The sequence below is a fragment of the Prionailurus bengalensis genome, chromosome C1 (genome assembly GCF_016509475.1).
Source record: "Prionailurus bengalensis isolate Pbe53 chromosome C1, Fcat_Pben_1.1_paternal_pri, whole genome shotgun sequence".
NCBI lineage: Eukaryota > Metazoa > Chordata > Mammalia > Carnivora > Felidae > Prionailurus > Prionailurus bengalensis.
In genome coordinates, this window is record NC_057345.1 from 11,431,038 (window position 1) to 11,712,792 (window position 281,755).

General features: G+C 49.7%; 7 protein-coding genes and 1 non-coding gene across 16 annotated transcripts; 4 read left to right on the top strand and 4 right to left on the bottom strand.

Moving 5' to 3' along the window:
* The first annotated feature begins 806 nt into the window (after positions 1 to 806).
* Positions 807 to 26,183, top strand: FBLIM1 (filamin binding LIM protein 1). 4 transcript variants are annotated; one of them, XM_043573841.1, is made up of 9 exons: positions 807 to 914; positions 2,439 to 2,596; positions 7,636 to 7,905; positions 14,003 to 14,172; positions 14,677 to 14,791; positions 17,073 to 17,242; positions 20,195 to 20,373; positions 21,156 to 21,273; positions 24,357 to 26,183. In XM_043573841.1, the coding sequence occupies exons 3-9, from the start codon at positions 7,656 to 7,658 to the stop codon at positions 24,468 to 24,470; spliced, it is 1,116 nt and encodes a 371-aa protein (XP_043429776.1). In that variant the 5' UTR covers positions 807 to 914; positions 2,439 to 2,596; positions 7,636 to 7,655; the 3' UTR covers positions 24,471 to 26,183. The 4 variants fall into 4 exon arrangements, with proteins under 4 accessions (XP_043429776.1, XP_043429775.1, XP_043429774.1 ...); XM_043573840.1 differs by lacking the exon at positions 807 to 914 and having other exon boundaries at positions 2,157 to 2,596; XM_043573839.1 differs by lacking the exons at positions 807 to 914; positions 2,439 to 2,596 and adding an exon at positions 2,921 to 3,030.
* A 25,279-nt stretch (positions 26,184 to 51,462) lies between these two features.
* Positions 51,463 to 51,594, bottom strand: LOC122482335. The gene has a single exon (XR_006297123.1). It is a non-coding gene; the product is annotated as a small nucleolar RNA SNORA70 (small nucleolar RNA).
* Positions 51,595 to 59,788: 8,194 nt separating this feature from the next.
* SPEN (spen family transcriptional repressor) lies at positions 59,789 to 159,734 on the top strand. Of its 2 annotated transcripts, XM_043573843.1 has the most exons (17): positions 59,789 to 60,464; positions 67,119 to 67,166; positions 68,990 to 69,710; positions 97,387 to 97,707; positions 100,782 to 101,258; positions 131,427 to 131,587; positions 132,237 to 132,437; positions 135,863 to 136,014; positions 139,186 to 139,311; positions 139,635 to 139,748; positions 140,815 to 140,928; positions 142,219 to 142,319; positions 148,169 to 156,359; positions 156,754 to 157,263; positions 157,428 to 157,622; positions 157,954 to 158,112; positions 158,561 to 159,734. In XM_043573843.1, the coding sequence occupies exons 3-17, from the start codon at positions 69,628 to 69,630 to the stop codon at positions 158,690 to 158,692; spliced, it is 11,037 nt and encodes a 3,678-aa protein (XP_043429778.1). In that variant the 5' UTR covers positions 59,789 to 60,464; positions 67,119 to 67,166; positions 68,990 to 69,627; the 3' UTR covers positions 158,693 to 159,734. The 2 variants fall into 2 exon arrangements, with proteins under 2 accessions (XP_043429778.1, XP_043429779.1); XM_043573844.1 differs by lacking the exon at positions 100,782 to 101,258.
* Positions 159,735 to 160,900: 1,166 nt separating this feature from the next.
* On the bottom strand, positions 160,901 to 193,726 carry ZBTB17 (zinc finger and BTB domain containing 17). 4 transcript variants are annotated; one of them, XM_043573847.1, is made up of 16 exons: positions 193,602 to 193,726; positions 191,192 to 191,274; positions 167,089 to 167,295; positions 165,883 to 166,071; positions 165,130 to 165,270; positions 164,727 to 164,852; positions 163,984 to 164,222; positions 163,744 to 163,886; positions 163,337 to 163,637; positions 162,931 to 163,018; positions 162,713 to 162,829; positions 162,448 to 162,610; positions 162,105 to 162,235; positions 161,563 to 161,772; positions 161,369 to 161,458; positions 160,901 to 161,285 (listed from the first exon to the last, which is right to left on the bottom strand). In XM_043573847.1, exons 3-16 carry the CDS (start codon positions 167,291 to 167,293, stop codon positions 161,002 to 161,004), a joined length of 2,427 nt encoding a protein of 808 aa, XP_043429782.1. In that variant the 5' UTR covers positions 167,294 to 167,295; positions 191,192 to 191,274; positions 193,602 to 193,726; the 3' UTR covers positions 160,901 to 161,001. The 4 variants fall into 4 exon arrangements, with proteins under 4 accessions (XP_043429782.1, XP_043429780.1, XP_043429781.1 ...); XM_043573845.1 differs by lacking the exons at positions 191,192 to 191,274; positions 193,602 to 193,726 and adding an exon at positions 167,739 to 168,509; XM_043573846.1 differs by lacking the exons at positions 191,192 to 191,274; positions 193,602 to 193,726 and adding an exon at positions 167,739 to 168,493 and having other exon boundaries at positions 162,490 to 162,610.
* Positions 193,727 to 202,808: 9,082 nt separating this feature from the next.
* Positions 202,809 to 205,718, top strand: LOC122479977 (steroid receptor associated and regulated protein). The gene is made up of 2 exons (XM_043573849.1): positions 202,809 to 203,223; positions 204,874 to 205,718. The coding sequence occupies exons 1-2, from the start codon at positions 203,142 to 203,144 to the stop codon at positions 205,299 to 205,301; spliced, it is 510 nt and encodes a 169-aa protein (XP_043429784.1). The 5' UTR covers positions 202,809 to 203,141; the 3' UTR covers positions 205,302 to 205,718.
* Positions 205,719 to 213,300: 7,582 nt separating this feature from the next.
* Positions 213,301 to 217,746, bottom strand: HSPB7 (heat shock protein family B (small) member 7). The gene is made up of 3 exons (XM_043573850.1): positions 216,530 to 217,746; positions 215,823 to 215,956; positions 213,301 to 214,570 (listed from the first exon to the last, which is right to left on the bottom strand). The coding sequence occupies exons 1-3, from the start codon at positions 216,723 to 216,725 to the stop codon at positions 214,391 to 214,393; spliced, it is 510 nt and encodes a 169-aa protein (XP_043429785.1). The 5' UTR covers positions 216,726 to 217,746; the 3' UTR covers positions 213,301 to 214,390.
* Positions 217,747 to 221,330: 3,584 nt separating this feature from the next.
* CLCNKA (chloride voltage-gated channel Ka) lies at positions 221,331 to 233,721 on the top strand. 2 transcript variants are annotated; one of them, XM_043573851.1, is made up of 20 exons: positions 221,331 to 221,402; positions 222,020 to 222,126; positions 222,832 to 222,960; positions 223,753 to 223,881; positions 224,482 to 224,621; positions 224,961 to 225,038; positions 225,144 to 225,222; positions 225,754 to 225,879; positions 226,206 to 226,290; positions 226,390 to 226,491; positions 227,077 to 227,161; positions 227,421 to 227,594; positions 228,078 to 228,147; positions 228,317 to 228,427; positions 228,788 to 229,001; positions 229,901 to 230,034; positions 231,764 to 231,852; positions 231,986 to 232,069; positions 232,837 to 232,923; positions 233,274 to 233,721. In XM_043573851.1, exons 2-20 carry the CDS (start codon positions 222,027 to 222,029, stop codon positions 233,319 to 233,321), a joined length of 2,064 nt encoding a protein of 687 aa, XP_043429786.1. In that variant the 5' UTR covers positions 221,331 to 221,402; positions 222,020 to 222,026; the 3' UTR covers positions 233,322 to 233,721. The 2 variants fall into 2 exon arrangements, with proteins under 2 accessions (XP_043429786.1, XP_043429787.1); XM_043573852.1 differs by having other exon boundaries at positions 231,989 to 232,069.
* Positions 233,722 to 234,190: 469 nt separating this feature from the next.
* On the bottom strand, positions 234,191 to 253,131 carry FAM131C (family with sequence similarity 131 member C). Its single transcript, XM_043573853.1, has 7 exons — positions 253,002 to 253,131; positions 240,021 to 240,136; positions 238,968 to 239,003; positions 238,613 to 238,706; positions 236,274 to 236,456; positions 235,892 to 236,002; positions 234,191 to 235,112 (listed from the first exon to the last, which is right to left on the bottom strand). Exons 1-7 carry the CDS (start codon positions 253,021 to 253,023, stop codon positions 234,829 to 234,831), a joined length of 846 nt encoding a protein of 281 aa, XP_043429788.1. The 5' UTR covers positions 253,024 to 253,131; the 3' UTR covers positions 234,191 to 234,828.
* Positions 253,132 to 281,755: the final 28,624 nt, after the last annotated feature.

Genomic DNA, 281,755 nt, shown 5'->3' on the forward strand with positions numbered 1-281,755 from the left:
CTCCATGGACTGAGTCAGCCAGGTGCCCCTCCCCTATGTTATAGGTGAGGAAACAGAGCCTCAGAGAGGGAAGGAGTTTGTCCAAGGTCATAGCCAGCACCAGAATGCTGGGAGTTAAGCTGAAGTCTGACCTCAAAGCCCATGTATTTCCTACTGCCTCCCCGTCCTTGGAGTGTCCTCCTCTGTTCTCACGGCTGGCCCCTCCTCATCTCAGCCCATATGTCACCCACCCCCCAGAGAGGCCTCCCCTACCGCCACCCGTACCCCTTACTCTGTCGCAGCCCCTTGCCCATTCCATCATGGCACATGTCACCATTCTATTATGCTCACCGTGATACAATGGTAGTTATTACATTAATTTGTGTTACATGTTGATCTCCCCCAACTCTCCGTAAGTTCCGTGGGGACAAGGATTAATTATGTCTGACGTGATTCCCTTGGGCTCCTCCACTCGTTGTTAGTACACAGTAGGTGCCCCACCATGTCTGTTGCATCAAAGCCCTCTTCTGTGGGCAGTGGGTGCCACGTTGCCCTCTGACTGGACAGCAAATGTCCGCACTGCCCTGGGTCTTTCCCCCCACCCTCTCTCCCACCCCCTCCCTACCACCTGGGGTCTCAGATGCCACAGCCCTAATAAAAGATGGAGGCCCTTTGCTCAATGGCTTGGGAGAGAGCTGGTCCAAGGCTAGCAGGATGGAGACGGGGAGGGAGAAGGGCCTCTCTGAGCCTGCGGACAAAGGGCGTGTGTTCCCATCCAATGCACTTCCTGGGTTTCCGTTGCAGGAAGCTTGGCACCTGCCAAGGTGACACTGACACCATCCGGGCTGGTGTGGGACAGCCTTAACCAGGACACTCCTCTCCACGCGGGAGCAGAGACGGAGGTGGCACGGGTGGCCGGGGGTGCTGGACAGCAGGTAGGTGGTGGCAGCTGGACCTCCACATGTCCCTTCGACCTTCCCCCTTCCCCAGCCAGTCTTAACCCAGAGCAGATGTGCAGAGGTCTGGGCCCCAGATGGAGTTGGTGTGACTTTGAACGAGGCCCCAGCTCAACCCTTCGGTGCCTCATTGTCCCGTGCAGGGGGCGCAGTGAGGTGGCTCAGGGGATATGAAAATGAGGGACGGTGGCCCCATTTTTATCTGTTTTAAATAAGCTTCTGGGTCACAAAACGCTGGAAAAGGGGGTTCTAGGGCCCAAACTATCTGCAAACCCCTGGATCGCACCTTCCTCTGTAAGGTCCTTCCCATCTCTGGCAGTCAGCAGCCCCCTTCTTCCTCCTGGGGAAGACTGCTCCAAGAAGTGCTGCAGGGAGGGGGCGGGGGGGGGGGAATGAGCCCGACCCAGGCCCCAGGCAGCCTGGAGTCTAAGTCCCCTCCGCCCTCAAGCCTCCACTTCTGCATCTGTGAGGGCCGCAGGTGCACAGGGGCCACAGGCCCAGCACAGCCGTGTGTGCACCCAGGGGCACTGGCTGGTTCGGATTTGAACCCAGCTCTGCCACTCGCCCCTCGTGTGGCCTCGCACGTCTCGGAGCCTCAGTTTCCTCAACTGTGAAGCGGAAAGAACCAGCCCTGCCGCACGGGGCCGTCCTGGAGATTCAGTGGAAAGGTCTGTAGGTGGGGCGCCTGCAGATGTCGACGTCAGTAGCTCCTACGATGTTGTTATTGCAACGTGGCTGAGACGGTCCATAAAAGAGGATGACAAAAGTGGGTGAGGGACTTAGAGAGGCTGGGAGGAGGAAGAGGAGGAGAGGTGAGGGATCCAAGTACCCCCTCACGACCCCCCTGCGCTTGAGCCCCTCCCTCGGGAGCAACACCAGAGCCATCCTGGCCAGCGCGACTGTAACTTGGGCCACAGGGGAAAGCCAGACGCTGCCTGGCCTCTTCCCCCAGATGCCGCTGGGTCCAGCACTCCTCTGGCCTCAGCTGCTGTGGCTTTAATCAAAAGAACAATCTGCCTCTGAATCAGACCCAGATTCCTTTGCCCAGCAATGTTCCCCGAGGCCTCCAGGGACCCAGGCGGCCCATCCAGGCTCTATCTCCTGTCCCAGGGCCCAGGCTCTGTTTACACCTCCCCTCTCCAAATTCTATCTACTTTGGCTTGGAGGAGGGGGTGGGGGGAGTGCAGGAGGTGGGAGAGAGTCAGAGACTGGAACCGGAGTGGCAAACCGGGTGACCTGATTGCTGGCTGGGCCCTGCCTAGCCGGCTTCCTGAAGGGGCCTCTGCCCCAGGGGGGGGGGGGGGGGGGGGGGCTGGGGACACTGGGACCCAAGGGCTTACAGATCCCCACAAGCAGTGATGACAGCAAACTGAGATGACCTGTTGCCCTGGACATCTGAGACACCCACCCAGGCTCACCCCCTAAAAAAGCCCCAAGCCCAGTATATACTGACCACTGGCTACCCCGGTGCTTCTCACCGTCATTATCCTCTTTTATCCTCAGGCTGACCCCAGGCAGCCATCACTCCCATTTTACAGACAAGAGACAAGAGGCTCCAGGAGGCGGAGTGACTGCCCAGGGTCACTCGGTTAGTGAATGGCCTTGGAACCCAGGTCCACCTGACTCTTAGGACCCTAGGAGATCTGAGGCCAAACTCCGACGTAAGTCCCCCCCCACCCCCCTTCCACCCGACCGGGCAGGTGGGGCCGCCAACCCAGGTGACCTAGGGAAGGGGGAGGGGGCAAGGACCCCGGAGGGCGCGCAAAGGGAGGGGAGTGGGCAGCGGGGGGAGGCCTCCCACCCCGGGACTGGGCCCTGGAGCCGGGAGGAGGGGTCGAGGGAACAAAGGGCGGGCGGCGGGGGCGGCGCGGGGCGAGGCCGGGCAGGTGGGGGGGCAGGTAGGGGCCGCTTCCGCCGGCGGGAACCCCGGGCCCCCTCCCCCTGAGCTTCACCTTTTATGGTAAGGCGGCCGGGGCGGCGGGGCGGAGGGAGCCGAGGGGGCGGGGAGGGCGGAGGGGGCGGGAGGCGCCGCGCCGCTCCCGGCTCTGCTCGCTCGGGCGTCGGACCGGAGCCGCTGGGGGCGCGGGCGACGCAGGTAAGCGGGGCGAGGGGGGATCCTGTCCTTGCGTCCCTGCCCCGGCCGCACACAGGTGACAGCGCGGGCCGCCCGTGGCCGGAGCCCTCCCCCCCGCCCCCCGTTCCCCCCCCCCCGGGGTCGGGACCCCAGCCCCGGCGCTCCGGAGGGGGGGTGCCGGGGGGCCGCCTCCCGTCTCAGCCCCCAGTCGCTGTCCCCGGAGCCGGGGGAGGACCGGTGTCCCTGCCCGGGAGCAGGGGCGCCAGGGGAAGAGGTGGGCAGGGCGGAAGCTCCCGCACAAAGAGGACAGCGTCCCGCACATGGATCGAATTAAAGTCCCCGGCGGCGCCCCACCGTGACCCGGCCGGTCGCCCAGCTTGGCCGCCTGCGGGAGGGCGCCGGGTTTCCGGAGCTCGGGGGAGCTCCGGGCCCCTTTACCCAGCCCGGGTCAGGCGAGGGGAGAGGAGGGGCCCCAGGGCCGCCCCTCTCTGGGCCTCAAATCCCTGGGGGGGTGGGGGTGGGCTGGGAAGGGGTGTGCCGTGGGGGCGTCTTGGCGTGGATCCCCCTCCGGCCCATCCCCGAGGACCCCGGGAAGAGCCTGGGCAGCGCCCAGATTCCTGCTCTTAACGACGGAGGCCAAGTCGGGTCCTCCCAGGCCCCCCAAGCCAGCCCAGCGGCTGGGGGCTTCTCCTCATCAGGAGCTTGGATAACCAGCTGGCTCTTGGCACCTACCTAGTACCGAGATCTCCCGCACCTTCTCTCCTTGTGCCCTGTCTGCCAACCACCTTTCAGGACAGACCTTTTTAATTCTCACTTGGTGAAAAAACTGAGGCCCAGAGAGGGTCAGTGACCTGCTCAGGGTCACCCAGCAGGAAAGAGGTGGGGCCCGGTGTGAATCCAGCTCCGTGTGCTTCCTTGGCTTCCCTGAGGTAGGAGAGGGGGAAGGGGAGCCTCTACCCAAGGCTGCGGGGTCCTCAGCGGTGGGGGTGGGCACCGTCTCATTGCCACCCCCCCCCCCCCCCCCGGAAATCTAATTCTGAACCAAGCATAGATTGCTTGGTCAAAGTATTAAAGAACAAAGCTTACAGGTGGTTCCAGAGTTTTTCGGAGGGGGTTTGAAGGAGTAGGAAGGAAGGGAAGGAGGAGGGCACTACCGGGAGGCTCTCCAGCTCAGGCAGCCTGTCCCCTGCCCTGGGCTGCAGCCTAAAGCCGGGCTGGGTGGCTGGCTGGCTGGATCTCAGCCTCCTTCCTTCCTCTTGACAGGAAATGACTTTCTTTCCCTTTGTTCCCACTTTCTCCGCTTACCCAACTGGATCTCAGATTCGCCCTCTGCGGGAGGAAGGATGGGGGAGGAGGGTCCCCTGGGTGCTGCTGGCCAGTAGCCCCACAGGGAGCTTTCTCACACATGCCCCCCCCCACCCCCCGCTCTGCGGTGACCTGGGGGCAGTGGGACCAGAGGGAGGCCTAGGCTCCCTCTCCTAGCAGCCCTGGGCCTGACTGACAGGCTTTTGAAAATCCCAGCTCGACCCCTTCCCCCGGGGCCCCAAAGAAGTCCCTGCCCGGAACCGCAGGGAGGGGTGGGGGTGGGGGGGTAGAGCTGCCCAGCTGTGAACATCTGGCCTCACAACTAGGACGTTTGCCTTGAATGTTTTCCGAGAAACCCACAGATCTGACTTCCCAGAGGAGGGGGCTGGGGCGGAGTGGGGGTCAGAGCAGGGTGGGAGGGAGGCGGAGGGGGCATCCACAGCATTCTGTCTGGGGATGAGCCCAGAATGACTGACCACAGGATAATAGATCTGGACTGGGCCACGCTGGGGTGAGAACAGGCTGAGGATTTGGAGGCCCCCGTACCATCCAGGGAAGGAAAAGTGTGGCATCTCAGGTCCAAGGACACCCTGGGACTCGGGTCAAGTGGTGCTCATTTAGAATTCTGCATCTGCCGAGACGGCCTAGAAAAATCACTTAACCTCTCGGGGCCTCACATGGCACTACCTGTAAAGTGGGGGCGTAACGGGCTGTTTTGCGACTCAGGTGCGTTTTGAGACTCAGAAAGCTTGTACCGCGGTGCCTGGCACACAACAAGTGCCATTGTTGTTGTTTCTTGGATGTAAATCTCTGAAAACCGCTTACAAAAATGGACTCTTAAACTCGTAACAAAGTGTAAAGGCAAAGGATAAAACCATATGGTTTTTTTTTTTTAATTTTTTTAACGTTTATTTATTTTTGAGACTGAGAGAGACAGAGCATGAACGGGGGAGGGTCAGAGAGAGAGGGAGACACAGAATCCGAAGCAGACTCCAGGCTCTGAGCTGTCAGCACAGAGCCCGATGCGGGGCTCGAACTCACGGACCGCGAGATCATGACCTGAGCCGAAGTCGGACGCTCAACCGACTGAGCCACCCAGGCGCCCCAAAACCATATGGTTTTATATCAGCTCACATAAGTCTATACACTTCCAGACATCACTTCCAGAACAAGAAACAAAAGGACAGTACTTTTCTTCATTTGTTTTTTAAATTTATGTATTTATTTTGAGAAAATGAGGGGGAGAGAGAATGCCAAGCAGGCTCCACACTGTCAGTGCAGAGCCTGACGTGGGGCTCAGACTCACGGGACCGTGAGATCATGACCTGAGCCAAAACCAAGAGTCATATGCTTAATCGACTGAGCCACCCAGGGGCCCCCAAAGGAAGGTACTTTTGAAGAACTTTTAAAGCTCTCTTCCTATGTTGGGTTCCTTATTCAGAACGGATATTTTTATTAATCAGACTGAGCTATATGTTTTAACCAAACGTGTAAACCAATTTAAGAGGAACTGAGGGGCGTGTATTGTGTTTGCTGCTGTCATTCCGTCAGTCACCAAGAGAGACCCAGGTGGCCAGTGGCTTTGAGATACAGAGGGGGCCCTGTGAGTGGCCACTCGGGCTCCAAGTCTGTCATTAGGGTCCCTCGGGGCCCTCAGCCCCACTTCTTGAGATTCACTCTCTGGGTCTCTGTTAACTCTCCTCTCCATGGCTCTCTCCATGGCTTTGAGGCCATGTCAGAGTGGCTCAGCCACAGAGTGAGTTAGAAAGAAGGGGCGCTTTTCATCCCTGGGAGCCCAGTGAGGAGTCCTCCTGGCGGAATGTGGTCACTTGCCTTCCCCCCACCCGCATGGCCCCCCTCAGCCTTGGCCCTGGAGGTTACTGTTTGCAGGCACAACCTGGGAGACGGAAAATGGGGCCCTTGACATCAGGAATGCCGCTCTGCTCCCAGATTCATGCTCTGATGCCCACTCTGGACTTGGGTCACAAAGATTGCGGGCATAGCTGAAGTCACATGCAGTCACTTGGGGAGTAGGAGCAGACATGGTGCCCGTGAGCCAGTATGTCCTGTGATGGGCTGTCATCACCCTGCAGAAGCAGACAGCTGCCCCAGGGAGAGGGTCAGGAATCAGGGGAGGTTTCGTGGAGAGGTGATGTCTGAGCTGAAAAAACTGACGTTCACCCTGGGGTAGGGGCAGGGGAGGAAAACCAGGGGGTGGAAACACGCCAAGGCAGGTAAGAGAGAAAGTCGAGAAAAGGCGAATGGTCCAGGGTGGTCAAAAAAGAAGTTGAAGCCAGAGGAATTTGCTAGTAGGAGCCATGGCAGGCTTTTGAGTAACAGGGAGACAGACTTATGCTCTAGGAAGATCAGGGCAGGAGGCAGGAATGGAGACCACTGGGGCTCCCACCCCTGCCTGAACCAGGGCCTGGTTTTGGAGATGGGACAGAGTGAGAGAGTCTGACGATACAATCAAGACTTGATTGGATACAGAGGTTGACAGAGAAGGATGCGGGCTTGTGGGCTGGGCTGGGAGAGGGTGGCAGGGCCGAGTGGCCAAGAGCCTGGGCCCTGCGTCCAAATCCCAGCTCCGCTGCTGTGTGACCCCGAACAAGTGACTTTACCTCTCTGAACCTTTGTCTCCTCATCTGTCAGGATAGTCATAGTGCCTCTCCCCCAACAGCTGGGAGGATTTAGAAGTGAGGGGGCAGAAAGTGCTTAGGGCAGTGCGGCCAGGGTAGGTCTTGATCAACGGCAGCTCTGATTCTTTTCCTGTCCCCTTCTGCCTCCTGGAACCCGCCCCTGTGCTCTGACAGTTGACGCTGTCTCCCTCCCCCAGCAGAGCTGGCCTGGACCCCCGGAACTTCCTCCCTCCCAGGAGAATTGGGTCCCAGGGGAGGGAGGTAACTGGGGTGTGGCCCAGTGGCAGGCCGGGCCCTGGGCTGGGACCAGCACCAGGGGTGGGGAGCCAGAGGGCCGGCAGGAGCCTCGCACTTGAGGAGAATTAATCATTTGTGAGGTGAGCAGGGCAGGGCTGCCCTTTGCTCCCCCAGGTGTGTAGGTTGGCGGGGGAGGGGCGGTCAGGACCGTTGGGTCCCATCCCTGCGGCCAAGTCACCTGGTGGACGCCCACCCTCCCCCAAAGGACGTCCCCAGGCCCTTTGTCTCCGGTGGGGCTGGCCTGGGCCGCTGGCACAGTAGAGCAGCTGCTCCTGTCTTGTCAGGAGAAGGGAGGCTCGATGCCCTGGGGATGTCTGTCTGTCTAGGTGGAGCACATCCCTGTGCCCTAAGCCCTGCCCAAGCCTGTGCCCCGCTCTGTCCCCAGCACCACCAGGAGCGGAGACGATGGCCTCGAAGCCTGAGAAGAGGGTCGCCTCGTCTGTCTTCATCACGCTGGCACCCCCGCGTCGGGATGAGGCTGTGGCCGAGGAAGTGAGGCGGGCAGCTTGCGAGGCCCGGCCTGGCCGCTCCCGGGAGCCCCCTGCTCCCACCAAGGCACCCGGGGCTGGCTCGGCAGGGAGGCCCAGCCTTTGGACTCCACCTGCCAAGGCCGCAGCCCCAGGGCCAGCTGTACCATCTCAGCTCTCCAATGGAGGTAAGAGGGTGAGGGGGCTGGGCAGAAGGTTGGCTCAGAGGCAGCACTGAGGTGGGGAGGAAGGGGCCGACTCTGACGTTATTCATTCATTCGTTCATTCATTCATTCATCAAGCACCTACTATGTGCCAGGCAGACGCAAACCCACCTGCCTAGGTTTGGATCCTGGCTCTTCTCTGTTCCTCAGTTTCCTAATCTATAAAGTGGGCGTAATGATAGTACCTTCCTCAGAGGGTTGTTGTGAGGAATGGAAGAAGTAAAACATACGTTGAGGCCACCGCCTGCCACGTAGAAAGTGTTAAATGTGTTACCTGCTGTTACTTTTCTGGGCCAGGCACTGGGGACAAGTAAAGGAAGACAAGGCTTTCAGCCTACAGGAAACTTAAATCTTAGCGGGGGAAACGGATGACAAAATTATATGATGTTGGGGAGACACAAGCGCTGTACAGAAATAAAACATGGTGAAGAGGTGCGGAGTACAACTTTTTATGGGGTAGTCAGGATGGCTTCTCCAAGGAGGTGACATTTCAGCTCTGATGAGACCTGAATGACAGGATAGAGCTGGCCCGCGGAACAGCAAGTGCAAAGGCCCTGCGGCAGGAATGCATCAGGCGTGTCGGAGGACCTCAGAGGGGGTTTTATTCTCTGGCGGGCTCTGCCACTCACGTGCTGTGTGGTCTTACACAAGCTGTTTCTTCGCTTGGTTCCCTGCTCTGGAAAGTGGAAATTTGGTCGTGTATCTGACACACCCATCACAGAACGGATCTGCGTCATAAATGGCTTTTCTTTACCTTGTGCCTGGCTCTGCCGCCGTGGTGACAGAGAGCCTTCCGGTCCTCTCTCCCTGCCGCTCCGTGGAGTCTCAGCTGTTGGTTGGGTAGAAACAAGGAAGAAGGACAATCCAGGGGCCTGGGGCAGGGGGATGTCTTGACTAATGGGACACCAGGTGGAATCGGGACGCAAAGAGACATCAAGGACAACCCTCCGGAGGCCCCCCTGGGACCTGCTGTCCCCGAGCAAGGCTAGGGCAGCCCTGTGCGTCCATCACCACACAAACCACCTAAAGACCAGTACAACTGCCAATTCCAGGTGGCCAGAAAGGGGCAGGAGAAAGGGCCACGCGTATACACGTGTGGGAATGCACGGACGTTCGTGCAACACGCCTCTTCATACGACCCAACCTTGTGAACCGATCTTTCCTTCCTAACCACACATCACAAGAACACAGCCTCTTCCAGGTGCTTCCATGTAGAACCAGGAGCACGATGACCGGAATTCACACATCAGGACAGGTGATCCAGTTGAAGAAACTTACGTCCCTTCTGCATAGGAGAGGGAGCCCAGGAAACGTAGTTTAGATGCCCAGACGCCAACGTTTCCGGGACGTTTTCATGGGCCATCGGATCCTGGGATGGGTGGATTTTGTGGCAACAAAACCAGAGCCTGGGAGGGGTGCCTAGCAGCGGCCGTTTTGGCCGTTTTGCTTGCCAAACTGGCAAACGGGCAGAGCGCGGGGAATCTTGGGGTTCGGCCTCACTTGAGTGAGACAGGTTCTAGGTGAGCAGCTTGGTCATGAGTCTGGTCTGAGCACACAACACAAAGCGGGAGCCACCTCTGCTGCAGGCTGTCCCCTGACGCCCCATCCGGTACTTGTCCCCTGGGCAACCCACACACGTCTCTTTGGCCCTTTCATCCTGGCAGTGGTCCCCACTCCCCTCTAGATGTTCGCGTGCACTTACACGGATGCACCAGCTCACAGTCAGAAGTCAGTTTTTCTCGGCTTCTCTTTATTTTATTTATTTATTTATTTATTTATTTATTTTTTCCCAACGTTTCTTTATTTTTGGGACAGAGAGAGACAGAGCATGAACGGGGGAGGGGCAGAGAGAGAGGGAGACACAGAATCGGAAACAGGCTCCAGGCTCCGAGCCATCAGCCCAGAGCCCGACGCGGGGCTCGAACTCACGGACCGTGAGATTGTGACCTGGCTGAAGTCGGATGCTTAACCGACTGCGCCACCCAGGCGCCCCTCGGCTTCTCTTTAAAAAGCTGCTTCTCCTCTTCCTGCTCGTGGCCACTCGAACAGAATCGCCCGGGGTCCTCCGCACACCCGCCTGGTGGCCTCAAGCCCCTCTCTGTCTTGAATTCCTATCCTGGCTGGGGACAGAAGGCAGGTCCCGGGAGAGGCCTGAGCGTGCCTCTGCCTCTCCGTGATCCGGTTCCTGACTCACTTGAGCTCATCTGGAGCAAGGCTCTCACACTGGAGCAGCCTCAGCTCCATGAGGGGCTTGTTCAAACAGAGCCGGCTAGGCCCCACCCCCGGTGTTTCTGATTCAGCAGGTCTGCGGTGGGGCCAGAGAATTTGCATTTCTTACACATATCCAGGTAATGCTGATGCTTCCGTGGGGGGACCACACTTGAGAACTGTTGTTCTAGCCCAAAGGCAGTAAGCAGGAGAAGCTTGGGGAGTAGAAGACTGGTTTTCTTTCTTTCTTTCTCTCTTTCTTTCTTTCTTTCTTAATTTATTTATTTTGAGAGATAGAGAGAGCTAGGGAGGAACAGAGAGAGAGAGAGAGAATCCCAAGCAGACTCTGCACTGTAAGCACAGAGCCAGATGAGGGGCTCGAACTCACGAACCATGAGATCACGACCTGAGCCGAAATCAAGAGTCAGACACTTAACCGACGGAGCCCCCCAGGTGCCTTTGAAAGACTAGTTTTCAAAGTGTGGCCTTTGTGGGGCGCCTGGGAGGCTCAGTCAGTTAAACATCTGACTCTTGGTTTCGGCTCAGGTCAGGATCCCACGGTTTGTGAGTTTGAACCCCGTGTCTGGCTCTGTGCTGAGAGCACGGAGCCTGCTTGGGGTTCTGTCTCTCCCTCTCTCTCTACCCCTCTGCCACTTGTGCTGTCTCTGTTTCTCCCAAAATAAATAAACTTAGACAAAAAATGAAGTGTGGCCTTTGAACCAGCAGCTTCACCTGGGAACTTTTTAAAAATGTAAATTATCAGGCACTTCCCCCCAAGCCTGCTGAGTCAGAAGCTCTGGGGGTGGGGCTCACCATCTGCCTTTGAGCAAGCCCCCAGATGATTCTGTGGCTTACTCACAGGTCTAGAATAATCTTCCCATCTGTACAGTCCCTCAGTCCTTGGGAGAAAGCAGAAGGGGCTCATTATCTTTCTCGAATGGACAAGAAACCTGAAGCCCAGAGAGGTGCCCCCGTGAATCAGCAGGGAATGGGACAGAGCCCAGGTCTTTAGGGAGCAGGGCCTCAGGCACTTTCCGTCTGCTTTCCATGGGTGTGAAGGGAGTCTGACCTTGTGAGGCCTGGCCTGCCTTGTGCCCCAGACATAGGGGCTCTCTCCCTGGGGCACTAAGAATAGTGCTGTCCCTGCACATGGCAGCCAACAGAGGATTTTCAGGGCCTGACCCCCAGTCGCCTCCTCCAGGGAAGCTGGGCAGTGCCTCGACAGGACAGCCTGGAGGGGTGGCGGTCACCCCCACAGTATAGTGAGCATTCCTGGACAGAGCAGAGCCAGCCCTCCTCCTCCTCCCTGTGCAGAGCCCTGGGATCCAGGCCCCCCCCCGCCCCCCACCGCGCGGACCTCAGCCTTCCCTGCAGGCGTTAAGCTGTGCTAACCTTGAACATGACTTCATGCCGGGTGCTTTTCTTGGGTATGTACTAGCGTTTGCTATTGGGTTCTTTTTTTTTTTTTTTTTTTAATGAAATTTTCGAACATACACAGAATAGAGCAGCTAGAGGAATCCTGCTTATCCTGGATCCAGTATCACCAGTTGATAAGATTTTGCCACGTTTGTTTTTTAAAAAAAATTTTTTTTCTACGTTTTTTTATTTATTTTTGGGACAGAGAGAGACAGAGCATGAACGGCGGAGGGGCAGAGAGAGAGGGAGACACAGAATCGGAAACAGGCTCCAGGCTCTGAGCCATCAGCCCAGAGCCCGACGCGGGGCTCGAACTCCCGGACCGCAAGATCGTGACCTGGCTGAAGTCGGACGCTTAACCGACTGCGCCACCCAGGCGCCCCTAGATTTTGCCACATTTGTATCGTCTATTCCATTTCTGTGTTCTTTTTTACTTTTCTTTTGTGATTTATTTTTTTTATTATTTTTCTAAATGTTATTTCAATCCAAGTTAGTTAACATATAGCGTAACAATGGTTTCAGGAGTAGAATTTAGTGATTCATCACTTACAGCACCCAGTGCTCATCCCAGTAAGTCCCCCCCTTAATGCCCATCCCCCATTTAGCCCATTCCCCCCCACCACCCACCTCCCCTCCAGCAACCCTCAGTTTGTTCTCTGTATTTGTCTCCCATGGTTTGGAGCACCTGGGTGACTCAGTCGGTTGAGCATCTGACTTAAGCTCAGGTCACGATCTTGTAGTTTGTGAGTTCAAGCCCCACATCGGCCTCGCTGATGTCAGCACAGAGCTCGCTTCGGATCCTCTGTCCCCCCCTCTCTCTGCACCTCCCCCACTTGTGCTCTCTCTCAAAAGTAAATACACATTAAAAAACTTTAGGAAAAAGGAAGGGTCTCTTATGATTTGCCTCCCTCTATGTTTTTATCTTATTTTTCCTTCCCTTCCCCTATGTTCATCTATTGAGTTTCTTAAATGCCGCATGAGTGAAATCATATGGTATTTGTCTTTCTCTGACTCACTTTTATCGTTTAGCATGACACATTCTAGTTCCATCCACGTTGTTGCAAATGGCAAGATTTCATTCTTTTTCATCCCCAAGTAATATTCCATTGTGTGCGTGCGTGCGTGCGTGCGTGCGTGTGTGTGTGTGTATACATACCACATCTTCTTTCTCCGTTCATCCGTCGATGGATATTTGGACTCCTTCCATAATTTGGCTAGTGTTGATAACTTTTGTGAAGTAATTTAAAGGAAACCCCAGTTACTGGGTCATTTCAGCACCGCATTCTTCAGGGTGCATGTCCAAAGATGGCCATTATCTAATACTCTCTCCATTCTTAATTTTCCCTGACATGCCATAAAAATACCTTTCAAGTGTTGGGCTATAACAGAATGAAAGGTTTGCTGTCTTTTCTTGTATACCGTATACCGTGTATTTGTGTTGTATCTTGCATATATTTCTTGCATGTTCAGTAGAATAGTTCACTCTTCCTTATCCACAAAATGAGAATTCATGAGATGATTTATCTTTTGAATCAAGATCCAAAAAAGGTCTGTGTCAGCACTGGCCAATGAAAATACAAAGCAGGTTACCAATGCAGGCCTCCTATTTTGAAATGTTCTACGGAGCACCTGGGTGGCTCAGTCGGTTGAGCATCTGCCTTAGGCTCAGATCGTGATCTCGTGGCTCGTGAGTTCGAGCCTCGTGTCGCGCTCTGTGCTGACAGCTCGGAGCCTGGAGCCTGCTTCGGATTCTGTGTCTCCCTCTCTGTCTCTGACCCTCCCCGTCTTGCACTCTCTCTCTTTCTCTCTCTAAAAATTAGTAGACATTAACAATATTAAAAAATAAATTAAAATAATATTCTGTATCCACATGGAAAAAAAGCAAAAAGGAATAAGGGATGCCAATTTTTTACACATTTTTAAAATGTTTTTATTTACTTTTGAGAGAGAGAGAGCGAGTGGGAAAGGGGCAGAGAGAGAGGGAGACACAGAATCCAAAGCAGGCTCCAGGCTCCGAGCTGTCAACACAGAGCCCGACACGGGGCCTGAACCCACAAACTGTGAGCTCACGAGCTGAGCTGAAGTCGGACGCTTAACCGACGGAGCCACCCTGGCACCCTTGTTCTGGAGGGTTCTGACAGGTGCTGTTTTGGGGGCCTGCACCATTTTACCTGCCCCCTCACTTAACCCTCACAACAGCCCGCAAAGATTGATAGCCATTTTTCAACTAAGCAAACAGATCCAGAGAGATTGAGTCTCTTGCCTAAGGACCCACAGCAAGTCAGTGGCAGAGCCAGAGGCAGAACCCAGGTCTCGGTGACCCTGGACCTGAGCTCTTAGCCCCTCACGCTGCATGGCCTTCTGGGAAAGCGGACACCTCTTCTGCCCACCTGCAGAGAGAGACTCCCTCCAAGCCTCTCTCCCCTTTTGGTTGCAGGGTGTTCTCCCCCTCCTCCTACCCTGGATGGCGAGGACGCGCTCCCGGACCTGGACCTCCTCCCACCTCCGCCGCCGTCCCCTGATGAGGAGCCCCCTGCCCCGACGGGGACCTCCCTCGTTTCGGACTTAGAGCAGCTGCACCTGCCCCCACCCCCACCCCCACCACAGGTACTGCCGGCCCCCCAGACAGAGCCCCGGGGGCCGAGGGAGGGCGAGGGCTAGTCTGCGCCTTTCAGGGACTTAAGCCTGGAGGTTGCTCCTGCTTGAGGGCCGTCCCTCTTCGAAGCTTTCAAGCTGCTAAAATTGGTCATGTTTTTCAAGGTCCCTGGAGAAGGGGTTCCCCACCCTCTTTCCGCTCGAGTACCCCTTTCAGCTCTGAGAAGATATTTTTAATCCTCTGCCCTTAACAGAGGCCGTTGTAGAAATGGGAGGGATTCCAGGCCAAGGATAAACGATTCCAGGCGATTCCTCAGAAGGAAGTAGTTTTGGGCCCCGGTGGTACCTTCCTCCTGAGTGACGTTAGGTCGCTTGCTTCTCTGTGCCTTGGTTCCCTCCTCTGAGCGGTGGGGCTAATTGTGCCCAGTGCCACCAGAGGAGGAGCAGAGCTGAGAGGCCCGTGTGCGGTCCCCACTGGATGTCACCTCTCCTGCCCTCCCTTCCATGTCCCCACAGTCCCTGGAAGAGAGGCCTCCACTCCAGCCTCGGCCCAGTCCCCCCAGGCCCTCGGAAGAGCTGCCGCCTCCCCCAGAAGAGCCTGTTGGCTTCCACGAGAGAGAGGCATCCACAGGTACAGGCTCAGGCGTGGAAGGCTTCTGGGTGGTCCCCGGGGGCCCTCACTGCACAAGCATGAGCTTCCAGGTGGGAAAGGAAGAAAGCAGCGGCCACAGCATCTGTCTCCACTCACGGTTCAGTGGTGGGCCTTAGAACTGTACATCGATTTTATTTTTACTGCCTTAACCTTTTTCCTTTATAACTGAAATCCATTTAAATATTGATCAGCAAGGGGCACCTGAGTGGTTCAGTCGGTTAAGCGTCTGACTCTTGGTTTTGGCTCGGGTCACGATCTCACGGTTCCTGAGTTCAAGGCCTGCCGTCGGGCTCCGCGCTGACAGTGCGGAGCCTGCTTGGGACTCTCTCTCCCTCTCTCTCTGCTGCTCCTCTGCTCACTCACTCTTCCTCTCTCTCTCTCTCTCACAATAAAAAAATAAACTTTAAAATAGATAAATAAATAAATAGGGGCAGCTGGGTGGTGCAGTCGACTGAGTGTCTGACTTCGGCTCAGGTCACGGTCTCACGGTTTGTGGGTTTGAGCCCCACGTCGGGCTCTCTGCCGGCCGCGTGGAGCCCGCTTCAGATCCCCTGTCCCCTTGTCTCTCTGCCCCTCCCCCGCACCTGCTCGCTCGCTCTCTCTCAAAAATAAACATTTAAAAATAAATAAGCAAATAAATAAATATTGCTCTGCAAAATGTGCTGTGATAGCAGAATGGCTTGAATTTTTCCACCGTTTGGTGTTTTGAACACACGATGTTCCCACGCAGACAAAACAAGAAGCGGGAAAAGGCGCGCCGTGAAAAGCCTCCCCTTTGCCCCCATCCCTGTGTCACCCAGTTTCCTGCCAGATCGACAGCCTCTGTCGTCAATGTGTCGCATATCCTCCCCGAGATAGGTTATGCATACGCAAGCAAAGACAAGTACGTGGCCCCCCCTCCAACCCTGCCCATTTTTCCACAAATAGCAGCAAACTCTGGGCTGCTCTGCTCTTGGCTTCCTTTCCTTCCAGCATCTTAGAGCTCGTTCCACATCAGAACAGAAAGTGGGTCCTTTTTCACAGGTGCATAGTATTCTTCCCCAGGGCCCTGCCGTATGCATTCGACCAGTCGCCTGCGGATGGGCACTTAGGTGGTTTCTTGCTGTGACAAATAAGGCTGAGACGAATTGCCCTGCACGTAGGTCATTTTGCCTGTGTGTAGGTTTGTGAGAGAATTTCTGGGAGAGGAGATGCTGTGGGCAAAGGGTAGGTGCATTCGTAACTTTGATCTTTTTGCGAGATTGTCCTCCGCGGTCCTCCCCATCTGCTACCCGGTGAGGGCGTGACTGCCCGCAGCCTCCTTGGCCCCGTGTGTTACCCATTTAATTAGCAGCTATTAAGTGCTTACCATGCACCAAAAGCCTTCTTTACCCCGAGGTTATGAAATAAATTCTCTGGTTTCTTCTAGTCCTGTGGTTTCATTTTTCACACTTAGATCTCTGATACGTTTGGAATTGTCTGGGTATAAATGTATCACGGTGGACCCTCCTTTAAATTTTTGCAGATGGCAACCCATTTGTCCTGACAGTGTTCCTCTTTTTTTAATGTTTACTTATTTTTAGAGAGAGAGAGAGAGGAGGAGGATGGGCAGGGGGAGAGAGGGAGAGAATCCCAAGCAGGCTTCATGCTGTCAGTGCAGAGCCTTTTGCAGGGCTCGAACTCACAAACCGCGAGATCATGGCCTGAGCGGAAATCAAGAGCCAGACACTTAACTGACTGAGCCATCCATGCGCCCCTTGATGCTGTGTTCTTTGATTTAGGCTTGCTTGCTTGCTTTCTTTCTTTCTTTTTTTTTTTTTTGATGTTTATTTATTTTTGAGAGAGAGAGAGACAGAGCGCAAGCAGGGGAGGGGCAGTGCGAGAGGGAGACCCAGAATCCGAAGCAGGCTCCAGGCTCTGAGCTGTCAGCACAGAGTCTGATGCGGGGCTCAAACTCATGAACCCTGAGATCATGACCTGAGCCGAAGTCAGACGCTTCACCGACTGAGCCACCCAGGTGCCCCTTTAAGATTTTATTTTTAAGTCATCTCTACACCCAGTGTGGGGCTCAGACCCACGACCCCAAGATCAAGAGTTGCGAGCTCCACCGATGGAGCCAGCCAGGCGGCCCTGATTTAGGCGTTCAGAGGCTGGTCACATTCCTTCTTACTGCTCCTCCTGAAATGAGGCCACACTCACGACCCCCAGGGCCTTGTTCCGGGGGGCACCTGGGTGCAGTACTCCGGGACCGGGGGGCTTACAAGCTGTGTCTCTACCGCAGACGTCTGTGCCTTCTGCCACAAGACCGTGTCCCCCCGAGAGCTGGCCGTGGAAGCCATGAAGAGGCAATACCACGCCCGGTGCTTTACGTGCCGCACCTGTCGCCGCCAGTTGGCCGGGCAGAGCTTCTACCAGAAGGACGGGCGGCCCCTCTGTGAATCCTGCTACCAGGTAACCCCCCCTGCGGCTAGGCCTCCAGGTACCAGGCGCTGTGCTGGGCACTTGGAAGGCGTCCCATTATTTCATTCCCCGCAATCATCCTGGGAGGCAGGCACCACTGACCCACTTCCCAGACGAGGAAGCTGAGGCTCAGAGAGAGGAAGGAGCTCAGCCAAGGTGTATTAGTTTCCTGTGGCCGCTCTAACAAATTACCGCAACCATTGTTTGATGGCTTCAAACGACACTTGTTTGTTCTCTTACGGTTCTGGAGGTCGGAAGTCCAAAGGCAAGTCCAGAGGCTCTAGGGGAGAATCTGTTTCCTTACCTCTTCCCGCTCTTCAGCATCCCTTGCAGACTCTGATTTCTTTGCCCGCCTTCAGAGCCAGCAGGGTGGCATCTTGCTTCAGCGTCCTGGTTCCTTCTTCGACATCACATCTCCCTCTGCGCCCCCCTTACAGGGACCCTTGGGATGGCATTTAGGGCCCACCCGGGGTAATCCCCCCATGTCAGGACCATGAACTCAATCACATCTGCCATCTCCTTTGCCCCTGAAAGTAGACACAGGTGCCAGGGATTAGGACCTGTATGTCTTGGGGGCATTGACCCAGCCTGCCACACAAGGTCACCGTCCAGAAGGCGGTGGAGCCGGGATGCTCCCCCAGACCCATCTGGTTCTGGAGCCTGTCCGTGGTCTTCTATCTCACCTGAAGCCACAGGCTCCAGTGCACAGCCTGATGGGAATCTGTGTCACCTCTGGGTACCAAATGCGGTCTGGGAGAGCCGGTTTGGATGCCACGAGGTTAGAGTTGCTAACTCGCTGGTGTGTGGCATAAAGACCACTCACAGACACGTCCCCTGGGTGTGTGCGGGCCTCACCTTGTTCTTGCCGGTGGGTAGCACCTGGCGATCTGCACTTTTAACAGTCTCTCCGGTGATTCTGGTACACGTCGCAGTTTGAAAACTACTGGTTCAAGGAGGTAGACTATTTGGAGCTGGAATAATCTAGGAAAACCCGAATGATCTGATGATAGTCTCGGCCAGTCTCCGTCTTACCACAGCCAGCAAGGCGCACGGTGGGAGCAGCAAGGAGTCAGGCCATCCCCACCCCATCCCTCTGACCCCCATCACCGTGACAGTGGAGGACAGCTGGAAGCGGCAGGAGGAAGACTCGGGCAGTGTTCTAGGGAGGGGAGGGAGGCCCCCAGGACACGGAGAGGGGACAGTGCTGTCCCCACCAAATACGAGCAGATTATAGGCAGCTCAGGCAAACATACCTATCTGTCCAGATGAGCTCAGGTTAAATAAACACAGGAGCACAGCCAGGAACAGAAGAGACCTGCCTAGAAGAGAGGTGAGAAGGTGGACAGGCTGGAGGATCTTTGCTCAGTAACCTCTCTCTCTCTCTCTCTCTCTGTCTCTCTCTCTCTCCCTCCTTCCCTCCTTCCCTCCCTCCCTTCCCCACCCCCTTAATCCTCATTCCAGAAGGGATTTGAGGCAGCTTGTAAGAATGCACAAATACCCATACCTATAGTGATGTTGTACACAAACATTTGTTAAGAGGGTAGACCTCACATTAAGTGTTCTTACCACAATAAAATGTAAAAGATAGATAAAGAAATCAGAGGGGCACCTGGGTGGCTCAGTCCTTTAAGCATCTGACTCTTGATTTAGGCTCAAGTCATGATCTCACCGTTCGTGGGATTCAGCCCAGGGCCAGGCTCCGCAGCCTACTTGGGATTCTCTCTCTCCCTTTCTCTCTCTGCCCTCCCCTACTCATGCTCTCTCTCTCTTTCTCTCAAAATAAATAAGTAAACTTTAAAAATAAATCGTGGGCACCTGGGTGGCTCAGTCGGTTAAGTGTCCGACTTCAGCTCTCAGGTCACGATCTCACAGTTCATGAGTTCAAGCCCGAGCCTTCTTTGATCCTCTGTCTCCCTCTCTCTACCCCTCCCCACTCACACTCATGAGCTGTCTCTCTCTCTCTCTCAAAAATAAACATTAAATCAAAATGTATGTATATATTATACATTTTATATATTATTTATATATTTATATGTTATATGTTTATGTATTATAAATATGAATATATTTGTATTTTAATTTATATTAATATTTAATTTGATAAATATATATTATAAATATAAGTATGTTATATTTATATATTATCTATTTATATTTTTATATATTTATTTATATTAGATTTATTTAAATTTATTTAATTTAAAATTTAAATCATAGTTAATTTAATAAATATATATTATAAATATAAATATCTTCTATATATAATATATAAATATATAACATAGATACAATATATAAATATATAATATATAAATATATATGATATTACATATGATATATATAATATTATATATATTATACATATATATGTGTGTGTGTATATATATATACACACATATATATATATTGAAGAGAGGAAAATCAAAGTAGAAAGTGAGATGAGACCAGAGGGAAAGTTAGTACCCCAAATACATGAATAAAAGACCCCTATAGTCATTCCTAAAGGTGGAATTCCTCCAGGTGAGCATGGAATCTGACTCTGAGCTTTCAAGTGGCCTGATGGAGAAGGTTAAGAGTTTCAAGGTTTATTGTCTACAAGGTCAATAGCATATCAGCTCTTCCAGGAGTTCCTCTTCCTGACTCTGAGGTTTAAGAGAGATTTCTCCCATGGGCCCTAGTGGACACGGGCCCTAAGCATGTCTTAGTAACAAAAAATGCGGTAATAGCTTCTTGGCAGGATTCCTCACTGTGGGCCAAGGATACCTTGCCAAGCTCGACTCATTTTAAGCAGCGGTAGAGGTTTGGGGGTGATGGTTTCAGGCTGAGCCCATCTCCTGTACCCCTGCCCTTCTGGGCCCCTGTGGGTAGCCAGCCAGAAACCCCTTCTGGCTCAGAGTGGGCACACCCATGGGATGGCTCTGAGGCGGTGTCCCTCTGTCCCAGGACACTCTGGAGAAGTGTGGCAAGTGTGGCGAGGTGGTCCGGGAACACATCATCAGGGCCCTGGGCCAGGCCTTCCACCCCACCTGCTTCACCTGTGTAACCTGTGCCCGGTGCATTGGCGACGAGAGCTTTGCCCTGGACAACCAGAATGAAGTGTACTGCCTGGACGACTTCTATAGGTACGGGAGGGGACTCCGAGCACCGGGTGGGGCCCCGCCAGAGCAGAGCCGCCGAGCCTGAGCTCTCGGGGCCGGAGCAGAGCTTTCCTGCGGTCTCTGGGCTCCCAGAAACCAGGTGGCCTGTCCCACACACCTGCTTGCAGCTGATGCTCTGGGTACCTGCGCCGGGCCAGCCGCTCTGCGTGGATTAGGCCCTTTTATCCCCAAGCCTGGGGATTAATAGGCAGGCAGGTACTCTGAAGGGTTCCGTTTTACAATGTGGAAACTGAGGCAGGCAGCCGACAATTCTCCCAGCTGATAAGTGTGAAGCTACGATTCAAACCCCCCAGACCCCAGTAGCTCGCCTTAGAACACGCTCTGCCTGAGGCTCAGCCCCTGTCCTGGAGTTGCTCACTGCACAAGGGCAGCTGTGCCTGTTAAAAAGAAAGGGAAAAGGAAGGGGGAAAAAAAAAAACAGTGACCCACAACACAAGATAAATGAAACGGGGTTAAGCCCCAGTGAACACACAGCAGATTTCTCTGCTTTCTCAAATTCAAACATTCCCCCAGTCACTTCCTTGGCTCGAGCTGATTATACCCTGGGAAGCCGGGTCTAATTACACAGGACTCTCCATCCGCTCCTGCCAGGAAGAAAGAGGCGTTTGTGGTTGTGGCTCCAGGTGCAGTCACATGGCAACACATCTGAAATAGCTCCGGAGGCCAACTAGAGCCGCCCCGGCTCCCACAGCTAATTTCTGCGGTCCTGGGCTGAGCGCCTCGAGCGTGGGTTCCCTTCCCTCTAGGAAATTCGCCCCTGTGTGCAGCATCTGTGAGAACCCCATCATCCCTCGAGACGGGAAGGATGCCTTCAAAATCGAGTGCATGGGGAGGAACTTCCATGAAAATTGCTACAGGTGCGAGGTGAGTCGGGCAATGAGGAGTTGGGGACGCGCTCTCCGCACGGCCCCGGAGCCCTGCCGAGAGCCCGCGGGGTGCCGGGCCTGCGCTGGGCACTGGGACACGGTGACCAGTCAGGGTGGGGGCTCTGCTCTCAAATGCTCACAGCTCAGTAGCGAAGGCAAATAAGAATGGAGATAATTGCAAATAGTGTCTAATAATGAAAGCTCCGAGAGACGATAAAAACCAAGGTCATCCTGCTTTTCCTCAAGGAGAATCTCCTGGGAAGGCTGATGGTGAGGTTATTGATCGGATAATCAAGGCTCACTCTCCATCTCGGTCCTGCCTATTTTGTGTGTTTGCTTTGTTTCCTCTTCCTGTGGGCTAACATCCTCTGTGAGGAGGCGGATACATGCCTGGCCACCGATGATCCAGCTTTAACATCTTCCAACTTAGAAACCTCATCAAGGGAACCGGTGTAGTCCCTAGAAGGGCTCTGATTGGCCCAGCCTGGGTCACATGTCCATTCTGGACCAATCACTGGCCGGGGCTACGATTGCCTACCCCTGGGGCCAGCAAAGCAGAACCATAGGAGACAGGAGTTGCTACAACCCTAGCGAAGGGAGGGATGCTGGGCAGACGCACGGCACAGACATCGTCTCCAGGCGAAAGAGCATGTACAAATCAGCTTTGGGACAAAGAAGGCGGTGGTCAAGTCCAACCAGGGTGGTGGAATCAAAGGCGATCTTGTGGAGGAGGCGATGCTTCACCAGAGTCCTACAGGATGAGCAGGAGTTGGCCAGGCATTCAGAGAGCGGGGGGAGAGAGTCCAGAAAAGAGGCGCAGGCCTGTAAAACCCCACAGTGGCACAAGCAAGCCTGAAGAATCCGAGCAGGGGAAGGTTTTAGGTTTGTCTGTAGTGGAATGTGCCGAAGGGTGTGGTAGCAATGAGGCCAGAGGAAAGAAAAGGGCCTCCTGTGCCAAAGCTAAGGAGTCTGGACCTCAGGCTACAGGGTGGAGTGAGGCTGAGATGGGGAGGCTGCTTCAAGGCGGTGCTGTAGCCCCAGCAAGAAATGCCCCCCGAGTTGCACAGGGTCTCCCGCTCAGTGGGGTCCCCTGCTTGCTTCCGAGCTCTGCTGTCACCGACTTGAAGTGCTTCCTCTTTGAACAAGAATCTCAGCTTTGCACTTTGCCCCTGGACTCTGCAATTACGGAGTCAGTCCTGCTGGGGCGGCTCTCAGAGGCCTCCCCTGGCGCTTCCTCTGTCACCCCCATGTTGCTGATGGATCTGGCGTCTCTGGGGATGGGGACAAAGGTAGCTACTTTCATGGGTGCCATCCGTGGGGTGTCCCAGAGGAAATCTCTGAGCGTCTCAGAGGAGATCTCTTAATCAGCCCGTGAGCAATTCCAAACATTTATTTTATTTTGCACTTACTTATACACATGCTTGGAGCCAAGAGGCTGTCTGCACTGCTGGTGACAAGGGGGCTTGGAGAGGAGTTGACATATTGCCCATGTTATGTTGCGCATTGGTTATGGTTCAAGGTCCAGCTGATAACACATCTTGAAAGAACAATGATGTCATTCAAGAGCTGTTATCACCACCCTAGCCCTCATTAAGGCCCAGTGGTGATTCACTTTTCCCTGAGCCTGGCCGGTGAGCAAATAGGCCCTCCCTGCGTGCCCTTGGTCAGCTTGGCGAAGGTGGCCATGAGTGTCATCCCCCTGCTGCTAGCAGTCAGCTCAGACTCTGGCACTTACATTTCAGGGGAAGGGGAGGGAAATGGGCTTCAAGGTGCCATCTCAGGTGAGGGATGATAAACTGAGGCAGAGAAAAGTGGTTCCAACCCTTGTCCGTCTGACTCGGGTCTAGCCAGCTTTCCACCACCCCTCAGCTCCCTCGCAGACTGTGACTCAGTCAGTAGGGGTGTTTCCTCACTTGATTCTAAATTAGGAGAGGTCAGGGGCACCTGGCTGGCTCAGTCAGGGGAGTATGTGACTATTGATCTCGGGGTCTTGAGTTCGAGCCCCACGGTGGGTATAGAGATTACATACATACATACATGAGAGGTCACATATGGCCCTTGGGGACCTTAGGTTGGACACTTGGTACTCTCGGAATACCAAACAAGTGGCCATTAGAAATAGCACAGATCCTTGGCATTAAATGGCCTGCAGTCCCCTGTGGGACTTGAGGTGCAGTTTCAGGGAAGAGACACATGAGGGCGCCCTTCTCCCTTGGCTGTGCTGGGCCCAGATGGCAGCCAGGACCCAACAGGACCCAAGCTGTCTCTCTGGGGACCAGCCCCTCTGGTCTGATCGATCCATGCGGATTCCAGAGGATGCCAGCCGTGCCCTGAGCCAGGCCCCTGGACATCAACTGTTCCCATTGTCCCTCTCCAGTGTGTGTACAGGTGAGGCCCCGATGAGGTATGGGCTGTGGCAGAATGGTAAGGTGGGCAAGGTTTGGGCTCGAATCCCCATCCTCCTTGATCCAAAATCCTTTGGTGATTTGAAAAATAAGAAATATTAAAGTTTGTACCAGTGTTGAAGCCGTGCAGACAGGGGAGCAAAAAGAGACCACTGAACTCAGCCTGGAAACCTGTCCTGTCCCAGCTCTGGAACCAGCTCTCTGGTCTGGGGCAAGCCCGTCCTTCCCCAGACCCTCAGTTTCCCCATCTATAAAATGAAGCGACTGGACTAGATTCAGTTACTCCTTCAGCAGATGTTTATCGTATGCGTGTGGTATACTAGTCTCTGGTCTAGATGGAACCTAGCGGTAAACGGGGTTACGGCCTCACAGAGCTTATGTTCTCAAAGGGCTGCTGGGCTCATTAAGGCCCTTCTAGATCTTTCCATCATCCCTCAGTGTCCGTGATTCTCCGAGTGTCCTCAGGTCTCCCCTCAGCTGACTCTGCCCTCATCACTCACACCTCTGTGTGGCTGAAAGCCCGCATCGAATGTGCCCCTAGGCTTCCCTGGCCCTTAGGGAGTACATTCGTTCAGTGAAATTCATCCACAGATGCTGGGGGAGTCCCCGCCCCGTGCGGGCTCCGGGCTGCAGGGCTCAGGCTGGGGTCCATCCACTTGTGCCTCGTTTCCCACAGGACTGCAGGACCCTCCTGTCTGTGGAGCCCACAGACCAAGGCTGCTACCCGCTGAACAACCGTCTCTTCTGCAAGCCATGCCACGTGGAGCGGAGTGCTGCAGGGTGCTGCTGAGGGCCCCCGCTGGGCCCTGGGGCCGTGAGCTGCCCACTAGCCCTGGACTGGGGGCGGGGGGGAGGACCTTTCCCGACTCGGTTTGCCTTTCTGACCCACTTTTGCACACTCTCCTTCTGAGCCATGACAGGGGCCAGCCTGCAGCTCTGCCCACCATGTCCGGGACGTGAGGGGCTGAGCCACCCCAGCCCCACCCCCCTCCCAGCTCCAAGGCTGCTGGACAGTGCCCCTCAGACTTCCCATTCCTCCTTCTGCCCTCTGGGCTCTGGAAGGCTTCCATACCTTGAACATCATGTCCAGGTTTCCCATCTCCTAGGGTCGTGCCCCTCTCGAGCACTGGCCTTGACCCCCATTTCCATGGGTGAGTTGGGGTGAGTCTTTAGATGACACCCTGTAGCTGTCCAGTAGGGGGCGTAAGACCAGCTCTGGCTTGCAGGACTGAGCTGTTTGAGTAGAACTCCAGGGTCCTCCTTTAACAGCCCTTTTTTAAAAATTTTGAGATTTATATCATGAGAAACATTCTTTGGATTTGGGGCGAGGTGGGGATCTTAATAGGAAATGTTTCATAAATGTACAAGAATGTGACCTAGTGGTGGCAACCGTGGACTTCTCACCGGGGGGGGACGTGTCACGCTGATGCGGGCAGCAGACTCAGGCATGAACCTGAACAGCAGAGGCAGGAGGAGAGGGTGCTGTATGCTGACGTCCAAGGACGTCAGCAACCCCTCTGCCCTGCCTTCTGGCGCTCCTCCCATGTGCGACAGTGATTCAACAGACATTGATGAAGTGCCAATAGTCTGCTGGGGAACAGGGTACCAGGAACTCTGAGTTTTCCTCCCACAGCCTTGACGGGGGCCGTGCGCACAAACCCCCCCACATGCACACACTCCTCCAAGGACAGTGCCAAGGTTGTCTGTCCAGCCCCCCTGTTTATGCCCCGCCCCCAAGTCCCACTTGGACCCTCCAACGCAGGCTGCCTTATGACCACTGCTTCCTCAAGGCTGTACCTAGAAGATTCTCCTTCCCTTTTAAGGAAAATCAAATCACTTTGTTGCTTTGTAACTTTTTTTTTTTTTTGAGTGTTTTCATTTTATTTTTGAGAGAGAGAGAGAGAGACAGAGTGCTAGTGGGGGGAGGGGCAGAGAGAGAAGGAGACACAGAATCCGAAGCAGGCTCCAGCCTCTGAGCTGTCAGCAGAGAGCCTGTGCGGGGCTCGAACTCACGGACGGTGAGATCATGACCTGGGCCGAAGTCGGACACCCAACTGACTGAGACACCCAGGCACTCCTGTTGCTTTGTAACTTCTAAGACGTTCTGTAGGGCGTGAACAAATGAAACAAAGTACTTGCCTCCCTGGGTCATCTGGATGCAGCACACGCTCCTCTGCGGATGCCCTGGGCTCCAAGAACGAGAGCGGGGAGCGGGGTTTCTCTGTAGAGCCCCTTAGGGGCCTCAGAGCAGAGCCCAGCTTCTTACTCAAAGCTTGGGGAGTGAGCCCCACACTCGGGGCCCTCCCATACCACCTCCACAATTTTTGTCCTAACCGAGGCTCTCCTCTTTTCCTTAAGATTTCCTTTGACTCACACCTACTTTTTAATTTTACTTACTTCAAACTTTAGTCCTGTGCTATGCAATATATCCCGCAGTCACATGGTGATGTGCTAGTTATGTTTTTTCCTGTTACACGTGAAAATAAACGCATACCTAGTAGAAGTCTGTCTGTGTTCCTACCAAGATCTCACCCAGGTAAACGCTGGCCTTTGGTCGTACCTGGAAAAATGTCTGTTGGGCATCTGCTCAGTGGGGCATGATCGTTCAGGTGCCCCCAAACTGGGGCTCGGCTCAGCAGATGGAGAAAATCCTGCCCCTCCTCGCGCCCAGCAAGGCTGGCTGCAGGGTGCCCAGAGCGGAGCCTCTGCTGCGGGAGGTCCTCCGGAGCCACCAGATCATTCCGCAGAGTCAGCGCTCGCCCGGGGAATGTGCTGTCTCCGCGAGAGCAGGACCCCCGTCCCTGTGAGCTGGCTCATCCTCTGTCCTCACTCTAACAACTGGGCTTGTGTCGGGAGCACAGCTCCAGAGAGAAGAGTGCGTGGTGGGAAGGAGCTCTGGCCTTGGGGGGTGCTCAGACCTGGCCTCTGCTACTGAGGGGTGTGGGCAAGCCAGCCGCCCCGAGCCTTGATTTCCCCATTTGTAAAATGAGAACAATGCTGGCCTCTATCAAAGAGGATCCCTGTGCCAGAAAGAGAGAAGTGTTGGGCTGGTGAGGGTTCTCCCCCGGGGCTGGCCAGCAGCACTTAGCGTTCCTGGAGGGTCCTGTGGATGCCTGTCAATCAGAGGCCTGGGGGGCGGGGGGGCGGGGAGACAGGAGACAGGCCTGCAGTCCACAAAGCTGGGTTTCTCATCCTTGGCTGCAGCCCTGGAGGCCACACGGCGTGGGAGAAATGTAGGGCGTCTCAGTTCGCAGGTGTTGGGTCAGGGGGACTCCAGGACGCGGGCTGGCAATGAGGGATTTGGGGGAGGATTCGGAGCAGTGAGAGTTTGCCCCCACGTGTGCCGTCAGGAAGCAGGGGTGACAGACTGAGAGGCTTGATTCATTTACATCCAGGAGGTGGCGCGACAGCCAGGGCTGGTAGGCAGGCGGCAGCGGCTCACAGGGGAGGGTGCTGGCCAGTTTTGCAGCGGGAGCCGCTGTGCTCAGGACACGACTACAGCGAGCAGGGGGACCAGAGGAGCGCAGCTCAGCCCAGCTGTGAGGGCCAGGCCAGCTCTCGTGTGCCAGGGGCCCCCTTGCTTTTTCAGTCACCAGGTTTGGTTCCATTCAGGTTTTCCTATCATTAATATGTCACCTTGTGCTGTGGTTCCTCGTGCTCCAGCTTATTTCTGGTTGGGTGTGTTTCCAGCAATGATATGTGGATGGAATTCTGGGGATGCCTCAGGCTTCCGGGCTGTACATCACTCCAGGAGGGGACACTTCTAGGGAGCTCTCTGCGGTGTGAAATTAGCCGGTCACAAAAAGGCAAATACTGTCTGTTTCCACTTCTGTGAGGTACTTAGTGTAGCCCAATTCACAGAGACAGAAAGAAGGGTGGTCAGTTAGGGGCTGGAGGGAGGGGGAAGAGGGAGTTATTTAACGAATACAGACTTTCAGTTTGCAAGACAAAAAGTTCTGGAAATGATTGGAGGCCGTGCTTGGACAACAGTGTGAAGGTGCTTTAAAAAAGCCACTGAACTGTCTGTACATGCTTACAAATGGTTATGATGATTCACGTAATGTTATATATATTTTGCAATTAAATATATGCGTGAATATATTTAATGCTCGGAGACAGGGAGGGGGCTGATAAAGTGATGTAGGAGTCTTGAGGGGCACCTGGGTGGCTCAGTTAAGCTTTGGACTCCTGGTTTCAGCTCAGGTCGTGATCTCCCGGTTCGTGAGTTTGAACCCCGCATCAGGCTCTGCTCTGACGACGTGGAGACTGCTTGGGATTATCTCTCTCCCTCTCTCTCTCTCTCTGCCCTTCCCCGTTTTCGCTCTCAAAATAAACTTTTTAAAAATTTAAAAGAATAAAATAAAGTGACGTAGGGGTCCTGAGAGGTCATCCTCCCCATCAGGCTGCTCATGAAGGCTGGCCATTGCTCTTTGCAAACCCAGGGAAATGCTAGGTGACCAAGACTTCTTGAAGGCAGGTGCTGGGCCCGGCCACCAGGGGGCAGCATGGGCTAGCAAACTGGGCGTGGAGCACAGGGGCGCCGAGGTTCTCACGCCCCCGATGGGGTCCTCAGTTTCTCCAGAAGCAATAATCCCTGTCTGCCTCCTGCACGTGGCTGTAGTGAGGAGGAGAGAAGAAAATGACTTGGACAAGTAGAGAGTGAACCATGTGGCTGTGAAATTACTGCAACTGAAACACACCCTCTAGGAGGGAGACCCATGTCGGGAGACAATTCCTCATCTGCCCAAACTCCCACCTGCTAGGAGGGTCCCATCTGGGAACTCCCACGCTGCCCTCCACGTTGATGCCTGGGAGCCTGGACTCAGGAAGCACATAGGCGGGACAAAGGACAGCATGAGGTTGCTGGTAACACTGAGCCTTTCTGCTCGTCACCTCCTCTACAGGGTTCTCCTTACTCAAAAGCCATACCTATGTGTCAAGAGGCACCAGCATGTGCCAGCCCCTCCACAGCAACCAAATGCTGCCCCCTACTCTGCTAGGGACCCGAATGGTGGAAATAAGAGATTCATGGAGAGAAGGGGATCAGGATGAAGGGGGAGAGAAGGCTGGGCTGATAGGGAAGAACCCCAGTGTAACCACAGGATAGTTTCAAAGTAATGGTTTTATCCATTTAAAATATAGTTCCGGGGGTGCCTGGGTGGCTCAGTCAGTTAAGTGTCTGACTTCGGCTCAGGTCATGATCTCACGATTTGTGAGTTCGAGCCCCGCGTCGGGCTCTGTGCTGACAGCTCAGAGCCTGGAGCCTGCTTCGGGTTCTGTGTCTCCCCCCCACCCCCACTCTGCCCCTCCTCTGCTCACACTCTCTCTCTCATAAAAAAATAAACATTAAAAAAATTTTTTAATACAGTTCTTCAGGCACCTGGGTGGCACAGTCGGTTAAGCATCCGACTCTTGATCTCAGCTCACGTCACGATCTCACAGTTTGTGAGTTCGAGCCCTGCATCGGACTCTGTGCTGATGACACAGAGCCTGCTTGGGATTCTGTCTCTCCTCTCTGCCCCTCTGCTTGTTCACACTCTCTCTCTTTCTCAAAATAAATAAATAAACAACAAAAAAAAGTAAATAAATAAAATACAGTTCTCATAAGGTGAATGGCTACTCATTAAAAAAAATAATCTATGAAGTAGGCACTATTAATATCCCAGTTCAAAGACAAGGAAGCTGAACATCAGAGAGTTGGTGTAATTACCCAGGGCTGCACAGGCAGAATCAGTACCAGACCAGGTCGAGTGAAAACTACACATCACAAACACATTCTAGAATGTTCCAGAACCCATTGTGTAACACAGATGCTTAAATCCAGCTGAAAAAAATGTGTGTCAACTATACTTAAAAAAAAAAAAAAAAAATCCAGGGGCACCTGGCTGGCTCAGTCAGTAGAGCACATGACTCTTGATCTCAGGGTCATGAGTTTGAGCCTCATGTTGGGCATGGAGCCTATTTAAAAAAAAAAAAACAAAAAACTCCTGCGGAGAAAAACCCCTAAATGTCTTGGGCCCCTCATCTTTCAGGCTGTAGGCCTCTCACTTGCAAGTGAGAAGTAATTTCCCCAACTCGTTCAGAAAGGACCTTGCATCATTCATAGTGTGTGAATCATACTCATCTCGTGAACGATCACCAGATTACAGACCACGGAGTGTACCTATTCATGGCCCTCCTTCTGCAGAAAATGTGTACTTCAGTGGAAAACTATGTCTGCACCCAGCACACCCTTCCGGGGTAAGATTCTAGCCTTTCATTACTATTTTTTTTTTTTTTTTTATTTTAAATAGGCTCCACGCCTGGTGTGGGGCTTGAACTCACGACCCTGACATTAAGGGTGGCATATGCTCTACCTACTGAGCCAGCCAGGCACCCCTAGCCTTTCATTATTATTTTACAACTGTAAATTGTGGGCAATGGATCAATTCATTCTGTCTTGTCTGGTATAGACCCCTTTGCCCCCTTGTGAATAACTAGTTTTGCCTCCATTTGCACATTTATTTCAATATTCCCGGCCTATACATGTGAATGCTCTGTTGCCTCTTTGAGCCAGTTACATTATCTGATACATGTTCATTTTATATCTGCGTAGGAGTCATGATTTTGCCTTTTTTTGAAAATTGTCTGTAGCACTTCCTTCATCGGGTGTTTACAGATGGCACATTTAGGTGGGAGAGGGGGTGAGGTCGCTGGCAGGGCATCTCTGTTCCTCTGAGTTTAGATGCAGCAGGCATGGGGCCCCTGGGTGGCTCAGTCGGTTAAGCGGCCGACTTCAGCTCAGGTCATGCTCTCTCGGTCTGTGAGTTCGAGCCCCGCGTCGGCCTCTGTGCTGACAGCTCAGAGTCTGGAGCCTGCTTCGGATCCTATGTCTCCCTCTCCTTCTGCCCCACCCCTGCTCATGCTCTATCTCTCTTCGTCTTTCAAAATTGAATAAATGTTTTTAAAAAAAAACAACAACCAGATGCAGTAGGCATCTGCCCCCAGAGGAGTCTCCGAGTGAGTCGGGGAGCGGGAGGGTCATGCTCAGGTGGATGGGATAGGGTCTTAGCAAGGTCAACCAGTTACTTGACCTTGAGACACAACCTCTTTAGGCCTGAGGGTAAGGAGGGGCAGTGGAAGCTGGCTTATATCCTGAATGCTTGTTTGGGGTGAGGCTGGGGAGGTTAGGATGATTGATTATCCCTGATGGGAAGCTAGGTCTCAGCAGGGTGATGTAGCCTGCCTGGGAGGGCCGCACCTAGACAGAAGCCGACCTGAATGAGGACCAGGCCTGACTGGCTGGGAGACCCAGCCTGTGACGTCCCTGCCCCTCACCCTTAGGGGCCAGAGGTCTGCTCGAACTACCAGCTGCTGGGCACTGTCCCACGGAGTCCCCCCAACATCTCTGCAATCCCCATCTCACAGATGAGGAAACTGAGGCTGAGGGGGGATGCCGTGAATTGCCCCAGGACCCGCAGCCAGTGGCCACAGTGGGACTACACCCTAGGATTTCTGTTCATCTTTAGCGCTGAGTCAAAGCAAAGTCTGTGAGGCCCGACTTATTCCCCAGTAAAGGTGCCCATAGGGTGAGTGGCAGGGGCCGGTCTAAACCTTATCCTTAACAAGGGGCGCCTGACTGGCTCAGTCAGGAAGAGCATGTGACTTGCTCTTGGGGTTGTAAATTTGAGCCCCTTGTTGGGGGTAGAGATTACTTTAAAAAAGAAGTCTTAAACATAATCCTTAGCAAAGAACCTGGAGTCTTGAGGAGATCTGGGCCCCTTCATAATGATGGTGCTGAGGGTCATAATAACAGCAGCTCCCAACTTGTGGGCAGGAAGATGCCTGCAGACATGATCTCATTCTGTCCTCACTCCTGCCTTGAAGTTAACTACCTGTGATCCCATCCTCCAGATAAGTGGCCTACGGGGCCAGAGGCCGCACTACTGGTGACTTCTAGCTCTAAATGTCACATCCCAGGGCACCTGGATGGCTCAGTCACTTAAGCCTCTGACTCTTGATTTCAGTTCGGGTCATGATCTTGTGGTCTGTGAGTTCAAGCCCTGAGTCGGGCTCTGCACTGACGGCACGGAGCCTGCCTGGGATTCTCTCTCCCTCTCTCTCTGCCCCTCCCCTGCTAGCGCTCTCTGTCTCTCACAATAAATAAATAAACATTTAAGTGCCGAGTCCTAATCCCTCTCTGCACTGCACTGGCCTCTGAGCGATGTCTATACCTTTGTCATCACCTTTAAGGGGGATTAAATAGCAGGTAACTAAAGGCAGGGTGTTTCCCTGGATGGGATCCCGGGATGGAAAAAGGACCTTTGTGGAAAAACTGGTGAGATGGAATGAGGTCTGGAGTTTGGTGAATAGCAGCAGGCCGGCATTGGTTTCCTCCTTGTAACAAATGCGCTGTGGTTTTTGTAAGATGTTAACAAAAGGGTGAAGAGTGTAAGGAAACTCTGTGATCTTTGCAACATTTCTGCAAATCTGAACCTATTCCCAAATGAAAAGTTTCTTCCTAAAAAGGTAAGCGGACAAAGAGGGAAAGCCTGTGAGTTCTGGTGGGGGTGGGGGGGGGGCACTGCCTGTCATGGACAAGAGGACACACAAAGGCCATCAGATACTTTTGCAAATGGGCATGTGCTGAGCTGGGGGAGGGAGGAGTTTCACTGATGGAGGCCCAGAAGGGGAAGTGGATTCACAATTGTTCTCAGGACTGGAGCAAGCCCCTCCCCCTCCCCCACCCCACCTCGCAGCCCCAGATGGCTATGGCCAGGCAGGCTATGTAAACAAGTGCTTTGGAGATGGCATTCCCTAACCCGGGTGGCCTGTCGAGCCTGGGGGTGCTAGGGTGGGGTGGGGAAAGTGCTGGGGCTCCCCTCCACCCCAGAAACCAGGAGACAGATGTCCAATGAGGGGTGGGGGTGATGAGGGGGGTCACAGAAATTCACGGTGCCCTTTAGCCAGCGTGTGTGACAGATATTGTCCTTTCTGTAAACAAAGCAAGGATTCCTCAGAAAACAATACAGCCAAGGACTCTCCAGCTGGTTCTTTAAAGCCAGTGGGGATCAGAAGTTCATGGGGAGACACTGGGGAGAGCAGGAGAGAAGCCGAGAGATATTAGCCCTGTAGGCCTGATCAAAGGCCGGATCAGAAGGCAGATTCGAGAAGGGAAGGGTTGATGAGGGAAGGCTGAGAAAGCTCTGGGGGCCGTGAGTCATGGGCCAGGCAGCTGGGGCTGTGGCGTGGCCAGAACCCAGCTGGAGCCTCCCTTGAAAATCTGCCCCCCTCCGACCAGCACCCCATCCTGGGCCAGGCAGAGCTCTGGGGTGGCCGCACGGAGGCCCCATGTGGAGGGAGGAAACCACTTGCCCGGAGCTCACGTTTCATTCATTTGTTCCTTCCTTCCTTCATAAAACTTTCTTTGACCCTTCCGTATGCAGGTGCCTGCCCTCAGTTGAGAGCTCAGTTTAATGGGGAAGAGAGATAAGAGAACAGCCCCGCAGGAGGACACGCACGGCTGGCGGGCCTGGAGAGGAAGGCCGAAGAGTGTTCACCAAGCTGGGGCCCAATGGAGGAGTGGGCGTCAGCCAGTGAAGGTGCTGTACCGAGAGCATTCCAGGAGCTTGCTCTCTTAGCTAGGCCCAGCTGAATGTTGCTGGGGTTGTGTGTGGGAAGAGGGAGGTTGAGATTCCCAGAGGCAGGACCAAATCAGCAAGGGCCTCTTGGGCTGGGCGGAGAGGGTGGGACTTTTTCCCTAAGGGCAGTGGCCAGCCGGAGAATTCCCAAGCCCTGGTAGAATTCCAGAGCCAAGGGACGGGTAGGGCATGGAATCCAGCTTCCCGTTCTTGAAGAAGTGGAGACTAGAGCCCAGAGAGGCTGTGAGACCTGGCAGGCCCACCCAGCTGGTTGGTGGCACAGCCCCAGGTGTCCTGACTTGTAGAACAGGGTTTTCCCACCCCTCCGGCTGCCACTATTATCTGCTAAGACCTACTTTTAGACCCAGGCAGGCACCTGCAAACATCTCAACACCTCCACAGAGAGGTGGAGGACAAAGAAGACCGTGGGCGGATCGGGGTCAGTGTTATGAGTAGGCTGACCCAGCGGGATGATTCCCGGGGTGGGAGGCAAGCGGGCTTCCGGCAGGGGTGAGAGTTGACTTGCCCCAGATGGGTGAAGTGAGTCACTGGGGAGCCATGTTCACACTTCCTCCTTCCTCTGGGCCTTGATCCAGCTCCCTGGAGGGAGGCACAGCCCAGATTCCTGGGGCAGCCATCCTCCCCCTCTCTCCAGACTGGGGTGCCGGCTGTCTGCACCCCCAACTCCTCCGCACACCATTTCTGAGGCCCTGGTAAGTTTCCATTTTGGCCCTGGCCATCTGACTCAGGCTTGGCCCACCCTGTGGGAGGTCGGCGGCAGGAAGTTGTAACCTTCCCTCTCCTACTGCTGAACTCGGTCATGCATTTCACGGCCCTGAGCCACGTCCCCCCCCTCTCACCGGGAGGATGAGCAGACATGGCAAAGAACCCATGGCTTCCCAGCCAGTGGAACAAAACAAATGACCGCAGCGGGGGTCTCCCCAGAGACCAGGTTCCCAGGGAGCCCTGGACTGCAGGCCACAGATCATAAGCCCAGTGGCTGTCCCCGGTTGAGGGCCTACTATGTGCCAGGATCTAAGGCAGCCAATAGCCCCGAGCAGAACTATTACTGTCCCCATTTTAGGGGGAGAAAATGACCGTGGCGTCTGGCAACGCCAAGGGCCCAGTGGGGACGCATAGCATGAGTTCAGAGTGGGTTTTTTTCTCCTGCCCAGTACTGGACTTTTGTCAGGTGAGGCTGGCGTAAGGATGGAGAGGTGGAAGAGGTGGCTGGTGACCTGGTTGGGGGCGGGGGTGGCCAGTGCGCAGGGCTGGACTTCCTGGATGGGTAGAGCTTGGGTTACCAGAGGGAGAGGAAGGAGGTGAGGGTTCAGTGTCAGTGGTGGAAAGTCTGCAGCCGTGTAGGCGCTGGTCATGGGGCTCCGGATATTGGGGTGACCATTGCTTATCGGAGGTGAGATTTGCTTCACATGGAGTCCGCAACCCCCAGACTGCTCGGAAACGGCCGTCGGTGAGTATTTCTGGTGTGAATGAGTAGCTACTTGGGGCAGGGTGACTTAAAGAGTATTTTATTTTCTTCTACCGTTTTTTGTTTGTTTGTTTGTTTGTTTGTTTTAGAACAGCTTGATTGAGGTGTCAGTCACATACCATAAAATTCACCCTTTTAAGGGTTTTTTTCACATGTAGTTTTTGGTATATTCACAGAGTTGTACAGCCATGACCACCGCCTAATTTCAGAACATCTTGATCACCCCAAGAGGAAACCCTACACCCCCCGAAAAGGAAACCTCTACCCATGAGGAGTCACTTAACCATTTCCCCACCCACCAGCCCCTGGCAACCACTAATCTACTTTCTGTTTCGTTGGGTTTGCCTAATCTGGATGTTTCTATAAACGGAATCCTATGTGGTCTTTCAGGGCCGGCTTCTTTCTTAGCATGTTTGCAAGGTACGCACCCATGTTGTAGCACGCATCGGTACTTTGTCCTTTTGAATTATCAGATGTTTCATTGCATGAATACACCGTGTTGTTTGTCCACTTGCCAGCTGATGGCCACTCGGGTTATTTCCATTTTCGGCTATTACAAATAGTGCTGCTGTCGACATTCGTGTACAGGTGTTGCATGTGACTTACGTTTTCCTTTCTCTTGAGTAGATAGATACCGAAGCGTGGAGGTGTCGGGGCAGTTTTTTTTTTTTTTTTTTTTTTTTTTTTTTTTTTTTTTTTTTATTTTTTTTTTTTTTTTTTTTTTTTTTTCGGGGCAGTTTTTATGTTGTTTGAATTCTTTCCAATAGGCACTTCATTCTTTTGTAACAAACCAGTATTTTAAAAAATCACGTTTTCGAAAAAGAGGGGCCGAATCCATAGAAAAAAAATGGTGGGCCAAACTTTGAGACCAGAAGGAAGGACTGGCTGGGAGCCGGGACTGAGGCCACCACTAGGTGGGTGTGTAACTGAGCAAATTACAGCCCTTCTCAGGGCCTCACCTGTGACGTGGGGGTGGGGCAGGGGTGGGCAGGGCAGCCGCTGAGCTGGAATGAAGACCTCTCAGGCCCTTCCCAGGCCTGACAGCTCAAGATCTTAAGGCAGCCTAGACTCCCACACCTGGTTCGAGAAACAGATCAGGGAAATGATCGGGTTTTGTCAAGTTCTCTCCCTGGGAGGATGAGTCCCCTGGTAGTCCAGACTCAACCCGGAAGAATGTTTTAGGTCACAGCCTCTTCAACCTCTAATCGAGATGTGAAGAGATAGTTAACTCTATCTGCCATTTAATCTTCTACTTTAAACCAGTGCTTCTCAGACTAACGTGTGCGTGTGAAATCCTGGGCATCTTGTTAATATGCAAGTATTGAACCAATCGGTCTGAAGTGGGACGGCGATTCTGTCCTTCTGACAAGCTCCCAGGTGAAGTCAGGGCTGCCGGTCCCCAGATCACAATTTAAATAGCAAGGCTCTACCCCTCCTACGCACGGAAAGGAAATGGCACTTTACAAAATCTGCTCATTTGCTCACGAGGGAACTCCGTCCCTATTGAATGTATTTTGACGGCTGTCTCAAAGCTGTTTGAGGAGTGGATGGATGTAAGAACAAAATGCTATGTCTGTTCCAGGAAGCACATGGGGAAAATTGATGTGTGATCCTCGCGATAACCCCGCGAGATTAGAGGGTTCCCCGTGTTGCAAATGGGGAGGTTCAGGGAGGGGAGGCAAATGGCAGAGCGGTGGTTTGTTCTCCAGTGTGACTCTGAACCCAGTGCTCGCTCCCTGCACTGCAGCTCCCCCTTCCCTCTGCCCCCCACGTCCTGATGTTCCCCAGAGCCCCCTTTCAGCTGTGGCTATGGCAACAGATGCCAGCCCTAGAAAGAAAAAGATCTGCTCCTCTAGACATGCAAATTTATGTCGCAAAGATGTTCCTTGCAGCATCACTGGTGACAGAAAGGCTGGAAACTCCACTGCGCGCTGCAGAATCGCCAAAAGATGACATAAAACCATACAAACTGCCTTCCTGTTGGCTTTTCTCACTCGTCATTTCTTTCTTGGGTTTCACCCCTGCTTGTTGTGTTTTTGTTTCACCTCCACTAGAATGCAAATTCTTTGAAGGCAAGGACATTGCTGGATCTCTAACTTCTGAGCACACAGTAGGGGCTCAATAAACATTTGTTGTCTGAATGAACCAAAACATTTTGAGAGCAGGTAAAACAAATCGCAGAACGGCGTGCATGGAACAACTCCATTTTTGTTTACACTTTTTTTTGTTTTATTTTTTATTTTTGAGACAGAGACAGAGCATGAGTGGGGGAGGGGAAGAGAGAGAAAGAGACACAGAATCCGAAGCAGGCTCCAGGCTCTGAGCTGTCAGCACAGAGCCCGACGCGGGGCTCGAACCCACGAACCATGAGATCATGACCTGAGCCGAAGTTGGACACTTAACCGACCGAGCCACCCAGGCACTCCTGAACAACTCCATTTTTGTTTAAAAAATGTTTGAACGCAGGAACAGAAAAATCTGTAAGACCACATATTAATTATCTTGAGGATGGGGACTGGGACTTGAATGTCGGTCATTTTCACTTTCCATTGTTTCCTTTTTGTTTTTGATAGGAGTATGGATTTCTTTAGTAATAATAAAAAAGTAAATATTTTTAAAAAGAATAACCATCCAAGGGGTACCTGGCTGGATCAGTCTGTGGAATTTGTGACTCTTGATCTTGGGGTTGTGGGTTCAAGCCCCACATTGGAGGTAGAGATCGCTTAAAAATAAAATCTTTAAGGGGCGCCTGGGTGACTTAGTCAGCTCAGCGTCCAACTCTTGATTTCAGCTCAGGTCATGATCTCATGGTTTGTGAGATTGAGTTCTGTGTCAGGCTCTTTGCTGACAATGTGGAGACAGCTTGGGATTCTCCCTCTCTCTCTCCCCCGCCCACACTTTGCTCTCCCTCTTTCTCTCTCAGTCTCTCTCTTAAAATAAATAAATAAAGGGGCACCTGGGTGGCTCAGTCGGTTAAGCATCTGACTTTGGCTCAGGTCATGATCTCACAGTTCGTGAGTTCAAGCCCTGTGTCAGGCTCTGTACTGACAGATCATAGTCTGGAGCCTGCTTCGGATTCTATGTCTCCCTCTCTCTCTGCCCTTCCCCTGGCCTTGCTCTGTCTCTCTTTCTCTCAAAAATAAATAAACATTAAAAATTTAAATACATAAATAAAAAGGAAGAGGAAGAGTCCCCATAGAGATCCCTCACCCCTTCCTCGATGTGAAGATATAACAAAAAAATACGTGTCTGTGAACTAGGAAGTGAGTCCTCACCAGATTCTGAATCTGCTGGTCCCTTGGTCTTAGACTTCCCAGTGTCCAGAGCTGTGAGAAAATAAATTTCTTTTTTTGAATGTTTATTTATCTTGAGAGAGAGTGAGCGATTGAGCATGAGCAGGGCAAGGGCAGAGACGGGGGAAGACAGAGGATCTGAAGCAGGCTCTGTGCCGACAGCAGAAAGCCTGATGAAGGGCTCGAACTCAAGAACGGTGAGATCGTGACCTGAACCTAAGCTCCCCAGGCAGCCCAGAAAATAAATTTCTGTTGCTTATAAGCTATCCAGTCTATGGTATTTTGTTACAGCAACCCAGATGGACTAAGATAAACATGTATTTGTATAACTGAAAACAAAAACAAGGGCGATGTGTAGGCTAGCTGGCTTACAACACCGAGCAGCCCGCCGCAGGCTTCCCTCTGGCCCACAAGGCAGGTGCCACTGCACCTGGCCAAGCCTATTTTTGTATTTTCCTCTCCCACACGCCACATGAACAGTGGAAACAGCGTCTGACCACTGGGACCAGCAGTGGAAAAGAGACAATCTGCTTCAGAGACCAAATGCCTCCAACTCTATGCTGTCTCCTTAGGGAAAGTGAGAAGCCCCTGCTGATCCCAGGGACTTGTCCCTGAGATCAGCCCGTCACCTCCCAACTTATGGACTTGTCCCTGGAGGCTGGGGTCTCTTCCCCTGGCTCAAACTTCCCGGGCTCCCAGTTCATACTGACTGCACACTCAGGACAGAGTAAACAAAGTCCCTGGAGGAGGACAGCTAGGTACGTTCTCTGAGCATTCTGGGGAGATAAGTCCCAAGTCGGGCTGTCTGTTGGGCGATTTATCTGCCTTATTTTCCCATGCAGGCTAGAGGGCACAGCGGTGAACTTCTCTTTGATAATGATCTCCCCAACAAATATAAAGACAGCTGTGGGCAGAACATTAGGACTTCTTCCTGCCTTCGAGGAGTTGACACGTACCTCGAAATTAGGGTCCCGTAGAGACTCAGAGGACTCTGGAATGCTTCCATGGTTGGGGGTCGGGGGGACCGTGCTCCCAGTGCCTTACCAAATGAAGAAATGCTAAAATAGCTTTACAAGAATTATAGTACATTTTATAATTTTTTAATGTTTTATTTATATTTGAGGAAGAGAGTGCAAGCAGGAGAGGGGCAAAGAGAGGGGGGCAGAGGATCCAAAGCAGGCTCTGTACTGACAGCAATGAGCCTAATGGGGGGCTCAAACTCATGAACCTTGAGATCATGACCTAAGCCGAAGTCAGACGTTCAACCAGCTGAGCCACCCGGTGCCCCCCAAATTATAGTACATTTTAAATGTTTACATTAAACAAATTAACCCTTTTAAAGACACACAAATCACAATGTGGTTCTGCTAATCAGAAGATGATGGGAATTCTATAGGGTGCCTGGGTGGCTCAGTCGGTTGGGCGACAGACTTCAGCTCAGGTCATGATCTCACAGTTTGTGAGTTCGAGCCCCGCATCGGGCTCTGTGCTGACAGCTCAGAGCCTGGAGCCTACTTCAGATTCTGGGTCTCCCCCTCTCTCTACCCCTCCCCTGCTCACGCTCTGTGTCTCTCTGTCTCTCAATAATAAATAAACGTTAGGGGCGCCTGGGTGGCGCAGTCGGTTAAGCGTCCGACTTCAGCCAGGTCACGATCTCGCGGTCCGTGAGTTCGAGCCCCGCGTCGGGCTCTGGGCTGATGGCTCAGAGCCTGGAGCCTGTTTCCGATTCTGTGTCTCCCTCTCTCTCTGCCCCTCCGCCGTTCATGCTCTGTCTCTCTCTGTCCCAAAAATAAATAAATGTTGAAAAAAAAAATTAAAAAATAAAAAATAAATAAACGTTAAAAAAAATTAAAAAGAAAAAAAAGAAGATGATGGGGATTCTAAAGATACTCACGCACAACAGATCACAGACTGCGTGGCCTGGTAAGGGGACACAAGTTTAAAGTTGTCTGCTGGGTGTCTTGTCTCACTCCTGTCTGGGGCGACAGGCCACAGCACATGATGGTTGGGTGCCTACCATTCTCTGTCACATCACACGCCTACTTTGTTTTCATCTCCACACTTCTGTAAGACTGGAACCTTCTCTGTCCAGTTCACTGCTGTCTGACACGTGGTAGGCCCTCCATAAATTTTGGTTCAGTGAGTGGACATATGATATCCTCGTTTAGGTGAGATCAGGTACATGCACATACACAATGGGATTTCGTGATAAGAAACAGCTCGTGATGGGTCCCAGGGAAGCAACTTCTACGATGGATGCCCAGAGCTCGGCACCAGGGCTCTACTCCCGGCTCAGCGGCTCTCTGTTGGGTAAACTTGGGCCAAATGCCAGTCTTTCCCAAGGCTCAGTTCCCCTGTTGGTAACATGGGGGAGGGGCAGACTGGCAGATCTCTGGGGTCTCCCTGACCCTGGCATCCCATGGATTCATGGAGGTGATACTTGGGCTGGATTTTCAGAGATGAGTGTGTCAGGCAGAAAGGGGAAGGTGTTTTCCATTTCCACCTGCTCTTGTCTCTGAAAGATGACCTCGTGGAGGGAAAATCTGTTCAAGAGACCGTTGCAAGATGGAAAAGCAAGGTTCGGAAGGGTTTATCTAGAATAATCTCCTTTCTGCGAAAATCAATTAGTCCTGTTACTACATTTAGAAAAAGTTGAGGAATACATACCTCACTGTTGACAATGTTGACTTCAGGACAGAGCGTTTGGGGGAAGTTTTATTTCTTGTGCTGTGGATTTATATAGTGCTCACATTTTATGTGTTATGCATTTTATTTGTAATCCGTTTTTTAAAAAAGATTAAAACATAACCTCGTTGCATTGGATTGTTTTAAAATTTATGACACGTGCTTCCTTTTCCCTTTCTTCATAGAAAGTTCTGTTTTGTTTTTTGGAGGAGCCAAGATCATCAATTGCAGTAATTCTGCTGGGAGTATTTGAAATATCCAAGATTAAGTTGTCTTTAAGCTGAATGCCCCTAGATGACAGGACCCTGAGTGGATTTGAGGATGTCCAAAAGAATGTATGTGACATATGTAAGTTAGAAGGCATAATAAACTGTGTGCTTTTGATGCCCAATTTAGGAATTATTGATTATGTGTCTTTCTCTGTCCCATCCCCTGGTCCACACCAGAGGAAACCACTACCCCAAATTTTGTGTTTAACAGTCCTTTATTTTTGTTGCTATTTCTCTTTAAAAAAATTTTTTTTACGAGGGACACCTGGCTGAGAGCATGCAACTCTTTTTTTTTTTTAAGTTGATTTGTTTGAGAGACACAGAGAGAGAGAGAGAGCGCGCGCGCGCGCGCGCGCGCACAAGAGGGGGAGGGGCAGAGAGTGAGGGGAAAGGAGAGAATCCCAAGCAGGCTCCACACTGCCAGCACAGAGCCCGATGTGGGGCTGGAACTCACAAACCAGGAGATCGTGACCTGAGCCGAAACCAACAGTCAGTTGCTTCACTGACTGAGCCACTGAGGTACCCTGCATGTGACTCTTGATCTCAGGGTTGTGAGTTCGAGCCTCACATTGAATATAGAGAGTACTTAAAAAAAATTATCCGGTATATTTATATATCCTTAATGGATATATTTATGAACATTCATCACGCCGTACGCCTATATAATTTGCGTACTTTTCTATGCATGTATCTATACGTATGAACATCGATGAAAGGTTGGCAACAAAAAAGTACAGGTGCTCAGGCAGTTCTATCCTAAGACCAGGGTAGGAGGGACCCCTGCCCTGGGCTCTGCTTTAGAAGGCCCTGCTCAGTATGGAGTCCACACAGCCCGAGGGATGTGCCCGCCCCCCTCAACACCCTGCAAAACCCATGACCCCCTTCTACCTTGGTCCGGGCACCCAAATTGTTATGAAGGTTTATTTGTCAAGATGGGAAGATAGAAAAATATTTTATTTAGCAATTTGTTAGCTTGATTTGTAGCTGTTACATATTTAGACCTCGTTAGGTGAATCTCCACCGGTACTCTTTCTTTTTTTGTTTTTTCAAGTAAATGCTACCCCCAACGTGGGGATCGAACTCACAACCCCAAGATCAAGAGTCACATGCTCCACCGACTGAGCCAGCCAGGCGCCCCTCCACTGCTACTCTTGTTCTAGGCCGTGCAAGTGTTAGGGGTGAGGCTGTACCTAAGGCCTACCCCCGGAGGAGACGGGGTACTAGGGTTTTTCAAAAGCTCCTCAGGTGATTCTCATGTGCAGCCAGAGTTGACAATCTCGGTCTTAAGATATCTTTTGATTTGTTTTGGTGGAGTTATTGCATCGATTCTTTCCTTTGTGGTCTGTGTTGCTTTTGTTTGTTGTTTTTTTGTTTTGATTTTGTTTTAATTTTTTAATACTTATTTATTTTTAAGAGAGTGAGAGAGAGAGAGAGAGAGAGCGCGCATGAGCTAGGAAGGGGCAGCAAGAGAGGAGGGACAGAGGATCTGAAGCAGTCTCTGCCCTGACAGCACAGAGCCCGACGCAGGGCTCGAACTCATGAATGGTGAGATCATGACCTGAGCTGAAGTCAGATGCTTAATGAACTGAGCCACCCAGGCGCCCGTTGTTGTTTCTGCTTTTGCGTTTAATTTTAAGAAAGTCTTCTTTACCTTGAGCTCATAACAATCATCCTATCTTTTTCTGTAAGTTGTAGGGTTTGTTTTTCACACTTAACATCTGGATTGATTTGTGTAGCACGTAGTGAGATTAGTTCCATTGCACGTCTCTCCAAATGGGCTACAGATGATCCCAGGACCACTCACTCCCCAGCTCACCCTTTGCGCAGGTTGGCAGTGCTGTTCACATCGTGCTGCGGGTCTGCTCTGGGAGTCTTTCCTGCTGTGTCCAGTAGGCTTCCTTTTCCGTAATTAATATTCATGACTCGTGTGGTTTGTTTCATTTTCTCCGTGAAAGAAACCCCACTACTCTTAAGAAAGACTCTGAAACCCGTTCACCCAGATCTGTGATTGCTAATGGTGTTAAAATGACACCGCTCCCAAGGTGTCTCTGAATTTAACAGGGATCACACTTCAAGCAAAGGAGAGAAGTTCTAGCAATGACATTTCAGCTGAGCTAGCCACTGAGTGGGGTGGGATGGGGGAGGAGGCCAGCAGCAGCGCCCAGGAGCCCCTGAAATCATGCCGCCTGGGAAGCAACCCCTGTTGGACATATAGGTCGATCCTGGCACACAGGTAAACATTTCACAGAACTGGGCAGGGGGAATCTGAGGAATTTGCTTACATCTCTAGTGGACAGAAGGGGAGACTGGAGGGGGGTAAAGGCTAGAGAGGTATTTGGCTGGCCCCTGCCACTTATCCGGGATTCCTGGCATCGGAGGAATCTGTATCCATATGTAGTCATTGACCCTGAACTTTTTTCCAGAGCCAAATGCAGCCTTTGCAAGACAGAGTTAACTCTACTTAGAATGTCAGGGTTTTTTTTTTTTTTTTTTTAGATGAATGACTGTCTCCCTTAGGGAAACAGAGCACTAGACTTTTTGGACACTGAACACCAAGGTTTAAGGAGCCTCTGTTACCCTCGGAACCACATTCAAGTTTTAAAACATTTTTTTTAATGTTTATTTATGTTTGGGAGACCGAGACAGAGCGTGAGCAGGCAAGGGACAGAGAGAGAGGGAGATACAGAACCCGAAGCAGGTTCCAGGCTCTGAGCTGTCAGCACAGAGCCCGACGCCAGGCTCGAACTCACAGACTGCCAGATCATGACCTGAGCTGCAGTCGGCCACTTAACCGACTGAGCCACCCAGGTGCCCCCAAATTCAAGTTTTAGTTTCTTCCTTTATAGATTTATGGTAATTCTGCTTCCATCAAAAAGTTCTAATGAGCTGAAGTCTTGGAAAGGGCTTTGAAAGCGGCACAGCTCCTACCAAGTGTTAGCTGCATGGATGAAATGCCTGTCCAGCCCCTAGTTGAATGTCATCCCGAATGATTATGCTCCAAGCCTCTCCTGAGGGAGAAAAAAAGAGGTAATTGAGTTGATATTTTGTAATTCACTTACCCTAAATAACACTGGGCAAGAGCTGAATCACAACACGTGAATTATATAGCCTGGACATAAGATTGTTGGAAACATTCCCCAACATGTTTAGCCAAAATGTTGTTCATTCCTCAATGTTCTCCTTCTTGTGTATCCCACTCCCAGCCAAGGACAGACTCGGCCTTAAGGGAGAAGTAGCTTGAATTCAACAACAATGTATTTAGCATCTTTATTTTTAAGCGGATTTATTTAAGTAGGCCCCACACCCAATGTGGGGCTTGAATTCATGACCCCGAGATCAAGAGTCCCACGCTCTTCCGACTGAAACAGCCAGTCGCCCCCTGTTTAGCAACTTCTTATATTCCTACATTGAGCCAGACCTCTTCAGGTAAGGAGGGCCCCAGAACCAGAGGCCCGCAAGAGACCAAAGCAACAGTTGTCAGAGACATCATGAAGTGGTTCGGGCATTAGACGAGAGGATGTAGTAAGGGAATAAACATCAAGATTCCTTCCAGCTGTAAAGTTGGCGTGGATGAGTTCCTGCCCTCTAGAAGCAGACAATCTGGTTAGGGCGATCAGGCATGAAACCACATGAGTATGGGTAGAAAAAAAGGCCAAAATGAATGACAATAAAGAAACTGCTCTAAGACCTCGGAGTCCAGAGGGGACTGGAGAGGGATACATTCTTGGAGGTGACTCTTGAAGTGCGTGGGGTGGGGGTGGGCCTGAGAAGCGGAAAGGGAGGGGAGAAGACAGCTGTGGGAAGAGGCTGGAATCCAATCCATCACTGAGCACATCTCTGAGGCAGATGCAAACGTAAATCAGAATTTCAGTCCTGAAGAAATTCTGAAATACCATCTTGGTGTCGGTCATGTGACATCTTCTTCAAGCTGAAACTGGTTGGTTCTGTGGGCAACGGGGCAGGCTGTTCTTTGTTTCAGGGCAGCGATCCACCGGAGTCAGGCGAAAACACCACCCAAGGATGGCCCATTAGCGTTGTGACAAGAGTGGGTTTCTGGGGGGCACCTGGCTGGCTCAGCAGATGGAATGTGCAACTCTTGGTCTTGAGGTTATGAGTTCGAGCCCCATGTTGGTGTGGAGCTTACTTAAAAAAAAAAAAAAGTGGGCTTCTCGGGGGCACCTGGCTGGCTCAGTGAATGGAGTGTGCAAGTCTTGGTCTTGAGGTTATGAGTTCGAGCCCTATGTTGGTGTGGAGCTTACTTAAAAAAAAAAAAAAAAAGAGCGGGCAGCAACATTACAGTTGTAGGGAAGGACTATAGCTTGCTAGTCAGTGGGAGGTGGCTAATGCAACCGGGCAAATGCTCCTTACATTCTGGACGTTGTTAGGGCATTGTAGAGCTCACAGGCACTCATACATATGCTCAGCTTTGCACGGTGCACAGCAGGGTCGTCATCCTCATATTGTAGATGAGGAAGCTGAAGGCAAATGATTTCCCTCTCACCTAGCAAGCCACAAGCTAGGCTGAGACCCAGTTTTCCTGACCCCTGATCAAGCGCTGATTCCTTAAAGAAGACTGGCACATGGACCCCGAGTGGGGGGTCAGAACTCTGCAAAGCTGAGGAGTGGGGAAAAGCCTGCTTCTTCCTTCTCTCAGTCCACCTTTGCATATATAGTTATAAATACACCATTTTATGTTTCCAGACACAGTGTCTGGGCCTCCGCTCCTCTCCAAATCCACATTCAACTTTCTGTCACATCCTCGTTAAGATGTACTGACGATAAAGTTAAATGTATTTTTTTCGGATGTAAGAATATCGCATTTGCATGAGGGATGAATCTTAAATCAATGCGGGGTGCCTGGCTCAAACTCAGTCGGTTGGGCCTCTGACATCTGATTTTAGTTCAGGTCATGATCTTGAAATTCGTGGGACCAAGCCCCGCACTGGGCTCTGTGCTGACAGCGTGGAACCTGCTTGAGATTCTCTGTCTCCCTCTCTCTCTCTCTCTGCCCCTCCACTGCTCAAGCGTACTCTCTTTCTCAAGATAAATAAGTATCTTTAAAAAAAGAAACAAGAAACAAGAACTGCTAGTGTTTAAAGCCGACTAGTGTGAAGTTGGCAGACATCTTTTTTGGGGGGGTCAATGTGTCTTCTAATGTCCCTTCTGTCACGCTGGAAGGGCATGTGTCTTCCAAGAAAAAGAAACAAACAGGAACTATAGTTAAGTCGACTTTTAAACATGTAGAAGATTCAACCGGAAGGGCTCTCTGAGATTATCTAGTCCAGAAGTTGGCAAACTTTAGCCCTGGGCCAGATTTGGCTCACTGCCTATTTTTTCCTACAGCCTGAGCACTAAACATGTTTTTTTTTTTTTTTTTACATTTTTAAATGGTTCAAAAAATAATTGAAAGAAGAATAATGCTTTGTGACATGGGAATATTACAGGAAATTCAAAATTTCGTTTCCATAATAAAGTTTTTTTTAATTTTTTTTTCAACGTTTATTTATTTTTGGGACAGAGAGAGACAGAGCATGAACGGGGGAGGGGCAGAGAGAGAGGGAGACACAGAATCGGAAACAGGCTCCAGGCTCTGAGCCATCAGCCCAGAGCCTGACACGGGGCTCGAACCCACGGACCGCGAGATTGTGACCTGGCTGAAGTCGGATGCTTAACCGACTGCGCCACCCAGGCGCCCCTACCATAATAAAGTTTTATTGGAACATCTCCACACTCATTTGCTTACAGTTTGTGGATGCTTTTGAGCGACGGTGCCAGAGCTGAGTAGTTGCCACAGAGACAATATGGCTCATCAAGCCCCACATGGTATGATCTGGCCTTTTGCAGAACTTGGCTGACCCCTGGACTAGACCAGCAGCTCCCGTTCTGTTGGGGAATTGAGACACAGAGAGAAAAAAATGACCGGCCTGAGATCACACAGTCTGCCAATGGTCAATTGAGAACTCTTGGCTCCCTGTCAGGGCTCTTTTCACTACACTACCACATCAAAGCAGATAAGAAGCTTCTGGGTTTATTATGACAATGACCGCTTGGTCCTTAGCCCTTTTGTATGGCTTCTCTCTGCTCCTCACACACAGGCCTGATCTAAGCTTTAGAATGAGTGAGAAGGTGCAGGGAGGGACACTTCGGTGGCTCAATCGGTTAAGCAACTGACTTCGCTCAGGTCATGATCTCGCGGTGTGTGGGTTCGAGCCCTGGGTCGGGCTCAGTGCTGACAGGTCAGAGCCTGGAGTCTGCTTCCAATCCTGTGTCCCCCTCCCCTGCTCACACTCTCTCTCTAAAAAAAAAAAAATAATAATAATAAAAATAAATTAATTAACATTAAAATATATGTATATATATATTATTTTAAAAAATACATTAAAAGAATGAGCGGCTGCATATGTAAACCTCAAGAGGGCAGCCCTGGCTAAGGTGACTCCAGAGTGCAACCTCTTATCCAAGAGAACCAAAATTGAATCACCATATGGTCCTGTCCCTAAAAAAAAAAAAAAAAAAGAAAGAAAAGGAAGGAAGGAAGGAAGGAAGAAAGGAAGGGAAAAAAGAAAATGGGCCAGAAGGGCCTGAATTGGTTTTGGTGATGATATACATACATATGAGCGCAAATGTAAGACACCTTCATTTCATTGTAAACAAATTGCCAAAGGTGAATTCGGCACACACAAAAAATCCCCACATCTAGCTTAGAAAAGCAGTCACAGGCTCCAAACCAGCTGCAAAAGAAAGATAGGCATTTCAGAGAGAAACACTCATACATTAAAACAAACCGAAACAGGGGCGCCTGGGTGGCTCAGTTGGTTAAGTGTCTGACTTCGGCTCAGGTCATGATCTCACGGTTCATGGCTTCAAGCCCTGAGTTGGGCTCTGTGCTGACAGCTCAGAGCCTGGAGCCCGTTTCAGATTCTGTGTCTCCCTCTCTCTCTGCCCTTCCCTCATGCTCTCTCTCTGTCTCTCAAAATGAATAAATGAATAAAAAAATTAAAACATAAAACAAAATAAAAACACTACTTTCTGGGTATTGGGGGAGCATGGGGAGAAAATTAGTTCTCCTACAGCCCTAGGGGCAGTTTTAAGTAGGCGAGGGGAGCTGTGCTCATGACCCAGATTTGTCCCTGTTCTGAGCGGGCTGAAGCAAAGGTTCCATCTCATTTGGGGAAGCCTAATCATAAAATGGGGCTACTGGGGCTCGCAGCCTAGTATCAGTGAGGTATTTATGAAGCGTAATTAACGTTTGCAGCGGGTCTGGGGATCCTCCCGATTAAAAGGTGGCCGGTGCAAGGTGCAAGGTGGACGGGTGTTACTGTGAGGGCAGATCCATTCTGTGGAGGTCAACACTGTTGTTCTTTACGGAGGCAGCGGGAGACAGAAGTAGGTTAAGACCAGGTGGCACAATCCTTCAACGTGACCCAGAACAGGAAACCCGTAGAGGGAGACTATCACATCAGACGGTGTAGAGAAATTTCACCGAGAATGCGTAAATCCCCAGAGGCAGAACGGTTGGCTCGAGGACACCCAATCATGCCTAGAAGAAATCTGGTGGGGCTAATTGGAAAAAACACATATGGCAGTTCCGGCTTTACAAGGAAGGGGACTGAGCTGCATTACTCAGCAAATATCTTTCCTCAGCCTGAGCGTGACTTCTGAGATTTTCTGAGAACTGAGTATTTTTTTTCCTAGGTAATCCTAAAAGACCCGGTGCTGGGTAACAGCAGGAACTAGGCTGGAGGTCTAATTAAGCATCCCGTATTACAACACTTAAAAACACTTATGGGATCCTGGTGAGTTCCTAATGTCTAATTCCTAAATTTAATCCTAAACTGCTCTGCTGAATCCTCTTGTATGACCGTAGCTAATTATGTAATATCTAATCGCCAGTGATAATGACGAAAAATTGAAAATGATGGCATTGAGTTGATTTACTTCTCCTCGTAGATAGTCTGTCAGAATCACAGATAAGAGCTTCTCCTAGGGAATAAAACCTTACTTAGCGTGGGGTGCCTGGCTGGCTCAAGTCGATAGGGAATGAGCCTCTTCCTCTTGGGGTCATGAGTTCAAGCCCCATGTTGGGGGCAGAGTTTACCTAAAAATGTATATATTAAAAACAAACAAACAAATCATAGCATATAGGAAATTGCTTTCAAACTCCAGGGCTCAAGTATATTACCTCCTGTAATCCTGGTAAGAAAATACACATGCACTGAATGGGATTTTTTTTTTTCTTAGTTATTCTTATCAGCTTGAGCTTTGGTCCACATCAGTCCTACAATATGTGTGAAGATCATATAGATTTATCATGAAAATAGACTGGTGTACTTGGGTACCTTAAGAAATTCTCAGTAGTGGGGCGCCTGGGTGGCTCAGTCGGTTGAGCGTCTGACTTCAGCTCAGGTCATGATCTCACAGCTCGTGAGTTCGAGCCCCGCGTCGGGCTCTGTGCTGACAGCTCGGAGCCTGGAGCCTGCTTTGAATTCTGCGTCTTCCTCTCTCTGCCCCTAACCCACTCATGTTCTGTCTCTGTCTCTCTCAAAAATAAACATTAAAAAAAACTTTTTAATAAAAAAAAAAGAAATTCTCAGCAGAAACATCAACAAATTTGAAACTTTATTGTTACCTGGAAAAGTAAATCCACATCCCCAATTTGTATTTATTTTGGACGTTATAATCTACCAAAAAACAAGGCAAAACAAAGGAAGGAAGAAAAGGAAAGGTAATACAATATTTATGTGCTCAGTATTATAAATGTAATTTGGAACTTTATGACACTCGTATACAGCTGGCTGACTTAGATGGTTTTAGGTTTTTTGGCCTTTTTATACTTTGTCAATTCTGTGACATTACACGGGTTAAAAGGCCAAAGTTGACAAGCTAGTTGACAGACACTTTAGGTTTTGCTCTATTCCTCTAAGGGAAAAAAAAAGTCTATGGGGTGCCTGCATGGCTCAGTTGGTTAAGCGTCTGGCTCTTTTTTTTTTTAATTTTTTAATGTTTATTTATTTTCAAGAGAGAGAGACAGAGAGCAACCAGGGGAGGGGCAGAGAGAGAGGGAGACACAAAACCCAAAGCAGGCTCCAGGCTCTGAACTGTCAGCACAGGGCCTGACACAAGGCTTGAACTCAAGAACCATGAGATCATGACCTGAGCCAAAGTTAGATGCTTAACCGACTGAACCACCTAGGCTCCCTGAGCATCCAGCTCTTGATCTTGGCTCAGATCATGATGTCACAGGTTTGTGAGTTTGAGTCCCGCATCGGGCTACGCACTGTCAGTGCAGAGCCTGCTTGGGATTCTCTCTCGCTGTCTCCTGGCCCTCCCCTGCTCACGCGCCCTCTCTCTGAGATAAATAAATAAACTTAAAAAATTGTTTTAAAACGAAAAAAAAAAGTCTCCGTAACAATGACCATGTTTCCACATTTACATAATGTTTCTCATTTAAGGAGTCAAAAACAACCCAGTGAACTTTATCCTGACTCTCCTGAACATAAACACCTTGGATTTGAATCGCATTTCTCAGACTACAAAGCACTTTTTTTTACATCCATTCTTTGTTTTACTGGATCTTCAAAACAACTCTGTTTTTGAAGCTAACTCGGCGAATGTTTATTGAACAACTACTGTTTGCCAGACATTAGGTTAGTTTAGTGGCAAAGCCACACAAAGATCTTGCCAAAAACGTTTAAGAGACATGACCAAGAACATAGGAAGTAAATCGAAACCTTTTGACTGGTGTGCTGTATCATTATTCTCATATTCAGTCGGGGAAAATGAAGCGTAGATAACTTCCTGGTCCTGACACTGTCTCTTAGTGTATCGTGGCATTTCTTGTATAGACTTGTTCAACCACATCTGTTTACCAGCATCTTCATCCATGTATTACAGCTTCTGGTCTCTCACTAGATGAACTATTTCTTTATTAGATGAACTATTTTTTTTTAGATGAACTATTTCTATCTATCAATTTATTATTTTTTTTAGATGAACTATTTCTATCTATCTATCAATTTATTATTTTTGGACAGGAAGGGACTAAGATTTATTGATGGGGCTGCCTCAAGAGGGGGCATTGCCAAGGTTCTCCAGAGGGCAGGGCACGCCATTTGTTCAGAGGGCCGCCATTGCGGCTGTATTTGACCCCACAGCCGCCTGGGGAGCTTTTCAGCCACGGTGTCTTTAAATCTGTCCACATTAAACTCAGTAAAACCCCACTCCTTGAAGATGTGGATCTGCCAGCCGCCAGGGAACTTGAACTTGGCCCTGCTTAGAGCTTGAATCATATGCTCCTTGTTCTGCAGCTTGGACATGATGACTGGGCCAGCGTGGACCCTGGTCACTGTGCCCTGAGGCTTTCCAAAGGTACCTGTGTACGTCTGGAGTCTAGATTGGAGATAGCCTGAGATCAGACATGAATGTCCACTGTCTCCAAGGTCCCTTAAGGCAAATCATACAAGCAACACTCTGCCCACACTACCAAAGAGGCGACTGTTTACAGCCTTGCACACTGGCCCCCATGGGGAAAGTGCATGTTCCGTTTAATTGGCTGAGACAGATGAACCATTTTATATTCCTATCCAAAGCCAGTTCCTCCCCGTATGCAGTGCTTCTCCCCTGCTTAAGAATCTGCATCCAGTCAAACCCTCCTGCCCACATCAGTTATCTCCCGTATAAGCAGTGGTATGAAAGAGTCTTGTAATTTCTTCCATCTTAAAAACAAGCAAACTTCCCTAGATGCCATTTTCCCCAGCCACTCATCCCTCCCCAGCTACCTCTCCATTTTTCCGCTCTCCTTTTGCAGCCAACTCCTCCCATTCTCTAATTTAAATGTCAATCAAGTATTTACTGAACAAGTATAAGGATGGTTCACACAAAGATAAGGAAATTCAAATATTCAGAAGACTTGTCACAAAAAACCCCAAAACTGGTTCTGTTTTTCTTCAAAAGGCAGAACTATAATCAAGGGTTAGAAACATCCAGCATGGGGCACCTGAGTGGCTTACTCCGAGTAGCGTCTTTTTTTTTTTTTTTAATTTTTTTTTTTCAACGTTTATTTATTTTTGGGACAGAGAGAGACAGAGCATGAACGGGGGAGGGGCAGAGAGAGAGGGAGACACAGAATCGGAAACAGGCTCGAGGCTCTGAGCCATCAGCCCAGAGCCCGACGACGCGGGGCTCGAACTCACGGACCTCGAGATCGTGACCTGGCTGAAGTCGGAGGCTTAAACGACTGCGCCACCCAGGCGCCCCTAGCGTCTGACTCTTGATTTCGGCTCAAGTCCTGATCTCATGGTTCCTGAGTTTGAGCCCCGCATCGAGCTCTGTGCTGACAGTGCGGATCCCGTCTGGGATTCTCTCCCTCTCTATTCCTCTCCAGCTTGTGCTCTCTTTCTCTCTCTCTCTCTCAAAATAAATAAATAAAGTTAAAAAAAAAATCCAGCATGATATTTGTACAGATAATTTCATTTTCTCCAATATAATAGATGCTATACTTTTAAAATTTATTTTTAATTTATTTTTTAATATGAAATTTATTGTCAGATTGGTTTCCATACAACACCCAGTGCTCATCCCAAAAGGTGCCCTCCTCAATACCCATCACCCACCCTCCCCTCCCTCCCACTCGCCATCAACCCTCAGTTTGTTCTCAGTTTTTAAGAGTCTCTTGTGCTTTGGCTCTCTCCCTCTCTAACCTCTTTTTTTGTTTTTCTTCCCCTCCCCCCATGGACTTCTGTTAAGTTTCTCAGGATCCACATAAGAGTGAAAACATATGGTCTCTGTCTTTCTCTGTAGGACTTATTTCACTTAGGATAACACTCCCCAGTTCCATCCACGTTGCTACAAAAGGCCATATTTCATTCTTTCTCATTGCCACATAGTATTCCACTGTGCATATGAACCACAATTTCTTTATCCATTCGTCAGTTGATGGACATTTAGGCTCTTTCCATAATCTGGCTATTGGTGTACTTTTTTTAAAGTAAGAAAGTATATATGGGGCGCCTGGCTGCCTCAGTTAGTAGAGCATGCAACTCTTGATCTTGGGGTTGTGAGTTCAAGTCCCACATTGGGGCATGGAGCTTACTAAAAAATAAATAAGTGAATAAATGAATAAATAAATAAATAAATAAGAAGAAAGGAGATATGTCTTTTAAAAAATGTAGTAGTCTTGGACCTCTCAAGGAAGTCAATTATTTATGACATATCCTCTGTGCCAGCAACTGATGCACTCATACCATTAGAAATAAATCTCAAGTCAACTAACTGGTTTGTAAAGGAAAAGACCATTTGTGCCTCAGCTATATTTAAGTTCTACATCAGTGATTTTCAGGAGGTGTGAAAAAGTCCCACAAGGCAGATGTATCAGACTGGCCTAGGATTCTGATATTCTGATATTCTGATATTCTATTGTAGGGAGACGGTCCTCCTTGGCCCCCAAATGGATCACTACAGGGCAAATCAGGGTAACTGATGCAAGCGTTGTGTGGGCCAGGACAAGGGAAAAATGGTTTAAGACTGCATAAGCTAGCCAGTGCAATGTTTCATGAGTATTAGAAAATATAAATTCAGGGGCGCCTGGGTGGCTCAGTCGGTTAAGCGGCCGACTTCGGCTCAGGTCATGATCTCACGGTCCGTGAGTTCGAGCCTCGTGTCGGGTTCTGTGCTGACAGCTCAGAGCCTGGAGCCTGTTTCAGATTCTGTCTCCCTCTCTCTGAACCTCCCCCATTCATGCTCTGTCTCTATCTCAAAAATAAATAAACGTTAAAAAAAATTTAAAAAAAAAAGAAAATATAAATTCAATCATATAATATTCTAGGCTTCATCCAAATTGATAAATGCTTCCAAATAAAGATGGTTTCAAAGGTGACTATTCAGCATAAATGTTTTAGGCTAATATATACATAATATTTTATATCTGTATTTTATCACATGCTCCTATAAGAAATGACCAGGTAATATAATTGAAAATAAAAATTTTAACTTAACTATATTCATCAGTATGCAGGATTCTAACGGTGGAGCTCAGGCCCAGGATGATAAATACGTTTTCAAATAAAGCACACGGCCAATCTAGTTAACTGTCATTCACTGGCAATTGCTGTTACTCAAGCAGTCTCCAATATGACAGGTACAGGAAACCTGTTGAGAGGGGCACTTAACTCTTAGGGCATTCCCATTCTTGTGATAGAGTCAGTTTGCCATCATTGGTCTAAGGCTTTTTACAGGAAGTCCAACAAAAGCTGCAGAGTCATCAGGGATTATTGAGGTACACGCTTGAGAAACCAGGGCAAAGTCTGCTTGGCTGTATCTCTAAGCACTCCAGACTGCTGGTGAGCATTGATGGTTATATAAACTCCAGGAAAAGCTCTCTGCTAGGTTCCTTGTCCTACTGACCAAATTCTTCCAAGTGTTGACCAAACTCCAAGTTGAGAATGTGCAGATTTTATACGAAGTAGTTGTCTTTTCCAAAGAAAGTGTATACTGATCATGTCATTATGGGACAGAGGCAAAGCTAAAACATCCAGGAACTTTCTGAAACTGAAGGTACTTTCAACCATCACCACCCCTGGCATCTTCCCCTCCAAATCCACCGTAGGACTTTTCCCAAAGTGATTCCAGACTCGCTAATTTTTTTCTTCAATCTAGTCCAGGCAGGCTCTTGCCCCACTACTCCACCAAAACTTCTCTTGTCAAGGTCGCCAAAGACTTCCACGGTGCTCCAACAGTCAATCCTGCCTCACCTTAACCTCACCACAGCATCCCACAACAGATCACTCTCTCCTCCTTCAGTTTCTTCCTCTGACTTCCTGGACACTACCCTCTCTTGGTTTTTCTCCTCCCTAACTGGTTTGCTCCTTCTCAGTTGCTTTGCAAGTTACTGACTTCTGAGATCTCTTTCTTAAGCGTCAAAATGCCCCAGGGCTTTCCTGGTTCTCTTCTATAACTACACTTACTCCCTTGGTGATCTCATCCAGTTTCAGACTTTAAATTCCATTCATATGTTGACAACTCCCAACTCTCTCTCTCCCTCTCCCCTCCCCTCTCCTCTTTCCCACTCTCTCTCTCACACCGTCGTCGCACAGACACAATATAGGTATGTATAATAGATCTCCTGAATAATATATAAATATATAGATCTTCAGAACTTCTTCCTGAACTCGAGACTCATATCCAGCCACCTACCTAATGTCTCCATCTAATAAATATCGCAAACTGAACAGATCTAAAACGGAGCTCTTCATATTCCTCTATAAAACGGTTCTAGCCAGTGTTCCCTATTTCAGGTGATTGCAACTCAATCTTCCTAGTTGCTCAGGTCAAAAACCTCAGGCTCCTCTTTTTATCAACTCTATGTTCAATCCATCAGCAAGGCCTTCTGGGTTTACTTTCAAAATATATCCAGGATCCCTTAGCCACCGAAGCCACCCCCGTCTCTTAGATTACTGAAATAGCCCCTGCATGGGGTCCTGTTTCTATCCTTAGCCTCTTATTCTCAATAGCTCTCAAAACCCCAGTCACCTATGCAACACCTCCATGCGGATTCAAAGCTAAAGTCCTCCCCCGTGGCCTTCCAGGTTCTATAGACCTGCCCCTACTCCCCTAACCTCTGACCTCATCATCTCTTACACTCTCTCCATTGTTCATTCTGTTCCAGCCACAGTGATTTCCTTGCTAGATTTAGACGTGCCAGTCATGCTCCTACCTGAGGACCTTTGCACTTCCTGTTCCATCTCTGTGGAATCACCTCCCTAAACAGCCAGTTTGGTCCCTTAGTTTCTTCCAGTCTTTACTCCAGTATCTTCTTTTGTTTTTTAAAATTTTATTTGAGAGAAAGAGAGAGCACGTGCGAGATGGGGAGGGGCCAGAAGGGGAGAGGGAGAGAGAGAGAGAGAGAGAATGAGAGAGAGAGATCTTAAGCAGGCTTCATACTCAGTGTGGAGCCGGACATGGAGCTCGATCCCACGACCCTGGTGTCACGACCTGAGCTGAAGTCAAGAGTCAGACACTCAACCGAGCCACCCAGGCACCCTTCAAGTCCCTTCTTAATGAGGCCCACTCTGACCACCCCATCTCAATTGCAACACCCACTTCATTTATTATGTGTCTCTATAGTTTCACCCTAGCACTTACTGTTCCTATTATTTTCCTGTAGATTAAATTTTTTTTTAAGGCTTATTTATTTTTGAGGAAGAGAGAGAGAGAGTGTGAGCAGGGAAGGGGCAGAGAGAGAGGGAGACACAGAATCTGAAGCAGGCTCCAGGCTCCAAACTGTCAGCACACAGCCCGATGCGAGGCTTGAACTCACGCACCGTGAGATCAGGACCTGAGCCAAGGTCGGAGGCCTAACCAACTGAGCAACCCAGGTGCCCCATTTTCCTGTGGATTATATTCATTGCCTCTTCTCCCCCTCCCACCATCCCCCCTGCACCCCCCTTCCCAAACCAGCTAAGCTTCATGAGAATAGCAATCTGATTGCTGTCTTCAGCAATATATCCTAAGTACTTGGAATAGGATGTGGCACGAAGTTGATGCTCAAAACTTGTTACATAAACAAAGTAATAAAGAGCTTGACTTTCAGAAGACTTTTTTTTTTTTTTTTTTTTTTAGTGTTTATTTTTGAAAGAGACAGAGCATGAGCGGGGGAAGGGCAGAGAGAGAGGCAGACACAGAATCCCAAAGGGGCTTCTGTGCTGACAGCCCGGAGGCTGACGAGGGGCTCAAACCCACAAACTGTGAGATCATGACCTGAGCTAAAGTCAGACGTTTAACTGACTGAGCCACCCAGGAGCCCCCAGAAGTCTTTTTTTTTTTTTTAATTTTTTTTTTTTTTAACGTTTATTTATTTTTGAGACAGAGAGAGACAGAGCATGAACAGGGGAGGGTCAGAGAGAGGGAGACACAGAATCTGAGACAGGCTCCAGGCTCTGAGCTGTCAGCACAGAGCCCGACGCGGGGCTTGAACTCACTGACCGTGAGATCATGACCTGAGCCGAAGTTGGCCACTCAACCTACTGAGCCACCCAGGCGCCCCCCCAGAAGTCTTTTTGATGCATTGTCTGTACAGGCCATCTAAACCATGATGCCAAAATGTTAAATCTACAGGTTTCATATAAACTGCACAATTACCAGGAATCTTGTACTCTGGCAAGACAAATGTTGGGTTGTTCCAGGGTCTTTTTTATTTTCATAGACGTGTTTCTATTTTCCTAAGAAACATACTGTTGGCCGCAAAGATTTGTTCTTTGAACTCCAGTACTTCTGAAGTGCTGAATTTCTGAGTTTTGCCTCAAAGGGGAAGACTATTCCAGCACGTGGGAGTGCTTCACTGCTGCCAAAATATTTTGAAGAACTTCCCATATTACTAAAGTCTCTAGAAGAGCTTATTTATCCTTACCAGGAAAAGGTTATTACTGTTATTGTTTTAAATTCCCTCTTATGCTAGAATTTGGCATGAAAACTGCCCTTTCCCGTAACAATGGCTAGAGATCTTCAGTGTTTCTATGTTGTTTAGAAAAGCTGCATACAATCTTCACCAAACGTCAAAAAAATAAGCCCAAGGGCCTAGCACATACCACTTTGATTCTGCCCTGGCTGTCTATAAGAATCTTGGTTTAATTAAAGGTTCTGGTGAACATCCAATCTTTCTTCAGGGAACACAAAACAGCACAAATTAAGAAGCTCAGTTTAAAAAGAAAGAACGCTATAGGAACAATGGGTTGGTGATCGTGGAATTCTCTAGTCCTGCGTGGTTTGACTAAATGAAACCAGTCCTAGGACGACATACAAAGCACTTTAACTCCAAGGGCAGGCAGATCATGAGATTGTTGTAATTCAGAATCTGCTTATTTGAACTTGGCTCTGCACATTTAAAGCCCACCTGTTTAATACTGGTTAGCCTTTTGGCATAGGAAGTTGGAACATGTTTTTGAGACCGACATTAGGATGGGAGAGAAGCTTCCTGAATTTCTGCTCAACTGTCTTGCAAATGTATGGCACTGGTCATAAGGGACAGGTGAACAGTGCTAAATAGCACCCACTCTAAAGAAAATACAAACTGCAAATATTTTGTACAGAAAGGGGGTGTGCTTTTCGTGTTAAGTGTAAGAGTTAAAGGTGGGAAATAACATGTTTTATAAATAAAAACAAATTGTAGGAATCAGAATTGTTAAAACAGATCTTTCTACAGCTCTACAAAGTGAAAGGACTGTGTAATCCCTCTATAAATTTCAACTGCCTAGCTCTTAACGGCATGTTTTGTCTGCCTTATTCTGTCCTAATTCCCAATAAAGCTAATAGTTTCATACTACTTAATTTTGGTTGTACAAACAAAAAGTGACAGTGTTTTAAAAACAATATATTTCATAAGTTCTCAATACACAAAAAGCGTATTGTGCTTTGCAGAATATTGAGACAGAGTGTAAGAAATGAAAATTCCAGGCAGTGCTTTTAGTCATACTGAAATGCAGACAAAATTTGGGATCTAACAGCTACTCCTAAAATGTTTTTCATCTGGAAGCCATCAAATGCTGATCTGTTCCCTCAACGATAATGTATTTTTTTAACTTTCCATCCTATCATTATGCGTTTAACTCCCCTATTACTAAAACAGATAACCAGCGCCCCCCCCCCCCAATTATACATAGTAAGGGGAGGGGGAATCAATCCTACTGTAGCTGTTAACACCAAAAGACATGGGGACCTGAGCCAGAAAAGGCTGGCTCGCTTATGAATTCATGTTGCTGTGAAGAAAAACAAAACTGAAAAAAAACAAAACAAAACGCCACAACCCATTAAACAAAAATACCTTGCACAAAAAGCAAAGACTGGAAGACAAATATAGAAGCATTACTCTTGAATTTCCTGGCTTTGTTGATTCCAGCCGCAAAGTGAACATTAAAATGCCAAGATTCACATTTTAATATTCCCTTGAAATCAGAAAAACAATAGCTCTTTCAGGATTCGAAATGACACTGGAAGGCTCGTAATATTTTATTGAGTCAATTCGCTATTTACATACTCGTAAGGGGCTTAAAAAAGAAGCGAAATGGAAGATGTTCTCAACAGACAGAAATAAAATATTCCAATCTATTGTTCCAGTTTATGGCTCAGATCGAAATAATGGGCCATAAAACCTATCAGAAACTAGTTGCGCAGTGCGTGCCTCGCGGCCGGCCAATGAACGGCAACGTCTCGGCTCTCCTCCCGCCGACAGCACTTCAAAGACACTCTTCTTTCTTTAAAGAGCCCGACCTCTCGGTTACGCTAGCGCTCGGCACCTTTGTCAGGTCTCCCAGCTCGCGTGGCCCGGCACTCTTCTATTTGCGGGGCGCCACTACGGTTCAAGGCAGTGGCGTCCAAACCGATCTGCTACCCCCACCGCACGAGGCTCCCAAAGCGCCTTCATTCTCAGGGTGAACCACGGCTTCCCACGGTGGTGTTCGGGGCACGGCCCAACAAAACGCACTCCCTTCACCGAGCGAGGGTAGGGGTGACGGGCCTCCCTTTGGAAGGGCTCAGAGGGCAGGGGGGGACTTGGGACGGTGCGCACGCCCCTCCGCGGCTAGGCGGGGGGCGCACACGCCCTGCGCCCGCAGCGCTGCGGCACGGCGGCGGAGCCCCAGCCCAGAGGCGAAGAACAAAGGGGACGCGCTCGCCTTCGCTGCTGGGGGCTGCCCGGGCGCCGTCGCCAGCCCCGCCCCCCGCCGGCCGCGGCGGCGCGCGCCCCTCCCCCGTCCCGCTGCCCCCTCGGCCCCGCGAAATGGCGGCCGCGCCACAAAATGGCAGCCGCGCCAAGTCCCGAGCCGGCGCCGACGGAGAAATAAAAGGCGCCGCGGGCCTCTCCCCGCTCCCCCCGCCCCCTCCGCCCCCCGAGCGCGACAATGCCCGCCCGGGCTTCCTTGTGGTGGCGGTCGGGGGCGATCCTCCCTGGGCACTGGTACGCCTTCGCGCCCCACACTCCGGCGGCCGCTTCTCGACTCCGCAAACCAGGCGGCGCCTTTGTGCGTGTGCCGCCTTTGCGCTTCCAAACTTGCCCCACTGCCGGAGGCTCTCACTTAAGGGGCCAAAACCTGGAGAGAACTGAACGTCGCACAACAGCCAGGCGACCCCTGCCCGCCCAAGACGCTCCTCGGGCTGGCGCGGGCAGGGAGCACCCCTTTCTAGTGTCTGCACGCCCGCAGCTTTAGCTTTTGGCCATCAAAGTGAAGACAGGAAGAGGGACCAAATGACACCCCCCCCCCCAAATGAGGGGGAGATTGAGGAAACAGGGGTTAAGGAGTTCCCGAACCAGCACTTCGGCAGCCGCGTAGAATCTCAATGCGGAGCCCACGCTCGAGACCCAGAGGAGAGCCACGGGCGGCCCACGAGTGCACGGGCAGCTCCAGAGGGCGGATGTCGGCTTGCACCCCACGCAAACCTCCAGTGAGCGTTTTAGATTTTTCATCGCTCCCCCCTTGCCCTCTCCCTTCTCCCCGTGGTCGGGGGTCTCGGGGCTGGGCACAGGCAGAGGAAGGAGCGGCTGCTGCAGTCCCCGAGCTTTTCCCCCGCCCCGTGGCGTGAGGGTCTTGGTGGCCTTGGGCTTTGCCTCGGCCATGACGTGATGGATGGAGGCTGGGCGGTGTCGGTGTGTTTTGGATGTTTCGCTTTCTTTCTCTCAAACGGTCGCTTCCCTGTGCTCCCCATCCCCCAGCTTCCCTTGGGCTCCGTCTTTCCAGAAACTTCTCAGGGAAACACCAAAAAGCCGCAGGCTCAGCCGCCGCCTCCCTCCCGGAGCATGCGCGCCGGATTGGGCGGCAAGTTCGGCGCGCGCGTGTGCAAGTGTGAGAGTGGGGCGTGCGCGCGCGCGTGCGGGGCGGGGCCGTTCGCTCTCACAATGAAGGGAACAGGTTTTCCGCCGCCCCCCCCCCCCCCGGGTTCCGTCGTTGCGCCAGCGCGTTGGGGCAACTCCCCTGGCCTTTGAGAGAAGAGGGGGGGGAGGGGCAGGGCCGAAGCGCTCGCGTCGTTGCTCCGCGCGCCTGCGCAGCAGGTCGTCTCCGCCGAGCTGTGTTCTCCGCGCCGGTTGCGGTAGCGTCTTCGCTATGAAGTGCGTCTGAGCGACTCGGTTGCGTCCTACTCACTGTTTCCTCAGCTCCCACTCGGGGAAACTGTAGCGTCTTGAGGGGTTAACAATTCTGTTCGCGGGGTTCCCGGAGCTGAGCCTTCCCTTTGTGCCGAAGGGATGAGCTCGGACTGTGTCTGGTTGGTTCCCTTCCACGCCTGCCTGCGCCATGTTTGGTCCGGCTCCTGACCGGATTCGGTGCCTGCAAGTGTGGTGGAGCCTTTTCCAAACGGGGAGGGGGCGGGAACAGCCCTGGCCCAGGGACGAGGCGGTGGCCGCGCCGGCTTCCCTCAGACGCTGCCTGCAGTTCTTGCTCACTAAGCCAAAATAAAGGTGTCCATTATTTGGAACGCCTCCCTCGGTCGCAGACGTAAGCCTTTGGTGGGGCTGGTCGCTAGGTTTGTGCTTGGTGTGTGGATGCGGACAAAGGGCCCGGGCGTACTGCTCGGTCTCGGCAGAATGGAGCTCGCCGAGTGGTAACCATAGTAACAGCTTTTAGTGTTTCTCAAGGTGCCTTTGGTTTTAGTTTTCTTTTCCTGTCCCCTTAGAAGTGTGGTGTAAGTTACTGCCAGGGTTGTGGGTTCTTAAAGTCCCCCCCCCCCCCCAAGCTCTTTTATCTTGCCTTGTAATCCGCTCCCCATGCCAGCCCGTTTCTGAAATCCAGCAGGCTAAGTGAGGTTCCCTTGGCAGGGCATGGAGGTCTGCTGTGTCCAGTCCTGAGCTTTGTTTCCTTGCCCCCCTTTGAAGGACATTCGTTGCACTGGTGGAGTAATTGCCTTCCGATATTCGTTTAGCGTGTAACGTACCTTCAGATCCTGATAGATGTAAGGTTTAAAAGAGGGAGCTTGTTCGCGAGGAAGGCACCTTGGGGGCTCCTAGAGACAGACATTTTATGGTCGAGAGCCGCATTTTGGCTCTGAAGTTGTCGGGCAGTGCTAACTTGCCCGCAGGTGCGCGTGCACCATTGACCACGCAAAGTCCGAGGTCAGGTCAGGTCAAGGCTCTGGGCGGAGCCACGCAGTGGGTCCTAAGGAAGGAAGATCTTTCTTCCTGGTGGGAATTTTGAGTTGGTGCCAGATTCCTAACAGAACTCTTAGTATATGAAAAGCTATCCAGAGGCTGCGTTGAGGCACTGGCAAGCAATAGAATTCTCCCCCTGCTAACAAGGCTGTAATTTGAAGCTTGGAAATGACCAGATTAACTGTCCTTTGAATTCGCAGAATTTCGGTTAGAGATTCTATCCTGACAAATTATGGTTAATGAGAGTCTTTGAAGTCAAAGTCCCTAAAGTAAGGGCAACACCACTAAATAAGGGGAAGATTTTGTTTGTACGTTTTGTAATTAAACAATGTTTTTATTTATGTATTTATTTTTAAGTAAACTCTATACCAACTTGGGCCTTGAACTCAAGACTCCAAGATCAAGGGTCGCATGCTCATGCTCTATCCACCGAACCAGCCAGGCACCCCGATTTTTTTTTAAAGCTTTTTTACATTTATTTACTTGTACCTTTTATAATTTTAAATAGGCATAAAAACAAAGTTCTTATTGGGGTCTAATAATTAGGATCTCTGGAAACTGATCCTGAGGGGAACGATATATACACTTAAGTTGAAAATTGTGAAAGACAAGAGTACCCCGTCTTGGAGCCACTTTCGAGTGAATTTAAGGGAAAGGTTTATGCTTGGGTGTGTGTTTATATCATCTTGTGTGGTGGGGAAAACATAGACCCCTTTTAGTAGTTCATCCCACCCTGGCCCTTCTGCCAGCTAACTACAGTATACAGTGAAGTCTTTAGTTCTGACTCTTAATGATTCTGTTTTCTTAGAGAAACCATTTTAATGACCATTTTAATCAAGCATCCTTTAAGAGTTATCCTGAGGCATTCTCTTTTCAGCCAAAGTATTTACCAAAAAGAAGTGTAAGAAGTGGCTTCCATGACTCTTGTAGTATATGGCGTGAAAAAAATTCAATGAGTGCCTCCATCAAAATACTGAAATTTAATTTTTTAAAGCCTGAAAAATAATTCCAGTATTTAATTCAGAAAGGCATCATGTCCTACCTTGTCTTTAAATAGTGTGGTTTTATCTTAAGCCAAAAGGTTTCTAATGTCGAATTGTATAAAATTAGCAATCATTACCCTCCTGATGAGTAATGCAAAATACTCGAGGCAGTGATGTGATTTAAAGAGGCATTATTATCAAACAATAATTGAATTGAAATGGAAACAGTTTTCAAAACATTTTGAATGAGTACATAAATAATTTTTTGTCTAAATTTTCTACTTCAAACTAGAGCAGGGAAGCTTAAATCCCCTGAGTCTGCTGAAAATTTCAAAACCTACATAACAAGTTACTAAACACATTTTATTTGGTATTACTGTTTTTGAGATTCCATCAACTATACTTTGATAGTAGTCTTTGAATTAATCAGTAGCCTTGATTTGCATGATTTGTATTCTGCTGACTTCCTGATGTTTAAAAGTTACAATCTGCAATACATGAGGTGTGTTGATTAAAGTATAGCACTTCTAGTGAAGAGGGTTAGTCTTTTCTCCCATGAGGATTAGCAGCAGGGGTTTAAAAGGTTGAATGAAATCTCCGAATTAACATAGTGAATAACATTTTGTTCACATGGGATCTGTTAAATATGTTAATTTAGTAGAGTCCAGCATCAACATTTCAGAGAAACCCTTAACTGAAGTAACCCAGATGCTGACTTCGAAAAGTCATTTTATTACAGCTTTTTCTAATTATAAAAGCAATATATGTTAACTGAAGAAGGTGTAGAAGAAAATTTTAAGAAAATATAGATGAAAAAAAACTTCTTAAAAATTTAAATTTCAGGTGAGGTGGGTGAAGGGATGGGTGAAATAGGTGAAGGGGATTAAGGGTACGCTTGTCATCATGAGCACTCAGTATAGAATTGCTGAATCACTGTATTATACACCTGAAACTAACACTGGCTGTTAACTTTAGTAGAATTAAAATTAAAAAAAAAAAAATCTACCACATAGGCACAGCTGTGATTAACATATTTGAAAATATCCTCCCAGTCCATTTTTTCCAATGCCATAAATGTTAATAAATCGTGTTCGTAATTGTAAATATTAGGTACATTAGCAGTATTTCCTCATAGAGGGAAAAAAGTTACTTTTAGCAACTTTCCTGGGAAATGGTAGAAACATACGAATTGATTTTTTATAAGAAAATATCAGCCATTACATTCGTTTCTGGAAAACTAAAAACGTGGGATAAATTATTTAGCTTTCTTGGAGGGTTGAACAGGAAAATAGATGATGAAATGTTAGCCTGCTGAAAGAATGATTTAGAGAGCTAGCTGGCTAATGTTCAATTGATGGAAGTTCTGATAATTTATGTATATATAATTCCACCAGAGTGAGCCTGCTATATCAAAATAAGTCTGTTAATGGACAAGTCTGCCTTTCACCAGTTGACTCTCCGAACTAGCAATATGTCAAACACTCTTTGCGAATAATATAGCAGTGTTGTCTGTTTCATTTCTACTGTTTGGAAAACTGTTTCTAATAATAGAAGGAATTTGTATTGTCAAATAGGCTTTGATCATTTTAGAGCCCGTTAATGTATTTTTACATGATGCCTTTAGAAACAAGCGCTTGTATCTTAAGTATATGTGTTGTCACGAAATAGTTTAGTTTTAATTGCTTGGGACTAGATTTGTAACCAAAATCTTGTTAAATATCTGGTAACGATTCTGTCCTCCTGCTCAAATGTTGATATTAATTTATCTGCTCTATTGGCTGGGGTAGCATTCAAAGCCCGAGTTTGAGGCTCAGATGCTTTCTCCAACTGGGCTTCCATTATGCATGACTGAACTCTTTGAGCACATCTAGCATGTTAAATACGGGAGCTCCTCACAGTGTGAAAGTAAGACCTGATTAAAAACATCTATTTTAATTTCCCTTTGCAAATGGCTCTGCTTTAATGTTACCTTTCTGAATTATCTGTAATACTTAAATGAGGATATTCACTTCACTATCCACTTATCATAGATGAAAGGAGAGATCGCAACCTACTTTTGATCTTTTTCAGTGAGCATCAGTTATTGTTAAAATAATTTAAAAACTAGAATAACAGAGTGGGTTGCCTTGCTATTGAAAACATACAAAGATAAGTGCTTATGAAGAAATTCTGCTTTTGTAAATATTTTGTAACAAGGACAGAAACAGAGAAAAGCTTTCCCAGTGTTTCCTGATACATTGCCAATAAAAATGAAAGGCACTGAAAAAAAATCAAATACTTGATTTGGGGCTGTGCAAAGGGCATGCACTTACCAGTTTTGTTGTTATTAGGAGATTTGCAATAGAAAAAGTCAGCGAAAACCCACAAAAACCAGAAACTGCGCACTTAATATGCAATTAGTGCATTTTGATTTGACTATAGGACTTGGCTATAACTGTGATATGTTCTTTCAACTGATGCTTATTTTTTTTTTATTAAAAAGTTTTTTTCTTAATGTTTATTTATTTTTGAGAGAGACAGAGACAGAATGTGAGTGGGTTAGGAGCAGAGAGAGAGGGAGACACAGAAGCAGAAGCAGGCTCCAGGCTCTTGAGCTGTCAGTACAGAGCCTGACGCGGGGCTCGAACTCACGAGCCGTAAGATCATGACCTGAGCCAAAGTCGGACGCTCAACCGACTGAGCCACCCAGGTGCCCCAACTGATGTTTATTTTTGATGTAAATATGAAATTAGTGGTCAACTTATTAGTATTTGTGATATTTTTATGGTGTGTTTCTTCCAAATTCTTTTACATATGTTATCTTCTTTGATACTTCTAGCAACCATTTTTGGTAGAGAAAGCATATTTTTTATCTTCATTTTGCAGATAAGGATATTGAGACTTTTGAGGATTTAATTGATTTGCCTAGGTCATATAGCCAGTGACAAAATTGGAACTGGAATTTTTAACTCTTAATCCAAGGGTTATTCCATTATACATTAAGGTCTCTCATTCATACCATCAATGTTTTTTTCTTCAGTGTTTTTCAATTCATGGTCAAGCAGTGTTTGTTATGCTGAAAGAATCAGTAAGGAATATGGGCAATATTTTTAACCTGCAACTATTAACTTTAACATAGATGGACAGACTTCCTACCTAAATTGCTATATGTATGTATATACACTATATATATAGTATATATATATATATACACACACACATACACTATATATATACTATGTATATATACACTATATATAAATACTACATATATATATATACACACATATAGTGTGTGTATATATATATATATATATATATATATTGGCATCAAAGGAGCACATTAAGAATTTGAACAGATAAGAATTGAAATTTGTTTTATTCATTAAATAATCTATATATCTATTTAGTTGATGTGTGTTGACATTTTATAAACTGAATTCTCTTTTTAGAAATACACATCAGATTTTTAAAAGCCCAGGAAACTAACATGAATACTTCGGTTGCTATTTTTGGTGCCCAACAGGTATTCTGACTAACACTTCACGAGATCCTGAGTATAAGGTGGTATCAAATGACATTTGATGGGATTTTGCTATAGCCTTAATCTTGTTAGAGAGAGACTCTTTCTCAGTTTGGTAAATCTCTGGCAAAACGAGAACTGATACTCTCTTAATTTGACATTTGTACCTAATCTTTTTGACAGTCTGTGATCTGTAAAGGTCTTTGGGAGAATTTAATTCAATTTTGCTTAACAATTTGTGTTATGTTAAAAAAAATTTTAGTTGGTAAACATGTTGCTTTAATTTTCACTTAATGTCCCCTAATTCTTGTGCCATGCAGAAAGTAGTATAAAACATCTTAACTGGTTCTTATTTTGTTCTAGTTTATCCTTTTATTGTTCTGTGGGAGTCCTAGATGGATACCATATTTAATAATTACTCTAATTAGTCTCTCCTGATTTTGCATCTAAAAGCCCCCCCCTTTTTTTTTCAGCCCTTGAATTTTTCTTCAGCATGATTTTAACTGAAGTCTGCATTCAAGGTGAGATATCCCCTTCTCTAAGTGCAAGACCCTATTTTCTGAATCCTCGTCTTTGTTAGTTGCCCCTCTTAATGCAGTTGAGCTGAATCTCTTCTGTTCTTCATGGTGACACTTTGGTCTTTCCCAAGAGGTTTCAGCTAATTCATAGCCTATCAGGTTTTAAATAAATCATTTACATCATATTTTAAAATGTGTTTCAAATTGTGGTTGCTTATATTGAAATTCATGCTTCATGGAAACATGCATTTTAGTTCAACGCTAACTGCATCTGTATATACAGGGCTATATAGTTCAGGGGTTTAGGTTAATAGGGTGCTGGCCTGACACTCCTTATGTGATAGTTGATGTGACAGAGAAATGGCCAAATGTAAATGACTTATCCTACATCTGAATGTGGTTTGATGTGCTTTTACTGAGAAATCAATTCCAGAATATTTTCAAGAACACACATTTCCATTTCATTTAATGACTGATTTGCATGAAGACAAGACGAACCTCTGGGGTGGCACTAATACCTTAACTAAATTATGAATGAGTGCCACTATTAGGGTAGGGCTTTTCTGTTTCTAACTCTTTGCCACCACCTCTTTCTGTTTCTGACTTACTGAAGTTCCCAAACAGTAAAAAAAAAAAAAAAAAAAAAAAAAAAAGTTGAAATAGAAAACGTGTAAACATAAGCTAGGAAAATAGCATAAAAACTAGTTAAATTACCTTAGAATCTAGAAGTTTGAGAAGTAACTTGTCAAAATTCCAAAAATCATTTCAAATGGATGGTAAAGTTAGCTCCTGAGCTAGCACATCTTGTACTGTAATTGTTGCAACTGTTTAAAGTGGGGGCTTGCTTAGACTTTTGAACGTCCTAAAAAGAGGAGAGATTATCTCAATTCATCAGACCTGCTGAGATCAAGGTTATTTATTTAGTATAGACCATTATTAAACCAAATACAAGACAGTTGATGTGACTCTAAGTCTGACAATCATTAAGAAACTTACGTTAGACTATGTGGCAAACAACAACAAAACTACTTGGGAGCATTACTGTCTGTGGGAACGAAAGAAACTAATTATGCACAGGTGATCCGGGTATTAGTGCCATTGATTATGGTGACCATATTTTTCAATTCAAAACAGCATAGTTTGGTGGTAAGTTGGCTCCTATTTAAGGAGACAGTGAATGAGACCAAATATTTACAATCTGGTATGTACTTGAAGCTCCACGCCTTTGATACGTTATTTTTGTAGATAAAAAATGGAAAAGAAAATTTAAACAATTCCATTTTTCTGGACTCAGTACAATTGCCTTAATTTTGTGGGTTTTCTCCAGGGTTGCAAACTGGTCTTGATATAAAAGTTCTACTGTGGTCTTCAAAGGCCTTTAGGCCTGGAAAGGCCAGAGGTCTGATCCATTTCTATGCTTAAATGTTAAATTACAGTAAATCTCTATATGAATCCTTTATACAATATTAGATACGTAGCCTTCTCATTTCAGTTCTATTCCTGGTATCCTGTAACGATCAGCTAGGATAGCTTACAAAAGGTTTCGCAATCTTATATAAAATAAAGTTGCTTAACGTTACAAGCTAATGATTCTCGAGAGGAATGGGTTTTTGAAGCTGTCACTGCTTCGCTGGGCAGAGAGAAGGGCGGCCCTGTTCTGACACTTTCCCAAGCAGGCGGGGATCCAACTGCCCGGAAACCGCCAGCTCCTGGCCGAAGGGTGAGCAGGGGAAGAAGTCTTGGCTTCTCCTAGGAGGGGCACTGGCAGCCGCTTCGACACGCAGCCCTATCAAAACCAACCCCCTTTCTCTCTCTTCTTCCTCCAGACCGGCGCCTGGAACCCCTGCTCGAGGGGCTGGAGGCCGTCTCTGCCCCCGCACGCGCAGAGCCCCAAGCCTGACTGAGCGCCCGCCCCGCGGCCGGCTCCTCGCGCGACTGCGCGCCTGCGCACCGGGACCCGGCGCGCGAGCGTTCCTTCCCGACCCCGTGTCCCTCCCTCCCCCGCGCGCCTGCGCGCCGGCTGGGAGGAACTCGGCGCCTCGGCCTCGGCGGGAGGGCGGACGCGCGCGCGCCCGCGGCGAAGGAGGCGGGCCGCGCGCGCCGGTGGGAAGCGTCCGGCTGCCACAGCGCCAGCTTCGTCGTAGTCGCTGCCGCCCGGGTCCCGCTCGCCCCTCCTCCCCGCTCCCCCGCCCGCCGCCGCCGGGGCGCATGCGCCGCCGGAGCGCGAGGGTCGGCTTCGGGTGTGTGGTGGCGGCAGAGCGGAGCTGCGAGGCCCGAGAGTCAGAACCTGGGGGAGAGGGATGGTCTCTGCACGGGGGGGAGCCGGAGGAGCCGCCGCCGCTGCCGACGCCACCGCCGCAGCCGCCGCCGCCGCCGCCCCGGCGCCCGCCTCCCGGCGCTGACGGGCTCGTACGAAGCCGGCGAGGGAGAACCCGCACCAGCGGTCGCCGGCACACCGCCCAGCATGGTCCGGGAAACCAGGCACCTCTGGGTGGGCAACTTACCGGAGAATGTGCGGGAAGAGAAGATCATCGAGCATTTCAAACGGTGAGTGACACGCGGCCCGGGGCCGCGCTTTCTCCTCAGGCGCTGCTTGCCCGTCCGGCCCGTTGCCGGCCCCTCCCCGTGGTGCGCGGAACTGCTGAGGGGACCCGGGCCAGACCCACGGCCGGGTGCGAGGAGCGCGCGGCTGTCTGGTCGCCGCTCGGCCCGCGTCGCGGCGTTGGGCCTCGGCCTCGGCGGCGCGGCCCCATTGCCGCCCTCTCCTCACCTAGCCGGGAGGAGGCTGTCGCCCGGCCTCCCCGGCGCCGGCGCCGGGCGGCGGTGGGGTCGCATCCTTGCGCGCCGCCGCCCCGGACCCCTGCCCACTAGGGACCCCCACCCCGGCGCGGCCAACGCCGGAGTCCCGCAGCAGCTCCCGCTCCTCGCCTTGCGGACTGACGGAAATGTCTGACCTACAGAGGGGTTTGTGTGAGAGGAGAGGTTTGACCCAGGCAGAAGTCTTGGTAGGTGGTGTAGGTGCATCTCAGAATTGGGGAGACACTACGAGGTTCCCGGCACCTCTCACCAAGGACTTACAGATCTAGAAACTAAAGGGAAATAGCAGGCGCACATTTTTTTCTTTTCTGTGTTTTGGGTTTTTTTTCCCCCCCTTCTTTTTCTTTTTGCGGGGTTGGCTAGAGAGGCTGGTGTCTGAAAATAAGTTGGTGCGCCTGTTTTGGCTCCTTCGCCTTCCTGGCCGCTTTCAGCCGTCTGGGGTCCCTGGGCGAGGAGGACGGTGGGGACCGAGGGCTTGCCGGGGAAGGCCCACCTCAGGTAGGACGGTACCCAGTTCGCGTCGGAGCCCGAAAGCCTCAGGCTCTCTGCCTCCGGGGCCGCGCCGGGTTAGCGCGTAGGGGCCGCCTGTAAGAAGAGATTCCCTCCCACCCAGAGTTCTTTACTCGGTGGTTAGGAAAAAGCAAGTCTTTTAAGATTAGAACACGTAGCTGCTTTTCTAAACTTCCCAGAGTGTGTTTTGTGTGTGAAATATAGGAATCTGTGTTGTTTTTGAGCCGTCTTTCCTCTACAGTAGTATTTAGGCGCTTGCTTTCTTTGTGAAACATACGTGTACCGTAACGGATCGAGTCCTCGGCATCAAATGCTGGAAGTGACGGTTTACTTAGGCTTGGTGCAAAATGAGAAGGACTGTAGCAAATCTGTGATTGCCTTTGAAAATTACTGTATTTTCCGATATTCAGAATCCTCAAAGATTTTAAGTTTGGTTTCCTCTTAATTCCCCTTACTATCTAGTGAGTGAAGGAAATTATGGAGCGCCCTTATCAGTGAGTCACCATGGGAAAAATAGATTGCGTCGCTTGCTCTGGAGCTGCTTGGATAAGGAAATGGAAGCAGAGGCAGCAGCGCTCCACTCTGTCTTTTAAATGGAGGATCATTGATTCTGTTGGTGGTTGCTGTTACTGGGGTATTAAATCTTCACCGCTGGAGCGCGCGTCTGCGCGTGTCCGCGTGTGAAAAGGAGCCGGCAATAGTGAGGCCATTCATAACCTGCTAGCGCTGTCCTAGGCAGGGCTGGGGGAGGCGCGCTTCCAGGGACTCTCCCGGTGTTTACTACGTTGTGCTGAGAAACCAGGCAGGGCGAGGCCGGGAGCAAAAACTCACCTCTGTCCATTGTGATAAAGGGGATCGAGACCTTGGGCTCAGTTGGGAGGCAGATGGGAACTTTCTCTCCCTGGCGCTGCTCCACCCATTACCCCCACCCACAGCCCCAGTATCTTCACTGCTTTAGTGGGAAAATCTTGGAGGTGCAGACTATTGGAGTGGGAGAACCACTTAGATGTGGTCACTTTTAACCCCTGGTGGACTTTGTCTGTGGGTCTCTGCCTGGGAAATTCGTCTGTACCGACGTGCAAACACGTGCATTGCAGCATTCGCTTTGCTCCTCAGTGTTCTGTGGCCAGACGTGTCATTTCGCGTTATGCACATTTCCAGAGACATTGCATGCCTCTTGCAGGGAGTTTGACTCCTCTCAAGATGAGGGGTTAGGGAAAGGAAAGAGGAAATCGTGCAGGGGAGTTTGGGGAGGTTTTTAAGTGGTTGGTGCTGCGGTCCGGCTTGTGTGAATGACTTTCTAAAATGGCGGCCAGGACCCACTTTATGTGGGAATCAGCCGAGCAGATCTCAGAATGCACCGAGGGAGGAGGGGGCGGAGGATGCGAGCTGCCTTCGAAAGCCGAGGTCTGGAGGAACGTTACTGTATTAAAGAGGGCTTAGCCGGCACAGTGCTCGCGACTGCGTTTAAAGGAGTATCTCACCTATTGCAGAGCAAAAGCAGATGCTGCTGATAAAAGCAGATTATTTTAAAACTAAGCAGACCGTGTGTCCACCAAACTCCATTATTTTAAAAGCGATATTTAAAAACTTTAAACAAACGTTCTTCTTTAAATAGGCATTGCATTCTTACGGGTTTAAAGACTAAAAGATTTATAGAGAAAAATTTCCCCTTCACCCCTGACCTCGGGATTCCCAGTTCCCATTCTCCCACTTCCTACTGACAGGTAATCTCCATTTTTGGTTTCTTGTTTATTCTTAAACATGTACAAGAAATGTTTTTGCTTCTCCAGCTGTGGAGCTAAATGGACCCTGTTTGGAGGAATTCAAAGCGTTTTATCCCTGTTGTAAAAAATGTTTTGTAAAATGTGTGATTGCTACCGGGAGGAAAATGAAATTTGAGTAATTTAAGTAAAAGGGATAAAAAGGTAGTTGTACCAGAATGACAGCTCTGCAAGGAAATTTAAGGATACTCACTTCTGGTGTTTTCTAGAAATCAAAATGCGAGAAACCCTACAATGCCTTTTACCAGCTTTTTCCCTTTTCCTAGCTAATTACATTAACTGATAAGTGTTTTACAGGATTAAGAGGTGTATACTGGGAATACATTATATAAAACGTTTTCAAAATGATTATTCTTGTAACACTGATTAGGCTTTTGTAGTAATTTTTTTTTTTTTTTTTTTTTTTTTTAAGATTAAGCCAGTTAGTTTACGGAGCTGGCAGTTTAGAGGTACTTGTGGGGTGGGTGGGGGAAGGGTCAGAACCAAAAAATTTTTTTTTATTATTTACATTTTGATCAGTGTTTTTGGTGAAAAATAGATTGAGAAGAAGGATGCTGATCTGGCTTTTTTTCTTCCATACTAAAGAATGACCAAATCTTTAAAGTGTAATCAGGGCATTTTCAAAATTTGGCTTTACCCTCTTGCAATAAGAACACATTTGTTGTGTTCATTATCTTTACAGCTTTTAATATGCTGGTTGAAAAAAATTAAATGAGGACTATTTCTGAATCAGATTTTAGTTAACAAAGATCTATTGCAGGGACTGAATTTGCACAATAGAGAAAGTCCTTTCCTTTGTATGTTAGCTGGGTGGAAGGGGGGAAGGGAGGAGTTACACAACAATTGGTTGCTGTCTTTTAGTTGTAAGAGAGGTGTATGCAAAGATGATTCCCTGAATTAGAATGAACAAACGAATAGAGCCCTTTAAAGAATCTAAAATTCTTTATATCTTATTTGTAGATAATAAGTAAATTGCATATTCAGGTTCTTCCCATGTCCAGTTACTGAGAATACGTTAAAGATTGTGCAGATATAGAGCAGGGTAGCAGCTTATGTAAAAAATTTGTCAAAGAATGAGACCTATTTAAAAATGTATTTTGGTTTTGCTAATTTCAAAGGTCTTCTTTCAGTGGTTTTCTGAGCTTAAATCTCTGGAATGTATGTTATGTGTTACATGTATCTGGATATCTTTACTTTTGGGACACAATAAAAATATAGTGGAAGAGTTTCCATTTCTTTAGTATTCTATAACTAGATATATTTTTAGACTTAAAACAGATTTGACTCACCCTAGCCTTACATCATTGCTACGTCGTTTCTTTTTTAGAGCCTAGCCAGTTTCTATGTAGAAACATCTCTGATTTTGAATGTTATAATTTTGATAATCTGTTTTCATGATGGGCTTTTGTACGTTTTAAAAATAAAAAAAAATCAGTTATCTTGAGAAATAGCATTAAAAAATCACATAGAATGCTTGAAATGTTGTTTTTTTTACTTCCTGAGTAGAATGTCTCTGGCAGATTAGAGGAAAACAGGGCTCAGTGCCCGGAAGAATGGTGGTGTTTGACTTGTGTAGAGGGCACCTTTTTCCAACTACCTTTCTTGTAGACTGGTGATTGCTCAGGCATTGTATTGTTTGGTATGCTCATGAAGCGAATTCAGGCTTGATTTATGAGACACTTTTAATCCTGTGAGCACTCATGCTTTGGGAAAATTTATATACAAGTTATAAGGATAGTGGTAATGTGAAAGTTTTTCCAAATGGTCTTCTAAGTCTCACCTTCTCCTTTGAAATTTTGCTAAAATTTAAAAAAATGTTTGCAGTAGTTCTTGAAAACTAGTATATCCAATTGGAGACGGTGTATTTCTCTGTTACTTTAAAAAATCTAGTGTTTGAGCTGTAGTTAATTAGTCCACAGCATTTAGAGTAAGCATTGTAGTCTGCAAATTCCTTCAGTGTATATGTTTATTAAAATTGGGCTCCTGAATTTCCTTATTGGATGATTTGAAATAAATGTGCAAGCCCTTGAAACCAACATATATATTAGTCTGCTGAACAAGGAGACAAAACAAAGTAGTATTTTTCTGTAGTTAAATTTCTAACCTTCCCTACTTACTTTATTTTTACTTACTATTATTTGCCTTAGAGCTACTCATATTGTGAGTGAAAATAGCATACTCTGTTGTGGAAACCAGTGAGAATGTTTAAGTATTTTATTAGAAACCATATAATTTTTGTGTACTATCTAATTGGTTTTCAGTGTGTGGAAATATGCTTTGCCATAAAAAAATGACCTCGGTATAATTCTAGAGTATTATAATATTCAGGTTTTCCCCCCTACATTATGTCTGTGTCTGCTAAATTGAAAATGGTAAACATCTAAAAAACTCACAAAGGAATATCTCTATCCTGACTTAAATTTAGTGAATTTTTGTGTTTAAGGAGTTCATCTTGAGTATAGAGATGAATTGAAATTTAGCACAGTTAAAGATTTTTATTATAGGGGCACCTGGGTGGCTCAATCAGTTAAGCATCTGACTTCAGTTCAGGTCATGATCTTCTGCTCCATCAGTTCGAGCCCCACTTCAGGTTCTGTGTTGACAACTCAGAGCCTGGAGTCTGTTTCAGATTCTGTGTCTCCCTCTGTGTTTCTGCCCCACCCCGGCTTGTGCTTGCTCGCTCGCTCTCTCTCAAAAATAAACATTAAAAAAAAAAAAAGATTTTTTATTATATAAAGAATTGCTCCGGTTCTTAGAGTTAAGGAATATTTGTGGGAACATTCAAATGGGAAATACTTACATTGCTTATCACTTTCTTCAAGAAAATAGTATCATGGTATTATCAACATGGTAGTATGAATAGTACCTTTGGTTTCACCAACACAAATCAAGTGTTTCCATATTTCACCTTACATTTGTTGCACAGGTTCCTTTTCACTTCCCCATTTCTGTGTGAATCATTTATGCTTATCACGATTTGGAAACTAAAGTAGCAATTAGACCTGCTGCTAGGTACTTTAATGCATTAATAAAGATGCATATACATTACTAATTTATGTGTAAAAGTTATACTTTGGAGAAATTTGAACATATACAAAAATAGAAAAATAGTAAATGAATCCCACGTACTCCTCATTCAGCCCCAACAACCGTCAGTCGTGGCTTGTCCTGCCTTATGAAGAAAAATAAAGCAAAGGAGGGGATGGAGAGCCATGTTGGTGGGGGGAGTAAGTAAGGCCTCTTTGAAAAGATGGCATTTGATACATCAGAATGAAGGCCTGTCCACACTTAGATCCAATTCTTTCCTACCAGTGTTATTTTTTTCCATTTATAATTTATTTTGAAATAGTTCATGAATGGTGCAAGGAATTCCCACACCCCTTTCACCCCAATTCCCCAATTGTTAGCATTTTGATACATTTACTCCATTAACTTCTCTCTTTTTTTTTTTTTTTTTGTTTATTTTTGAGACCAAGCATGAGCAGGGGAGGGGCAGAGAGGGGGACAGAGGATCAGAGCCCCATGACCTGAGCAGAAGTCAGATGCTTATCTAAGCCACCTATAGACCCCAGTCTTACCCTAGTTTTCATGTGCCTGGTAGTCTTACATAGCATGGATCTTTCATTCTGCAGAATGACCCTCCGCCTGAGTCTAGCCAGTATATCCTCCTGACCAGATCATGTCATGCGTTTTTGGCAAGAACACCACAAATGATTCTGTGCCCTTCTCACAGTAACCTATAAGGAGACAGACGATATGGATCCATTCCACCACTGGTGATAGTTTAACTTTGCTCACCTAGTCAAGTTAATGTTTTTACTATTTCCCCCTTTGTATTTGATTAGCATTTTATGGGGAGATCTTGCACTATTATGCAGATAGTCTTTCTTTCATTATCAAGCCTATAGCCACTAGCCTTAGTATCTAATGATAAGTCTTGCCTGTATTATATACTGCTGTGATTGCTTCTATATTTAGTCTTCTGTAGACACAAACTTTACATGTGTATATAATACTCATGATTTCTTTCTTTCTTTTTTTTTTTTTTTCCAGTTGAATTTTAGTCCAGGGTTTATTTGATACCCAAATTGTTCTAGATTTGGCCAGTGCAAGCTCCTTCAAACAGGCTACTGTGTCCTTTTGATATCTCCCCATTACTCTTTCGAGCATTTATTGTAGGTACAACAAAGACTTACCATGTACTTTCCTTGCCCCAGTCCTGTAATCAACCATTTCCTCAAGAAGTCCTGGGTTTTTTTTAATGTAGGATGGTATTTAGAAACCAAGATCTGGATGCTCAGTTTACCCTTGGCTACAAAGCTAAGATGTGTGTTGTGTGTATATACCTCTGTGTGTGTGTGTGTACACACATTTTCATGTATATACCATATCTGTATCTCAAGGTCACATTGTTAAAAATATTCACGTGCTCCAGTATACAAGGATTCTTTCTAACCTCCCATTTCCAAGTTTGTAAATTTTTAAACAAAAATATTTATTTTTGAGAGAGACAGAGCATGAGCGGGGGAAGGGCAGAGAGAGAGGGAGACACAGAATCCAAAGCAGGCTCCGAGCTGTCAGCACAGAGCCCAACACGGGGGTCGAATTCACAAACCGCAAGATCATGACCTGAGCCGAAGTCGGATGGTTAACCCACTGAGCCACCCAGGCACTCCGTAAATTTTTTCTTAGAAACCTATCTCCAATTCCTCTCAGTATATTTAGTTATTTGCCCAGTTATATTCTCAGTGTAGCACATATCCAGATGCCACCTCTAGGCACATTTCTTTGGAAAACCAACATTTGGGGATGAGGGACAAGGAAACAAAAGGAAGGTAGGACTGGAAATGACTTGAATGTTTTTGCCCTCAATTTTTTCTCTCATAGGAGACAACTTGTGGATGAGTAAATTTACCTGCCTCTGGTTAAAACCCATTTAGAACTATCCCACTCTTAAAATTTTAGTTTTGGTTCTAGTTCTACCACTGACTTTGTGAGATGAAGTTAATCACTGGATCAGTCTGGGCTTTATTATATGCTAGGTCACATAGAAGAGGGATAGTGAGAAAGGAGCTTGTTGGGAATAATATTAGGAATTATCAGTGCTTCATTTATTTATTTTGTTGTTAGTTACTCACTTTGTGTGGTATCTCAGCAAAATTTGCCTTGGCCCTACCTTCCTCCAAACCTTATGGACTTTAGCATTTTTTTAAAAATGGAATTATAATTGATGTATATTTGAAACTAATTATGTAACATAATGACTTGGTACTTGTATATACTTCAGTATGGCCACCATATAAGTCTAGTTAACCCCTGTCACTATACATAATTACAAAATTTTTTTCTTCTGATGAGGACTCTTTATTTTGAAGATTTTATTTTACTTCTTAAAGTGTTTAATTATTTCAGGGGGGAGAGAAAGAGTGAGACAGAGAATCCTAAGTATGCTCTGCATGGCGCGGGGTTCGAATTCAATAACTGTGAGATGATGACCTGAACCGAAATCAAGAGTTTCGTGCTTAACAGAGTCTTAATACAGCCCCACGACTATTTTCTAACTACAAGTTTGTACCTTTTGACCCCCTTTCAATTCACCCTTCTGCTCATTCCCCCCACCACTAATCTGTTCTCTGTATCTATGAGTTTGTGGTTTTTATTGTTGTTTTTAAGATTCTACATATAAATGAGATCACGTTATTTCTCTTTCTCTGACTTAGTTCATTTAGTATAATGCCCTCAAGATCTATCCACATTGTTTCAAATAGCAAGATTTCCCTCTTTTTATGGCTGTATAGTACTCTATCGTGTATGTATGCACTACCTCTTCCGTATCTGTTCTTTAGCCCATGGATACTTAGGTTGTTTCCATGTGTTGTTGGCTGTTGTAAATTATGCTGCAGTGAACATGGGGATGCACATATCTTTTCAAATTAGTGTTTCATTTTCTCTGGATAAATACTCAGAAGTGGAATTGCTGGATCATATGGTAATTCTGTTTTTAATGTTTTGAGGAACCTTCATACTGTTGTCCGTGGTGGCTGCACTCAGCTTTATTTTTCTCCTCCCTCTTGATACTCTTGGTCCCCATCCAAGGGGTTCCTTAATGAGTTAAGACCCTTATTCTTTGGCACAAGGGAATGGTGGAGTTTGTATTATTTTGAAGTAGATTCCAGACATCTTACTTTATCCATAAATATTTTAGTATTTATGTCTAGAAGATAAGGAATGTTTGAAGATCTGTATTCCTTTTTTTTTTTTTTAATTTTTTTAACGTTTATTTATTTTTGAGACGCAGAGAGACAGAACATGAACAGGGGAGGGTCAGAGAGAGAGGGAGACACAGAATCTGAAACAGCTCCAGGCTCTGAGCTGTCAGCACAGAGCCTGACGTGGGGCTCGAACTCACAGACTGCGAGATCATGACCTGAGCTGAAGTCAGACGTTTAACCGACCGAGCCACCCAGGCGCCCCTCCTATTTCAAATACCCAGTCAGTATTCACGTTTGTAATTGTTTTAAGAATCTTTTTTTAAAAACTCAGTTGCTGGGGCACTTGGGTGGCTCAGGCGGTTGAGCGTCCAACTTCAGCTCAGGTCATGATCTTGTGGTCTGTGAGTTCAAGCCCCGCATCGGGCTCTGTGCTGTCAGCTCAGAGCCTGGAGCCTGCTTTCGATTCTGTGTCTCCCTCTTTCTCTGCCCCTCCCCTGCTTATGCTCTGTCTCTCTCTTTGTCAAAAATAAATAAACATTAAAAAAAAAAAAAAAACAAAACTCAGTTTCTATATAAGGTACACAAATTATAATTGGCAATATGTAATTTTTAAAATTTTTATTTAAAAAATTTAAAAGGGGGGAAGGAGCACCTGGCTGGTTCAGTTGGTGGAGCACGTGACTCCTGATCTCAGGGTTTATAAGTTCAAGCCCCACATTGGACATAGAGAGTACTTTAATAAATAAACTTTAAAAAGTTGTATTGAGGGGGTGCCTAGGTGGCTCAATTGGTTGAGCATCTGACTCTTGATTTTGACTCAGGTTCATGATCCCAGGGTCATGGGATCAAGCCTTGTGTCCTGCTCCACACTGAGCATGGAGCCTGCTAGGAATTCTCCCTCTTCCTCTGCTGCTCTCCTCTGCTCGTGCTCTCTTTCTCTCCCTCTCTTTCAAATTAAACAAAAAATTTTTTATTAAAAATTTTTTTTTCATAAAAATTTCTATGAAATTTTTTTATGAAAAATTTTTATTTATTTTTGAGAGAGAGAGAGAGCATGAGCAGGGGAAGAGCAGAGAGAGAGGGAGACACAGAATCCGAAGCAGGATCCAGGCTCCGAGCTGTCAGCACAGAGCCTGACACGGGGCGCAAACCCATGAACTGTGAGATCATGACCTTAGCTGAAGTCGGACGCTCAACTGACTGAGCTACCCAGGCACCCGCACCCCCCTACAATTTTTTTTATTGAGGCTTAATTTACAGTACCTATTTTAAATGTAGAGCTTGTTGAATTTTGAGAAATGTAGGCATTGTTGTAACAACCACTACCATCGTAGTCATGATACCACAGTTTGTTTACTTATTTTTTTAAAGTTTATTTATTTTGAGAGAGAGTTGGGAGGGCTGCAGAGAGAGAGAGAGGGAGATAGAATCACAAGTAGTCTCCATACTGTCAGTGCAGACCCTGACGTGGGGCTCGAACCTACAAACCGTGGGAATATGACCTGAGCCAAAATCAAGAGTCTCATGCTTAACCGACTGAGCCACCTAGGTACCCCTGTTTATTTACTTATTAATGAACATTTTGATAATTGAAGTCTTTTAACCCATAGGTTTTTTTTTTTTTTAATTTTTTTTTTCAACGTTTATTTATTTTTGGGACAGAGAGAGACAGAGCATGAACGGGGGAGGGGCAGAGAGAGAGGGAGACACAGAATCGGAAACAGGCTCCAGGCTCTGAGCCATCAGCCCAGAGCCTGACGCGGGGCTCGAACTCACGGACCGCGAGATCGTGACCTGGCTGAAGTCGGACGCTTAACCGACTGCGCCACCCAGGCGCCCCAATCCATAGGTTTTTTAATGTTTAATTTTTAAATTTTATTTTAGAGAGAGAGAACATGAGTGGGGAGAGGGCCAGAGTAGGAGGGGGAGGGAGAGACAGAATGAATCCCAAGCAGACTCTGTGCTCAGAGCAGAGCCCGACTTGAGGCTCAGTCCCATGGCCCTGGGATCATGAGCCAAAATCAAGGGGCACCTGGGTGGCTCAGTTGGTTAGGCAGCTGACTCTTGATTTCGGCTCAGGTCATGATCTTGCAGTTTGTGGGTTTGAGCCCCACATCTGGCTCTGTGCTGACAGTGCAGAGCCTGCTTGGGATTCTGTCTCCCTTCCTCACTGCCCCCCCCCCCCCCAAATAAATAAATAAACATTGAAAAAAGATTTAGAGAAATTAAAAAAAAAGTCAAATCAAGAGTCAGATGATCAACCGAGTGAATCACCCAGGTGTCGCTGATCTGTAGGTTTATTATTTTTAATGTTATTTATTTTTTGAGATAGCATGCGCACAAGCAGGGGAGGAGGCAGAGAGAGAGGGAGAGAGAATCCAAAGCAGTCTTCAAGCTGTCAGCACAGAGCTCAACTCAGGGCTCGAACTCACCAACTGTGAGATCGTGACCTGAGCAAAACCAAGAGCAGTTCAATTAACTGACTGAGCTACCCAGGTGCCCTGCTAATCTATAGGTTTTGTTTTTATTTTTATTTTTTGAGAGAGAGAGTGTGTGAGCAGAGGAGTGGCAGACAGGGAGACACAGAATCTGAAGCAGGCTCCAGTTTCTGGGCTGTCAGCACAGAGCCTGATGCAGAGCTCCAACTCATAGACCGTGAGATTGTGACTTGAGCTGAAGTCAGATGCTTAACCTACTGAGCCATTCAGGCACCCCTAATAGGTTTTAATTTGGTTCTTTACTTACAACTTTATTTGTTGCTAACCAGGTTGATTGTTCTGTACAATTTCTTGCTGTGTGAATTTTGCTGATAACATTGTCTTTTGGTATATGTTAATATCACCTTTGTCCTCTGATTTTTTTTATGAATAGAATTATATATATAAATATTTTAATAGGGGCACCTGGGTGGCTCATTTGGTTAAGTGTCTGAGTCTTTCAGCTCAGGTCATGATCTCAAGGTTTGTGAGATGGAGCCCCACGTCCTCTGCTAACAGTGCAGAGCCTGTTTGGGATTCTCTCTCTTTTCCTTGGGATTCTGTCCCTCCCCCGCTTGCTCTCAAAATAAACACTTAAGAAATAAAAATATTTTGATACTGTATTTCAATATAATTGGTTTTCTTTATTGTTCCGTGTATTTTAATTTCAATAATACTATTCTGAGAAAGGATTTATAGGTATCACCAGACCATCAAAGCATTCCAGGGCACAAAAAGGTTAACCATTGGTTTAATTTTTTTTTCTTTGTACGTTTTATTTTATTTTTTGAGAGAGACAGATTGTGAGCAGGGGAGGGGCAGAGAGAGAGGGAGACACAGAATCCAAAGCAGGCTCCAGACTCTAAGCTGTCAGCACAGAGTTTGATGGGGGGCTTGAACCCACAAAGTGTGAGATCATGACCTGAGCAGAAGTCGGATGCTCAACCTACTGAGCCACCCAGGTGCCCCAAGAATGATTTAACTGCCCCCCCCCTTTTTTTTTTTAAAGTTTCTTCATTTTGTGAGAGAGAAAGGGTGGGGAGGGTCAGAGAAAGAATCCTAAGCAGGGTCCACACTGTCGGTGTGGAGCCTGACGCAGGGCTCAAACCCACAAACTGAGATCGAGAATCAAAATCAAGAATCTGACATTTAATCCACTGAGCCACCCAGTCTCCCCTTAAGTATTGATTTTAACTTTGACATAGAAAGGTTGAGCTGAGAAAGTTAAAATCTTCAAAAAACTTTGACTAGAAAGCAAAGATTGTGTCCTGTGAATAGCTTGATTCCCACCCCTCCCTTTTTTTTTTTTTTGTGGTTGCATTCTTAGTGATTAGAACTGCTGTTTTTATCATGGGTTGTTTGTTTTGTTTTTCAGTTCTTACATTCCCTTCTTACCCCTAGTTTTAGCCTACGAATAATGGAATCTTTAGATTTCTAAGGTTGTTCTTTTAGTCAGGTTGAATTCTTTCAGTGATCTGAATTTCAGGCACATCATAGTTAGAATTACATGCTGTGATAGGTACTGACTTCTTCTGGTGGGCCAGACTTTAGTCAGAGAAAACTAGGTTTGCAAAAATCTTAAGTTTATAGAGAGCACTTAAAATTCAGTTAGTATGTCATGCTGTATATAAAATAAGATGCTTTAAGTCTTCATTAACACATATATTAATCTAAACTGGGTACATTTAGGGGCGCCTGGGTGGCGCAGTCGGTTAAGCGTCCGACTTCAGCCAGGTCACGATCTCGCGGTCCCTGAGTTCGAGCCCCACGTCGGGCTCTGGGCTGATGGCTCAGAGCCTGGAGCCTGTTTCCGATTCTGTCTCCCTCTCTCTCTGCCCCTCCCCCATTCATGCTCTGTCTCTCTCTGTCCCAAAAATAAATAAACGTTGAAAAAAAAAATTAAAAAAAAAAAATAAAGTCTTCATATGAGTGAAGTCATATGATTTTTGTCTTTCTCTGACTAATTTCACTTAGCGTAATACCCTCCAGTTCCATCCACGTAGTTGCAAATGGCAAGATGTTGTTCTTTTTGACTGCCGAGTAATACTCCATTGTATATGTACACACACACACACACACACACACACACACACACACACACACATATACATAACACATCTTTATCCGTCCATCCATCGATGGACATTTGGGCTCCTTCCATACTTTGGCTATTGTTGATAGTGCTGCTATAAACATGGGGGTGTATGTGTCCCTTCGAAACAGCACACCTGTATCCTGTGGATAAATGCCTAGTAGTGCCATTGCTGGGTCATAGGGCAGTTCTATTTTTAGTTTTTTGAGGAACCTCCATACTGTTTTCCAGAGTGGCTGCACCAGCTTGCATTCCCAAAGAATGCTATAAAGTTTTAAAAAGTATATATTAAACTTCATTTGGATTATAAAAGAGTTTAATATCTACAAGTAGTGTTGTATCCATCATACAAAACATTGGTGTTATCAGTTACTTTGAAATGAATCCTTCTACTAACGAGCTATGCTCCTCAATCAAAAGTAGCCTTTCTGAGGCTCAATCAATTGGGGTCCAACTTCGGCTCAGGTCATGATCTCGCGGCGAACGAGTTCAAGCCCCACGTCGGGCTCTGTGCTAACAACTGGGAGCCTGGGAGCTTGCTTTGGTTCTGTGTCTCCCTCTCTCTCTGCCCTTCCCTGTTCGAGCTCTGTCTCTCTCTCTCAAAAATAAAAACATTAAAAAAAACAAACAAATAACTTTTTGGGTCAAGACTTAAGTGGTATTTGTAAAGTTTTAAATAGTTTTAAATTATATTGCAGTGAATTTTTTTAAATGGTGTATATGTTTTGTTACACCAATCTGAAGTATAGGGATATACTCTAGTTTTTCTTATCACCCACACCTCTCTATAAGTAGCGCTTTCCACAGTGGTTTTTGACACAGATCATCTTTTTCAGCATAGGTTTGCTTTGTCATTCTAAAAGTAGATGTATAAAAGGAACTTTCATCACAGCTTTGGGTCTCACAGGGTTATGACACTTGATTTCCCTTGTGTTGATCTTACTGGAAATTTTGTTTTAAAAACGTTTTTCTGGGGCGCCTGGGTGGCTCAGCCGGCTAAGTGTCCGTCTTCAGGTCAGGTCATGATCTCACGGTCCATGCGTTTGAGCCCCGCTTTAGGCTCTGTGCTGTTAGCTCAGAGCCTGGAGCCTGGTTCAGGTTCTGTCTCTCCTTCTCTCTCTGCCCCTCCCCCCATCATGCTTTGTCCTTCTCTCTCTAAAAAATAAATAAACATGAAAAAAAAATTAAAAACAAATGTTTTTTCTGAGTTTTTTTCCAAATGTTTTTATTCTTCCTAAAAGACTTTTTGTTTGTAGAAAAAGCTTTTTAGTTTTAGAGATTAACCAGATTAAAATGTTGACTGGGGAAGTTGGCACATTTAACAAAACGATTGGAATGGAGACTAATGACTTATTTTTTTTTTTTAATTTGATGGGATTAATTTCATGCCAAGGTTCCGTATTGGGAAGCATATTTACTTAAAAGTTTATAAAACAATGGAACTGAGCAAAAAAAAAAAAAAAAACACCCAAAAACTATAGGCCTTTTAAGATTCAGGAGTGATACTGTGAGCTCATTTCCTAAATCTGAGAGTAGAGGTAGTCTTCAAAGAGTTTACAGAAGTACTCATAATGGTCTATAAAAAAGAATATGGAATTTATGTATATTAACAAAAGGTGGGATACGTTTTGTCTTGATTCTATTTTATCTTAGCAACCATGTAGTATGAAATAAGGATAAAAGTCACTAGTCAAGTGAAATATTGGAAGTATTCATAAATTTCCCAAAGTCATTTTTTAAATTATCATTTTACTAGGAAGTTAGTCATAAGGTTAAAAATGAATTTCTTCTCAGCAGTTGTAAGTAATAGTCCTATTAAGTCAGGTAGGAAGCACGTTTTCAAAGAGCCCTTTGCATTCTGACTAGGAATTCTTGATGTAGATTTTTGCTATTTTTTATTCTCTTGGCTTCTGCCACTTCAACTTTGTTCTCTCCAGCCTTCCCTTTTTTTCTTTTTCTTAAGTTTATTAAGGGAGGGAGGGAGAGGGAGAACCCAAGCAGGCTCTTTGCTGTCGGTGCAGAGCCCCACGCACGGCTTGATCCCAGGAACTGTGAGATCACAAACCAAGTTGAAATCAAGAGTCGGATGTTCAATCCACTGAGCTGCCCAGGCGCCTCAACCTTCCCCCTCCCCTTTTTTTAAGCTTTTCAATGTTTTATTTATATGTGTATGTGTGTTAGAGCGAGCGCGAGTGAGAGCGTGCATGAGCAGGAAAGGAGCAGAGAGAGATGGAGACCGAATCTGAAGCAGGCTCCAGGCTCTGAGCTGTCAGCACAGAGGACCCATGCGGGGCTCGAACCATGAACCGCGAAATCATGACCTGAGCCAAAGTCGGACAGTTAACCAAATGAGCCACCCAGGTGCCCCGGCCTTCCCTTTATTTTGATCAGCTTGCCTTGCTCCTTTTTCTTCACCTAACTGCTTTATTCATTGTCATTACTTTAAGAAATGGTTGATCATAAATAATCCTTTGCTTCTATTTACAATTATACTTGAGCTTTTCCCAGAAAAGTACTGTGTAAATCAGACACATTAATGAAGTTATTCATGAATTATTGTGAGAACAAATGTCCAGAAGTTAACTTGGTGGTCATCATATTCTTGCACTATATAATTTGATTCTTGCAGTACAGACTCCTTTCTCCTTTTCTCTAGAGAAAAACTTTATGAATTAGTTCTAAAATTGTCTAATAGATTCAGACTTCCTATTGATCTCACCAGTAGGATCTAAAGATTATAGAATCGGGGAGTCTGGCTGGCTCAGTTGGAGGAGTGTGTGACTCTTGATCTCGGCATCTTGAGTGTGAGCCCCATGTTGTATGTAGAGATTACTCAAATAAAAATGTAAAAAATAAAAATTTATAGAATCTTTGGAATTTTTTCTCATAATTGAATAATCTTTCAGAGGTGTACATATCAGTTGAGCATTATCCTTTTGTTAAAAATTAAAAATTGTTAAAAGTTAAAATTTTGAATAAACTCTATGCCCACCATGGGGCTTGAACTCAAGACCCTGAGATCGAGGTGCATGCTCTACTGACTGAGCCAGCCAGGCACTCCCTAAAATTAATTTTACTTAGTAAATAGTTTCTCATTAGATTGGTGTGAAATAATGCATTTTTTTCACTGACGTAATGATGCCTGTAATAGTTTTGAAGAATTTTGTCATTCAAGGCTTTACCTTGAAAACATTTTTCTCAAGAGTGAGTCATCAAATTTTCTTCTCTTTTTTTTTTTAATTTTTTTTTAACATTTATTTATTTTTGAGACAGCATGAACAGGGTGAGGGTCAGAGAAAGAGAGAGACACAGAATCTGAAACAGGCTCCAGGCTCTGAGCTGTCAGCATAGAGCCTGACGCGGGGCTCGAACCCACGGACCGCGAGATCATGACCTGAGCCGAAGTTGGACGCTTAACCGACTGAGCCAGCCAGGCGCCCCAATCAAATTTTCATGTACAGCATTCTAGGCACTCACCATGGATTAGGTTAACAAATGAGTATAGTTTTGTTGCTCGAATTAAGTTCTTCGGTTTTCAGGTTTTCTTAGACCCTCCTAAGTAGAACCAATAAATAGTTTTTCATATGTAAAAAGTAATCTGTGATCATAGCAGCATTATTCACAATAGCCAAAAGATGGAAGCAGCCATAGTGTTCATGACCCATGAATGGATAAACAGAAAACATAAAATGCAATATCACTCAGCCTTAGAAAGGAAGGAAATTCTGACCCATGTACCTTGAAGAAGTTACGCTCAGTGAGGGAATCCCATGTCTGTGTGGATTTCCTGTATGTACATCTATTAAATTTGATTTTCACCTGTTAAAAAAAAATTACGCTAAGTGAAATAAGGCAAATCTCAAAAGGGTAAATATTGTATTATTCTACTTATAGTAGGTACGTAAAGCAGTTAAATTCATACAAAGTGAAATGGTGGTTGCTTTGTTTTTTTTACAGTTATAAGCAGTATTGCAGTAAGCAATCTTGTATACTGTTTGCAGACACATGCAATTACATATACATGATCAATCCCTGTGAATGGGATTTCTGGGGATGTGTACTTAGTTCCAATCGATACTATAAAATTATCTTCCTAAGAGGTTTTTCTAATTTATACTCCTGCAGAGAGTGTTATGAAATGGCTATTCTACTCAGACTAGTACTTCGGTATTATTAATTTAGGTCTTTGTGTTATGTGGTACCTTTTTAAAAATTCAGATTTTTAAAATTCAGATTTTCAAAAGTTTGAAATTTGGCAACTTTTTTGAGTGTATTTCTTTTGTTTACTATTTATGTGTATGTGCATATCTTATTTGTTTATTTTTATGTAATCTCCACACCCAGTGTGGGGCTTGAACCCCAAACCCCAAGATCGAGTCTCCTGCTCCACTGGCTGAACCAGCCAGGTGCTCCCTATGTGTATGTGCGTATTTGAAAAGAACTTTATGTTAAAATATTTTACCTGTTTTTTTTGTTGTTGGGGCCTCTGTCTCCCTTGATTTGTAAGAGCTGTTTGTATATTTAGGAAAACATTTTATTTCTCATGTGTTACAAGTATTTTCCCCCATTTTTTGACAGTATTTTGCTATTAGGAACTGTAATTTTTATGTGGTTTATGTGGTCTTTTTCTTTATGATTTAGAGGTTTTACCCCGGGGCACCTGGGTGGCTCATTCGGTTAAGCATCCCACTCTTTTGGCTCAGGTCATGATCTCATGGTTTTTTTGTTTTTTTTGGTTTTTTTTCCCAACGTTTATTTTTGGGACAGAGAGAGACAGAGCATGAACGGGGGAGGGGCAGAGAGAGAGGGAGACACAGAATCAGAAGCAGGCTCCAGGCTCTGAGCTATCAGCCCAGAGCCCGACGCGGGGCTCGAACTCACAGACCGCGAGATCGTGACCTGGCTGAAGTCGGACGCTTAACCGACTGCGCCAACCAGGCGCCCCATGATCTCATGGTTTGTGAGTTCTAGCCTCCCTGCCTCTGTCAGGCTCTGTGCTCACAGCATAGAGCCTGCTTGGGATTCTCTTTCTCCCTCTTCTCTCTGCCCCTCCCCAGCTCTCTTTCTCTCTCTCGAAATAAATAAAGTTTAAAGAAAACAGAGAGGGGATCCTGGATGTCTCATTTTGTTGAGTGTCGGACTTCGGCTCAGGTCATGATCTCCTGGTTCAGGTTTGAGCCCCACACTGGGCTCTGTGCTGTTGGTACGGAACCTTCTTTTGATCCTGTTTCCCTCTCTCTGCCCCAACCCTGCTCGAGTGCACGCACCCTCTTTCTCTCTCTAAAAAAAAAAAAGAGCTTTTACTGTTGAAAGTCTTTCCCAGACCCAAGATTATACAACAAATTAATAGGGTTTTTTGTTTTTTGTTTGTTTGTTTTTTGCTTTGCAGAGAGATAACACATATTGGCAAATTGTTACAAATCATTCTTCTCCTCCTCTTGTTTTTCTCCAGTCCTCCCTTCATCCCTCCAAGTAGAGAAACATCTCTCACGGTATTAGCTTTTTTTCTCTAGTGAGACTAGGGCTGTCTTTTGCTGGCTTTAGGGATTCTCAGTCTGTCTTTTGCCATCTTTAGTAATTATTTGTACTTAGGCAAAAGAAAGCATGATTAAAACAAGAATATGTTGTTTAAAAATAGCTTTAAATCTACTTTCTATATAAATTTATTTCACAGTAGATTTACTGAAAGAAATTCTGTGTCATTGTGACATGAAGGTGGCAGATAGTGGTTGTCATCAGTAGTGGGTTACTTATCTTCCCAGCCAGGCATACTTGAAATAGAAAATGTCTTCCAAGTGTGCCCAGTTGTAGACAACACAGCATGCAGTTGATTTGTGTTTACATAACAGATGCTCATGACTAAAGGAGATACAAAATCTTTTGTATTAAAGGACAGCGACAGGCACTATTTTCTTTTTTAATTTTTTTTTTTAACGTTTATTTATTTTTGAGACAGAGAGAGACAGAGCATGAACGGGGGAGGGTCAGAGAGAGGGAGACACAGAATCTGAAACAGGCCCCAGGCTCCGAGCTGTCAGCACAGAGCCCGATGCGGGGCTCGAACTCACGGACTGCGAGATCGTGACCTGAGCTGAAGTCGGCCGCTCAACCGACTGAGCCACCCAGGCGCCCCGACAGGCACTATTTTATCATACATATATTTCTTATGACTGAGACAGCCAGGAGCCCCTATATTTTTTCTTTTATGTTTATTTATTTTTTATTTTTATTTTAGAGAGAGTGGGAGTAGGGGAGAAGGGCACAGGGAGAGAGAAAATCTTAAGCAGGCTCCATGCTCAGTGCAGAGCCCAATGCGGGACTTAATCCCACAAGCCTGGGATCATGACTCAAGCCGAAACCGACACTCAGATGCTCGGGGCGCCTGGGTGGCTCAGTTTGGTAGAGTATCCAGCTTCAGCTCAGGTCATGAGCCCCACATCGAGTTTACTGCTGTCAAACTGTCAGCGTAGAGCCTGCTTCAGATCCTCTCTCCCTCTGTCTCTGCCGTTCCCCTGCTTATGCTCTCCCAAAAAATGTATATTAAAAAGAAAAAAGAGAGAAGATGCTCAACAGACTGGGCCATCCAGATGCCCCATCTTTTTCTTTTAGTAAGTTTTATTGAGATATAATCCACATTCCATAACACTCATCCTTTTAAAGTGTACGGTTCAGGAGTGCCTGGCTGGCTCATTCGGTAGAGCATGTGACTCTTGATCTCAGGGGTAGTGAGTTTGAGCCCCTTGGTGGCTGTACAATTTATGTACTATATATATACACACGTATATATGTGTACATATATGTATATATATGTATATATATAGGTATGTGTATATATGTGTATATGTATCTTTAAAAAAAGGCATACAATCCAGTTGTTTTGAGTATAATCAGAGTTGGGCAACCATCACTACTAATTTCAAGAACATTTTCATTACAGCATAGTGAAACTCTACGTGCGTTAGCAGGCACTCCCCATTCTCCCTTCTCCTCAGGCCCTGGCAACCACTAATCTGCTTTATATTTCTATGAATTTGTCTTTTGGATGTTTCATATAATATATGGAATTATACAATATGTGACTGGTTTTTTTTCACTTAGCATAATGTCTTCGAGGCTCATCCCTTTCTATGGACAAACTGCATTCCATTGTATGGACATACGTATACATGCACATATACATACATCTATGTAAAAAAATATTTTTTAAAAAATTTTTAACATTTATTCATTTTTCAGAGACAGAGTGTGAGCGGGGGAGGGGGAGAGAGACAGGGAGACATAGAATCCGAAGCAGGCTCCAGGCTCTGAGCTGTCAGCACAGAGCCCGATGCGGGGCTTGAAACCACGAACTGCGAGATCATGACCTGAGCCGAAGTCGGACGCTCAATGGACTGAGCCACCCAGGTGCCCCTGTGTAAAAAATTTTTTTGTTCAAACCATTTATTTTGAGGGGTGTCAGGAGAAGGTGGAAAGGCTGGGAGGACAGTGAAATCCACGCCATCATCCAGATGAGATCTGCCCAGCTTCATAGTCGCTGAGTGCCATATCATATATTTTTTTAGGTAATACATTTATTTATTTTTTAAAGTAAGCTCCATACCCAGCATGGGGCTTGAACTCACAGCCTCGAGATCAAGAGTTTCATGCTCCACTAGCTAAGCTAGCTAGGTGCCCCAACCTTTGCCTGTTCTTAGAAAAGATTTTTTTTAGGCTTCTATTTATTTACTTTGAGAAAGTGAGCACACAGGCGGCGGGGAGGGCAGAGAGAGAAGGAGAGAGAATCCAAGCAGGCTCTGCACTGTCAGCACGGAGCCCCTCTTGTGGGGCTAGAACTCCTGAACCGTGAGATCATGACCTGAGCTGAAATTAAGAGTCAGACGCTTAACCCACTGAGCCGCCCAGCCACCCCTGTGTATTTTTAAACTGCATTCATTTTTAGGTTTAATTGTAAGAGCTCTTTACCAGATACATAGTTTGCAAGTATTATTTCCCTGTTTTTGTGGGTTTATATCAATTTTTGATATTTGTTTTTGGATAAAATAAGACCATTACCTTTTATCATTGTCATGCTAATAATGTAAATTTATTTTGTCATTCTAGGTCACTGTTAAAATTTAAGTTTTACTTTGGGTTTTAATTTAACTGTTATAATGAGACATGTTACAAATACCTTATTTGGCTATGTCCAAATTGTAAGCATTTTGGAATCTAAGTATGTGATTCTGAGTTGTACACCACATTTAATGTGTTGAAATCTGGGGACATCAGTAATTGTGAATGAGGTAGCTTTAATATCTACCTCTGTTAAATTGATGACAAGCAATAACTTTAATTTTAAAAGATTGGAATTGTACACTTAAAAATGGTTAAAATACCGACTGGCAGGCTCAGTGGGTAGAGCACATGACTCTTGATCTCAGGGTCGTGAATTCAAGCCCCATGTTGGGCATAGAGCTTACTTTTTAAAAAAAATGGCTAGCTTATATTGCATTTTATCACAATAAAAATGTTTTTTCACCCACAATTCTATAAGAAAAATGTGGCCAGCTCTAATTAGGTGCTCTTACAACATAACAAGTTGCTGAGGATTCTGTCTTTGGGATTGCCTGAAGTATTTCCAGTCACTGGTATAGGAAGTAAAAGTCTGACATAAGAGGGGAAACTAGCCTTTTGGTATAAATATAAGATCAAATGGGTTGATTTATAAATTAGCAATTCCTTTGTAAAAGTTATTGCTATGAAAAGGTAATTAATGTAAGTGTTGATGTTACTGTGTTATTCCAGATAGTTTGGTAGTTGTAATGAATGTATTTATTACCCAACTGTCTGAGTTTGAAAGACGAATGATTTTGGATCTTTTTATAGTATAAAAAACAAACACACGTTTTCTTGTCTCTACTATTGATTGATTGATTGAGAGACAGCATGAGCAGGGTAGAGGGGGCAGAGGGAGAGGGAAAAATATGAAGCAGGCTCCATGCTCAGCGCCCAGCCTGATGTGGGGCCTGATCCCAAGACCCTGGGGTCATGACCTTAGCTGAAATCAAGTCAGATGCCCAACCAACTAAGCCACCTGGTGTCCCTCTTTTCTCTGCTATTCTAGGTAGCCTAACCAAGCTTTAATATTTATCTTTTAGGCCTTTTTATACCTTATGACATGTTCATTTGATCTTTGCTTTGTTTCTGTCTGTGCCTATTGGCCATTTGCTTTTGAATAAGCAGCATGTTGGCCATAATGGGATGGAAGGGTGGGAAAGTGGGAAATACACAAAGCTATTGGTGGTTTGATAAAACATATAATGTTTGGAAAATGATATTTTGCATTTTACATGAGTAGATGTGTAGGTTAATTGCATGCCTCATCAGAGAAGCTGATATTCTTTATATAATTCTATAACTCTTCCTTACAAAATTTTTTAGTGTTTTTTATTTATGAGAGAGAGAGGCAGAGTACAAGCAGGGGAGGGGCAGAGAGAGGGAGACACAGAATCAGAAGCAGGCTCCAGGCTCCCAGCTGTCAGCACAGAACCCAACGCGAACTGTGAGATCATGACTGAGCTGAAGTCAGAAGCTCAACAGACTGAGCTACCCAGGCACCCCATAATTCTATTAACTCTTACCTGGGATAGCAGGACAGCATTGAAGCTTTAGAAAGGATCTCTTTACCTGAAAATGCAGAAGTAATGTTAGTAATCATAAAAGACTCAGAGGGGCTCTTTTAACTCTAGGAGTTAACTGGGCAAAGTAGATGTAGAATTTGATTGTATTTTCTAAGCGGAGTGGACCTGTTGTCTTGTTTCAAAAATGACTTGGGGAGGATTGTTTTCTGTAGCAGGAGGCTTTGTGTGAAAAGGCAGTACTGTATGTGGCTGTTCTTTACTATTGCTTATTGGTAGGGTCTGTTGCAAAAACTAGGATTAAAATTAATCATTGAATTTTAATGGTAACCCAGCCATTAATGGTTGAGTACAGTGCCTTCTTGGAAAGAAGAGGTATTGGGAGAATTCATTGGGTTTTAGCATACTAATGTCTTTAGCTTTATGTAATGGTGTTGCTTTGGAAATTATAGAGTAAGCTTCTTGTAGAGTTGATAAAAACAGTTTAGAATAGGAGGACTCTTCACCTATCAGGACTAAATTATAATTAAATTCCCTGAGACTGGGGATCTTTGTTTTGCTCCCTGATATGCATCAAGTGCCTAGAACAGTACTTATTAAAAAGCATATAATTAATTGAATTGGGTTCCTAGTCTCTTACACTCCCATGCTTTTCCTCAGCTATGTCAATATTGCTTTCTAATGTGAGCTCTGAGGCCGTTAATTCAGTGAAATTATATTCTTCAAGGAACTGCTAACGATGGTCAGTGCTTGTTACATAAATTGTCCATTGCTGAAAGGAGACCAAACATTTCACCAGACCTGGTATTATTTTGGATAACTTTTTTTTTTTTTTTTTTTTTTTTTTTTAATTCTAAGTAGGCTTCACACTCAACATGAGGCTTGAACTCATGACCCAGAGATCTTAGTAAGAGTCTTATGCTCTACTGATGGAGCCAGCCAGGTGTTCCTCTTTTGGGTAATTTTTACATTGACTCTTAAAAATTCAGAAGAATACAGTGTGTGTTGGTAAATTTAATATTTTTTAATTTTGAAGGTTTTTGACCAACCAGAAACCAATTTAGTATTGTTTTTTGACTGGTTTTGAAGACAAACCTGTAAGATTGTTATATACTGCAGCTTATAACCATCAAACACAATTTATTAGCTTTATGTTCTCATTTATTTTAAACTTAGTTTCTCTTAATTCTTTAAAAATTATAAATGAGATAGTAACACAACCAGTGACCCTGTAATTTTAGAAAAAGTTATTTTGTATGTATTACTGGAAAATACTCCATAGGTTCTCTGAAAACCTGTCTGTACTGCTTGATATATAGTTCAGAAAGGAAACAGTGTCTAATTATGGTTTCTTTTTTTTTAAATTAGTAAACGTCAGATAAATGTCGCATCTTGATACTTGAGGAATACTTGAAAACTGTAGAAAATGTGTTGTTTCAGAAAGCGTAGGCAAAAGTCAGGATGTTGTATTTACCAGTTGAGTGTTCATGGTATGAAGAGTTGGCTTTTTTTTTTTTTTTAATTTGGAAATTTCCAGTCTTCACATTGTAGAAGAGTAATATAGAATTGTAATATCTGATTAAGTTCTCCTTTGTTAAATTGGAAGATAGATTTGTATGTATTTTCTTTCCAAAGTGTGCTTTCCTTAATATAAAAATGATAGAGGGGCACCTGGGTGGTTCAGTCAGTTGAGCTTTCCGCTCAGGTCATAATCTCCTGGTTGGGTTCAAGGGATCAAGCTCTGCATTGGGCTCTATGCTGACAGCACAGATTCTCTGTCTCTGTCTCTCCCTTCCTCCCTCTCTCCCTTCCTCCCTCTCTCCCTTCCTCCCTCTCTCCCTTCCTCTCCCTCTCCTTCCCTCCCTCTCTCCCTCCCCTTCTTGCACAATGCGCACACACTCTAAATAAATAGATACATATTTAGAAAAAGAATAGAGATGGTGAGCCCACCTTATCTGCATTATCTGTGGATTATCTGGTCCCTCTTTCAGTATTGCATTTAGCTCTTTATTATTCAAGACATAACCTTAAACATTTGTTTTCCTGGTATTCTTCGGCTAACTAACTTTTTTTAATGGGGAGTTGCTTCCCTCTGCTGCTTCCCTCTTTTTTCTTTTTTAGTAGAAAAACTTATGTATGCATCCTTCTGTTTAGTGATAAACTTTGTGGGTGTGGTAAAATATACATACTATAAAATTATTTTAACCATTTTTAGGTATACAGTTCAGTGGCATTAAGTACATTCACAGTGTTATATATAACCATCACCACCATCTATTTCTAGAATTTTTTCATCCCATATGGAAATTCCATACCCATTAAGCAATAACTCCCATTTCCCCCTTCTCCCAGCTCCTGGTAACCTCTATTCTACTTTCTGTTTTGATGAATTTGCCTATTCTAGATACCTCATACAAGTGGAATCATAAGGTAATATTTTCCCATTTTGTCCAGCTTATTTCATTTAGTATGATGTTTCAAATTTTTATCCATGTTGTAGCATGTATCAGAACTTTGTTTCTTTCTACATCTCTCTCTTTTTTTTTTTTTTTTAAGTTCTATTTTTAAGAGAGAGCGAGCAGGGGAGGGGCGGGGAGAGAATTCTAAGCAGGCTCCATGCTGTCAGCACATAGCCCAACACGGGGCTCGAACTCTCACAAACCATGAGATCATGACCTGAGCCGAAATCAAGAGTTGGATGCTTAACTTTTTGGGCTACCCAGGTGCCCCATCTTTTTATGTCTTAATGTACTATTCCATTTATGTGTATTTCACATCTTATTAATTCATTGGTAGACACTTGGATTGTTTCCATCTTTTGACTGTTGTGAATAATGCTTCAGTGAACACTGCTGTCTGCATGATTATTTGAGCACCAGTTTCCATTTCTTAAAGGAGTGGAATTGCTGGGTCATATGGTAATTCTATGCTTAACTTTTTGGGAAAATGCCAAACTTTTCCACAGTTGCTGCACCATTTTACAGTTCTACCAGCTCTGTACTAGATTTCAAATTTCTCCTCATTCTTGTCAACACTCGTTCTCCCCCCCCCCCCTTAAATAGTCATCCTAGTGGGTGTGAAGTGGTATCTTGTGGTGGTTTTGATTTGCATTTCCCTAATGACTAATAATTTTGAGCATATTTTACTGTTTATCTGCCATCTGTGTGTCTTCTTTGTTGAAGTGTTTTGCCTATTTAAAAAAAATGGGTTGAGTTATAAGGTTTTTTGTATTCTGGATACAAGTCCTTTGTCAGATATAATGGAAGGTATTATTTAATGTTTGTATGGAAAGAAAAGAACTATTTCAATTTCGAACAATTTTTTCCCAGATTAAAAAGATCCTTTCATTACTTCATTAACAAATAATTTTGTTACTTTTAGTTCAGTTGCCGGATGAAATTGAGTTTTAGGGTTATGTTTCCCTTGTGAGAGATAGTAACTTAAATCATACTACAGGATGTAAAGAGGAAAGTTCTGCTTTCTGATAATGTCAGCTTCTTCAGGGGAAGTGTAAAATTATGATTTTGGGTTGTCAGCAAATACGAACGCTATATTTAAAAGTGCTGTGCCTGCCTTTCTAAAATGCCAAATTACAAGTACATAAAACATAATTAACTCCTGATGAAATGTGTAGAAATTTCATGACTTTTAAAATTCCAAGTCCTGGTATTTCTTATATATATGCTTCAAAATATAAAAGGTGTCCTAAAATTTTTCTTTGCAAACATAATGATTTTTTAATAAAAATGGGAACATATGGTCTATCAAAAGATTTTCTCAAATTTATTAATTTGTATGAAAAACAATTCTAACTATGCCTAAATTATGTTTTAATAGTTTTAACCTCCTGAAGAAATTAAATAGCAGAAAACTGCATTAAAAAAATTAGACTGACACTGGAAAATAAGTAGACACACAATACTGGATCTATTTTACCTTTAAGATATGAAATCATCTCATTTTTTCATTAAGACCATTTTCACTTACTGAGTTAAAATGAAATCTAAAGTAGCTGTTATCAGTTACAATTTTTACTTTAATAAACATCTTTAAAGATTTCTAAGTAACATTGAACAATCTTAAGTTTAATATCTTTTTTTAGGATGTGAAAATTCCTAAAACTTCTGAGAGATTCATTTCAGCTGTTTCTTGAAGGGGAAAGTAATTTAGTAAATACTGTGTTTAAGAAGTGAGAACAATAAAATGGTTAAAACATTTGTGAACTTTTGGGGTTCCTGGCTGGCTCAGTCAGTAGAGCTTATGACTCTAGTTCTCAGGGGTCATGAGTTCAAAGCTCCGTGTTGGTATAGAGCTTACTTTAAAAAAAAATTTGTAGGGACGCTTTACTGGTTCAGTTGGTTAAGTCTCCCAACTCTTAAATTAGGCTCAGGTCATGATCTCACCACACCAGGCTCTGTGCTGAGCTCTGTGCTAGACACGGAGCCTGCTTAAGATTCACTCTCCCTCTGCCCCTTCCCTGCTTGTGTGCATGCTCTTTTTCTCTTGTTCAAAGAAGGAAAGATTTTTAAAAATGTGTACATTTTTGCCCCAGGAAAGAAAAGTGTGAGTGTGAAAGCCGTTCCAAGTGTCACTTTGCAATTCCTCCCGTGTTCATAGACCATGTAAATTGTCTAAAAATATGAAACAAATTCTCAAAAACTGTTTTTGGAAAATTATTCCTATGCAACAATAATGTTGGTTTTATTTTTTCCAGATATGGCCGCGTGGAAAGTGTCAAAATTCTCCCCAAGAGGGGATCTGAAGGAGGAGTGGCTGCCTTTGTGGATTTTGTGGACATCAAAAGTGCACAGAAAGCTCACAACTCAGTCAACAAAATGGGAGATAGAGACCTACGCACGGATTATAATGAACCAGGCACCATTCCGAGTGCTGCTCGGGGATTGGATGATACAGTTTCCATAGCATCTCGTAGTAGAGAGGTTTCTGGGTTCAGAGGAGGTGGTGGAGGGCCTGCTTATGGCCCCCCACCATCACTTCATGCACGAGAAGGACGTTATGAGCGGAGACTTGATGGGTAAGTTCCAAGGTTTCTGTAGGCAGGTATTTTGTATTTGATATGGTGAGAAACAGAAACTCATATTTAGGGGCCCCAGATGGATTTAAAGTTTTGGGCATTCTCAATGTTTCCTATTTTGGGTTGGAAACGGAAGTGATTTCTTCCCAGTGGCTGGTATCTTGTGGAATCGTAGAGGATATTTCCTGCAGCTGGTTGGATATCTACTCCTGAGATGTAAAGTGGTGGAAGATTTTGTATGGCAGTATCATTTTTGGAGTTACCTGTCTTCTAGAGTTAACTATTCCTTCTCTTGGATAATGTGAAGGCCTTCCTTGGATATATCTCTGCTATCTGATGGAGCTATTTGGCTACAGATTTGTGGTTGTACTATATGGAATATATCTGGAATATTAGAGCCTACAGATTCTTTTAGAAGTTGATATCTGCTACATAAAGTGTACAAACGAATTGGATTGTCACAAAAAACCTAGCAGACCATAATGATTCAACCGCTTGGATTCTACAAACAATACTTTAATCTGGAAATCTGTACTTGGATGAAGAAGAGTGAAGGCACTGTTTGATTTTTTTCCATTTTGGATCTACACAGTTTCCATGTTGGAATTATACTCCTTGATGGAATGGGGGAAAATTGAGATAATGAATGTTTCTAAATCTTGGAATATAGCCATGCTTTTCTGATTGCTGGAATGTATGGGATGTCATGCAGTCAAGATTCCATTAGCCCAGGGGAAGAGGATTACTGTTTTGTTTCTTAAACAAGTTGCTGTCCAATTAAAGGTACTTTAGCCTTGAACACATGGTGACGATCAGTTGCGGATACAGCAATCAAAATTGACTGTGCTGGATGGCTACAAAGGTGAACTATTGGCGAACAACTGTTACTTCCTCATTTGGTGGAATCCTAGAGATATTTCCTCTTCTGTCAGCTGCCTGATTCATACTTAGGGCTGGAAATTTTTATAAATGTGGATGAATTTATAATTGTCTGCTATCTCAAGAAAGAAGTCTGGGGGTTTGAGAGTTACAGTTTGTCTGGGACTACTTGCTTCCAGTGGAATTATTTTATCTGGTCACTAAGATTTTTTTCCTTGTGGTTCATCTAAATATCATTTGACACCCTTGCCCATTAAGAAGGTGGATTACCCCTGTAAGAGGGGCCAAAATTGGGGAAGTTATGTTCACAATTCTCTCCCTAGATTTAATTGGGATTATAGGTCGTGTTTCCACACTTGGAAAAGGTTGGTATGTCCTGACCTGTGTATATTAGCCCCTCTCCTAACCCAAGTCAAACTCTTCTCTTCCCCCCACCCCCACTAACTCTAGAAGTATTTAGTACTAATAGATGAATCAAAGAATAGCTATTAGATTTCAGCTCTGCTAGCTCTTGTGCCTGCCTTCTGTATCTTCCTAATGGATAAGAACTTTGCATATTTATAAAATATCAGCTGTAGAAGTAATTCTCCTAGAACTATTGCTTATTGCTTCTGGTATATCATTAATAACAGCTTTTACCAATTAACATTTGATAGGGTGCTAATTGAATTATTTGTGAAATTTTCTCTTTAAATCTCAAAGGAAACCCTATTGTTTGTTAGGCATTGAAATATCTATCCAAATGCCAGCAATGTAGCAAATTTAGAAAGGAGAAAGTTATTTAATACATTTAAAAAGGAAAGATATTACTGCATTTTTTGCCCTGCCAGTTGCTTTACATCGTAGCAGCAAATAGCAAAAACAGCCTGGGAAGGTATGGTTGCTACTAAGTGAAATGGTGGCTGTAAATGAAGATTAGTGGAGAGATAAGGATCTATGTATATATTGGGGGCATAGTATTAGTTTTAAGATTTTTTTTCAGATCCTAATTCTTCTGTTTCTTTCATTATTCCTTAATGCTTTGATAGATTAATCCAAAGATAAGGTTGAGAAGAAACTCTCAAATTCAGATTCAAGTAATGAAATGGTCTTTTAGGAACTCAGGAAATAAGTTCTGGTTTCCTACAAAAGTAGAAAATGTTAAGATTTCTTCATAGGATTAGAATTTGTTTTTAATACTAGCACAGAATTGCATGTGTGTAATGGAACATATGCAACAACAGTTTTTGTGACCGTAGGTTGGCAAATATTCTTGTCCGACAAAAAAATACCTTTAAGTTAAACCATTGCTAATAGCAACCTTCGAATATCTTACAGTTCCCAAAATTGGCTGATTTCATCAGAGGCAATTTGAGTTTAGCTAAAGCCTAAGAGAACATATTTCCTGTAACCATTAAGTACAAATATTAACACGTCGAATCATGGAATAGGCGTTTTAAAAATTCTGTAGAATTTGATAGCACCATGAGATAAAATAATGTTTATCCTTTAATTAAATTTGCCATAGAACAGCATGTGTCAACCCATCATTTTGATATCCTAAGTGGTTTTCTTTTTCTTTTAAGATTCCATTCCTGTTATTAAATGTGATTGCTTGGGCACAGCAATTTACATAATCTAATAGTTTTTATAATTACCCAAGAAGTCAAAAGTGAGAAAAAGTCACACTTAAAATTTTTTCTGGACTTTTTTGAAAATGCCCTCTTACTGCTGGGACATACATTGCAATAGGGCTTTCATGTCTGTGTTAAAATGTATCACGGAAATTTTGCCTAAAATAAATTTGCTAAGTAAGTAAAAGTTTGGTGTATATTGTAATCAGATGGAAGTATAGAAAACGTTGATATTAAAATGGTAGTCCCTTCTTGTTCCATTTAACTACAAGTGAAAAGGAGATGGTATATGTATATTTCTGTATGTAAGCCAGAAAATCCCTAATAAAAAGAGCAGCTGACTTGCAGAACACTAGTCATGAAAGCCCGATATACACAATGATTGCTCAGCTGTGAAGGTAATATTTGGAGTCAAGTAAAATGTTAAGCTTGGTAGTATTTGCTTACTAAGTAGGTTAATGCTGTTTAGAAAATGACCAGTTGCAGACAGACAATGCTGAAGTGAATGTTTGCATGACTTGCTTTTAGTTTTGCTTGCCCTTTTCTGATTGATTAAATATTTTTCCCCCCTCCTAAATGCAGGGCTTCAGATAACAGGGAGCGTGCTTATGAACATAGTGCCTATGGACACCATGAACGGGGGACGGGAGGATTTGATCGGACAAGACATTACGATCAGGATTACTATAGAGATCCTCGCGAGCGGACTTTACAACATGGGCTCTATTATACTTCTCGGAGTCGAAGTCCAAACCGTTTTGATGCTCATGACCCCCGATACGAACCTAGGGCTCGGGAGCAGTTTACACTGCCCAGTGTGGTACACAGGGATATCTACAGGGATGATATTACCCGGGAGGTACGAGGCAGAAGGCCAGAGCGGAATTACCAGCACAGCAGGAGTCGGTCACCACATTCATCCCAGTCTAGAAATCAGTCTCCTCAGAGGCTGGCTAGCCAAGCGTCTAGACCCACAAGGTCCCCTAGCGGCAGCGGCTCTAGGAGTAGATCCTCCAGTAGTGATTCAATCAGCAGCAGCAGTAGTACCAGCAGTGACAGGTAGGTTAACAGCCTTTTGTTATAACAGACAAGCTGTTGAATAAATTGTCACAAATTCTCAACAATCAGGGGTAATGATTTGTAGCATAGTAATATTTTTAAAAGTAAGTAATCTTGGATCATGTACGAATGAAGAAGCTTTGATTAGCGGGTGGCCATTGAATTCATTCTGTCTGATAACTGAAATTAAGCAATTTGCAAATACTGTTTCATGTTTCAGATGCTCAATATTAAAATGGCCAAAAGAGGCAGAAAAACGGTAACTTTAGCTGAATGAAGTAAATCCTGTGCCATTGAAAATGTGGTATCTACAGTTTTTAATTGCTTGGGTGTATAATGCTAACTTATTTCTATTATTTTGGTTGGAAATTCATAAAAGCTGTTTGGTTAAAGATGTATTGGTGAAATATATTGTTGACACATTTAATATCAATGACTAAATGAACTTATGAATACCTTTTAACTAATTTTAACAACAAAGTGGTAGCCAATTTATAAACTCAAGTAGAAAAGCTTTCTTTAAATGCAGGTTGTAACTTAGCTGTTCACTAAGGCTTGAGTGAGCTAATTTCATTAGTTGGGAATTTTTTTACAAAGGAGTTTTACCCTAAAGATGAAAATAATAACTCGAAGGTAAACTTAACAGGAAAGAGCTTAGAAGTTTATCATAGATCTAGGTAGACAGTAGAGCTTATTACTCATTTTAATAATCTTGGACACGTTACTTGGACAAGTTGCTCTCTATGCCTCAGCTTCTCATCTCTTAGAAGAATCGTGCTTTAAAATTATGTGAAGATTGAAATGAAAGAATGTATTTCACATGCTGAGCTTGATGCCTCTATATATTTAATAAATGCTGCCTTTAATAATTGCTAGCTATTATTATTCAGTTGATAATCTTTAATCATTTCCCATTTCCAGTTACTGTTTTTCAATCTATTTGTCACAGATATCATAGTTTTATATTTAGGGGGTATATATTTTAAATTTACAGGATACGAATTTTTTGACCTGATTAAAATGCCCAGATTAATTATTTCTCTTTTAGTATTGCCTGCTTAGAATTAATTTAAGAAAAGTAAATGATCATGTAATTGGGGAAAATGAGGTTCTGGCTCCACATTTGCAGCCTCTGTCAAGGATGAAAACTCTTATCTTTCAGCTCTCACATGGATGAAAACCCTTAACTGGGGTGCCTGGATGGCTCAGTCAGTTAAGCGTCTGACTATGGTGTCAGCTCAGGTCATGATCTCATGGTTTGTGAGTTTGAGCTCATTGTCTCTCTTTCTCTCACCATGCCCCTCCCCTGCTCTTGGTTGCGTTCTTGTTCTCTTGTTCTCTCTCAAATAAACATCAAAAAGAAAAAGAAAACCCTTAACTTCTCTTGATTTTATTTTTGGTATATTGTTGAGATAAATGATTGACTAGATTCATTTGAATTCTTTTTTTTTTTTTTAACTGTTTATTTTTGAGAGAGTGCAAGCAGGAGAAGGGCAGAGAGGACAGAAGATCTGAAATGGGCTCTGCTGACAGCAGCGAGCCCAGTGTGGGGCTCAAACTCATTAACTGTGAGTGAGGTCATGACCTGAGCTCAAGTCAGACACTCAGCCGACTGAGCCACCCAGGTGCCGTGAGATTCATTCCAAGTTCTATAAGCTGATTATAAAGTCTTGTCATGTCCCACTTTCTCCTACATGGAATTAAAGTGTTTAGGTTTTAGTCATTTTCCATAAACCTATCTCATTAAAGGGATGCCATGGCATTTTATTGGGTCAAAATGAAACATCATTTAGTGCCTTCAGGATTGTACTTAGTGGGAGTGATAGTGGTTTGGTATCTAACCCTTAGCATTGTAGGCTCAAAAGCTTGAACCCAAAAGTCATCTGATCAATTTGGTGAAGTTAATTCCTGTTTATATAAGCAAAAGGAGCAGTTATATGCTTCTGAATATTTACAGTCAGAAAGATAACTGCCACAAAGGCAGGATGAGCTTAGAAAATCTACAGGGGTACTAAATTACAATCAGTAGAAGATATTTCCTCCTCTGTCACCTGCCTGATTCATAGTTGGGGATGGAAGTTTTTATGATTTAGGGATATGAGGGATGTGTAGGATTTTAACAAGAAGAGGTGAGTTTTAGGCTAGACAGGGAACATTGTGGGCTGAAGGAACAACCTGAAGAGGTACAAGTGGTGGAAGAATGTTTTAACAAACAGCAAATAATTTAGAGTGACTTAGCCATGATAATGAATTTGGGTTTGATTCTTCATGCAGAGATGAGTGGTTGAAAGATTTTGAGAAGGGAGATAGTTTGTTGAGGTCTGTGCTTTAGAAGGGCATTTGGTGACTTAGAATAGGAAAGGCAGAGATTGCAGTTAGGAGCCTATTTCAGTAGTTTGGAAAAGGAAAACTTGGACTCTGAGAATGCCTAAGTTGGGACAAGCAGGAGAGACATAGTAAGAATCAGATTATGTTGATTTGTGGAAAAACAGAATGAATTTTTTGGAGATGGGACTCAGTGATGGACCTTTTGATGCTATCCTGTGAGAACAGGACCAGGTCTTCCTTTGTGCACACCACAGAGCCTAGTCTGTTGTCTGTCTCAAAGTACATGTTCAATAAATAGTTGAAATACTTGGTTACAGTTCTTAGTTAACACAGGATAAAGCAAAATTGTTGTAAATAGCTAAAAGATTTGATACTGTGATTGAAACAAGTGTGGGAAATAGTCTTTTGGTGTGCAGAGCATATCTCTTATCCCTGGGTTCAGCCTCCTTTTTATCAAATGCCCTCTTCTCCTTTACTATTATGTTGACTTCAGAGTGCAGTATTTTGAGATGTTATATAGATTCACAATGTTCAATTTCCTTTTGGAAGAAATAAGTTCTTTTTTCTAATCTTTAAAACTTTATGACTGTGAAACTATGACCTTCCAAGGTCTTTAAAAATGTTTAAGATTAACATTTTGTAGTAGATAAAATATAGTGCAGTTCTAGCTATAGAAACAAGCTTGTATTCTGTCTGCATGACATGGAAAGTTAATCACTCTCCATCCCCCTTAATTATTAGAACTTTGGTGAACAGAATCCTAGCAGTGCATTTCAAATGCGTAAACATGGGATTAATAGCAGTTTGGTTGTGAAGTCTTTATGAATGACACACCTACAGTTTCTGCATAACTGTTATCAGTATTTAACTGGTGAGAACTGGGACTTAGCGGTATAAAAACTTCCATGTGGGAACACCTGGATGGCTCAGTCAGTGTGTCCAACTTTGGCTCAGGTCATGATCTCAGTTTGTGAGTTCAAGCCCCGCATTGGGCTCTGTGCTGACAGCTCAGAGCCTGGAGCCTGCTTTGGTTTTTGTGCCTCCCTCTCTCTGCCCCTACCCTGCTCGCTCTCTCTCTCTCTCTCTGTCTCTCTCTCTCTCTCAAAAAAAAAAAAAATTAAAAATGGAAAAAAATTTTTTTTAATTAAAAAAGAACTTCCCTATGTGCAGCCCTATGATGCTCTGTTTCTTTCTCTGTCGTGGTTTAGGAAGCCACTGTTCCTTCCAGCAGAAAATGTTAAATATGTAAATTCCACAAAAGCATTTATTTTCAAAGTCCTGATTGAACTTGAACATACTTTATTTCTATAGTTTCTTTTTCCTATCATGTTAATGAATTTTCTTTAATATAGGTTAAGGGAATTGAAGAAGAATTTATGGAACTTAAATTAGTTCATAAACTTTCCCAATAATCTTAAAGTTTTTTTTTTTTTTATGTTTGTTTATTTTTGAAAGAGAGAGCAAGCATGAGTTGGGGAGGGGCAGAGAGAGGGAGAGAGAGAATCCCAAGCAGGTTCAGCACTGTCAGCACAGAACCAGATGTGAGGCTTGATCTCATGAATTGTGAGATCATGACCGGAGCTGAAACCAAGAGACAGATGCTTAATTGACTGAACCACCCAGGTGCCCCTTAAAGTAGGTTTTGATTATGCTTTGTTTCCCAGTTGTTTACTTCAATCACAACCAAAGATGATTGGCCTAGCTTAGGGTCCCTGAACTTGGATCAGGAAAATGACATCTTTTCACTTACTAGTAACATATAACTGAAATTAAGTATTGCCTCCCATTATGAAAATAGGCATCAAAAACCAGTGGTACTAACAGTATGAGTTACTTTGTTACCAGTATAAATCCACAGGTAATTCTGCAGGTATCTCAGAATTGGGCTTCTAGTCATCATTACTGGGAAGCAGTTATTAAACTCAATGTTAAGTATTGTAATTTAATGTCAATGAAGACATTACTATACCACAAAATTTAAATCTTTTAATAACCATGTCAATATAATTGTTTTCCCTTTTATTCCATTTACTTTACTTCATGTATTTAGAAACACTATTTGAAAAGTGGTATATAGACTTCACCAGATTGCTGAAAGGGTATCCTGGCAGTTAGTTGTTGATTTTACACCTTACAGAAGTTTACTGAATGAATGAGGGGGAAATGGATGAAAAGGGTAAAAGGAGAGAGTTGAGATTTGGATAATCTGAAACATTTTCTTATTCCATTCCCTCCTATTCAATAGATTACTTCTCTAAATCTCTTTTTAGTATAAAGTTAACTTTTGAATTTACATTCAGCCATCTATTTAACAAATATTGTGTTGTGCACCAGATCTATAGAATAAGATGGTTTGTATGGAGCCCCAAGAATAAAACTAGTTTATTTTATTTATATATTATCAAAGCTTGCGTGCTAGCTTTTCTTTCTTTCTTTCTTTCTATCTATCTATCTATCTATCTATCTATCTATCTATCTATCTATCTATCTATAGAAATCTCTGTACCGGCATGGGGCTCAACTCTCGACCCTGAGATCAGGAGTTGCATGCTCTTCTGATTGAGCCAGTTAGGTGCCCCAAGAATAGAACTAGTTTAGATTAAGCATTTGCAATGGCTAATCCAAAACAAAAACTATGTATGTGTCTGATTAAGAGCTAACATGTAAAATTTTATTAACCTGGGTGTATGGCTAGGTGCATCTTTTCAACTTTCCAAAGGCAGCCCCATCCTCTCCCTTAAAAGCTTTTTGGGCTCTGGTCAACCTTTGCCTTTTTGTTCTTCTGAACTCTGTTGGTTTGTCTTTCTAAATATGTCCAGTAACTACAGATTTTAATTCTTTTTAGTCACAAAAATAGGTATTTAGGTGGAAAGAAAATGAATATAGTAGTAAGCAAAGAAAACTGCATGAAAATAACTAGCAGATAACATCTCATTGTCTCTTTTCTCTTTGTGGCTTTTGGTAAGCCATGTGGTGTTAAATTGTGCTTAGTTACCTGTTTGAGTAAATCTGAATATACGGCAAGCTTTTTTACCTATATAGAGTTTTAAAATTAGAATAAGTTGATTTAGAAAATACCTGTGAAATTTCATGGGGTTTTTTTTTTTTTTGGGTATAGTTATTACATTACTAGAATTTTTTTATGTTGTCATAGTTGGAAGATTTTTTTTTTTTTTAAGTAGGCTCCATGTCCACTGTGGGATTTGAACTCACAACCCTGAGATCAACGACTCTGAGATCATGAGTCACATGCTCTACTAACTGAGCCAGCCAGGTGCCCCCATAGTTGGAAGATTTAAGGAAGAAGCTTGGGGACAGCAAAGGGGAAGACAGAGAGAGATACTCTTTTTTTCTTACATTCTAGAGCAGGAAAACTGACATTTGTGGTGTTTATTTAAAGTAACGAGAAAAGCCTATAGAACTTAGAACAGCCATGGGGGGCTCAGTGGGTTAAGTGTCCAACTCTTGGTTTTGCCTCAGGTCATGATGTCACAGTCTTGAGACCTTGTCAGGCTCTGTGCTGACAGTGCGGAGCCTGCTTGGGATTCTTCCTCTCCCTCTCTGTCTATCCCTCCCCTACTCGTTCTCTCGTGTTCGCGCGTGCTCTCTCTCTCTCAAAATAAGTAAATAAACTTAAAAATAAAAGAACTTAGGGGAGCCTGGGTGGCTCAGTCAGTTAAGTATCTGGCTGTTGATTTTGGCTCAGGTCATGATCTCACAGTTCATGAATTGGAGCCCCATGTCAGGCTCTATGCTGACAGTGCAGAGCCTGCTTGGGATTCTCTTTCCCTCTCTCTCTCTGCTTCTCTCTCTCTCTCTCTCTCTCTCTCAAAAATAAGGAAATATTTTTAAAAATTTTGGAGCAATCAGACTCTTCAGCTGTGATGCTGTATTAAGATATGGTGTGATTTATGCTAAAGCCCCTATCTTGTCTAATGTCTTACCTTTGCAATTGAAATTATTTACTTCTTATTGAAAGGGAAATGAAACTTCTTCTTTGGCTAGTATTATTTGTAGACCTCACTTTTATATTTCTTTTACATATATATGTTTTAAAATTTTATTTATTTTAGAGAGAGTGTGCACGTGAGCTGGGGAGAGGGGCATGGGGGGGAGGGGAGGGAGAGAGAGAGGGAGGGAGGGAGGGAATCAAGCAGGCTCCACTCTCAGCACAGAGCCTGATGTGGGGCTCAATCCCACGACCCTGGGATCATGACCTGAGCCGAAATCAAGAGTTATACAGTCAACCAACTGAGCCACTCAGACGCTCCTCTTTTATATTTTTGAGTAAATTATATCAAAGTTGTCATAACCCTACTCATTTCTTTCTAATGGTAGACAATTTAAGATTATTTTTCCTGAAGTATATTTTAACAGTAATTAGAATATTGAACACATTCTGGATTTTTACAACAGATACAGTTAAAAGTGCTAAAGAGCTTTTTATTCTATAAAGACCAATTCTGCTAGTCATTTTGTGAACAGTCAAGACGTTATAGATTACAGTTTACTAGAGGGGGAGTTAAAATTTTTTTTTAATGTTTATTTATTTTTGAGAGAGATACAGAGAGACCGAGTGCAAGCGAGGGAGGGGCAGAGAAAGAGGGAGACACAGAATCTGAAGCGGGCTCCAGGCCCTGAGCTGTCAGCACAGAGCCCGAAGCAGGGCTTGAACTCCCGAACGGTGAGATCATGACCTGAGCCGAAGTCGGATGGATGCTCAATCGACTGAGCCATCCAGGTACCCCAAGGGGGAGTTTTTTTCAAATACCCTTTTGTCTGTGATTTAATGAGGAGGCTAGTGGTTGTTAAGTAGGGAGAGAGAATTTTCTTTCAAGTTTGTAGAAAAATTTCCAAAATTACTGTCATCTTGCAGGCTTGTGAAAGAATATGGACGAAGCTGATTATGTGAGAGGGAAGCCATTGGGATTAATAGTGACCGTGTATTTTTCATTTCTCTTATTTTACAAGTATGTTTATTTGGAATGTTGATTTGGGGAAGGAACACTCTTTTTATTACCTGCCTATACAATTTGCTATGATATATAATGTGCTGGAAATTGTCAGTTATGGCAGTGGTTTTAATATATATACACAAAGTAAAAGTCACTTTCGTTTTTTTTAAGGTTTTATTTTTTTATGCTTTTTAAAAATTTTAATTTATTTTATTTAATTTATTTTTAATGCTTATTCTGGGAGGGGGAGAGATGAGAAAGAGAGTGGGGGAGGGGCAGAGAGAGAGGGGGACAGAGGACCCAAAGTGGGTTCTGTGGGGCTGGAACTCATGAACTGTGAGATCATGAGCCACCCAGGCCAAGAGGGAGAGAGAATTCCCAAGCAGGCTCTGTGCTTTCCGTGCAAAGCCTGACAGAGGGCTGGAACTCATGAACTGTGAGTTCATGACCTGAGCTGAAACCAAGAGTCTGACACTTAACCCACTAAGTCACCCAGGTGCCTCTAAAAAATTTATCTTTAAGTAATCTCTGCACCCAATTATGGGACTTGAGCTCACCACCACAAGATCAACTGGGCTAGCCATGCACCCTAAAAACCAGTTTTTTTAAGTGCTAAAGGAATTAATAGTTTGTTGGTGATTGTTGTAATGTTTAATCTTAGAGACACACATTTGTTGAATTTTTACCATCAAAAGTGATCTCTTATCTATAATAATGAATAGGCAGGTAACTTCTGGATTTATTTGGAGATAAAATTTGGTTTTGTTGCGCTGATTCCTCATTCTCAGATGTATTTAGGAGGGCCAAAATAGTTTGTGTTAATCTCAGGAAAAAGTGACACAACAAATCAAACTGTATTTGGGAAACTGGTGTTTAGAAACCATGATATTTCCCTCCAACTCTTCCGTTTGTAGCTGCGTAGGATTGAAGTGAGAGCAGAAATGAAGTTGATTTTATTGCATAATACCAACCTTTCTCCTCTTTGCTGTTTGTACCTGTCAGTTTGAGATGAGTTGCTTAAATTGAAATGAGATTTTTGTTGTTGTTGTTCTTTGTGTAAAGAGAACATACCCGTGCACAGAAACCATTGAAACATAAATTATGCTAGCTAAAATGTGAAAATAGACAATTCAGATATATATTGATTTGAGGATAACAAGTGAAGTGTATGTTTTGGGAGAATTCATAGGACTTTCAAGGAGGGACAGTAAAGATTTAGGCCTTTATGAAGCCAAAGTCAAGGATAATAAATATTCTCAGGAGAGATCTTTATTTTTTGTCCCTTTCATATAAAATGAAAATATTTGCATGCTTATTTTAAACCTAACACCATTGTAACGCATTTCTTTTAAAGTGTATTTGAGAGAGAGAGAGAGAGAGAGAGAGAGAGAGAGAGAGAGAGAGAGAGAGAATGTGGAGCAGGAAACAGCAGAGGGAGAGGGAACTCCAAGCAGGCTCCATGCTGTCCACACAGGACCTGACGTGGGACTCAATCTCATGAACCATGAGATCATGATGACCTAAGCTGAAACCAAGAATCAGATGTTTAATAGACTGAGCCACCCAGGCACCCTCCATTTTAAGGCATTTTAAATAGCTGATTTATTTATGGATTTCACAACCATTCTTGGCCCGTTTATTTTGTACTTATGCCTCATTTTTACTGTTTTTTTTTTTAATTAAAAAAAATTTCTTCGTTAATGTTTCTCTTTTTGAGAGAGAGATCGGGGGAGGGGCAGAGACACACACACTTTCTCTCTCTCTCCCTCTCCCCCCGCCCTCTCTCCAGACTCTGAGCTGTTAGCATGAGCCCGACATGGGGCTCAACTCAAGAACTGCGAGATCATGACCTGAGCTGAAGTCGGACACTTAACTGACTCAGCCACCCAGGTGCCCCCTTTACTTTTTTAGACAGCTGAAATTACTTTAGATTTCAAAAGGGAGAATGTTTTGCTGAAAGTCAGTATTGTAAATGAAACGTATTCGTTGCCTATTTCCAATAATATAGTTTTTATCTTGAAATCTTCAACTCTAAAAAAAATTTTTTTTAACGCTTTTATTCATTTTTGAGAGACAGAGCGTGAGCAGGGGAGGGGCAGAGAGAGAGGGAGACACAAAATCTGAAGTAGGCTCCAGGCTCTGAGCTGTCAGCCCAGAGCCTGATGCAGGGCTCGAACCCATGAACCCTGAGATCATGACCCGAGCTGACATCAGACGCTTAACTGACTGAGCCACCCAGGTGCCCCAAAATTTTGAATTCTTACTTGTGATGAAATTAAATAAAAGCCATCTAGTGGTTTCATTGACTTTATGATTAACTATTCTCCTTGAGATAACGGTATCTACGTTCTTTTTTTTTTTCCATAGAAAAAATTGTTTATTACTAAAATAAAGAAGTATAGATGACAGGTTTTTAAGTTCTTTAAAAAGTTACCAATTTTGGAGGGAGAAGGGTTGGGGGTGGGAAAGGACAGCAAGCATATTAGTGTGTCTGCAATCCTGGAGAAAATTACTAGATTTCAAATACACATAGGGGCCCCTGGGTGACTCAGTCGGTTAAGTGTCCAACTCTTGGTCATCTCATGATTTGTGAGATCGAGCCCCGAGTTGGGCTTTGTGCTGACAGTGCTGAATCTGCTTGGGATTCTCTTTTTCCCTCTCTCTCTCTGTCTGCCCCTCCCTAACTCGAGCACACTCACTTGCGCGCGCTCTCTCTCTCTCTCTCTCTCTCTCTCAAAATAAGTAAATATTAAAAAAAATACACATAAAGTCTCCCCATATTTTGAGTGGCTCCATTAAATACCATTACTGTCCAGAAGAACCAACATTTGGTCATTCCCTCTTTAATGCCATTTTGGGGCTATTGAGCAGCATGGAATAAATGTTGACCAGTGTGTGCATTGGAGAGTAAACCCCAGTGAATGAGTGTGTGTGTGTGTGTGTGTGTGTGTGTGTGTGTGTGTATTATTGTATCTTTTTCCATTCCCAGCATCAGTTGAAGAGCCCACATTTTTGAAGCACATTCCTTTCTAAGCTGCGGTATAGTTTGTTTTTTGGGGAAATAAGCTACACACAATCTTCTGTCTTTTGGGGTCATATTAGCTAGCCAGGCCTTTTTTTTTAATGTTATTGATTGATTGACTGATTGATTGGAGAGAAAGAGAGCGTGAGTGGGGGAGTGGCAGAGAGGGAAACCCAGAATCTGAAGCAGGCTCCAGGCTCTGAGCTGTCAGCACGGAGCCCGATGTTGGGCTCGAACTGGTGAACTGTGAGATCATGACCTGAGCCAAAGTTGGCTGCTTAACAGACTGAGCCACCCAGGCGCCTACTAGCCAAGCCTTTTTAATGCATAATATGGAAAATGGAGGTGTTTGCTTCCTGATTGCTTTGATGGGCTTAACTTCCATTGTGGAGATCTATAAATAGATTGATTTCCTTTATGGCTTTTCCTCTTTTTGTCAAGTATAAAAATTTTAGAGGAGCTTTCCATAGGTAATAGATGTTGTCAGTGTTAGGGTTCTGTATGGAATAGGCAGTTTTGGAAACAAGTGCTAGGCTGATCCATATTTGCTCTGCACTGAGAATCTTGCTTTCACTTAAGATTCCCTGCTACTAGGGAGATGAGAACCGGGTAGATTTAACCCTGAGAGCAAATGAGGAGAGCTCATTGTGTGCTGCCTGGGCAGTCAGTGTGCCTGAATGTTGTGAGGAAGGCTAAGAACTGCTTGTTTTTGAGTCAGACCAGCCTAAACTGGAATCATCCAGTTTGAGTTGGCTGCTTGCCACCTCCCAGGGGCTTCCTTATTTTGCCAGAGTTTCTGCCCAGCCCTCAGCCCAGGGGGTGGGGCGGGGACTTCGGAAGTTTCTGGGCTGTGACTGGGCAGGCAGTAGGGAGGAGCAAGCTGTGAAGTGGCTGCCAGTTAAGCCGGTTCATTCCTAGGGGGAGGCCTTTCAGATCCATTAAGGAGCTTGAGACTAGAAGCTGGTGTGAATGCTGCTGTTTTCAGTGCTTTACCTTTTTTCTCCCTTGCTTTCACTGTAATTTTTTGTCTTCTGCCCTTTAAAAGCCAGGGCTTGACAAACAGCATCTGCCATACCACTGCTTGGGTAATAATGACGTGGTTTGCATTTGGTGATAAAGCATAATATATTACCCAAAATTTATTTAATTTCCAGAGTTCCCCAGGAATTTGCTTTTAGTTAAGTTAGTCTGTTTTAAGTGATGAACTGTCTCTCCCTTACACCTTTTCATTCTTTTCATTTGGGTTGTGCTTGGGGTTTATTTTGATTAATTTGATTGTTAGGTGGAAGAAATGAAAATAGGTTTGGGGGTAAACTTGTGACTCCATATCTTGTGAATTTTAATCTTGAAGTAAACTTTTTAAATGTTGCTTTAAAATTAACAAAGAGTAATTCAGATTAAAATCCTAAACAAATTTTAAAATTAAAAATACTGTGCAGAATTTTGTTTGACTTGGAAGCAAACTCTTTAAAAAGATGTTACGTTTAAATTGCAAATTTTTAGTGTCATAGCTACTTTGCACATATAAAGAACTTAGCTTTCCTCTTTGAGAAATAAGGGAATTAAGCGATTAAACATGGCCTAATTCCTCATCAGAGGACACCCAGAAGTCACTAAGCCACAAATTAAAGCCTCAAATAAAAGAGTAAGTTTATTTTTGTCTTTGTGGATGCCAAGGCTATATAGAAAATGGAAATTTCCATAACTTTGCTTATGTTTCAGACTTTTGGAATGATATTGAAACCTCTGTTAATCTTTTTTACTTATGGTAAAAGTTTACTTATGGTTAAGGAGTAGTTTTGGTGTTCTTCTCTTTTATCTTTTTTTTGGGGTTGTTTACATTTAGAGGTCATTCTCAGAAACCCTGGTATAATTTCACCCTGCCCTGAATAAGGGATCATCCATCACAGATGTAAAGGAAAATGTGCTAATCTCATTTTAAAGTAAATTAAACATTACCATTTTCTGAAGCTCAGAATTTGCCAAGATTTTATTACAAGCACCTTCCCCTATTATATTTTTAAATCTGTGTCTTAGAGTATAAAGTGAAAGATTGCCTTTATAGAGGGTAGTGTTGTGATTACTTCTCTTGTGAGAAAGAGTACCCTCTGGTAATTTATTTACTTAAATTGTGTGATCATTTATTAAATTATATGCTACTAGAGTTTATGCTGCTAGAAATTGTATAAATTGACCTCTGTAGAACATCTTCCTAAATCCACTTTGTACAGTAAATGATTTTTCTTCCAGATAAACAAAATTATGAGTGAAATATATTTTAAGATTAACTTTGCACAATAGAGTTAGTTTCTCTTAAAAATCTTAGTCATATTCTGAAAATTTTCCTTGGTGCAGAAGAGATTAGAAATATATGCTACCATGAGGGTAGTAAAATATATTCATAGAATCAGGTGGGAAAACATATAGAGCTCAGTAAAATAGGGTTAGAAATTTTTATTTTTTATTATTTTAAATGTTTGTTTATTTTTGAGAGAGACAGGGCACAAGTGGGGGAGGGGCAGAGAGAGAGAGAGAGAGACAGAATGCGAAGCAGGCTCCAGGGTCTGAGTTGTCAGCACAGAGCCCAGTGTGGGACTTGAACTCACGAGCTGTGAGATCAGGACCTGAGCTGAAGTCGGATGCTTAACTGACTGAGCCACCCAGGTGCCCTGGGTTACACATTTTTGTTTAAATTTGGTTTATTACTTAATAACCATTTGAGGTTTTCTTAATGTCATTAAATTAAAAACTTTTCAACTTGTGTAGAATTGTTGGTATAATTCTGAACAAGGGATGGTGGGTATTTTTGTTTGTTTTAAATCATCAATGAAGGTAGTTTTTTAAAGTGTAAGCGGTAGGTACCCTGGAACTAAGTTCCACTTTTTCTGCTAATTATGTACTTTCACAAGTAGTTAATTTATGCCTTTAAGAATCACTTTGCCCATTTGTTGGAGCTATCTGGAATTATAATGAGAAATACTTGTGGCTTTATCAAATACCTTGGCATTAGTTTTTCATAATGGTTTTCATATATACTATAACAATTATTTTAAAATACTAATCTCTGACTTGTTGCCTATCATAAATGGCATTTCTCTTTAAGGATTCTCATGGCTTTAACGTGGTCTCTTATTTAACAGGTGATATGCTTGTTTATTGAGGAGCTTTTTGGTTCTAGAACTAGTTTGCCCAGTGTTGTGCACTGGCCACATGTGGCCTTTGAGCACTTGAAATTTGGTTAGTCTTTGCACCAGTACTGATCTGTACTGTAACATGGACAAACTGCAAAAAACATGCTAAGTGAAAGAAGCCAATATAAAAGGCTGCATACTATATGATTCTGTTGATATGAAACATCCAGAACAGGTGAACTTATACAGACACAAAGTAGATGAGTGATTACCTACGGCTGGGGGTGGAAGAGAATGGGGAGTAACTGCTAATAGTAATGAGGTGTCTTTTTGGGGTGATGCAAATGTACTAAAGTTACATCATCATGATGATTGCCTAACTCCATAAATATACTAAAAATCATTAGTAGTGTACTTTTAAATGGCTCACTTTTCTGGTGTGAAATTATATCTCAGTAGAACTATTAAAAAATATACACTGAATTTTGAAGATGTAGCCAAAAAAGTATTAGTCATTTTTACATTGACTGCATGTTGAAATAATATTTTGAGTATATTAGTACATTAAATAAAAAATACATTATTAAAATTCCCCTGTTTCTTTTTACTTTTTAAATTGTGACTACTTAAAAGTTAAAATTTTTGGTTTGTAGTAAATTTTATTGGACAGCACTGTTGTAGAAGCAGGCTCTATCCAGATTACAGTGTCACGAAGTAATCTGTGCATCCGTTTAGTGCTTTTTGTCATGTTTAAAGAAAAATAGAATACATTCTTTTTATTTTAATTCTAAGAGCCTCTGTGCTCTTTGAAATTATGGACTGATGGAAAAGGTTCTTGGGACTCGTAAGCCTAAAATACAGACTGAACTACTTCCAGATTCCATCCTTAACAAATTTCATTTTGGTCGGGCAAAAATGCATGTTGATTTCCAGGGTGGCTAGGGGAATATTTTAGCTTTTGAAAAAGTTTAATATCTAGACCTCCAAATAGTTTAGTCCCCCAAGAAGAAAATGAAATCATTTTAACCAGAGTAATTTTTTTTAATAATTAAAAAAAACACCGTAAGCTTTTGAAAGTAATTTTTAAGTGATGTTTATATTTTTTGATACAGGTTTAAAATGTGTCTATTAACATACAGTGGAATTTGGGTGTTGGAATTAGAATAAGACTCTTTAATAGACACCCGTGTGCTTCTAGACATGATTTATATAACCAAAACTGGGGGAGTTGGTACTTCTTTGAACATGATTTTCCATGGTGGAGGGGAGGGCAGACTGGCCTCCTGATAGTGCTGTGTCATGGTTGTTGGAGCCATTTGGACTGTAGCTTTTGAATTTGTTTCCACTGGAAGAAACTGCAGGAGTTGTTTAAGCAGAAAGACTTTAGGCTGGAGTTTCTTCGTAATTTGAAGTCGTTAATAAGTAAGTAAGTAAGTAAGTAAACCAAATAGTAGATGGCTTTAGGCTTCCTGCTGGGGAATTAGGTGCCCTTCTAACCTCTTGGGTCTGGAACTGCCTTAACAGAGAGTTCAGAAGTGAGAAATAGCACTTCTTTTTTATTCTGGATAGGATAGAGATGTAATTAGCACCAAAGTTCAGTTGGAGAGAGGCAAAACTCAAAGTTCAAATTTACTTATGGGTTTGGTAAAGACTACAGCAGTTGCATGTAACCATTTGGAATAAAAAATACTGCAGTTTCACTTAATCTGTGTGCTTTCTCGGTTTATGTGTTTTGAACCATTTTGGTTTTTCAAACAAGAAATATATCTGCTTTTATATACTGCCTATGAGAAAAATCCCCTTTGTTATAATTGACAGTTTAGATTTCTTCCAGTTTGTCCCTTGAATAAGTCATCCCATGGATGTACAAAGACTTTGCTGCCATATAGGATTTCTTATTCCTTCGGCAGACATGTTATATCTCCTTATAACTTTCAGGGATAAGGCATGTTTTGTTGCTTTTTGCTTTAAGTTACTTGAGTAGCAGATTTTCTGACTCCTAAGGGTTTGCCAAGAACGTAATGACTCTGTGAGCCCAGGCTCTTAGGAATTTAAGCCAAAAGTAATTCTGAGGCAAGGTGTTTTGGACACAGTGACAGTACGTATAAAGATAAGGTTTTTACTTTACCCACTAGTAGCAGTATCTGTCTGTAGCAACAGAATCTAATCATATATTCGCCCCATACCTCCATCCCCTAAATCTGAACATTAAAATTGTAGTCAGCACTTGTGACTAGGTATCTATCTGCTAGTCCATCATCTTAAAAAATTTTTTTTAAATGTTTATTTTTGAGAGAGAGTGGCGGGGGAGGCGGAGGGACAGAGAGCAAGGAAGACAGAGGATCCCAAGCAGGCTCCGTGCCGTCAGTGCAGAGCTCAATATGGGGCTCAAACTCACAAATGGTAAGACCATGACCTGAGCTGAAATCAAGTCAGACACTTAACTGACTGAGCCGCCCAGGCACCCCCATTTTTTTCCCCAAGACAAGCTAGTCTTTTGTTTTTTAATGTTTGTTTATTTTTGAGAGAGAGACAAAGTGCAAGCAAGGGAGGGGCAGAGAGAGGGAAACATAGAATCCAAAACGGGCTCCAGGCTCCGAGCTGTCAGCACAGAGCCCGATGCAGGGCTCGAATTCACTAACCATGAGATCATGACCTGAGCTGAAGTCAGATGCTTAACCGACTGAGCCACGCAGGTGCCCCTGCACCCCCATCATCTAAAATTTTTTAATTAACTAGGGAATTTTAGGGCCTTGTAAAGTCACCTGATTTTTAGTAATAGTTTATTTTACTTACTTTTTTTTTTTAAGAATTTTATTTTTTTATTTTATTTTAGAGAGCGAGAGGGGGACAGAGGCAGAGAGAGAGAGAGAGAGAATCCCAAGCAAGCTTTGTAGTCAGCATGGAGCCCGACATGGGGCTCCATCCCACAATCCTGGGATCATGACTTGAGCTGAAATAAAGAGTTGGACGCTTAACTGACTGACCCACTCAGGCACCCCTACAATTCCAGTTTTTAATGTATCAATAGTTTTTCTCAGTAAGTATCCTATATTTAAAGAATTTAGACAACTTTTCATTACCTTTGGTTCTAAAGAGCTTAATTTATCATTGATACAGTTGAGCGCATAGTGCTTTCCCCATGTCTTTTGCAGTAGTTGCAGAATCACCAGTTAGAGCTAACTTATCCCTCTGAAATGATTTCTGAGGAACTTTACGTGGATCAACCAGGTTGTGAGACCCTTTGATTTAGCAGAGCTTTATTGACAGCAAGCAGCAGGTATCCTGTTTCATTGACTGGTTTGGAATCTCTCATCTTTTTCTAAGGCATAAAGAGAACTGTTCACTTTGTATTTTACTTTTTAGGTCGTGTGTGTGTGGCAAAATAACATAATATTTACCATCTAACTTTTTTTTTTTTTTTTTAAGTAATTTCTATCTCTACACCCAGCCTGGGGCTTGGACTTGTGACCCCGAGATCAAGGGTGTCATGCTCTACTGACTGAGACAGGCATGTCCCTCCCACCCATTTTAACCATTTTTTTTTTTTTAATTTTTTTTTTTCAACGTTTATTTATTTTTGGGACAGAGAGAGACAGAGCATGAACGGGGGAGGGGCAGAGAGAGAGGGAGACACAGAATCGGAAGCAGGCTCCAGGCTCTGAGCCATCAGCCCAGAGCCCGACGCGGGGCTCGAACTCACGGATGGCAAGATCGTGACCTGGCTGAAGTCGGACGTTTAACCGACTGCGCCACCCAGGCGCCCCTCCATTTTAACCATTTTTAAGTGTGTAGTTTCAACGCACATTTACATTGTTGTGCAACCATCACCACCATCCATCTCCATAACCTTTTTATCTTTCCAAACTGAAACTCCATATCCCTTCAGCAGTTTCTAATTCTCCCTCCCCCAGCCCCTGGTAGCCACCATTCTACTTCCTGTCTCTATGAACGTGACTATGTTTGATATCTTCTGGGAGTGGAATCATAAAAGATTTGTCCTTTTGTGACAGGCTAATTTCATTTAGCGTAATGTCCTCAAGGTTCATTCAGGTTAACTTTTTTTGAGTTCTAGTTTCCGTCTAGTCTTTATGAGCATTCAAGTTCCTCCCTTTCAAAGGCTGAATAGTGTTCAGTTTTATATTGATATTATCCTTTGTTTAACCAGTCCTCTTTTGATGGACACTTTGGTTGCTTCCTTCTACTTTTTGGCTGTTAAACATGCTATGGGGTGTGTGGGTGTCTGTCAGTTAAGCATTCAACTTGGGCTCAGGTCATGATGTCACGGTTCGTGGGTTCCAGCTCTTTGTCAGGCTCTGTGCTGGCAGCTTGGAGCCTGGAGCCTGCTCCAATTCTCTGTCTCCCTCTCTCTCTGCCCCTCTTCTGCTTGTGTGCATGCAGTCTCTCTCTGAAAAATAAACGTTAAAAAACAAACAAACATGCTCTGAATGTGTGTGTACAAGTATCTTTTGGAGTCCCTGTTTTCAATCCTTTTTTTTAACGTTTATTTATTTTTGGGACAGAGACAGAGCATGAACGGGGGAGGGGCAGAGAGAGAGGGAGACACAGAATCGGAAACAGGCTCCAGGCTCTGAGCCATCAGCCCAGAGCCCGACGCGGGGCTCGAACTCACGGATTGCGAGATCGTGACCTGGCTGAAGTCGGACGCTTAACCGACTGGGCCACCCAGGCGCCCCCTCAATCCTTTTTTTTTTTAAGTCCGTTCTTATTTAAGGAATTTTACATGTAATTCCTTCCACTGCCAATCACCTTAGTTCCTCCAAAGTCAAAATCCTAGTCTTCAAAACAGCTGTATTGCTTATTTATTTATTTATAAGATTTTATTTTTGAGTAATTTCTACACTCACCGTGGGGCTCGAACCCATGACCCCAAGATCAAGAGTTACATGCTCTCTCAACAGAACCAGCCAGGTGCCCTTGAAAGATTTTAAGTTTTAAAAAACTTTTTATATATATGTATATGTTTTATTTCAGAGAGAGAGCGCATGAGCAGGGGAGAGGGGGAGAGGGAGAGAGTCTTAAGCAGACTCGATGCTCAGTGCAAAGCCTGACACAGGGCTCAATCCCACCCTGGGATCATGACCTGAGCCAAAATCAAGAGTCATTCGCTAAACTGACTAAGCCACCCAGGCACCCCTGGTTTCATTTTATTTTATTTTATTTTATTTTGTTTTGTTTTGTTTTGTTTTATTTTTTAACCCCTGATTTTTAAGTAATCTGTGCACCCATCGTGGGGCTCGAACTGACTGAGCCAGCCAAGCACCTCCAAAACAGCCCCTTTTTAAAAAGAACTTTGGTTCAGTCCCCAGTTGTCACTGTTACTCCACAGTTCTTTCAGTTGGGCTTCTTTGATCTCCACTTGAATATGGTCATACTTCAGAAATACCCCACTTGTAACCTTTGGGATCTAATTTTTTTTTTTTTTTTTACTTTAGACCCTAGAAGTCAAAGTGTAGGAAGTAGTATATTAATTGATATTTTGGCAAATGACCTAAAATTACTATTCTTGGTTTCTAATAGTGAAAAGTCTTGTTACTTCCACTCTCCTTCATGAGCCTCGCAGAAAATGTTACAGGTCCCATTTCACCACTGCAGTAAACCTGCTTGTTTCCAGTTCTTTTGGCTATATACCCGGAAGTAGAATTGCTGAATCATATGCTAATTGCACTTTTGAGGAACTGCCATACTGTTTTTTTTATGGTGTCTGTAACCATTTTGCCTTCCCATCAGCAGTGCATAAGGGTTCTGATTTCTTTTCATCCTTGTCAACACTAGTTATATTGTTTTTTTTATAATAGTCATCCTAATGAGTGTGAAGTAGTATCTCATTGTGGTTTGATTTGAATGTCTCTAATGATTAGTCGTGTTGAGTATCTTTTCATGTGCTTTTTGGCCATTTGTGTATCTTCTTTGGAGAAATGTCTATTCAAGTTCAAAGGTGCCCATTTTTGCATCTGATTTTTTTTTTTTTTTTGCTGTTCTATTGTTTTTAAAGGCAAGTTTAAACTTTTAATTTTTTTAATGTTTATTTTTTCATATGTGTGCTTATTCAGCTTTATTGAGCTGTGACAAATAAAATTGTAGTATATTTGAAGTATATAAAGTGATTTGATATATGTGTACATTGTGAAAGGATTCCCACATTTGACTTGACTTAATTAACACATCCATCACCTCACATATTTACCTTCTCTCTCTCTTTTTTTTTTTTCCTTTGGTGAGAACACTTACATTCTACTCAGCAAGTTTCAGTTACACAATACTATAGTGACCAGGTTATACTTCAGATCCTCAGAACTTATTCATCTTACAACTGAACGCTTGTGTTCTTTGCCAACCTCTCTCCACTTCCATCACCCTCCTGGCAACCACCATCTCTGTTTATATGGGTTTTTTCCTTTAGTTCCACACATAAGTGATACCATGCAGTATTTGTCTTTATCTGACCTATTTCACCCAGCACAATGACCTCTAGGCCCACCAATGTTATTACAAATGGCAGGATTTGCTTCTTTTTAAAGACTGAATAGTATTCCATTGTAGATTTAGAGATATACATATAGATATCTCCATAATGGTTTTGTTGTTGTTGTTGTTGTTGTTTTGACAGACAGTGTGAGTGGGGAAGGGCCAGAGAGAGAGGGAGACACAGAATCTGAAGCAGGCTCCAGGCTCTGAGCTCAGCACAGAGCTTGATGTGGGGCTCAAGCTCACAAACTGTGAGATCATGACCTTAGTTGAAGTTAGATGTTTTAACTGACTGAGCCACCCAGGAGCCCCATAAAGGCAAATTTAAAATGTCTTGGGCGCCTGGGTCGCTTAGTAGTGTCCAACTCTTGGTTTCGGCTCAGGTTATGATCTCACGGTTCTTGAGCTTGAGCCCTGCTTGGGATTCTCTGTTTCCCTCTCTCTGCTCCTCCCCCACTTGCTCTCTCTCTCTAGCTCTCAAATAAGTAAACTTGAAAAAAATAAAATGTCTTCAAGTTTATAAAACAAAATACCCCATTAAGCTCTTTATTCAAATAGAAGTTTTACCAATTCTTCTGAACATGGTACTTTGGTGGGGAAAAATCTGATTGTGATACTAAACCACCACCCTAATCCCTAGGTTGAGAGTGAAGAAAGCTATTGAACTAAGAAACCATTTTAATATGAATAGAATATTTTCCATTGATGTAAACCTTACTAGAATATGGGATGCAGTATTGTATATTTCACCCATTATTTACGTGAAAACAGTTTTTCTACAAGAATTGTGACTGTTATTGACATGATGAAGCACATATTGTAAAAAGCTGTTAGCAGTTTCTCTTTTTATCATGTTTTCTAAAATTGAGTGACAGCTTCTTGAGTAGTCTAATTTTCAGAAATTGACCTTTTTTTTCTTCATTTTTTTCTGTAAGTTTTGGAATTCAAATATTTTTATGAAGTAATAGTAATAAGAACAGTTCCTTTAAAGTATCCCATGTTTGAATTGGAGCTTAAAATTAGCATGTTGGGTTTTCAAAAAAAGTAGTTAAAGAATGTAGGCAGGGGTTTTCAATGTTGGACTATTCACTGCTCATGGATAATCCTTTTTCGTGGAGCTCCCCTATGCACTGTAGAATGTTTAACAGCATCTTTGGCCTGTGTGCACGAGATGGAAGTAATAACCTTACCCCCACCCACAGTTATGACCACCAAAAATGTCCCACAGTCGAGGTAACAGGATGCATGAAATGCATGCAGTGTTTTTGTTTTTATAGATCTCTGTGATTTTTCAGTCAGGTTATTAGTGTTTAAAGTTCTGGAACCTGGGGCACCTGGGTGGCTCAGTCGGTTAAGCATCTGACTTCAGCTCAGGTCATGATCTCACGGTTTGTGAGCTCAAGCCCCACGTTGGGCTCTGTGCTGATCAGCTCAGAGCCTAGAGCCCGCTTCAGATTCTGTGTCTTCCTCTCTGTCTGTCCCTCCCCCGCTTGTACTGTCTGTCTCTCTCAAAAATAAACAGTCCAGACAGTGCACTCTGCTGAACAGTGCAGAGCCTGCTTGGGATTCTCTCTCTGCCCCTGCCCCACTCTTGCTCTCTCAAAATAAATACATAAATTTAAAAAAAAATTATTAAAGTTCTAGAAACTTAGAACAGCCATTCTTTTTTTTTTAATTTTTTTTTTTTTTACATTTATTTTTGAGAGACCGAGCACAAGTTGGGGGGCGGGGGGCAGAGAGAGAAGGAGACAGAGAATCCGAAGCAGGCTCCAGGCTCTGAGCTGACACTGAAACATTAAAGAAGAAAGAAATAACCTTGTAGAATTTGCTCCAAAGGAATATTTTATCAGAAATTTCATTTTGGGGCACCTGGGTAGCTCAGTTAGGTTAGGCATCTGACTCATGGTCTCAGCTTAGGTCATGATCTCATGGTTTGTGAGTTTGAGCCTCATGTTGGGCTCTGCACTGATAGTGTGCAGCCTGATTGGGATTCATTCTCATTCATTTTCATTCATGTTCATATTCCCCCCTCCCCCCCTCACACTTGTGCTCAGTCACTCAAAATAAACTGTAAAAAAATTTTACAAATTAAAAAAATAGAAATTTCATTTTACTCTTTGATACTGAGTTTAGTTAATACCTTCATTTTATGGAGCTTGGTGTGCTTTCCTAGGTATTAATTTCATTCATTTTCACAATTCCAATCTGTAATTTCTTACAGGCACATCCATTACGTATCGGGCACCATACTAGGTTCTGTGTTTGCAAAGATGAATTCATTATTGGTCTTTCAAAAATGAGTAGCTACAATATAGAGTGAAGTTTGAGGTAGACGTTATAGTAAAAGTAAGAAACCAGTGAATGTAGTGGGGTGGAGCGGGATGTCAGGAACAGCTACAGAGAAGACGGTTAACATTGGAGCTGATTCTTGAAGGCAGGGCAGGCAAGGAGGGACAGGAAGGTGTCTTCAAGGGGCGCCTGAGTGACTCAGTTGATTGAACATCCCACTGTTGATTTTGGGTCAGGTCACAATCGCAGGGTCGTGGGATCAAGCCCTGCCTTGGGCTTCAGGCTGCGCGTGGAGCCTTCTTAAGATTCTCTCAGAGCCTTCTTAAGATTCTCTCTCTCCCTTTGCCCCTCTCCCCTGCTCACACTCTCTGTCTCTCAAAAAAACAAAAAAAAAAGAAAAAAAAAATTAAAAAATAAAAGTGCCTTCAATAGGAATGGTATGGGCAATAGCTCTTATGTGCTTGCTGTATGCTAGGCATAGTGCTTATGCCTTTTATAATCATTAACTTGTTAAACCCTTACCACAACCTTCACAAGTATCACCGTTTACATTACAAGAAAAGGAGTAGAGAGGAAGTAATCTAACCAATGAGTTAATGTCTAATAAGAAAAAAAAAAGATACCCATGACTAGAAACTGATATATTGCTCTTTTTTAAGATTTTGTTTTTGAGTAATCTCTACACCCAGCTTGAGGCTCAAACTCACAACCCCAGAGAGTTGCATGCTCTACCGACTGAGCCATCCAGGTGTCCCCTGATACATTGCTCTTATATGGATAGATGATTAGTGGGTGGGGTAAGAGGGTCAAGACAAGGGAGTGAGAAGGATCAGTCAGAAAATTAGTTTGGGTCCAAGTTGTAAAGGATCCTCTCTCCCTTGTTGAAGAGTGTGGACTTTATGCTATAGGTATTTGGGAGCTATCAGAGATGAGTGGCTGGAGGTAGGTGGTGTAGCATAGACCCCTAGAGTTAGCAGGACCTTTGAAGGCCATGAGATCTGGTAACTCACTAGCTAAATTAAAGCTGAGAGAGACAAAAAGAGGTATCTTACTCTAGACCACACAGTTGAGTATTTCTTTCCCCTTTCTTATAAAAAGCAGAGTTATAATACTGAGGTTAACTCAGGTACATTAGAAGTGGTAGAGTTGAAAATGGAATTGGGATCACATCAGACTGCCTATTAAACTAGTGGCTTTTTTGTTTTTTGTTTTTGTTTTGTTTTACTTCCTGGGCTCAGGATCCTTCTGTATTCTGAAAGTATTATCTTTTGTTTATTGTAGTATTTATTGACATTTGCCATATTCGAAATTAAGACTTTTAATTTGAAACTTCTGTTTTTTATTTCATTTGATATGACTTTCTCACTCTCTCTTTCTCTTAGTAATTTGAGCAAAAATCAGTTTAAATTGGTCAGTGCCAAACCAGAAGTGGTTAGGATTGCTCCACCAACAGGAGGTAGGGTAAAGCAAGGAAATCATTTGATCAGTTGTATCTTTGCATTTGCCTTATTTGGAAAAGCTTCCTTGTCTGTTTGTGATGGGCTGTCTTTGTATTTGATTTCTTAACCTTGAGACATGTACAGGCTTAGGTTTTGGTTTGCTTACATAGCCTGTTTAAGGTATTAGAACCACCTCAGTCTAATGGCCTCCTTCTTTAATTAATTTAACAACTCCCCTCCCCACCCCCCACTTTTGGTCATCCTCTAATAAGTGAGAGTGGAACTAAAAATTTAGTATTAATGCCACTCTCACTAAAACCCATAGGTTGTGAAGTCAAGTCCATGAAAGAATTGTTTTTGCTGTTCATTTTGGTGTTGCATCTCATTTCTGTTTCTCCAAGCCTGGTGAGACCATCTGATGTGCTGCTGGTGGCTATAAACATGAATTTAAGACCCTTGAGAGAATATATATAGCCCACTAGGGAGACAGCAATAATGACTGTCAGTTGTATAATGCCAAAGATTGAAATATGCTCCTTAGGACCCTATGAGCCAAACCAGTTGAAGTCAAATAAATTAAAGAATGTACCTGGAGGGGCATCAGCCTGTTTTAGCTAGGTGGCCTGTTTGTTAATTTCTGATATGTGCTGTGATATCAGAGGTGTTGATCCAGGTACAAGCAAAAAGTACCTGTGTGGTACTTTGCTGTGGTACACTGTTCAGCCCATAAGTAATCTAAAGCACTTCTGTTATCTCAAACCGCCTTAGGAAGAAACTCTAAGGACTTTTATTGTGCAGTTTTGTGGCCTTAGTGATAGATTTAGTGACAGTCGCCAGAGTTAAGGAACATTGTCTTCCTGTGCATTAACAGAGAAAAGGCAAGTAGGGTCAAAAGCAAAAGAAAAGCAAAAAGCAAGAAAAGGCAAAAGGAATAAAGGTTTCATGTTGGAGATGAAGATCTTCATCCCTGATCCTAGGGGAGCTGTTCACCTCAAGATGATGTCTGCTTCTGGGGAGGAACTTCCCTAGCCAATTTTAGAGCTTCAGCTGGTGTGATACAACTATTTTTTAAAACCAAAAATAGTGAGATGACTGGTGTTTTTTTATTTATCTTTGCTAATCTCTTTAAAGTCTGGTTTAAGTAGATAGATTCTCATAACTACTCTGTATTCAGACTGTTATTATAATTTGTGTGTGTGTGAAGTATATGAAGATCTGGCCTCACACAGATGTGTAATTGAAGTAAGGAGGACCTCACAGACCCCCTGAAAGGATACTGGGACCCCCATTGAAAGAACTGCTGCACTAAAAAACCATGATTATCTTGAACATTTGGACCTATGAGACATCGGATACAGAGGGGTTATTACCTGGTGTGGTAACACATCCCATTTAAGTAAGAAATTATATGATTTTCCCCTTCATTTCATGGAAGCATGAGGACAGTGGGCACGTTTTGAATTGCCAAAGCCTGATGGAAAAGCTGCATTTTGCATCTTTTTCCTTATTGATTCAAGCTTGTATATTATGTAGAGAGAAAATTATTAGCTTTCTGATAGAAGAGAGGTGGTTGGAAAATTGGCACTTGAGATTATATCTGCATTTAACAAACAGATCCTCCTAGACTGTTTTAATTGCAGAGTTTTCTAGTTGCTTTAATTGCTCCTTTTTCCATTTATGCCAGATTTTTGTTTCTTAACTTAATTTGGTTAAATGTTTTTTAATCTTTGAGCTTTCAAAAAGCCAACATAGGGGTGCCTGGGTGGCTTAGTAGGTTGAGTGTCCAACCCTTGATTTCGGCTTAGCTCGTGAGGTTGAGCCCCACCTCGAGCGTGGAGCCTGCATGAGATTCTGTCCCTCTGCCCTTCTTCCCTGTTTGCATTCTCTCCCTCCCTCCCTCCCTCCCTCCCTCCCTCCCTCCCTCCCTCCTTCCCTCTCCCTCCCTCTCCCTCTCTCTCTCTCTCTCTCTCTCCCCAATTAAAAAAAAACAAAACCAACATAAGTAAATATTTATAATAATCAAGTGTTTACAAATACAGGGATACAGATGTTGATGTCTGTCATTAGATGCTGCTCTTGTGTATGAGCAAATTTAGCCCTGAGTCATTTTATAAATAGTATACCCAGTGCCTTGACATTTTCAGTGTTAAGAGTCAAGTGTTCACTGTATTTCTGTGTATAAAATGGCTGTAGGAATAGGGATGGTTGATTATTGGACACTGTAATTTGGGGTTAATGAATCCTGGCATCCCAGATTCTGTTCTCTTAATGTTATATCGAGGTTCCTGAGCTACTGCCCTCAGCCAGAGGGCCTTGCCCCTTCCCTGGAAGCCTAGGCCCTGTAGACACAGCAAGGAGAGACCTGTGAGATGGGGATTCTAGAGCTGTAGGTGCCACTCCCCACACAGGGGAATGGTTCGCTGATGTGGATACCTGCACTGGAGCAGAGCTGGTCCATCTGGGTGAGGCAGTTGGAGGGAGGCAGCAGGGTTACAGCAGGGCTCAGGGAGGTGGGCTTCTCCTCAAGCGGTGGCCTCCATGCAAAGGATAGGGCGCCCTGTCACAGGTTCTTACCTGGGCACTAACCAGTATCTTCCATATAGTTGTGTTGGTAGGCCACCTGCTTTCATGTATTCCTAATCATTGCTCGTACAACTGCATTGCCAGCTCAGGTGCCCTTTAGTACACCTTTATGTTCATTTCTTTTTATCTGTTTCCTGATAAATTGCCTTTTGTAATTTTTGGATTTTATTTTCCCTTTTATTGGTAAAACATGGTTCCTATAAAGATACTTACCATTAAAAAAAAGAATTGTCAAGTAACTAGTTGTTTGTTGTATTTCTTCATTGTGGAAATTTTTAGATCTACTTCTTAGTTTTCTTAGTAATCTTAGTGAAAAATTCTGCGCACATGTAAGAAGTAATTTAGCCTACTTGTCTTAGGTGTTTAAGAACAGTGTAACTAGATTTCTTTTAAACTGTGGGTTATTTTTTTTCCCCAGTTCTACCATTTAGATGTTGAATTGTAATATTAATGTTGAGGGCACCTCGGTGGCTCAGCTGTTGAGCATCCGACTTCATGATCCACAATTTGTGACTTTGAGCTCCACATCGGGCTCACTACTGTCAGCATGGAGCCTGCTTTGGACCCTCTGTCCCCCACTCCTCTCTCTGCCCCTTCCTTGCTCACAGTCTGTCAAAAATAAATAAACATTAAAAAATTTAATATTGATGTTGAAAATGTAATATTGATGTTGAAAATGTAATATTGATGTGGCTTTATGAATTTAAAATTCACTTTCTTAAAACTTAGCTGATAATATCACTACTACTTTAAGACAATTTAGATTGGAATAGATTCTGACTAACTACTTTTGGCTTTCAAGAAAGCTTTGGTGAACGTTGTGATTCTTCAGTTTTGTTTTTTGTTTTTTTAATGTTTATTTATTTATTTATTTTTGAGAGAGTGTGAGTGGGGGAGAGGCCGACAGAGAGGAAGACAGGCAGGCACCTTGCTGTCAGTGCAGAGCCCAACATGGGCCTCAAACCCACAAACTCTGAGATCATGACCTGAGCTGAAGTCAGATGCTTAACCGACTGAGCCCCCCAGGGCCCTGGTGATTCTTTAGTTTTAGCAAAATTATGAAAATAAGAATTTTCTAAAAATTAAAAACAACACAGCTTTGGGGCATCTGGGTGGCTCAGTTGGTTGAGCATCCGACTTTGGCTCAGGTCATGATCTCACCATTCTCGAGTTCAGGCCCCATGTTGGGCCCCACATCAGGCTCTGTGCTGACAGCTCGGAGCCTGGAGCCTGCTTCAGATTCTGTGTCTCCCTCTCTGTCTCGCCCCCTCTCGTGCTCTGTCTCTCTCTCTCTCTCTCTCAAAAATAAAATAAAACATTAAAAAAAATTTTTTAAAAATGACACAGGCTTCTGGGCATTTGGGCCTTCTGTCAATTTAGTAGAACTGAAAAATATTTGGGGGTCTAAATTTGTGCCCCCATTTTGATTCATGATCTTAAAATCCATCATACATTTAACAGACCACACTGGAAATGCACATTGCAGATTAGGTTAGCGTATTGAAATGTGAACTCAAAAGTTGAATCATTTTATCATTTTGTAACGTTTTGTAAAGCTTTAAAACCTTTCCCTTTTGTAGTTACCACTTCAAATTGGTCAGCAGATAATCTGCCAGTTAAATTCTACATCTTGTTTCAAAATTAGTGTGGTAGCAGGGAATTCACCAAAATTGCGATGGCATTTATGACAAATCTAATTTCTATCATCATTTTGTACTTTAAAGTCATTGTTCCCATTGGTCACCTTGTTTTCCATTTTTATAACACAGACTTATCTAGAACTTGGTTTTTGTTGCCTCATGATTGTTTCAATGGCAGAAATTCTACTCTTACCCATATTTGTTTACCCACTGTTTCTAAGGAATTTTTGGTGTTTATAATATCAGTAGAATTGTAATTATTTTCCTTAATGGTTTTTTTGTGATTCATTGGAATTAAGTTGATATGTCATAACATATTCTATACTGTAATCAAATGGTGGCCTAGTCAGTAATCTTGTATTACTTGGAGTACTTAATACATAAAACAAGCATTTTTTCCCTTCTGTGCTAAAAATAGAAGATTACTTTTATTAACCCTTAATTTGAATGAACATCACTTGGTGCTAGTAGCCCTGCTTTTACTGAATGATCTAGGAAAAAAATTATTTTTATAGGGAAAACTGAAGCCTAGTCATGTATAGGAGGCCTGGCTGTGACAATCTGTGGTTCTGTCTTGAGACTTCTATCCCTAGTAGTTTGTATTTTGTAACTCAGATATGTCCTTTTGGATCTTACTGACTTTGGTTTATTTCTGTTTCAAACTTACGGGTGCTCTGATAACCTTATCAGGCTTTCATTTTTGCCTTAACACGTGAGAGCTAAGTAAAAATGTTGTGTATGTTCTTAGTTATAGTACTCTGTTTTCTTACAGCATTTCTTAATTTTTAAAAAAGCAAAGGCAAATTTGCCTTAGTTCCTTGGTTGGATTTACTTATCTGGCTGGTTTAGAGATTGTATTGGCTGTGAGAGCTGCAGTTTTAGCCCAAATGACAGAAACTATCAGGTCTTCCCTGTAGTGTGTTCGAGGAGGATTAACCACCCCCCTCCCACCAGAGTTATTTGCTTAAAAGATAAGGCTTCCACAGTAGGGAGGGGAAGAGTGTGAAGCAAAATTTCAGAAACCTTTAAATAGCAGACCCTGTAAATAGCTTTTTTATTAATATATTTGAGATGTTAGAACAAAACCATGGCAGTCTTTGCTCGTCTGGTGCTAAAAAGAGACTTTCCTATTATTCATACAGATCTCAGACATCATAAATTTGTTTCGGTATCTCTCTCTCTTAATCTGAATGTGGTAATGTTTTCTCCTTGTCTTTCAACTGTCTCCCCCTTTGAGGATTGTATCAAACTGAAGAGTAATAAATTCAGTTTCATTGACTCATTTCTCACATTTCTTACAGAGAAAAGAGCTTAAACCAACAAGACTCAAGTAATTTACATAATATTTCATTAGTCCCTCAAATATTTAAAAATTAAAATACCTAGGAAATTATTTTGGATGTTTTTGTTTTCTTCAAAACTAAGATGTCCCTGAGATGGCGGTGGTGGCAGTAGCAGCAGCGGTAGTAGTGATGACGGTGGTAACAGCAGTGCCACTTTGCTTGTTGATTGCTGTCAGAGTAGAAACTCAGTAAACCTGTGGGTTATTCATAACCCTGCAAGATAGGTACTTTTATTATTTCCATTTTGCAGATGTGGAAACTAAGGCTTAGCAAGAGGTGAAGTTACTTGTCCAAGGATATGTGCTCTACATCTAAGTCAGGATTTGAATTGCAGTCTCTGAATCCAAAACCCATATATTCACCATGGTTTTAAAAAAGAAAAAAAAAATTTTTTTTCTTTCTTCCTCCTTCCTTCCTCCCTTCCTCCCTTTTGGAGAGAGTACTATCGGGGGGAGAGGGGTAAAGGGAAAGAGAGCGAGAGAGAGAATCTCAAGCAGGCTCCACATGGAGCCCAACGCAGGGCTTCATCCCACAACCCTAGGATCATGACCTGAGCCCCTGTCCAAGAGTCAGACCCTCAACCACTAGGTGGACTGAGTCACCCAGGCATCCCAATTCACTGTTCTTTTATTACCACCTTTAAGTGAACTGCATTTACAGGCTTAACTTCATTTGGAAAACGTTGTTCACATTTTGCACAGAATACAACATTTGTCTTTTGGGGGACTGTGGTGGTAGAAGATTGTTACTTTTGCTTCCACAGTCTCAGGCCAGTGTTTGTTCTGCCTTCCAAGGGGGGTGTGAAATAGAGTGTGGAGAGAGGGGAGGGTGTCCAGAAATCCCAGACCTAAAATGTAGATTGTTGCTTGTAATTATTGCCACTTGTTGATTTTTCAGAAATTTTATATGTATTCATTTTCTGTTTGTCTTTTTTTTTGCCCTTCTGCAGCACTGACTCCAGCAGTAGTTCAAGTGATGACTCTCCAGCCCGATCAGTTCAATCTGCAGCAGTCCCAGCACCCACTTCCCAGTTGCTTTCATCCCTGGAGAAAGATGAGCCACGTAAAAGTTTTGGAATCAAGGTTCAGAATCTCCCAGTACGCTCTACAGGTAAAGTTTTGGGTTACTGTACTTTCCTCTCTGCTACTGTTGGGGAATATGAGGCTGGGCAACTTAAATTCTGTCTTGTAGTGGCAGCAGGCTTTCTTTTTTGTGGTTCATTACTATTTAAATGCCACGTAAGGAAAAGCAAGGGATTATCATAACTGTATGTAGTTTCTAGGTTGTTACGTGTATGAAGCTTGCATGTTATTTGTATTTACTATATCACATATATATGTACATATATACGTTATTGTGCCCATTGTATATACATATACAAAGATTGTGTGGTGAGTGTTATATGAAGAAAACACGTTTAGTTTTTAGTAAATATACTTGATTAAGTATTTTGATATTAGGGGAAATTTGATGTGAATTATAGAAATGCTATTTTCAGTTAATTTTATTATATTGGCCTGGAGTCCTGTGTTATCTGAAATAATTTTGGATATAAAACTATGATAGGAAACCCATTTCAAAATATTAACATTTTAAATGAGGAAAATTATGAATACCATTCTAGTTATTTTATTTAAAAGGTTCATATGCTAACAAAACTTAGGTCAAAAATCAAGCCAGAGATTTTGTAGCTTATTTTAATTGAATTGTAACTGAACTAGAAAAATAAGCACCTTGTTTTTTTTGGGTGGGGATTTAGATACAAGCCTTAAAGATGGCCTTTTCCATGAATTTAAGAAATTTGGAAAGGTGACGTCAGTGCAGATCCATGGAACTTCAGAAGAGAGGTATGGTTTGGTATTCTTTCGGCAGCAAGAGGACCAAGAAAAAGCATTGACTGCATCAAAAGGAAAACTTTTCTTTGGCATGCAGATTGAAGTAACAGCATGGATAGGGCCAGGTAAGAGACAAGGAGGCTAATTTTTAGTAAGATTTATATTTCACCTTATGAAAAGGTCACATCTTACCCTGAATTGGGACACTATTCCAACTTTATTTGTTGACATACTTCCAATGTCTTCTGTTTTAAAGACTGGTTATATTTGTTTTTCAAGTTAATAAAATTATGTTGTTTTGGTTAGGGAGGGTAAAAATTGTTCTGTTTCTTTAAGGGAGAAATGCTGACTTCTAAGAGGCTGAAAGGCACAATTTGGCCCTTTGTTGAGTCCTGTCTTCCCAAAAGGATTGAGTTGAATGAGATAAGGAGATAGTTCTTTGGAGAATGACATCAGAGTTACCCTGAATTAAGAAACAGACGGACTTGCTACATTGATCGGAGGGACTAGTTAGACTGCTTTTATTTCTGTTATGCCCAGCACAAATTAGATCTGTTGTCCTAGTTTCCATGACCTTGAAAGCTTAGTGACAAAGAAAAGCAGGACTAAATCTTAAGAGTGTGACCCATTGAGAGTTTCAAGGGGACATTTTATTAGTTTGAATCTATCTGTAAGACCCGTTGTAAGGCAGGAAGTCTTCTCAGGCATGGCTCGGGTCAGTGTTTATCCTGTTTCAGAACCACCTATAGTGCAGACCTTTCACCTTGTCCCAGCCTAATGGTTCAGAATTCACATATTCAAGTTTGGGAACCTTCCAGTTTAAGGCAGCTTGTAAGTAAATTTGTGGAGAAATGTTTAAATTAGGCAGTCACATTATGTAGCTGAGACCAACTTTAAGACTTTGAGGGGTGCTGGCTCAGTTGGTAGAATATGTGACTCTTGATCTCAGGGTTGTGCGTTCAAGTCCCATATTGGCTGTAGAGCTTTATTTTAAAACAAAACAAAAACACACACCTAAAACTTTGAATGGAATTTTAGGGCAAACATAGCCTATTTTCTTATAATATTCATTGTTTTGACAGTTAAGAGGGAAAAAATAGAATTTCCCTGGTAAGATTGTGTAAATGTTATTTGTATGTATTAAAACAGGCACGGGGGCACCTGGGTGGCTCAGTTGGTTAGGCTCAGGGCATGATCTCACAGTTCGTGAGTTCGAGCCCTGTGTCGGGCTCTGTGCTGACAGCTCGGAGCCCAGAGCCTACTTCAGATTCTGTGTCTTCCCCTCTCTCTACCCCTCCCGCGCTCACACTCTGTGTCTGTCTCTCAATAATAAATAAATGTTTAAAAAATTAAAAAAAAAATAGGCACAGAGTTGCTAGAGGGAAGATTGTAAAACGTGCATAATTTTATGATAAACACAAGAATTCAAAGGGATTATAGGTAATGCCCTCATGTTCCCTCCTCTTCCAAGTTTGAGATGTACTCTCTTAAGTTATACTGAGCTAAGTACAACTCAGGAGTTCTTCTTTAACACATTCAGAACAGGTCACAATTGACCTAAGGAATAATATTTAGAATGTCATATAACGTATTGTAGGAAGTTGTTAGAGCCACATATAATTATTAAGTAGCGGGGATCTAATTCAGGGCCTTTAACAATAGATGGCCCTCAGATCTCCCAAGTCGTGGGGCTGGCTTGTCATTTTCACTGTAAAAAATGCATTTTACCTAATCAGTTAGCACCTGGGCTTTAACCACACCTGCTAGTGAAGATTTTGAGAAGTTTGGTTGGTTGAGGCGTAGGAAAGCTTGAACTTTTTCCAGGTTGGACAGCATGAAACACTTGTCGAATGGGATATTTGAAAGCAGTTGAATGCGAGTATGGAGACTTGGTTGGAATTGTTGTTGGATGGTTAAGTCATAAAATGTTTTGTACTGAAATGTATGGAGCTGATTGCTTCCTTAGGTCAGGGACCTCTTGTTAGATCCAAATCCAAGAAGCCCAACTTTGCATATAGACCCCAGGTGGCTTCTAAGATTGTGGTTTCTTAGAATTTCTGATTTTGAAATTTTTATTGAGCTATTTATTTGGTGGAAATGAAGCCAGTACATACGATTTTAATGGTTGCAAATTATGTTCTATCTTTCTGATTCTGCCTTTTGGAGTATAAACCTTAAGATGTGTCTGAATTATTTTTTCTTTTCTTTTTCATTTTTTCTCCCTTTTTAAATGCAATATTCCTAAATATGTGCCCTCTATTAGTTTCAAGAAGACCTAGTTGATCTTGAAATGAGATCTCCCCTGGGAGATATGATCAAAATACAGTATGGAGACAGGTACAGGAACCCTGGCAGTTTCTGGGTCCACTTGAGTCTCTGAAAGTACATATTCTTTGATGACACCAGTAAGATTAAGCTGAGCTGCCATTAGAGCAGTCAGACTGGAATCGGGAGTGAGGTGTGTTCTGTCTGAATTCACTCAGCAGCTCAGAAGTTGAATCTTTTCAGTATCAGTGTTGTTGGTGACATCAGTAATATTTAGTGCCTGTCTCTAAACAGTTTGTTTCAGTCAGTTAATTGTTAACTTTTTTGTGTGGCTTTGTTTTACATTAAAAAAGAGAACATAATAGGCTGTGTATAGTTATTATCAACAAAACATTGAATATTCTGCGCTGGACCGTGTTTAAAATGGAGCTTTAGAGAAAGGTTGTGCTTGAATTAGACACTAAACCAGGGCTTTAATCATAAGAAATAGAAACCTTAGGAGTGGCGTGTGGTCTCCCTGTGTGTGTCATTGGGGCCCATGTGGCAGCAGTTTCAGAAGTACTGCTCCAGTCAGTTTGCATACAATTACTCTTCTTGTATCTAAAAATCGCTACATTTAGATGGTTGGGCTCTGTTAATTAACAGAGATGCAAAATGCTAAGTATTTTATAAAATGCTGAAAAGCAAATTAAGTAATGAAGCTGGCCTGTTTTCAGTTGAGTTTTACGTGTGTTTCAGATTGTAGTTTTATACTTCCCATTGAGAGCCTGCTGCAGAATTTTTGGAACCTAAGATTAGGCTTAAGTAATTGCTGTTTTTGCTGGGGTTTAAAATCTATTTCTGTGTTAGTGATTATTTTTAAAACAAATGAACTTAGCGGACTGAAATTCAGTCCACTTTTCTGTTTTGAAGATCAAAGAAAGAAAGTGTTACTTACCCCTAAGTTTTTTTGACAAGTTTCTTTAGCCTTTGGAGTTAAGCAAAAGGCAGCTATTTCTGAAGCTGTATAATACCTTTTCCAGATTGTATGGGTATTCACACCCAATATTTCAGAGATTTAGCTTCTTAAGTGTAGATTTTCCTGTGATATCTAAATATACATTAAAACATTCTTCTGTTTTGGGGTGCCTGGCTGGCTCAGTCTGTAGGGCATGTGACTTTTGATCTTGGTGTTGTGAGTTTGAACCCTACATTGGGTATAGAGATTACCTAAAAAAGAAAAAGAAAAAAGAAAAAAAAAAACAACCCTCTTCTCTTTTTACTCTGCCCCCATCCCACTTAACAGAAACGGAAAGTGAAAATGAATTTCGTCCTTTGGATGAAAGGATAGATGAATTTCACCCCAAAGCAACAAGAACCCTCTTTATTGGCAACCTTGAAAAAACCACTACTTATCATGACCTTCGCAACATCTTCCAGCGCTTCGGAGAAATTGTGGTATGTTGTTTTTTTACAGTAAAAAGTTTTAGATCTTTGTCGTAAAACATAAAGCATAGTACAAGATTACATTTGGAAAGATGATATTTAGATGGTGTAACAAATACTTTTCTCATTTGCCCTGTGTTTTTAACTCCTGCTAAAAGATGGTCTGGCAAAACTCCTTGGGGGACTGTTTTATGTGTGTATATAAAACTATATAATAGTTATTTGTCTTTGTTTTATTTATATATATGTATTTTTCTATCCATTTTTCTTATTTTCTTTGTCCATCGAGTACTGTTTAAAGCCATATCTAGTCCTGTGGGTGGGAAGGAAAATAAAAGAAGAGAAGTCTGTAAGAAAGAAGCAGCAACTTAGTATAGGAGTATTGTGTTACCACAATTCACGTCAGAAGTACCTTGGGGGTTTACTGGAATGTGGATGTCATGCTGGAAGCTCAGTTCTGTTTTGAAATTTTAATTAGAATCACTTTTTATATTTTGCAAGTCATTATTAAATTTAGGAATTCGAAGGGTTTTTCTGTTCCTCGTGACTCAAAACTTGAGTCACTTTATAGTGAAAATAGTTTGGTTACAGCTTTGTACCCTTGGGATATATATACTATTTTGTTTTGTGTTTGAAAAAAATAGGGAAATTACTTCTGTCTTTCCTAGACTTTGTATTAGTAACAGCAAGAAAATTGTTGTGTATATTTGGACTTTAGAGAGTAAAAAAACGTGCTGGGTAAGAACAGTTACTGTTAATCTTTCGGGTGTGTGTGTGTATGTGTCTGTCCATCTATCCATCCTTATTTATACACTAATGTTGGAAGTAAAAATTCTTACTTTTTTTAAATGATACAATCTAGTGAATAAAATATTTGTGCTTGTAGTTGACCTAAACCTCAAAGGGACTAGGAGCAAGAGATAGAAATGGTTGGTACAAAGTAAGAAAAAACAAGCTATATATTTAGAGAAACACCAAAACATTCATTTTCCTTTCTTGAATTTCAATTATTTTAAGTTCTTTTATCACACACCCTAATTCCAACCGTACTGCATACTTAGATGAGTTCACTTACCTACCTGGGCTCCAGCCTTTTCTGTGACAGAAAAGTTTTATTTATTTTGCTGCTTAGCATTTATGAGTCTATGAGTTGATAAAACTTTCAGATATACTTTTATTTGAATGTGGCTGCTACTTTGAATTTTGGAGGAGTGTAAGAAATTGTATTTGTGTACATAGATACATTTTCATCAGCAGGGTTGCTACAAATGGAGTGATTATAGTGTTTAAGATCCATGCTTAATAAGTGGCCATGTCCTATTCTGTTTGAAAACCATTATTCCATGTTTGCAATTGCTCACAAGGGTAACAATTTTAATGACACACAAACTTAGGGGAAATGGTCTGCTGCTTATTGATAGATTATGCTGTAGCTAGAAGAACCCTTGTAGTGAGCCTACCCACCAATATTCTTTGGAGACCATTTCTCTTACATGGAGTTATTCTGGATTGTTGCGTTCTACATTTTGGTGAAACTCAGCTCCTATTTACCATTACTTAGAACTGTTTTGAGTATAGAGGTGCCTGGATGGCTTATGCCATTGAGCGTCCAACACTGAATCTCAGCTCAAGTCTTGATCTCAGGGTTGTGAGCTCAAGCCCTGCATTGGGCTTCTCGCTGGGGGTGAAGCCTATTTAAAAGAAAAAAAAAAGAACTATTTTAAGTATAAACTACTGCTTTTTTTAAGGATTCCTCAAACTGCTCTTCAAATGCATTATTCATTTTGCTCTGTTTCAGCTTTTGATTATTGGCTTATGACCCTTAAAAAGGCTTAAATATTGTGATTTACAGAATACTTTAGATAATCACCATATGGGTCATTATTGTTCAAGTGTAAGTTTTGCAATCCACGTATCTGGTTTCTCTGGACCATTTTCATGTGTAAGCCAGCTTTTTTACACCACCGTGTCTAAGTAGTGAAGTAGGCAGGACCAGAGTGTCATGCATGAGTACAGGTTTCAGTCTCTCTAAAGAATTGGAGTTAAGGGCACCTGGCTGGCTCAGTTGAAAGAGCACATGACTTTTGACCTCAGGGTCCTGAGTTCGAGACCCACGTTGGCTGTGGAGATTACTTAATAAATAAACTTAAAAAAAAAAAAAATAAAGAGATGGGGCTTTGCCTTTTATAGACTGTTTCTTTAATCAAGGGATGGTGTTCTGATACATCTTCACAAGGTAGTTCAGGTATTTATATATTTATTCATTCTGGATATGAGAGATTATTACTATATATATCAGTCACCAGGCTTGGTTCAGTTAGATACACTGATACATTGAATGAGTCTTCTAATTTAGGATTGCATATTTTAAAAATTTAGGATCACTTTTTTGAAAACTTGATTTCTTTCTCATTCTTATTCTTCTCAGATACTGTATTTTAAATGGCTGGCCAGCCACTAATAAAGGTTTTTAGATTATTGCAGAAGCGAATTACAGTTTACCCTTGAACAGCATGGGTTTTAACTGCATGGATCTGCTTATATGTGGACTTTTCTTCTTATGATTTTCTTAATAACATTCTCTTTCTTCCAGCTTACTTTAAGGATATAGTATAATAACTTTTACAGAATATGTGTTAATTAACCATGTTATCAGCAAGGCTTCTGGTCAGCAGTAGGGTATGAGTGGTTAAGTTTGGTGGGAGTCAAAAGTTATATGTGGATTTTCAACTGCCTTGGAGGTGGGTGCCCTAACTAACTCCCTTGCCCCCAGACCCCTGTTGTTCAAGGGTCAACTGTATTTCTTAGGTTTTTATTAAATAGGCTGCCTTTATTAATCTCTGTACTGTTCCAATTTTAGTATATGTGCTGCTGAATCAAGCACAGCCTTTTTCTTCATAAATTTGTCTTAACACAGGTATTGTGAATTTTAAACTTTGAGTTTGCACTTTCTCTTCTGCAAAGAATTTCACAGAGGAAGGATTTCATGGTTGTGACTACAAATGCTGTGTTGTGTAGTCTTTCAGGCTATTTACAGTTGTATTACAATGTATGGTTTTAACTAAGAAAATGATTTTGGGGAATATGACTGTTTTGAGAAATATGCACTTTGTTTGGGCTTAGTTTATTCTGGTTTATTTTCCTGTTGGCCTGTCACTAATTGGTACTAATTGGCTTTTTCAGGATATTGATATTAAGAAAGTAAATGGAGTTCCTCAGTACGCATTCTTGCAGTACTGTGATATTGCCAGCGTTTGTAAGGCTATTAAGAAGATGGATGGAGAGTACCTTGGAAATAATCGCCTCAAGGTAAAGGACTTTGCATAAGTTATTACACCGTTATGATTTGGAGTGTTTGTGTGTGTGTCTGTCTCATTATTTCAAATTGCAGTACAGTTAGATAACAGTAAAGGTGATATAATTCTCTGCACCCTCATCCTCTTGTACTGTAAGCTGAATTAGTACTTAGCCTGGCAGGATCACTCTTGTGTACATTTCTGTTTGATTTTAACCAGATGTTTCTCCCTTGGGATGATGGTTGATAAGATTCCTACAGAAGACAGATTTTTTCAGAATTCTGTAGTTGAATAATTGGTGACTTTACTAATAGAAATTTCACCTCTCCTATTCAGCTGGGTTTTGGAAAGAGCATGCCTACAAACTGCGTGTGGTTAGACGGGCTTTCTTCAAATGTGTCGGATCAGTATTTAACACGCCATTTCTGCCGATATGGTCCTGTGGTAAAGGTAGGTGGGAGGTTTTGGTGTTGGTGTCAGGTTACTTCTGACTCCCTGTTCTTGGAATTCTGTCCTGTCAGCCCCAGTTCTTAATGTTGACGTTTTCTTTTCTTTAAAAATTACTAGTAATTTGTTGTAGAAGGGCTTTTGCATCTATTAGCTTACGATGTGAGGAAGTATTTTGAAAAACTATTTTGAACTAGCCGTGATGATTAATTTTGAAACTAATTTGCATGATACTGTTAAATAGAAGGTTTTTTAGAGGTTTTTATTATTTTATCTCACATGAAAATTAGTCTAATTATGTAGCTATTTACAATCACACAAATATGTCATTAGACTTTATTTTTTAAAAAAGAAGATGACTTTAAAGGGACGATCATACAGTGTTCATCTAGTCAAAGTTTGTAAGGTAACATACCCACAAACAACAGGAAAAGGGTCTGTGGGCCCCATTCCATTATGTGAAAGTAGAGTTTGAACTCCCTTCTTGAGAGCAGAGTTACACTGTGGTGGGCGTGGTGTATAATTTCAGCATTTCTTTAAATGTAGCTTTTGTTGTTTGGACAAATACACATCATAAAGACTGCTAGTATAAATGGAAAAATCCAGTAGCTTTAAGTTAATAATGCTTGTTTTAACCAAAATTCACTGAAATTTATTGGTGATTAACCAAAATCCACTGAAATTTATTGTTGATTCAGTGTTCTACATTTTTTTCTCTTTCAGGGGTGTTGATTTTTTTTTTTTTTTTTTTGAGCCCAAACTACAAGAATGCCTACTTAAGTACACAGTACAGAACTTAGTCAACATGGAAAATAAAGAAAGACAAAATAAAGGCATAATGTACCTCAAGGCACAGTAGCCACAATTGCAAACAGTCCCTACACGTTTTATTATCTTCACTGGGAAAAGCCCTGACATTTTTTCTAGAATTAGAGAAAATGTTTGTTTGTTTTTGGTGTTGTTTTTTTTTTTTTTTTTGGCAGTGTCCTTGTGACCTAAGATTTTCTTGGGACTGACAATGAGTCTAGTGGATGAGGCTCTTATTTGGTTTTTGTTTTGTTTTTTACAGGTGGTGTTTGACCGCTTAAAAGGCATGGCCCTGGTCCTCTACAATGAAATTGAATATGCGCAAGCAGCTGTAAAAGAGACCAAGGGGAGGAAAATTGGTGGGAATAAAATTAAGGTGTGCAGAATGACTAAACAGAAGTAAAACAAAATCGCATTGAGACCCCACCCTCTTAATAACTGGCATTTTGTGGGCGGCCAGCAAGGGACGTGGTTTACAGCAAGTGTGCCGTATGTCCCGTTCTTAAGGGGAACGTTACTATTTTTACATTTGGCTGCTTGAGGGCACAGGGTCATTAACCACAGAACCTTCCCTAAAAATTGTGTCGTTCAAGGAAATGTGCCTCTCCCCATCCCAGGTACCTAATGCTTACATGTAGACTCTTGGAGTAGGCTGGCCCACATTCACCTGTGGGTGTATGCATCCCAGGAACTTGAAGTGTCAGTCATTCCAGTTTCCGGAATGATCCTCTCTTCCTCTTTCCTCCTCTTCTAGAGAGTGGGTAACCACTGAACATACAATCTTTTGTCTGGTGTTTTTGTTTAAAAAACTTTGGTTCAGGAGAACTTGAAGAAATGTATGCACTTACTACCTATGGTGGTTCAATTGAAATAAGATATTAATAGATAACAGGTATCATAGTCTTTTAATAATGACTCTGAGGCCCAGCTGTGAGTGAAGTTTAAATGTTTTATATTTTCTAACTGATTCCAGCAAATATACATATAGATTGCTGGATTTCATTGATCTGATTACTTGGCAGCCTAGAATCCTGATAGGTATCGTTTCAGTTTTCCATTTTGCCTTTTCCACTCCTTCAGTATTGGACTCAGGAACTTAAAAAAAAAAAAAAATTTTTTTTTCAATTTAATTTTTGAGAGAGGAAGAGAGAGAATGTGTGAGTGAGGAAGGGGTAAAGAGGGAGAGAAAGAATCCCAAGCAGGCACTGTCAGCATCAGAGCCCAGTGTGGGGTTCGAACCCACAGTGAGATCATGACCTGAACTGAAATCAGGATTCTGATGCTTAACCATCTGAGCCACCTAGGTGCCCCTGGGTTCTAGAACTTCTAATTATACTTTTTTATTGGGGCACCTGGCTGGATCAGGTGGTAGAACATAAGACTCTTAATTTCAGGGTCATGAGTTCAAGCCTTACAGTGGGCACAGAGTTTACATTAAAAAATAATAAAGTATACCTCGTTGTCAAGATTTGTATTGAATTTGAAAGAGATTTCGAGTTAACAAAATACAGTTCCAGTTAGGACTGTTTAACTTAGTTGAGATAGATTGCTCTTACTTAAAGTTTATCTAGAGGGTTGTGTTGGGAAGGATTTTCAAATCCAATAACACTTTCCATTTTAAAAATCTGAAACTTGAATCAAACACCTGCTATTCTTTGTTTTTAAGGTGGATTTTGCAAATCGGGAAAGCCAGCTGGCATTTTATCACTGTATGGAAAAGTCTGGTCAAGATATCAGAGACTTTTATGAAATGTTAGCAGAAAGAAGGTATGTATTTTTTTTCCCCCAAGCAATAAGGTATGTATTTTAAACCTATCAGCATAACTTGAATTTTAAAATTTCAAATACATAAAATTTATATAGAATTTTATTTTTCACTCCTTATTTCTAAATTCATCCCCCAAAAACTCCTTTCCTTTTATCCACCCATACAGAAACACAGGTTTATTTTTATGAATTCAGTTTTCATGTGGCTCAGGGGATTTAGGGTAACCTAAATACATTTCTCACTGAAAGCCCTATAATTTGAAAGAGTTACTATTTTGCTAAATTATAACTTTATGTACAAATATCCTGCCTTACAGTTTTAAATTAAATATGATAACATGTTAAAGGGCGTTACAAACTATTAAGTGCCCTGTATATTTATTTAGTAATGACAACATCCAGATTATCACCATGCATGTGCCCATACAATTAAAAAAATTTTTTTAAAGATTACCAAGAACTTTGTTTTGAATTCAAATCTTTTATTATTTTTTTTTAAATTTTTTTTTCAACGTTTTTTATTTATTTTTGGGACAGAGAGAGACAGAGCATGAACGGGGGAGGGGCAGAGAGAGAGGGAGACACAGAATCGGAAACAGTCTCCAGGCTCTGAGCCATCAGCCCAGAGCCCGACGCGGGGCTCGAACCCACGGACCGTGAGATTGTGACCTGGCTGAAGTCGGACGCTTAACCGACTGCGCCACCCAGGCGCCCCGAATTCAAATCTTTTAAATAATAATTTGTGAATCAGCCAAAGCATATATAAATTGGTAACTTTAGCAACATAAAAAGTAAACCTTATTTCCTGTTGTTGATTTTTTTCAGTCATGGTACTGTAGTACAGTATTTGATTTTTTTTTTTTCTGCTATTTGTAGGAAACATTGCAGTTCAGAATCATTTAAGTTCTTGGGGCGCCTGGGTGGCGCAGTCGGTTAAGTGTCCGACTTCAGCCAGGTCACGATCTCGCGGTCCGGGAGTTCGAGCCCCGCGTCGGGCTCTGGGCTGATGGCTCAGAGCCTGGAGCCTGTTTCCGATTCTGTGTCTCCCTCTCTCTCTGCCCCTCCCCCGTTCATGCTGTCTCTCTCTGTCCCAAAAATAAATAAATAAACGTTGGAAAAAAAAAACAAAACCAGAATCATTTAAGTTCTCACAGTTTGAACCACGCTATCTCTGTTAGCGTACAACTGCCCCCAAACTGATGATTGATTCTTTTTTAGACTGGATATGTTAAAAACATCGTAACATAGTGTCACCAAGTGCTTCAATAGCTGATCATATTTGAAAATGGAAACTATCGGGGTGTGTTACGGGAGGGGTGGGGGCGGTGCTCAGTCAGTTGAGTGTCTGACTCTTGATTTTGGCTCAGGTCATAATTGAGGTCGTGGGATCAAGCCCCATGTTGGGCACTGTGCTGATCAGTGGAGCCTGCTTGGGATCCTCTCTCCCCCTTTGCCCCTTCCTTGCGCATGTGTGCTCTCTCAAAAAACTAAAAAGAAAATGGAAACTATTATCCACATGGTCAGGCTGTTTGTCCAAACATGTCTCTGTGATTAAGTGTCCTGGAATGTTACCACTGGATCTCCACCCCTGTACGTATGCATTAAACAAAAGGCTGCGTGTGAAAAATGCCTTTAGACACTCTAGTTCAAGTATAAAAGGGGTTCTACAAGTATGAGTCAGATCCTGATTGTGCTGCCAGAAACCTGTTGAATACATTGATTCCCTTTTTACTGCATGTTTTTGGCACTTTGTTTTTAAGTTACAGAAGAAGGTATATAGTTTTTGAGTCCTTTCCTTGTGGAATATTGAACAACGTTCAGTGAACGCCGGGAAAGTTTTTTATTTTTATTTTTTTTAAAGATTTTATTTTTAAGTAATCTCTATACCCAAAATGTGAGCTCAGACTTACAACCTCCAGATCAAGTGTCGCACGCTCTACCAACCAAGCCAGCCAGGCAGCTGTGAGGAGGTTTTGTTTTGTTTTGTTTTGTTTGTTTTGTTTTGTTTTAATGAAAAATGTACCCCACAGCCAAATTCCCAAAAGCCTGAACTTCTATAAAGATTTGATGGTGTTTCACTTAGTAGACTGGAGTCCACAGCCCTCTAGCCGGAATGTCGGTTTCGATATAAGGTTTTTCTGTGTTGTGTGTGTGTGTGTGTGTGTGTGTGTGTGTGTGTGTGAGAGAGAGAGAGAGAGAGAGAGAACGCGCACACACTTGAGAGCATACATGTGCATATGCATGAGAATATATGTGTCTGTGGAAAGAGAAAAAAGGTCTCCACCCTGGCTCCCCAAGTAGCAGTTCAAAGTCATTTTTAACATTTTTAGTACTTACAGGAATTCTTACCCATATGCCAGTACGAAGTGTGTTGGTGGTCTGGTGGCACCTAAGACAAAACATCCATTAAAATCCTCTATGCATACATTAAATATTTTTCAAAGAATAGTGTCTTGTGAGGGTTGGATAATGCTGTGTGGGTGTTAATTTTTGTATATTACCACTTTTAAATTCACTCATTTTACTGACGTTCTGGCTCTGGCTTTGTTCTTTGGTTTTTACCCGTGGTTATTTATCCCTTTTGAATGGAGTTTATCTCCAAAGTAGGAAGCAGAAGGGTGTGACGCAGTTTTGCCCCATTTTTTTTTAGATGGCAGTGCTTATGGAGTGCACTCTTTGCAGTAGAACTTGAGGATATCTGCCCTTCATATAGAGTGGAAGGAAGCCATCCCACTGAATGCGTAATAAATGAATGAATGAAAAAATAATTTACCTCTAATGGTAGTTTCCCTCAGGAATGCAAACAGTGACCGATTTGCATAGGGTTCTGCAGTTTAAAAGTAGCATTTCATTTATTCCTTCTTATCTTGTGTTACTTTTAGTGGAACCGAAGATCAGATCGCCTTGCTGATAAGGTCACAGGCTAAGACTTTAGTCTGGAGATAAACCCAGTGCTCCTTCCTGCTGGTGCATGGAGCTTTATACTTTACCAAAATGATTCTCAAGATAAATTTACAAGAGCCTATTATGCTTTAGATGAATTTCCCACCTACTTAGGGGAATTGGGATATTGTGCAGTCATGTGAACAGAGTTCTCAAAACCTGGCTTTTCCAGGTTCCTGAACACCCTTTTGTCCAAGGTTCAGTGTTGAGTTGTACTGTCTCTTACTTGAGTTCTTTGAGGACAGGAACACTCATTTCTTTTGGTAGTCATAAAGCCCAGCAAAATATGTGCAAAATCAGTATTTATTAAACTGAACAGTGCTCCAGCACTAACATTTACACATATACCTTTGACTTCTGTAAATATTTTCATATTTTTGGGTATAGTTGTAGTCTGAGTAAAACATCTCTCAAGCCTACTGTTAATGTGGGCAGTGAACTAGTGGCCATTCTAGGTGTCTTAATCATTTTATATTAGCATGAAAGTAGGGTGCCTGGGTGGCACAGTTGGTTAAGCGTCTGACTCTTGATTTCAGCTTAGGTCATGATCTCATGATTCATGAGATCGAGCCTTGCGTTGGGCTCTGTGCGCTGACAGCGTGGAACTGCTTGGGATTCTCTCTCTGCCCCTCCCCCACTCGTGTGCGTGTGCCTGCGCGCGCACATGCGCGCGCTCTCTCTCTCTCTCATATAAACATTTCTTTTAAAAAGAAAGCATACATTATATTTATGAAAATGGTGCTTCCTTGGAATTTATGGTGGCAATGAATTAGCCAAGTTCCATGCCTAGTAACATTTGCAAGATGGCTGGCTATTATTTAGGCAAAGACTGATTCCTGTGGAACTCTAAGAAAGACCATCTCAAAACCAATTAAATAACATAGGGGTGCCTAGGTGCTTCAGTTGGTTGAGTGTCTGACTTTGGCTCGGGTCACCATCTCGCGGTTTGTGAGTTCAAGCCCCACGTTGGACTCTGTGCTGACAGCTTGAAGCCTGAATCCTGCTTCGGATTCTGTGTCTCCATCTCTCTCTGCCCCTCCCCCACTCACGCTCTGGTCTCTCTCTCAAAAATAAATAAACATTAAAAAAAAATAACCTAGATAATGTAAAAAAAAATACTCTTTTTGGACTGAGAAATGCCATACAAATATATATAATAATGTGTGATGCTTCTAGTGTTTGGATATTAAGTCTTTAGATACTTCATTTGCTGTGGAGAGTGTATTGGAACAACACCCAGTAGTAGCTTTGACATATTTTCCTCTCCTCTCCTCCCTCCCCCCCCCCCTTTTTTTTTTTGAGAAAGCATGTACACACGTATGTGTGAACAGGGGAGAGGCAGAGAGAGAGAATTCCAAGCAGCCCCCATACTGTTAGCATAGCGCCCAACACGGGGCTTGAACTCAAAAACTGCGAGATCATGACCTGAAAGAGACACTTAACCAACTGAGCCACCCAGGAACCCCACTGACATATTTTTCTAAGGTTCATTCTTTCAATAGATATTTCAGTCCTTCCTATGAGTCAAGCACTGTTACAAGAGCTAGAAAAAATTGTAGCCAAGGAGACAAAGCTCATGCCATTAGGGGCTTAAGTTCTAGATTTTTGTTTCAGTGAGCTACTAATGGCAGTACTTTGTAGAATGCATGACCTGCTTGAGAGAACAAAAATGGAGAGTGAACGAGAGTGAAAGAATTAGTCTCTGTTATGGGTGAATTTCATTTTATCTATCATACATGTTCTTGTGTGTAAATTTAATCTTATCTTAAATGCCCCCTATAGGTCACTGTAAGAGAAAACCATGGTGAATTCCTTTACAATTGAGGAATCCTTTCACAAAGCTTGTAATCAGTTCATGGGTTGGGGAAAAGTAACGATATGACTGAAGGTCTTCACATTATGTTAGGAAAGTTCTTACAAATGTTATCTTATTTAATGTTAAGAACCTTCTGAGGAAAGGTTACCATCATTTTACAAGTGAGGAGACAGCCTAGGGAGACTGGCCCCCAGCATGCTTTTTTAAACTGTGAATTGAGATAGATGTGTTATCAGTATCCTATGGGTCACATGGGTGGGAGGATTTCAATTAAAATATTTTTTAATATTTAATATTTTAATTAAACTATTTTTACCAGTAGTACGTTTTTTTCCCAGATTGTGGTAAGAATATTTTTGGCAGAAAAGTAATGATGAAAGACTCAGAAGTGTGGGGATGTGATACTGTGTAATGTACTAGTGATCATTATGTCATACCGCCTCATACCAAAAAAAGGGGCGGGGGGCTGAAGTGTCATCCAGTAGAAACATGTAGACTAAACTGTGGTTTTAAATTTTTTTTAAGCTTATTTATTTCATTTGAGAGAGAGCATGCACACATGTGAGGGGCAGAGAGGGAGGGAGGGAGGGAGAGAGAGAGAGAGAGAGAGAGAGAGAATCCCAAATAGGCTGTACACTGTCAGCGTGGACCCCATGTGGGGCTTGATCCCACAAACCATGAGATCATGACCTGAACTGAAATCAAGTTGCATTTTTAATCGACTGAACCAGTTTTAAATTTTCTGGTAGACATAAAAATGTGGGGAAAAAAGGTGACATTAATTTCATTTAACTCATAGCTTTAAAATATTACCATTTCAACATGTAATCAATCTAAATTATTTGAAGGGTTTCTTTTTTAAAAGATAAATGTACCAAGTCCAATGCGTATTTTATAGTCACATCTCAAATTTTAAGTTACTGATAGCCACATGTAAATTGCGGCTATGTACCATATTGGACCATCCAAGTCTAATGATTAAATAATGGCAAAGATTTTTAGAATGGGGCTTTTAATCTCATATGTGTGATTAAATGTGTAAATGACAAGGACACAAAAGAACTAATATATTCTTTTTTGAATTTGATAGAGAGGAACGAAGGGGATCTTATGACTATAGCCAAGATCGTACGTATTATGAGAATGTTCGTACTCCGGGCACATATCCTGAGGACTCCAGACGGGACTATCCGGCTCGAGGGAGAGAATTTTATTCAGAATGGGAAACTTACCAAGGAGACTACTATGAATCACGATACTATGACGATCCTCGGGAATACAGGGATTACAGAAATGATCCTTATGAACAGGATATTCGGGAATACAGTTACAGGCAAAGGGAACGAGAAAGAGAACGCGAAAGATTTGAGTCTGACCGAGACAGAGACCACGAGAGACGGCCAAGTGAGCGCAGTCAGAGCCCGGTGCACCTGCGGCGCCCCCAGAGCCCTGGCACCTCTCCCTCACAGTCCGAGCGGCTGCCGAGTGACTCAGAGAGGAGGATTTACAGCAGGTCCTCAGATCGGAGTGGAAGCTGTAGCTCACTTTCCCCTCCAAGATATGAAAAACTGGACAAATCTCGCTTGGAACGCTATACAAAAAATGAAAAGGCAGATAAAGAAAGGACTTTTGATCCTGAGAGAGTAGAAAGAGAGAGACGCTTAATAAGGAAGGAGAAAGTGGAAAAGGACAAAACTGAAAAGCAGAAACGAAAAGGAAAAGTTCATTCTCCTAGTTCTCAGTCTTCAGAGACAGACCAAGAAAATGAGAGGGAACAGAGCCCCGAAAAATCAAGGAGTTCTAACAAACTGAGCAGAGAAAAAGCTGACAAAGAAGGGATAGCAAAAAACCGCCTCGAGCTCATGCCCTGTGTAGTTTTGACCCGAGTGAAAGAAAAAGAGGGGAAAGTTATTGACCATACTCCCTTGGAAAAGCTGAAAGCCAAGCTTGATAATGACACTGCCAAGTCTTCTGCCCTAGATCAGAAACTTCAGGTCTGTCAGACAGAGCCCGCAAAGTCTGACTTGTCTAAACTGGAACCGGTTCGAATGAAAGTGCCAAAGGAAAAGGGCCTGTCAAGCCACATAGACGTGGTAGATAAGGAAGGCAGGCTGAAATCCAGGAAGCACCTAAAACCAGAGCAGACTGCTGATGGGCTCAGCGCTGCAGACTTGGAGAAGCTGGAAGCAAGGAAGCGGCGCTTTGCAGATTCCAATTTGAAAGTAGAAAAGCAAAAATCAGAAGTCAAGAAAAGCAGTCCAGAGATGGAGGAAGCTCGAGTACTTTTAAAAAAGCAGCCTGACCTATCCTCTAGAGACATCCTTCTGCTGAGGGAAGGAGAGTCAGAAAGAAAGCCTGCGAGGAAAGAAATTCTTAAACGAGAGTCTAAGAAAATAAAACTAGACAGACTTAATGCTGCTCCCAGCCCCAAAGAGTGTCAGGAGCTTGCCAACGTTTCTGTTGGGACTGGCTCAAGGCCCAACTCAGACCTACAAGCAAGGCTGGGAGAATCAGTATGTGACTCTGTGGAAAATCAAGAAATCCAGTCAAAAAAACCTATTCCCTCAAAACCACAACTCAAACAGCTGCAATTATTAGATGATCAGGGACCAGAGAGAGAAGATATTAGGAAAAACTATTGCAGTCTTCGTGATGAAACACTTGAATGTAAACCAAGCCAAGAGAAACCACATTCAGTAAATACTGAAGAAAAAATTGGCATTGATATTGATCACACGCAGAGTTACCGAAAACAAATGGAGCAGAGTCGGAGAAAACAGCAGATGGAGATGGAAATAGCCAAGTCTGAGAAGTTTGGCAGTCCTAAAAAAGATGTAGATGAATATGAAAGACGTAGTTTGGTTCACGAGGTAGGCAAACCCCCCCAAGATGTTACTGACGACTCTCCTCCTAGCAAAAAGAAAAGGATGGACCACGTGGATTTTGATGTCTGCACCAAGAGAGAGAGGAATTACAGAAGTTCACGCCAGATCAGTGAAGATTCTGAAAGGGCTGGCGGTTCTCCCAGCATCCGACATGGCTCTTTCCATGAAGACGACGACCCTATAGGCTCCCCTAGGCTCATGTCAGTAAGAGGGTCTCCTAAAGTAGATGAGAAAGGTCTCCCCTATTCTAACATCACAGTCAGAGAAGAGTCTTTAAAATTTAATCCTTATGATTCTAGCAGGAGAGAACAGATGGCAGACATGGCCAAAATAAAGCTCTCTGTCTTGAATTCTGAAGATGAACTAAACCGGTGGGATTCTCAAATGAAACAAGATGCCAGCAGATTTGATGTGAGTTTCCCAAACAGCATAATTAAGAGAGACAGCCTTCGAAAGAGGTCTGTACGTGACTTGGAACCTGGGGAGGTGCCTTCTGATTCTGATGAAGACGGTGAACACAAATCCCACTCACCCAGAGCCTCTGCACTATATGAAAGTTCTCGGTTGTCTTTTTTATTGAGGGACAGAGAAGACAAGCTACGTGAGCGAGAGGAAAGACTCTCCAGTTCTTTAGAAAGGAACAAATTTTACTCTTTTGCACTGGATAAGACAATCACACCAGACACGAAGGCTTTGCTTGAAAGAGCTAAGTCCCTCTCTTCATCTCGAGAAGAAAACTGGTCTTTTCTTGATTGGGACTCCCGTTTTGCCAATTTTCGAAACAACAAAGATAAAGAGAAGGTTGACTCTGCTCCAAGACCTATTCCATCCTGGTACATGAAAAAGAAGAAAATTCGGACTGATTCCGAAGGAAAAATGGATGATAAAAAAGATGACCATAAAGAAGAAGAACAGGAAAGACAAGAATTATTTGCTTCTCGTTTTTTACACAGCTCAATCTTTGAACAAGATTCCAAGCGATTGCAGCATCTGGAGAGAAAAGACGAGGAATCAGACTTCGTTGCTGGCAGGTTGTATGGGAGGCAGGCGTCTGATGGAGCAAACAGCACCGCTGACGTGATTCAAGAGCCAGTAGTTCTTTTCCATAGCAGATTTATGGAACTCACGCGAATGCAACAGAAAGAAAAGGAAAAAGACCAAAAACCCAAAGAGGCTGAAAAACAGGAAGATACAGAGGATCATCCTGAGACCCCAGAATCTGCCTCTGAGAGTAAAGAGGCGGAACCGAAGACCCCCCTTCCCATTGGGCCTCCTGCTGTCACAGCTGTAACTCCAGAGTCAGTATCGTCATCACCGGAAAAGGCGACAGCAGGTGAAAAAGCAGGGGAGGTGCCTTTGGTGACAGAAGAGGAGCCCAGGGAGCCAGCCTCTGCCTCAGAAGAAGCAAAGCCTGTGTCTGAGCAGGCTCCCACTGCTGTGCAGCAAACCGAGCAAGGCGACCTGCCCCCAGGAGCGGACGCCAGTAAAGATGCTGCCAGGACTCCATCAGTTGTTGAGGAAAGTTCATCAGTTGACCAGCTGCCTTATCTGGACACCAAGCCTCCAACTCCTGGGGCCTCATTTTCTCAGGTTGAGGTCACTGTAGATCCAGAACCCGACAGTGCCCAACCGCTTTCAAAACCGACTCAGAAGCCTGAGGACGCTGATGAGCCCAAAGTGGAAAAGCCAAACTCAGCTGCTAATGTTGAGCCCAGTGCAAATCCAAAAGCTGAAGTTGTCCCTGAGGTTCAGCCTCAAGCTGCTGAAGACATTGAGGTCGATCCTCCAGTTGCCACGAAAGATAAAAAGCCAAACAAAAGTAAGCGTTCCAAGACCCCTGTTCAGGCCACCGCAGCAAGTACTGTGGAGAAGCCTGTCACCCGGAAGAGCGAGCGGATAGACCGGGAGAAACTCAAGCGGTCCAATTCTCCGCGGGGAGAAGCACAGAAGCTTTTAGAATTGAAGATGGAGGCAGAGAAGATTACAAGGACCGCCTCTAAAAATGCCACGGCAGACCCAGAACACCCAGAACCAAGCTTGCCCCTCAGCCGAACGAGGCGCCGGAACGTGAGGAGTGTCTATGCAACCATGGGAGACCACGAGAGCCGCTCTCCCGTCAAGGAGCCCACTGAGCAGCCACGAGTGACCAGGAAGAGACTGGAGCGAGAGCTGCAGGAGGCCGCAGCGGTTCCCACGACCCCACGGAGGGGAAGGCCTCCGAAAACACGCCGTCGAGCTGAAGAAGATGAGGAGACCGAGGCCAAAGAACCAGTTGAGACGCTCAAACCAGCGGAGGGATGGAGGTCCCCACGAGCCCAAAAATCAGGAGCTGCTGGTGGCCCACAAGGGAAAAGGGGCAAAAACGAGCCAAAAGTTGATGCTGAACGTCTGGAGGCGGCCACTGAGGTGAGTCCCCAGGTCAGTGTGAAAGAAAATAATACAAAGTCCAAGGCTGATAAAGAAGAAGCAGGAAGTGAACAGAAACGTGACAAAAAAGAAATTGGCACAGACAAAAATGTACCGGAAGCCCCTGCAGTTGAAGTGGTGGAGAAAAAAGCAGCCCCTGAAAAAAACTCCAAGTCAAAGAGAGGGAGATCTCGAAACTCTAGGTCAGCAGCGGACAAATCTGCAAATCTGAAAACCGCGGATACCGGTGCGAGTCCCAGCGTGGCCGCGGGCCCTGCGGGGCCGGCAGCGGAAAAGGAAGCTGAGGTAGTGGCGGGTCCCCCTGAGAAGAGCGAGAGTCCCCAGAAGGAGGGGAGTTTATCTTCCCAGTTGAACAGCGATCCGGCCCATCTGGAGAAGGAACCGGAGGAGAAGGAAGATGTGTCTGCCACTACGCCGTCCCCAGAACCAAATCAGTTAGCCAGGCAGATGGAGCTGGAGCAGGCCGTGGAGAACATCGCGAAGCTCACTGAGACCACCTCCGCGGCCTTCAAGGCGGCGGCCACCGATGCACCAGACGGCCTCTCCACAGAGGATGGGGACAAGCCCGCACACCAAGCAAGTGAAACAGAACTGGCTGCGGCCATTGGCTCCATCATCAATGACATTTCTGGGGAGCCAGAAAACTTCCCAGCAGCCCCCCCTTACCCTGCAGAACCACAGGCAGATCTACAGCCCCGTCCTCAAGTGCTGCGGGCCCCTGGGGAGGGAATGGAGCCTGAGACCCACGAGGCTGTGTCCGGCATCTTGGAGACAGAGGCTGCCGCAGAATCTTCTGGGCCGCCAGTCGGTGCCCCTGACCCCTCAGCAGGCCCAGCAGATAACAAGGAAGCTGGAGGGAACAGCAGCGAAGCCTCCCAGCCAGTGCCAGAAGCCAAAGGATCAAAAGAAGCAGAAGTCCCTCTTGCTCGGAAAGAGAAAGGGCGCCAGAAGACAACTCGATCACGCCGCAAACGGAATACGAATAAGAAAACGGGGGTCAGTACAGAGACTCCCGTCTCTGAACCTGACCAAGGTCAAAGCAAGAGTCCTGCTACAAATGAGGGGAGGGCGGCGCCACCCCCAGAAGCGCCACAGGAAGAGAAGCAGAGAGAAAAGCCCCAGTCCGCTCCACCTGAGTCCTGTTCTTCTGACCCAAGCAAGACCCCATCCCTGGAGAACTTGTCCCAAGACAGCAACGTGGAAGAAAAGACACCGACCAGAGCATCTGCACTCCCAGACCTTCCCCCGCCCTCCCAGCCAGCACCAGTGGAGGATGAGCCTCAAGCCAGATTCAAGGTGCATTCCATCATCGAAAGTGACCCAGTGACCCCACCCAGTGACTCCAGCACACCCACCCCCCCAATTCCTTCTGTAACTGCAGCAAAGCTCCCACCTCCTGTCGCCTCTGGGGGGGTCCCACACCAGAGCTCCTCTACGAAGGTCACAGAGTGGGTCACAAGGCAGGAGGAGCCTCGGGCTCAGTCCACCCCATCTCCAGCTCTTCCCCCAGACACGAAAGCTTCTGACATCGACACCAGCTCCAGTACGCTGAGGAAGATCCTCATGGACCCCAAATATGTCTCCGCCACTGGCGTCACTTCCACAAGTGTCACGACTGCCATTGCAGAGCCCGTCAGTGCCGCCCCTTGCCTGCATGAGGCACCACCCCCTCCTCCAGTTGAGTCTAAAAAGCCTCTTTTAGAAGAAAAACCAGCAGCTCCAGTAACCAACACCTCTGACACACAGGCCCCAGAGGCTCCAGTAGCCACTGAAAAGGAAAAGGTGGCTCCAGTCATTGCTCCCAAAATTACTTCTGTTATTAGTCGGATGCCCGTGAGCATTGATTTGGAGAATTCGCAAAAGATCACTCTGGCAAAACCAGCTCCTCAAACCCTGACTGGCCTGGTGAGCGCTCTGACGGGCCTGGTGAATGTGTCCTTGGTCCCAGTGAATGCCCTTACCGGCCCGGTGAATGCCCTCAAAAGCTCTGTGAAGGGCCCGGTGACCACGCTGAAAGGTTTGGTAAACACTCCTGCCGGCCCCGTGAACGTCCTAAAGGGGCCCGTGAACGTTCTGACGGGGCCAGTGAACGTTCTCACCACCCCGGTGAACGCCACCGTGGGCGCGGTGAACGCCGCTGCGGGCGCGGTGAACGCCACCGTGGGCGCGGTGAACGCCGCTGCGGGCGCCATGAATGCAGGCGCAGTGACAGTCACAGCAGGTGCAGTGACCGCTGCCTCTGGCAGTGTGACTGCCACAACAGGTGCGGTAACTGTGGCAGGTGCAGTGATTACACCGTCAGCAAAGTGCAAACCCAGACCGAGCACTAATGAAAACAGTCGGTTCCACCCGGGGTCTATGTCAGTGATTGACGACCGTCCAGCAGACACGGGCTCTGGTGCCGGCCTGCGTGTGAACACATCCGAAGGGGTCGTGCTCCTGAGCTATTCGGGGCAGAAGACTGAAGGCCCGCAGCGGATCAGCGCCAAGATTAGCCAGATCCCCCCCGCCAGTGCAATGGACATCGAATTTCAGCAGTCAGTGTCCAAGTCCCAGGTCAAACCGGATGCTGTCGCACCAGCGCAGCCTTCGCCCAAAGGCCCCCAGGCCCCTTCAGGCTATGCAAATGTGGCCACCCATTCTACTCTGGTACTGACTGCCCAGACGTACAACGCGTCTCCTGTGATTTCATCTGTTAAGGCTGACCGTCCATCCCTGGAGAAGCCCGAGCCCATTCACCTCTCTGTGTCCACCCCTGTCACCCAGGGTGGCACAGTGAAGGTTCTCACCCAGGGCATAAACACACCCCCAGTGCTGGTTCACAACCAGCTGGTCCTCACCCCAAGCATAGTCACCACTAATAAAAAGCTTGCTGACCCCGTCACCCTCAAAATAGAGACCAAGGTCCTTCAGCCGGCTAACCTGGGGTCTGCGCTCACTCCCCACCACCCTCCTGCTCTGCCCAGCAAACTGCCTACAGAAGTGAACCACGTCGCCTCGGGGCCCAGTACCCCGACAGATCGAACGGTCTCCCATTTGGCAGCCACAAAGCCAGATGCGCATTCTCCTCGCCCCAGCGGGCCCGCTCCGACCCCCTTCCCGAGAGCGTGCCACCCCAGCAGCACCACGTCCACCGCGCTCTCCACTAATGCCACAGTCATGCTGGCTGCGGGCATTCCTGTGCCTCAGTTCATCTCTAGCATACACCCGGAGCAGTCTGTCATCATGCCCCCGCACAGCATCACCCAGACCGTGTCCCTCAGCCACCTGTCCCAGGGCGAGGTGAGAATGAACACTCCCACGCTGCCCAGCATCACCTACAGCATCCGGCCAGAGACCCTTCACTCTCCGAGGGCCCCTCTGCAGCCCCAGCAGATAGAGGTCCGGGCCCCGCAGCGTGCAGGCACACCGCAGCCAGCCACAGCTGGCGTGCCGGCCTTGGCCCCCCAACACCCTGCAGAGGAAGAAGTGCATTATCACCTCCCTGTCGCTCGAGCTGCGGCCCCTGTGCAGTCAGAGGTACTGGTCATGCAGTCTGAGTACCGACTGCACCCGTACACCGTGCCCCGGGACGTGAGGATCATGGTGCATCCGCACGTGACGGCAGTCAGCGAGCAGCCCCGGGCAGCCGACGGGGTAGTGAAGGTGCCACCAGCCAGCAAGGTCCCTCAGCAGCCCGGGAAAGACGCCGCCAAGACCGCAGATGCCAAAGCCGCGCCAGCCCCCGCCCCCCACGGTGAGGCCCGCATCCTCACGGTCACCCCCAGCAGCCAGCTCCAGGGGCTGCCTCTCACCCCACCCGTGGTGGTGACCCATGGGGTGCAGATCGTGCACTCCAGCGGGGAGCTGTTTCAGGAGTACAGATACGGAGACATCCGCACCTACCACAGCCCCGCGCAGCTCACACACACGCAGTTTCCTGCTGCCGCCTCCATCGGTCTACCTCCTCGGACCAAGGCTCCCGCTCAGGTGAGTGCCACAGATCAGCCTTACTCCCTATAGCGGTTGAGACGCCAGTGAGGTCCCCGAAATGTGTTGCCGTTTTCGTGAGTTTAAAGAGGAGCTCCCTAAATTGCAGGATGAGGGGATCAGGTCACAGTGCAGAGGGCGGAGACACGAGAAGGAGCTGTGGGAACCAGGAGGTGGCTACTGGCTGCAGGGGGGGAGGAGGGGGTAGCGAGCGGGTGACCTCCCACCAGAACCTTCAATCCCGAGTGCCCAAGAGGATCGCCACCGTGGGCCTGGCTCACCGGAGGTGCCTGAGGCTGACCCTGCCCAGAAACCCATGGCCAGGTGGTGCGGGGCAGGGTGCTGGGCACAACAGGCTCTTTACTCTGTCGCTCTCTCTCCCGCCGAACTCCAGGGCCCGGCTCCTGAAGGTGAGCCCTTGCAGCCCACTCAGCCTGCACAGTCTACACAGCCTGTCCAGCCTGTGCAGTCCACACAGCCTGCACAGCCCACGCAGCCCTGCCAGCCCTCCCAGCTCAGCCAGCCAGGCCAGCCACCAAGCAGCAAGATGCCTCAGGTCTCCCAGGAGGCGAAGGGGACCCAGACGGGAGTCGAACAGCCTCGTCTCCCAACCGTCCCTACAAACAGGCCAGCTGAGCCTCATGCCCAGGTCCAGAGGGCACAGGCAGAAACAAGTCAGACCTCCTATCCGTCGCCTGTGTCTGTCTCCATGAAGCCTGACCTCCCGGCCCCTCTCCCAGCTCAGGCTGCCCCAAAGCAGCCGTCGTTTGTCCCCACGACCTCAAGCCCCAGCACCCCTCCAGGACTGGCCCTGACGCACACTGAAGCCCAGGCCACCCCCAAGCCAGATTCTTCTCCACACTTGACTTCCCAGAGGCCTGTGGACATGGTCCAGCTTCTGAAGGTAAGCCTGGCCAGGGCCCCTGCCCCGCTCCCCTCCGAGCCCTGCGCGGCGTTCAGTGCCCTGAAGCCCCCACTTAGACTAGCGAGCTGTTGCCCGGGGCCACGTCCGGCGGGGCTCTGCTCTCCAGCCCTGCGCTCACTTCCTGTCTATCTCCCCGAGAGCAGAAGTACCCCATTGTGTGGCAGGGCCTGCTGGCCCTCAAGAACGACACGGCTGCCGTGCAGCTCCACTTTGTCTCCGGCAACAACGTCCTGGCACATCGGTCTCTGCCGCTTTCTGAAGGAGGCCCCCCGCTGAGGATTGCCCAGAGGATGCGGCTGGAGACCTCCCAGCTGGAAGGGGTTGCCCGGAGGATGACAGTAAGTCTCAGGGCCCAGGCAGGTAACTGCCCTGCCCGCGAGGGAGGACGTGGGGCGCCCCCACCTGCCTGTCTTCCCGGCTGGCCGTGGTAGTGGCATTCCTGCTGTGTTTGGTCTCCAGTGGGGGGGCGGGGGGGGTGTAAAATGCCTCTAGATTCAGAAACCTTTTTTTTTTTTTTCAGTCAAAAAATAGGGTAGACTTGAAGGTCACCTCAGAAAGGGGGCCTTTTGTGGATGCAGGAGCTGAACCCCTGGGTTGGACAAGCCTCTGCCTGGGCTGCTGTCTTCTGGGGGAGGCCCCTGGTCACTGACGGCTGCGCTTCTGCCACAGGTGGAGACAGATTACTGTCTGCTGCTGGCTCTGCCCTGTGGCCGTGACCAAGAGGATGTCGTGAGCCAAACTGAGTCCCTCAAGGCGGCCTTCATCACCTATCTGCAGGCCAAGCAGGCGGCAGGGATCATCAACGTTCCCAACCCCGGCTCCAATCAGGTCAGCCTGGTGTCCTCGCTCGGGGCACACATGTGTGGGGCCGATCTAAGCTGGTGGCTTGGTTACCAGTGCCGACCAGAATAGTCCGGAGGCGGGCACAGGGCAATCTGGATAGAGGCAACAGGCAAGCAGAGTGTAGACGAGGGGCCGTCCTTGCCCCTCCTGGAGACAACCCAAGAACAGCTGAGACGGCGGAGGTTCTTAGCCTAGTGCTGTGGAAGAGGTTCCCAGGAGGATAGTTCGTGTTAGTTTTTCTGACACCTTGTAGGTTTCATCTGCTGGACAAAGTCACGGAGAGGTTAGTTCCCCGGGAAACAGGATTCCCCCCAGCTCTGTGTTGGGCCCCATCAGGGCCCCCAGTCGGGAGTGGTTGGAAGAGCGGTAGTGGGGTGACCGATGCGGAGGCGGGGGATCCCACTTTTCTCCCTTCTCTTGTCCTCTCCTCCAGCCCGCCTATGTGCTACAGATCTTCCCGCCCTGTGAGTTCTCGGAGAGCCACCTGTCCCGTCTCGCCCCTGACCTCCTCGCCAGCATCTCCAATATCTCTCCCCACCTCATGATTGTCATTGCCTCTGTGTGAGCCACTGAACAGCCACCGCTCGGTGTATTTCCCCGAGGCTCTGCAGCAAAAAAGTAAACACAGGACAACCCAGTCAAGTGGAGGAAGAAGCTGCCGCAGGGGACGTACTCCACTGCCAGATGCCAGCCTCGCCCTCGAGCCCGCCCACCCGGCTCAGTCGGACAGACCCCTCTGGGCAGTGGTGCTGCTACTTGTATGTTTACATGACATTTAGCCCAAGGACAGACCACCAACCGATGGACTCTGCAGGCACCTTGGGGCTGGGTTTCCCTCCTCCTCTTGGAGAAAAGGAACTGGGCAGTGGAATTAATTTTTTGTTGTTTTTGTTTTTAAGAAACAAAACAGAACTGCCTTTGCACTAAATTAGTGACTTGGACTTTTGCACAGTGAAGACGGGCTGTGACACTCTGGATGTCTGGGTGTACCTGAACACGCATCGAGGACTCTAACGCAGGACTTCAGGCTTCTGCTGAAACGCCGGGGTCAAGGAACATTTCAGTGGGTTGTTCGGTCCCCACCCCGCCCTTCCCCTTGCTCATTTGGATGTGTCACCTTTCTTAATTCTCCTGCTGCCACCATCTGTGATTCACCCGGATGTACAGTTTACAATCAAAGAGCAAACAGAAGGATTTTCTTTCTTGGTGGGATATGCAGAACTTGGGATGTGTGTATATATAAATATATAATATATATAAATATATATAATACTGACTTAAAAAAAATCAAATTCCCCTGACATACATTTTTTTTAATCTGTGCCAAAAATGTGTTTTCAGAGAAAATCTTATTTTCATACTCAGACTTTGTATTGTCACTCATTTGTATAAGTGCGCTTCGTTACAGCACGGGCCCGGCCCCCGCGATTTGAAGTGTCACACACACAAAAAGACTGTACAAAAAAGACTGGCTTCCCCTCTTCCTGTTACCTTGACCTCTCCCCCCAACTTCCTAACACTTATTAATTTATGAAACTGGTTTTCTCAGCGCAGTTTTGTTTTGTGTGTCCATTGGATTACAAACTTTATTAAAAAATACAAAACACGTCCAGTGTGAATGTGATTGTCACTTGGGTGGGAGGACCGAGGGTCCTTTGCTTATGGGAACACCTAGCCCTCATCCCACTTGTTTCCTTCCCCAAGTCTACATGGGACCTGTCTCTTTTCTGCCACTTAATCCTCCCCAAGCATCGTTTTGTTTTATACAAAAGAGATTTCTGTCACAGACCGAACTTGTTCTTGGGTAACGCAAAAGGCACTTCAAAGCTGGATACAGGAAAAACAAACTATGCCCCGCTCCCCCCCCCCCCCCCGCCCATGCAAACTCAGAAACCCCTCGAGCAAACTTTGGTGTCTGTCTCTCGTCTCTTCCTTCTCCAGGTCTGGAGCAGGCTGGCCCCGAGGCGGCACAGCCCGAAAGGAGGATGGGGCAACAGGACCACGGGGACCACGGACTCGGGGTCTCACATGGGACAGTCACGGGGCTCGTAACGGGCCTGTGCTTTTGCTGAGGGGGTGGTGCCGTCTCTGAGGGAGGGATCACGGCTGCCGGGAGCGAACTGTAGACACGGGGCAGAGACGGCATCACGTCTCCCGCCGACGGTGGTGCTCGCGGTGCCCCCACCCCCGACAAAGCCCCCGGCCCACGCGTCTCCGGGCACAGAGCCTGGTCGTAGACTCCCGCCGATGCACGGCAAACAGATGTTCCCCAAAGATGGCACTTAGCTCGGCCTTGATCCTGTGAGCAGAGGGCGGGGCGCGCCTGCTTCCCCAAGCCCAATGAACTGTGGCTGGTGGGCCTGGCTCTCTGCCTACCTTGCTGCTCTGGCTGAGTGGGCTTCTGAGCAGGGCTCTGTGGGTTGCCTGGATCCTGGTTAAGCCAACCCAGCGGGGCAGAGGGGGAGCGGGCTCACAGCTGTGCTCCGTGGCGGGGGCGGGGAGCTCGGGTCCCGAAGCCGAACAGGTGAGAAGCCCGAGGAGGAAACCGGCCGAGGGGACGGGGGTGCGTGGAGCCACCGTCTCTCTGGCCCCAGACGTGCCGCCCACACCCCAACTGAGGACAAGGAAGCCAGCTTTTCTCTCGACCGGTCCGGAGGCACCGGCCCCTTCTGCACGAGGGACAGCCTGGCTTGGCCAAGAAGCTCCCCGGGTGGAGCATCGGCCCGGCTCTGACAGCCCCGGCCCCCAACCCCACAGGGAGCTATAGGCAGCGTTAGAAAATAATCCAATTTATTCTCTAGGGAACGGGGCCACCCCTCTCAGATCTAGGGTGCCGTCCATCCTTAAATAAACAGTCAGAGGAGAGACGCCTGCTCACTCAGCAGGCGGTGGACATTCAGGGGCGGTGGGGGGCGTCTCCGCCAGAGCAGGCTGGCCGTCGGCCCCGTCCCGAGGGCGGAAGACCAGCTCCCCGGCCTGCAGCACCTGCCCGGCCGGCCACGTGCCGCCCGGCCCGTACTGCTGGTAGAAGTCCGCGTCCGTCTGGAACATGACCAGCGCCTGGGCCGTGTGGATCCGCACGTGCTGGGCGAGGCTGTTAGCGTCCAGGAACTTGTCCCCACAGGAGTCGCAGGCATAGAGGATGTGGGTGTTGGGGTCTGTGGGAGGCGGAGGGCTGCGGTCAGGATGGGGGGAACCCTCGGGGGTTCACAGGTGTTCACGCCCCGGGCGGCCCCCTCACCTTCCTCCTGGACTTGCTTCACAGCTTTGCTGATCTCGGCCTTAAGGACTTCCGTCTCGTCGGCGGTCACCGCGGCCCCCACTGGCACCACTGTGGGCAAAGTCCAAGGGGCCTAAGGCCAAAGGCACCTGCCCGTCGCCACCACCCCAGAGGCCAGCTGCCCGCGACCAGCCCCTGCTGCCCGCGGCCCGCACCTGTGAGCTGAGTGACAGCGGTTGCCGCCAGCGCTTCGGTGGCCAGCGTGACCATGTCATCCACGGTGACCACGCTGACCTCCCCGCCCTCCTCTGGCTCCAGGATTTTGATGCCCGCCTTGCCCTGGTGCACGGTCTTCACGTGGGAGCGCAGGTTGTCCACGCGGTTGAAGCCACGACCGCACTTGTCACACAGGTAGGGCTTCTCTCCTGAGGGGGGAGGCAAGGTTCTCGCCTGCCGTTGGGAGGGGGGGGCGGGGGGGGGGGAGGACCTCAGTGGCCTCCAGCTGCCCCAGAGCCCTGTCTTTTCCAGTAGTGAGTGCTCTGGGGCAGCCACCAGGGCTGCACAGAAGCGTCCAGTGGCCACTGCACCTTCTAGAAACTCTAAATGGGGTCCTCCTTTGAACTGAACCTCCTTCAAGGCCACCTGCAGCAAGGGCCAGTGCCCAAGGCTGGGATCTGGAGGGCCCTCCCTTCCCACCGCCCCCACCCCCCCACCCCCCCCCCCCCAGGGACAGACAGGCAAGTGGGCACGGGCTCACCAGTGTGGATGATGATGTGCTTGGACAGGTCCCCCACGTTCACGAAGGCCTTGCTGCACACACTGCACTTGTGAGGGCGGATGTTGTCATGGTGGCGGATGTGATTGGCCAACTGGCTGGACTGGACGAACCTGCAGGGCCGCAGAGGGAGGCGGCTTGCACCGAGCTGCACAAGCCAGGGCCCAGGATGGCGGGGGAGCCGGGGGGAGCCGGGGGGAGCCGGGCAGGCGTCTCCGGCGTGGCTGCGAGACCGGAGCCGAGCCCCGGGGCCTACGCCCGGGGCCGGGCAGCCGTCCACCCAGTTCCCAACTGAGCTCTAGGTTCGCTTCCTGACCCCCTTCACCGTGCAGGGCGCCGGGCATGGGAGGGACGGGCGGGGCAGGACCTCTTGCCGCAGCGCTCGCAGACGTAGGGCTTCTCGCCGGTGTGCTGGCGCACGTGCGCGATGAGGGAGCTGGCCTGGGTGAAGGCCTTGCCGCACATCACGCACTGGCACGGCTTCTCGCCTGGGGACAGGGGGAGGCGACGGGAGAAGGTGTCGGCGCCCGCTCCTCCCCGAGCGCCTTCCCCAGCCTCCGGGCGCCCGCCACCCGGCCCGGCCCGGCCACCTGTGTGGATGCGGACGTGCCGCTGCAGAGCGCCGGGGTCCGCGAACTGCCGCTGGCAGTGGATGCACACGTAGGGCTTCTCCCCGCTGTGGATCCGAAGGTGCCGCTTGAGGTTCCCTGCGGCGGGATGCAGGAGGGCCCGCGTGAGCGCCGGCGGGGAGGGGGGCAAGGAGCGGAGGGGCGTGACGCGAGGGCAGCCGGGGCAGCCCCGGCCCTACCTGAGGTGGTGAACTGCTTCCCACACTCTCGGCACTTGAGGGGCCCGTCCGCGATGTGGATCTTCAGGTGGGCCTTCAGATTCCCCACCTGCACCCAGGCAGGGGTCAGAGGGGGCCCCCCGCGCAACCGGCCTCGGCCACCCCTCCCGCTGGCGAACAAGGGATTCTCGGCCCTCTCCCGGGCCCTTGGACCACTCCGTCCTTCCTCGAGGCCCGTGGCATGTTCCAGGTCCCGGAGGCAAAAAGGGAACACCACCCCCACCCCTGCCCCGGGTCTCTGGGGCCCGAGCCACCACCTCCCGCCCCAGATTCCCCGGCAGAGCCGTCAGAGCTTCGCCGGGGCGGGGCCCCGTCTGCTTCGGTCCCGGGCGCGGCCGGCCCTCCTTGCCGCTCCGTCGGCACGTACCTGGTTGAACTTCTTGTCACAGTGCGGGCACTTGTGCTCCTTGTCGGTGTCGTGGGTCTCCAGGTGGCGCATCTTGGAGGTGGGGTCGGAGAAGGAGCGGCCGCAGTAGTCGCACTGGTAGGGCTTCTCGCCGCTGTGCACCAGCTGGTGGCGCTTCAGGTTGCCCGACGTGGTGAACAGCTTGCCGCAGTCCCCGCAGCGGTAGCGCGCCTCGCCCGAGTGCCGCTTCTTGTGCAGGTTCAGCAGGCTGATGAGCCGGTAGCTCTTGCCGCACTCCTCGCAGCCGTACGGCTTCAGCGGGCTGGTGGTCACAGGGCGACAGGGAGAGGGGACGGTCGCTGGGCTCCCAGAGGCCGGGGCCCTGCGGGGGGGGGGGGGGGGGGGGGGGTGCGGCCGGGGCGGCGTACCTGTGCGTCTTCTCGTGGGCCTTGCAGGCGGCCGGGTCCGAGAAGGCCTTGCTGCACTCCCGGCACGAGAAGGGCTTCTCGCCCGTGTGGATGCGGATGTGCCGCTTGAAGTTGCCCGTGTGCGTGAACTCCTTCCCGCAGTCCTGCGGGGCGCAGCGGGGGGCGGGCATCAGGGACTGCGGGGCCGCGAGGGTTGCGGGGGGAGGCGGGGGGGGGGGGGGAGCGAGGGGAGGGCCGCACCTCGCACTTGTGGATGACCGAGCCGTAGGCCTTGGACTCGGTGCGGTCGCCGTAGGTGCCCGAGCGCGGGCCCCGGGCCTCGGTGCCCAGCTCCTGGCCCGAGTCCGTGCTGGCAGACTCCTCGCTCTCCTCGGGGGGCTCCCCCTTCTCCAGCGGCGGCCCCTCTTCCTTGACCTCGGCGGCCGCTGCGCCTTCATCCTCTTGCTCTTCTCCTTTCCTGGCCGGCTCCACCTCCATTTCTGCTGGAGAAGGGTGGGCACTGAGGCGCTCGGGAGGGCCGGAAGGGGCCTCAGAGCCAGCGAAGGACGAGGGCTCGTCTCCGCAGCCCTCCCTGTGTGCGCGAGTCCCCTGCAGGGGCCAGCTCGGCGTGGCCACCACAGACAAGCGGCCCTGGTGCCGGCCGGGGAGAGGGCAGAGGACACGGCGGAGCAGGCCGCTCGCTGCTGGGACGTGGGACTGGGCCTCCACCCCCGGGGAAGCCGGACTGGCGGCACAGTGGGTGCGGGGGGCGGCCGGGACGCAGCAGCCACACTGAGGCTGCGTCAGCAACACGTCCGCGCCGAGAGAAGCCCAGCCGGGGTGCACAACCGAGACAGCGGTCAGGAGTTGACAATGGCAAGACGGCCTCGGCCGAAGCTAAAGCCTGAGTCGGAGCAGGATCAGCTTGGGGGCTGGGGGGTGGGGGAAGGAGCCCTGGGGGACGCGTGAGCGACGGCCGCCCGGCCGGGCTGGTGGCAGGGCACCTTGCTCCGAGCTCTCCGACAAGGCGGCCTCGGCCTCCGCAGCAGCCATGCTGCTCGTGGGGTCGGGCTTGGGCTCCACGGAGGGCGGCTCCCGGGGGGCGTCGGCCTTCTCTGTCTGCTCGGCACCTGGGTGGGGTGTGGGAACACCGAGGCTGCGTGAGGACCCTCCCTCCGGCAGCCGGATGGCTCCCCTGGACCAGGCCCCCGGGGAGTGGCTGTGGCCCGGCGTGGGGCGGGGGGTGCTGCACATCCAAACTCAGGCTACTTGTGCCCGTGCTCTCGCTGCAGCAGGTGCCTTGGAGTGAACGGCTCTCCCAGCCCCAGGAGGCACCCCCCCAGGAGGCCGCTCACTGCCCCAGGGCCCAGGCTGCCGGGAGGTGACAGACTCGGCGTCACAACTCACCGCTGGCCGTGCTCTCAGCCTGGCCGCCCCGCTCCTCCTTGGGCTCCCTGTCTGGGCCCGTGGGTGGACCGCTTCCGGCCGGGTCCAGCTCGCTCAGCACGGCAGCAGCCGCCTTTTCCTCTTTGGCTCTCTTGTCTCCTCCTGGAGATGGAACGGGACAGTCTTGCCATTTCCCACCACGCGCCCACCGCCTGAAGGGGTGAGGTGGCCCAGAACTTGCTGGCTCTTCCAGATCCTCCCTGGGGAGACATCTACATATTGGCTGACCAGACTGCTCATCGGGCACCCACTCCATGCCAGGCCACCGGCTGAGCACAGAATAAACAGTCCCGGCTGCTGCTTCCGCGGGGGCTCCCGCCCTGGTCAGGGAGCAGACCTCACACGCAAAGCAATACCGCCCATCAGAGCTCCGTGCTCAGGAGGGAGACGGGCTCTCCGCGAGGGGTACCACGAGAGCCTGGCCCACCCCTGGCGTCAGGGGGAAGGGCATGAGCAGGGAGAGCTGCTGGAGGAACGACCCCACGCGCAGGGGCCTGGGCCGAGCGCACCCCCAGCCGTCTGGAGCAGCAGAGCACACGGGAAGTGGGTAAAGGCGGGGAGGGGTAGGCAGACGACAAGCCCCTCGGGAGGCCTTCCTGAGACTAGCACCCCGTGACACAGGCAGGGCCGGGTGAGGACGCTGAGGCCCAGAGAGTCAGAGACAGCACCCCAGCCAAAGCCACGTGTTCAGGAACAGCCTGGCCATAACCTCACCTTCCGTGGCTGAGGCCACCGTAGTCTCCCCGGGGCTGCCAGCAGGCTCGGCGAGGGACTTGAGGGCGTGGCAGGCCGTGACGATGTCCTGCATCTGCAGGAAGCTGGCCACAGCCAGCACGTCGTCCACGTTCTCAGGGCTCAGGCTCAGCTTGGCCGTGTACATAAACTCCAGCACCTGCCCAAGGCCTGCCAAGGACACAGACAGCCATCACGGACCTCGCGGGGCCTGGCTTTTCCAGCCGGCTCTGCCACTCGACTCGGTCGCAGGATCCAGGGATTTGGGAAAAGTGGAGTGGCGGGCCACCGTCCCCCCATCTCCCGTGCTGGCAGGTGGGCGGACAGCCTGGGGGTCCTCGGCCCAGACGGCGGCCTCCGAGATGAAGCACACCCGCACAGGGCAGGGGGTACGATGGCCGCCCTGCACGGGGGACAGCGGGGGTGAACACCCACCCTGCACCAAGGACAGAGGGTGTGAACAGAGAACCGAGAGGAAAAACACCCGCCCTGCACGGAGGACCAGGGTGTAAACCTCTACCCTGCACAGAGGACGGCAGTGGGAACAACCGCCCCCCCCTGCCCCCAGGGTAAGCTCTGGCCAGCCGCTGCACCCTACCACTGGAGGGCGCCCCAACACGAAGGTGTCGGCACTGGCTTTCCTCAGGGCTCTGCCACGAAGTATCTGACCTCCAGGCCAGTCACCTGACCTCTTTGGGTCTCAGCTTCCGTACCGGTAAGATGGGGGCACGGCACTCTGCCCTGACCTTCCCATGGCGCGTCATGCGGTTCTGGGCCAGAGCCAAATCCAGGCCCCGTTCGTTCCTTCCTCAACTGCAAGGTTTCCCGACACCCCTCCCATCTCCATCATAGTTAGCACTGGAGTAGGGGTTCGGGACCGACTCAGCAATGGGAAGGGGTCGGGGGCTGAGAGCCCCCCTGTTCTCTGTCCCTCTTGACGAGCCTGTCCTGGTTCACTCCGGCTGAGAGCGTATCATGAGCCCTCCCTCGGCAGTTCTCCTTACCACCCGGCTCCCGGTCGAGAATGCGGTAGGAGCTTGGTGCCCATACACTCGTGGCAGCACCCGTGTGGGCGGCCTGGTGCACCTGACGCCTCGGAGGGGCCACTCCCGGGAGGGCCGTGCGCGGCGCAGAGCCAGCCGCGGCCCCCGACCCTCACGGAGCCTGGCCCTGGACCCAACGGGGTACCTGCCGCGTTACTGATGTCCAGGTGCACCACGTCCTTCTGGTCCACGAAGAGCATCTTGAAGTACTCGCTGCAGGCCGCCAGCACTGCTTTGTGGGCCTTGAAGTCAACACCGTCCACCACAAAAGTGCAGTCACACAGAAGCCCCAGCTGCCGCTGCTGGTTCAGCTGCTCCAAGACGTGCTGGCTGTGCTGGGGAAAGTCCATGGCTGGGGAGAGCCAAAGGGCCTTTGCGTTAGCACAGAGACAGGGGGTCAGCCAGCCTGACAGTCGCCCCCCCAAATTCCCAGGTGAGAAATGAGGGGGAGATGGGGAGAATTCAAACAAATCCACAAGGGGTAAAATCACTCCAGACTTCCTCTGCAAGCCAAGGCTCCTAGAGCCCCGGGTTTACTGGCCAGCAAAGTTCCCAACCACAAGCATGGAGGGACCAACACAAAACGGCCACCTTTGTGTCCTGCCAGGTAACACACATTAAAAAAAAAAATCAAAAAACACAAAACACAGATTACGGTGAGCATTTAAGAAAAAGACGTGGTCAGTTTAATATTTTTTTTATGAAAACAACGCATGACATAATTTTAGAAAAAAAGGACAGATCTTTCAATTCGATACATTTGGCCTTATGAAAACCTTTCTACTTTGTTCTTACTTTTCCCATTCTGCCACGCACAGGTGACAGATGTCTCATCACCCGGCATTTCAGCAACGGACCCTCTCCCGCTGCACCCACAGGGCTCTGGCAAAGTCCAGGAGAGAGGGATCTATCTCTCTCTCCCTCTCCCTCTCTCTCTCTCTGATTCACAGGCTCAGGAAACGACATAAAGTCCTCTGCCTCCAGAACCGTCTCCAGGCTGTCCCCGGAGGAGGAATAGCTCTGGCCCTGACCCCAAGAGCTGCTGGGCTGGCTGCAGCTTCTCTGCCAGAGGCCTCACACAAAGGCCTGGAAATCCCGTAACAGTCTCAAGCGAAAATGCTCAGAAAAATTCCATGGCCCGGCGCCCAACAATCACGAACTACCACAGGCCGTGACTAAATAAGTATCTAAAGCAGCCCTCTCCTCCCCAGCAGCACCACACCGGAGTCAGTCTCAAGACCAGCATTTTATAGGGAAAGCAGCGGGCCCTCAGTTCAAGAAAGACCCAACTTCAAAATAAAAGTCAACGCCCCGCTCCTGGGACCGCATCACGTTGATCCACCAGGACCAGGCTGTCGGTGCCCTGGCCCGGCATCTGAGGTCTGGGTCTGCTCGGAGCTGCCCCCGGGCTGTTTCCGGGCAGGTGAGAATGACACTTTGGGGCTCCCAGCCCCCAGGGTGCAGCAGCCCCTCACTGGCTCCTGCTGTTCAGTTAAATCAGCCTCCTGGGGGTGAGTCACCGGTGCTGCTGCAGCCACGGTGACCATGTAAGGCGGTGGGGCCGCCGCGAGGAGCCGCGAGGAAAGCCACGCCCCCACACGAGGGGCTTAGCCAGCGCAGATCAGCCCCGAAGGACCAAAAGCCCACCCACCCTGTGGTGTCTGGAAACGGTTCAGAAGCGGGGCCACGTATTTGCGGAGCTGGGGGAAGTCACCGCGCGGCAGGCGGGGCTCCAAGGAGTAAGGGGGGGATGTGGCAATGGCAACAGACTGTGCGCCCCACGTGCCAGCCTTCCTCTGAGCCACGAGTTCAGAGAAGCTGTTGCTGGGGACCCAGAAACACCCTTTCCCTCCCTCCGACGTCCCCAGGACGGTCCTTTGGTCCCAGCCTCCACACACAAGCTCCCAGACAGAGCCACGGCTTCTCGGTTCTCCGTTCCGTCGCAGTGCCGACGGCTGGAGCTCGAGTCAGCAGGGAAGCGCCAGGAGCCAGCCCTGGAGTCCAGAGGGGAGGCCTTCGGCATCCGCTGAGCAACCCGCTCTGGAGCCAAGCCAGCCAGCAGCAGCAGGGAGCCACCAAAGCCAAGGCCACGGCTGACACGCGACACCTGTGAAGGCATCCTTCTCTGTCTTTAATCTCTGGAAAAAGCGGGGAAGGAAGGTGTCTGCTTTCTCCAGAAACCTGTTTCTGGAGAACAAGGACAAGAACCAATGTCCAGTCCGCGGGTTAAACACCTAGGCCAGGGCACTCAGGCCTAGCATCTGAAAGCAGTTCAGTCCAGGCCCGGCATACGTGGAACCAAAGGCAGGTGGCAAGGAGAGGCCTGGGCCAGCTCACCCGTACACCTGTCCTCTCACGACAGAAAAAGGCACTTGAGCAGACAGGTGAGTGCGTGGGAACACGGGCAGCCCCCGAGCCCCAGTCACCAGTCGCTGCCTGTGTCCTCTGAGGCCCAGGCGAAGCGGGTCTGGAGAGCAGAAGGGAGGACAACCAGAGGCCTAGGGGGCAGATGTTCCATCAGCCTCAGGGTAAGCCCATTCGGAGCTCCCTCACCTTCGCCAGCAGCCAACCCGAAAACTGAGCTGGGAGGAAGGGTCTCCCAGGTACACAAACCACGAGGGGGCATCAGCTGGCACCCCACCCCCACCCACCCACCCACCCCCGAGGCACAGAGCTGGTCCCAGGGCCCTCGCCCTCCAGCTTGGAACTCGACCTAACTTGCTGCGAAAGTAAACCTGAGAAGAGACTCCCGGCCAACAGGGTGGAAGGGGCCGATCAGTCCGGGGTAGCAGGGCACCCAAGGCCGCGAGGAGCCATCGTGCCGCCGTACGGCCTCAGCTTCCAGGGAAAGGGCACGAAGCAGGCTCTCCTGAGGCTGGACATGGGGGGTGGGCAGGGGCTTTCATTTCAGAAGCTGTGGGGGGGCCAGTAAAGGTCCTGGGAGAGGGTGGCTGGTGGCCGGGTACCTCCAGTGTCCCCCACCCCCAGGAGAGCAGCGGTGCCCACGGGGAATGCCCCCTCCCCAACGCTAACCACGCTCTTCCGCTGCCAGCTGCCGCCCAGAAGTGGGCTCCTCCCCAAACATGGGTGTGGGGGTCTCCAGAGTCCTCTGCAGCTGTCCCAAAGCTGTCCCAACAGAGAAACACTCCTAAAGGGCACCTGTTCTGACGAAATCAAAGAAAGAAAAGGAAGAGAGAAAAAGGGAGAGGATAAGAGAGGAAGCAGCGAAAGAAACGGGGAGTGTGAGGGGGAAGGACAAGGAAGGAAGAGAAAGAAGGCGGCGCCCACAGGCCCGAGAAGCCAGGCTCACAAGCCCAGTCCTGCCATCAGCCCCGGGGAGGGCGAGCGCAGCCGTGGGGGCTCGGGCTCAGCGGGGGTGCCCACAGGCAGGCCACAACCCGCCCCCCCAGATGGGGCTCAGAGGCCCCCAGCTGCGTCCACCAGCTGGCCCAGCCTGCTAGAAAGCTCCACCAGCCCCTGTCTCCTCAAGGTGATGTGGCAAGCAGGTGAGGGGCCAGCTGGCCGGGCCCTTCCCTCGGAGGGGCTGAGCGAGAACAGGGGCACCAGAGGTGGCATGAAATGCTCTAGAATGATCACGGCAGTCCTCCCACTGTGTCCTGTTTCCTCTTTTACGCTCCACGGAGACAGGACCCCACCGCGATCCGGCCAGGTTTAGAGGCTCCAGGAAGAGGTGAGGGCGTGGAGACCCCGCACCTGCCTGGGTCGCACAGCCACATGCGTGGGTCCCGCGGGCCCGGGGGGCTGTCCACCCCCGTGCACACTCGGAGTCACCGTCTGAGGAGAGACCTGAAATGGTACAAGAGCAACAGCCCAGCCGCCTCTGGTCACCAGCGTCAGTGCTCGAGTGCGGTTCCCCCGGCCCCTGGCCGGCTCTGCGATGCCTTCGCTCAGGCCAAGGTGTGCGGGCCCCTGCTGCCTTCTTTCTCCTTGCTTTCGAGCGATAAAGGTGGGCCTTAGAGAAAACTACTAGAAGACCCTGAGAGCTTCGAACTAGAGAAAACGCAAACAGAACAGAGCCCACAAAGTCCTCACGTTAGATGTAGAAGATGAAGCCCCAAACCGGCACCCGACCGGCCCACTCAAGAAACTGGCCTGACCTTCCGCTCACTCACTGCACTCGGGCACCTTCCCCAGGACGCCACCAGCTGCTCTGTGGTTATCCCTGCGGAACGGGGCCGACTTCCCAGGCTCTGGGGACAGCCACCAACCTGGCTGGACGTACAGCCCCGGCCCGCCCCACAAGGAATTCATTCGGGGATGAAAAGGGACCTGGAGAGCGCCTGCAGCATGATTCCCAACAGGCCCGACTAAGCGACCGGACACGGACGGACGGCGTGGGCACCCTTCTCAGGACGGCCACCAACCGCTTCCCCTGTGCCAGAAGATTCCAGCTGCAGGTGGGGGCCCTGTGATGACTCTCACCAAGAGGCAGGGACTGTGCCTGCTGGAGGGACAGGACGCGTGGAGGGGCCTCCAGAGGCACACGATGAACTCGGAGGCCCTGGCTGACAGCAGTATGAGAGAACTTTCCGGGACCTTCCAGGCCAGCTATTAAACGGTCACATGAACGACCTCGACGCCTCATGGAACAAAAAGAAACTGCCCAGTCAACCCCCAACATCGGGAGAAGTAACAAACCGCCAATAGTCGAAGTCACTGAGTTTCAAGGTGGTTGCTCCCAACGAGGGAGAGCGGACCCAGCCGGCAAAACCGTGAAGGCAGTGAGTACCAGAACACCCAGGACGATGGTTCTGTCCGGATGGCAGGAGGGGCAAGCAGAGGTCTTCTGAGACCCTGAGAGCATTCCGGCTCTTTACTTGGACACACCTAGACGTATTATCTAAATCACACACACACAATCCATATACGTCCATACGGTACCATTTCTCCAAAGTCGACACAATTTTCAGTAAGAAAAGAGAGAGGGACAGGTGCTACACTCAAGCCGCAGAGATGGGGTTATTTCCAAGCACGCTCCTGGCCTCTCTCACTGGGTGTCCGTCAGGTTTCAGCGGACTCGAGTGGGGTGCGTGGGGGGCTGGCCACGGCAAACACGGTGCCTCCCGTTCCCGCGGTTCCCAAACATCCGCAAGCAGATGAGGCCATAAGAAGGGCTTCTCCTTGGGTGGTGAAATGCAAGCACTTCAACAAACTCTGGATCCCAAGTCCCCACGCCCCCGCCCCCACCCACGACGAAATGGCATTCACGATGTCTCTTCAACACGCGCACGGCACCACCCGACCACCTGAGAACTAAGAACACGGCCACTCTGAGAGTCAAGTTCCGCACCGCGGCCTCCGGGACTCCAGGAGGCGAGAGGCAGTTCAGCACCGCGGCGACAGGGCCTCTGGGGTCGGGCCAGGTGGGACCCGAGTCCAGCTTCTGCCACCCACACCAGCCGTGCGTCTCCAGCAAAGCTCCTCCCCTGGCAAAACGGGGCCAGTGGGACCACTTCCCACGTGTGTTACAGGCTTACAGGAGATAAATGTAAGCACAGCACCTGTACAGTGCCTGACATACGGTAAACACTCAGAAACGAACGCTACCAGGAAAGAAAGATGCAAACTATGGCTGTATTTTTAGGTCGAAGATCGTATCAGATGGTTTCCACATATCCTTTTATGCTGGGTACCTTGGGTGCACCCGGTAACTATTTAGTGACTTGACCTTGTCAGGAAGTTGTAATCATAACCCATTATTCTTTCTAAAAGCAATCTAGAAAAATCCCAGAGCCCAATTAACATTAAGAGAGGGAGGGCGTGAAGGGAGGAGCACTGGGCAAGAACCATCCAGAGCTACTTTCTCTGTGGGGGAAGCACTTTATATTGAACAACTGCTCTGTTAAGCCCCACGGGTGCTGCCGGGTGAAGGCTGGAGCACCTGCCCACAGCTCTAAGTGGGTCCACACAGCACCGCCCCATCTCAGAGTCAAAGGGGCACCTGTCAAACGTGAAATATTATCCGGGTTATTAGCAAGCACCGAACTGCACGCAGAGGGAAGCCACCAAGCCAGGAAACAACTGGCCTACCGCGAGGAGACGCTGGCCTTGAGAAACAGCAGTCCCCAGCTCCCAGAACACAACGTGCCCGGGTGCAGGCCCGGACGTGACACAGCCGTGTCATGTCCGGGGGCAGTAAGAGGGATCACCCTTCAGCTTCCAGTCGCTCGGCATTCCAGATCTTCTAGAAACACAGGTAGATCCCGTCTACAGCTGAGCACACACAAACTCAGGCCAAAGACATGGAAGGTCACAGCAGGCCAGCCTTGTAACTGTGAGACCTGCCGGCCCAGCCCGCCCACCCACCCGCCCAGGGTGACGAGCTGTCCCTTTCCAGCACAACATGGCAGAGGGGCAGATGCCAACAAAACTAGCTCTTCTGGCACCTTCCTCTTTGCCCAGCAAGGACGGCTCTGATATTAAGCTCTGATATCAAACTTTTAAAAATTAATTTCCCCTTTAGGGTGAACACACAAACAGACTCAGCCCTTCCCAACAGGCCCAGATTCTGATACTTCATCTTCCACTGGGTAATGGCCCCACTCTGAAAATCAACTGCTGCCGTCTACACGTTCCCACCAGCCAAGATTCAGTAGCATTTTCTTTGAAGTCCGTGTGACAAAAAAACCACGGATTTTTAAAACTCTAAAAATAATACCTAAATATAAACTGTACAACTGCCTCTGCTTTTCAAATTCTACAACCCCCATCACCTCGAACACTTAACCACGCTTCTGAACAGGGAACAGGCATCCCCTTCCCTGACCCCCGATGGAGCCCACCGCTCCAGGAATGTGGCCCGGTGGGAAGGTTGGCCGGCCCTGAGGAAAGGGCTGTCCCAGATCCTGGCGTGCCCATGCCAGTTCAGAATCCATCATGCTAGGACCTGCTCTGGGCGCTCTTAAGAGCTTGACAGAGGGTGAGTTAAGGGCCTTGCTTCCAAAAGAGACAAAATCAGAATATGTGGGACTTGGTGGCATTTTATCATTCTCCCAACACGCCCCCCGGCCCCTCCACCCCAATACTCCCTGAGCACTGACATAGCCTGAAACAAGGCTGCTACTTTGCCTGGTCTCCCCTGGTTTAATAAACTCACTGCTGGGTGGGACAGACTGACTTCCTCCTCACAGCTGTTGACAGCACTGACCCCAGGACCTTGGCATCACACGATTACAAATCAAGTTGGGGAAGAGGCCTGTATAGAGAGGTAGGTGATTCCTGGCCTTTTTTTTTTTTTTTTTTAATGTTTATTTTGAGAGAGCATGCGCACACGCAAGTGGGGGATGGGGATGGACAGAGAGAGGGAGACAGAGAATAGCAACCAGGCTCCACGCTATAAATGCACAGCCCGAACCCACAAACCATGAGCTCATGATCTGAGCTGAAATCAAGAGTCAGAAGCCCAACTGACTGAGCTGCCCAGGCGCCCCTATTCCTGGACTTTTTGAGTGTGACTTACTCAAGGTCAAATATTCTGAGGACCCTCATGAGATGATAATCGTACTTCCGGTGCTTGTTAATGGAGAAAATAATAGACGAAAACCACTATGAAAAAGCATTTCCCTCCTACTAATCACAACAGCATCTCTGTGCATTTGAGAGGTCGTAAGAATGAGAAATCTCCTTCAATATACAGAGAACCGGGGAGGGGGGGGGGCACAATACAGCTGCGTGGCTACCTAACTATCACCTGCCCCTCTAAGGGTCCTCAGCCCCTAAATCGGGAAACAGACCCAGAGACAACAGCCTTTCACAGACACTGGAGGAGTGTCTGCTCACTACATTAGAGCTACAAGGCCTCGGGGAGGGCGGGTAATAAATATGATATACAATCTCACGTGTTAAGTGTTGTGAAGAAGGCGCAAGAAGATGAGGAGACGAGAGGCAGAGGCTGTTTCATATTTAAGAAAACAGTCAAGGAAGGCCTCTCTGAGGAGGTGACGTTTAAGCCAAGACCTGAATGAAGTGGAAGAGAAAGCCACGTTGTTGCCGTAGAAGCCCAGAGACTGTTGCAGGAACAAGGAAGAGTAAACCCAAAGGCCCTGAGTCAGGCATGACCTTGACAAAGGGGCTGGGTGCCTGGAAAGGAGGAAGCTGGGGGGGGGGGGGGGGGGCACGGGGCGGGCAGCGGCAGAGGCGGAGATCACTCAGGTTGATCAGAGGCAAGTCGGGCTTTGGAGTTTCTTCTAAGTGCACTGGGGGCCCCAGGGGACTGGGTGCAGAGGGGCGTGAAGGAGGCAGGAGGGGACAGAGGAACAGCAGGGAGGCAGGGAGAGGCAAGCAATGGAGGCCCCGCACCCAGGCAGGCGAGGCGGTCGGATCAGGAAGCTGTTTGGTAGAGACAACAGTCAGCTGATGCCAGGAAAGAAAGGAGTCAAGGAGGACTCTAAATTGTTCTCTGAGAAACTGGCCGAGTGCTGGGGGCATTCCCTGAGGCGACGAGCGAGGCTGGTGTACCGGCTGAGACGGCCACAGGAGGGCCGGTGGTGACAGACACAGGACCAGGGCGGACCGGGGTCCCCACGGGAGCACATACTGGACAAAGAAGAGGAGACACCAGCAGATTCAGATCAAAGGATGTGCAAATGAATCCTGGCTCCGGTCTTGCCAGGGTGGCCTCAGGCAAGCTTCTCCCGGTTCTAGGCTGCTCACCCATTCACCAGGAAAACCACCACACCACTGTGAGGGCTAAAGACACAACACAGGGGTGCCTGGGTGGTTCGGTCAGTTAAGCGTCCAACTCTTGGTTTTGGCTCAGGTCAAGATCTCGTGGTTTGTGAGTTCGAGCCCCGCGTCGGGCTCCGCCCTGACAGTGCGGAACCTGCTTGGGACTCTCCCCCCCCCCCCCCCGCCCCCTCTCTCTCTGCGCCCCTCCCCCACAGGGCACTCGTACTCTCTCTCAAAAATAAACTTTAAAAAAGAGAGACAGAAATAACAGGTCATACTGCACAAATACAGGCAAAGGTAGAATCAAATATTACATCTTTTTTTTAAGTTTATTTTGAGAGAGAGACAGCATGTGCGGGGGAGGGGGAGAGGGGGAGAGAGGGGGAGGGGGAGAGAGGGGGAGGGGGAGGGAGGGGGAGGGAGGGGGAGGGAGGGAGAGAGGGAGGGAGAGAGGGAGGGAGAGAGGGAGGGAGAGAGGGAGGGAGAGAGGGAGGGAGAGAGGGAGGGAGGGAGAGAGGGAGGGAGAGAGGGAGGCAGAGAGGGAGGCAGAGAGGGAGGCAGAGAGGGAGGCAGAGAGGGAGGCAGAGAGGGAGGCAGAGAGGGAGGCAGAGAGGGAGAATCCCAAGCAGGCTCTGCACTGCCCACGCAGGGCTCAAACCCACAAAAACAGGAGATCATGACCTGAGCTGAAACCGAGAGTCAGACGCTTGACTGAGCCACCCAAGCACCCCATTTCTCTTAACACAGGTCTGTGACTGATACACAGTTGAACAAAAAGGGGAAAAAATGAATTAAAACAAACCAAACCAGGTTATCCCAAGCGAACCCCCTTTGCCATTGAGGCACGCGGCTCCTCTCCACAGCAGGGGGACAGAGAGGAGGGAGCCACGGCCTGGTCCAACGTGACAAAAGGGCACTCAGGTCTCGGGCGTTGTGTCCATCTGGCTTCAAACTTCTGCTGTGAGGCCTCCGTTACTGTGTCTCTTCGGCAGAAAGCCTGAGGCGGGTCGCCCACTGAGGTTAACACGGTTGGATTCGGGGGTCTAACCTTCACATGTGGTGGCCGAGGGGACAGCGTAGCAAACTTACACTTGAAACCAACCGCAGAGGACTGCCCAGTGCAGGTGACCTGATGGGAGCTGGCGGCCCCCCCGGGAACAAGGTCAGGCCTAGGCGCCCACCTTCAAGGACCTTTCACCGGGGACAAGGTTCCAGACCCCGTCGCCATCCTCTGCTGAGTTCTGAAGGGGTGCCACAGGAGGATACGGTACCTGGTCACAGCCAACAAGACACACGAACAAAGGCAAGAAGGACGTTCAGAGAAGAGGACAGCATACGCGACGGGGTGCGTTCAGAAGAAAAACTGGTGCGCGGGCTCGGGACCGGGTGGGGGAGGGACAGCACACCTCAGCATCCCAAGAGAAACGACGGAGTGGAAAACGTGGTGAGAAATGCAGCTGGAGGGACAGGCCGGAGCCAGGCACACAGGGCCATGCCCACCATGCCAGGACCTCGCGTTCGTGCCTGGCCGTCGGGAGCCTTGCCGGGGGTTTGAGCAAGGGGGGGCCACGGTGAGGTTCACATTTCTGAAAGGTCACTCTGGCTGCATCGGTATGGAGAACAGACTCAAAGAGGAAGGGCCAGAAGCAGAAAAAGCGGTTAGAAAGTCCCACAGTGCTGGACCCTTGGGATGGGAAAAATGAGGCAATGTCACCCCCAGCTGGCACCAGGAGGGTGCACACATTCACGCGGACCTTTCAGGGCAACCCGTGCAAATGGCCTGCCCATTAAACATTGTAACATCCTTTGAAAAATGTTGAGTACGTCTTCTCGGAGCGGCTCAAAGTCCTTTAACACACTAGGAACCTGACCCTTCCTAGGGGAAGCCGGGCCGTGCGGTCTGTGCAAAACCATCAGCCCAGGCTGTGACATCCTAGCTCATATGTCACTGGAAGTACAAGACACAGGGGAGGGGCCCTCGGAGGAGCAGGGCAAGGGCAGGAAGGAGCTGTACTTGCCAGGGCACATCCTTTCTGCATTCTCTTTTACCACTTCTAAATGTTAGCCATTAACAAAGTCAAACCAAGTTAAAAAAAAGGAAGAAGGAAGGAAGGAGAAAGATAAGTGTCCGCAATGCCTGAGCGCCTTCATTTCTCTTTACTATAAAACTTCTAAGACATTTTCTATGAGACCTGGTGACTCAAAACTTCTCAACGGGAAAACATTGCTCATAGGGGAAATGGAAAATTATGGTAATTTGCACAACGAATGTGTCACCCGAGAAATCTTTATGAGCAGAAATTCCTTACGGGGACAAAAGTGAAAATCCCCTAGAAGAGCAGCCGGCGGCCTTTGCCAGGTGCGGCCGAGCCGCTCGGACGCCGTGATGACCTTCCAGAGAGGCTCACGCGCAGCTCTGCGTGTGGCCTCAGGGACCTGCCGGACCCCTGGCCCCAGTCACCCCCTCCTGCCTCGGCATCGAACCAAAGCGGGCCGAGCACCTCGGGTTCCTTTCTTGAAATGGGGAGGATGAGGATACAAGTTCCCGCCGCATAACGCGGCTGCCGGCGACCATCATTCCAGCTGCACGTGAACCCACGCTAGCGATACCGAAGGAGAAAGGGGAATCTGATGCCAGCTTCTTCTAAAAGAAGATGTGAAATCTCACCAGGCCCCCATGAAATGAAAGACGACCAGGAAAAGGCCCTGCAAATGGCAATGCTTATTCCGCTCAACAGTAACCGAAACACAGGCTGCAGAGCTCATCCTTGATGGCAAAAGTCGCCTACCTGCTCTCTGTAAAGAACACGGTGATTCTGGAGGAACACCGGGGCTTTCATTGAGAAAGCAGGTAGAACATGACAATCCCAAAGGAAGGATTAGTTGTCCCATGATACTAGTCAGGGTCGGGACCCAAGCCAAAAAGAAAAAGGAAGTTGAGTACCAACTGTTTGGGAGTGGATGTATTCGGACTTCAACGTAGCACATGCATTTCACGTGACTTTTCCTCGGCTTGTTTCCTCACTAGGATTCGTGACTGCTAAGATCCCTTCTAGTGTGAAGATTTAATAAACGTTGAATAAATGCTTTCACCAATAAGACTGCCAGATGACAAATGTATAACAGATACCAAGCGAGCGACAAAAATGAGACCGTAACCCAGCACTGAGCAGACTTTCATTTAAAACTTTCCCTATATGGGGCGCCTGGGTGGCTCACTCAGTTAAGCGTCCGACTTTGGCTCAGGTCATGATCTCGCGGTCCGTGAGTTCAAGCCCCGCGTCGGGCTCTGTGCTGACTGCTCAGAGCCTGGAGCCTGTTTCAGATTCTGTGTCTCCCTCTCTCTCTGACCCTCCCCCATTCATGCTCTGTCTCTGTCTCAAAAATAAATAAACGTTAAAAAGAAAAAATTAAAAACAAAAAACAAAAAACTTTCCCTATATTGGAGGACACCTGGGTGGCTCAGTCTGTTGAGCATCTGACTTTGGCTCAGGCCATGAGTTTGCAGTTCGTGGGTTCGAGCCCTTCATTGGGCTCTGTGTTGTCAGCGCAGAACCTGCTTTGGATCCTCTGTCTTCCTCCCTCTCTGCTCCTCCCCCACTCACACTCTCCCTCGCAAAATTAAACATTTAAAAAAACAAAAACCTTCCCTGTATGGGAAATCTTGAGATGGACAAGAGCTACACAGGACATATATATTTGGATACAGAACTATGCACAGCAGAAGCCAGCACGAAATTGTCTACTTACCATTCCAGATAGTTGGTTCGACTGAAAATATTTTGTAAAACTTGACTGAGGAAAACTAAATGAGTACAAGGATATTTTAGAGGGCTATTTTGGGTTATGTTAGGCCTGGATAACAAGTGGTCAAGAACTCAATGTCTCCATTTCCAATGATTTTTAAAAAAATTTTTTTTAATGTTTTTATTTATTTTTGAGACAGAGAGAGACAGAGCATGAGCAGGGGAGGGGCAGAGAGAGAGGGAGACACAGAATCGGAAGCAGGCTCCAGGCTCTGAGCCGTCAGCACAGAGCCCGACGCGGGGCTCGAACTCACGGAGTGTAAGATCATGACCTGAGCTGAAGTCGGCCATTTAACCGACTGAGCCACCCAGGCGCCCCTCCAATGGTTTTTTTAAAACTGCTGTGCTCCTCAACTCCAGCTGCTAAAGGGCAGCTCTAGAACAGTTTCTGGACAACAGCCCTGGGAGGATTCAGGAAGCTCAGGGCCCCAGCGCTTGCCCTTGAACAAACAGCGCTGGCTGACCTCCAGCCCCTCAAATCCCCTCCACCTGCAACAGCCGTGAATCAGCAAAGCTGCTGGAAGCCTTTTAACGATTGATTGACTCGCAAACGCTGGCGGTTTTTCAGCCAGTCGCTTTGGAGTGAGAGCTTCCGAGAGAAACTTGGAAAGCACCCCTAGTTGCTGCCTGGTTCCTGTTTCCCGGTCCTAAGGCCTGAGAGAGACCGAGAGAGACCGAGAGAGAGACACAAACAGGTACAGAAAGACAGCTTGCAGCAGCCCTCTGAGGTATGCAGACCAGCCCCAAGGGGCCACTTACTGGGGCCACAGTGGGGGAAGTCGGCACATACACTTAATTCTTAGAAGTATGGAAGACTGGTCAGCATTCTAAATGTTCTGTTCCTTTTTTTTTTTTAAGAGTTTATTTTTATGTAATCTCTACATGCAACACGGGGCTCAAACTCACAACCCTGAGATCAAGAGCCACACGCACCACTGACCCAGGCCAGCCAGGTGCCCCTAAATGTTCTGTTTCATGATTTTACCCTTATCTTCTCAACTTCCCAAATGTAAATATAAATTAGGGGTGAATATTTGCAGCCTATGTTGCAAATAAGAGTTAACACTCTTGTTATACAAAAGGCTCCTCATACAAACAACAATGAAAACGTTATGTCCCCGTAAAAGCTTGTACACAAATGTTCACGGCAGCATTACTTGTAATAGTCAAAAGGTGGAAACAACCCAAATGTCCGTCAACTGATGGATAAATAAAACGTGGTGGGTCCAGGCAATAGAATACTGGACAATAAAAAAGTAATGATAAAGGGGTGCCTGGGTGGCTCAGTCGGTTAAGAATCTGACTCGTGAGCTCAGCTCAGGTCTTGATCGCAGGGTCATGAGTTCAAGCCCCACGTTGGGCTCCACACTGGGCGTCAAGGTTACTTAAACAAAAAAGTAAAAATATACACTACAACATGAATGAACCTGGAAAATATTATGCTAAATGAAGGCAGCCAAAAGACCACAAGTTACAGGATTACATTCACATGAAATGTCCAGAACAGGCATATCCATAAGGATAAATAATGACTGCCTACTAGGGCTCGGGGAGACAGAGTTTGGAAACAAAGAGTGACTGGTAATGGGTTTCTTTCGAGATAATACAAATGTTCTGAAAATAGAGAGAGGTGATAGTTGTGCAACTCTGGGAATATACTGCAAGCCATTTAATTGTACACTTTTTTTTAAATGTTTATTTTTGAGAGAGAGAGAGAGAGAAAGAGAGACACAGTGTGAGTGAGGGAGGGACAGAGACAGGAAGACACAGAATCCAAACCAGGCTCCAGGCTCTGAGCGGTCAGCACAGAGCCCGATGTGGGGCTCAAACCCGTGAGACGTGAGATCATGACCTGAGCCGAAGTCAGATGCTTCACCAACTGAGCCACCCAGGCATCCCAATTGTACGCTTTAAATGGGTGCTGCATAGGTATCTCAATAAAGCTATTAAAAATTAACAAGAAAAAAAAATCTCCCAACAGAAAAATGAGTCAAGGAAATGACGAGGCAATTCACAAAAGAAACACAGGTGGTCAATGTATTCTATACAGAAAAAAAGACATTCAGCCTAATAAAGAAATATAAAGAAGTACGAGATAGCACTTCCAGAACAGGGCGGGCAAAAATCTAAAAGACTGACAGTTTCCACTGTGGGCCAGGGCGTGTTCTCAGGATCATGAAATGGTACATTTTGTCTAGATGGCGGCCTGCTGATACTGATGCGAATTTTTAATGCATTCGTTGGTTGGGTAAAAACTAATGCTTGGATGTGAGTAGCTGATCAGAGAGCCCACGGTACAGATGCGGCGATTTCCCAATCGGATGGGGATTTCGCCCAGCCGGGAAAAACTGAGTCCTGGTAAAGGACTGTGGGTGGGACTGTGTGCCTGTGCCCGGAGAAAACAGCCTTGCTAATATGTAATCAGCTCCACCACGTGAAACAACTGGGAGGTTACCAAGATCACAGGCTCATTTCCAAAGGGCAGCAGCACGTGGAGAAAATGCCGTCAAAGGGAATAACTGATAGCTGCTGTAGCTGCCTGCCTGCCTGCCTGCCTGCAGCGTGTTCCAGAATACATGCTACGTCATCACTACCCGCAGTAATCCCCAGAGAAGGGTGCTAATGTGATCACCCCCACTGTGCAGATAAGCAAATCAAGGCTCAGAGAGGTTGTCAGCTGACCCAGCTCTCACCGACACGCCCAGATTCAAGGCCAAGTCCATCATACTCTAAAGATGTGCTCTTTCCACTTCAGAAAAGGACAAAACCTCCGCAGACATGGAGTGCCAGCCTCAAAAGACCCTTAGTCTGTCCCCAAAGGGCAAATTCTGTCATTAATTGGCACTTACCAACTCCTTTTCCTTATACTAATGAGTGTTACAAAACATCTTACGAAAACCCTTAGCGCACATCACTAAGTCTTAGTTCGAATCTCCGGTGTTTCCTGCTGCCAGAGGAAACACAGGATGAAAACTCGGAAACATCCTGATTTCTGGAAGCGTGGCACACCAGGTAACCAGGCCAAGTCTCACAGCAAACAACTACAAATGCTGAAGGAAAACTGTGAGAACTTTTTTTTCAAATGCATCAAAGAACCGGCAAGTCAGTGAGGAACACTGCGAGGTCAAACAAAATTCAGCAAAGGCTGGAATCCAGAGAGCAAGTGGAGGTTTGAGGTTGGGTATCGAAGGCACCTGCAGAACTGAGCGAGCTCAAGTTCTCCCTCCCTCCTAAGGAGGGAGGTCTCGTGTGAGAATCCTCCAGAATAAAGCTGGAGCCACAAAGGACGATAAGTCAATGGAAAAAAGGACGGCACAGAAACTGCCTATACCAAAATCTTGGCAGGGAAAATCCCCCCCTCCACCGTCCCAAGAACTGGTAAACACTAGAAAGCCCCCAAATAGATGATAGCCCAAACTGACACATTATAAAAGATATACTTCAGGGAGACAAAAAGTGATCCCAGAATGAAAATATTAAATGCAAGAAAGAATGAGGACCAACTAAAGTAGTCAATAATAATTGAGTGAATCCAAACAATACTGAACTTATGGCATCTTCCAAACTTTAAAAAAAGAACTAAAATGCACACCAATAGAATAAAAGGAGGGAGTGATGGGAATTAAAGTGTGCTAAGGTCCTTGATTGTTTGACAGTAGGCTTTGAAGACAGTGACTAAAGTTAGACTTTGGTGATTTATGTAAACTGGAAGATATACCATGTTCATGAAAGATTTGAACATCATAAAAATGCCAACTCTATCCAAATTGATATGGAATAAATTCAAAAACAATTCTAATAAAGGATCCCAACAACCTTTTATGGAATTTGACAAGCACAATCTAAAATGAAGATGGGGGCACCTGGGTGGCTCAGCTGGTTAAGCATCTGACTCTTAATCTTGGCTTAGGGTATTTGGCTCATGCTCCATGAGATCAAGCCCCACATCAGGCTCTGTGCTGACAGCATGGAGTCTGCTTGAGAGTCTCTCCCCACCCCCTTCCCCACTTGCACATACTCTCTCTCAAGATAAACGTTAAAAAATGAAATGAAATTAAAATGGAAGAGCAAAGGGCCAAAGCCCTACTAGGTTCCAAGAACTATCACATAAAAATTCAGCCATTAAGGCAGAATGATATTGGCACAGAGACGGAGAATAGTAAAGAGCTCAGAAACAGGTCCACATTATCTGTGGACATTGACGTATTAAGACGGTCAGTGGTCACATTTACAGATCCATACGAAAGGGATTTTTCCCCCCAATAAATAGTACTAGGACAATTTAGTCCATTTATATTTATTTTCTTTTTAAAGGAGGGGTGCCCAGATGGCTCCATTAATCATCCAACTCTTGATTTGGGCTCAGGTCATGATCTCATGGTTGGTGGGATGGAGTCCTGCGCTGGGCTCTGTGCTGGTGGCAGCTCACACGTGTGTGCTCTCTCTCTCTCTCTCTCAAAATAAACTTAAAAAAATTTTTTTTAAATAAAAATTTGTGGGGGGGGCAGGGTGCCTGGGTGACTCAGTCGGTTGAGTGTCCGACTTCGGCTCAGGTCATGATCTCGCAGTTCGTGGGTTCGAGCCCCGCGTCGGGGTTCTGTGCTGACAGCTCAGAGCCTGGAGCCTCTTTCAGATTCTGTCTCTCTCTCTCTCTCTCTGCTCCTCACCCACTCACACTCTATCTCTCCTTCAAAAATAAATAAACATTAAAAAAAAAATTGGGGGGGAGCATGGCTCAGACGGTTAAGCATCCAACTTCAGCTCAGGTCATGATCTCACAGGTTTGAGCCCCGCGTCAGGTTCTGGGCCGACAGTTCAGAGCCTGGAGCCTGCTTTGGACAGACTCTCTCTCTCCCCGCCCCCGCCCCTCCCCCACTCATGCTGTCTCTCTCAAAAATAAACATTAAAAAAATTTTAGGTGTGCCTGGGTGACTCAGCTGAGTGTCCGACTTTGGCTCAGGTCATGATCGTGCTGCTCTTGGGTTCCAGCCCCGCATCAGGCTCTGTGCCAACAGCTCAGATCTGTGCCTCCCTCCCTCTCTCTGCCCCTCCCCAGCTCATGCGCTCTCTCTCTCTCTCAAAAATGAATAAACATTAAAAAAGCTTAAAAGTTGTTTTAAATAAGATTTTTGAAAAAGGAAAAAAGAAATCAGCCCCCTATCTCATAGCATACACAAACATAATTTTAAATGGACTAAAGACCGTAACGTAAAAGGCAAAATCAAAAAATGTTTGGACGACAACATACAGGGGAATATTTTTATAAAGTAGGAAGGAAGTTCTTAAAAGGAACAGAAAGTGCAAACCATAAAAGAAAAAAAATGATAAACATTAAAATTAAGAATTTGTTTAAAAAAAAAAAAAACCACAGTGAAAAGCAACAAACAGGAGGAAAGGGACAGGTACAACACATATAACCGACAAAGGGCCAGTCTACAAAACAAAAACAAACAAGAAATCCATATACAATAAAAAGACAGGGGAGCCCAGGTGGCTCAGTCGGTTGAGCGTCTGACTTCGGTTCAGGTCATGATCTTGCAGTTCGTGAGTTCAAGCCCCACGTCGGGCTCTGTGCTGACCGCTCAGAGCCTGGAGCCTGCTTCGGATTCTGTGTCTCCCTCTGTCTGCCCCTCCACTGCTTGTACTCTGTCTCTCACATTGTCTCAAAAATAAATAAACATTAATAAAATGAAATAAAATCGACAACCCAGTAGAGAAATAAGCAAAAGATTTAAGCAGCTTTTTCACAGCAGCTGAAACCTGAATACTTTTCATAAGTATATGAAAAGATGCTTAGCCCACTAATCATGAAAATGCAAATCAAAAGCACACAAGACGTCATTCCCATCAGATTACTAGAAATTAAAAAAAATTTTTTTTAACGTTTATTTATTTTTGAGAGACAGAGAATGAGCAGGGGAGGAACAGAGAGAGAGGGAGACACAGAATGTGAAGCAGGCTCCAGGCTCTGAGCTGTCAGCACAGAGCCTGACACGGGGCTTGAACCCATGAACCGTGAGATCATGGCCTCAGCTGAAGTCAGTTAGTTGCTTAACCCACTGAGCCACCCAGGTGCCCCAGATTACGAAAAATTTTTAGAGCCTAATAAAACCAGAGTTGGGAGGATGTGAAACAAACAGAATTTTCAGTTGAACTGTAAACGGGGGAAGGCACTTTGGAAACGTTAGGCATTTGGTTGGGCTGAAGGTCACACACCCTGAGATTCAGCCACACTCCCGAGGGTGCACCCTGCAGAAGCTGCACGTGGGGGCCAGGAATGCTCACAGCAACACCGTCTCAGCAAAGCACTCAACAAGCCAGAAGTCCGCTAGCAAGAGAAAGGATAAGTAAATTCTCCTGCAAGGGAACTTTATCCGTGAAAGTGAAATACAACTACAGGCAACATGCATCACTCTCAAGAATCCATATTAAGCCAACAATTTAAGAAACTAAAGAAAACAACATGATTATATTGAGTTCAAAACATGCAAAATGAGGGGTGCCTGGGTGGCTCATTCGGTTGAGTGTCGGACTTCGGCTCAGGTCACGATCTCACAGTTGGTGAGTCTGAGCCCCGCGTCGCGTCGAGCTCGGTGCTGCAAGCTCGGACAGGCTCCAGGTCCAAGCACATCTCCCTCTCTCTCTGCCCCTCCCCTGCTCATGCGCGCGCTCGCTCTCTCTCTCAAAAAAATAAATAAAAACAAAACAAAAACATGCAAAATGAGACAACACATTGTTTAGCAATACAAACACACGTGGTTGAAACTATAAAGAGAATGATAAAAGCAAAACTGTGATGAGCTGGGGGCGGGGGCAGGACAGGATAGGATCAGGGAGGGGTGTTCCAAAGGTAACAAACCGTAACATTCTTATTTGTAAGTGGAGCCATGGGTACATGGGTTTCCTTGTATCTATTCTTTATGCTGTATATATTTCTTTGTATCTACTCAATATTTAACAAAAAACAACTTACAAAATTAAACAATGTTCTTTCTGACTCTAAACAATGTTTGTTTTTTTAATTTTATTTATTTTGAGAGAGGGAAAGAGAGGGCGAGCAGGGGAGGGGCAGAGAGAGACAGGGGGGGAGAGAGAGAATCCCAAGCAGGCTCCACACTGCCAGCACAGAGCCCCATGCAAGGCTCAAACCCACAAACCGTGAGATCGTGACCTGAACCGAAACCAAGAGTCAGACGCTTAACCGAGACACCCGGGCGCCCCTAAACAATGTTTCGAGGCATGAACTTGGGCAGCTGAGTTACAGTAAACCAGGAAAGTCCCTGACGGGGGCCCCCCACTGCCAAGACTACCGAAATGGGACGTGCTGCACACCAGGCTCAGAGCGCCTGGAGAAACAGCTTCCCGCTGGGCACCAGCGCCTCCCATTCGGGACAGGAAAGTGGCTGCTTTGATTAATAACAGTTCCAGCATAGGAAGTGGTGTGGGTGGGGTGGGGGGAACAGGTTCTACTGCCAGACCTCTTATGACAAAAGCTGAGTGCTTTTTCTTTTTTTTGGGGGGGGGGGGTGGGTTCCAGCTTTACTGAGAAATAATTGACATACATCACTGGGTAAGTTTAACGTGTACAGCTCGTCTGAGTTGCCATATATGGTGACGTGTGATCACAACAGGTGCAGCTGACATCCTCCTTCTCACAGAGATACAAGAAAAATAAAGAGGGGCACCTGGGTGGCTCAGTTGGCTAAGGGGCTGACTCTTGGTTTTGGCTCAGGTCATGATCTCCCAGTTCCTGAGTTCAAGCCCTGAGTTGGGCTCTGTGCTGACAGTGTGGAGCCTGCTTGGGATTCTCTCTCTCCCTCCCTCCCTCTCTCTCTCCCTCCCTCTCTCTGCCCCTCCCCTGCTCGTGCTCTCTCTCTCTCTCTCTCTCTCAAAATAATAAACTTAAAAAAAAAAAAAAAAAGAAAAGGAAAACAATTTTCTCCTGTGATGAGGGCTCACAGGATCTACTCTCAACGGCCCCCCTTTTGTCACGTGGCAGTGTCAGCTGCAGTCGTCAAGACGTCACAGGAGGCTTCTGATGTTACCAGGAACCCACTGCACCTGCTTTCGGGGTGGTCCCGCCCTCAGCGGGAACCACCACCCCCGAGCCTCCGCAGGCGGGCTGTTTAGACAGGACTGAGCAACTCCCACTTCTCACCAGGCCCTCTGCTTCTTTCCTTGGAAGTTCAAGGCTTACATCTCTCCAGTTCCTGACAAGCAGGCTTGACTCCCCGAGCCCGGAGCCCAAGCCCCGGTTTTCTGCATGAATCCGTGGCGATTACAGCCCGGAGGTCTACTTTCACTGGCCCTTGGATGGGTGGCTACTGGTGGCAGGGGGACCCACGAGAGGGCCGGGTACCTGTGCCGACAGCGCACAGGTCCGCAGCAAGTGCGGAAACCGCTCAGCAAACGCTTACGCTTCGACCTCTGTTATTTCAGTCATTTAGAAACCGTGGCCAGCAAAGGAAGGAGGGAGTGGTCTCCAGGACAACATGCTTGGTGCACACAAACGTATCTGGAGTTTTTCATTTTCTCTCGGGCTGGGCCCCTCCCTTTTGTGACCACCCGCGCAAGCACCATCCTTCGAGGAATTTCAGGACGGAAAAGAGTGAGCCACCTGGTCTTTTAAGTGGCAAACTAGTAAAACCCTGAAGCCCCGCCCACAGAGGCTGCCCTTCTCCACGCAGGAGCTCAGTGTCTGTAAACAAAATCAAACCACTCGACGCTTACAAAATGGTCCTCCCTAGATACACACAGAGACATATACATGCACGGAATAGCTCTGGAAGGATCCACAGATACCGTTAACAGTTCTCTGGGAGGGGAACTGGGTCAGGTATGGAAGGGGGACTCGCCTCCCCACAAGGCATTCTTTGGAGCCTTCTGACTTTTGTACCTTGTACGTATTCCTATACCAAACATTTTTTTTTCTTCCTCAACTGTGCCCGCTCCTTTTTGACCCTCTCAAGGGTCCTCTTCTCCTAACTAACACATAATAACACCAGTTACCAATTATGGAGTCAGGGACCCGACTAAGCATTTCACGTTCATCACCTCATCAATAATTCCAGCCAATAAAGTCACGTGTGAGGTCATCAGTATCCCCGTTTTACAACGGAAGAAACTGAGGCACATCTAGTGGGTATAAGAACAAGTAAGGGTCCAGGTATGTCTGACTTCTAACCAGTATCCTACACTGCAGGCTTCTAGCGGGAGACCATCTGGCCCCAGGAGATGTTGGGCAACGTCCGGAGTCACGTTTCATCGTCACAGCTGGTGAGGTAGGTGAGTATTACAGGCATCTGTGGGTGGAGACCAGGGATGCTAGAACCATCCCGAAGTGCACAGGACAGCTCACAACAAAGATTTACGCAGCTCTGAATGTCGTAACACCAAGATTGAGAAGGGGCTGCCTGGGCGACTTCGTCGGTTAAACATCCGACTTCGGCTCAGGGCATGAATCTTGTGGTGAGTTTGAGCCCCATGTCAGGCTCGGTGCTGACAGCTGGGAGCCTAGAGCCCGCTTCAGGGAAACAATCCTGTGTTTCCCTTTCTCTCTGCCCCTCCCCCACTCGCACTCCGTCTCTCTCACTCTCAAAAATAAATGAACATTAAAAAAATAAAAATTGATGGGGCGCCTGGGTGGCGCAGTCGGCTAAGCGTCCGACTTCAGCCAGGTCACGATCTCACGGTCCGTGAGTCCGAGCCCCGCGTCGGGCTCTGGGCTGATGGCTCAGAGCCTGGAGCCTGTTTCCGATTCTGTGTCTCCCTCTCTCTCTGCCCCTCCCCCGTTCATGCTCTGTCTCTCTCTGTCCCAAAAATAAATAAACGTTGAAAAAAAAAATTTTTTTTAAATAAAAATAAAAATTGAAAAAAAAAAATCAAAGTTGAGAAACCATGCTCTACTAGAAAAAGACAGAGGAACTATCTTCTGACCTAAACTGTCAAATCTCACAGGTCACCATTTTATTTTACACCCCTACTCCAGCCAGATACCACATAAACCGTCAGGTTTCTCCTGTCTTCAATCAGTAGCATGCCAACCCCACATCACGTTGGGGTTCTCTCCAACCTGACTGCTGGTTCCTCCCTAGCCAGCCAAGGCTGATCATTCATCCACCCAAGCATGTCTACTGAGCACCAGCTATGTGCCGGGGACCACAAGAAACAAGCCCCGTCCCCGCCTGCACGATGCCAATGGGCCAACGGGGAGACGGAGAAACCTAGGATTATCCCGTGAGGTAGGAACGCATTGAGGTGCAGGATCCTAAGAAATCAACAGAGGAGGAGCTCTACCCTCAGCTGGGGTGGGTGACCGGGCAGGGCCCAGAGAAGGCTTCCCAGCAGCATTTGAGCTTATGGGAATTCAACAGGCAGAGGCAATCCTTCCCTTCCCAAAGGACCCCTCGCCAGACCATTCAGAGTACGGTCTCTGAGAATCCACAGATGGACCCCTTTAATCAGAGAGCTTGGCAGAACTCCCGGAGCAGTCGCTGATCCCCTCTGGACAATCGGGATAATTCCTGCCTTGAGCGAGGACACAACCCGGCTTCCCCACAGGGAATTCTCAAAACAATTCTGTGGTGTAGGTACTGTTATCCCTATCTGACAGAGGAGGAAACTGAGGCACAGCAGTGACATAACTGGCCCTCAGGATACAGAGCCACTAAACAGAGATTCACACCTAACACCAGAGTCCTCACCGCCTACGAGGGGAGCTTCACAAATGTCAATCCAAACACGTTGTTCAGTCTGATCTCCCCCCCCCCCCCCATCTCAGCAGAGCCTTCCACCATCAGTCATCCTCACACTTGGGAATAGACCCCCGTAGTGTTCCTTGTGTTGTATGGTGATCACCCACACGGCTAAGAGCTCCTTGCTCCCAGGATCCAGTCTTCCCTAGCTAGCACCTGGCATGGCGTCTGACCTGCTGGGCACAGGAAGCACTGAATGCATTAACAAGCCAGGACTCCCTGTGCCCAAGCATGTCAACCCACCTGAAGCCAGAGCAGTCTGCCTTGGGGAGAACGCCCAGCCCTCTGTCACCAATACAGGGGACGTTCCCTCAGGCTGGGCCCAAGCCCCAGGGTCAGCTATCCAGTCACACAGGGACCAAGCAGGCTCCCTTAGCCAGCTTTCCCTCCAGCTTTGGGACAGTCATGATTTGTTCTTTGGTGGTACACCAGATGCTTATGTTTGGGGACATGCTGTACAAGAATACAGATCTTTAAACATTAGAACCTTAAAAGGAATGAACATGTGCTCCCCACTCTGTGGGGCCAATAATGGCAGGGGCTGGAGCAGCCAGCTTGGACCAGGAGACGGAGATCTGGGTTTGAGCAAGGAGAGCCACATGATCACTAGAACCCCATTTCCGGATACTTCACAGAACAGAGCAGGATGCCCTACCAACTCTGGACTGCCTACTTCTAGATTATCGAGAGGAGAGGAGTAAATTTCGAGTTTGTTTCAGCCACTGTATTTTGGGATTGCTTGGCTGGAGCATGTTAGGCTGTATTTGATTAAAACAAGGTGTGAGCATTTGCCCAGTGATTAACCTAGTCTGGTCTTCGTTGGTAAACCACGAATAATGACAGCAACAATCTCCCAACCACATTCACGTACTGTCCTCACTGTATAGCTTGAAAGAAAAAGCTGCCTTGAAAGGGTGATTTGAATCGCGCTGAGCCTAGAGGAGAAGGACAAGCGAGCTGACCTTCTGGTTTGTTTCATCCTTGAGCATTACCGACATACCTCAGATTTCCAAGGAGCCCAGGCTACTCTTTTCTGACGGTTTGCGTAAACTCCAGCTTGGCTCTCCTCCTCCAGCTCATCACCTGAATCAAAGACACCCAAGCAGAAAATCGGATGAGAACCTGCAAGGCACCTGCTCCCTTAAAGCCGCCCTTTTTCACTCATCCATGAAACACAGGCAAATTCAGAGCCCCGCACAAAGTCAGTCCTCAGTACAAGTTCGTTTGGATCACTATCGGCCTGCTGCGTGCCGGACCCTGTGCCGGCCACCCGGGACACAAAGATGAGTAAACCCTCTCCCAGCCCTCACACACCCCTGCTTACCAGAAAGACATAACACAATGCTGAAAAGCAAGAGCGACAAGGCTGTGCCCAAGTTACCTCATTGCTACAGCATTAGCATCCCTCCCGGGGGGTCTCAGACACTCTTGCTTTCCCATGAAATATACCCTTGCCCTAGGTGAGCACACCCACTCCCACAACCTTAGTGACTTTTTTTTTTTTTTTAAAGAAACTAGACAGATTTATTTTTTTTTCCAACATTTTTTATTTTATTTTTGGGACACAGAGAGACAGCATGAACGGGGGAGGGGCAGAGAGAGAGAGAGGGAGACACAGAATCGGAAACAGGCTCCAGGCTCCGAGCCATCAGCCCAGAGCCCGACACGGGGCTCGAACTCACGGACCGCAAGATCGTGACCTGGCTGAAGTCGGACGTTCAACCGACTGCGCCACCCAGGCGCCCCTGTGACTTTTGATGGAGGACGACTTCTAGCTCGCCACTGTATAGTCCCACCTGACTGCTCCACAGGCACCTGCTTTCAACGTGTTCAAAACTAAACGTATCTTCCCTTCTCACAGCTACTCCCCGTCCTGTTCCCTATCACACTGAGTGGCACCACCACCTGTGGGTCACAAGTGTGAGGTCAGTCCCGACACCTCTCTGCCCCTAGGAGCCACAGACACAAATACGTGATTCTGATACTGCCCTGAAGGAAGAAGAGCATAAAAGTTCTCCTTGCTCATCTACGTAACCACCGAGTTTTGCCAGTTCTCCAAAACCTCTCTCCCCACCCTCTGCCTCTAACCTAACTCAAGACCACCCTCATTTCTCACCTGGATTCTTCTAGCAGCCTCTTAACGGGTCTCCAGGCCTGCTCCCTTTAACGCCTCCTCCACATAAACAGGTGATACTTCTAATCCACACATCTGATTCTTAAATGGCTTTCCATTAACCTAAAACTTAAAAGCCCTTAACTAGGTTCACAAGGTCCCACAGGACCAGACCACAGCCTGCTTCTTTAGTCCTACCTCTTGTCTCTGTCTCTAGGGCAGAGAACTCAATTCAGTTATGCCAGTAGCCCCTAAACTTTCTCACAAACTCCCGTCTTCAGGTGAGAGTCCTCCCCCCTTTTCTTGCGTCCGTTAGGTCTCAGCCTCCTGGGGAGAGAAAGCCTCCCCGGGTCCACCTAGACCGAGTGAGGTGCCTCTACTCTGTTTCCCGAGCAAGGAGAACTTTTACGCTTTTCTTCCTTCAGGGCAGTTTCAGAACCACGTATTTATGTCCACGGCTCCCACATGAGTCTCTGAGCTCTGGGGGATGACCACGAAACGAACAGTCACAGCAACACACACACACACAGCATTTACGTTATGCTAGGAAGGGTTCTCCACACCTTGCACCTATTACCTTATTTAATCTTTAGAACAACCTTAGGGGGCAGGTTTTATTACCATCTCTGCTTTAAGGATGAGGAAACCGGGACAGACAGCGAGAACCTCACGTGTTTCAGGACACAGCCGGCAAGCACCGAGTCCGGATCCAAACCCCGGCTGCCTGGCTCCACAGTTCACACTTTCAACCACTCCACCAGGGTCAAGTCTGTCTGGTGCACTCGCTCTAGCCTCCCAACCTATCAGGCGCCTAGCCGCCGCGGGTGGAAGGAAGGAATGAATGAAATAATCCTGTACAGGGGCAGTGTGGACCTCCCACTCTGCCAGCACCTCCCGGTCCGGCAAGCCCGTGCCCTCCTGCCCCCGACGCGCCGACGCGAGCTGCCCCGACACCGCGCCACGCTGCGGCCGCAGAACGACCACCCGCCACGGCGCGCGAGGTCAAGGGACGGTGACAGCCGGGCGGCGGGGGCGGAGATGCTACCAGCCGGGGTGTCACCCAAGCCGGGAGGCGATTCGCGCTCCCTCGCGGGAACTGCCGGTCCGCTCGCCCCCTCAGCGCTCGCTCGCCTGGCGGCTGCCCCGCGGGGTCACCCCCCAATCCCGGTTCCCTTCCCATTCCACTTCCCTCCCCTCCCCCACACAACCGTCCCCGGCGTCCCGCTGCGCCCCATCCTTCACCGCCTCCGCCCGGCTCCCGGGACTCCCCGGGCCCCGGGCGTCTGCTGGCCCTCACCTGCCATGTCCCGGACCCCACCGTAGAGGGAGGTGCATCACGGCCGCGAGAAGGCCGGGGACGGCACTTCAGAGCAGACAAAGGGCGCCGCCATGTCAGAGTCGGGCGGAACCGACCTCGCCGGCTTCCCGGCTGCAACTTCCGGCGCATGCGCAGCGCCCGCGCCGCCCGAGGACCGCGGACAGGCGCATGCGCCTGCCTGCTCAGAAGTTCTGTATTACACAGTACTTGGGCACTTAGAATTGTCCTCATTGTAACCCTTCCTTGGTTTTCTGTTCCAACCATAACAGTAGCAGCTTCTCCGCGTTCAGCGCTTGCTGTGTGCCAGGCACTGTTAAGCGCTTTACGCGCATGATCTCCTTAAATCTTCTCACTAACCGTGGGGTTAGGCTTTTTTTCTCCCCCTTTTGAAGAAGAGAAAACGGAGGCCCCGGAAGGTTGAACGAATTGCCCAGTGTCACGTATCTTACAGGTGGTGGAGCAGAGATGTGAACCAGTTGTGTGGCTCCGAAGCAGCAGATCCCCATTTATGTTTTTTCTACCTTCTGAGCCAATCATTACCCCGTTCTCTATTTAGGGCAGAGCCAGGATTAGCCTGGGTGTGAATGAGGGTGCTAGAAACAAACAAAAAAAAGTGTCTGCAGACGTGAACAGTCCTTCTCTGGCCTCTTTCCGACTTTAAAGCACCTCTAGGCCATTGACTTCTCTATTTCCTCACAGTTCGCGGGCTCTCTCCTTTCTTCCCTTCTGATCCTGTTGATTTCCCGTGAATGTTAACCACACTCGTGTCACCATCCTGAACGCCTTTGCTCCCTTGTCTTTTTGTCGTATGGGTTTTGATGAGGTTTTGGGGTGATGGTGGGGTGGTCCGGAGCCAACAGCCAAGAAAAGAATTCTTGAAGACATCTTTGGTGCAAACAGGTGATTTTATTAAAACACGGGGACTGGACCCGTGGGCAGGAAGAGCTGCACCGGGGTCCTGACGGGTAACTCATTATATACGCTCAGGTGGGGGGGGGGGGGGGGCGGTCAGGGATAGAGTGAGTCCCTAAGGTATTTTTGTGAGCAAGTTTTCCGGGACCTTGAGGGGCTAGCTGTTGCTAGGGAAATGCCATTTATTACCATTTAATAAAACCTTAGTCGTGAGACCCTTCAGATGTATATCAGGGGGCCATAAGCTTGGAGTAGGATTGCCAGCATGTATCTTGGAGCAGTTGAGATAAAGGAAGTAGACTTACAGGATCCTGAAGGTTGGGATGATGTTAAGATTCTCTTTTGCCCCTAGCAAAGTGTCATCATCCAGGCAGCTGGGATCCTAGAGGGAGGTCACTGTGCTTGTTTCAAGGACTTGTCAGTGGGCTATAGGCCTATTAAATTAGGAATTTGATTTTTCACTTGCCTTAGTTTCCCACATCACCATGACAAGCACTTGAACTGCTTTCCTTTGTTTTTGGATAGCCAGGAGTGTCCCAGAAACATCACACATGTTCAACCGGGGTGGGCGTGGGGGGTGCTGTTAGCCTGTACTTTGCCCTCAGCTTGCCCCACACTCCCTCATCAGGTTTGCTAAGCTTTCCAACCCTCAGTAAATCCAGCTGCTCCTTTACTCTTTGATTGCACCCACAGCCAAGCACAGCTGGAGGAAGTACCCAAGGGGACAGACTGTTACCCACAAATTCATGATGGCTAGCCTGAAAAGGAGCTTCAGCAAACATGGGTCAGCCAAGTCACCGCTCCTCCCTTCACAACAACTAGGAAAACCAAAAGGACTCAGTAGCAGGTTGACTTCACTCTTTCTTTTAAAGAAAATCATAGCAAATCTGATAGGACGCCTCTTGTGCTCCCAATACGAAGGACACAGACCTACCTCTGTGTCCATCTGTGCTGGGTATAGTCCACCCACTCCTTCCAGAATCGAAAAAGTTCAAATACCATTTCCCACACCCAGTTGCAGTTAGAATTCCAGATACAGATGAGTTCTGCAAGTTGGTAAGAACTGTCCTACCGACGTTAGCTCATGGCGGCTGGCAAGCAAGGTCAGGCACGTGTGAGGGTCTTCAACAGTGCATGGTGGCCAGTCTCCAGCTCCACTAGTGTTCAGAAGCCACCTGTGAGATGGTGGCAGCCAAACTCAGCATTCCAGCGCCCGGGGAACCAGCTTCTAGTCCCAGATCTAGATCCGTGGATTCCTGCTGGTGATCTGTTGAATGCAATAATCTCAGTGGTGGCTTCTTGATTCCTCACTTTCCTGACTGTGACAGAAGCAAAAGCGTCTGACTGGTGAGTTCCATGGTGTTCTGAGAGCCATTACTAGGGGACCGCTCTAGAGACCATTCTTTCAGCCCCTCCAATAATGTTATAAACACTTAATTTTCTGTATTGAATCCCTTTTAGGTTAAAGGAAGACTAGAGACAACATGAGGGATCCTTGTAGTGATGGAAATGTTGGGCACCTTGACTGCATCCATGTAAATATCCTGGTCGAGATAGTGTTCTATGGTTTCGCAAGATGTTAGCGTGGGGGTAACTGGGTAAAGGAGGAGGTGGTGGCATTGCTCTGTATTGTTTCTTAAGATTGCGTGTGAACCTACATTCTTTTTGTTTTGTTTTTTCAAAATAAAAAGTTTAAAGAGAAAGCCCAGCAAGGTTTCTATTTCTGCAGGAAACTGACCCCCAAGGGGTCAGGGCATTAGATTTGAAGGTGATGCAAATCTAGCCTATTTTGTGCAGGGGAAAAAATAGTTACAGAAGTTATCACTTATCACAATAAGTATTGTTGCCTGGGGGAAAGTGCCTAATAAAGACATGCTTTGGTAGGTGGAGTAGTTATTGCAATTGAACATTATGGGGAAAATGAGGATAATGAGGACTCGTGGGTAGGTTGGCTATTCATAATTTCACTGAAGACTTTCAAAAAAAAAAAAAAAATTAGGGTTTAAATTCTCAGCTCAAGACAGGACCAGAGAAGCAAGGGCCATTCGTGACTACTCTAAACATGTGATCTCCTCTCTTGTAGCCACAGGGCGTATGCAACCAAAAATTCGAGCTGATCCTGTAGGTTGCTGAATTGTAATATAATTGCAATAAAGTTGTATTCACAGCCTGGCCGAGTGCATTGAATGGGAACAAGTGGCAGTTAGGAGTCAAGATAGGGGTGTTGGGGTGGATACAGGTGACTAAATGCCCCGCCTCTCCAAATTCAAAATTCAATGAAACTCTTTTGCAGAGAGATGCAGCCCCTTCCTCCCATTGAATGAGACTAACCCTGCTTTCCCTGGGAAGCACGTACTGACCTTATCTGAGGAAGTTATTTTACAAAGAGAGGCTGATTCCTCTCCGAGATCACCATCCTTTATTTGTCCTCAGATCTGAGTCCAGTCCAGAGTGCCCCAGGGAACAAGCACATGGTCTGGGCAGAGAGGTGATGAAAGAGAAAAAGAAAGAAAGAAAGAAAGAGCAAACCTTAGCTAATAAATAAGCCGAAACCTAGAGACTGCCCATGAAATTTAGACATGCTAAGTCAGGGAGGAAGGAACATAGCATTAGATTTGGCCAAATTTATAAATATAAGTGCACACTGCAGACTTTTGAGTTTTACTGTCCCAGCCCTAACAGCTGAGAATGGTTCTAACGGCACCGTTGGTTGGTTGATTGAGATCTCGACCCAACCGTGGTCTTTATTAAGTGAAGCTGAGATGCCAGAAACTCCTTAGAATAATATCCAAGAAGGGATCGAAACATTTGGGCCAGGGGGCTGAGAGCAGGAGCTAAGGATACATTTGTTGATGGAATGAGTGAGGGCTTGTGACTTGCCTGGTTCCTCATTAGGGACAATTGTTTAGTCTATTAATAACTAAGGGACTCCCTCCACCCGGGGCTTCCCCCTCCACGGTCCCCTCCCTTTAGCTATCCGAAGGACACACGGGGCTCTTCGTCATCTCTGGAGTCTCCAACCAAAACCCCATCCACTCCCTACCCTAATGTCCTCCCAAAGCTCAATAATTGTTTACATGTGGGCCATTTCCCCACGAGGAGAACCTCAGTGGTTGACCAACACTTGTGGCTGTAAACTCGAAGGGCTGTAGACAAACTGACAAATGTCTGTTTATACAATTTCGTTGATCAGTCTGATCACACACAGGTTGAAAATCACAAGTTGAATAACAGTATATGAATTTGTAAGCACAATGAGTTTTTTTCTCTGCTTATTTGTCATGAAGCAGTTTTCTTAACACTTCACAGGCATCCTTGGCACACGTCCTTGACACACACGTTTTAATTCATCTCCATTTTGGAAATATTACAAAGTACCAGATACTTTGTACACGGTGGAGTGCGTGACCCTTAATCTCAGCATCGTGAGTTTGAGGCCCATGTTAGGTGTACAGCTTACTTTAAAAGGAAAAGAAAGGAAAAAGCAATAAAGTACTAGGTAAAATAATGAAATAAAATAACAGATCTAGAGAAAATATTATTTTCTATCTGCCCATCATCCAGATTCAACAGTTATTTTGCTATAGGTACCTAATATATCCTTCCTTTCCTTTTTTCTTTCTTTTTTAATCTCTGAAGTCTAATCTCTAGGGGCGCCTGGGTGGCTCAGTCGTTTAAACGTCCGACTCTTGATTTCAGCTCAAGTCATGATCTCATGGTTGGTGAGTTCAAGCCCCGTGACAGGCTCCACACTCAGAGCCTGCTTGGGATTCTCTCTCTCCCCGCCCCTTCTCTGCCCCTCTCTTCCTCTCTCTCTTTCTCTGAATAAATAAAATAAGATAAAGCAAACCCAGATATGTCATTCCATGCTTATATACTTCAGTGTGCAACTTTTTTTTTTTCAGTGCTTATTTATTTTTGAAAGAGAGAGAGAGAGACAGAGCATGAGCAGGGGAGGGGCAGAGAGAGAGGGAGACACAGAATCGGAAGCAGGCTCCAGGCTCTGAGCTGTCAGCACACAGCCCGACACAGGACTCGAACCCATGAACTTCGAGATCACGACCTGAGTGGAAGTCAGACACTTAATGGACTGAGCCACCCAGGCGCCCCTCAGTGTGCAACTCTTAAAAAATCATCTTACATTTCCACAATGTAAGGTTAAAAGAGGAAGAGGAAGAAGGAGGAGGAGGAGGAGGAGGAGGAGAAGAAAATTCTTTGGAAGCACGTCCCGTAGAAAGTCCCACATTCTGGATTTCTCCGTTTGCTTCCTTGTGCTGTCATCTGACTACCTCTTCTCTCCTCCTATTTCCTGTAAATTAGCTACAGAGGCCTGAGTAGATTTGGATACCACATTTTTAGTAAGAACATGTCCCTAGGTGCTGCTGACTGCTTCTCTTGAGTCCCATCAGAGACGCCTTCAGTGGTGCTAAGACCAGTGGCCCGTTTGGATGACAGCAGCTGGATTCCTTCTTTGGAAAGTTCCCCATCGACCTCCCATGTAACAGTTTCTTCATTCGAGTCAATGATTTCATTAGAGGTCATAAAATGATGCATTTCTGATGTTATCATTCTTTTCCACATTTACTAGCTGGATTCTTTTAAAGTTATTTATTTATGTAAGTAACTTCTACCCCCAATGTGGGGCTTAAACTCCTGAACTCAGGAACCGAGATCAAGAGTCACGTGCTCTTTCCTACTGAGCCACCGAGGTGCCCCAGCTGGAATTCTTTTGTAAACAAGAACTTTTCCCTCATCAACTAGGGCCAAAGTTACCTGGAAATATAGTTCATTCGGTGGGGTGCCTGGGTGGCTCAGTCGTTTAGGCGTCCAACTTTGGCTCAGGTCATGATCTTATGGTTCATGAGTTCGAGCTCTGCGTCGGGCTGACAGCTCAGAGCCTGGATCCTGCTTCGGATTCTGTCTCCTTCTCTCTCGTTCCCCACCTGCTTGCCCTCTGTCTCTCTCTCAAAAATAAAGAATAAAAAAATATATATAGTTCATTCAGAGAAGTAGGATAGAGCTCGTGTCCTTTTAAAAGAAATAATAACTTTATTGAGATTTAATTCATATACCATACAATTCACCTTCTGCAAGCGTATACTTCAGTGGTTTTTAGTATACTCACGGACTCATGCAACCATCACCACTGTCTAATTTCAGAACATTTTCATCACCCCCAAAAGAAACCCTTATACCCATTAGCAATCACTCTCCCCCGCCCCAGCTCCTTGGCAACCACTAATCTACTTTGTGTTGATGACCTTGCCTATTTAGGACATTTGATATAAATGGAATCAGACAGCATGTAGTTTCTTTCAAGGAGTTTTCAAGCTTCATCCCTGCTGTGGCAGGTATCATCACTTCACTCTTTTTTTTATAGTCAAATAATATTGCGTTGGGGCACGTGGGGGGCTCAGTCGGTTAAGTGCCCAGCTCTTGGTTTCAGCTCAGGTCATGATCTTGCGGTCGGTAGTGGGTTTGAGGCCCTCATCAGGGCTCACTGGAATGCTCTCACCCTTTCTCTCTGCTCCTCCCTCTCCCTCCCTCTCTCAAAAGAAAGAAAGAAACTTTAAAATAATGATAATAGGGGCGCCTGGGTGGCGCAGTCGGTTAAGCCTCCGACTTCAGCCAGGTCAGGATCTCGCGGTCCCTGAGTTCGAGCCCCGCGTCAGGCTCTGGGCTGATGGCTCGGAGCCTGGAGCCTGCTTCCGATTCTGCGTCTCCCTCTCTCTCTGCCCCTCCCTCGTTCATGCTCTGTCTCTCTCTGTCCAAAAATAAATAAACGTTGAAAAAAAAATTAAAAAAAAAAATAATGATAATAATAATAAATATTGTGTTGTATGAATATACCACACATGGTTTATCCATTCATCAGTTGATGGACATTTGAGCTGTTTCCTTCTTTGCTATTGTATATATTCTTACCTTCGCTGTTATAAATACTACTACTCTAAACATCTGCATACAAGTTTTTGTTTGGACATATGTTTTCACACTGCCAAATGGTTTTCTAAAATGACTACACCATTGGGGCGCCTGGGTGGCTTGTTTGGATAAGCTGGAAATATATTCCAGTCACTGTTCTGGTTCTTGGCCTTTGGAATTGCCCTAGTGAAAGAGAGCAAGAAAGGTGTCTTTTGTTATGTTAACAAAGTGACTTTTGGAAAGCCCCTAGGTCACTTAAGGGTGTGCCTGGTTGCCAGGGGAACCAATAATGTGATTAGAGTTGGAACTTCCAGCCCCACCCAGTGATCTCAGGAAGGGGAGAGGGGCTAGAGGTTGAGTTCTGTCACTAATGGCCAATGATTTAATCAATGACACCACTGTAACGATGCTCAAAAAAACAACAAAACAAAACAAAACAAAAAAAACCCCAAAACGCAAAAAACCCAAAAGGACAGGGTTCAGGGAGCTTTGGGGCTGGTGAACACATGGAGGAGATTCTGGGAAGAGTGGGGCACTCAGTTTTCCACGCCCCGCCTGTGCATTTCCTCCAGCTGGCTTCACCTGAGTTGTATCTTTTTATAATAAACTGGTAATCTAGTAAATAAAATGTTTCTCTGACTTCTGTGTGCAGCTCTAGCAAATAAATCCAACCCAAGGAGGGGGTTGTGGGAACCTCTGATCTATAAATCAGAAGCACAGATGGCAATGTGGAATTGCAATTGGCTTGAGCAGTGGGGGAAATTGGCAGTCACGTGAGACTGAGCTCTTAACCTGGGGGATCTGATGCTCTGTCCAGCAAGGTGGTGTCAGAATTGAGTTAATTGGTGGTGTGGGGGAAAAACCCACATCCATCAGAACTGATGTTAAAAGCGGAATACCCTTAATCACAAATGCAGAGTCCTTTTTGCTGTGCCAGCACACGTGGTCGCAGGTTCCAGGGACTAAGGCATGGATCCCTTTGCGGGGACCATTATTCTTACACCACACAGAGTTACTTGTGATGTACAGAAGTGATACTGTTTCCATTTAATGTAGCAATACTAATTTTCTTCTTAAAGTAGATTTCCAGTAAATGAGCAAACAGAAACAGACTCATAAATACAGAGAACAAACTGGTGCTTGTCAGAGGGGTGGACGTGGGGAATTAGCAAAATAAGTGAAGGGGATTAAGAGTTACAAACTTCCAGTTATAAAACAGGGCTGCCTGGCTGGCTCAGTCGGTAGAGCCTGCTACTCTTGATCTCAGGGTTGTGAATTTGAGCCCCGCATTGGGTGTAGAGATTTTAAAAAGTCAATTAAAAAAAATTATTTATGGGGCGCCTGGGTGGCTCAGTCGGTTAGGCGTCGTCGGGCTCTGGGCTGACAGCTCGGAGCCTGGAGCCTGCTTCGGATTCTGTGTCTCCCTCTCTCTCTGACCCTCCCCCACTCACACTCTGTCTCTGTCTGTCTCTCTCTCAAGAATAAACATTAAAAAATTTTTTTTATTAATTTATTTAAGTAATCTCTACACCGAACATGGGGCTCGAACTCACGACCCTGAGATCAAGAATCACACATTCTTCGGACTGAGGCAGTCAGGCACCTCTAAAAAATAAAATCTTTAATTAAAAAAAAAAAAAAAAGGAAGTACAAAAAACGATGAAAAGTATAGCATAGGGAATGTAGTTGATAATATTGTAATAGTTTTGTACGGTGACAGATGGACAGACGGTAAGTACATTTACCGTGGCGAGCATTTCTTGTTATGCGCAAATGTCAAATCACTGTGCCACAAATCTGAAACTAATATAATATTTTATGTCGGGGCGCCTGGGTGGCTCAGTCAGTTAAGTGTCCGAGTTCGGCTCAGGTCATGATCTCCCGGTTTGTGAGTTTGAGTCCCGCGTCGGGCTCTGTGCTGACAGCTCAGAGCCTGGAGCCAGCTTGGCTTGCGATTCTGTGTCTCCCTCTCTGTCTGTCCCTCCCCAGCCTCAAAAATAAACAAACATTAAATATATATATCTTGTAGGTCAACTATGCTTCCCTCGAAAAATAATAAAGTATATATATATATTTTTTTCAGTAAAAACAGCTGATTTAAAGGATGCTGTGGACTGAATGTGTCCTCCCCAAATTCATATTTTGAAACCTAATCCCAGTGTGATGGTATTAGGAGGTGGAGCCTTTGGGAGGTGATTAGATCACGAGGAGGAAGCCCTCAGGGTAGGATTAGTGTCCTGATAAAAGAGACCCCAGAGAGTACTTGTGTCTTTTCAGCCACCTGAAGACACCGTGGGGAAGACAGCATCTACGAACCAGTGAGTCCTCATCAAACACGAAATCTGTGGACATCTTGATTTTGGGCTTCCCAGCCTCTAAGATCGGGAGAAATACATGTTTCTTGTTTAACGCCGGACAGGCTAAGACAAAGGACGTGTGGGAAGCGGCTGGAGTTGAAAGACATAAGTATCTGTTTGGTAGAAAAGGCCAGCCTCCCAGCGACCCAACAGCAGTTCTGTTGACATAACCCTGTTGATCAAAGCGATCCCCTAGCTGCCCCAGGCCAGTTCCTGTAGCTCTTGGTGGAATTCACTCTGCAGATCCGGTCTTTGGGTGGGGAGCCTCATCCTGGAAGAGGCCGCCGAGAAGTGCTCCTCCATCCAGGCCCTGTGGAAAGAAGCAATGACCCCCTCAGAAGACCCCAGCGACCCAAAGGCCAGCCCCAAGGTCACGGGCCTGGAGACAGACGTGGAGACCAGTTCAGGTAAGCGATGGCGGAGGGGCGTCAGCACTTCCCAAAGACCAGCCAAGGGGGCCTGGGGAGGGCAGATACGCTCCCCAGAGCCGCCAGGATTCTCAAGCCATGGGTGGGCTTCATTTATTTCCTGTGCCAGCAAAGCTACCAGAACGTAAGCTTCCTTCTGAGCCTGTGTCGTGATGAAGGGCATACAGTTGAGAGGATGGCTTTATTTGCTGTTTCGGTAACTCCAAAGTTAATTGTTTAAGGGTACAGGCTTTAGGGGCGCCTGGGTGGCTCAGTCGGCTAAGGGTCTGACTTCGGCTCAGGTCATGATCTCGCGGTTTGTGGGTTCGAGCCCCACGTCGGGCTCTGTGCTGACAGCTCGAAGCCTGGAGCCCGCTTCGGATTCTGTCTCCCTCTCTCTCTCTCTGTCCCTCCCCCACTTGTGCTATGTCTCTGTCTCTCAAAAATAATTAATTGAAAAAATAAAAAAAAAAAAAGAAACAAGGAGTACAGGCTTTGGATTCAGAGAGAGCTGCTCTGGTACTTTCTTCGTTGATAAGTGGGCAGATTGGCTCAGGGCTTATCCTGGACCCGGGTGGGAAGGGTACCGAACAAAGATGGCAGGAATTCCTTCCCAGGCCCGACAGCACAGGTGCTCCTGGTGTGCTCTGAGGCTAAGGACAAGGTTGTGTTGGGAGGGGAGGACCAGCATTTGCACAAACCGGAGTCTCAGTTTTCCTCGTCTGCAAAAGGTGACAGGACCTTCCTCCTGTTTGAGGACCTCATTACTTAAACAGTGTGGTCTGTGGACCAGCAGCACCGGCATCCCCTGGGACCTGTTAAAAACTCAGAACCTGGGGGGCTGGGGGGCTCAGTCTGTTGAGCATCCGACTCTTAATTTCTGCTCACGTCTTGATCTCATGGTTCGTGAGTGAGTTCGAGTCCTGCTGTCAGGCTCTTCCCTGACAGCTTGGAGCCTGTTTGGGATTCTCTGTCTCGCTCTGGCTCTGCCCCGTCCCTGCTGTCTCTCTCTCTCTCAAAAATCTTCCCTGATGTCTCTCTCTCTCTCTCAAAAATAACTACATATAGGCACTTGGGTGGCTGAGTCGGTTAAGTGTCCAACATCAACTCTGGTCACGATCTTGCAGTTCGAGAGTTCGAGCCCCGCGTCAGGCTCCGCGCTGACAGCTCAGAGCCTGGAGCCTGCTTTGGATTCTGTGTCTCCTTCTCTCTCTGCCCCTCCCCTGCTCTCTCTCTCTCAAAATAAGTAAATAAATAAACATTGAAAACATTTTAAATAAAGAAAAAGAAATGTTTTTTTAATGCAGAACCTCACTCCTCCCCCTCACCCAGTGTATCAGAGTCGGTTACCAGGAGCCCTGATGCAATGGACTCTGCTCCAGCCACTCAGATGGCTGATAGGGGGAAAGCCAGGATTTAAACTCAGGTCTCCCTGGGGGCAGGAATCCAAGCTTTTAGACCCCATTCTCTTCCCGTCTTTGTGTGTCAGCCAACCTTTCAAGGGAAGGGTTGTTAAACCCTTTAAGGGAAGGGAAGGGAAGGGAAGGGAAGCCCTTTAAGGGAGGGCACCAGGGAACGAAAACCAAACCATGAATGGAAACCACACTCCGCTGTGCTAACACAGACCTTTGGTCTTTTCCCTCCTTCTAGGTGGGAAGCCGGGCTGCCATCAGAAGACCATCCCCCCCGCTCACCTGACTTTTGTCATTGACTGTGCTCGTGGCAGACAGATCTCCCTGATAGCACCCCCAGTGCTGCCCCGAGCCCCTGGTCCTAATCTAGGAACCGTCACCCCGCCAATGAAGACTTATATCTTGTTCTGTGGAGAAACCCAGCCCCACCTGACTCAGGAGGCCCCCCTGGGTAGGGGACGCCTTGCCCAGGCCAGGGGGGCCGTGCCACCCTGCAGAGGGACTGGGGCCCCAGATTCCTCCCCAGTCCGTCCACTGGTCCCGCAGGAGGCTCCTGAAGCCAAGGGAAGCCCCTTGAAGTCTGTGCCCTCGAGGTCTTCAGCTTGGGGAACTGTCATAGGCTCGCTCAAAGCCCTCTCCTCCTGTGTCTGTGGGCAGGCAGATTAATTGGAAGAGCCTGGCCATGGAGGAGGGGGTTGGCACACCAGGCTCGAGCCCGGGGATGGCAATTCCCAGAACCCAGCCCCCCTTCCCCAGCCAAGCAGAAGTCATGTGTGCCTGAGCCACGGAAGGGCATTGGGTCGACAAAGGACATCTGAAACAGCCACCAAGGACACACTCGAGGGTATCCACCTTCCTCCTTCCTATCTTTGCGAGCCTTTCAGCAGAAGCAAGATCAGGCACCTGCACATGGAAAGAGACCAGACCATTCATACAGCAAGTTGTAACGGAGCGGCTTCCGCGTCAGGCTCTGCAAAGCACTGGGGAAGATGACACAGCTTTCTTGGAGCTCCTCCTCCGGGTGGGGGAGAGGGAAAGGGCTAAATATGTAACGAAATAAAGATGATTTTGAATAGTGATGAACTAATGACTACGTAGGAAGGGAAATGGGGTGCTGGGATGGGAAGCCGTTGGGGCCAAAAGCTTTTCTGACCCCGCGAGTGGCAAAGTGTGATCTAAAAGATGAGAAGGAGGGGCGCCTGGGTGGCTCAGTCAGTTAAGCGTTTGACTTTGGCTCAGGTCGGGATCTCGCACTCTGTGAGTTCGAGCCCCGCGTCGGGCTCTGGGCTGACAGCTCAGAGCCTGGAGCCTGCTTCACATTCTGTGTCTCCCTCTCTCTCTGCCCCTCCTCCACTCATGATCTGTCTCTACCTCTCAAAAATAATTTAAGTAAAAGATGAGAAAGCCAGCACTGTGAAAATCCACACTCCCCAGGGCCACCTGGCTGGCATCTGATCCCAGGGCCGGCCAGAGCGGGGTCAGGATGTCCCAGTGCGACAGGCAAGTCACTCTCGTGCCAGTCTGTAGGTCACCGGGAGGCATGGATACCGGGGGGGGGGGGGGGGGGGGGGGGAATTCCCAGGCAATCCCAAATGGGAAATATGGGAAACTGCTTCTCAAGGGGGGGCAGAAGGTGCTCAGAAAGGTGACGGGGTATCATGTCTGAACAGATACAAACAGGAGCGGTTACTTCCTCAGCAGCTACTGCGACCAGCCTCACGTGCCCCTCGGGATACAAGGGACCAGGTGGTCCCCGCCTCCCAGGGCGGTCGTGTTACCCCGCAGGAAGTGGGGTCACTGGAGTGCGTGTGAGGGTGTAAGAGGCACAGCGTTGTGTGAAATGCTGAATCAACTCATCCGAGGAAGCGTGGCTCAAGGCTTTCTGATGAAGATCGCTGAATGTCCATTTAGATATTCAATGGCTATTTTATCGGTTTTCTACAAACGTGTGTTGGCCATTTGCTCCAGGCCAGGGAAGCGGCCTCCTTGCAGAGCCAGTGTGAGGCGGCACAGATTAGGGAGGTGAGGTCCGAAGAGCTGAGGGGTGTAGTCAGGCCCCACAGACTGGTGTAGTTGGAATTAGCACCCAGGCAAGCCCGGGTTGCTCCTAACCAGAGGGCTGATGGCCTCTCTTCCCAGCAGAATCCCTCCTAGGCAGAGGCGATCCAGAGAGAACAGACATAACTCAGTCCTCCAGAAGCTCACAGCCTGGTGGGAAGCCAGGAAAGGAAGTGACTATTACTATTACTGATAGCTTCTGCTAATTGCAACAGTAAGGGTATACAGGATAATGCTGGGGCTGGAGGAGGGTGACCAGTCCATTCTGGGGAGAGGAGATCAGGGACGGCTTCCTGCAGGAAGTGATATCTAGACTAAGATTTGACCAGTGGAGTGAACCACACAAAGGCAGGGAGCCAGGATGGGGAGTGTTCCAGGAAAAGGGACCAGAGTCATTCAGTCTAGCTAGGGCATTCATTCATTCAGTCACCAAGTATTTATTGGGCACCTGCTGTGTGCCCGGCTCTGGGCTAGACCCTGCACTGGAGCAGTGATAGGACAGACAGGGCCCCCTCTAAAGGAGCTTATTCTCCAGTCGGGACAGACAACGTGTGCATCTGTACAGAAAACAGTTGCCAGAGAAGTGGCAGGGACCACATCACGTGATGCCTTATGGGCCACGATGAGGTCTTTAGATTTTATTCTGAGACAGTTTCCCCTGGAAACTGTGAGCAGTGACGGGCCCAGACCTACCTTTAAAAAAAAGGTTCCTCTAGGGCCAGTAGAGCATGCGACTGTTCTTTTTTTTTTTTTTTTAAGCTTATTTATGTAAGTCATCTCTACAACTATCCTGGGGCTTGAACTCAGGACCCTGGGATCAAGAGTCACACACTCTTCTGACTGAGCAACCTAAGTGCCCTGAGAATGCAATTCTTGATCTCAGGGTCGTGAGTTCAAGCCCCGTGTTGGGTGTTGGGTGTTGCATTTACTTAAAAAAAAAAAAAAAAAAAGTTTCTCTAGCTTTTGTGCTGGGACCAGAAGGTAGGCAAGCTTTGGAGGCTGTGCCCTAATCCAGGCAAAGGGAGGTGACGACTTAGACTAGAGAGGTGGTGACAGAGTAATGTGGATGACATCTACCCTTCCTCTCTCCTCCCCTGGTTGAGAATCACTGAATTAGAAGAGCCCAAAGAAATGGCTGCAAAGGTGGAGTTTGAGGCCCTCAAGGAAGAGGGTGGGTCTGTGGCTGCACATCCTACTTTGGAACAGCAGGTGTCGCCCTATCCACAGACTCCAGGGCACCCCATAGGTTCCGGGCCAAGGACAGTTGGAACCTGCTGGGCATGGGGCTAAGGCCCCCGGGGTGGGCCACCTAGTGGGGCCCACGGTTTCAGAAGCCAAACCTTCATTCTAACCAACACCCGCTTGGTCTCGATGACTCTATGGGTATACCTACTTTAAGTTTATTTATTTTTTAGTAATCTCTCCACTCAATGTGGGGCTCGAACTCACAACCCTGAGATCAAGAGTCTCAAGTTCTCCTGACTGAGCCAGCCAGGAGCCCCGTGACTGTGTATATTTTTATATGTATCACACAGCACCCCTGGGAGAGGTGAGTATGACTTTTATTGCTATTTTACAGATGCAGAAAGAGGCAGAGCCCAAATCCAAACCCCAGGGAGTGTGACTATAAGCCACAGCATCACGACCCTGAGCCATGCGGCTGGCACTGCGTTCACCTCCGTTCCAGCAGCAAACGGTTTTACGAGGACCCAGCCTGGGGCCTGGCAGTGTGCAGGGAGTGTGTGGGGCTGAGCAGGTGAGCAGGGCCCTCACTGAGGTGCAACACACAGGTGGAGGAGAGCAGCTCAGTTAGTCTCGCCACCCACAATCCTGCGCGGCATTATCCCATTTTACAGATGAGGAAACTGAGGCTCAGGTAGGTTAAGCAACTGGCCCGAGGTCACACAGCTAGCAAGTGGCAGAGCCAGGGTTGAAATTAAGGTATTTGACCTCAGAGCTCTGCCTACCAACCACACTGTAGGAGCTTAGCGAAATTCTGTTGAGGGAATGAATAAACGAAAGACCATGGAACCAGTGAGTGAGTTAAAGTGTGAGTAAATGCATGTGTTTCCAGGCTGGTGGCCATGCTTAGGCACTGCGTCCCCAGTGCCTTCAAGTGTGAGTATATAACAGGGGGTGGTCAAGAACTGTGTGAGAAGGGGACGCCTGGGGGGCTCAATCAGTTGAGCGTCCAACTCTTGATGTCATGGGTTTGAGCCCCGTATTGGGCTCCGTGCTGATAGTGTAGAGCCTGCTTGTGGATTTTCTCTCTTTCTTTTCTCTTTTTTTTTTTTTTAATTTTTTTAACGTTTATTTATTTTTGAGACAGAGAGAGACAGAGCATGATTGGGGGAGGGGCAGAGAGAGAGGGAGACACAGACTCGGAAGCAAGCTCCAGGCTCTGAGCCATCAGCCCAGAGCCCGATGTGGGGCTCGAACTCACGGACTGCGAGATTGTGACCTGAGCTGAAGTCGGACGCTCAACCGACTGAGCCACCCAGGCGCCCCGGATTTTCTCTGTTTCTATCTCTCTGCCCCTACCCCACTCATGCTTGGTCTCTCTCTCTCTCTCTCTCTCCCTCTCAAAATAAATAAAATAAACTTAAAAAAAATTGTGTGAGAAGGAGGGGACAGAGAATGGAAGGAAGATGCAGATTTGCAGTCCTGCCTCCCCCCTCTGGGGCTCCCTAGGGCCAGCAGCCCTGTCTAGTAGCCCCCAGACTCCCATGAAAGATTGTCTCTGGGTCTGGGCCTTGGAAGGCCTCAGAGCTGGGGACTGGCCCAGCTGGCTGGTGACAGTGAGCCGCAGGCCAGCTGTGGGGTAGCTCAGCTGTGCTGACTGTAAACAATCCACCTCCCCTGCCCGGAGACTCCTGCCTTGACCACCAGTCCTGCCGGTACTCAAGTCACCACCCACTCAGGACCCTCTGTTATCTGAGGGCAAAGCCAGGTGGGCGGAGCCTTGGTTTTTGTTATTCGGCAAACAAGCACAATTTTAACAAGAGTTTACCATTTACTAAGCTTATACAAAAACACCATCTCTCTCTGGTGCATTCTGGCAGCCCCCGGAAGGGTGGTGCCTGATCTTTGCTTATGGGATGAGGAAACTAAGGCTTCCAGAGGCTTCTCTCTGCCACCTCCACCCCCCAGGGCCCAGACAGGGAAACTTTTAGCTCTGCCCTTACCTGCTTTTTTTTTTTTTTTTTAATTTTTTTTTTTCAACGTTTTATTTATTTTTGGGACAGAGAGAGACAGAGCATGAACAGGGGAGGGGCAGACACAGAATCGGAAACAGGCTCCAGGCTCTGAGCCATCAGCCCAGAGCCAGACGCGGTGCTCGAACTCCCGGACCGTGAGATCGTGACCTGGCTGAAGTCGGACGCCTAACCGACTGCGCCACCCAGGCACCCCATGCCCTTACCTGCTTTTCATGGACAGAAGGCTGCAGCAATCCGGCAACTCCTCTGAACCCCCTGCCTGAGTCTCGATCTCCACGGAGCCACAGTGTGGGTGAAGCTGAGGAGGTCGGGATCCAAACCTAAACACAATAACTGTAGCATTTTCAGTGTGTGGCACCCGTGAGCTACAGCCAGCCACCACACACGAGTCCCGGGTCCCTTACATGCATTACAAAACAACCTTAGCGGGGCGCCTGGGTGGTTCGGTTGGTTTCAACTCTTGGTTGCAGCTCAGGTCACGATCTCCTGGTTCTGAGATCGAGCCCCATGTGGCCTCTGCCGTTAGCTCTCAGCCTGCTTGGGATCCTCTCTCTCTGTCCCTCTCTGTCTGTCCCTCTCCCACTCATGTTCACTCTCTCTCTCTCTTTCTCTCTCTCTCTCTCAAAATAAATAGACTAAAAAAAAAAATTAAAAGAAAAGACCTCTAGCAAGTAGATTCTATGAGCACCATTTACAGATGGGGCAACTGAGGCACAGAGAGACTATGTGACTCCCCCAGGGTCACACAGGTCAGAAGCAGCAGAGTCAAGATTTGAACCCAGGTGAGGTAGCTCCAGAGTCTGCGACCGACCCTCCACTATTTACTGAGGCTCGTTGGCTTTTTCAAACACCCAACAAACGCGCGCTTGGCCCCTTTCCCATGCCAGGGTTGGGAGCAAGAGGGCAGAGTGAGACATCTTCTGCCTTTGCGGAACAAGGATCGCAGGCAGATTGGGGAGGCGGGAGGTGGGGGGCCGGGGTGTACAGTGTGGGAGGTGGGAGTTGTCTCTGCGCTGGGGGGAAAGGTGGCCATGGCATGAAGGGGTTGGTCTGGAAGAGATGCCCTGGCCGGAGGGTCTGGAGGCCTGGGTCTTTATCTCACCTCGGCCACTGACTTCTGGGTGACCCCGGGGCGAGGCGCTGGGCCTCCCTGGGCCTGGGTTCCCCACCCACACCAAGAGGAGTGTGGACTGATTCCCTAAGGGCACAGGGCTGGCCAAGCAAGTGGGTCTGCCTTCAGCCTTGGCAAGTTCGAACATAAAGTCTGGGCCTCAGGTTCTTTGGGTTCTTCTGTCTGTGCCCCTGAACTGGTAGCTCTAGAAGGCTTTCCGGAGGAGGCGGCTTTGAGCCTAAAAGTGAGGGACACTTCTAGGTCCTTGGCACCCTTGGGGGTCTCCGGCCCCAGGAGGCTATATCTTTTCCACTCCCCCTGCCCTCCTGCACAGGACCACTCCAAAAACTATAGATGCACAACTTTGCCTTTCCGGTGCAAGATGCCAGAATAGGGGCGGGGGAGCTGACTTGCCCCTCCCCCTCGGGTATGGTTGGGGGCGGGGAGAGGACCTGATTGGGGCTCGCTGGAGCCGGAGACAAGGATTCAAATCTCAGCCAAGTCGCTTCCGAGCTGGCGACCTTGGGCCAGCTGCTTGACCTCTCTGAACCTCCTTGGTACCTACTTTGCAGGATCCTTGCAAGGATGAGCAGCACGCTGGGCACACACTAGGCACTCAGTGAATGGGGCTGCTAAAATTATCCCTCACGGGGTGGGGGTGGGGCGCAGGGCCCGCAGCCAGGCCTATATTTAGCCTGGAAAGGGTGGGGGGCGGAGGAGACAAAGCGCTGCGGCCAGCCCGGGCGCCCAGGGGGCGGAGCCGATGAAAGAGGGCCCCCGCTGTCCCCATCTCCCCGCCCTCCTCTCCCCCAGGGTCACCTTGGTCGGAGGGCTCTCTCAGACAGCCTCTGCTCTGTCCCCTGCAAAATCCTCAGCTCCGGAACCTCGGTCGGGGGCGGGGGGGTGGTTCTGGGGCCTGGGGCGGGGGATGGTTTTCGGGCCCCACTGGCCGCTTCTGGAGAAACTTCTCCTTTTCTCAGCCCCGGCTGCCAGCGGCCCAGCCCCCAGCCCCCACCCCCTTCGCGCGACCCTGGGAGGGGCATCGCTGGGGTCGGGAAGCCAAGGTGAGCCTGACCCTGGGTAGGGGTCGAGGGAGACTGGGAAGCTGGCCCGGCTCCACCCCCAACCCCCGCGCTGGTGAGTTTCGGGGCTGCAAATAGCCCAGTGGAATCAGTGAGTCACGGAGGCTGGAAATACCGCGCCCCCTCTCCTCCTCCCCTCCTCCGGCCCGCAGCCAGCCGGAGCTGCACCGGAGACTGCCTGGCACTCGGGTTTCAGTAGCGCCTGCTGGTGTTGGGGGTGGGGTGGGGTCCCTCCAGAGAGCACGCAGACTCCCCGAACCAGCCAGCCCTCCAGCCAGGTGCCAGCCCTGCTCTGCCCCTGGCTCTGCGTGACCCCGAGCCCAGTCACTCAGCCAGTCTGGTCCTCAGAGCCCATGTGACACCAGATGGGCTTCAAGAGGGCAGGTGACACAGTGCAGCTGGCCCACCCTCGGTGTCCCTGTGCCTGGGACAGTGCTCGGCATGTAGCAGCAGGGGCTGGCGGTTGGGAGAGAAAGCACCGTAAGGTTTTCCAGGGCAATAATTCTGGGATTCCCGCTCAGGTGGGTCTGGGAGCTGAGGGAGGAGACCACAGGCCACCCACATTTCTGTGAGGTCCTGGAAGTTTACTTGAGGTGCCACCCCTGCCCCCAAATCTCAAGGAAGTCAGATCTGTCTATCCTGGGGTTTCTCCCCCTGGCCGTCTCCAGCCCCGACCCAAGTTTGAGAATTTCAGGCAGGTGATCTCCGGAAGTCTGTGATTCTGTGGTTTATTGTGTGTGCAGGGTACAGTGCTGGGGTCCTCCCATGCCCCCTCCCACCCCCCAGCCGTCCCTTAAGGGCCCCAGAATGGCAGGGTCACATCAGAGGCCATCCTATAGAACACTGACCCAAGAGGTGCAGAAGTCAGAAGCTGGCCCCGCCTCTCGCCCCAGGGGGCCTCAACTACTGTGAACCACCCCCTTTCCCCCCACCCCTGCATCTGTAGGTTGGAGGCTGAGCCAGTGTCACTGCAGGTGTCTGGGGCTCCTCAGCATGAAGGCTGACTGGGGGTCCCTGCCCTGGACTGGAGACTAGGAGGGAACTGGGCTGGGGGCTCTTCCCATGGTCTGGGCCCTCTCTCCAACAGGAAGATGTGGGGCAGGGGGACATAGGCCATAAGGGACAAAATGAGGGGAACTACTCCGCAGTGCACAGAGGGGTTGGGGGTGGGGCCGTTTGAGAGCAGCTTTCACAGCCTGGGTTCAAATCCAACCTTTAATGAGTAAGGTGGGCATTCAACCACTCAGAGACTCAGTTTCCCCATTGATAAAAATAGAGATTGTAAAATCTGATTTTAGAATGTTCTGCATTCAGCCTCAACCAATGGTCATGCTCAGTATTTGAAGGACAGGACAATAGGCGTGCGTGTTGTACGTACACGCACCAAGCCTTATAGATTCATTGATTGAAGAAGGGGCAGGGTTGGGGGGAGGTGACTGGCCGCGGGGGAAGGTTGGCAAGAAGCCGGGGTCCAACCTTGAAGACCCAAGGCCCCATCCGTGTTCTCTCTCTCACCTCATCTGGGGGACCTGTCTGCGGAAGCAGCCCCGGGAGCCCAGGTCTCCAGGTGGGAGGAGGGACCAGCCCCGCCACCTCTGCCCGGCCTCGCCTGAGGGCACAGCAGGTAACCGAGGGCAGAAGTGTTACAGTTTCCTCCTGAACCCTCTGTATCGGAAAAACCCCATCTATGTACAGACGTTGTGTGGCCCTGCCCTGGCACAGCTGGTGGGTGGGGACACTGGGTAGCAGGGAGCCTGGCAGCTGGTTTGGGGCTCAGGGAGTGGCAGAGAAGAGGGTTCCCGCCACGGCCGCCCCCCTGTGGTTCCCCTGGGCTGTCCGACCGACCGGGATCAGCACCTCCGCTAATATCCGCCTCTTCCTCGCCCGCTCCCCTTGGCCAAGGGGGTCCCAGGTCCCTGTCCCCCCGCAGGGACTCCATAGATCAAAGGAGTTGTCCATCTGTCTGACCTGCAGATTATTTGCCTAGTGCTCCTGCCTGTCCCAGACCCCTTCCCCAAAGTGGGTTCTTTGGGGTCTCCCTTTCCAATCTCAATCCCTTTATTCTGGATCAAGGGAAAGAGGCCACATCTGGAATCTGGAGGCCACAGGTGAGGCAGAAGGCCTCAGTTGCAGGGGGCGGGGTTGACCCACCTGGGGTCTGATGGTGTCAGGGCCTGGAACTTGAGCTGAGATGTTCTGCAAGCTGTCATGAGAGGTGAGGAAAATGTCTCTGGCAGGCCAGTGGGGGAGAAGGGGGGAGTGGGGGGGACAGAAAAGGGGAGGCCCTCAGATTTTTATCTCTGTCCGGAAGGTCTGCTGGACGTGCTCCGTGTGTGGGTGACGCCGGGCCCGGATGGTGAGGCTGCCGTCTTCCCTCAGGGCTGAGGTCACGGAAGTGGGGTCCACGTCCTCGGGCAGCTGGCACTTGTGAGCGAAGGTGTTCATGACTGTGCCGTCGGCTGCCAGCTAGGGAAGGGGTGATGGGTCAGGGCCGGATGCCCCCAGCCCCGTCCTGCTCACATCAAGTCTTCCTCCTCTCACCCCAGCCGGGCCCCGACATGCCAAGGGGTTCTACCCTCGGGAGCAGAGGGGCTGGCCAGGGTGGCGGTGGCTGAGGGCTGTATGCAGGGCCAGCCTCAGAGCTGCCTTCCAGTGCTTCCCAGGGGGAGGCAAGGGGCTTGGGGGGGGGGCAGCTCAGAGAGGGAGCTCGGTGGCAGAATTCAGAGCCCCCGGGGGACAAAGAGACGACGGCACACAGCAGGACCGTGTCCTCTGGGATGCCCAGATGCACTGGGCGTCCGGGGCCTGGGCTGGGCCGGCAGCCCCGCCCCCACGACTCGGCCGGCACATCGTGTCCAGAGGAGGCTGGGGTGGCTGAGTCACTGGTGGGGGTTACAGGGCTGGCACGTGCTGCCCTCTGGTCCTGGTGCCCACAGTCCTCAGCTTCCCTGGCAGAGGTGCCAGGGCATGTAGCCTCCCCTGCTCGGGAGAGGAAGCTAGGCCGTGGGGGATCTGGAGGCAGCCTGGCAGGCCCTCTCTGATGGGCAGTCGTGACTGGGGCCCTGGGGGTGGGGGTGGGGAGGGTGCAGCGCTCCTGTGCAGGCCGGGCCACACCCTCCGCCGGGGTCTCAGCCTCCTGGGAGCTGGGACTCAGAGACCCTAGTGACCCAGTGACCCTGAGGCCCATGGGTGGAGGGAGTGTGGGGTGGGTCCAGAGTGTGTCTGACCCTGAAATGCAGGGCCTCTGGCCAGCCTTGGGCCCAGGTCAAGGATCCCAGGAGGATGGGGGCTGAACCACTGGGTAGGGGAGGGAATGTCACGTGGGGGAGCTCCTCCCTGCCAGCTTCCCAGGTGAGCCCCCTTCCTACCCATATGCCTGCCAGGAAAGCTGTCCCCACTCGGCCACTATGTCCATCCTCTGGGCCCCCCTCAACTCACCTCCTCAGGTGCCGCCTCCCTGCATCCCTCCACCCTCTCCCATTCCCCTGTGGCTCCCTCAGCTGCCCTTGGCTCCTAAAGAAAGGACCTCAGAGTCTTGGGGCAGGGAGAGGCAGAGGCTGGGGTCCCGTGGCCTACAAGTAATAGAAACAAGGTCTTTAGTTTGTTCTGGGGGGCTCGGGGGAGGGGCACTGGACAAGGTCTGGGGTCCCAGCATGGAGCACGGGGTACAGAGGGTACAGACGTGGAGCCGGGGTCCAGACAGGGTGGGCAGGCTCACCTTCTCAGCCCGCACCTCGATGTGGTTGTTGGAGGTGGTGACAATGATGTCTTCAGGTGAGAAGTCACTCACATCCACTGCAAACTCATAGGCGTCCCCGAGGGTCTTGATGTTGCCCGGCCCCCCGGAACGGGCTGTGGAGGAGGCTGCTGTGAGCTGAGCACCGGGCAGACCTGCGTCTAGAACCCGAGTCTCTGGCTCCTCTTGGGGAAAGGGGCAGGCCCCCAGGCCTCGCCTCCCTCTCAGCTGTTGTTCCCAACCCCCCAGCCCACCTGTCCTCACCTCTCACAGCCCACCTTCTCCGTGGTGGGGCCAGGCCTCACCCAGCACAGGTGGGAGGACTATGTGTATGGGACCGTGTCTGTGGCAGCCCCCCCGCCCCCCCCCCCCACCCAGGCCTGAAGGCTGGGGGATGCCTCCCACCCCTCAACCCCGTCCTGCCCCCTACATCTCCAGCGAGGACCTGGCCACGGGCCATGTGTGGCCATTGGCATCATAGCTGACCCCTGGGGCCACAACTCTTCCTTGGAGACCAGCCTGTTCTCCTGGCCACATCTGTCCCTGGCCACATCTGTCCTGGTAGCCACACGTGGCTATGGTTGTATAGCACCTGTTCTTGGCAGCTCGGCAGCCGTCTCCAGAGGTGGCCAGGAGCAGGTGTCCCCTACCTGTGCATCGCCCCTCCCCTCAAAGCCCTGACAACTTGCCTGGGAAGGCCCGGGGCTCTGAGTGGGGCCTCATGAAGCTGCCAAAATCCTCGGAAAACATACTCAAGGCTTTCTCCATGGGCGGGTCCTGGGCTGGGAGGGCACGGGAGGCTGAGGAGGATGAGGATGAGGAGGACGAGGAGGAGGAATGGAAGCTTCTCTCCGCTCTGAAGGTGGAGGAGGTCCTGTGGCTCATCCACGGCGGGCGGCCGGGCCCTGGCCAGGCGGGCAGGGGGACAGCAGAGGGTGTGGGCTCTGGGGGAGCATGCTGGGCCCTGATTGCCGGCGCTTTATAAGGCCCGACCGTCCCTGGGCTTGGGGCCAGCCCCTTGTCTCCTAGCTAAATTTAGGCCTTGCCACGGCCCGGAGGGGGCTGGAAATCTTCTCCGGTGAGGCAGCACTGCTGACAGTCCGGCACACGCAGGCCCAGGCTGAGCTCACAGCCCAGCATTCCAGGCCGAGAACTCCAGCCCAGGGGCCTCCGCAGCAGCGGGCCGGGGGCAATCTGTCCCCTTGCCACTCGGACCCCCCCGTGCCCACCCCAGGACCTTGTGGGTGTGGTGCTTCTGAGTCTCTGCGTGCCCCCATCGGCCTGGGGCTCTCTAAGGACTGTGCCTCCCCCATCAGACTGCAAGCTGCTTGAGGACAGGGTTTTCTATTTCCTGTCCCCCCTCCCCCAACATCCCAGTCTTTGGCAAGAGCGGATCTAGGTGGTGGGCAGTCAGGGCGGTGGGGCCCCGAGCCCCTGGCTCTGGGGACAGTAGGAGGTGCAAGGTGAGAAGGTAGGGGTAGGTGAAGGACCCCCACCTGTTGGACCCTTGTGTGAGGTGACTCTTTCCCTCAGGGCAGATAATGTTTACAGCCATCTCTTAGGAAAGACTGAGACAGCCCTTGATTGGGGTGGAGTAGAATGTGCAGCTGTCCCCCTGCCCGCTCCCATGGGGACCCAGATTCCATGCTTGCCCTCCCCCTACTCTCAGGACATTTGGGGGCCCCAAGAGGAGAAAGCTGGCGGTCCTTGGCTGGGGTGGGGTGTTGGGCTAGGACTCAGGGGAGGAGGGTGGATAATTTGGTAATTGTCCTTAAAGATTTAGAAGGTTGGGGTGCCTGCATGCCTCGGTCAGTTGAGCATCTTACTCTTGATCTCAGGGTCGTGAGTTCAAATCCTGTTTTGGGCTCCGTGCTGGGCATGAACCCTGCTTAAAAAAAAAAAAAAAAAAAAAGTTCTATCATGTTGTATTCCGGGAACTGTTCACTTACTTGACCTCCAGCTCAATGGAGATGCTGAGGACCACAGTGGGCGGGCTTTCGGTTAGAGGTAACCGAGAATTCCCGAAGACCTTATTCTAGCTCTGACTTCTGGAGTGCCTCCCGGTTGTGAGCTTTCCAGCATGGCCCCATATGGTTTCCCCACAGCTCAGGAAAGAGGTGCTGTTCCCATTTTATAGGCAGGGAAGCGGAGCCTCGCGGAGAGGGTGGGGCTTGCACGGGGGTAAGTGGCAGAGCTGGCCAGATGGGTCTGATTCAAAGCCCTCTAGGAGGCTGGGGTGACCTGACCGTATGTGTATGGAGACAGGCTAGCCCAGAAGCTCCAGAAACCCCTCTCTGGCCACCCACAGCTCAGCCGAGCCAGGACTGACATCATGCAGGGCCAGTAGGTGAAGCAGGAGAGGCCATTCTGGGGGGGGGGGGGGGGGGGGCACTGCCCAGGCTACAGTGTGGGGTTTCTGTTCTTGTCTCCAGATCCTGCCTTTCCTGCCCAGACCAGCTCGGATTCCTCCTCCCCCATGAAGGCCTCTGTGATTGCTGCAGCCACATAGGGGCCCTTGCCCAGATGCCCACCCCAGCGCCTGGCACTGTGATATGGTCTTCCTGGGGCTGTGACTTCTCTGCTGTGTTTTCACCCCCCCCACCTCCCGCCACCAGACTGGTGGCTCCCCTGGTGCAGGGGTCTGCCTCTCTCCCCACCAGATTGGGGACTCCTGAAGGTGGCGACTGTTTTCCTCTGCTTTGGCTCCCACAGAACATCATCTGTGGGGGGGGGGGGGGGGCTCCATCTAGGGGTGATTATTGCTGCTGGTGGGGTATGTGCAGCAGGGGCAGCCTAGGGCTCAGGGTGTAGCCGGGAGCTGAGTGGCGGCTGGGGCGAGAGGGGTCTGTCACTGTGGTGGAGATCACTGCTGGGCCCGTGTCACCCGTCCTGTCCGAGGGGTTCCAGTAGGGCTGCCAGGAAGTTACCAGCACGAGGCAGAGATGGAAAGAGGGTAGGGGCGGGGGTGGGGGGCCCAGAAGCCTGCCGCCCGCCAGGGGAACAGGAGCCAGTGGCTAAATGCAGACATACGGTCATGGTGCTGAGGGCCTGAGTCACTGCTCCTGGACCTCAGATCTCATTACCCACCCCCGCCCACCGTTCCTCCTCCCCTTCCTCCTATCTCTGAGGCATCGCCCGTGAATGTACTGGATCTACTGACTTCAGTGGCCAGGGGGGACCTCATAAGGTCATCAAGGCCATTCCCCTGTCTCTGGCAATGCTCTCCCTCCAGATCACAGGGATAGAAGAAACTTCAGAGATGATCCAGAACCTCGAATCCCAAACCTACCAGGGCATCCCAACCATCCGGGGGGGAACGTTCGACAAACACAGACTCTTCCCTCTGTGCGCCAAGATTCTGATTTGGGGTCTTGGGAAGGGACCAGGAATCTGTTCCCATCAGGTCCCTACACAGCCAGCCCTCAGGCCTGTGTTTGGAAACCACCCATCACTCAGCAGGTATTTATTGAACACCTACTATGTGGGGGGCACCGTTCTAGGCTCTGGGGGACTCAATGATGAATGAGGCAGAGAGAGCCCCTGCGCCCATGACTCCTCCTGGGGCAGAAGAGGACACCGAGGCTCCGAGTGGTGAGGGACCAATGGGGGTGGCAGAGCTGTTCTGGCACCATGCCTGCTCTTCCCCCCGCCTGCTGCTGGGACATGACACAGGAAAATGCCTTTTGGAGGGACTTTGCTGCCCTTTTCCCAGCTTCCTGGTGCTCCCAGGGCTGGGAGGTGAGGCTGGCCCGGCCGATGCCGGCTGTGGGATTGTAGCCTATTCAACAGTTTTCCTGGTACTGTACGCAGTCAGCAGGTTGTGGCAGCAAGGTGACAGCGGGCCCAGGCCCACCAGGTCCAGGCAGAACACCAAGGCCGCACCCCACCTCCCACCACCTCCCACGACAGGCACACGTGCTCCTACTTTGGATGGACTTGGCCAGGCATCCGGGGGCAGAGAGCAGCTCAGGGTGCCAGGATTTTAACACGTCACGGAAGGGCCATGATGATTTTCACAGAGGAGCTTTGGCGGGGGGGGGGGGGGGGGGGGGGAAGGAGGGCAGTTACCCCAAATCTCTTGCCCAAATCTTTCCAAAAGCGGCATCAGACCCAAATCTATTGCTTTGTGCTCAAACCCTTGCCCTGGCTGATTAAAGCCACAGGGACTGAAGGAACTCCAGGGAGGGGGGGAGCCAGGCAGCCTAGGGCTGGGTTCAGCCTCTGCTGTGTGACTGTAGACACGTGCCGGCACCTCTCTGATCCTCGATCAGAGGCTGTGAAATGGTGATACCGCCCTTGATTCATAAGGCCGTGGGAGGATGAACAGTGTTGCAAACACGAAGGGCCTGGCATGCGGCAGGCACATAACCTTGTTCCCTCACCATGTCCCTCGTGCCCTCAGTCCTACCCTCTGCTGGGGTGGGACCGTCTGTGGCTTTCACTCGGCATTATAGTTTGAGAGGGCAGTTTTCTGAGACCAGAAGGGCCGGATGTGAGGATCAAGTTCAAGTTCCTCCCCAGGCCTCGGGGGTCTGTGGTGCCCCAAATCGCTGCCCCTGCTCCAGCTTGTAGGTCTGTCCCCAACCCCCCGATCTCCGAGCAAGGTGGGCAGTGGAGAGTGTGTGGGCTGGAGTTTGACCAACCTGGTTGGGAATTCCGGCTCTGCCCTCGGTGTCTGTGACCTTGGAGCGGAAGCATCACCCCCCAGAGACTCCAATTTCTTTAAAATGGGATAATACCTCCCACCTCGTTGGGTTTCTGTGAGCGCTCACGGATTTGGGGGAGGGTTGAGCACAGAGCCTGGCACACAGCCAGGGGACAGCAGCAATGGGGCCCCTCGCCTTTGCCCAAGGTCTTCCTCCAGCTCCACTGGCTTTCTCCCCTCTCCCTTCTCTGCTGCTGCTGCTTCTGGTGCTTCTTTGAGTTTATTTACTTATTTTGAGAGAGAGAGAGAAACAGGAGAGCGAGTGGGGGAGGGGCAGAGGGAGAATCCCAAGCAGGTTCCATGCTGTCAGCCCCAAGCCTGACACGGGGCTCAATCTCACCAACCGAACCATGAGATCATGACCTGAGCCCCAATCAGGAGTCGGATACTTAACCGACTGAGCCACCCAGGCGTCCCTCTTCTCTGCTTTTTTAAACCCTTTCCATGCCCCGATCTGAGAATCCAGGGCCCTGACCCTCAGCCCCCCGCAGATGACCCCTCCCTGTCCTGCTGGTGTGCAGGAGTTTCTCTCTCCCATGTCCCCCAGCTCACAGCAGGCACCTGCAGCGTGCTTGAGTGCCACCCTCCGTGTGGCTGTCCTGGGTTTTGGGAAGCTCCTGCTCCTGGTCCCCCTTGGCCGCTCTGGCCTGCACGGCTCAACCGGCCTGGGCAGTTCTGGTTGGTTTGTCAAGGACATTCTTAATGGCCACGGTAAACCCGGGCAGGGCGGGGAGGGAGGGGGGCCTAGGTTGTTGATTGGTGGAGCGCAGACCTGCTCAGGTGCATCTGGGCTGCAGGCAGAAGTGTCTCTGTTAGAGGAGAGCTGGCTGGGGCCGCAGCAGGGCCAACGGACAGAGGTGAGGGGCTGCTGGGTGTGGAGCCGGGGCCTGGGTTGGGTGGAAGCTGGGCCAGGGCAGGTCGGGCTGGGGCAGGAGGCTGGGGGGCAGAGGGCCAGCACCTCATTTCAATCCTCACGGGCTTTCCTTGAGCACCTGAGGTTTACCTGCCTCTGTGGCCTGAGCAGAGGAGAGGGGGGCTCAGGGATGGGTAGGGGGAGTCAGAGTAGCCCCTGGGGACCCCACAGAGTGAGTGACTCCGCGGGGCAAGGAGATTGCTCTGAGCACTGGAAGGAGCCAAGCAGGAGCTGTGTCCACAGCAGGGGAAGGGAGTTCTGAGGCTTGGGGTCCTGCCTTGATCAACATGGTACTGGACACAGGGCACAGTTAGGAACCCCGGTCCCCACCCCGCATCCTCGGTGGCACCCCCTTAGTGATGAGGGCACAGCAGACCTATGTCCCCTCCTGGTAACTTCACACACACACACACACACACACACGCACACATGCACACACATGCAAACAGGAAAACGCTTTTCCTTTTTATCTGGGAAGTAGGGGCACTGGAAGGGCCACGTGGCAGGGTAAAGCCACTGGAGCAGCTTAGCAAGGGTCTGTCTGTCTGTCTGTCTGCTCAGGGACCCGATGGAAGAGCTGGTAGGGCTGCGCGAGGGCTCCTCGGGGAGCCCTGTGACTCTTCAGGAGCTATGGGGCCCGTGTCCCCGCATCCGCAGAGGCATTCGAGGTGAGAGCTAGGTCCCTTCCTCTCCCTATCGAAGACCCCTCAGGACGTCACCCCTGTCTACCCAGACCCCACCTCCCCCACCCACCTTGAAGTCCAAGAGCTGCCCTGCCTTGATGTGCCCACAATCACTGGGCGGCCGGGAGGGAAGGGATCTGTCTGCCTGTCCCTTTGCCTATGGGTCAGACGTGCTAGATGTCTGTTGTCTGCCTTTGGGGAGAGCAGGTCCCAAGGCCTGATGGCTATACTGGGGGCTTTGCTCCGGGCCCAGTGGGTGCTGCCTGGTCTGACACCGGTGCGGCCTGTAGGATGGCCCCACGGGTCTGGAGACATGGAGGGGTCCTGCTAGCCCCTTGTGTTCTGTAAGCTGTGGGCCCTGTGGAGACACTGGAGAAAGCTGTAGCTCTCAGCACACACTCCCCACCCCCTGCTGCCCCATCATTCTTCCATGAGTATCCAGTGTGGGTGGGGGGTGGGTGGGGAGGGTGCCAGGCCTCTGTACCCCGCCAGGGCCCACCGTGCGGCCACCTTCACTTGCCCAAGTTCCTGCTCTGCCCCTCGTGTGCAGACCCCCTTCTGGGCTACCCTGGGCTTGACCACATGGCCCCAGCCCCACACTGCCCCTGCCCTCCCTGCCCTGAGCCTGAGCAGGCCTCCAGGGAAGGGGCCGTGCTTGCCCCGGGCTATGACCCAGTGCCCCTGCCCCAGGGGGCCTGGAGTGGCTGAAGCAGAAGCTGTTCCGCGTCGGGGAGGACTGGTACTTCCTGATGACCCTCGGGGTGCTCATGGCCCTGATCAGCTACGCCATGAACTTCGCTATCGGGCGCGTGGTCAGAGGTAACCCCTCCCTGGCACGCACTCCTGCTCTGGACACAGGCTTCTACGCACGCTCTCGGGATGCCACATGGGCCGCCAGGTGCATCGCGGGTGGAGGAAGGCTCCGGGTAGGGAGGAGGCCTGGGTCTGTGCAGGCGCTGCTCTCGATTTGCTGTGCAACCCTGGGCAGGCTCCTGCCTCTCTATGGGCCTCAGTCTCCTCATCTGCACGATGAGCAAGAGAGGCCCGGATGTGCCCAAGAGCCCTTCGTCCTCCGAGCTTCTGCCCACCTGTTCTTGCTGCCCCTGTTTCTTCTCCTCCCTCCCTCCTTGCTCTCGGCTCAGTAACTCCGGGCGAGGGCACTGGCTCAGGCTACCAGACACAGACCTTTCTTTTCCCACGCCTCAGCAGGCTCTCTGCCCCCTGAGATCTCCCAGGAACCGGGGTAAGGGGGCAGGAAGGTTCTAACACCCCTCTGGCGGACTTGCTCAGGGGGTCTCCTGAGCACCTGCTATGCACATGCCCCGGCCATGATCTGAGAGCTTTCTCACAATGACCTTGGGAGGGAAGTCCCACTGCTAGCCCTTCTGACAGACGGGGAAGCAGAGGCTCACAGAGGTTAAGTCACTTGCCCAAGGTCACTCAGCTAGGGAGCAGCGACACTGGAATATAGACCCAGGGTCCTACGTCTCCCTCCATTTGGGGATCTGCTGCCCCCTGGGTGGCCCCGGGCCTCCCCTCTTTGAGCCTCCGCTTCCTGGTCGGGGGACACCTGAGGGCTGTGATGGCTCCCTGACTCCCGGGTGTCCCCAGCACACAAGTGGCTCTACCGGGAGATTGGGGACAGCCACCTGCTCCGGTATCTCTCCTGGACTGTGTACCCTGTGGCCCTGGTCTCCTTCTCCTCTGGCTTCAGCCAGAGCATCACACCCTTCTCTGGAGGTGAGCCATTTGCCTGTGTGCTTTGTACCGCGGAGCCTCGTGCCAAAGCCTTTTCCTGTCCCTCGCGGCTTCTGATAGGGGGAGGCAGGAAGCAGTGACCCCATTTCACAGCCAGGGAGGCCAGGCTCAGGGGAGTCGTGTCACTGCCCCAGAGTCACACAGCGAGAAGGCCAGATCTGGACTCTTGGCTCACTGCTGGCTCTGCTTCCTTTCTTAGGGCTCTTCTGGGTGGTGACGGGGAGCCCTGGTGGCGGGTTCCCCAGGGAGGAGGGGCACGGCTCCCCCAGGGCCTCTCAGCTCTGCCTCCAGCTCCAGGCCAGCGCTGGGGAGCTCCAGGGGCACATCCGCGGGTGGCCTGAGCTTCTGTCCTGGGTTCCCCCCACCTTGCCAGAGCTGTCCGCCAGGCTCAGCTGGAACAACACGGGCAGCTCACGTCCCCCTCTCTGACCCTCACCTCTGCAAATGAATTTGCAAATCCCAACTCAGGGTTTTGGAGGACCCGACAGGTTCACAGCGTGGCACATTTTGCGCAGGGTGAAGTGTTAAGGTCTAATCTGGAGACTGTGCCTCCTCTTGCCCCCCTGTCCATCCCCTGCCAAGGTTCTGGAATCCCAGAGCTGAAGACTATTCTGTCAGGCGTGGTGTTGGAGGACTACCTGGATATTAAGAACTTCGGGGCCAAGGTCGTGGGCCTTACCTGCACCCTGGCCACCGGCAGCACCCTTTTCCTGGGCAAAGTGGTATGGGCAGAGCATTCCTACCCCGCCCCGCCCCCTCTGCCTTTCCCCCCAGGGCCCCACAGAAGCCGGGTCAGCGGGGACTCAGGCTGATGCCTGCCTTCAGGGGCTCAGTCTTGGGGAGGAGACAGGCTGGGTCCCCAGCGTGTGACAAAAGAACCGGGAAACGAAGAAGGGTGTGGACGGGTATCGATGCGGGCCTGGATGAGGCTCTCTCTGCGCCCCCCCTGCCCCCAACCCTGGGCCCCGAGGGGGAGTGGCTAGGGCTCTGACACGCCCCCCCACCAGAGGCAAGCCCCGCCCCTGTGCCCACGCCCCCCCCCCCCCCCCCCCCCACCGCAGGGCCCCTTCGTGCACCTGTCTGTGATGATCGCTGCCTACCTGGGCCGTGTGCACACCAAGGCCATTGGGGAGCCTGAGGTAAGGGAGTCAGGGAGGGCCGTCCTTGGAGGGGCGAGAAGGAGGGGAGGGTGGGGGCTGACTCTGAGCCCCGGACTCCCCCCGCCCCCATCCCCTCTCGCACAGAACAAGAGCAAGCAGAACGAGATGCTGGTGGCAGCGGCCGCGGTGGGTGTGGCCACAGTGTTTGCAGCGCCCTTCAGCGGTGAGACCCTCCCTCGCACCCCTCCCTGCACCCCGGGGGCCCCCCCACACCGCTCCTGTCCCCTACCGCTGTGGACTGATCCGTTCACTCCTGCGTCCAGCTGAGGGACCTGCAGGAGGGATGGGGGCCAGCTGAGATCTTGGTTCTTACAGCAGACTTTTGAGGGCACGGCCACCCCTGGGTGGGGTGGACGTGTTTATTGAGACACTTCAGGGTTACGCCAGGCAGACCCGGGTTTGAAATCCAGCTTCCCTGCGTGACCCTGGGCTGGTGGGGTCAGCCCTCTGAGACTCACCTCCTTGTCTATAAAATGGGGACCAGAATGGCCCCACCCCCTAGGGCTATTGGAGGGATTGAGATGGCCCAGGAGGGCACACACAGGCGTCTGCCCTGGGCTCCTGCCTGCCCTCCCTCACTTCAGGTCAGGACCGAAGAGAGAGGGCAGGCCTGAAGGAGAGAGGAGCGCAGGACGGGAGGGGTCAGGGTGCTGGATGGGTGGGGGTGGGGCTCTAAGCTCAGCATCACCTTCAGGCGTCCTGTTCAGCATCGAGGTCATGTCTTCCCACTTCTCTGTCTGGGATTACTGGAGGGGCTTCTTCGCTGCCACCTGCGGGGCCTTCATGTTCCGCCTCCTGGCAGTCTTCAACAGCGAGCAGGGTGAGTCCCCATCAGACCACCTGACCCCAGGCCCGGCTCCCTCCTCGTCCCTTCCCCCCCTCCCCTCTTTCCCGCTTTTCTCCCTCTCCCCTCCCTCTCCCCTCTCCTTCCCGACCTGTACTGGGCATGAAGGATGGGGGCCCTGAGAGTACAAGATGGCCCGGTGAGCAAAGAGGCAAAGGCTGGTTGTTGGGGCCTTGAATGCCGGGAAAGGATACTTCGTGGGGGCAGGACTTGGCACGACCCCCACGCCTGTTTGTTGAGGCTGGGACTGGGGTTTGGCTGGGGTGGGAGCGTGGTCCCTGATCATTCCCCTCCATCCCCAGAGACCATCACCTCCCTCTACAAGACCAATTTCAGGGTGGATGTCCCCTTCGACCTGCCAGAGATCTTCTTTTTTGTGGCCCTGGGGTGAGTGAGTGCCCCCCACTGGGGGCCTCCCCCCCCCCCAGGCCTGAACTGCCACCCTGTTTCCGGGCTGGGGCTCCAGAACTCCCCTCCCCTCCCCAGGGCCATCTGTGGCATCCTGAGCTGTGCTTACCTCTTCTGTCAGCGAACCTTCCTTGCTTTTGTCAAGACCAACCGGGTCACCTCCAAACTGCTGGCCACCAGGTGGGCTCTGGGCAGGGACTGGGGACCTCTCAGGGGAAGCAACCCCCGGGCCCCTACTCTCAGCCTCCTGATCTGTTTTATAGAGAGCCCTGCCCTCTGTACTGTCATCCTCCTACAGAGCCCCCCAAACCTTCCTAGCCCCCACGCCACTTATGGAGCCCTGGTTCCCTCCTAACAGCCCCTCTCCGGGTCCCCTCAGCCACCCCTCCACCACCTCCAGCTTGCTGGACTACCAACCCCTCACTCTGTCACTGAGTTTGCACCCCCCACGGAAGGCCCACTTTCCCATGGAGCCGGAAGGGCTAACTGAGCCCCTCTCCTCCCAAACCTTGCCCGCCCCCTGGCATTGGCATCTCAGAGTCGGCCTCCTCTGCCCCAGGCCCGCCACGCGTGGCCCCCGTGGCCTGATGGGAGCTCCGTCTGGGCGGGGTGGGGCTGACCCCCACAGGGTTCCTCTCCTGGAGTGGATCCGGCCCCCAGGGTGGTGGGGGGGCCCGCTCTTGTCCTTTTCCCCTTCCCGGGGGGGTGAGGGAAGAGGGGGGCCAGCACTGGAGCTTACCCGCCCCCTCCACCCCCACCCCACAGCAAGCCTCTGTATTCCGCCCTGGCCGCCTTGGTTCTTGCTTCCATCACCTACCCCCCTGGCGTGGGCCGCTTCATCGCTTCTCGGGTAAGGGGTGCAGGGCTGGGAACCCCCTCCCGCCATCCGTCACCCACTTTGTGCCCGTCATCTCGCGTAATCCCCACCACACCCGTAAGGGGAAGCCTGTGGGTCATCCTCGAGTTCCAGACGAGGACACCGCAGCTCTGGGACGTCAGAGCCCTTCCCGAGGCGGGACAGGGCAGAGGAAGACTCGGGGCAGGGGCAGGGCAGGGGGGTGGCAGGAAGGGGCCCCCCAGCCCCCTCACCGACCTGTCCCCCGCACCAGCTGTCCATGAAGCAGCATCTGGAGTCACTGTTCGACAACAACTCGTGGGCGCTGATGACCCGGAACTCATCCCCGCCCTGGCCTGAGGAGCTCGACCCCCAGAACCTGTGGTTCGAGTGGTACCACCCACGGTTCACCATCTTTGGGACCCTCGCCTTCTTCCTGGTTATGAAGGTGGGTGCCAGGGGGCCCCCAGGGGAGCGCACAGAGTGGAGACCAGCCTGGGAGGGGGATGCTTGTCCGTGGCCCGGGCCTCTTCCGCCCAGCCCGCCTGATCTGACTCCCGCCAGCTGTGCAACCCTGGCCAAGTTGCTTCAGTTCTCTGAGCCTCGGTTGCCTCGTCTCTTAAAACGTGTCGGCCTCGTCTCTTAAAACATCTCTAAAAAGCTGTGTCGGCCTCGGAGGGAAGGTTGAGAAGGAGGAGAGGAAAGCCCTCGGCACGGTGCCAGGCACACAGTAGGCACTTTGTCAGGACGGGTTTCCTGCCCTCGGTCAGCGCCTTCCTGGTCAACAGCAGACACCGGCGATGGGGGCGTGTGCCCGCGCGACCCCCTTCCCCCCGGGACACTCCCCTGTCCCCCCATCTATTCCCTCTTCTCGTCCACTCCTGTCCGGTTGCCCCTAACCTCTGCCCTGCTGGGTTCCCACCGCCCGCAGTTCTGGATGCTGATTCTGGCCACCACAATCCCCATGCCTGCCGGCTACTTCATGCCCATATTCATCCTCGGTAAGTCTGGGGTTCTGAGGGTCTGAGAGGTTCAGGGTTACTGGGGCAGGGCTGTGGCTCTTGGCCCCTCCCCTCCCTCCTCCGAGGGTACTGAGGTTAGTCCCCAGGAACGGAGGGCTGTGGGAGCCCAGTCAGCCTGGCTCCCCCTCCCCCTGCTGTCTGTGGCCAGGAGCTGCCATCGGGCGCCTCATCGGGGAGGCCCTGGCTGTTGCCTTCCCTGAGGGCATCGTGGCCGGAGGGGTCACCAACCCCATTATGCCTGGAGGGTATGCCCTGGCAGGTGAGTGCGCTGAGTCCCCCCTGGGCGGGGAGACTCCCGGGCGGACTCCCCAGGGCGGACCTGGGCTGGACCTGGGGGGTCAGCCGGTGGTTCTGCGGGGCATGGGGTGGTCACTGCGCCTCCCCGTGAGCCCCCTCCCTGAGCCCCCGTGACTCTCTCTGGCTCCCGTCTTGTCCCTGGTGCCCCACACTCTCCCTTACCACGCTCCCCCTCACCGAGCCCAGCCACCGGGGCACCTCCAGCGTGTGGCCTCTGGACAGCTGCCGTCTAGCACGTGGCCTTAGCCCCGGGTGGCTCTGTGCTCTGCACGAGGCTGGCCCCTGGCCTGAGCCGCCCCGCCCCTGGGTCTGCCCCCTGCAGGGGCTGCGGCCTTCTCAGGGGCTGTGACCCACACCATCTCCACGGCGCTGCTGGCCTTCGAGCTGACCGGCCAGATAGTGCACGCGTTGCCGGTGTTGATGGCCGTGCTGGCAGCGAACGCCATCGCCCAGAGCTTCCAGCCTTCCTTCTATGATGGCACCATCATTGTCAAGAAGCTGCCGTACCTCCCGTGGATCCGAGGTCGGAAAATCAGGTGAGAGGTGCCCACTTTGGGCTGGTTGATGGGGTGATGGGTCTGGGTGGGCTGGGGTGAGGCCCCACCTCCAAAAAAAACCCCACAAAACCCTCACTGTGGCTGGCCTTGGACCTGGGTGGTATGGAAGAGGCCAACACACAGCCACCTCGTCCCCACTCTCTCCAGCTCCCTGCATGACCTTGGGCAAGTCCTTGGCCTCCTGGGCCTCTCTGCGGCTCATTAGCCATCAGTCTGTCCTCGTGACGGTAGGACAGAGATTGCCGATTTGCTGGAAACTGGCGCTCAGAGAGATGCCTTGTCCTGCTCGCGTCCCACAGAGAATCAACGCCAGATCTGGGAGGTCCCCTCCTGCCTCCCACTCCTGCTCTGCTGTCCTGACTGGGACACAGGGGGCTGGAATCAGGCTTTGAGGTCCTCACATGGCAGCCTCTGTTCCCAGAGAAGCAGGACCGAGAGTCTCTGAGACCCAAGGCCCAGCTCCCAACATGTGCAAGCTGCCACCTTGCTCCGGACCTCAGTTTCTCCATCTGTAAAACGGGGGTGGCTACTCCAGTGATTTTCAAACTTGAAAGCGTTTTTTTTCATTTTGCCATAAAACTTCCCTTCAAATGAAAATTTTCAGGGAAGGCTTCCGAGTAAAACAAACCAAAGCGGAGACAGTCTGGGCGGGGAGACAGGGGTTTGAGAGCTAGGAATCCAGAGTCAGGCCATAGGTGAGCCGGTCCCCAAGTTCCTCCCCACCTTGGGGTTCTGCCAAGTTCCTCCCCACCCTAGTTGCTCCTCCTAGGAATGTCTCAGCGCCTGCCCACAGCCAAGAACCAGGTACCCCTGCCTCGTCCTGGGGTCTGGATATCCTGCCACTCCAGGACCTGAAGGGAGCGCCCTTCTGCCTTCAGCTCTCACCGTGTGACTGTGGAGCACTTCATGAACGCTACCATCACCACGGTGGCCAAGGACACACCGCTGGAGGAAGTGGTCAAGGTCGTGACCTCCACGGACATGGCCAAGTACCTCCTGGTGGAAAGCACAGGTGCCCGGCAGGAAGGGGGGAGCGCGGGTGGGGAGGGGACATTCCCTCCACCTTTCTCCCCAGCCTTGGGGGCTCAGGTCCAGGAAAGGGAAAGCAGGGCATGGGACCTGTCAGGCACCTGAGTCTGAATCTTCTCTCTACAACTGTGTGACCTCAGGTGGGTCACTTCACCTCTTTGAGCCTCGGTTTCCTCACTGACAGCAACCGCCCTGCTTGGGGTGGTTGACACGTTTAAATGAGAGACGAGAGGGGGCTTGTAAGGCACTCTGCGGATACCTTTAGGAATTTTAGAAACCAGTCCTCGTGTGCTTGGGAGTGGGGATAAATCGATGGGAACACTACCAGGGTCTCCCCTTGAAGCATTCCCCGGCTTAGTCACCTCTCTTGAAACCCCGTTGCCATGAGAAAGATCTCTTTGGAGAAAAATGGATGGGCCCCTTTGTTAAAAGACACACGAGCTGAATCTTGGGGAAGGATCTAGCTAGAGCATCATTTCCCACTGGGACACGTACAGTAAGAGTGGGAAAGACATGCCGGGGGGGAGGCAGCTGCGTCCACTCGGGCCACCGCCAGCCCATATGTGCAAACAAGGCAAGGTACACACTTGGCAAGCATAGCACAGCTGGATTTTGACGCCCACTCATCCTTTTAGCAGGTGCCTTGTTCAGGGAGCGACCTGCACAACTGTATGGGTCACCCCCATACCCACCCCAAGAGACCATAAAGTCCTTTATGAGCAACAGAAGCCTGGGCAAACCCCTCAAGCTCTAAGAATTGCAGTTTCCCTACCTGGAAAACAGGGACCAATGCAATATGGAGTTGTCGGAGGTTCTCACCCCAAATGCCAGGCCCTCTCCCCACTCAAACTGGGATACCTTTAACATTATCCCACAGAATACACCAAATGTCCCGTTTGGAAATACTTGCATATGTCTGACTCCCCTAAGAGGCTTCACCTCCTGGAACAAAGACAGAACTGGCCTCCAAGACAAAGTCCACTTCTACCCTTAGAGCCACAGGAAGCAAAGAGCCCCCAACCAGCACAGGCGCAGGTTGTGGGACCCTGGCGCTCACCTAAGACACAGCTTTAATTGTTATTGTTGTCGTTGTTGTTTAAAGGGACAGTATTTACCTATCTAGTTGTAAAGGTGTTTTTTTTTTTTTCTAGTTGTAAAGTTTTTTGTTTTTTGTTTTTGTTTTTGTTTTTTCTAGCTGTAAAGTTTTAATTTTGCTTGACAAGAAGGAAGACTACCAGGACTGCCCCCTCAAACCTGTGCCCGCTCCGGTCATGGCCTGGAGTGAGGCTTGCCAAGCCCTCAGCACACGGTGCATTTCCTGTGGGGAATGAGGGGCAAAGCCCGGCCGTGATGCACAGATATCTTCACGCTAGTTCTCCCAAACCTGCTCTTGCCTCGAGGCCCCGCCACAGGGGCGGTCAGGGTGGGCGGGTAACCGCCCGGCCCCCTGGCAGCCTCACCCAGCTGCCCTCAACCACCAGGCCTCCACATCAAAAGCTGAGCGACCTTGGGCAAGACGATCAACCTCTCTGTGCCTCTGAGCCTCAGCTTCCTCTTCTGTAAAATGTAGCGTAATAGTTCCTGACCCACAGGCTGCTGTAGGTTCCTGAGAGACACGAGAACAGCCAGTACAGTTCTTGGCACGTAGTCGGCGCCCAGCAGATGCAAGTTTCTCCTTCCTGATGTGGCTCTCTCCCTCTCCACTTGTGCAGAGTCCCAGATCCTGGTGGGCACCATGGAAAGGGCCCACCTGGTGCAGGCACTCCAGGCTGAGCCACCTTCCTGGGCTCCAGGACACCAGGTGAGTACAGGACGGGGAGTGGTCAGCAGGGTCGTGAGGGGAGGGGGCCTCTGGGAAAGGTGGTTCTAGGGGGCCGGCCTGGAGGAAGGGGTGGCTGGCCCGGGCCCCCCATGATTTTCCCACCACCCCCAAGCAGTGTCTCCAGGACATCTTGGCGGGGGGCTGTCCCGTGGAGCCAGTGACCCTGCAGCTGTCTCCGGAGACCTCCCTGCACCAGGTAGTGGGAGACAGTGGGGAGGGTTGGGGCCTGCGGGCATGCGGGCGTGCGGGCAGACAAGGACTGTGGGGTAGAGGGAAAGAGCCCAAGAGGGGAACTTGGGCTCCAGCTTTCTTGGCACGCTCTGTCTCCTTCTCTTGGGTCTGCTTCCTCATCTGCGGAATGGACACAGCAGTCCTTGTCCTCTCCAGCCTTTATTGCTAGGATTCTTGGGATGACGCAAAGACTAAGGGAAGAGGGAGAGCTTGGGAGAAGAGAAGCCTCTGGGTGGAGAGAGACAGTAGTTAAAAATGTGTCTTTGCATAAAGGTACACATGGGTCTCGGTTTCAGCTCTACCATATTCTCCTCGTGTGATCTTGGGCACATTACTTAATCACTCTGAATGCTGATCCCCTCCCACCCTGCAACACAGAGCCTGGCACATGGGGTTGGGGACCTGGGGGAGGCCTCAGTTCCTCGGTGCTGCTGGATGATCCTGGATCCCTTTAAATAAACCCGTCCTCTCCCTTGGTCCCTTATGCGGACTCTGGAGACCTCTGGTGGTCATGGTGGACATTGCAGGCCCGGGTCCTGTCTCCCACCCACCACTATGCACGCGGCCGCCCTACCCTTCCCAGGCTCAGAGACAGGCAGGTGGGCCCCACTGGGACGGAGCCCTGGCCAGGGCTCCACCTCAGCTCACAGCCCCCAGGCCAGGGCGAGATTGAAGCTAGAGGGGTGGGCTGAGCACATGTCCTCCAATGTTTCCTAACAACCCCTCCTCCAGGCACACAACCTCTTCGAGCTGCTGAACCTTCAGTCCCTCCCTGTGACGTCCCGGGGCAGAGCTGTAGGCTCCGTGTCTTGGGTGGAGGTATGACAGCCCCAGGGGCGGAGCAAGGCAGAGGAGCCATGCTCTAGCAGGCTGGGGAGGCAAGGGGGGGCACCAGTATCCTCCCATCTAAATTTAGAGGGGTCTCACTGGATTCTGATGAGCCTCACTTCTTGGCCCAGAGTGGCTGGCCGCTGTTTTGTGGCCAGTGGCCAGTCTTGCCATTCTCTGGACCTCAATGGTTCCATCTGTGCAGTGGCGGGGGGCGGGGGGGCACTGGCTTCAACGTTCACCCCAGAATCAGCCCCGAGCAGAGTCAGGTAATACTGGAACCCCCACTCTTAGCCTCTTCTACATCCTCCCTCCCCCCAACCCCTCTTTCTCTGTTCTAGTTGAAGAAAGCAATTTCCAGCCTGACAAACCCACCAGCCCCAAAGTGAGCCAGCCTGGCAAGAGGAAACAGGGCGCCTCAGCTGCCCTGGTGAAGGAGGTTGGGCAGGGACCCTGCCTCTCTTCCCCCATCACGGCACACCTCCCGCCCAGCTCAACTGCTCAGTGTAGCAGGCAGCTCCGACCTAGCACCAAAGAGGGCCCCACGGTCACCACGGTCCATCCCGGGTGACGCAAGCACTATGTGCCTTAAGGGACAAGTTCCACCCTGGACAGAGCAGAAATGGAGACCGCAGAAAACCAGCGGACAGTGGGTGCTCATCGAAAAGTCACCAAATTTACAATGAAGACAGGGGTGTATGCGGTCACCAAGGGCAGGTACAGAGGCCCTCTGGGGGTTGTAGGACTCCCAACCAGAGGCTCCTGAGAAAAATAAAGCCGATTCCCAGAGCTGCAGACCCCCTCACCTCAGCTCCAAGGGCGTTGACGTACCTGTGCGGGCCCTGAGCGAGCTCTTGGGGGGCCCCCTGGTGGCCACCTGTGGGCATCGCAGGCCTGGGTTCCTGGCCTCTCACTGCTCCTAAATAAGCAGGAGAGCAGGTCCCTCACCAGGTCTTATGACGCTTGTCCTCACGAATAAGAAGAACCCTGTGGTCCAGCTACCCTCACCCCAGCCCCAGCTTCCTCCTTGGCTGAGCCTGGGCTGATGAAGCAGCGTCCCTGGGTGTGGCTCCTGTGTGCTCCGCAGAATCTTGGGCATCTCCTGTGGGGCCTCTCTGGGCCGGCTGGCAGTGGGTGAACCACCTGTTGGGGGGTGGGGGGGAGGGGCGGGGCATAGGGCCCTCCCCAAGTCCCTCTAAAACCCCCTTATCCAAGGGGCCCAAGGACATACCTTCCCCCAGAGACCAGGCCAAGTTCATTGGGTGAATCCACCACTTTAATGTCTGCAGAGAACCTTCCAGGGTGCAGGGAAGGGGGTAGGGGCACCAGGGAGTAGGTTCAGAGAGTGAGGGATGAACAGACCCTCCAGAGACAGAGATTCTCAAGAAGGGAGCTGAGGAACAGACACTTAGCTACCAGAGAGGCTGTCCCACCTCTGAGGGAGGGGGGGCACGAACACAGAGGGAGGGGGGAGGACTGAGCCCCGGGGTCAGGGCAGGGGCCCCAGGTCCCACTCCGAGTGGGTTTCCTAGGCCCTTCTGCGTCTGCCTGGGGGCCCAGCTGCAGGGTCCTCTGGGCAGCTTGCCCTGGTGTCTGCTGAGAGTCCTTGAGCCCACTGATGACAGAAACCCTGCGGGGGAAGGTGCCCACCTGAGCCAAGTAAAGAAGGGAGAAGGGGGATTATGGCTCCCGCTGCTGGGGCAGGTCCACGGAGGCACAGAGTGGTCCACAAGGAGTGCTGACCCCCCCCCCCATCCCTTCTGCACCCACCCTCTGCCTGCCCTGAGGGTGAGGGTCAAGAGCCGCCCAGCCCGGACCCCGACGTCCTGATGTGCCCGGGCTGCCCCCCAGGCAAGGTCACAGTATGAGGAGGCTCTGAGCCATGTAGCCCCCACCTCAGTTGTAGAACACCTCGTCCTCCTCCTCCGAGAGGGAGATGCTGTCCACCGAGGGGAGGGAGCCCTGCAGGTGGGCCCCACCCTCAGGCCCCGGGCCCCTAGGCAGCCGCCTCCGATGCTGCTGTTCGGGGCTGGGGGGCTGGGGGTCGGCAGCTGCGATGGGGGGCTCATCGGGTGAGGGCCAGCCATCGGGGGAGAGGCCAGGGGAAGAGAAGGCCAGAAGACTGTCGTCCTGGGAGGGGCCGCTCAGAAGACTGTCCTGAAGGTAGAGGTTCTCTAGGTCTGGAAAACCAACAGGAGGGGGAGGAGGCATGAGGAATGGAGTCCCGGACCCCCTCCTCACCCTCTCCTGGTGTGTGAGGGAAGGTGAAGGCCAGTGTTTTGTCACTGCTGAGCTGCGTGACCTTGGGCAAGTCACTGAACCTCTCTGAGCCCCTGTTTCTCCCTGGGGGCTCCAGGGGTGGTGGAGGAGTTAAAAGCAGGCCGTGCTGCCTGGACTCGAATCTGCATCCTGCGCTCTGAAAACTGGGACAGTGCTCTTCCCCGGCCTCCGTTCCCTTCCCTCCCCTCGCTGTCAGAGGAAGGATTACATGAAGTAGCTCGTATGCAGGCTTCACCCAGGACCAAGCCCTGCTGAAGCAGTAACTGGGGGTGACCTGGGGTTCTAGAAGACTGGTTGGTTGTCCTGGCTCTGATGCCTCTAGCTGTGTAACCTAGGGCAAGTTTCCTGGTGCCTCGGTTTCCCTGAGACAATAACAGGACCTATTGCGTAGAGGTGTCGTGAGGATGAAGTGAGATAATACAATACGCACTTAACACAGTAATCACCCAATCCCCACGATGCATTATTACTATTATTCTTCTCTCCTTTACCCTTAGAGCTCTCCTTGGGCAGTGGGCAGGGCAAGGATCCCCAGCCCCACTGGACAGATGCAGAAACCAAGGCTGAGGAGAGGGGGGCGGGGGGTTGTCCGAGGTCACAGTGCATTTGGTTGGCAGGGCAGGCGCCCAGGCCCTGCTCTGCTCCGCCCGCCCCGCCCCAGCGCCGGCCCAGGAGGTACCCTGTAGCTGGACGACATCCTGAGGGCTGTTCTCGGGGTGAAGCTCCTCATTGTCCAGAGAGGACCAGGCGCTCAGTGTGGCCTCTGTGATGGCAAACTGTTCGGCGACCCCTGGGGGAGGGGGAGGACAGCGGGACTCAGCTCAGCAGGGACAGGGCAGAAGATGGGGGCAGGGCCTTGGTGCCAGGCCACATTGGCACTCTGCAGCGAGCTGGCTGTCCATCCAGGCCCCGGTGATCAGAGCGCCCACCTGATGCCCCGTCCACCCCCTGGCATTTTTTTTTTGCCCTGCCTAGACACTGCCCAGGTGGTGACCCTCGGTCCCCTAAGGACCAGAGACCCTACGGTCCCGTCCCCATGCCCCCCCGCCCCCACCTCTGACCTGCAGCAAAGCGGGCCTCCCGCAGCTCGTCTGGCAGGCAACAGTAATGCTCATCCTCAGCCGGGGATGGCTCCCAGCCCGACCGCTGGGCACGCCAGCCCTTCCACTCGATGAGGTGAGCCACGCGGCCACGCGCCATGGCCGTGGGCTTCGTGATGTGGTCCTTGATGCTCTGCACCACCCCTGGGGGCATGGAGGGCAGCTGGGTGACCGCTCTGACACAGAACCCAGCTCAGGGCCCTACCCCCGCTACCCCAGGCGCCCCCACTGCCTCAGGCCCACCCAGTGACCTATGCCCTACAATCATTCATCGCTGTGTACTCACCCAGCGCCCCGCGTCCTCACAGCCTCATACCCACAAAGCCCTGTATCTATCTGTGCAAGTCCCCCTGCCCAGCCAATGCCCGTGCCCACTCTGTACCCCACGGGCCCCAAGCCCCAAGGCCCCCCACCTCACTTAGATGCTCCCCACTCATGTGGAGGTCCCATGCACTGCCCCCCCACCAGCATCCTGCTTTCAGGCAATATTCCCCTCCACTTGGTGCTTCCTCCCCAGACCTGCCACACCCCTCATTCCCTTTGACCAGGTTTAGACCCTTCTGCCCCAGAAGATCCACCCAAAGATCCACTCGAGATCCACCTGGTCCTCTCCCTTTATGCATTAATTAATAAGTGCTGAGAGAGCATCCCCCGTGCCAAGCCCAGTGCCAGCTCTGCTGAAGGGGAGACCTGCGTGGGGTGCCGTATACCAGGTAGACTTCCTGGAAGAGGTGGACTGGGGTCTGAGCTTTACAGGTAGGTTGGTAGGTTTGTAGGTGCATTGGACAGAAGAAGGCAAGACTGGAGGCTATTTCAGAGATGAGATGAGAAGGAAGGCATCGAAGAATCTGGCATGATTCCAGGATTACCAGGGGTGAGGCGTGGGGGCAACACTAAGACTGGAAGAGGCTGGAGAGCCCCTCAGGGGCTAGACTAAGGACTCTGACATTTTCCTTCTAGCAACGGGGAGCCACAGCAGGGTAATGAGCAGGAGAGTGACAGGTTAGATCTGCTGTTTAGGAAGAGCATCCTAGTTAGGGAAGGGGCCAAGGGTGGAGATGAGGCTCTGTCAGATACCACTGAAGGGAAGCAAGAGACAGGACAGGGGCTGGGCATTGTGGGGGGGGGGTGTGGGTGGCCCGAGGGGTTCTCAGGAGGAGACTGGCTGGATGTGGAAGTTGACAGAAAGGGCTGTCAGGCATGATTCAGCATCTCTCTGAACCAAGGCTGAGCACACAGTCACTGGGGTCTCAGAGCCAAGACACAAGGAACAGCAATATTTAAGCAAGACGGGGTATCCACCAAGGAAACCAGAGCCATAAGACTGAGAAAATGGGGAGGACGGAGGCGAGGAAGGAGGCGGAGCCCCCCTCCCCAAGCTAGATGTGCGGGCAACCGGCGAAGGTCTTTGCAGGAGGTGGTTCGAGAGACCCCCGCAGGGCCCCTGCAGAGGGAAGGGGTTTCAGGTGGCAAAGCGTCCAGGCAAACGGAAGGAGGGCCGTGAGGGCCGTGAGGGATTTAAGGAGACGTGAGCCTGAGGTACATGGGACAGACCTGTGAGCAAAGAGGCTGGCCCGCTGAGAACGGCCCAGAAGGTGTGCTCTGGGCCACCTGCGCGGCAGACCCCGTGCTGGCCTGTGCGCCCACCTCCCCGCTGCCACTGCCTCCCGCCTGCAGCCCTCCCCAGAGCCTGCCCTTGGCTGAAAGGAGTGGCCTCACCCAGAGCCGCCCCGGAGGCTGGAGAGCCTTCCCAGGGGCAACAAGGGACCAACGGGGGGGCAGTAATATCCAAGCATCCGCCAGCACCGGGAGTGGTTCCATCCGTACTCCTGAGCTCCCCGGGGGTATCAGGCCGAGAATGGTTTCTCATGCGGCCCCTCTTTGCTGGGCTCCCTCCCCTGGCCCTGCTGCCCTCACTCCTACACACTGCCCTCCAGAACTACCCCTCAATAAAGCACTCGCACAATCCTCGTCCGGGGCTCTGCTTCTAGGGAACCCGACCCAAGGCGGGGTGACGGGCAGACTGCATCTGCTGAAGAGATCTGAAGACTCGGGGCCAGCTCCTCAGGGCTTCGGGGAGACCCCAACAACTTAACCCGGCCGGGGGGTCGGGGGGTGGGTCAGGAGCACCAAGTCACCATCCCTGGCCGAACCCGGCCCGAGCGTGGCATCTGGAAAATGGTGACTCGGGCAGGGCTGCGATCCTTCCCCCTGCGGCCCAGCTCTGCCCTCCCCACGGCTAGTGTCCAGGGGTGGGGGACATGCTAACTCCAGGGCAGGAGAGGGCAGTCGGGGCCTACCCACAAGGGACGAGGTGGCTAGAGCCGCCACATTGTAGTTGCTGGAGCACGACCTGGAATCAGACAGGTAGCCGTTGGTGGTCTGGAAGCACCTCTGGGGGGGGGAAGAGAGGTGTCAGATGACATCCCCCCTGCACCTGCCAGAGGGCACCCCCCTCCCCACTTCCATCCCCACGAGGCATCCTCCCTGAGCGATTGTGCCCTCCCCCACAGGGCCATCCCACCCCGCTGTTCTCGTCAGGGCCCCCCTCCCCCAGGGCCGGCAGGACTGGGCGTTCAGGCTGGGCACTGCACAGTGAGGGGCAACGGTGTCAGCCGCGGCTGGCTGGACCGGGGGAAGGGCAAACGCACTGACCTGCCAAGGATCCCAACAGAAATCCATCTGTTTGTCCTAAAACGAGAGGAGAAAGAGGGTCAGGCAGGGCCTGGCACACAGTCAGCAGAAGGCACGGGTCCTGGAGCCCGGGGCGGTGGCGTCGGTCGGCCTTCTGGTATTCCGAGGTCGTGCCCTGGCTTCCCTTGCCGTGCGGGGAAAGACGGGGGGGGGGGGGGGGGGGCGGGGGGCAGGCAATGGCGGCTCTGCCAACAAGGCAGCGAGTGCAGGACATAGGTCCGACCGGGGTCCGAGTTTTGACTCTGTACTTTGCACCCGGGAGCGCTTAGCCGAATGCCTTAACATCCCAGAACGTCAGTTTCTTCCTCTGTAAAGGGGTGATACTACCATTTACCTCACGGGTTGTCCTGAGGCAAATGACACGATGCAAAGTGCCCAGCATGACACTTAGCATGCGTATGCGCTAAAAATATATATATTATAATAATTATATCAACAGGTAGGTCCAAGCCACGACCTCTGGGGTGGGGGTGGAAATTATGCAGCACGACTTGAGAGCCCCAGCAAGCTCTTCCTAATGCATCCGGACTAAGAATGCCACTTCTTGGGGGCGCTTGGCTGGCTCAGTCACCCAGCACCCAGCTCTTGATCTCAGGGTTGTGAGTTCGAGCCCCACGTTGGATGCAGAGATTACTTAAATAAACTTAAAGAAAAAGAAAAAAAAAGAATGGCACTCTACCCTCCAGAGGGCAATGCAGGCTGCTAAGGGCTGGTGGGCTGGTGGTAGGGGGTGGGGGTGGGGGGACTTGTTATCTGCAAGACTGAGTTCATTTGGGTGGGAAAATCTCCAAGGCAGGACTCTCTTTTCTAAACAACCCAGGTCCAGGTCCTGGATGCCCAGGGTGACCCAGACCTTCATTCACCTGAGTACCAAACCTTGGGGGCTCGGATCCCACAGGAAGTAGCCAAGTGCGGCAGGAAGGGAAGATTGGAAAGGTTTCAGCTCCCCGTGGGGAGCTGTAGGGGACACTCTGGGAACCAGGGCATAGGTGGGGATGAAGGGTGACCAGTTACCTTGCCAGTGACATGGTCTGGAGCGACAGCAGGGGGATGGCTGGAGGGCAAGTCTGGGTTCAGAGGACCCGTGCCCTGGGGCATGGGGCAGTCCTTGTGGGCACTTGTGAACAGATCTGGAAATACAATGACAGGAGGAACTCAGAAAAACCGCACACTCTCCTCCTTATGGGGCCTGTTCAAGCCAGCCCCGAGAGATGGGCACGACGATATTATCATCCCTTGTCATCTTGCAGGAAACAGAGACCCATGGCAGATGAGGAGACCGGCTAGATCTCCTCCCGCCCGGTCCCCTCCATGAGAATTATCGCCCATCCGCCTGTTCCTCCGTTTCCCCTAATTCCAGCACCCACACTCCAGAATTTTTGACCTCATGGAGACCTCCAATCCATTTCCCCTCCTCTTTTCCACTAGCCCCTGGTGCCCTCACTCCCCTCCCGGCCCAGCCCTGGCCCAGCCTGCGAACTGAGCTCTCCTTCACGGACGCCCTCAAGTCTCAACCGTGTTCAGTCTCCCCTCTGCCTGCTCTGCGCCTGGACCTGCATGTCGCTGGAGAAAGTCACCGGCCTTGCACAAGACACCGTCTGGGGACCCTTCTACCTGTCTCCCATCACCGCTAAGTTTGCTTCCTGCCAGGCGGACTCCCTCCGGCGTCTTTCCTTCTCAAACCGGCAACCCTGGCACCCCCGACCCCACGCCCTGCTTCTGGCTCTTCCCCGTCCCTCACTGAGATCCAGAAGCCTTCGGCAGGCTCCATCCTGGCCCCATTTTTCTATCTCAAGTCATTACCCCGCCCGCATTTTGCCCACACCATCTGCTCTCCCTCCTATGACAGAGGAAGAACTATCCCCACCCATCCGAGCCGAGCCCAGACCAGCCGTCCCAACCAGGGACTGGGACCTGGCCTTGCCCCCCCACCCAGCACCTCTGCTCTCTCTCTGCTCTTCTGATCGTCCCGTCTGTCTGTCTCCCTCTTGGCCCCGGTGTGGTGGTCCCGACCCCAGCTCCCCCCAGCTCCGAGCCCACTCCTCCAACCCCTTCCAGGCCACGCTTAGAGTTATGTGCGACCTCTACTTCCTGGACTCCCATTTTCTCCTCCACCCTTTTCTTTTTTTAAAAAAAATTTTTTAACGTTTATTTATTTTTGAGACAGAGCATGAACAGGGGAGGGTCAGAGAGAGAGGGAGACACAGAATCTGAAACAGGTTCCAGGCTCCGAGCTGTCAGCACAGAGCTTGACGCGCGGCTCGAACTCACGGACCGTGAGATCACGACCTGAGCCCAAGTCGGCCGCTTAACCGACTGAGCCACCCAGGCGCCCCTCCTCCACCTTTTTCGGGTCGCCTCTCGGAGAAAGCCCTTGACTACCTGGCCAAGCCCAGCGGTTCCTTGGCTTCTCGGCCCCTCCCTCCCTCTCAAGCCACGCCCATCTCGGGCTTCCCTCCCACCTCCGTGGTCCCCCTTCCGCTCCCTCCCGGCCCCTCCTCATCTCCCTCCTCTCTCCCAGGGCATCTCATCGGAGAGCGAGCGGCTGCCGCCCACATTCACACCCACAGCCCTGACTCTGCTTGAGCCCCACACTGAATTTCCAACTCCCTTCACGGGTGCCCGGCAGGTGTCTCAAGGAAACTCGGGCCCATCTTCCTCCACTTCTCCAATTTTAGAAAATGATGCAATGGTCCACCCAGCTGTACCAACCAAAAATCCAGTTTTCTCCGCGCTGCCTTCCCCCAACCCTCCCAACCAGCAAGCCCTACTGGCTCTCTCTCCAACCTCCCTTCCGGATTTACCCGTCTCCATCCCCACCACTGCTGCCCACGAGGGGGCATCACCCTCGCTCACCCGGACCACAAGAGGGCCACAGCCTCCTGCTTCCTCTCCTGGCACGCAGCCCACTCTCCACCCGGCCGCACAGGGATGCTACAGGTCGGACTGCATCTTTGCTGAAAACCTGCCGCTGGCTTCCTTCCATTGAACCTGACGGGAGAGCCAGCCCCTCACCCTGCACGCCAGCCTGGTCTCTGTTCCCGCCACTCTGGCCTCCCTGCTGCTCCCCAAATGGCCCACTTGTTCTTTGTCCTTGCTATCCCCTCCACCTGGAACACCATCCCCAGATCTTCCTGAACCGTGTCACTCAGGTCTCGGCTCAAGGTCACCTCCTCAGGGGGCCCTCCCTGCCCCCGGGGGCCAAGCTTCCTTTACAGCAGCCGGCACTCTTTGACGTTCATGTGTTTTGAAGTGTCCGATCCCTCTGGGAATGCGAGACCATGAGAGCAGAGGCCATAGCAAAGACCAGAGAACAGGGCCTGGCACCCAGACGGTGTTCTGTCGACACTGTGGAATGACCTCTGCCTGTATTATAGCAGTTAGCACAGGCTGTCTGCTAAAAGCATGTGTGGGAGGGCAGGGACCAGTCCCATCGTGATGCATTCTCAGGGCCTACCACATAGTAGGCTTGCGGAAGTTGCTGAAGGGATGACAGGCTGAACTGAAGAAGTGGGATTTGCTGGACTGAATTCTTGGGCTGAACTGAAGAGGACTCCATCTCCAGAGGGTAACTGGGAACACCCTTACATTCACTTGAGTAAGCATTTCTTTCTGATGCATTCCAAAGCATTAGCTGAGCACCTACTACGTGCCAGGCTCTGTTACGGGCACTAGGAACACTGACAAACAATGACAAGCAAGACGGAGATGGTTTCTGCCCTCACGGAGCTGACATTCTAGTTGGTTCATTCATTCATTCATTCATTCATTCATTTATGCATCCATTCATTTCTTCTCCCACTAAGCATCCATTTAATACATGTCTGTACCATCCAAGCACCTGGGCACAGAGGCGGGATTAAGACTTCATCCCTGCCCTCTGGGAGCTCCCAGTTGCATGGAAACCAGTCCCAAAGCCCCTCATTCAAACACAAGGCTGATCGGCGGTGGGGGGGGGGGCAGGAGCACCCACGAGTGCTCCCGTTCTTCACCCCCTCTCCTGGTATGATGGAACGGACTCCTCACACGGATGGGGAAGCTAGCCAGGAGGGGGTGCCAGGAGGAAGGTGTTGTGGGCAGAGGGAGGGGTGTGCGGCTTGCACAAAACCGTGGAGTCTGGGAGACTGGAGGAGCAGGGGTGTCTGGGCCGTGGCAGGGAGGGGGATCTCTGCAGGACGCTGGTCCCAGCCTGCAGCATCCCTGTCCTGGACGCTAGCTCCCACCACCCTCCTCTGGCTTAGGTAGCCCAGGCAGAGTCTGCAAGAGCAGATGGCATGGAAGCAAGCAGGGCTTCCTGGAGGAAGCGGAGGTGGAAGGTATCAGGTGCTCCCAGAGGCAGGGCTGGGCCATGGGTTGAAGTGTGACTAGGGGGCTTTCGGAGGTGTTGGCAGGGAGGGGAGGATGGGGAGCCGGAGGACAGCATGAGTGCTCCACTAGCCTCACTTGTGCCTTTGGATCGCTTTCTCCTCCTGTTTTTGCGCATTCACAGCCCCTGCCCCATGGGCTTGGCTCCCAACTGGCAGCAACCGTGTCTCCTTCGGGTGAGCCACTCTCTGGCAACCGGAGGCGAGTTTATGACCCTTTGTTTGGGGTTGAAAAGCTCAGAGTCCCCCCCCCCCCCCCCCCGCGGGATGGGGCTGCAGCCACCCTCGCGGGGCCACAGACCCTTTGCGGCCCCTCTCTTCCGCCTTGCTCTCTCCATTCCTTTACTGGTTTCCTCTGGAAGATCTCCTTCATACACCAGTTGCACCCAAATCATCATTCCAGGGTCTGCTCCTGAGGAGCTGGTCCAGAGACAACTGGGTCCAGATCGCCCCATTCAAATCCCAACTCTGCCCTTCACTACCTGTGGGACCTTGACTTTGCCTCTTGGAGCCTCCATTTCTTCATCTGTAGAATGGACAGTTGACTGTTCTTGTTCTCTAGGTATTGCCTACCGGGATCCAAAGCAGAACAGAGACGTACCGGGTACCCCACTTGGAAGAAAGCCACTGTCAAGGGCAGGGGAAGCAAACAGCCTCTTCAAGGTGGTTGAAACAGGCTGTTCTACCCCAGCCATCCACCACCCTTCTGACGCTGCTGACTTCACAAGTGAAGTGAGGGGGCTCTCGGAAATCTGGGATGCCGGCACAAGAGAGGCCAGCATCCTTACCCACCCGCCCCACCCCTGGCTGGGTGTCTACACAGCTGGGGAGAGAGGAGTGGAACAGCCTGCCTTATGAGTTTCTCAAGGGTCAACAGGACACTGAGGAAGGGGCCGTGTTTGACTTTTGCTGGTGCCCCCTAAGAGGGCTGCATGAAGGACAAGGGGACCCCAGGCCTCAGAGGCTGGAAGGTGGGCAACTTTAGGGGTCAAGGGAGTTGGGCTGAGAATGGAAGAGGTCAAACCAGGTCAGATCTCCCTGCAGTGGGCAGGCCCCCCAGGTGGCCCCTGGCAGAACTCACACATGCTAATCTGGGACCTGTGGTCCCCCTGCCACCTCAACATCCACCTCTCTCCCTCTTGCACTCCAGCCACACTGATGGCTCAGACACGTCCAGCACATTCCTGCCTCAGGGCCTTTGCACTGGCTGCTCAGTTCCTCCAGCTGGAACTCTCTCCTCCCACATAGCCGCAGGTTCACTCCCACACTGCATTCGGGTCTCTGTGCTCAAATGTTAGAACCTCAGAGAGGTCTGCAGCCATTTTGTTTAATGACACCTGTCCTCTCCTACCCCGTGATCTTATGGTGCCCATCACCACACATTATATGTCCCTTTCTTTATTCAGTCTTTCAGTAGACCATCAGCTGTCTACAGGCTGGTCCTCGTCAGCTTTATTCACCACCACAGCCCCAGCACCTGCCACAGGGCCTGCACATTGCTCACTAAACTTTGCCTCAACAGGGGTGCCTGGGTGGCTCAGTTGATTAAACGTCCAACTCTTTTTAAAAAAAATTTTTTTTTTCAATGTTTATTTATTTTTTGGGGACAGAGAGAGACAGAGCATGAACGGGGGAGGGGCAGAGAGAGAGGGAGACACAGAATTGGAAACAGGCTCCAGGCTCTGAGCCATCAGCCCAGAGCCCGATGCGGGGCTCGAACTCACGGACCGCGAGATCGTGACCTGGCTGAAGTCGGACGCCCAACCGACTGCGCCACCCAGGCGCCCCTAAACGTCCAACTCTTGATTTCAGCTCAGGTCATGATCTGATGGTTTGCGAGTTCAAGCCCCACATCAGGCTCTGCGCTGACAGTGCAGAGCCTGCTTGGGATTCTGTCTCCCTCTCTCCCTGCCTCTCTCTCTCTCTCTCAAAAGAAATAAACATTAAAAACAATTTTTTTTTTGGCCTCAACAGTGAGCCAGTTTGAGCCAACAGAGATCACTAGAACTCCGGATGGATAAAAATATCTTGGCCACTTTTCTACAAGTTCCTCATGCCAGACCCCAACATGTCAGAGGAGAATGGGACCCAGAGAGAGGAGGGAGGCCAGCAGAGGAAAAAGCAGGCTGTGGCCCTCAGGTGCGGCCAGTCCTGACTGGACGGCCAAAGGGAACACCAAATAGGGTGTGAGGTGAAAGTCTCCATCCACACTGGACGGGACTCAGGATCCCCTGAGACTGGCCCAGAGGCGGTTGCAGGCGGGCAGCTGAGGGAGGTCTGAATGAGCCTGTCTGAAGCAGGACTGGAAAAAAGGAAGGCAGAGTCAGGACTGACATTCCCACGCCCTGAACTCAGAGCTCAATCACCCAGGAGCCAAGAGGAGTGTGGGCCGAGCCGTGTGCTTGCACACGGGAACATTCCACACATCCTGCCCTTTATCCCGAGTCCCGGCTGCGTGTCCCTGAGCTGGGACTGCCCCTCTCTGGGTTTCAGAGTCTCCGTGTGTACAAAGACCGTGTTCCAGGTCCCTCCAAGGTGGCTTTCAAGCAGGGGCACATCCTTCAGTGGGTCATGCAAGCCGCTTACTGGGTCATATTTTTAAAGAATAAAATAAAATAGGGGCACCTGGGTGGCTCAGTCAGTTAAGCATCCGACTTCAGCTCAGGTCATGACCTCACAGTTCATGGGTTCGAGCCCCACATCGGGCTCTGTGCTGACAGCTGGGAGCCTGGAGCCTGCTTCGGATTCTGTGTCTCCCTCTCTCTCTCTCTCTGCCCCTCCTCTGCTTGTGTGTGCATGTGCTCTCTCTCTCTCTCAAAAAATAAACAAACATTTAAAAATTAAAAATAGAATAAAATACGGATGCCTGGGTGGCTTAGGCAGTTAAGCATCGAACTCTTGACTTCAGCTCAGGTCACGATCTCATGGTTTGTGAGATCGAGCCCCACGTCTCACTCAGCACTGACAGCATGGAGCCTGCTTAGGATTCTCTCTCTCTCCCTCTCTGTCTGCCCCTCCCCTGCTCACACACATTCCCCACCCCCCCAAAAAATAAATAAACTTAAAAAAAAGAGTCTGTTAAAAAAGTGATAAAATAAAACAGAAAATACCAGAACCTACGGAGGAGTCAGGTTGAGTATTGTTTCATGAAACTTCAGTTTATTATTATTTTTTTAACGCTTATTTATTTTTGAAGGAGAGAGAGACAGAGTGTGAGCAGGGGAGGGGCAGAGAGAGAGGGAGACACAGAATCCGAAGCAGGCTCCAGGCTCTGAGCTGTCAGCACAGAGCCCGATGTGGGGCTCGAACTCACAAACCGCGATATCATGACCCGAGCTGAAGTCGGACGCTTAACCAAGTCACCTAGGCGCCCCATGAAACTTTAAATTGCACAGACACGCATGTGCTCACACAAGTGTGCCTACGCACCTGTGGTAAGAATTTTCTATGTGTGTGCTAGATCGTGATGCAAAATATATTTATTGCTACGGGTTCCAGTCAAAAACGTCTGAGAGTGGCCATTCCTAAGATTCCAGAGTGCATAAGCAGGGGCCTGCTGGGGTGCAGGCAGAGTTGTGCTGGCTGCAGGCTGTCCCAGGGAACTTTGAGAGGTGCCGGAATATTTCTAGGGGTCCCTGGTCGTCCCTGAAGCTGTTTTAAAACTGTGTGGTCTGCAGACTGGAGAGTAAGGGGAACTGAGCACTGCGGAAGCTGCTAGGCCGTGTCAAAGGCCTGGAGCAGACATGGCTTGTGCAAGGTCATTGGTCAAGGTGGACTTGGAGGGCTGCTGGCTCTCAGCCCCTCTCTGGCTCTCCTGCCCCCTGCCTCAGTTGGCATCTGGGAGCCTCCTCCAAAGCTGCCTTCTCCCCCTGAGGACTTTGGCCCCGTGATGTCACAGGCTGGTTGCCATGGAGACGTCAGGTAATGGAGCAGCCCAGGGTGAAGTCACAGGCTGCTCTTCGCCCAGCTGGGACCGGCAGCCTCGTCACCACCAGCAACTGGAAAAACACAGTGTTTCATGTGGGGTGGGGGCTGGGGACAGCCTGGGGGGACCCCTGGCCACTGCTCCTGTGGGCGTCTCCTTCTCCGAGGCAGTGGTGGGGTCCTCCTTCCTCTCCAGGTCCACACCCTACTCCTTTGACCTCAAGGCCTGAGGCCCCTTTGGAGACCTGCCCCCTCCCCCACCTCCCCTGGCCACAGCAGTGACAAGCCTCTGGTTGCCCTAGCAACTTGGAAGGGGCCATCTTGATCCTGCAAGGAGAGGGGTGTCATCCAGACGTGTCCTCCGTCCCTGTGCCTTCAGCCAGAGCTCTCTCCTGCCTACCGGGGATGCTTCCTGCCTTCTCACACCAGCTCCTCAATCTTCTGCAGTTCCTCCTGATGTCTAACCTAAGCCCCTCTTGCTGCAAAGCTCCCACCCTGGTTTTCTCTGCTCGCTCCTTGGGTGAGTCTGCAGCTCAGCTCCCTCTCACACGTGTCTCGGAGCCATCTAGCCCCTTTAGCTGTTCTTTGGTGCTCATGTCCCAGCCCATTAGTCATTGTGGCTGCCATCTGCCCCTGGAGTGTCTCCCAGGGCTCTGCACCCCAGGAGGGCAGGGAGGGCCCAAGGTAACCCCGTTCTTTCCCAGCAGCCCAGAGAGGGTAAACTTCCTCTTGAAAGCACACAGGAGGGGCGCCTGGGTGGGTCAGTCTGTTAAGGGCCCAACTTGGTTTCGGCTCAGGTCATGATCTCACGGTTCGTGGGTTCGAGCCCCGCATCGGGCTCTGCACTGACAGCATGGAGCCTGCTTGGGATTCTGTCTCCCTCTCTGTCTGCCCCAGCCCCACTTGCTCTCTCTCTCAAAATAAATAAAAATAAACTTAAAAAAGCAAGCAAGCAAGCAAGCAAGCACACAGTAATTGATACGCAGCCGGGATGCAAAGGTCCTCACCGTGCACCCCACTCCCCCCACCCACCCATAGCCGCCAAGCTTGGGGTCTAAGCTTCTCAGGACCCCTGTGGCTGAGCACACAGTGCAGTCCTCCAGCCAGGGGCTCCCCGGGTGCGTGCTGCTGGCCGGCTGAGGTCCAGGCCCTGTCCTAGTCTCTGAGGAGAACACTTTTACAGTCCCTGCCCCGGGTCCAATCCCAGATGCGTCACAGCCCCTGTGAGCTGTGGGCTCTCACCTGTGAGATGAGAGTCCCCACATCCTCAGGAAAGGGTTGCCGAGGATGAAGCACCCGTCACATCAAACACTCCGGAAACGGTGGCTGCTCTGTCCCTCTCCCCTCTCAGACCTGAGATCCTCTTTCTGGAGCGGGTGGACAGATCGCGGTCACCACCGGTGACCTCTGGTCCTGCCCCTAGGGCTGGAGCTTACGTGGGGACTGTGCAGAGGGAGGCCACCGGGAGTGAGCCCTTGGCCTCTCTGCCTGGTGAGTCACTGCCATGACAGCAGGCTGTCGCTCTGAGCTTGGCAGAGGCCTGGCCTCGAGTGGACAAAGTGCCCTTCTGCTCCCCAGGACATTTGTTTATAGGTCACCAGGACCACAGCGGTAACTTCATCAGTGAGTTGATGCAGAGCGAGGGGGTCCGTTTCCATTCCCCAACCAAGGATGGGAGGGAGACAACGGGCCCTTCTCTAGGACCTCCCACACACCTCAACTCCTTTCCATTTCCTCTGCCATCCTGTGGCTCAGTCTCTTTGATAAGCCATCCTAGAGCTCATCTTGTGCTAGCCTCACCTCCTCCAGGCAGCCTGCCTAGATTGGCCTCGGCTGTATTAGCCCTAGTGAGCAAAGTCTGGCCTGCAGTGATCTGCTGCCATTATTTATTGAACACCTACTATTTTTCAGGGCCTAGGCCTTGACTGTCCTAGGCCTTTTCATCCATTATCTCATTTAACCCTCACTAAAATCCTGCAAAGTAGATACTATTATGCCCATTTTACAGACAGGGAAACTGAGGCTCAGGGAAGTCAAATCACTTCTGCAAAGTCACCAGCTAATAAGAACAGAGATGGGGGTTCAAACCTAAATCAGTCTGAAATTCCAGAGACTGTGCTCAAACCACTAACCAGTGGTGATCTCCTCAAGCAGTTTTTCTGCATGTGTGTGTGTGTGTGTGTGTGTGTGTGTGTGCGTGTCCATGCCCTGCCTCCCCACTTAGACTACTCCACGGGCAAGGTTGTGTTTCTTTCCTCAGACAGTGAGCTCCTAACAAGGCCCGATCTACTCCTTCCTCAGTCTCCCCCAGTGCCCATGTCGGACTGCTCACTGGCTTTGCAAGGGCCAGGGCGAGAAAGAGCTGAGGGGCTGGGACGGGGGCGTGGTCAGCGGGCCCTGGGCACTGTGGGTGGCTCTGGCCGGCCCCTTCAGAGCTGGAGCCTTCTCCCAGACATCATAGATGTCTGACCTTCCAGAAGAAAGGCTGCAGTCTCCAATTTCTGCCCTCACCCCAGGGCACTGAGAGCCCCAGGGTGAGGCCAGGAGGCTGACGGGCTGGTTGGAGGATAAGGCTGGGGCAGGACGGGCAGGCAGAGGGGTGCCAGGGGCATGGGGCGGCCCTGAGAGAACCTGCAGCCGGGAGAGAGGGAGGTAGATATTAACTCCCCCTGCTCCATACACTTTGTCACCAGTGGTGGCAGCAAAGCCCCAACCACGTGAGTTATTTGAGAGTTGTTTTTTTTTTTAAGCACTGCCCATGCACTGGGTACCTCTCTCACGTAGGGCACATCAGAAAGCAAAGGGCAAGGGGTCCCTCCTCAGGCGCTGGGCTACCGTGGACCTGGATTCAAATCCTGCCTCTCAGTGTCCTGGCTGTGTGACCTCAGGTAAGACTCTTCCTGTCTCTGAGCCCCGTGTCTCCCCTCCCAGGGTTGAATGAGGACAAACTAGGCCAGAGGAGTAAAGGCTCAGCCGGGGTGAGGCTAAGCCCTTGATAAATGGTAGCTTAGTAGATGATGAATACAAAGTAGCTCCTGGAAATAGCATTTGTTGCCTTACTCTGGTCCCCATGACTTTCCCCAAGTCCTCAGTACCTCAAATGCCTGCCACAGGGCAGTCATGAGGGCAGGACGGGGCTGGAAGCCTCTGAGGCCTCCCCTTTCCCAGACAAGAGGGTCTCTTTGTTATCTCGGTGATAACAAAACATTTCAAATGAAACAAACAGTAACACTTATGAGTGCTTACTTCCTGCCAGGCAAGGGTCTGAGTGCACTACAGGAATTAAGTCATTTGATCCCTGCCCGGCAACCCTAGGACATCAATACTGGTATTAGTCCCATTTTAGAGATGAGAGCACTGAGACACACATCCAAGGTTAAGTAACTTGCTGAGGTCACAGAGCTAGTGAATGGTGTGGATGGGAACCCAGGCTGGCCAGCTCCAGAGTCTGCACTCCTGACCTCTCAGGCCTGGCACAGAGAAGGGACGTGCTGCCCCATGCTGCTATGGGGAGGCTCTGCCAGGTGTGGCCTGTACCCGGGGCTCGGGTTTGGCTAGCGCGGCCCCACCTGGGTGCAGGCTCTGGGCTGAGTATGGGCATAGCATGAGGCTCGCGATCCCTGGCCTGGCTTCAGGGCTACGTAGCAGGCACAGCGAAGTGCTTGGAGACAGCGGTTGTTATTGGCGCTGGTTGTTCCGAGAACAACCCTCGGAAGCTCATGGAAGCCTGTAGCTGGAGAGGAGCAGGCCAGGCCCCCCGGGCTACGGGTTGGGGGTGTGGTGCAGGAGGCGAAGGGCACAGGGTCAGCTATTTTCAGGTCACTCAACTCCCCCTCTGAGCAGTTTCCCCATTTGTAAAATTAGCTACCTGTGCCTAAAATGCTCCAACCCATACCTGGTAAGCTGTAAGCACGCTGACAGTGACAATTAGAGGCTGGGTGGCCTCCGCTTAGTGCTTCGGTCCCTGGGACCACAGCTGTCCTCTGCTCAAGTGGTCCCGGACCTTCATCCAACCGGCCCCATGCATGTTGGGGCTGTAAGCCCCAGGAAGCAGACAAGGTTAGAACACACAACTGATCTGGCGGGGGCACTGGGGAGCCCAAGCCGCAGAAGGAAGGGTGCCTATGTGACCTCAGACACGCACGGCAGAGGGTGCCAGCCCCTGGTTGGGGGGTCAGAGGACCTTGGCAGGAATCTCTTCCTCTCTGGCCCCTGTGCTGTGTTCAATGGGTCTGCAGCCTTCCAGCTCACAGACAGGTCCACTCGGGTCCCTGGCGCGGGATGGCCAAGTGATGCGGAAGGGACACAGTCACCAAGGAAACGCTAGATCCCAGCTGCCCCACACCCAGAGCCTGCCCAGAGCCTTCTGGTTTCTGGAAACACACTGAGAGGCTGTCAGTCCTCAAGGATCTTAAATACTCTCCCGGAACCCTTGAAACTACCTTCCCCTCTGGCCAGCTTTAGGCCTCACAAGGGCAGACGCTGTACCGGACCCATCTCCGCTAGATGCCCACCCAGCACGCACACAGTAGGTGCCGCGCTGACATCAGCGTAATGAATGAATAAGTTTGTGAACCTCACACAACCTCAGTCCCACCCACGATCCCAGCCCTGACACCCTCCTGAGACACCCCAAGCTACTAGCCTGAACGTCCCACTTGGACCGATGAGCTCCTTAGAGGCCAGAGGATGGGGGAGGGGTGCTGCACTCCTGCCTCAGCACCCCCCTCCCCAGGACAAGACCCCCTCCAGGGCCTGTTTGGCCCCTCCCCAGTGCCTGTTCATCCCTCAACCCCTGAAAGTAAGCTATTGGCTGTGTGGTTGGGGTCAGTGGGTTTGGCCTCAGTCTGCAGAGCTGGGGCCAAGGCCTCAGTCACTTCCACCCCCCCAGGCCCCCCTCCCCCATCTCCAGCCCCCCTGCTCTGTGCAGGACTCCACCGCCACCCCCTCCGGGCAGTTCACTCCCACTCCTGGGGTACCACCTTGGGAAGTGCAGGAGAGCAGAGGGGGCCAGGGCAGGGCCGAAAGCTCAGAGGCAGAAAGAAAGGCCCAGGGGTTCCTGGGAACATCAGCTGTCCCTGTCCCTTCCAGTCCCCTGACCACGAATGGGGGTGGGGACGGACGAGGCGTTAGGGATGAGGGTGGGGGGAGGGATACCTTCTTTATAACCTGTGCATGTCCATTAACCCATTGCTGTCCGTGGGGTTCCGGGACCCTGAAGACAGGGGCCTGGGGTGAGGGGACAGAAGTGCCCGCGCGTCGGGCAAGGAAGGCCTGTGCCTTGGGGGAGTGTGGGAAGGAGAGTCGGCCTGCTCCCCTGGTGTCCCCACCGCCTCTCCAGAGAAGCCAAGAGCAACCAGGAGGAGCCTCCCTCCCCTCAGAGCACACGGCAGGGGGTGTGTGGCTGCCGGCTTGGAAGCGACCCCGCTCCGAGCCACCTGCCTGGGTGTGGTTCCAAGCCGGGCTGGAGATGCGGTGACCTCCCCGTGCTCTCCCCGCGCTCCCCCCCTCCCCCGTCCTCCCGGGGCACCGCGTCCCCTGGGGCTCGGTGGGGTGGCGTGGGGTGGTACCGGTCGCGAAGGCCGGGTCGCCCCCCACCCCCGCTCCCACTCCCCAGGTTCCCGGGAGCCGGCGGGCGGACGTGCGAGCGTCCTCGGCTTGGGGCCCCGGGCCCCCGCCCCCCCACCCGGGCCGGCAGCCCCCTCACCTCGCGACACGCAGGAGCCCATCACGGGGCCGCGGGGCCGGGCCGCTGCGCCTCGGGTGCGTCGGGCCGCCGGGCGCTCATCTCTCCGCGGGCCCGGGGCTCACGCGCGGCGCCGGCGCAGCGGGCGGGAAGGGGCTGGGGCTCCGCTCGGCTCCCCGTCGCTCCCGCCGGGTCGTGCCCGCCGCCGCCGCCTCCCGCGCCGCGCCCGCTCCTGCCAGCCGCGGGCAGCACGGCGGGCGGGGGGACCCGGGGGACCGCGCGCCCCGAGCCCGCGAGCGCAGAGCCGCGCGCAGGGCGCCCCGCCCCTTCCCCAGCGCCCGGCGCCGCCCGCCGCGCGCACCTGTGGCCGCAGCCCCGGCTGGGGGGCGGGGTCGGCGGGGCGGGGTCGGCGGGACGGGGGCGGGGCGGGGCGGGGCGGGGTGGGTTGGGGGTGCCCGGCGCGGGCGTGGCGGCGGGGGTGCGGGGTGACCCGGGCTGGAGGGAGGGAGGGAGGGAGCCACGGCGAGCGGCGGGGAGCCGGGGAGAGGGGATGGAACCTCTGACCCTCACCCGTCGCCACCTGGTGACGGGGGCTGAAGGTCAGGGAAGGGGACCGGCAGCGGGGACGCGGAGATTCCAGGATTTGGGGCACAAAGCACACACCTTAACTTAATCGGGACCAGACGCCTGGCGCAGCGCAGTAACGCCAGCTCCACTCCGCCCATTGAACAGGGGAAGAAACTGAGGCTCACCGAAGGCTTGCCTGAGGTCCCTTAGGCTGTGAGGCGACTTTGAGGGTCAGCTCCTCCTCCGGGCCCACTGGCCGCACAGAGGCTGGGCGGGGCTTCTTCTCAGCCCTGGGTCCCTTCTCATGGGGCAACCGCGGCTCACTCACGCGCACACGCTCACGCGTGTCCCACGCATCCGTACCCACTCATGGACACGAGCTCGCATACACTAGCACACACATGCAGCCATCCGCGTTTGCACACGTCTTACACGCTCACACACCCAGCTCCTGAGCGAACCTTCCCTTGCACAAGCACTGCCCTCGTATCTCACCCCATCTTCACACCTACACCTACCTGGGCACCTTTTTCAGGTGAGGAAGCCAGCTTCGCTGGCTCCCTTCCAAAACCTGGCGATGGCCGTGCAGGGTTGTGAGGCATGAATAAGGTTTGAGGCATGAGTGTGGGCTGGAGCTGGAGGCCTCTGGCAGGGCAGGGTCTGGGCCTGGCGGGACTGCCAGGGGGGTGGGGGAGGGTGCTGACCTTTTTGTCTCCCCCCCCCCCCCCCAGCCCCAGGCCTGGTGCCCTGTCTGAAGTAGGGTGTGGACGGAGAGTGGCTCTAACCATGGGCGTCAGCAGACCCGGTGTGAATGCTGGCTCAGTTCACACGAAGTTCTGTGACCTTGGGCAAGTTGCCTCACCTCCCTGAGCCTCAGTTTTCTTATCTGTTAATTGGGGGTAAAAAAAAATCTCAGCTCACAGGATTGCTGTAAGGATGAATGAGAAATATAGGCAAAATGACTGGCACATAGTAGGTACTTAGGGCTAAAAATGAGTAACAGTGACGGTGAACACAGGTGTGATGCGTTCTTGCCTCACCAAGTTTCTCTACGCCCACGGGAAGCCTGAGGCATCTTCATTCCATGAATGTGCGTGAAGTGCCTACTATGTGCTGGTGTGAATGGGAGAGATGTGCCAGACTTAGAGTCAGTGCTAAGTTCAGCCACGTGTGCTCAGAGCCCCCCCATGTGCTGCGCCTCTCAGAGCAGCCCCCACCCCCCAACTCTGGCCTGAGGGAGGATAGCTCTGAAGGGAGTCTGTCCAGGTCACCCTGGATGCCTCCGTGCCTTGCACAGTGCCAGGTGTGGGCCTGGCTAGTGCGGAAAAGGAAAGAAGAGAGGAACCCTTCCTGTATGGCCTGGGGCGGGGGGGCAAGGTGTCCTTTCTCTTCTTCTTGTCGTGGGGTGACTGGGCTTGGCTTGGAGGGATGGCTCTGACTCACCATGACGCAGGACGCTGGTCACAGCTCCTGATGTTCCCAGCTGGCAGCCTAGCAGCTCTGGGGGCGGGAGGGACGGGGGGGGGGACCCCAGCCGAGAACGGGGCAGTTCGCAGGGGAGAGGATGCCTGGGGAGCCCACTGTGCCCCTTCAGCCTAAGACAGGGACAGGTGGATGAGGCTGGGCAGTGGCCCCACGCAGAGTCCCCCGCTCACCGTCTCAGAGACATGACCAGGGTGCGGTGGGGTGGCCCTGGCTATCCCAGCCTCTGGCATTCGTGCTGGTCAGCTCCACACTGACTCAATCCTGTCCGTGTGCAGACTGGTGCTCAGAGAGGGGCACGGGCTTGCCCAAGGTCACACAGCAAATTGATAGAGAGTCGAACCGGGGTCGCCTGCCTGTCGGCCCAGCTTGGCACTCACTGCAAACAGGGCCTCGCAGGGGTGGGCCGCTCCCCCTTGTGCGCCCACATTCACCTTCCTAGTCCTTGGAATTTTGCTGAAGCTGACGATTCCCAGATTCCCAGACAGCTCTAAGATGTGTGGTTGTCCTTCCCCGGGGGCAAGCTGTCCTTTCCCAGAGCAGCCTACAGTCCATCTGCCCTGTGACCTTCTGTTACCCTCCCCCCAGTCCCCTCCTTGCGTCACCATCTGTGGGAGAGCAGGGAGAGAAAGAGGCCCTCATGGGTGAGGGGACCAGGGGAGAGAGTGCCCAGGCGGTGCCCGGAATCCCATTCTCCCATCAGGACTCTGGGGATCCATCCAGAGCCCCTGCTTCTATGGCCTGCCGCTGCTGTTCTTAGCAACAGACATTCACCAGCCAGCGCTGAGTGCCTGGCCCTGGGCTGGGCGCTGGAGCGTGGAGAGCAGACGCTGCAGGGGCTGACCAGAGAAAGATCAATCAACCCGAGGCTTACAGCGATGAATCACACTCAGTCTAAGCCCAGGTGCTTCTGGGATCGGGGGTGGCATGGCCGGGGCGGGGGGCGGGGGGTGGCGGGGGGGAGCCATGTGCATAAAGAGCTTGGGTCAGTGTGGACAATGGTGTATCCCCATGCCAGCCGAGTGTTGTAAGAACAGAACTGCTTCTGCCAAGGATCGTGGAGATGCCTTCAAGGTGCTGGTGACCCTGCCGTGGGAATTTGAAGGTTGAGCGGGACCTCAGCAGGCAAAGATGGGGGAGTGCTCTGTGTGCACAAAGGTATCGAGGCAGGGATACTGAGGGGCGTACAGGGGACTGGCTTTTCTGATGTCTCGGGGGTGGGGCCAGTGGGAGAGGACAAGACTTCTGGGTTGCCCATCTCCAGGCCTCACACATCTCAGAACTGGTTTCTCAGGAAAGCAGTTGGAAGCCCAGCAGATCTGCGTTTGACGGGTATGCCCAGAACAGTGCCTAGTGGGTGCTCGGTAAGTATTCGTTAACTGAATGACAGAAAGTGAGACTTGTCCAAGGTCACACATCTAGAAACTGATTAGGGCCAAGACTGACTCAAGCAACCTTTCCTTCATCCAACTGATGTTTACTGAGCACCTAGTATGTGCCCAGCCCTGCGTAGCACTGATTAAGCATCAATGAGACAGATGAGGTTCCTCTTCACTGGGGGAGGGAGAAGAGCTGGAGGGAGGGAGGCATTAATCCGGTAATGACCCAGGTAAGTTGAGAATCACAACCCTGAGAAGTGCTAGGAAAGAGCTGTTGACAGTGTGGAAGAGAGGGGCCTTATCCGGCTTTAGGCGCCTCAGGAGGCATCTGGGGGAAGAGATGGTGACCGAGTCCACAGCCGAAGGGGGAAGTGGGACTCCGCCTGGCGGCCTGAGTGGCATGGGCAACAGTCTGAAGGGTCGGGAGGTGGGAGGAGGGACAGACTCCCAGGAGGACGAGAGGGCTGTGGTGGTGCCTGGAGCACAGAGCGGGAGGAGCGGGTTAAAGGAGCCGGTTTCCACAGGGTCTCACACGGAAATCTGCCCTTTATCCAAAGGGCAACAGGAAGCCTCATCCTGTTTCCTCCTCTGCACACCGAGCTTCCTTCCAGTCTCCCAGTCTCAGGTGCTGTTGAGACCGGGACCAGCCTCCCCAGTCCTGTTTCGCTGGAGGCCCAGCCCTGCCTGGGGCCTTTCTGGGAAGCCTGAGAAAGAAAGCTGCTCTCAGCTCCAGCCTCGGGCCTGGGGGCTTCTAGCTGGAGTGAGGTGACAGGTCAGAGCCCTCCCCCTGTAACCCTCTAGGCAACAAGCTGAACTGGATGAGATAGGGAGGGAGAGAGAGAGAGAGAGAGGACGGTGAGCCCCCCATCTGATTGGGGAGGCAAAGTCCTCAGGGAGCTCTAAGTCTGACGGAGGAGACACAGCCACTGTGCCAGGCACTAGGGACACTGGGAAGAGACCAGCCCCTGTCCTGGAGATGCTCCCAGCCTAGTGAGGAAACAGGTGCACTAAATTTATCTCTAACGTGCCCGTCCCGGGCCTGGTCCGCAGTGGCTGCTTCATGACAGGATCCCTTTCTCAGGGTTCAGAAGTTGAGATTCTGACTCCCTGGGCATTGGATCTCTGCAGGCAGGGAGGAGGCCCCCCTGTTCGGACCAAGAGAGACAGGTGAGACACCGGAGCTGGCTTTCCTGAGTTGTGAGTGTCATGCAGGAGGTGGCCACCAGGGGGCAGCCCAAGACAGCATCTTTATTGCCTTCCTCTTCTTCCCTTGGCCAACTGACCCAGAAAGTACCATGCTGGCGACTCAGACCCAGCCACAGTTCAAGGCTGTGCATCATGCGACCTGCACAGGGGTGCCCAGCTGAGGGGGAGGGCACTAGAACCCTTCCCATCCTCTGGTCAGCAAGCCCTGAGCTCTGGCACGGGCTGTGCTTGCCTCCATATGGGGTGCCTTTTTCTTAACACAAAGGTGTCACCTATTTGTTAAGGAGCGCTGTCTCCACCCAGATCTGCACAAAGTGTCCTATAGGCTAGCAACACTCCTGAGCTCAGACATCACCTGGTCCTGACCCCCACTGTGCAGAGTGGCGACTGAGACCCAGGAAAGATGGAACCGAGGCTAGTTAGGAGCAGAGCCAGGACTGGAACCCCACAGCCAGTGGGATTCCAGGCTCCACCGGGAGGGTTCAGGTGCTGGGTGCTACCTCTGGAGACCAGGCTGTGCCTGAGAAAGAAGGCCGCAGGCTGAGCTCAGACTATGTGCATTCCCAGCACAGGTTTGGGACTGAGGGCTTCTAGCTGGAGTGGGGTGACAGGCCAGAGTCACCCCCCACCCTCCACCCCACTTCCCCCTAGGCAACAAGCTGGACTAGGTGGGATGAGGAGAGAGAAAGGCAAGCCTCCAGTCTGATGGAGGAGACACGGCCACTGTGCTGGGGCAAGACCAAACCCTGCCCTGGAGAAGCTTCCGGTCTGTGAGCAAGCAGGTGGTGTGTGTCCTTAGCACTTGGACAGACATCCCCCAGTTGTTCCACGGACAGGCTTTCTCGTGCTCATCACATCCTCAGTGGGGGAGAGTCCCGCTGACCCAAGTGGGGCCACTGGTGAGGACTTGAGGGCAGTTTCGGGTGCTTGGGTTAATAACAGCGACAACATAGTCATGTGCCAGCTGCTGTGCCGAGACCCTTTCTGGTCCCGTCCTGTTAATCCAGTAACCCCAGGGGTGGGTCCGAGTCCTGGCCACACTGCAGCAGCCCTTAGACCCCTCACTTTCCCCTCTACCTTGACCTCTGGGGGGATTCTGAGCCTGGTAACTCCTGGGGACAGACAGCATCCCCTCCAACCCTGCTTCGTGATGTTTGCACAAGCTCTGCTCCCCCCTTGATCAGTCCACATCACCGGTGTCCCTCGGTGTCACCACATAGGTCTTCCTGTTTCTCTCCCTCATTCATCCAATATTTATTAAACCTGTGCCTGCAATGTGTTGTCTGCCCAAGCAATGGGATACACTTGGGAGGAATCAGACAAGTCTCAGCTGTCTTGGGGATTAGAGAAGTTGTCGGCACACTATAATCCTTGGGCCAAATCCAGCCCGTGTCCTGTTTTTGTAAATAAAGTTTTATTGAAACATACCCACGCTCACTTGTTTACCTACTATCTATGGCTGCTTCACCTTACAACAGCCTGAAATGGGGGGCGCCTGGGTGGCTCAGTCGGTTGAGCATCCAACTTCGGTTCAGGTCATGATCTTGCAGTTTGTGAGTTCGAGCCCCACGTCGGGCTCCATGCTGACGGCTCAGAGCCTGGAGCCTGCTTTAGATTCTGTCTCTCTGTCTCTGTCTCTCTCTCTCTGCCCCTCCCCCACTCATACTCTGTCTCTCTCTCCTTCAAAAATAAATAAGCATTTAAAAAAATTAAAAAACAAAACACAATAGCCTGAAATGGTATGGCCCTCAAAGCAAGAACGATTTCCTAACTGGCCCTTTGCAGAAAAAGCTTGCCAATGCCTGACTTAGAGTCTGGCAGCGAAGAGATATTAACAAGTCACTAAGATAAATACAGATATTGACGGACTGTGAGAAGAGCCAGGAGGGGTGTAAACAGGGGGGCAGGAATTGAGACGTGGGGTTAGACTGGCCACCACTGCTTTTTGCCTTCCGCCTCTGATACCCCGACCAGGTCATCCAGGGAAGGACGTGCATGGGCAGCATACACAACGTGCCAGCCCACTGGAAGGTCAAGTTTTGGAGAGGAGTGGCCTCCCGGGTTGTGTTTATGCCAGACAGGGGTGAGGGTCCTGCTGATGTCTGCGGCTTGGGTCACGGCCCTCATTCTCCCATTACCCAGCCTCGCCTGGCCTCACGCCTCACAGCTTCTATGTTCTCCATCTCCCCCGGTGGTGGGGGGGGGCGGGCAGAACAGAGCAGGAAGTTCTGTTCCTTTTACAAATGGGACAACAGAGACTCCTCATGTTTAATGACGTGGCCACCCCTTGCTGAGCTGCAGAGATCTCGATGTGGCGGGAGAGCCCCAGATGGTATTTAGGACACCAGGTTCTTTCCCAGGACTCATGTGAGCAAGTCCGTTCCCCTCTGGGCCTCAGTCTGTTCACCTGTAACCGAGAGGGCTGGAGAAACAAACTTACAAGCTCTTTTCTGGATCTGCCAGCAGCACGCCGGGGCTCGCCCTCTCCAGGCCTCGGTTTGCTTCTGTAAAGTGGGGAGAGAAATGCTGCAGCTGGTCCCAAGCCAGGGAGATCACAGATGGGAAAGTGCTTTGAGCTCAGAGGAAGAAAGGAGCTTTTTAAACCCAGGGGGTTATTAGGGTGATGGGGATCAGTTGTGCGCTGATGTTTGGAAGGCCCCGGGGCAGTGTTTGGTCTGACCAGCAGAGGGCACTGTGGGGGAGGCTCTGGCCAGATTCTGAGCTGGAAAGCCTTTGTTCCTTCTAGAACAGGGACTCAGGCCCTACTGTGTGCCAAGCTTGCCGAGCTAAGTGTGGGGACATGGCCGTGAATGAAGGGGACCTGAGATGCTCCCAGTCTAGGTTTAGCGGGAGACATGGAACAAACAATTCTTGACACGGAGATGGGAGCTATGGTAGGAGCCAGACAGGCTTGGTGACCCCCTTGCTGGGGGCTCAAGAGAAACTGGGAGGGGTGGTCCAGCCTGAAGCCAGGGTGGGAGGTCTGGGCTGGAAGTCAGAGGGGTGACAAGGGGAAGGGAAGTATGGGAGATGCCTGGGTTTGAACCCTGGCTCTGCCCCCTACAGAAAATTATTTCACCTCTCTGGGCCTCGTGTTCCTTGTGTAACAGCATCTACTCACTGCGCTGTGGTGAGGTTCAACCAGCTGGCTGATACCTCCGGAACACCTCTAAGACAGGGTCTGACCCACCCAAGTTCCTTAAATGTTGCTGTTGTGACCTCAGGTTGATGCTTTGGATCTTGGCAGCTGAAGCCATGAGGGGCTTGTGTCCACTTTGGGGGAGGGTGATGAGGACAGGGCTGAGGATGGGGCCGCCTGGGGAAGAAGGAGAGGCCACACAGCCTGAGAGATTGGGGGGAGGGGTGCAGAGTTGGGGGAGGGTACAGTGAAGCAAGGGAGGGAGTTTGGAGGAGGAAAGAGCAGCCAAGCCCCTGTGCAGCCCCAAATTAAACTCCCTTGCTGAGTCACCTCTCTGGCCCCCTCCTCAGCTGTGTGCCCTTGAGCACACCCCTGGGCCCTGATGAGTCTCAGACCCCTGCTCAGGGGGCTTTAAAGATTTTTCAAGCCCTGGCCTGGCTCTGGGAGGAGCCTAAATGCAGCCCCCACCCCCATCATCTCTTATTGTGCCCCACGAGGGGCTGCATCAGGCTCTGTCCCCATAGTCACACAGGCATTCTGCTTGGGAACCAGCCAGAGAGGAAATCCCCTAAAAAACGAGCACAACGCTGCTGGTCTCCCTTGCCCAGCCCTGCCCAGCCCGGCCCTGCCCGCTCCTGCTTTCCCAGTCCTAGAAGCGGGTGGGGAAGAAATCACACTTTGGGAAAGGTTTTTTTTTTTTTTTTTCCCCCAGTGGGTGGGGGCAGCAACCAGGTCACGATGTTGCTGACAGAGGGGCTCCCAGGACTCCACAAGGTGTCGGATGTTCCTGCTCCAGCAGGCAGGATAGAGGGCATCAGAATCCACTGGGAAGCTGGTTAAACATGTAGATCCTGGAGCTGCCACACCCCCCCCCCCCCGCCCCCTCAGGCCCTGACTCCCTAGTCGGCTGAGGAGCTGGGGTTGGGGGCGTCTGAGGAGGCCCAGCGGTCGGGCTTTGAGACCTGCCAGGAGGGCCAAAGCCTGTCTGGGGAGGAGTCCGGGGTGGGCTGGGGAGGAGGTGGGCTTCTGGGCTCTTTGTGACAATGGGGGACACTTCCAGCAGGCTTGGGGGCCTCGAAGGTGGCAAGAAGGAAATAAGGGAGTCAGAAGTGCGGGAGAGGAAAAATAGCGACGGGCTCAGTCGGTGGAGCACGTGACTCTTGATCTCGGGGTTGTGAGTTCAAGCCCCATCTGGAGTGTAGAGACTTAAAAATAAAATCTTTAAAAACAAACAAACAAAAAAAAGAGGTGTGGGAGAGAAGGTGGGGCAAAGACACACACAGTTAAAAATAAAAATTCTTGGGGCGCCTGGGTGGCCCAGTGAGTTAAGCATTCGACTTTGGCTCAGGTCATGGGCTCACAGTTCGTGAATTTGAGCCCCGTGTGTTTGGCTCTGGGCGGACAGCTCAGAGCCTGGAGCCTGCTTCAGATTCTGTGTCTCCCTCTCTCTCTCCCCCTCCCCTGCTCATTCTCTCTCTCTCTTTCTCTCAAAAAGAAATAAACATTAAAAAAAATAATAAAAATTTTTGGATTTCCGTCTCACTGGGTGACGGTCCTTATGCACACTGTTGCTTTTGGTCCTCGACCAGCCTAGGAAGTGGGGATTATTCGAGGACCATTGTGCTGATGAGGAAACAGGCTCAGAGAGGCAAGGCTAGGATTCCACACCCCATGGGCCAAAGGGGGGGGGGGCGGGATATGTGTCAGCTGGGACTTTGTCTAGGGCTGGTTCCTTTGGGGACCCTGAGCTTCAGAGTAGAGTCACTGTGATGCCTCCGTGGCCTGGGGACTCAGGCAGGATGAAGGTCATGGCTGCACAGGAGCAAAGTCACACCTTCTAATCCTGGAGGTCTGGGGGAGGGGGTCAGTCATCAAGAGTGTTTGCCAGGCCTCGGACACTGAAGTCGGGGCTGGGGGGGGGGGGGGACTGGGAGACAGGGCGTCAGTGACACTAGCCACTTGTTCCCTCTAGGGGAACCACAGTGTCTTGCTGCAGGCACCCAGGCCCTGCTGTCTCCCTGATTCTCGCATGGAAACCCATACGGTACCCTAACCCATGACGGAGTCAGGCAGGGAGGCTAGGGCTGCTCATCTGTGTGTCCTGAGGAAGTGCCATCATGGGACTGTGGCCACTTCCCCTTTGCCCACCACTCAGAGGATCTCGTTCAGAGTCAGGCCCTGGAATGGAGAGCCCGGTCCAAACTTGGAGATGAAGAAGAGATTATCGAGGCTGGTGGTGGTACTGTGCCAGAGGTGGAGACAGGTGGGGAGGCGGGAGCAAAACTCTGTAGGACCTCAGGCTCCCAGCCTCCGAAACCCTCTGGTGGGCGGCTTGTTGGGTAATTCTTGGTCCCCAACTGGCTAGCTCCTTCCCAGGCCAGCCTGCAGGCCATTTCCAGCCCTCAGCCCTCTCCCCACTGTCTCTTCTCCTCCTCCCATTGTCAGCCCCCTCCCCATATCTCCCTAAGCCTCCCCCCACTGTCAGCCAGGGCAGCAGGCCTGGAGCACTTGGTGCAGGTGACGCTTTCGACCTTCTAACACTTCCTCTCCTTTCTCCGTGGGTGCCTGCTGAGGAGGAGGAAGAGGAAGAAGACACAGGGGTTGAGGGGGTTGGCGCGGGGTGGGGGGGTTAGAGATGGGGAGAGCAGATCTCTGAGCAGGAGAGGGGAAGCAACTCTGGGAGGTTGGAGAGAAAAGGGACATTCCACTGTGGCCAAGTGAATTAACCCGGCCCTGACCCGGCCAGGCTTACAGGTGGCCGCGAGGATGCGGGGGTGCTGCACCTGGCTTGTACTTAGTGCCCAAGGAAAGTTCGCTGTTATCAGCATTGGAGATGATGGCCTCTCGTGACCTTGTCTCACCCCCTCACTTCTCACCAGGGACACCACGACTCAGAGAGGGTGTGGGTTCTGTCCCGGGTCACACAGCACTCAGAGCCAGCTGGGCTGGCGCCTCCCCAGGGTGGGTCCCTCAGGGGCGGGTTCCATTGTGCTCTCCCCAGCAGGAAACCGCTGTGCTCAGCAGCCTGGGCAGCGGGAGAGGAGGAACAAGTTTGGCTACGTGACTGGCAGGCCCCAGGGGCTGAGCCAGGCCCAGCACCAAGAAAACAACCTGCTGGGGGCCGCCTGGGCAGGGCCGGCGGGGGGGGGGGGCACTAGGATGGAGACCGCCCTGCCTGGGGAGGGAGGCTGTCCTGGGACGAGGCCTGTGCCCCAAACCCACCAGCAGGGAGGCAGCGGGATGCTGACCAGAGGCTGCCCAGGCGGGGAGAAGGCATGTGGGCAGCAGGTCCAAGGGGTACACAGAGCACATGGGGGTGATTTGCACAGGCTGATTTGCACCCAGCTTACGGGAAACTGGGTGGCCATGCAGGAGGGGAGGAGGGCTCAGCCCTGGCCATGGGCAGCTGACTCCCAAGGGGCCCGTGCCCACGGAAGCAAAGGTCCAGGAGAGAGGAGCTCCCCTCTGCCGGAAAGCCTGGCTGTAGGACTTGGAAAAGGCGGAGTCCTTCTCTGGGCCTCAGTTCCCCCTGGGGACTCATGGAACCATTGTCTCCCTCGCTGCTAGAAGAGGCTCAGGGCTGGCTGACTCAGGACCCGGAAGCCAGTGGTGAGGAGAAGGCCCCACGGGCCCAGGTGGCCCCTGGCGTGGCCGGTCACCACGGGGAGAGCACTGAGCGCCAGACCCAGCAGTCAGGATTTGTCAGGAAGCAGAGTGGGGCCGCTGAAGGATTCAGCACAGGGGAGGGGAGTGATCAGCTAAGGCTGCTGGGAGGGACCAGACTGGAGGCCAGGAGGACAGAGAGGAGGCCCCAGCTTGGGCAGCAGCAGGGGCCTGGAAAAGGAGTGGGGAGCCAGGTTTAATGCAGGTCAAGTAGATGAAATTAGGAATACAGGCACAAGCGGGCGGCCTGGGGTCATTCCCAGCTCCTCCTTCCAGCCTGACGAGCTACACACATATCCACGGTGTGTTAAACTCCTTGCATCTTCTTTGAACATAAAACAAAGCGAGCTTGGAGCTGGCAAGGAAGCAGGTGTCACAGGGTGACCCTGGGAGCTGCGGGTGGCAGGTGGTGGGCGGAACCTCAAGCCAGAGGGGGGAGACCTGGGTCCTGGATGCCGATCAGTGTCATTAGAGCTGCTTCCGCAGCCCTGACCCATTGCTTAAGGGAAGGGAACTGGAAGAGAAGACCCTGCCTGGAAGAGAAGTCCCCTGTGTCTGGGGTGAGCCGTGACCTTAAACTTGGCCACAGTCCGTGACTGCCTCACTCCGCTCTCTGAGAGAGGGGGTCCCTGCCCATGGCAGATCCATCCCAACTTATCACCAGTCTCCTTGGACTCTCATCTGTAAAATGGGACTATACTGGTACTTGCCTCAGAGGGCTGATGGGAAGGAAAAATTAAACCATGTGCAGGGAGGTGTGGCATGTACAAAGCACCTCACACATCTGGCTGCTGGTGTAACAGGCTGTGGTCTCACCTGGGCCCTGAGAGGCAGATACAATCTACCCATCATGCAGAAGAGGAACACTGAGGCTCAGAGGGGTGACGGGGATTTGCCCATGATCACCCTGCAATTCTCACTATACAGCTCCCAAGCCTGGCTTCTCTGCATGGAGATGGCTGGGGGTGTGGGGGGGATGCATGGGGGCCGTAGGCTGGGGGTAGGATCCTCATGCCCTTCCCGTGGTATGAAGGAGTGAGGACCCAGCCCTCCCATCCCCGCCCCAGACCTCTTCTCCATCTCCCCTGGCCTGTCTCCCCTCACCTGCCAAAGGCAGGCCCTGAGACACATCAGGCCAGCAGCCTCATAAGCATTCCTTTCTGACTCTGCTATCCCTCCTTGGGGCTGCAGAGGCTCTCTTGGCTGTAACCCGAATCCTTTCTACCTTAGCAACAGCCTCTTTCTTCCCCCACTGCCTTCTGGGCTGACAAATGGCAGGCATTCTTACTGAGACGCACGGCAGCCCACTGATGTGGAAGAGAAGCCACGAAGCCCTTCTCCAGGCATCATCTTTTCTGGCCTAGGGGCGCCCGAAGCTCTACCAGCCTCCCCCTCGAGAGGAGCTACAACTCAGAGGAGTTGCTGCGGACCCAAGAGAGAAATCAGGCAGAGAGGGCAATCAGACATCTGGTTCTAAGCAAGGGTCCAGGATCATTCTCCCCCAGCTTCCTTTCTTGTGCCCAAATCCAGCAGGACCAGAGCATTGAATGCCGACCGGAGCCAGGCAGGAGCCAGGCGTCTTCTCCTGGCACACCTGGCCAGGTGAGAAGGCAGTGAAGCCAAGAGCCAGCTCATCGCTTGGGTGCAAACAGCAGCCAGTGGGGAGTTGGCAGGCATCTCCTCTGCCCTTTCCCCAGCCCCCTCCCCTTGAGCCCCGCCCAGGGGAAAGAGGGTGTCCTAACTTGTTGGAGGAGTTTCCATCCCACACCTGTGCCCATACCGGGTGGGTGTGTGGGGTTGATTGAAGGGGGCCCACAGAGGATCTTTGTCCTCCAGGCTGCCCCCCCCCCCCACCACCAACTTCTCTTTCCTGGTGCTGGGAAGGCGCCAGGGTTCTTGGAATGCCGAGGCCCCCACCTCATCCAACCCATCCCAGATGCCTTTGCCACTCATTCCCAGGGCCCACGCCAGCAGAGCAGAGCAAGGGCAGTCTGGGAGCTGGATCATGCCCTGAAGGAGGGCCCCCTTGGCTCCTGTTCCCACCAGCTGAGAGCTGTGTCCTTTAGGAGAAGGGTGCAGCTCCAAGGCTTCCAGAAGCCGGAAGAAAACAAATCTCCACCGAGCATGGGGACCCTAGGCCCTGAAGTTCAGAGATATTGTCTGGGAGGTGGATATTGCTGCCTCCACTTTAAAGATGGGAAAAGTAGGGGCCCCCGGGTGGCTCAGTCAGTTAAGCGTCCGACTCCTGATCTCCGCTAGGGTCATGATCCCAAGGTTCGTGGGTTTGAGCCCCACGTTGGGATCTGTGCTGACAGCACAGAGCCTGCTTGGGATTCTCTCAGTCCTTTTCTCTCTCGGCCCTTCCCCTACTCATTCTCTCTCTCAAAATAAATAAATACACTTACGAAAAAGATGGGAAAAGTAAAGGGCACCTGTTGGCTCTGTTCCCGATCTCAGGGATCTAAGTTCAAGCCCCACTTTGGGTATAGAGATTACTTAAACAAATAAAACTTAAAAAAAAAAAAGTTAAAGATGGGGAAAGTAAGGCTGGTTGCATGAGAGCTTGGGCTCTACTTTATGTGCCCCTGTCTGCCCAATCCCCGGCACACAAGAGCTCAAGGTGTACTTGTGGAGCAGATGAATGGAACTCGGAGCAGGTAAGTGACCTGGTCAAGTTCACACAGCCAGAAAGTCCCCCAAACTGGGGATTAACCCAGGCTAGTCTGAATCCTAAACTCGGGTTGTTTTCAAGACCTTAGGCGCCAAGGTGGGGGCATCACCCACGCACACGTGAATGTGCGCCCCATCCTGCTGTCAGATCCTGCTCACGCACATACATGCACCTCCACGCACAGCCCTGGGCCGAGAGCCCCCACCCGCCATACCACTCAGGCCCATGTAATGGGCCCTCCCCCGACACCACCAATGGGCACACAAACTTCCTTCTGTGCTGGCCTCTCACACCCTCCTGCCGCCACCCCCTCCTTCACGCCTGGAGAAGGCAGGACGGAGCATGCCTTCTTCCACCCCCACAGCCTTGGCACCCTCGCTGCCTCCCCAGGCCCCAGGAGCCACATTGGCATCGCTGCTCTGGAAAAGGCCGGGCAACTACAGAGCACCCCTGTTGGGAGGGCACCCCCCGTACACCTGCTTGGGGACCAGCTGGAGTCTTGGGCAGGGTGGGCAGGGGACTCGCTCTCCAAAGCAGGCTGTACACGGAATGGGCCCCTCCTGCTTCCCCACTAGTGGAGGCCCCCCAGGTAGGGGTGGCCAGGGAGGCAGGGACCCCGGGAAGTGCAGCTGGCTTGTGCCAAACTGTACGTTAGACTCCACGCAGTTTTTCATCGAACCCAACAGTAGCCCTGGGAGATAGGCACTCATTTATCAGGAACCAGTACGATTCCCATTTTCTGGAGGGGTAAACTGAATCCCAGAGAATTAAGTGCACTTGCCCAGGTCCCCAGTTCCCGGCATGCAACAGGTATTTGCTCAATATTTGTCTAGTAGATGAAGTGGCAAGAGGGGAAGTGACTTGTCCAAGAGCCTGAAAGAAGGTAGGATTTGAACCCGGGTCTGACTCTGGAGCCTCTTGGCTTCCTCTGTAGCTTTGGGACAGATCGACAAGGCGTGGCTGACATTGGCTCCTCACAGGCACCCCATGTGACGCGGCTAGCTCTCCAGGGCTCCATGCTGTTTCCCCCTCATGTGGAGAAAGAAAAGCAGCCCCTGACAGCCGAGCCCTCCCTGTCAGGCTAGGCTGTGCTCCTGGGAACAAGTGGCAGTTTCACGGATCGCCAACATCAGACGAGGCTGCTCAACGACCTTGATGGATCAAGACAAAAGCAAAACCTCCGGGAGCCTGGGTGGCTCAGTTGGTTAAGCTTCTGATTCTTGGTTTCAGCTCAGGTCACCATCTCACCGATCTCACCGTTTGTGAGTTTGAGCCCTGCGTCAGGCTCTGTGCTGAGCTCTCAGAGCCTGCTTGGGATTCCCTCTCTCTCTCTCTTTCTCTCTCAAAATAAATAAATAAACTTTAAAAAAAAAACAAAGGCAAGACCACTCTGTAATCATGTCTGAACACAGACAAAAGTAACCATGGCCCAAACCACGAAAATGACCAGATGTCCCTCTATCTGGCTAAATGAATGACAGCTGCCTCTTTGCCAAACACAGCTTTCGCTTCAATTCATTCCTCTTCCCTTCTAGATTAAAATGATCAAGATAGGGGCGCCCGGGTGGCCAGTCGGTTAAGCGTCCGACTTCAGCCAGGTCACGATCTCGCGGTCCGTGAGTTCGAGCCCCACGTCAGGCTCTGGGCTGATGGCTCAGAGCCTGGAGCCTGTTTCCGATTCTGTGTCTCCCTCTCTCTGCCCCTCCCCCGTTCATGCTCTCTCTGTCCCAAAAATAAATAAACGTTGAAAAAAAAAATTTTAAATGATCAAGATACCCAGTCACAGCATTACCCCTGCTCCCTGCGAGTGGCCAATCCAGAGCGAGGATCCACCCCCCTGGAATCCTCCCCAGGAGCACCCATCTCCAGCCCAGACCCTTTCTTAGACCCCACCAGCTCCCTCTCACCGGCCCCTTCTGAGGGGTGTGTTCTCCCTCCTCCCGGAGAGCAGGAAGCCCAGCGTTGTTGGGGGCGTGGTTCTGGCGGTCTCTGGCTGGAAAGCATCCGCAGAGTCTTAGAACAACTGAGCAAGATGTGTTTGCTCAGCCCATTTTGTTGATGCCTCTGGAGCCACGGGCCAGGAAAATGACAGCCTCTGATGAGGCGTGACCCCAAAGGGAGAGGAGCCTGTAAGCTCCCTCTGTCCCCAGGAGGCTGAGGTTCAGGCTCTCGGGCCTGGGGAACGGTGAACTCCTGCAGCACCTGTCAGCCCCATCCACCACAGCCCAGGTGTGGGCCTTAAAACCCCCTTCCACCACCACAACCACCAGAAATGGGCATCAGGCATGCGTGTGGGAGGAGCAGAGGAGGAAGTGAGCGCTGAGCCAGGAGTCAGAAGACCTGGGTTCAGGCCTTGCCTCCGCTTCTCATTAGTCACGTGACCTGAGCCTCAATTTCTACATCTGGATAATAGGGTGCGGTGGGGTGGGCTCAGTGGATTAAATAATGGGGGGGAACCCCTCCCCAGCTAGGATCACTCACCCAACTCTGTGTTATAAACTTTTCAGTGGTCAGGACAGAAATCTAGTCTCCCCTCAACTCCTGGCTCCCTTGGGTCAATCAGCCTTCACCTCCCGGGCTTGATGTTGCGGTGACCCGGGGAACAGGTGAGGGGCTGGGGTCCCATCTGTCCCCCGTCACTAGAATCCTGGCTATGCAGAGGACAGTATTCGTTGGAACCTTTCCTCAAAGCTTGGGGCTCAGGGCTCAGCGCCCTCACACCCTATCCGTCCTCTCTGTCAGGGACCCCGTCCAAGTCAAACAAGATGGTGCCCGAGGCGCCACAGGAAGGGCCCCGGGGCCTGTACAGAGGACACTCTGGCAGAGGCCGTTGAGGAAGAGAGTCTCTGTGTCTTCGTTCAGCTCCACATCCTGCTTCTCCTGTGACAAGAGGATGTGGCCTCCCTCCATTCGGCCCGGGGCAGGAGGAGAGGAAGGGGGCCAAAGCTGAGGGATTGGAATGAGCCAAGGACTCGGACCTTTCCTGAAAGGAATTGTTCAGCACAGAAGGTCAAGGAAGTTTTGCTTTCCCTCAAGTGTAGCCCCGTCTTTGTCCAGGAAGCCGGATGGGGTGCCAAACCCACCTCCCAGCCTCACCCATTGGCCCCCTCCTCCCTCACACCCCCTCCTGATTCCCCAGCACCTCTCGGTGAAGACAACTCTTCATCTCTGTGAAGACACATCTCCATTCTGCCTGGAATGCCCTTCCCTCCCCCGTCATTTGCAATTGCTCCACATCCTTCAAGCCTCACTTTAAATATTATTTCCTCCTGGAAGCCTCCCCTGGTTGGATCTCCTTGCAATGTACTCCACGGCTCCCTCTGCTTCCCCTTCCCAACCTTGATGTCCCTCAGTTGCAACCAGCTATCTATCACCCTCCTCAAGGGTAAGGGACAGCTTCTGTGTTGTTAGGGCAGAATCCCCAGTGCCTGGGATGGGCCTGGCATACTATGGGTGCCACATAAATGTTTGATGATGAGTAAATGCAGCAACAGAGATGTGGAATCACAGGACCAGGGACCTTGAGTTGTGAGAGCTTCTGATGGCAAAGCTCTGTGCAGGGCCTTGAGATTAAGAGAGCCTGAGATGAATAGAGAAAGGGTGTATTCTGGGCACAGCCTGGGCAAAGGGAAGGAGGTGCCAGTGGGAAACTATGGCTTTTGTAGGGGCTTCCGTCTCCAGGAATAGGGGGATAGATATTTTGAACGAAACTTCTACTGAAAACAATTGAAGTCTCCAGAGCCAATTCAAAAAGATCATCTTCTTAAAACCATCAACCAATTAACTAGCTGGCAAAAAAATTCCCTAGTGAGAATCTAGGAGAAGGCAAAAATCCAGGGGGGAAAGCCCAGGGTAGAAGACCACATTTGCCTTGAGGGCATTTACCAATCTGGAAGAAATGGCCTTGAAACTGAGTTGTGGTTTTGGCAGCCTTATGGGAGGCCAGGGAGGAGACAGGACAAAAGGTAAGCCCAGCTTTTTGTCCAAGATGGGGAGCCTGATACCTGGCATCTTCTTTAAACTGAGACATCCTCAGAATAAGGGTGAACCAGGAGAAGACCAAGCCTTGGGGTGCCTGGGTATCTTGGTTGCACATCAAACTCTTGGTTTCAGCTCAGGTCATGATCTCACAGTTCATGGGATAGAGCCGCACACTGGGCTCTGAGCTGACTGCATGGAGCCTGCTTGGGATTCTCTCTCTCTCTCTCTCTCTCTCTCTCTCTCTCTCTCTCTCTCTCTCTCCGGCTTACTCATGCACATGCATGCACACACACACACACACTCTCTCTCTCTCAAAGTAAATAAACTTTAAAAAACAAACAAACAAAAAACAAGCCTTGAGTGAGCCCAAGCACCTGGGTGACTCTAATTTTGAACTTGAATTAAAGTGGCCTTGGATTAAAGTGTCTCCAGGTGCTTGGTAGAAGCAAACAAAAAACTCACCTGCAAGGAGGTATCATCCTCTCAGGCGTCAGGTTATTGTCACAAATCATTTTCAAACACTGAGAAGAACATAGTCAAAGATAACCAGACACACAAGGAACTAAGACACAACGAGCAAGAATCAGCACAATCAAAAGACGACAGAGATAAGAAGCATGTAGCATGAGAGAGGTGTTAGCTATAATGGTAATCATATTGCAATATATAAATGTATCAAATCAACATGTCCTACACCTTAAACTTATACAATATTATCTGTCAATTATATTTCAATTAAAGAAGACAATAGAAATAGACCACAATGACTTTAGTTATTGGAATTATAAAGAAATTATGGCCTTAGAATCACAGGTTCAAAGATCCTGATGGACAAGCTCCTCTTAAAATTCATATGGAAATGAAAGGGACCAGGGTGCCTGGCTGACTCAGTCAGTAGAGCCTGTAACTCTTGATCTCAGGGTTATGAGTTTGAGCCCAAGGTGGGGTGTCGAGATTACTTAAAAAGATAAAATCTTGGGCACCTGGGTGGCTCAGTCATTAAGCATCTGACTTTGGCTCAGGTCATTATCGCATGGTTTTTGAGTTCAAGTTCCACATGGAGGGAGCTCGAGCCCCACCTCAGGTGAGCTCGTGTCCCAATTCATATGAGCCCCACTTCTCTCTCTCTTTTTCTCTCTCTCTCCACCCCTCACTCACTTACACCCTCTCTCTATATATGGGATAGAATTGAGAGTCCAAAAACCCACACGTTATGGTCAACTGACTTTTTAAAGTTTATTTATTTATTTATTTATTTATTTATTTATTTATGTATTTAGTAATCTCTATGCCCAACATTGGGCTCAAACTCATGACCCTGAGATCAAGAGTCACATGCTCTTCCAACTGAACCAGCAGCCAGGCACCCCTGGTCAATTGATTTTTTTGTTTTAAGTTTATTTATTTAGAGAAGGAGAGGGTGGGGGAGGGGCAGAGAGACAGGGAGAGTGAGAGAATCCCAAGGAGGCTCTGTGCTATAAGCATAAAACTGGATGCAGGGCTCAATCTCGCACACCATGAGACCATGAGTTGAGCCAAAATCAAGAGTCAGACAGTTAAATGCCTGAGCCACCCAGGTGCCCCATCAATTGATTTTTGACCAGGGTGCCAAGAAAATCCAATGGGGAAATAGTCTTTTCAAGAAATAATGCTGAGGGGCGCCTGGGTGGCGCAGTCGGTTAAGCGTCCGACTTCAGCCAGGTCACGATCTCGCGGTCCGTGAGTTCGAGCCCCGCGTCAGGCTCTGGGCCGATGGCTCGGAGCCTGGAGCCTGTTTCCGATTCTGTGTCTCCCTCTCTCTCTGCCCCTCGCCCGTTCATGCTCTGTCTCTCTCTGTCCCAAAAATAAATAAACGTTGAAAAAAAAAATAAAAAAAAAAGAAATAATGCTGAGACAACTGGATTTTCACGTGCAAAAGAACGAAGCTGGACCCCTCTACTTCACGCCCTTTATACCACATGCATCATTAACTCAAAATGGATCAGAGTCCTAACTCTAAGAGCTAAAATGATACAATTGTTAGACAAAAACAGGCATGGCCTTGGATTAGGCGACTGTTTCTTAGATATGACATATGAGTAGAAGCCAAGAAAAAGGCAGAAAATTGGACTTCATCAGAAATAAAAACTTTTGTGCTTCCAAGGACCATCAAGAATTGAAAAGACACCCCAGAGAACAGGGAAAATATTTGCGCCTCAAGTATCTCATAAGGGCCTAGTATCTAGAATATATAAAGGATACTTAGAGCTCAATGATAAAGTGACCGATAACCCGATTTAAATACGGACAAAGGAATGGACTTTTCGCCCAAGAAGATGTGTGAATGACCAATAAGCACACGTGAAGACACTTGACATCATCAGTTATTGGGAAAATGTAAATCAAAACCACAGCGAGGTGCCTCTGCCCACCCACTAAGACGGTTACAATACAAAAGAAGACATTAGCCACTGTTGGCAAGGGTGTGGAGCAGTTGGAACCTCATACATTGCCAGTGGGAGTATAAAATTGTGCAGCAGGGGCACACGCCTGGCTCAGTCGGAAAAGCGTGTGACTCTTTCTTTTTAAAGTTTTAAAAAAAATATTTAATGTTTATTTTTGAGAGAGAGAGAGACAGAGACAGAGCACCAGCAGGGGAGGGGCAGAGAGAGAGGAAGACACAGCATCCGAAGCAGGCTCCAGGCTCTGAGCTGTCCGCACAGGGCCCGACGCGGGGCTCGAACCCACCAACGGCGAGATCGTGACCTGAGCCAAGTCAGACGCTTAACCGACTGAGGCACCCAGGCGCCCCAAAGCGTGTGACTCTTGATCTCGGGGTCGTGAGTTTGAGCCCCACGTTGGATGTAGAGATTCCTAAAAAAAGTAAATAATCATATAAAAAATGAAATGAAATGGGGCAGCCACTTTGGAAAACAGTTTGGCAGCTCTTCACAAAGTTGAAGACGGAGTTATCATATGATGTAGCAAGTCTACTCCAAGGAAGATACCCCAGAGAATGAAAAACACGCTTACAAAAAAACTTACACTGGGGGCACCCGCCTGGCTCAGTTGATAGAGCACGAGACTCTTAATCTCAGGGCTGTGAGTTCGAGCCCCACATCGGGTGTACAGATTATAAATAAATAAACTTAAAAAAAAAAAACCCAACAACTTATACTTGAATGTTCACTAACAGCATTGTGCCTAATAGCCAAAAAGTGGAAACAACCTAAATGTCCATGAACAAATGTGGTCCATCCACACAATGGAATATTATTCAGCCAGAAAAAAAAAAAAGAATGAAATACGGATAGGTCAGGAACGAACCTTGAAAACGTCGTGCTAAGTGAAAGAAGCCGGACACAACGTTGCATACTGCGTTTATACGAAATGTCCAGAATGGGCAAAGCCGCAGAGCCAGAAAGCAGACCGGAGGTTGCCGGGGGCAGGGTGTGGGTATAGGCTTTCATCTAGGGATGATGAAAAGATTCTGGAATTAGTATTGAGTGTACTAAAAATGACTCGAGCGTATGTTTTCAAAAGGTGATCTCCTGGTATGTAAATTATATCTCATTTGAAAAAAAAAAAAGATCCTTAGAGATAATGTTAGATGATAATAACGGCTAACACCTGTTGAGCCCTAGCTGCGTATCAGACTTGTTGTAAGCACTTTCCAGGCATTAATTCACTTATTCCTGGAGGTAGGTACTGTTATTGCTCCACTTTGCAGTGGAAAACCGAGGCAGAGAGAGGCCACTTGCCCGGGGTCACAGTAAGCGGCAGTCAGGATTCGAACCCAGGTGGAATTCTTCACAGTACAGATTCTCCTTGCTCATCCAAGCCAACCAGTCACTGTTCACACAGGGAGCTCGAGACCCAGAGAGGGATGACGACTCACTCGGATCAACACAGCAACCCAGTGGTGAAGCCAGGATGAGAATCCAGAGTCCCCGCCTGGGTCCGCTCAGGAGGCCTTCAGGATCAAGCCTTATCCGGACTGGGGGTTGCTATTAGGGGTCTGTGTGTTCTAGGGGCCTCAGGAAATTCTTCATGGAGAATAAAGAAAAAGAACAGCTCCTATGATGGAACACCTATCACAAGTTGAGTGCTGTGCTCAGTACTCTATGCCTCATCCCAGCGAAGCTTCCCAAAGCCCTGTAACTTCCCCGTGCTGTAAAACTGGGTCCAGCTCATGGGGCGCCTGGGTGGCGCAGTCGGTTAAGCGTCCGACTTCAGCCAGGTCACGATCTCGCGGTCCGTGAGTTCGAGCCCCGCGTCAGGCTCTGGGCTGATGGCTCAGAGCCTGGAGCCTGTTCCCGATTCTGTGTCTCCCTCTCTCTCTGCCCCTCGCCCGTTCATGCTCTGTCTCTCTCTGTCCCAAAAATAAATAAACGTTGAAAAAAAAATTAAAAAAAAAAAAAAACTGGGTCCAGCTCAGACACTTGCCCGAGATCACACAGTGGGAAAAATACTGACTCGGCCGTATAGATTAGCATCCGCATTCTAACCACCGCACTGCGATGGTTAGGAACGAAAGGCTAGTCGAATGAAGAAGAATTAAAGCCTTCCCTGGCAGATCCCAGGTCGAGACTGTCCCTTGATGGGACAGGGAAGGATGTTTTGGGGAGACTGGGTCAGCTGTTGGGTTAATCGACAGGTACGAAGCCTGGCACAGAGAGGGCCCGGGGACACGGCCAGAGGGGCGGGCAGTAAGCTGGGACTGTGAGTGGCGTCCTAGCTGGGAATCCGGGCAGCAAACAACTCTGGGCAGCCTTCCAAGCAGGCATGGGCACCCAGAGCTTCCTGCTGCCCCTACCAACCGCCCCCTCCTGGTTGTCGTTCTTCATTTAGGGGAGGCCAGCTGGGCTGGGGGAGCCCCAGTGCGGGGCTGGGCACAGCCCTCAGATTCACCCCAATGCCGGTCCACCCTGCCCTGCCAGGGAGGCTCGAGGAAGGGGCGTGCCTCCTCCCCAGCACCCAGGAGTGCCTGGGAGAGTCAACAGTGACTCAGGGCAGCGGTTGTGGCCCCAGTGCATTGGCTGCAGCGGGGGATCCCCATGACGAGGAGCCCCCACGTCTGGGTCCCCAAGTCTCTTCCCTGTCAGAATCTGCCAATGAGGACCTTATCTTCCTGCTGACTTGGAGAGGCTCCTCAGTTCTACAGGTCTGGGGTGGGGGCGAGAGGCAAGAAGGCCAGGTTACAGAGTGGCGATCGTCTTTCTCAGGGAGAGAAGGAGATGGGGGTCTGGGTTCCTGGCATGGAGTCACATCCACTCAACTCACATCTGCAGAGAGGCTGTAGTGTGGCCCCTTCAAGTCAGGGCATGAACTCTGCAGCCGACCACCTGGGTTCAAATCCCAGCTCATGCATTGACCAGCTGTGTGTCACTTTGGGCAAGTTACTTGACATCTCTGAGTCTCGGTCTCCCCATCTGTGAAATGGGCACAACAGTGGCGCCTACCTCATAGGATAATATATGCCAAGATAATATATAATATTAAGATAATATATGCAAAGTGTTCTAAACAAAGCGCTTAAAATAGCCCCTGGCTTTTCTAAGTGAAATTTTAACACCCAGTACTCAGCGTCTGGGTGCTGCTGAAAAGCCAAAGTTCCCAGCCTTCATGGAGCTCACGGCCAAGTGGAGGGTAGACAAACTATAATAAGGACTTGAATAAATAAACAAGATCGTCGTGATTTGGGGATAAGTGCTGGGAGGGAAGTAAACAGAGGTTTCTGATAGAGAGTGTGGAAGGGGGTGGGGGCGTCAGGAAAAACTGCTCTAAGGAGGGGATATTTGAGCAGGTTCTGGAAGAATGAGAAGGCAACCTGTGAGATGGTCTAGGGAGGGGTGTTCTAGTCAAGGCCAAAAGGAACTGCAAAGGTCCTGAGGCAGGAACGCATTTGGCATGCTCAGGGGGAAAAGAGGGAAAATGAGTATGCTGGATGATTCTTTGTTGTAGGGCCTGTCTTGTGTGTTATAGGATGTTTAGCCGCATCTTTGGTCTCTACCCACCAGATAGCAGCAGCACGCTCCTCCAACTGTGACAAGCAAAAACATCTCCGGACATGGCCAGATGTCCTGTGGTGGAGGGCAAAATCCCCACAGTTGAGAATCGCCGGGTTAGGAAGAGAGCATGGTGGGAGGTGAGGCGAGCCAGGTTGCAGGGCCCATGGGGCCTTGGAAGCCACGTAGGAGAGTGGGGTGATGGGGCTGGGACGTGGCTGAGGAGAAGTGGGACCTGCCCCCGCCCCCTCCCGCCCCAGCCCTGCCAGGGTGTGGCCCGACCCAGCTCTGCACCAGCCTCCGTGCTGCTACTCCATCTGAAGTCACCGTCCTGGCCTCCCCCAGCCTCCCCTCCTTGTCCCCATGCTCTCGGGGCATACCCCCAGAGACCACCCCCTGGGCTCTCAAGCCTCTGAACTCCTGCTCCTTCAGGTAGACCCCACCCCTGGGATACATGCGTAAGAGGTCCTCAAAAAATTGCCAGGGCGCCTGGGTGGCTCAGTCGGTGAAGGGTCCGACTTCGGCTCAGGTCCTGGTCTCACAGTTTGTGGGTTCGAGCCCCGTGTCGGGCTCTGTGCTGACAGCGCGGAGCCTGCTTCAGATTCGGTGTCTCCCTGGGGCACAAATAAATAAACCTCAAAAATAAATAAACATTAAAAAATATTCCTTGAGGGCTGGGTGACCTCAGATGCACTGACCGGGACAAAAAGCGGGCGTAAGGCATCCTCCCTCCCTCCCTCCCTCTGTCCTCCCTCAGGGGCAGCCCAGTGGGAAGCCCCTTTAACTGAGCCCCCTTGCCCTCCAGGGCTGCTCCTCCCTGCCCCGCTCTCGGGCTCCCTCTTTGTCAAACTCAACATCTTCTCTCTGGGCAGCTCTTGGGCCTCTCCTTGTCCCCCCACGACCACCCGGGCGTCCCCACTCATCCTGTCTGTCTGTCTGTCCGTCTGCCTCCCACCCCACCTCATCCTTCTGTCTCTGTCCTTTGCTGTCTCCTCTCTGCTTTGGTCTCTTTCCCTCCCTCAGACCCCCACCCCCACCCCGGCACGCTGCCTCCCCCCCAAGTCTGTTTCTCTCTCCTCCAGTGGCTCCAGTGGTTTGGATAAGCTCAGCTCCCTTCTGCCCAGATGACCTCACTTCCCCACCACATGCATGCACACATGCACTCCTTGTCACACAGAAGTACCCACAGACACAAACTGCACACACCCCCAAACGCGTGCACACACACACACACACACACACACACACACACGAGGCTCTCCGGCTGGATCTTACTCTGAAGGGCCCCAGCCCCGCCCAGCCCTGATCTACCTGGCCAGACCCCTGGGGAAGGGCCAGGCCCAGGCCAGGCTTACAGAAGGCAGACTCTGCGCAGAACCCAGCAGCCTACATCCTGCCTGATCTCTGCACACCAGCCCCTCAGCGCCCTCCCGTCAACAGCCTCCCCTCTCCCCCTGGGACTCAGGGGGCCGATTCATGGGTCAGCATCCCCTTCCCTTCTCCACCCTTCCCCACCCATCCCTCTGCCTTCTGCAAAGGCGGCCAGCCCTGGTCTGGGAGCTGGAGACCTGGGTCCAGCTGGCTCAGCCACCGAGACCCTGGGTGACCTTGGGCTCTTGCCTCAGTTTCCTCCTCTGTGAAAGGGGATCTTGACGTCAGTCTTGAAGTGCCAGGAGGATCAAAAGGGCGACTTCAGCCCCGTGCCTGGCACGTAGCAGTTGCTCAGCAGTGACAGGCATGAGGATCCTCTGGATAGCCGCCCGCCTGCCTGGCCTCTCAGACCCCCCGAGCCTGGGCCCTGGGCACCTCTGTAGTTAGCCCCCCACTGGCGGCCTGTCTCCAGGAGAACTTCCCGGCAGACTTGGGGGGTCGGAGGGAAGGGGGAGCCAGCCTCCTGCCCTCTAATTTAGATTCCTGGGTTTATGGCAGGAAGCGCAGGGAAGCTGACGCTGTAATTAAGGCGATTCCTGAGGCTGAGCGAGGAGGCAGGGAGAAGAGCCCACCGCAGGGCTGGCCCCCTACTTCTCTCTACCCTCTGCCAGAAGTCCCAACCTCAGGCCTGCAGCAGGCTCCTCTGCCTTAGATCCCCTGTTCCTGTACCCCATTTTGCAGCCCAGGAAACCAGAGATGGGCAGCAGGATACCCAGGGTCACACAGCACATAGGGACACATGTCTGACCCACTCTTGGGGGCCTCTGCCTCTGCCGACTGTGGTCCAGCCTGGGGGTGCAGGGAGAGTCCAGACACGTGGCTTCTTTGTTCTGTCCACCTCTGGACCCCAGGCCCCATCTTTCCTGAGTCTCCCCCTCCCCCCACATTCCTGAGGTGTCTGGGCAGAGTCTGGCCAGGGCTGTGGCAGGAGGGGCAGATCCTGCTCAGGGGGTCAAGACCAGGGCAGCAGCCTGGGCCTGAACACCCACTTCCAGGATGGGCCTGCCCTAGCTGAGGCCTGGGGCTAGACTGGGGCTGCGGTGGCTGGGAGGGGAGCTGGGGGCTCAGGCCCCTCTAACCATCCCTCCCACCCACGGGGCCTCAGAGCTGGAGCTCAGATCATTCTTCCACTCCTCACTGGGGAATGTTCGGCTCCTCCCCTCCGAGCCTCAGTGTTCTCATCTGTACAAAGGGTGCATCCTTTACCGGGGAGGCCAGTTCTGCTCCCTTGCCCTGGAATGAGATGCCACCAGCTCCCACGTGTGGTCTTCACCAGCCCCTAACCTTCACCCCCCCCTTCCCCCCCCCCAGACCCCTCCCCCCCCACACACACTAGTCCCAGCCCGATGGGGCTCTGTGGCCTCCGCATCCTCCTTGGTAAAAAATGAGGGGTTTGAACAGAGTCAGGGGCTCCGACGCTGGGATTTCACATGCCAGTTCAAAAAATGGGGCAGGTGTGGGTGGGACTGTGACTTTTTGCTTTGCCAAGTTGAGATATTTTAAAAAAAAAAAAAACATCATCAAGCACAAAGACACAGGAAGAGCCAAGGTGAGACAGGGCACTCACACTCTGGCCCTTTCTCTAGCCCCAGCCAGCCGTGGACATCTTTGCTCCAGGCTGCCTCAGATTCTGGACTGAGCTCAGGGCTCCGAACTGAGGGCTGGGCTCTTTGGGGGAGGCATGTGGGCATGGGTGTGTGAGTGTGTGTGCGTGTGCACGTGAGTGTGTGTGTGTGAGGTGGTGTGTGGGTGACATTCCCGCCTCGTAAAGGGCCGGGCCTGCCTCACAGGCTCGGGGCAGGGCCAGTGCCCAGCCTGGGCCCCACAGAGTGAACCCTGGGGTCTGGTCTCCATATAGATGGAGGCGGGGTGAGAGGGGTGCCGGGCATTCCTCAGGCTGGGGAGAAAGGGGGCTTTGTTGCCTGCAACTGAGCCACCCCCAGCCTCCTCGCGTGCCTGGGTACTCTGCCAAGATGGAGAACCCACTCGGGTGGCGGTGGGGTGTGCTGAGCCCTCCTGAAGCCATTGCCTGTCCCCGCCTAGGCATCCCCTGTTGGCTGCACCCTACTCTCAGCCTAGGACCAGACAGGCCCTTCAAAGGGGGTGGACGCCAGCCTGGAAGGAGACTTGGCTGAGGGCTGACACCCAAGGAGAGATGGGGTTGGGGGGGGGGTGTGTGTGCCAGCACGGCGATGCCCTGCCCCCACCCTCAGCTGGGCACTCACACCATCACATCCAGTCCTCACCACAACTCTGTGAGAAGGGTCTGATGGTCCCATTTTACAGAGGAGTAAACAGAGGCTCAGTGAGGGGAAGGCATGCGAGTTCATTGCAGAGGGGACTGCAACGCAAGCCCTCTGACCTCCGAGCCCTCCTCCTTCTTCTCTCAGAGACGCCTGGGACAAGGAAGCGGCCACCTAGCTGTCCCCACGCTGGGCCTCCCTCTCTACTCAGAGAGGCCTGTCCGGAGTGGTCAGCTCTGTGGGGCCGGTCCCGGCCACCACCTTCCAGAGTTTCAGGGATCACATGACCTACGGCACAGGCCAGTGCGGCCCTCAGTAGAAATTTACTAAGTGCTCGCCGATGAGTGCTCAGTGATGCCACCGGATGACCAGTCCTGTCCCTCTCTAGGCCTTGGCCCCCCCATCTATGCCCTGAAGCTATCTTTCAGGGACTCTTGCCTGTTCTGGCTCCAGCTGCCTCTGGCTCCTTCTCCCAGCCCAGGGCTCTAGGGGACCCCCACCTCGCAGGCTGACATCGGGGATGTAGGAGGAGGTCCTGCCCGCAGCCTCCACATCACAGGCTCTGGTCCTACACCTGAGGGGGACGCGGATAAGAGGCGCAGGGCGTGGCATGGGGACAATGACTGGTGGTGACAGCAGGGCCTCCAGCCTGACCTGCAGGCCCGGCTGGGGGAGGTGGCAGGCTCTGGAATGTACAGGCTCTTACCATGCCCTCCCTTTGCAGCCTGTGACTCACTTCAGACCCGTTAAAACACAAAGCGCCTTCCTTTGTCCCCAGCCCATGCTTAATAGGATTGGGCGAGAGCGGGAGGGGGTATCTGGGGGGGGGGCACCTCGCCTTCCACGGCCACAATGGGGCCCCGTGACATCACGCTGCCCCCTGTGGTGATGTCAGAGGCCACCACAATGGACCTTCCCAGACAGATGGCTGGGGATGGGGTGGGGGTGGGGGGATGGGGCTGCGACACCTGCAAGTTCGGTGGCTCAGTCCCCGGAGCTGTTCTGAAGAACAGCCCTGAGGGCCAG

Excerpts from the sequence above, each read along its gene's own strand:
- FBLIM1 (XM_043573841.1), top strand. The coding sequence starts at position 7,656 with ATGGCCTCGAAGCCTGAGAAGAGGGTCGCCTCGTCTGTCTTCATCACG. Across the intron at positions 14,792-17,072 it reads CGAGAGAGAGGCATCCACAG|ACGTCTGTGCCTTCTGCCAC; the intron begins GTACAGGCTCAG and ends TCTCTACCGCAG. Across the intron at positions 20,374-21,155 it reads TGCCTGGACGACTTCTATAG|GAAATTCGCCCCTGTGTGCA; the intron begins GTACGGGAGGGG and ends CCTTCCCTCTAG.
- SPEN (XM_043573843.1), top strand. The coding sequence starts at position 69,628 with ATGGTCCGGGAAACCAGGCACCTCTGGGTGGGCAACTTACCGGAGAAT. Across the intron at positions 132,438-135,862 it reads AACAGCATGGATAGGGCCAG|AAACGGAAAGTGAAAATGAA; the intron begins GTAAGAGACAAG and ends CCCACTTAACAG. Across the intron at positions 158,113-158,560 it reads CCAACCCCGGCTCCAATCAG|CCCGCCTATGTGCTACAGAT; the intron begins GTCAGCCTGGTG and ends CCTCTCCTCCAG.
- ZBTB17 (XM_043573845.1), bottom strand. The coding sequence starts at position 167,787 with ATGCCGGGTGATGAGACATCTGTCACCTGTGCGTGGCAGAATGGGAAA. Across the intron at positions 164,853-165,129 it reads GGCTGAGAGCACGGCCAGCG|GTGCCGAGCAGACAGAGAAG; the intron begins GTGAGTTGTGAC and ends CACCCCACCCAG. Across the intron at positions 161,773-162,104 it reads GCACATCATCATCCACACTG|GAGAGAAGCCCTACCTGTGT; the intron begins GTGAGCCCGTGC and ends CTCCCCCCTCAG.
- LOC122479977 (XM_043573849.1), top strand. The coding sequence starts at position 203,142 with ATGACCCCCTCAGAAGACCCCAGCGACCCAAAGGCCAGCCCCAAGGTC. Across the intron at positions 203,224-204,873 it reads AGACGTGGAGACCAGTTCAG|GTGGGAAGCCGGGCTGCCAT; the intron begins GTAAGCGATGGC and ends CCCTCCTTCTAG.
- HSPB7 (XM_043573850.1), bottom strand. The coding sequence starts at position 216,725 with ATGAGCCACAGGACCTCCTCCACCTTCAGAGCGGAGAGAAGCTTCCAT. Across the intron at positions 215,957-216,529 it reads AGAGCCCCGGGCCTTCCCAG|CCCGTTCCGGGGGGCCGGGC; the intron begins GCAAGTTGTCAG and ends CCTCCTCCACAG. Across the intron at positions 214,571-215,822 it reads TCGAGGTGCGGGCTGAGAAG|CTGGCAGCCGACGGCACAGT; the intron begins GTGAGCCTGCCC and ends CCCCTTCCCTAG.
- CLCNKA (XM_043573851.1), top strand. The coding sequence starts at position 222,027 with ATGGAAGAGCTGGTAGGGCTGCGCGAGGGCTCCTCGGGGAGCCCTGTG. Across the intron at positions 223,882-224,481 it reads CATCACACCCTTCTCTGGAG|GTTCTGGAATCCCAGAGCTG; the intron begins GTGAGCCATTTG and ends TCCCCTGCCAAG. Across the intron at positions 231,853-231,985 it reads CCTGGGCTCCAGGACACCAG|CAGTGTCTCCAGGACATCTT; the intron begins GTGAGTACAGGA and ends ACCACCCCCAAG.
- FAM131C (XM_043573853.1), bottom strand. The coding sequence starts at position 253,023 with ATGGGCTCCTGCGTGTCGCGAG. Across the intron at positions 240,137-253,001 it reads GGGCTCCTGCGTGTCGCGAG|ATCTGTTCACAAGTGCCCAC; the intron begins GTGAGGGGGCTG and ends TTGTATTTCCAG. Across the intron at positions 239,004-240,020 it reads CAGACCATGTCACTGGCAAG|GACAAACAGATGGATTTCTG; the intron begins GTAACTGGTCAC and ends CTCTCGTTTTAG.